The following is a 226,685-nucleotide window of genomic DNA, read 5'->3' as shown; positions in this document are numbered from 1 at the left end:
GAATTATCAACAGTTCGACTACTGGAGGCAGGAGTCCTGCAAGGTGCAGTCTTTTCGCCACACCTCTACTCCGTATACACGGAAGACGTGCCCAAGTCAGAGAACAACTTTAACAAGTTGGCGCTCTACACGGACGACACGGCCCTGCTGGCGAGATCTACGAGTCAAGCACACGTTACGAGATACCTTCAACAACAGGTAGACAGATTGGAGGTAATGTAGACATAATGCTTCTATCTGAAACAAAGCTACGACAGGAGCATAAACTGAAACTGCGGGGTTTTACCACTATCCGGAAGGACCGTCCTGTAGCTGTGAGAGGCGGTGGGGTGGCTATACTGATAAGGAGGGGTATCGCACACACGCAGATACCGCAGCAACGCAGTAACATTGAACATGCTGGAATCAAGCTTGCTGACGGTACCTGCGTGTTTGCGGTATACAACAAACCAAGTGTACACTTCACTCCGCATGATTTGGACAATTTGCTTAATGTTGGGAATGAAGTGCTGGTTGTGGGAGACCTCAACGCCAGGAGGCGTGAGTGGAACTGCCACAATCAGCAGAATATGAATGGTAACACGCTGTTGGAATATTCCCTGAACAACAATATCAATATCGAATTCCCGGAGGAGCCTACCCACTACCCCTGGAATGGTTCGTCACCCACAACTATCGACCTGGTATTGAATAAAAACGTCCGCGATTTGGGGATGTTGGTTACCGTGGACGAGCTTAGCTCCGACCATTGTCCGGTGCTCTTTGATCTCAAAAGGGAGATACCCAACAATAAAAAAATAAAATATGACTACAAGAGCACGGACTGGGCGGAGTTTACGTCGACCATGAATAACCTCACAACTATAAGAGACAACATTTCCAAATCACGGATCAACGAGGTTTGTGAAGAATTCATAAAGAATATTCAAAAATCTCGTGACGTCTCTACCAGGAAGATAGAGGTGAAAGGGGAGCGAGATATTCTTCCGCATGATGTGGTTGAGCTCATAAAGCAAAAACATCGAGCCAGAAAAGATTGGCAGCGTACAGGAGACCCCCGCAGCAAGGATCAAATGCTGATACTTGCTGCGGAAGTTAATGCGCGAATTTATGAGTTCACCAATATGAAATGGAAGAACAAACTCGAAAGCCTGAATGTGCACGACCACTTTGTGTGGAGGATGGCCAAAAAACTGAGCAATCGGTCTGAGGCTACTCCTACCATAGAGAGCGGGCAAGCGCACGCGGTGACGGACCATCAAAAGGCTCAGTTGTTCGGGGAATATTTTTCCAGCGTGCACTGAGTAGAACCGGATGTCTGTGAAGAACACACCAATAAGACCAGACTGGCTAATGAAGTCAGAAATAGGCCGGCTCCAATTATACCGGAGCAAACATTAATAAAGTGGATCACAGACGTGGGAGAAATCATTTTGACCATCAAGCGCCTGGGGAAAAACAAAGCCCCAGGGATTGATGCAGGTCTGCTCTGCAACCTACCGCGAAAGGGTATCGTACAACTGGTGCATATTGTGAACGCAATAATCAAGCACCAGTATTACCCAGTTTGTCTGAAACATGCGGTGGTAGTGCCCGTTCCGAAACCAGGAAAAATCAAAACACGTATTGATAGCTACCGACCGATCCCGCTTCTCAGTTCGGTCGCGAAGGTTATTGATAAAATCATCCTGAGCAGACTTCTTCTCAAATCCAGCGTTCCGCGATCTACCCAATGCGTTAAATATAGAGCTCAGATTCCGAGAAAGGGACAAACATCCCAGGCTGACTAAACAGAATAACAGACCGCCCCCGTTAGTCGCCGTTAGGCGACTTAGGTAAGTATAACACTAACCAGATACACTCTCTTCCAGGTAGGTTCAGCGAAGAACACTTCGACCGCGATCGCGACTCTAAACATTTTTCTTGGATGCACTGAGAAACGCTCGATGCATGACACAAAGCCGCCGGTTAGTTTTTGGGGGCCCCCATGCTTAAATTCAGTTAGGAATAGTCAGATAAAACAACGATTCGATAAGAAAGTAAAAGCACCTAAAGGCTGACTTTCGACCAAAAAGAGGTCAGATGTTAATCTTGCTGAAGTGCCCATCAGCAAGTTGAGTACCGCTCGGAGAGCGGGGGTGGATGGAGTGGGGTAGTAGGTTCTCCTCGCTAAATAACTGGGGGGAAGCTTCTGCTTCAGGGCACTCACCCGGGAGGGGACATGGGAGCTAAGCGTTCACAACGATCAAAATCTCAGAATAATAATGACACATAGAGTTGCCATGCCTATACCAATACAATACATGTATTTGAAACGGATATCGGACTATCCTTTTCTGTACAACTGTTTGGAGATGAGGGTGGCGGGTAATGAGAGGTTATGGAGAGTTTATTTACATTTGAAGAAGTTGAACCATAAAACAGTGGCGGTTGGTTCAGTTGATAATCGGAGGAATACTATATATTTGTAAAATAAATCATTTCAGGTGAAAATGTATTCTGTTCAAATAGTTCCTACAGGAAATCTTATATATCATTAATGATTATGAAAATAGGGTCAGTTTTTCTACCACCTACTAGATTTGTATTTATGTAAGGCTTTTTTTTTTGATAAAGCGCGTGGTTTACCAATTCATAACAATGATAAATGTTAATTTGAAAAGTAATGAACTTTGCTTCATAAAATCAGATGAAGAAACTTGTGATTTATTCTCAGATTTGATAAACAAGCGGTACGGTTTGTGAGGTCCGATATAAAGAATTTTCGATTAGAAATCATGAGTATTTATAATTACGATTGAGGTTTGATATTGTTATGTGATTTCATTCAAAATTGGTATCTAGGGGTCTTTGTGGACCGACATTATGAAAGGGGATACCAATTTTGAATGAGTATTGCTCTGAGAGCTTGCCATTATAATTTTGTACTCTTCATCTGTACTATATGAACTAGTTTCTGAAGTACTATTACGAGGCATCAACAAATATTCAATCGCCGTAAAAGACATTTTGATTACATTCAAACTTAATTCATTTAAATACTTCACTGAAATTATATACAAAAAATCAAATTATATTTTTTTTAGTAAAAACAATGTTAGCTTGCAATTATTAAAACTTATGTTAAGCCTTTCCTAACCTCCTTAAAACTACTACTTTATTTTTTTCTATCTCGTCATTTGTAATGTTCACATGCACGCCCAAAACGCTCCGTAATCCATTCCACTTGAGTTTACGACAGTTACGCTCGCAAACAAGTGGAACGGGAAAAACTGCGGTCGTGAGTGTGATCGTTGTGAACGCTTAGTGGAACGCACACATTACACTGTAAATTTTGAAGATGTCATGTCTGATTGCACACTTTGATTATATTCTAAATTTATGCTACTCTTAAATTTACTTCATTTTGTTTAATTAATTATTCCATTGATTACTTATGAGATTGAATAATGGAATAAGTTACGAAATTAGGAATGAATTACGAATAACAGATAACATTTATGTCATATTTCAAAAATTGCGCCGAAATATTATCAACGCCCACTTCGACCCACCTCTTCCAGTGCGTTCCACTAAGCACTCACAACGACCACGCTCACGACCACGGTTTTTGCCGTTCCACTTAGTTCTGAGCGTCACAATCATTGACTCAAGTGGAATGGATTTTGGAGCGTTTTGAGCGTTCATTTAAATAATACACATGCACGTTTAAAAAAACAAAACAAAAAGTTGATGAGGTTATGTTACAATTTGTAAGTGGTATCAATAAGTTCTATTAATTGTTGGTTAACATGATTTATTGAACAAAAATTATGTATTTACTTTAATTTTAGAGAAGTATTTAACTAATTTATGTTCGTATATAATAAAAATGCCTTTTACGGCGGCAGTTGGAAATTTGTTGGTGCGTCGAAATAATGCTCCACAAAGTACTAGTTCGTCCAGCTCAGATGAAGAATGGAATACAATTTTACAAAAATATAATCGTGAAAAACGAAAATTCAGACCACGTATTATTGATTACGATAATTGCTAATTGTATAAATATTGAAGCTTTTTTTAATAAGGCATGACACACTCGACGTACAGCTCTTACAGCAGTAGCTCGTCCTACGTTAAATCTGTCACAGACCGATCTATGATAAAAATAAAAAAAGGGTTTAATTTTATACTTGTGAATTATGGTATATAATACTAAAATGGTTAATTTAAAAAAAAATTAACCTATAAGAATCTGTTGTGGCCATTTTCCAAAAAGCTATCATCAATTGATGACGTAAAGGAATTGTAGGAATTGTCGGAAATTCAGTCCGACGGGAACACGTCGGACTGAATTTTCTTGTATCAGCTCATGTGAATAATTTAATGTACATCTTGAAAGTCTAAAGAGATCAATAAAGAATTCCATGAGTAAAATTTTCAAAATCTATAGTGTATTAAGTGATAAAAAATAATTTACCTGAAATGACTTTTAAACTCTTCATCTAAATAACGAGTAATTAAATTATCGTAATCAATAATACGTGGTCTGAATTTTCGTTTTTCACGATTATATTTTTGTAAAATTGTATTCCATTCTACATCTGAGCTGGACGAACTAGTACTTTGTGGAGCATTATTTCGACGCACCAACAAATTTCCAACTGCCGCCGTAAAAGGCATTTTTATTATATACGAACATAAATTAGTTAAATACTCCTCTAAAATTAAAGTGAATACATAATTTTTGTTCAATAAATCATGTTAACCAACAATTAATAGAACTTATTGATACCACTTACAAATTGTAACATAACCTCATCAACTTTTTGTTTTGTTTTTTTAAACGTGCATGTGTATTATTTAAATGAACGCTCAAAACGCTCCAAAATCCATTCCACTTGAGTCAATGATTGTGACGCTCAGAACCAAGTGGAACGGCAAAAACCGTGGTCGTGAGCGTGGTCGTTGTGAGTGCTTAGTGGAACGCACTGGAAGAGGTGGGTCGAAGTGGGCGTTGATAATATTTCGGCGCAATTTTTAAAATATGACATAAATGTTATCTGTTATTCGTAATTCATTCCTAATTTCGTAACTTATTCCATTATTCAATCTCATAAGTAATCAATGGAATAATTAATTAAACAAAATGAAGTAAATTTAAGAGTAGCATAAATTTAGAATATAATCAAAGTGTGCAATCAGACATGACATCTTCAAAATTTACAGTGTAATGTGTGCGTTCCACTAAGCGTTCACAACGATCACACTCACGACCGCAGTTTTTCCCGTTCCACTTGTTTGCGAGCGTAACTGTCGTAAACTCAATTGGAATGGATTACGGAGCGTTTTGGGCGTGCATGTGAACATTACAAATGACGAGATAGAAAAAAATAAAGTAGTAGTTTTAAGGAGGTTAGGAAAGGCTTAACATAAGTTTTAATAATTGCAAGCTAACATTGTTTTTACTAAAAAAAATATAATTTGATTTTTTGTATATAATTTCAGTGAAGTATTTAAATGAATTAAGTTTGAATGTAATCAAAATGTCTATTACGGCGATTGAATATTTGTTGATGCCTCGTAATAGTACTTCAGAAACTAGTTCATCTAGTACAGATGAAGAGTGGAATCAACTTTACAAAATTATAATGGTGAAAATCGAAAACTTAGGCCACGTGTTATTGATTATGAAAATGTAATTCATCGTTATTCAGATGAAGAATTCAAAAATCATTTCAGGTACATGATTTTTTACAACATATAACACCGTAGATTTTGAAATTGCCATGTCTAATTGGATACCTAGATTATACTCTAAATTTATGCTACTCCTAAATGTCTTGTTGACATCTTAAGCTTTAAATGTCATATTTCGAAAACAAATTCAAAAATTGAGCCAAAATATTGTAGGTGCCACAACTTGACTGATAGTTTGACTTTAACGTTTTGACTCTAGGACAGTGTTCAGAGTAAAGATATTTTGTGTAAAAGTGTTTTATGTAAAAGTGATGTCACGGCCAGTCCATATTATCATATCTATGCGTTTGACTGGCGTTTTGATTCATGGAAATTTGATAGTTCGTACTGGGACCTCTGGCGTAAAATGAATTTATTGAAAACACTTTCCCAACCCTAGAAGAAAATTACGGTCTCTCGACGCGCGTTTCGCTAACCAATAAGCGTCCTCAGGATATCATTATGATCTTCCTATCAGATCAGAATAATCCCCTGAGGACACTAAGTTGGTTAGCGAAACGCACGTCGTGCTGCGTTCGAATATTTAATAGTTTAATTGAACAGAGTTGTTATTTATATAGAGTTTATAGAAATGTAACTATTCACATAGTCATATATTATTTGGTAAATATAACCTAGCGAAGTTACTGTGAGATAACGTTGATAGTCGATGAATTATTGTGAAGAAGCTTTTGCAAGCAGGGGTTTCTATTACCGTTTCATCTAGCTCAACCAATTCTTCAACTTTCAGACACTTTATTTAAAAATTTATACTCCTGATACAGTGGCGCCTCCCTGGTTTAATGGCTTTGGACGTACACTTTCTGATACGCAGATATGGTTCTCCTTACGTCTATCCTCATCTGTGGTACTACTACTACCACAGATACTGATTTTTGACTTCTGACTTTTTGTAAAAAAAGATTTGTAGAATGGAGGCATACGATGTAATTGTGAATCAACCCGTTGTAATTGATAATGTAGGTACATATGCATTTATAGGCGTCAGGATTTTTCATAGATTGGTAAAATTATTAAAGAAAGTAAAATATGAGCTAATATTTTTTTTAGGGAACTGGTGTGATTAAAGCAGGCTTCGCGGGCGGTCAAATCCCAAAATGCAGATTCCCAAATTAGTGAGTATGAAAATGTATTTGGATAAGTTCTAGGAAACAATTATTTTAGTGTTGGTCGACCAAAACACACCCGGGTGATGGCAGGTGCCTTAGAAGGGGATTTATTTATAGGACCAAAAGCAGAAGAACATAGGGGTTTGTTATCTATTAAGTATCCAATGGAGCACGGCATTGTTACAGATTGGAATGACATGGAAAAAATTTGGAATTACATTTATAGTAAAGACCAGTTATCTACGTTTTCTGAAGAACATCCAGTACTATTAACAGAAGCTCCTTTGAATCCCAGACCAAACAGAGAAAAAGCAGCGGAAATAATGTTTGAAACCTTCAATGTCCCTGCCTTATTTATCTCTATGCAAGCTGTACTCAGCTTGTAAGTATGAAAATAAGTAAAATTTCTTGATCAGTTTTTCGACAGTGTAACTTTAATTAAAAGATTGTTTGGTTTAGATATTCCACTGGTCGTACAACTGGTGTTGTTCTCGACTCCGGCGATGGTGTTACTCATTCTGTACCCATTTACGAGGGCTTTGCATTACCACACAGTATTATGAGATCTGATATTGCAGGAAGGGATGTTACTAGATATTTAAGGTAAGAGTGTTTTCTGTGAACATGGTGTTAAACGTTTCTATAATACATTTGATTTACCACTCAGCTTTCATTGGAATTCTGTCAAGAAACACGAATACCAATTTATTTGAATTCATACATTACATACTTGATACTTTGAAATATGAACTTTGCTTTTTAATGTTTCTATCTGCATGTTATACTATATTTTTGGTATATTTCAATAATCCCCTATGATGAACAAACAAAAGGGAAGACAGAGAATCTTACAAAACATCAGATTCAACAATGTCGATCTCTGTTTGAGGTGGGTCTACATGTTTTTGAAATATCAGTAGATGATTTCACGTCCCAAAATATGACAATAAATAAAGACTTCATTAGTTTACTTGGCAAGTCTTACGGCAAAAATTTCCTTTTTCTCACCAAAAGAATAAACTTTGCAGGGTGTTTCAACAGGATATTGCGATTTACAAACTGGAATAAATGAAAGAATGTGCAACCAAATGACTTTTGGTGTTGAAATTCGTGGATGGCCGCGAAAAGTAATACTGAAACATTTCACGAAATAGGATAGAACAGAAGTTCATTTATTAACAAGATGCATAGAAACATCAATGTTTTCATTGATTCACATTCGTTTTGCCAAAAACTCTAGGGGATTGTAAAGATTAACCCAACTTTATACAAATGTGCTAGAATCAAATTCTGCAATAGTGGTTGCAAAATTTGATTTTTGCATTGCACTGCGCTGGATGCAGAATAAGACAGCTCCTGGAGAAGCATAAATTTTATCTAGTGGTTGGATTCAGCAAATACCTCTATCAATTCTGCGCTTAAGTAGCTTTAACTGCTGGCAGCTTGAGAATGCAAAAAAAATCTACCAAAATAGACAGAAGCAATTTGATTCTTGTTTTGACATTTCCAATTAGTCATATATGTAATGTCAAATTATCTTATTGTATGTAGGTGTATCCCAAACAATTTTTATTTAAATTCCACCATAATTTCACTGTTCTCAATAATAAGTTATGCCCGTGTTGGGAACCACACGTTAAAAGGTAAGACCTCGTTAATCCTTAGCTCGCACAAGTTTCGACTTCTGAGGGTGGTCGTTCGTAGGGGTGCGACAGCTGGTTAACGAAAAAACAGATTTTGAACAGACAGAATTATTGTTTTTCATTTGATAATTTTCCTAAATCAATAGTGCTTTTTGTAAGTATCGTATTGTGTTACAAACGTTACTGCATGATTTGTGATTTACATATTCATAGATATAAAGTTACATTGGTTAGTATAAAATATGTTCTTCACATGTGATAAGTTTTAACTTTGACAAGCTTACACATTTAAAATTATATGATTGAATTCCATATCATTCGTGATATTTATATATTTGAATCACGTTTCAAATAGAAAATCAACAGGTTTAGTGATAGCAAGTTTTTTTAATGGATCATTTCCACAACGTTTCGACAGTCTTCTGGTGATGTCTGGAGTTTGGATCTTAGTTTCAGTAAATTTATCTCATTGCAATTATTGTTATCGACCTTTTTTGGGTATTTTCACCTTCTACAATCTGAAAAAAATTATAATAGAGAATTTTACACAGTTGAAGAAAAGACAAACTTTTTAGTACCCTCCGAAAAGTTACTGCGTAAATTCAAAATAATTTCCAATAATTTTGCATGACAAAAAATTGCGTAGAAGTTATACAGTTACTTGACGATTCATAGGCTTAAATCTGCCTCCGTCTTCAGAATTGGAAAAAACTAATCATACTCGTAGTTTTTTTTGCTCTCCACTTTATTTTTTAACTCCTCGGCAGATGACAAATGAATTTTGAAATATGACTGTTGTTGATTTACTTCTAAACATTCGATGTAGAACGAGGTGGTATTAGTCACTTGCAATTTCGCCACTATCCTTATCTTTCTTCAAGACTGGTAGCCAACTACAATCAGGGTGAACTAAAGAGGTCCTCTTTAACACAGCATTATAAAATTCTCCAGTACAATTTATATTTTTTTCAGATTGTGTAAGGTGAAAATATTCAAAGAAAGGTTGATAAAACCTTTGAGTTGGCCCACAAAAAAATTTCTTTCATTCGATACAATTGTTATATTCTAAATAAAATCATATTGAACTGATGTGTTATGATTATTCTAATAAATAAAAATATTTTTAGGTTACTTCTTCGAAAAGAAGGCATTATTTTCCGAACCACAGCAGAATTTGAATCTGTGAGGAATTTGAAAGAAAAGGCATGCTACCTTTCAAACAATCCAATTAAAGAAGAATCAGTAGAATCTGAACAAATAAATTATACTCTTCCAGATGGTACGGCTATAAAAGTTGGACCAGCAAGATTTAGAGCTCCAGAGATTCTTTTCAAACCGGATATAATAGGAGAAGAATTTGAAGGGCTACATGAAGTTCTAATGTTTTCTATTCAGAAATCAGATTTAGATCTTAGAAAAGTTCTGTTCAAGAATATTGTCCTATCTGGCGGATCAACATTATTCAAGGGCTTTGGAGACAGACTATTGTCAGAAATTAAAAGAATGTCTCCAAAAGAAACTGCAATAAAGGTAATAATAGGTTTATCATCATGAGTGACGAATTTTCTTAATTTTAAGAATTATCCCTTGTTTCTTAGAAACCTCACCAAATGTGAATGCCAACTAATTTTCGTAAATTCTAACACTTATCCTGTGCTTATTAGAACCCTCACCAAATGCAAATGCCAACACACTTGACTATGATCTTTAGATCACGTATACTAGTTGAATCACTTTAATCTATTATCGAAAATATTTTACAAGAGAAGCAAAATGGTTAAAAATGCGTCAGAGAAAAGTTGTTATAGATTAAGGTGAAAGTCTTCTGTTGACCCTGACTTAAATTGTCTTAGCTTGTTTGACCATTTCAGAGTTCACGATCTCAAAGGACCCAACAACAAAACCATAACCTATAGTTTAATATTTACTGACATCAACGATGTACATTGACTTGAATATTGGAATTGAATAATATTTGATATCATCCTATATAGGTTTCATGCCATTCTTGAACTATACCTTGATTACTTTGGTAAATTGTGTCATTGTTTATGAGAAAAGAACTGTCAGATTAACTTTCGTATAGAATCGATGTAACTACTGTTCCATGAAAGGTATTTGTAAACGTTCTATAAAGAATTTTCTATCGTCTGGAGTGTCCAATTATAAATTTGGTCCAAACGATTCAGATGGAAAATTGACAAGGTTACGGTTAGTTGAATACTAAAAACTCAAGGTACCAGAAGTTGAAGGAATTGATTCGCACTCAGAAGGTAAAGGTACCACACTTCGAAAGCACCTGAAAGCAAGGCTCATTCATTCATATATTTTGAGGAAAAATGCGTCATCTCCACAAGGTATCAAGGGCGCACATTTGAATTGGGAGAGACTCAAATTCAGTCAAAGCCACAAGATAAATACCAGAACACGTTTCATATATAGAATAGAAAGGAATTCATAAATAAAACTAGCAATCTCAAAATCTTCTCTACCATTTCATATATTGACTTGTACTCGAATCTACTCGAGAGGAAAATAATAAACTAAATTGTTTGACATCATCGTCTACAAATGAAGTTCAAAGGTTATTTTGTTAGAGGTAGAGATAATTTTCACCGAAGTGTTCAAATTGTGATGAAAATATTTTTTCAGTGACTTGTGGAATTTTGAATAAAATAACTTGTGAACTTCCTCAAATTCTAATCGATACTTGTGGATTCAAAATTCTATTCAACATTGAGCTTACTGATAATGAATATAATGTTTCCTTGTTTCCAATGTTAATTGGAGCTGATTTGTATTTGGATTTATTGGGGTTGGGATTGATTGAATTGGGAATCAATCTGCCAGTTCTACAGAATAGTAAATTAGAATTGGTTCATCTCATTATCTCAGTTCATTTTCCAATTTTAATGTCACATTGTTCACCTACAATGACGATAATGATCTCTTTCGAAAATTTTGACAGCTGGAAGAAATTTCCTCAAATAGAATTTCATGTTGTGAAGATAAAATATGTGAAAATATTTTTGTCTCTACGACAAAGTGTAACAGTCTAAAAGCGACACAGGAAATTTAAACTTGGAAGACTTTTTTGAAATGGCTAAATATAGATTTCTATCGTTAGAAAAAAGGTAGGCTGGAAAAAATATTGCATTCTATATATGAGGCTTTTATAGAAAAATATGTTGATTTGAAAATGCTAAATATGTTTAGTTGGAAACAAAAACCAAAGTTGGTAATGGTATATATTTTTTATGGCATCACTGTGTACTTATTGAAGATAACGTAAATATAAAGCTAAGAGTTGTATTTGATGCTTCAAAGAAGACCACTACAAGAGTTTTATTTAAGGATGTTATGTATAAAAAACTAACTGTTCAATCAGATTTATTCGATGTTGTTTGTAGGTTCAAACTCCCAGGTATGTTTTCACAACAGATTTGATGAAAATATTCTGACAGATACTTATATATCCGAAGTATAGTCATTTATAAAATCTTTTTTTGGCTGAATCATTCAGAAGATCAGTGATGTATAGAGATTTGTAGAGTCCCTGCCTTGTCAACCAATAATACAAAGTTCAACAGGAAAAACACCCTAGGGTAATGTATCCGCCAGGATACATGAAACCATGGACAACCGTTTCGATTGATTTAGTGTGTCCTCTGCCTTGCTCCAGTAAAGGGAATTGCTACTTGTGTGTTGTTTTCCAGGACCGTTTTACGAAATGCGTTCAAATCGGTCCGTTAAAAAAAAGCGACTTCACGAGTTCACAACACCAGTTTACACTGCCTTACACATCTCAAGCGAACCCAATAGAACAGGCCAATGAAACTATAAATATTCTTATTTCCAAACACAGTTCGTTTTAAACACCGCCTAACACGGTTCCATTGCATTGATACTCACTTTTTTGATGTTTGGAGGAGAGTTGGAACCTCCAAAGGCATTGTACCATCTCATGAACGACCTAAATAATAATATCGAATCGGTACAGGAACTTCATGAGTTAGTAGAAATTGGAGTAATGGAAAAATAGTATAACTTGACCTCCGTACTTCAGACCAGAAACCGTTCCAACTCGAAAACTAGCTCGTCTTGTCTATCTTCCAGAAATTGACCTTCATCAAATCCCTGGTAACACAAGCTCTGCTAGCTACTCTACCTCGTCAGTGTCGTTCCTAAAACCGTTGACGCCCATACCACCCACCCCTGAGTTGTCAACAGCTGAATAGGGAGACATCTTCGATGTTTTTCACCCCTGCAGACAGCCTCGTTAATATCCAAATGGTTTACCCGTCGGGATTAGCCCGCCGGGATTAGCGTATTGCGCCAATAGCTGATTTGAAGATTCCACACCTTCGGCTTGGTCCTGCGTCTTCTGAACTAGTTTGGTCCAATCTGAATCAAAACTTGTGGGACACAACACGTAATACCATTTGTGTCGTAAAGGAGCATCCAACTCCATTCTTGAATACTTGTGATACACTGTTTGGAACCTTTGGTAATGAATATTACTGGAGTTTTTTTCCAACACCAAACTGTTATTTTAACACCTCAACACGTGTTTCGATCACCAAGTGATCATCTTCAAGAGGAAGATAATAATTGTGTGACCATTCCTGAATAGTGTTAAGTATATATACGCTATTTCCGTTCAAGGTGGCTAGAGGCATTGAACCAGTAGTTTAGATAGTGACCACCGATGGGGCTCGCTACACACCCCTAATGTTACTTCAGTTAGAAGCTTGACAAACCAGGGATAAGGATATACTGTATATCACTCGACAGTGACAATAGTCTTGTGTCTTCCTGAGTGTAGACCTATTGGTGATACTATCGAGAGATTGAGTCACTCCGTTGCGTTCCGTCTTCAGCGTGTTGAGGTGGAGGAAGGCGTCTTCAAGTGGCTCCGCCACCGATTTCGATCTAAATGAACCGACAATCCACATGAAGGACCCTTTGTTGTCGGTCCGACCGACATTTCATTTTATATCACCTGACGTTCCTTTGTACTTGTTCCCGGACACATTTTTTCCAACCGAGTTACCTGAATGAAGAAAAGCAAAGTGAAGGAAAACCATGTTACAATATTTTATTGACCAAGAGGAGCAAATTTTATAGGTAACCATTCCAACCGAAACGGAGAAATGATACATTCACTCACCAAAGTATATCATGACACAATTAGAACTACAAGACTTCGTATCCAATGACTTTACTCTTGACTTAGAGAACAGCCGAAGACAGGTTACCAAGACCATCAACACTTGATTACACGTCAACTAATGGATCAACACCATCGTCCCCAGTAGAGCTAAAAAGTATCCCATCAAATTAGCATTAAGGAGTAGGGATCGAGTAGTACGTCTAATTCCTCCCACGTTCTCCGTACCACCAAAATACACATCCATCGTCCGTCTAGCAAAGAGTCAATACCCAACGTACATGCATGTGGACCAAAGCCTCTGCAGGCGCTGTGGCTTTCCCGGCTACTATCGGTCCTACTGTCACAAATCCCACCGCCTGTTCTGCTCCCAGTGCGGAAGATGCCGAGTGCGCTCCCTAGACTGCCAACAAACCTCCACTAGGCAGCTCGTCCCGGAGCAGGCAGCTTGTCCTCCGCGAGCAAAAGCTGGATCAAGCTTGTGGGATGCATATGGTGATATCTTGGCATTCCATTCGCTTTTGCAGGTGCATCAATGACAATTTTAATTTTCTTTGGTGTGTTTGGTTTTGTTGTTACAAAGTGTAGCATATACCATGTATTCGGTTTCTCGATTGTTGCTTTGTCCTTCGTGAGTTTCTTCATATAAACTTTTTCTGAATATTGAATAATTTTCTCACAGTAATTTTTGGAAAGGTTTTCATCTTTTCTACATTTCTTTTCAGTATAAGTGTGTTGAAAACAAATGTCTTTCTTTGTGGAAGATTGACTGTGTCTTCTTTGTACAGAAGTTTGATTAACTGATTTTCATCACGTTTGACAGTTGCGTTTATGGTTTCAGATGCTCTTTTTTCATCTTGACTAAATTTCTTAGTTGTGGGAATAAATCCAAACAAAGCAGTAGATAAAGATAAAGAGTTGAAAAAAAATCTGTTCTAACGTTAATCAGCTGTCGACCCATACGAACGACAACTCTCAGAAGTTGAGAAACTTGTGCGAGCTAAGGACTAACGAGGTCTTACCTTTTAACGTGTGATTCCTAACACGGTTGCAGAATCATCCCAGCTTCAACCAGAAACATTCTCTCGAGAAAAATATCTGGAAGAGGCAGGAATCGAACCCACGGTCTTCCGTTCGTGAGTAGGGCACACTACCTCCGCGGCCAATTCCACAATTACAAGAGTGGTTAACTAGTTCATGAATCATGTTGTCATTCGCATATATGCGAATTTTTCTCTTTAATAAAATCGTAAGTTTGTTTGGGAAAGATAAGATCGTCGTCTCGATAGATGATTCTCATCAAATCGGTCAAGGCCATGTCAACCATCATTCTGGAAACTGCTTTCAGACTTATCATTCATTTCACACATTTTTTCTTTCTGCTTCATTTTTTCATAATTTTCCCGAAAAAAGGGGCCATTTTTTTAGGTCTTCGTCAAGACTATCTACAATTGGTCTCTAGAGAAATTTCTCATTCATTTGAATGAACAATTTTAATCATGTTTAAAATGTAATCAAACATCATCTTGATGTCAGTTGTCAGTTTCCTCTTCTAATTTGGGTGCAGTAAGCCGTTTCGTCTGCTACTGCGGCAAACATCATCAATGGTATGTGCGTTGACTGCAAAAATGGAACAATGATTTTTAGAATTTTTGTCTGCGTTTGTGTGCGCTAATCTATAATATTCTGTGAAGGTTCTCACAGTTAACTTGCCTGTTTCTGTACATTTAAAATTCCTGGATATCCCATTTCCTTATTGATCGATACATAACTGTATTCAATGAAAATATTAGATAAGTATTACAAAGGTTATTGTATTAATTTTTCGATTTAAATTTTCAGATATCCGCACCACAAGAACGGTTATATTCAACTTGGATAGGAGGATCGATTTTAGCATCACTTGACACCTTTAAAAAAATGTGGGTTTCGAAAAGGGAATTTGATGAAGAGGGTCAAAGAGCTATACATCGAAAGACATTTTAACTAATTTTTTGAAATTTTCAATTCGATTTAGCAAACAATTTGAGCTTATAAATGTAATAATGAAATATGAGAAAGCTCTGACATCTTAATTTATTTTTTATTACATAATTTTTTTTTAATAGAATAAGTTTTTATATAAATTTTACTCATCTAGCGCACGATAACAATTTTAGCAGCTTTAAAAGTTTATATTTAATCAACATTCTTTTTAAATATATATTGTAAATAATTTTGTATTATTCAAACCGTTGATAATAAATACGGTTAGTGATCAAATTAGTATATAAAACTCTGTTTTGAGAATCTTGCACACTTTTTATATCTAGTTTTTATAGTAACGCCCCTTGAATAAGGAAAGCGTGGATGAATGCAAAGTACAACAACCTTGCAAACATATTGAAATAATGTTTTTTCCATTATAGATTGGTCTTAAAGTGTATAGATATTAATTTCTATGGTCATGTGAGACTTTTTGCATGAAATTAATTTATGCTTTTCATAGTGGGAAATAACTTGCGACGAATCTTCCAAATTGAAGACGTTACACAGGTGCCTGATGGTTTTATTTCAACTCTCTGCGCAGCATTAGCTGGGTTAGTTATTGTTTTTTTCGTTGGGTATCTGCTACACGTATTTACAAAGTCGCAGGTCTGCATGAGAGGAAAGGGGGGCAACATTGAGCATGTCATAATGCACCTTCTCGGAATATTAATCATTATATATATATATATTCCGTTATATTATATTTACATTAGTTGACGGGTGATTATTAAACGAATGTAACTTACAACAAAATTTATTAAATGGTCAAAAATACTGAGTGCGCATATAAGCAAAACTAAAAAAAAATATGGCTCTTTGGCACCCCGAAAAAAAATCATAATACAAAAAAAATTGGAATCAGTACAAAGTATGGCTTCCACGCTGGTTTATTACGGCCCTACATCTATCGTGCATCGACAAAATGATATTGTCAATGTCTTGTTGAGGTACATTTGCCCATTCAGAGATTAAAAGCTCTCTCAATTGAAACGTTGTGTGAATGTTCCCCATATGCGGAGTAATTCTTCGTTGAAGCATGTCCCACACATGCTCGATGGGATTCAGGTCCGGTGATTGTGCTGGCCATGGCAATACATCAACTCCTTCGTTGGTGAGCCAGTCAGTCACTAAACGCGCGACATGTGGACGAGTATTATCGTGCATTAGGTGGAAGTTTTCACCAGCAAACGGACGGACGATAGGTAGAATAATGGTGTCGAGGTACTGTCGAGCTGTGAGGGAGCATTACTGTACCACCTCTGTATGTGTGGACTTCCTGGACGTGTCTCAAACGTTCATTATTTCCAAGTCGTCTCCACAGTCTTACTCGGTGAGAATCTGGATGAAATCCAAATCTGGATTCGTCTGTAAACAAAACTGTGGCCCAATCATTTGCATCCCAGTTTTGATGTTCTTGACACCACTCTAATCTTCTACCGCGATTGCCTCTCGACAAAGGTGGACATCTAAGTGGCCTTCTGTTGTGGAGATCTGCTTCATGCAGTCGATTTCTGACAGTATCACGACCAATGGTTACCTGGTGCGTCTGCTGCAGCATGGTAACCAACTCAGGTGCTGTGATTCTCGGTTGTCTTCTTGCAGTTAAGACCAAAAATCGGTCTTGAACTGCAGTTGTAGCGCGTCCTCGCCCTGGATGTTGTTCGGCTGGACTGCCAGTTTCACGGAAACGCCGCCACAATCGACTGATAACACTTTGGGAGACCCCCAAACGAAGAGTTACATCATTTTGTCGCATGCCACCTTGAAGAAGCCCTACAGCTCTATTCATCTCAGCCAATGGTAAGTGATGACGTTCCATGTTGAAGCAGAATATTTCCAGTTTAATTGCTGAGCAAGAACTGCATAGAATGTACAAACTCGACACTTTCAGATTATTCATTTTAGCCGAAAACCTACAGTTTGTAAAAAACTTGATAAAAGATTAGTTACCGTTTTTGCAGGCTTTGTTCAACCCATAGAAATCTACAGGGTGGTCGAATGTACCAATTTAATCGAAATTAAACGACCTCATGCATTTATTTTTATAATATTTAGTATGTTAAAAATATCCCTAGACTTTTCCGATGTGTATATATTTATATAATAAATAGATAAGTACTTTTTGATCAATCCCATATTGATTTCAATTTAAGAGCCACCGGTAGACAGCTGTGTCAGCCTATTGGGCATCGTCAGTGACAAAATGAGAAAAAACCAAGAAAGTACTTGATGAAAATAGCTGCGTAAACGCAGCTATCAAAATTAATGGCGTCTGCACAAGATGACCAGCTTTTACTCCGCAAGAAAACGTGAATTCTATATGTAAACACTGCTCGAAAAAAGTCAAAAATAAAGTTACCTGTATAAAGTGTTGTGAAAGTTTCCACCCAGCTTGTCTGAAACAAGCTAGTGAACTCAAAAGGGCTGAATGTAAACACGAACCCGATCAACAAACCACTGATACAGAAATGACAGAAGAAACGTACCTCAAAGAAGAAAACAAATTATTGCGACAAATTCTGATGGACAAAGATATCATAATCTCGGACAAGTGCCTAGTGATTCAGCTACTTGAAGAGAAAATCGTATTCCTTGAAGAAAAATTGTTACCAACGAACGGGAACAATCGAGCTGCAAACAATAAACAATCATCAACATGTGCTGTAAAAACAGGAATAGTAGATAAGGCAGACAAAACAATGAGTGAACAACACAAAAAAAATAACCATGACAACTATAGTAAAAACAATGAAAGTTCATTATCTATGAATGTGGGGAATACCAACCTACAGGGTGATACAAACATGCACGTAAACCAAGTGGCAGCGGAAATTATGAGAATTCAAACCAAACAAAAAGTAAGTGAGATAATAAATCTCACTAGTAACTTAGACAACAATAACAGACCCTCAAGTTCTGCTACCAACAAAGCAAATACACCGAATGATGCTGACGGATTTATCCCAGTAATGAGAAAGAGAAAGATGAAAAATAGCAACATAGGAAGTGGTAAAGGTGATAACGAATTCCATGGAATCGGAAAATCAGATAAAAAAATTTGGCTATTTTTATCAAGAGTACCGGATGCAGTAACAGAAGGCAATATCAAAAATTATATCAAAAAACGCACCGACTCGCAAGACATCCACGTGAAAAAACTCGCAACATACTTCACTGGCATCAACAACCAAGCTTTTATGATAGGTGTCGAGCAGTGCTTGCAGCAAAAAGTCTACGAATCCGACTTCTGGCCTGAAAACATACACTTCGACCGCTTCAACTTCAAACTAGGGCAGCGATTTCTGGACAATCCACGAAGCCACCAACCCCGAGAGAACCAGTGCAAACAAACCACCGAAAATTTTCGGAATCCAGCCTCACCCAGGATTACCATGACAAGATAAGAAACACACTTAAATTTAAGCTAGTTCATCTGAATTACTGTAGGACGAAAATTACACATGGAGGCACAGCAATATTTGCTAAATCCGAAATCAGCAAGAATTGTGCCAATATCCAATGTCTAGTGGACTCATCCTCGGAACTTCATTTTGAGTGTTCGGCTATTAGCATCCAAAAAAGTACATGTATCATCACCCTATACCGTAGTTCATCAATAGACTCAGACCCACAAGCCTTCCTTGACAAATTGAGCAGTACCTTGAATTACGTAACAGCTAAGTATACATACATCATTCTCTGTGGTGACTTCAATATAAATTTCATGGGGAATTGTCAATATAAAAAACAACTCTTTGATATATTTGAAATGTACAATCTGAAACTACCATATGATGGACCAACACGTGTTGCACAATATGGTAATAAAACATGCTCTAGCGGACTAGATTATATCGTAAGTAATATTGAAAATATCTTTTGTAAACTAACCTGCCTGGGCGCCTCTGATCATCTAGCACAACTCATGTCTTGGTCTTCGGAAAAAACACCAGACCGAAGGGAACAAAACATTGTACAAAGGAAAATTAACAAACAAACTCTTGCCCAATTCAAAAACCTTTATGAAAATACAATGACAGAAAATCCCCATGAAGTAGATGTTGACAGCATATTCAATAACTTCATGGTGAACTTCCAGTGGTGTTTTGACAAAGCATTCCCTAAACAAATAATATTACAAAAACAATTAAAACCAGGAAAAATACCCTTTTCTGCAGAACTACATTCCGAACTAAGACAGCTGAGAGATCTGAACTGGCTTAAGAAAAGAGTTAATGACCCTACTATATCAGAACATTATAAAAATGTAAAAAAATCTGTGGATATAAAAATTTGCAAAGAAAAAAAACAATATCACTCTGACTTAATTAACAAATCAAATAATAAAGCCAAATCTCTCTGGAAATTAGTTAATGAAAAAATGGGCAGGATCAATCAGAAAAAAGAAATCACCCTTACTGTGAATGGGACGAACTTGACAAAGAATACCGATATAGCAAACCACTTTGGGGATTTTTTCGCAAATTCTGTCAAGTAACACCATACAAAGCCTCAATTTACCAAGAAATATGTGTACAACTAACGACATACGAAGCGCAAAATCTATGTTTTTTGCGCCAGTCAACGAACATGAAATAAAACAAATAATACTAACAATGAAAAAGAAATACTCTGTAGGAATTGATGAAATACCAGCTATTGTACTAGAAGAATGTGTTGATAAAATCTCCATTCAATTATCTGAGATCACTAACTTATCTGTCACCCAAGGTGTGTTTCCAAATAAATTAAAAACTACGAAGACCATCCCTGTGTTCAAAAAGGATGATCCCCAACCTGTCGAAAACTATAGGATGATATGTATACTTAGCTGCTTTTCCAAAATCATTGAAACAGCCGTGTATAATCAGATAATCAACTACCTCAATCAAAATAATATAATAACCCCATCCCAACACGGCTTCCGCCGCAATTACTCGATAGAAACCGCTTCAATAGAACTGACACAATACATCCACGAAAATATCGACCAGAACAAATATGTGGCAGGAATCTTCTTCGATCTGACTCGCGCCTTCGATACAATCAACCCTGAATATCTAAAAATTAAATTAGAAGCGATGGGCATCAGAGGACCAATCCAGTCATGGATCCAATCTTATATGACGGGCAGGAAACTCAAGGTTCAGATTGAGGATGAGGTTTCTAGTGAATTCGATACCTTCATTGGTACCCCTCAAGGAGGGGTGTTAGGCCCACTTTTATTCCTACTATATGTGAACGACTTACCCTCATATATAAATCATGGACGCGTATTCATTTACGCAGACGACACAACAATTATAGTTGCAGCTGATGGCCTATCTGAGCTGGAAATTTCAACACAAGCAGTCATGAGTAACTTCGCACAATGGTGCAAAAGAAACCATCTTATTATAAACGAGAAAAAAACTGTAATGATCGAATTCACTGCACCGCTGAAGAATGAAAACAATTTAAAACTATTAACTAGCACTAACACTATAATTTACTCATCCAAATGCACCAAATTTCTTGGAATAGAACTTGACCATAAATTGAACTTCAACAAACAAATTGACTGCCTATGTAAAAAATTGAATAAACTTTACTTCGCGATGAATAGTCTAAAATCGAATTTTTTCCGATGTCAGCTGATTAACTTATACTATGCCTTAGTCTACTCAGCGATCAGCTGCAACATAATCGTGTGGGGCAGGGCGACCGAGATAACGAGAGTATTCATTCTGCAAAAGCGATTTATTCGCCTGATATTCAACTTGGACTATAGGGAATCATGTAGAGAGACTTTTAGGACAAATAGCTTGATGACTTGTACAAGCATTTACCTCTACAAGCTATTAAATTATACCCACCAGCACAAAAATAAGTTTCAAAAAAATAGTGATGTCCACCAATACAACACTCGAAACAAAAACAATGTCCACTTAAGCAAATTCAACCGTCTGCACCTGAAAAAATCTCCACTCTATGCAGGAGGATATTTCTATAACCTGCTACCAGATGAAATAAAAGCAAATGAAAATATAGTCAAATTCAAATCCACCTTGAAATCATTTTTGATTGACAACTGTTTTTATTCCCTAACAGAGTTTACTGAACAATTACTAAAATGAAATAACATATTCTCATCCCCTACATAGCACCAGGCATTTTATTCCCAACTCTACATGTACGAACTTTTAAAAAATATGTATTTGTATTATTGTATTGTTAGTATTTTTAGGTGTATTTTTCGTTTTTATTAAGATGTATTGTAATTTTATCCTGATTCGCAACCGAACACGGTTATTAGACTTATCTCATGTCATGTAAATGATTCGAAGAAATCAATAAATCTATCTATCTATCTATATATATATATATATAAATATATATATATATATATATATATATATATATATATATATATATATATATATATATATATATATATATATATATATATATATATATATGTAAACGGTCATTTGTCAGCCCGTAGAATATACGATGTGAACTCTGGTCAGCCCTCGGAAACGTCGGTCGTCCCGGTTTCGGGCTCACCAACGTTTCCCACTGTATATAGTGTTTTTTGGACATGTTATCATGTGAAATGACGTTTAGCAAATTTTCGGTTGGGCCGACCATTACACCATATACACATAGCTGATACACCACCTACTTTCACGAAACTTCGCCAGGAGGCGTGGCTGTGTAATTGTATACACCTGATGTGAACAGTGTCTTTGTGAGCCCAGGTTTATACGAACACTTTCAATGGATAGCATGTTGGTCAGCCCACAATCGGGCAACGCTGCACTTGCATTTCATGATTCTAACTAGATTGTCGTGGTGCAGAAATTCGATAATAGAAATGGAAAATTTTTTGAGAGATGTAGAATTTTATGAAAAAGTTCCTGTTTTGTATGTTTTTTGTACAAGCGTTCGTGTGCGTGCATCACCCTATATCTATACAAGCAATTTAGATCAGGAATTGTTTCGCATATAAAAGTTTTATCAGAGCTTCGTAACATATTCACTTGTAGAAAAATGCTTGATCTGAACTCATACTTTCCCACATTCGACTACTTACCCGAAATCAGCTTTTTCGGATAACGGTGTCGAGTACGGAAATGTACTGTTTCCGTTCTAGTTAGGATAATAATATAATTACTAACAGTGCGTTATTCCATTTAGCTCGTCGAAGCAATTTTAACCTCTGCACTATCTTAGATACAAAAATTTGAATATGTTATAAGTTGAAAATATCAATATAGTGTTCGGAATCACACGTTAAAATGTAAGACCTCGTTAATCTATAGCTAGTACAAGTTTATACTTCTGAGGGTTGTCGTTCGTAGGGGTGCGACAGACATATTTTAAACCGTTTCCTGTTTGTATTTTCAAATGTAGATTTTCAAATTCTAATTATTTGGCATGGACGCCTCAACAGAAATCGCGTTGTGTAAATCAATTTTAGACATTAAGCAAGAAACTTCGGATTTGACTTTGAAATTGTAGATTTGAAAACCTGACTGCACAAAAATAATCGAAGTGTGACTGAGTAGAAATGAGTAGATGAAAAATGACATTTTTTTCACAAACGAAAAATCTAAAATGTGAAGAATGATCTGGTGATGAATTTATTGAGAAATGAATAGTGAATATCCAGAATGTCTACAGTTTCAATAAATTCTATATAAAAATCCGCAGCAGCACTACGGATTTCCGATATATAATTTAGTTCAAAAATTAGGTAAAAATCGCACTAAGTATGTTTTCTATGACGAAACGAAATTCTGAGTGACTAGCATAAGGTAAGATATAATTTGTGAAACAGATATTAGTAATAAGTTTCAATTCTCTTTTTCTTAGCAATAGTTTTTTCGAAAACTCCCTTTCAGTTTTTGGAGGTATGATGTTGTTCAGGTTGAACATAATGAAGTGGAGATTAAACCAATGTTTTTTTATTATGTTGACTGTTCATGACGATGAATACGTCATATCATCATCGATTATAACCTGCAGCAGACATTTCAATCAAAATAAAAAAGACTTGGAATATTTCAGCACAGAAAAAATTTGATCAGGTTGAATAAACATTTATTTGAATGGAGTATTATTCTTCAATTTGAGAACTGCTGACAAAAATTGTTCGGTAAACTAATAAACACGTAGTATGAAAAAATAACATAATTTCTAATGAAATGAAACTACAACATGGGTAAAAAAATATCAAATGAAAATTATTAATATTATTTCTTCTTTCTATAACAACAGTAAACGTATTCTTTGATTGCAGCCCAGTTTCTATTTTTTAATAATGATGAATATTTCTTTTCCTTATATTTTAGATACAAACAAGAACTAATTCAATTGTAGCACTTCTTTTTTTTTTCGGAGCGAAAAACTTTTTGACTATATTTCGTTTTGCTCCTTAGACCAAGTTTGTTTTTGAGAAGGTTTTATTGTTTTCAAAACTGTGCGTGTCTGATGATCTGAAATGAGATCAGTGTGTTGAAAAACTCCATCAAGATATCAAACGGGTTGAAAATGGATCCAAAAATGAATGATAAAAATAAAAAATGGAAGGACGATACTGAAAAGTGATTTGACTCATTTCCAACCTATAGTCAGAGATACGGATGATTCCAAAACAGCTCAAAATATAAATAATTGATTGCATATAGGGAATTTTTTTCAAAAGGAGCCACGTTCAATATTTCCATAAATAAGACAGTAATGTAAATTTCCCGAAACACCTAATTTTTGTGAAATAATATAAGGTATCGCTAAGATGCGTACACACTCCTCTTCAAAATATCAAACAAAATAACCCCATACATGCCATCTATTGGATAAGTGATTTTATCAGGAATTCAACGGTGATTTTTCAGGGTTGATTTCTAATTTACTGTGAAGAAGGACCTTGAAGTATAAGTGAACGACTTTTTAGATTAATTGATACAATCTCTCACAAAAACGTATACAACAATTATTTCTATTGTCAAGTTCCTAACAGAAAACAACTTTTGTCGCGTTGAATTATATCTGTCGGATTTTTGGCAAAGTTTCTCACACAAAACACTTCAAAATACTTTCTAAAACTCATAGCCAAAAATGTTCCACTAAACAGTTTTATAAAAACGCGACACGTGTTTCGCCATACAATGGCTTCTTCGGGCGTATCTTTATCTACTATATTTTACAAATTTAATGCTTGGTATACTTAATTTTAAAATTTAAAGTACCTACATTTCAAGTACTTGAGTTTGTAATGGATTAAATGACCTGGGCTTATGTCCCAGTCCCCACATTTGAAAAATATTCAGTAACGGTTATTCAATTCTAATTGATCATTTAGTTAGTTACCCGAATTCTTGAATCTATTGATTGCTTGACATTTTAGAAGATTGAATTTCAAATTCGTCTCTTCTAAATATAACATGTCATATTCATGACTGAACTCATGTACTTCTGCTAAAAGGTGGTTTGCAAATGTGAAATTGGTCTTTCTATTCACAAAATTACATCTAAGCTTTTAATTCTTTGGAAAATAATCTCCATGTTTGGCCATTATACAGTTTTGGGCAAGAGCCACAACTCAGCTGATATACTCCTGATCTATCCGATACCGAAGTTTTGTCTTTATTGTTTTTAATAAATGCCCTTACACTATTATTCGGACTATTACTATTTCTGTGAGCTAAGTTTACGCAGTCTTTCTTCAAAAAAATATTATTGGTTGGTTCAGCCAAAAATGACAATGTCTCATAACTGACGTTATCGCATCTTGAATTTGGGTAGATATGGTTCATGGCTTGCTTTTGTAGTTTTTGTTTGATTTGTTTGATCAAACTCAGCTCTCTCTGGAAATTATTCAATAGTCTATGAAGAATATTATTGAATGCAGCAACTTTATGCTGGTAAGAGTGCGTAGAGGAATTATGTATGATAATGTCCGTGTAAGATGGTTTGTGGAAAATTGCAAGTTCATGTTCATTGATATTTTTTGTAATGGTTGAGTCAAGGTAATTTAATGAATTATTTACCTTCCTCTCAGTGGTAAATTTTATTGACGGGTGGATGGAATTGACATATTCAACGAACTTGCTTTTCTGTAATGATTTCATTATTCACTAGTGATAAATGGATATCGTAATGCTTGAAGAAATACATGTATAATGAATATTTAATACAACAGTCCTGAACAAACTGTAACGTCTATTTGATAAAAAAAAATTGATGAGCTTCCGTGAAGTATCATATTTATTCTAATACTTGCTACTTTCTACACACATTCACATCAAATCGATATACCAAATTTGGAACATCCTTTCGAACGAATGAAAACACAGGAAAATAATATTTCATTTGAGTTAGGAATTGGAAAACAGTGAATTACTTAAAATTAAGTACATTCTATGATATTTATTTGTAATCGTCATATACCTATATATTCTCTAATTATTCTCTAAGTATACCAAAATATTGGCAAGCCAATTAACAAAATAGCATTAGGACCATTGCAAAGATCGTAACGGTTCTCAAAGAGTTTCGCGCCAAAATAGTTAACGCGTGTCAAACAATTGCAGATTTCGTAGGAATACTGAAACTTTAATGAAATGAATAAAAACACTTTTGTCTAATTACCTATATTTGATTTTATTTATATGACCGTTTTCGGGTTTGACCCCATTACCAAGTATTACCTTACCTATACATTTCGTCGCCGCTGATATATACCATTATTTTTTGAAGAGAAATTTTGATGATCATAATATCCTCCATTTCATAAATTCATTATCGGATGAAAAGTGCAATTTTCTATATTTCACTGAATTTGACTTCGATACTAAATTTTCCCATTTTCATGATGTTTTTCTTCAAGCTTTTGATATATCCTTTCCTAAACAGTTTCAAAAAATTAAACAAAATCAAAATTCAAGTAGACACAAACCATGGATTACTAAGGATATCGTTGAAGAAGGTATATTACTCAGAGATATTTATAATTTGAACAAGAGTCAAACCAATGTACATTTATTGGGTCAATATAAGCAACTCTTAAAAAATCATAGACAAAAAATTGTGCTCTCAAAAAGTCAATACTTTAATAATCAATTCCTCAAGGCTCAACATAAATCTGAAGCTGCCTGGTCTATCATCAGGAAAAATACTATTATAAATGATTCATCTAAGACATTGGCGATGGTGTACTTGTTGACGATGGTCCCGGTATATCTCAAGCATTTAGTAGTTATTTTGTCGATTCAGTGGAGTCATTAGTAAAAAATACTGCACCTGGTGGCATTGAAAATCGTTGTGTAAAAACTGAGAGTCTTTTCCTCTATCCGATAGATGAAACTGAACTCGTGGAAATAATTAAATTCGCATGTTCGAAAAATTCCAGTGGGGTTGTTGAATTGCCAGGCAATGTTTTAATGAAGGCTGCTTTGAAAATAATGGAACCTCTGATTTATCTAATCAATTTATCTTTCTCTGAAGGTATTTTTCCTTCCCGACTTAAGCAAGCAATGGTCGTCCCAGTCTATAAAAAAAGCGATAAGCATGTAATGTCGAACTACAGAGGTATTGCTTTACTATCTCCATTTTCGAAAATATTTGAAGAATCAAATCAAAACTTGTGTCCTTTTTAAATAAATACAATATCGTATCTGACAACCAATATGGGTTTCAAGTGGGCTTGTCAACCCAGGATGCCATCCTTTCTCTACATAATCATGTATTATCAAACTTCGACAACGATGAAAAATCACTTAGTGTTCTTTTCGACTTGACACAAGCGTTTGATATCAGTCATCATGGTCTTTTTCTTGATGAACTGTTTGGCATGGGCGTTCGTGGTCCAAGTCTAAAATGGATTGAAACCTATTCAACTGGTCGTACACAGGTTGTTGAAGTTAGGCTTCAGACTGGGTCATTTTTCTCTGAATTTCGAAACGTTGTTACAGGTGTGCCCCAAGGTAGTGTTTTGGGGCCTACACTATTTATTTTATTTGTTAGTGACCTTTCAAAAATTATTCATCCACAGTGCTCTATACAATTTGCTGATGACACATCTTTTACTGTCAGTGGTTCGGAATGTGAAACATTGTCAGTAAGAGCAAATGATGCTGTATTCAACATGCAAAATTATTGTTCTAAGAATGGCTTGATTCTAAATAATCTTAAAACCAACACTATTTTCTTTACAATTCAGGAAACTGATTGTAGTGTATTGGTTAGGTCTGAGATTAAAAATATTGAACAGGTAAACTATAAAAAAATTTTAGGAGTTTTTATTGATTCCCAACTCAATTGGAATCATCATGTTGATTTCATACTGAAGAAATTGGCGACACATTGTTTCGTTATATGGAATCTGCGTAATTTTGTGTCTATTGAAATTCTTAAAAGTTACTATTATGCATATATTTACTCTGCCCTCAATTACTGTATTATTTGTTTTGGCAACTGCAATAGAATCAGTGTCTTATTAATTTTCCAGAAAAAAAATATTAGAACAATTTGTTTAAAAAAAAAAACTCGATTCCTGTAAACCACTATTTGCAAAGTTGAATATATTAACTGTTACTTGCATGTATATTTTTAATCGCGTAATCTACGTTAAATCAAATTGCTCCAAGTTTTAGAACAGAGATGATACATGTCTTCTTTCGGGCTTCACCCTGAGAAAAAACTATAACATTTTAATTCCTAGTCATAAGTTAGCCAAGGTGACTAATGGACCTCATATCATGTCAAAAAAACTGTACAACAAGCTCCCAATATCCATTAAAAAATAACTAGTGTGAAGCTCTCTAAACAAAAAGTTCGGAAAGTATTATGTGAAAAGGTATTTTATTCGCTTGATGAATTTTTTCAGTCTGATTTGGAATGTTAAATTTTAATTTTTGTACCCCTTTTATGGTCTGAATGTTATGTAATATATCATATAATTATGTTGTTTTATGATTGTGACCTCATTGTAATTGTACTGAGATATGTGACTTTTTCCATGCCGTCCCTAGGTCTACGGAAATGAAGATTTTTGATTTGATTTGAAGTATTGAAAAAATACTTAATAATGCGGGGTCAAACCCGAAACTGGTCGTATACATAAAATCAACTAGTGGTACTTAGACAAAAGTGTTTTTATTAATTTCATTAAAGTGATCATGAATTACCACAAAATAAACAAGTAATCAATCATACATAATACAGAAACTATATGAAACATAAATAGTCAATAGTAACGGCATCTTTTTCTTTTCCTAATATATTTTTTCCGGTAAACTAACACATAGTTCACCTCTGAAAAACTGGATTTGCCAGGATTTTAAAAACACTTGATACCCTCACGATGAAATCCAATGATACACTGAAATGGATCGCGTTCCTGGTCAGCCCTTCGATGTGGCAGCATTGTAGGGCTGACCAAGATGCTCTTCATATAGCGATTTGTATAACTATGGGCTGACCAACAGCATGGGGCTGACAAAGGTTTAAAGGATATGTAAAATTTTTATTTTCAGAAAAAATCTACCCCTCTGATGGGCCTATTAATAAAATCATACCACTGAAGAGTATTCCGAAAAGTATATACCTAAATATATTCGGGAAGTGCTGGGTGGACCAACGCCCCGTTCATATACCGGGCTCACCAATATGCAATGAACAAATATATATATATGTATATATATGTATATATATATATATATATATATATATATATATATATATATATATATATATATATATATATATAGGGTGTTTCAGAATTCGACGGACAAACTTATACCACGTCATTCCTCTTGCAAAATGATGAAAAATGAGGTAGGACATGTGTGTCCGGAAATGAGCCGTTTCAGAAATACAGGGCGTTGAAGTTGCAAAATAAAAAGACCCTTTTCGTCGTAGCTCCCGGACTAAAAGGAATAAATTAATGAAACTCAGCAAATCGATTACGAGCTAGAATGTGCTTCCTCCAGTGGTATGTTTGCTTCAGTATCAGTAGCCAGTGGCGTTCCAGCGGGGTAATAGCTTATATTTCCCCTTATTTTTTACGCCACTGACTTTATATCCACAACCGTCTTTTTTTTGAATTCCTTGATCAATTTTACGTAAAAACCAAATAAACATTCACTATGAAAAAACCAGTAGTTTTCGAGAAAAATTGAGTTGAACTGATACGTGCATTCTTATATGGGAATAATCGATTAAAATAATCGAAATTCCAAAACCAAAATTATTTGAACTCTTTTATGATTTTACCATTAATTTAGCGCTTGCAAGTGATGGTAATTATTGTGGGTTTTTTATCATCGTACCAATTTTTGTTATGTTTAGCATATTGTAATGACAAATCATAACTCTTGAGGCTTATTTTCGTGCTTGTCAATAGATTTCATTGTTGAAATGTTTTCATTGTTCTCAGATCTTCGAGTGACTTTGTGATCTGAAAAAAAGTGACCCCAAATAAAATTTGCGATCATTCGGAATCTCGACTGAGTTAGGCTCCAATAATCCTAAAATAACACCATTATTCTGGATTTTGGGAAAATTATTTTTTGTTCACAATTATCCTGTCTTTCCCATTCGTGAAATCACACTTCTCTTTGTAGAATCGTAAATATCTTGAAGAATATTCATTAATAAGAAAATGAAAAACATTCTCAAAGTATACAGTGTTTTCAAATTTTCACAGATGAAGCCGAAAAATAAAATTTTACCAGTAGACTCTAATTATACGCCTGAAGAAAAGAAATGTATTTGGAAGAAGTCAATTCATTTGAATAACCATCTGATAAGATCTTCGCTAACTCTAGTCAGTAAATGAAGTTTTTTAAATAAATGAAGAAATGGAAGTTGTCTATTTACAGCTAATTACATAACTCTTAGTTGGATGTCGGTACTCATAATTCATCTTTGAGTAGAAATATCATGTTCAAAATATACCTTCTCTACACATATTTTAGATAATGCGATAAGAAACAATACTGTTGAAATTCTAGAACAGTGAGTCATAAACACGAATTTCTTTTTGAAATTTACATTGAAAATTCAAATGTGCTTTTGAATATTAATGAGAACATCTGATGAATAATCAATAGGGTAATTGTTCGAAATTTTTTCCGTCAACACTTATACACGATCTGCAACGGCGCAACATAGAAAATCGCACTTTTTCAAATGATTCTAAATTTTCGGCAATCGTTATCGATGCAGCTTGAATGTGGGCGACTAATTCTTCTTGGCTTTTTGGTTCTGTTTCATAAACCAGTGACTTCATATGACCCCAAAGAAAATAGTCAACAGGATTCAAATCTGATGATCTGGCAGGCCATTTGTGGGGTCCACCTCGACCAATCCAATTGTCACCGAATTTCCGATTTAGGTACTCTCTAGCAGCTAATGAAAAATGAACAGAAGCACCGTCGTGCTGAAACCACATTCCATTCCGGATATTCAGAGGAACATCTTCTAACAATTCAGGCAATACTTCTCCCAAGAAAGTGCTATAATTTTCCCCATTCAAATTATCTGGTAAAAGATAAGGACCAACTAAACGGTTTTCTACTATTCCTGCCCAAACATTCAATGAAAATTTTGTTTGATGGCCATGAGGATGAATAGAAAAAGGATTTTCCTTAGCCCAAATATGGTTTACCTTCCCTTGTGAATTTTGCCTCATCAGTGTATAACACTTGCTTGATAAATTCCGGATTATTTCTCCACATACTTAAAAACCATCGAGAAAATTCAATTCGATCTGGATAGTCCTCTGGTTTCAGTGCCTGAACTTTTCTCAGTCGATATGGGTATAACTGCTGTTCATGCAAAGTCCTCCGAACAGATGATGAAGACACATGCAGCACTCTAGCTGTAGATCTACTACTTTCAGACGGATGTTCAGCAGCATAGTTCAATATCTCCTCTTCTGTGATATAATTTCTTACAATTCTCTGTATACCTGCATTCCTTCTGGTAATTAAAAAACTTCCTGTTTCCCTGAGTCTTCTGTCCACGTCTTCTGTCGAACGTTTTCCAATTAGGAATTCTATTTCTTCCAGGAAAATTTTCACGATACATTCTTTGTGCCAACCTTCCATTTCGTCCCGATTTTCCATAAATAAGGTGCATGTCCGCTAACTCTTCGAATGTAAAATTCATTTTTATTATACGAAATACACAAACACTTTCTGACAGCTACGTTAACTTTGAAGTGTCATACGAATCTCATTTCATTTCCACAGCCCCCTAACAAATTTATTGTTGTCAATGAATAAAGTAATCCTCATTGCTTAGGTGGATCAAAGATTGTTATAAGTCACGTGAATGTATTCTGAAACTATTCAACCAGTGGCTGAAGAACTCGAGAATATCGGTACAGTTATCTAACAAAACTATAATAGATATGCCTAGGAAACATTGTAGATGGCTAAGGTTGAAACAAGTAATGGTATTTTGGTTAATCGATAAAACTTGGATTTTTACCCAGTGAGAGAAGATAATTCGATAAAACATTCTGAGTTCAGTTTTGCCAACTATTCGTAATTGTCTTTGAAAATCGTTTGGATGGAACATTTTATTAAAAAATAAATCTCGAGGTAAAGCCATTTAGTAGGTCTGCGGCCTCACAACATATCTGCAAAAAAAGTTGGTAAAATGGTAGAAAATCCGCAATATGTTGCCGAAGTGAATAATTTTTCAAGCACACAATGAATGGTAGAATGATGAAAGAGTTCAAATAATTTCGGTTTTGGAATTTCGATTATTTTACTCGATTATTAATATTCCCATATGAGAATGCATCTATCAGTTCAACTCAATTTTTCTCGAAAACTACTGGTTTTTTCATAGTGAATGTTTATTTGGTTTTTACGTAAAATTGATCAAGGAATTCAAAAAAAAAGACGGTTGTGGATATAAAGTCAGTGGCGTAAAAAATAAGGGGAAATATAAGCTATTACCCCGCTGGAACGCCACTGGCTACTGATACTGAAGCAAACATACCACTGGAGGAAGCACATTCTAGCTCGTATTGATTTGCAGAGTTTCATTAATTTATTCCTTTTAGTCCGGGAGCTACGACGAAAAGGGTCTTTTTATTTTGCAACTTCAACGCCCTGTATTTCTCAAACGGCTCATTTCCGGACACACATGTCCTACCTCATTTTTCATCATTTTGCAAGAGGAATGACGTGGTATAAGTTTGTCCGAAACACACTGTATATATATATATATATATATATATATGATTTAGTTTCGTATCTGATATGGCGGTGGATGGACGTGCCGATAACGACCGTCCCCAAAGAAAATACATGAACGCCATTGTTGGAGATGAAATTCAGTTTGTTTTGTGACTGTCCGCCGTTTCTGAACGTGCAAGCATTATATTGAATGCAAGGAGCAATGTTAACGATAGTTGTGAAAACATTTCTAAGTGTTTGAAGAGAAATAGCACTCTCGTTCAAGTCGGTTGGAGGCCGGTTGTACCGGATGTCCGCAAGGGAGTGCTAAACAAGATTTACATAAAACCAACTCCTATTCACGCCAGTTAGAGGTCGGGGACCGGATGCTCACGTGGGAATAGGATTGCACCCATTATATGAGAAATATGTGGAAAAAATCAAAGGTCTCTCGAGCAGAAGGCTACTTAATGAAAAGTTTAAATTATTTTTATCATTGTTTTTATAATTAAAAAGTTCGACCAAACAGGGTGGCAGCATTGCTTCGAGCAAGACCGCTACGCCCCCACGACAAAGCTCCTGTAATGCTCCTGTCAAATTTGATAGGAAGAGTCTGGACAACTGCGCCCGCAGTCTGCGCCCTAGTGGGAAGCAACCTCCAATAATGAGAGAGAGAGAGAAAGATAATATGACTATTTGTATGGACTGAATCGAAGAGTAAAATATATTTATTTGAAATATTATTTTGTACGTGGACATCTGGAGAACATTCACATTGAAATCAAATATATTCAGTATCGTTACAAAAAAACCTATCTATGAGTGTACCGCTAAAAACATTGTGTATTAATATACTGTTGGCAACATTGGGGTGATGAGAAACAAATTGGATGGTACGGTAGTAGGCGTAGTGCACAGAGGTATATGGTTTGTGGCGTAGTGTTAAAATGTTATTCCTCTAGAAGCGTGTCAAGATTATATCTTCTGCAAGCTGGTTTATCATTTTTTAGTTATTGCATATAATTCAGCTTTGAAAATATTGGCTTATTATGAAATACCTCGTTCCCGTAACCATAGTTGCATCGCTGCTTTTTTTTCATGAACCTGAACATTGTGTTAGGAGGCATTATCTATAACTGAAACGTATTTTATTGGCATTAGTGATAAATTTATTCCTAAATTTCTTTTTCTAAAGAATTTTTCCAATATTTAATTTTATTAGAGAAAGAAAGTGATACAAATTATGAAACAACAACAAAAATTAATTAGAGATCCGGGGCGACTTTATTGATTCCAGTGGCGCATTTGCTTTCTGCAGGAAACCCCGGAAAAACCTGCAGCACTACATCATCTGAAGATCTTGATCTACCAATGTCCTCTCTTTCATAGAATAAAAAGTAGGGTGTCTCTAGAAGCTCCAATGAATTCAAAATATTGCCAGAATTTTTAGTGACATGGCTATCGTCAAACTTAAACCAATCCGTTTCGTCTTTGACCAATGCGTAATTTGTGATATTGATGACTTATTTATTTTGTGGAAATTCATCTTCAATTAAATGATATAGATATAGAAATAAAATACTTTGTATAATTTCCACTTACTTAATGTATTGATATACATTACGACCAAGGTTTCGGTTTTTACACCATTCTCAAGTATTCTAACACTACTGACCTAAGAGAAATATCGGAGTATATATATCCGAGAGTACGTAATAAGATATATACCTACATTCATTAATACCAACTACATAAACTTCAAACTGTGATTAATTGCGTTGTTATCTTTATAAATTCAAAAGTGGAGACCTACACAAATCTGTTTGTTCGTTAAGGGCTCTATATTTTGAGTTTTTAATTGATTCATTGATTTCCATGGCTTCCAAAAAATTTATTTTCCTTCCTTTACTACATGTATGTAAGATTTTGAGGTCTTCCTTACTTATAGGTGTTCGTACATAGAAGATTTTTTTGTCTCCGTGAACACGTCGGTTTAGACATTTTTTCCATAGACAATTGTATCAAATAGCTGGGGAATATCATACATAATTTGTGGTTTGTCACATGGAAGTTCTATATTTTTTTGTTTCCTTATGGTGTGTGTTCCATTCTTTCACCAAAAGGTCTAGTTCACCCTGAATAATAGAACCGATATTAGCTGATCACTATCATCATAATTCATATTGTGTTTGAGATCTTTGAAAAAACTTATCCAAGAACTTATACCCTGTCGTCGCATTTGTGACCAGAAACATTCAGGTTTGTTGGAGATTCTCTTTCCTTCAATATGACTCTTGAACCCTACTAAATAATCATTGTAATAATACCTTAAATAACTCTTCAAAGATCCAACTATGATATTTTCTGTTCCTTCATTTGTTCTCAGCAATGGCACAACTCACAATTGTCTAATTGTTTCTAAGTAATGTGACGCTATTATCCTGGGATTGTTATTACTTGAAGCTACTCGTAGCCACAATATTTTTCTGAAAAATCCATCGATAGCTCCGTGGATTGCAAAACCAAATAGCTTCAATTTATCATAACCATCTATGTGCTTGCCATATGAAACTGAGTCTTGGAACTATTTATTTACATCGCTTTAGCCTCCTACGTGACCTTGCCTCAACACCTTCCGGATCAGCTATCCTTAGTATTTCCAAAACAGTATTCATTTGCACTTGGATACCATATACCAGTTTTAACCTCATCCATAACGATTTTTATCCTAGGCGGTTTTCGACAGATTTCCTATCATAATAAGATGGAAGACAGAGATAGACAGATTACTCGACTGTTAAAGGAAAAAGTGATTGAAATTTGTCAATATATAACCGTGGACTTGTTCGAGTCAATGCAAAACCAAATGAAGTCAAAATGTATGCTTTTCGTTAATGTGGTATGCATGTACGAAAAAAATATTGAATTGTATAGCAATTCGTACAATTGTATAGCCAGGAGTAGCCCTGCAATCATCAGATATTATTCTCCTTGATAACTTATAAAAACGACCTACTTCTCAAATCTATAGCATAGTAAAAAAAATCAACCAGGTCCACTCCAACTACTTTCATTCATAAATTCCCAAAGTTCTCAGTGACCTCGAAACGAATTGCGGAGCCAATTTCGTTCTTTTACCTTTTACCCTAGGCGTGCGCTCATATATAAACGAAATTCAAAGTTATTATAGAATATTTTGCGGTAAATTCCTTTAAACCAACAAAAAAACTAAAAACAATAATAACAACAGCGAATAAACCTCAGAGTAACAAAAGACAATAGCCTTTTCATCCATACTTCCCTGCCTGGAAATATTTAATTTGGATAACTATGATATGATTTACAATGAAGGTGATGTTAATAAAAACGATGGCGTAGTTGTTTATATTAAAAATGGCTACGACTTCAACTATTCAATAATAAGTATTGGAGGATGCAAGTCTATTGAAATGGAAGTTAAATCTAAATCAGAACAAAATATTTTGATTTCAGCTATTTACAGATCGCCTGCAAATAATGTGACTGACTTCCTCATAGAACTTAGGGACTATCTGTTAAAAACTGCATCTAAAAATTGCGGCTACCATATTTTCACGGGCGATATAAATATAAATATTTTAGAAGAAGATCAAGTGGCAGCGGAATATTTGAATACACTTTATGAGTTTGATTTCATGTCGTACATTAATAACGTGACAAGACCAAAAAGCGGAACATGCTTAGATCATTTCTTTATCAAATCAAAATCAGAAAACACTAATATTAATTCATACGTGATGAAAACAAACATAACAGATCATTACACTATCATGGCAAAAATACAAATGAATAAAGATTTTCAGCAAAACCACTCTAAACTAATGACAAAATGTATCAACTATCCAGGTTTGAGAAGAGACTTACATGACTTCGATTGGAACCAGTTGGTGTCGATTGATAACATAGACGATGCAACAGTATTCTTTCTCGATGTGTTGAAGGACAAAATTGAGGATAATACAAAACATAAAAAAATCAAACACAAATTCATTAAAAGAAAAGTTTGGATAACCGACGGCATAATACGGTCCATTATCGAAAGGGATAGACTATTTAGAAAGTACCGAAATAACATGTCTGACACAGTTTCCAAAGAAGAATATTTGAATTACAGGAATACACTGAATAGTTTGATTAAAAGCAGGAAAAAGAGTTATTACAGACAAAAAATTGAAAATAATAAAAATATTAGTCAAGCATTATGGAACACAATAAAAACATTGAATAAAAATCAAAATAATAAAGGAATAGATCAAATCATTGATGAAAACGGACATCTCACTGTTGATAAGGAAGAAATTTCTGACATTTTCAACAATTATTACATCAATGTCGGTGAAAATCTGGCTAGGCAGGTAATATTTCCAGAAAATCCTCCTCTGAGTAGATATTCTTCCCGTCATTCTATGTTTTTTCATCCAACAGATGAAAATGAAGTAATAAATCTCATCGATTCCCTCAAATCCAACAAAGCACCAGGAATTGATGGAATCAAATCAGAAACACTGAAGGAAATCAAAAATGAAATCGCAAGTCCGCTGACACAACTTATAAATAAAGTATTAATAGAGGGTCATTTTCCATCAATTTTCAAAGACAGCATTGTCCAGCCTCTCTTTAAAAAAGGCTGTAAAAAGAACCCAGGTAACTATCGCCCAATTTCTCTTATTAGTAATTTAGCAAAAATACTAGAAAAAGTCATAAAAATAAGAATGATGAAGTATATAGAAAAATATGATTTTATTTCAAATAGACAATTTGGGTTCCGAGATGGTAAATCTACGGAAGATGCAATCCACTTAGTAACAACCAAAATCTATGAAGAGTTGGATAAAGGCCATCCATCCCTATGTGTTTTTTTAGATCTTGCAAAAGCTTTCGACACGGTCAATCATACGCAGTTGTTAGAAGTATTGCAAGATCTAGGATTTAGAGGAAAATCTTTTGAATTACTGAAAACTTACCTTCTAAATAGAAAACAATGTGTTAGAATAAACGAAACATTGAGTAAAAAATTAAAAATAAGATGTGGAGTACCACAAGGAACCGTACTCGGTCCAATACTTTTTATAATTTACATAAACTCTATACTCACCTTCAATAGCTTAGGTACGGTTTCCAGTTTCGCAGACGACACTGTCGTTATGTATGAGGATGATACTTGGGACGGGTTGAAAGAAAAAGCAGAAAAAGATATGGCAAATTTAATTAAATGTTTTGGACAAGAAGTACTTTCAATAAACTATGAAAAAACCTGTTTCGTTCCATTTTCTTGTTACGTCAGTGGCCTCCCGGACTACGATAAGTTACAAATTGATATAAGCTCGGATGAAACTATTACGATTAAAAGAGCCAATAATGCGAAATATCTGGGCATAATAGTGGATTGTCATCTTAGATGGGATAAACACCTGGTGCAAGTCTGTAAAACTCTACGTTCTCTCCTATACAGGTTCAAATTCTTTCAGCAAATACTGGATTTCAAATATCTCAAAATTCTTTATCAATCATTAGTGGAAACACGACTTACTTACGGTATTCTAGCTTGGGGGGCAGCAACGAATGCACACTTGCAGAATCTTGAAGTAATACAAAAAAGATTTTTGAAAATTATATCATCCAAACCAATGAGGTATTCCTCCGACCTACTATTTGCAGAAACGGAAGTCTTTGATTTGCGTCAGCTTTATTACTATAAAATTGTGATAAGACAATTCAAAAACAGATTTAATCTCCCACTCATCAGCCATAACTACCAAACTCGTCTGAAAGCGAATAATTCTCTGAAAACGAAACCAGTCAGAAAAAAAATAGGACAGAGAAATCATTCTTTTTTATCTAGTAAATTTTATAACTTTTTGCCGACGGAAAACAAAGAAGTCTCAAACATATACTCCTTCAAAAAAAAGACTAAACATTATATTCTTTCTTTAGAACGTAAGGCTATCCATTCATTGTTTGAATATTAGAATATTCCATATATTTTATTTTGTTGATTATTGATGTTCGTTACCTATGTTATGATATTTATGTTTCAATAATTGTGTGTAAGGCTCATTAGCCTAATTTTATTAAATTGACTACAATTTTATTATGTCACAAACATTTTAGTGAATTATACATGATTTTATACATATAACTCTCATATAGAAATGCAACTGAGCCCTATTTTGAAGTGTACTAATTATTGTCAATATTTGGAATAAGTAAATCACCCACGCACAGGCACTGCCTTAGTGGATACTTGTTTATTCGAAATATCTCTGAATGAAAGTGCACTATTATTATATTATTGTATTTTATTTTAAGAAACTTATTATTATTTTGAGAATTTATTGAGAATAAACTTATTATTATTATTATTATTATTATATTATTATTATTGAAGGCAGCATAACTTGGTTTGTTTACGGGAATTAAGTTGGACCATAAAACAGTGGCGGTTGGTTTCGTTGATAATCGAAGGGATATTATATATTTAAAAAATAAATCATTTTAGGTGAAAATGAATCAAATAATGAAATAATATAAACCTAGTTTCAAAAAAAATATTTATAAGATTAAATAAGATGAAAAAAATGATCATTACCAACATAAAAAATATCCCCATTCATAATGTCGGTCCACGAAGACCCCTCGATACCAATTTTGAATGATATCACATAATAATATCAAACCTCAATCATAATTACAAATATTCATGATTTCTAATCGAAAATTCTTTATATCGGACCTCGCAAACCGTACCGCTTGTTCATAAAATCTGAGAAAAAATCACAAATTTCTCCATCTGATTATATGGAGCAAAGTTTATTACTTTTGAAATTAACAATTATCATTTTTATGAATTAGTTCATTTGAAATAATTTAATTTCAACCCAGTAAACCACGCGCTTTATTTTAAAGCCATACATAAATAAAAAACCAGTAGGTGGTAGAAAACTTGCCTCATTTCCATAATCATAATGAATTAAACACAATATCAATTTCCGACCGTTTATTATAACTAATCCGATGTCCGTGGTATCGTCAAATCCTTCGATACTACAGCTCTGAACGGGTTGGATGAGAATCTCATCCTAAGAGCGGTTGAAAGTCCCCGGCAATTCGGGCGGATCACGTGGTAAGATAGCTACTGGTTGTATTATTCTACTGTGTCCATAGTTTAAACTCCAATCGTAGTTAAAACCGAACCTATAAAACGGTCCCTAGTCTTGACTTTGCACCCTCCAGCGCCCTCTCAAGGCTTCGCCCCAGGTGGCTTTTATCTGGTTAGTGGCGATTAAGAAGAAGAAGTGGTTATTTTCGGAACATATCTTTAACGATAAATGACAAATGCAAATGACTCAAATGACATAAAAATAATGAGTTTGAGGTTAGGTTAAATGTTAACTTTTATAAAATTACAAATAGTGAAAATACATTATGACTAACAAAAAAAAGCTAAATGGTAGTTCAACAGAATCAAGTTCAGGTTCTTCATCGGGATCGTCAAGTTCCAGTTCTTCCTCGGGTGCCTCGGGTACGTCTTCTTCTAGTGACAGTGATACTTCAACGTCTCGGGACTCGACCAAACAACATTCAGGATCAGAAATTGCAAAAAAGGACGGTCCCATACTAAAGAAATCCCGTAAAAGTATTGAAAATAAAACATCAGCCAATAAGCCTCCAGAGAAAATATCAGTTAAAACGAAGTCACAAACATCTAAGCCTGCAAAACTACAGATTAAGGAATCTGCATACACAACTGATGAAGAAGATGTGAAAAAGAATATAAAACGAAAGAGCAATGTTAAACCTAAAAGTAATGCTACCATTACACCTAGGTCTAATCCAAATGCTCCGAAAAATGTTTCTAACACAAAACCAGTGGGAAAATCTGTAAATACTAAAGGGTTGCAGAAAGGCAAAGATGCCCCCAAACCAAGAGTTCAGAAAGCATCATCTGCCAAAACTATTGACCCTAAAAAGAAAAGCATTTTTTCCCCTGATAATAGCTCCGAATCTGATTCCCCAAAGGGCGTAAAATGTCAGAGTAAAGGAAACAAAAAAAAAACTGAAACCAGAGCCAAGAGCAAAAGCAGCTGCTAGAGCTGTGGAAAAATCTAAATCTGAAAAAAAGATAGAAAAAACTCCATCCAAATCGAAACCAGCACCTGAAACATCAGCTAGTTCTGGGACAACATCAGTAAGCTCAAGTAGTGGTTCAGAATCTGAGAGTAGTGTTGAATCTGCAGAAAACAGCAGAAGAATAGCTAAAAAGCCAGTAAAGAAACCATCAGTTGTGCAAAAAGAAGCCCTTGCCAATAGTGATTCTGAGATTGAAACTTCAGATAAGTCTAAACAAGTAACACGAAAACTAACGAGATCTGCGAATACAAGGAAATCTAAACATGTGTTAGGCAAAAATGTATACTCAGACACCGATTCAGATACTGAGAGCACAAAACGTTCTTTGTCTCAGTCACCTGTGAAAAAAGCACCAATAGTCACCAAAGGTAAAACAAAAAATATAAAAAGAGAAGATACTAAAAATAAAAATAGTGAATCTATTATTTTAGAGCAACGATGCTGTCCTCTTGAAGGTTGTGACAGCATTGGTCACTTGAGTGGAAAATCTGAAAAACACTTCACCCTTGAGGCTTGTCCCACTTATCACAATAAAACTTTGGAAATGTGCAGGCATGAGTTAGAAGAACGGCAGAAAAGGGAGGAAGTTCGTAAGAAGGCTTTAGAGTTTCATAGGAAGACTCCTAGACCTCAGGTTACTCCTGAACAAAAACAATTCTTGCAAAAGATTAGAGATATAAGGCTCAAGTGTAAAATCGAACCTACTGAAAATAAACCTTTGGTGGATAAGACTCGTGAACCAGATTTGAAAAACTTTGTTTTGGATTATGATCTAAAATTGTTTCAGGATGCGCAAGCGTTGGCAAGTGAAAAAATTGAGGAGGATCTTAAGAACCTTCCCAGTACAAAGGGAACCAAATACATAGAGATGGGCAAATTTGAGATGGAAGTGTGGTATCAGAGTCCATATCCTGAAGATTATGCTCGCCTTCCAAAACTCTATATCTGTGAATACTGCTTGCGTTATATGAAATCGCAGACTATACTTGAAAGACATGTGGTCAAATGTGTCTGGCGCCATCCACCTGGTGAAGAAGTGTACCGTAAAGATAAAATTAGTGTGTGGGAAGTAGATGGCAAAAGATATAAGCAGTATTGCCAGAACTTGTGTTTACTAGCCAAATTCTTTTTAGATCATAAGACTCTATATTATGATGTGGAACCATTTCTGTTTTATGTGATGACTTTGGTTGACAATGAAGGTTGTCATACTGTAGGTTACTTTAGCAAAGAGAAAAATTCTTTACTGAATTATAATGTATCCTGTATACTTACTCTACCACCTTATCAGCGACAAGGTTATGGAAGATTACTCATAGACTTCAGTTACCTTTTGACTCGTGAAGAAGGTAAGATTGGCTCTCCTGAAAAACCACTCAGTGATCTTGGTCTCATTTCTTACCGGTCCTATTGGAAAGACGTTCTATTGGGTTACCTGTGCTCTAGAGCAGGTGCTCAGCTGTCCGTTAAAGATATCAGTCAAGAAATGGCAATACATTCATATGATATTGTCTCAACGTTACAAGCACTAGGTATGATGAAATATTGGAAAGGAAAGCACATTATACTGAAGAAACAGGATGTGCTTGACGAATACGTAGAAAGAGCAAAGAAACGTGTCTCTCATTTGAAAGAAGTAGATCCCAGTTGTCTGAGGTGGGTACCTCCACAGCCCGCTTCGCCAGTCTGAAAAATAGTCTTTATCAATTAGTTACTACCCTGTAATTATATTGTGAAATCAAAGAAGTGAAAAATGAATACAAATAACGAATGGCAAAATCACCTTAGCTAGAAATCATAAAATTGATCAGGCTTAAAAATATTGACATGTTCATTTTAGCTTTCAGATTAATTTTATTGAATGTAAATAGTAAGTATGTATACTATGTATATTGAATTAATATATTGTAACATTATTGATGATCTAATGATTCATTTAGGAAATTATATTTTCAATAAAACACTTTATGGTTTGATTCAGATATTTAGTGCATTTCTTGGAAAAATTGTTTTAAGAATTTTTCAGGACCAAGTTCTCTATTTCAATATAACAGAAATGGAGCTTTTATTTTGGATAGGAAGTAATAATTGAAAATTCATTATATCTCTACACAGATTGATTCAAATTAAGTTTCATCATTGGCAACTTTATTGGAAGAGTTTCAAAAAATAAATGAAACTTATTGAAAATAACAATTCTAGTCTTTCTGAATATATTAATTATACCTAATAATATAAGGTCCATAAAAATATAAAGTTCACAGCAACAGGTGATAAACTTTGAATGAAAAAGAATAAAATTGTTACTACAATTTTATTGGACGTAGTACATTGAAAATTTTGTAACAACATTGACAAAAGTCCTAGACACTTCATATACGAAAAAAATTAATATTTCATGTAACATTTGGAATCCAGACTTCTCTCAGCTCACCAATACAATAGGATTTCCTTTCAAAAAGCAACTACTTTTTAGACTCTACAACTATCAATGTCCCCCGGAGACAAATGTTACAAATTCAACTCATCAAAAGTAATTCTACGGCGTATTTTTCTCAATGTGTATTTATATATTTTACCTGACTCCAACAGAAATTACTTTTAATTTTCTTTCACGTGAAAATTTCATTTTAGTATTAATTGATTAAATGCTTATCCTATTGAAAAAGTGAAACTTTCATTACTTTTGTAAGTGCTTCTTGATAATCAAGTATTTTGTTAATCAACTTGTTCTCTGCAGAAGTTGACGTCATTGTAATAATGAATAGAGGTTCGAACTTCCATTGCCCGAAAAAATGTTAACAGATTTGAAATCCATGAGAAAAAAGTCAAAAAAAAATATTAAAAATATCAGCAGCGGGAATGATAGCCCTATACGAAAAACTTGGATGAAAAAAAGTATTATCTGAAATTGAGAAGACAAACAATACAATGGAATTATAAAAATATGAGAACGCTATAATCAAAAGCAGGGAAAATTAATGAACGACGCATTAAAAAAAAGCAAACCACATATGTGTTTCTAGCTCATTAGCTGTCATCAGTACGGTATAGCCAAGTGCAAGGTTAGGCAACACTTGGTTGCATGAACAACACAAATGCATGGAGTCATCAATGGATGCCAGCCGCACTTTGTGGTTTCGATGAGGTCGTCTCGGGTTAGAGATTTCACTGAAGTCACCACGGGGCAGCTTTAGTTACCTGCGTGACATCCGGTTCCAGTATTCGATATAGATGATATATAGATTATATATATTTTATTGTGGAATTGGCCGCGGTGGTAGTGCGCCCGACTCTCGATCGGAAGATCGTGGGTTCGATTCCCGCCTCGACCAGATACTTTTCTCAAGAGAATTTATCTAGTTGAAGCGGGAATGATTCTGCAACTGTGTTAGGAATCACACGTTAAAAGGTAAGACCTCGATAGTCCTTAGCTCGCATAAGTTTCTCAACTTCTGAAAGTTGTCGTTCGTATGGGGGCGACAGCTGATTAACGGAAAAACAGATTTTAGACAGATTTTTCTAAACAGATTTATTTGTTACTTTCAAATCTATGTAATTCATGTATCATTAGCTGAAACTAGAATTGAAGAGAAAGAGCTATGCTTTACAAGAGATATCAGTTCGAGAATATCGTTTGCAGAGAGCACAGATGAAGAAAGCATGTTCAGAGGAGTACAAGAATGGGTCAATAAGTGTGAAGTCACCAGAAAAAATGAAAATTCAAAACACAAGTATGTCACAGGAAAATGACGTTTCAAAACTATGTCATGTTGTCGCCGATGCCATTAGAAGTGTTTCGAGGGGAAATTGTTGGAATAATCATGCAATTGCTAAGGAACTACCTTTTTTTGATAGCAAACCAGAAGACTGGTCAATTTAACAGGAAAACTCTTATGTATTCCCAGAGGATGAAGTGATGATAATGTTGCAGAGGTGCCTGAAAGGAGAAGCTCTTGAAGCGGTGAGGAGTTTGTTATCGCATCCTAAAAATATTATTCATGTTATTGAAACATTAGAAATGCGTCTTGGTCGTCCAGAATATGTCATTGGTTCTTTGATAAACACAGCTCAGAATTTGCAATTTGTTAGAGTTCGAATCGGAAAAATATTGATCCTATGAAAATAATTGATAGAAACCAAAACTGTAGAAAATTCAATTTCATACAACTTCAATCATAATGATTTTTCTCGTGAAATTGAAAATAAACGTGATAATATAATAATAAGATTTTACCCCCTCCTTGTTCTGAGTTTGAATAAAAAACTATGAATCCTACGAAAAAATTAATAGGGACCAAAAATGTAGGAAATTCAATTTTATACAACTTTGATCATTACAGTTTTTCTTGTGAAATTGAAAATAAACGTGATAATTCAATTATAAGATTTCATCCCCCTTCTTTTCTCTGGTTTAAATCGAAAAATTTCGATGCTACGAAAAAATTGATGGAACTAAAATTGTAAGGAATTCAATTTTGTACAACTTTGTTCATTACAATTTTTTCGTAAAATCGAAAATAAACGTGATAACACAATGATAAGATTTTCTTTTGTTCGGGTTTAAATCGAAAAATATCGATTTTACAAAAAAATTGATGAGAGCCAAAATTGTAGGAAATTCAATTTTGTACAACTTTTTTCATTACAATTTTTTTTCATAAAATCGATAATACAATGATGAGATTTTACCCCATCTTTTTCTAGGGTTTAAATCGAAAAATATCGATCCTACGAAAAAATTTATATGAACCAAAATTGTAGGGAATTCAATTTATACAGCTTTGCTCATAACAATTTTTTTTCGTGAAATTGAAAATAAACGTGATGATACAACGAAAAGATTTTAAATATCGATAATACGAAAAAAATTGATAGATACCAAAATTTCCAACTCTCATTTTGCGACGATTTTTCTTCGGTTTCATAAGCTACTACTAGTGCAACTACTACTGTTTGTATGAATTATATAGCCCTGAAAAAGTCTGTTGTTTTACTGCCCAGAAGGCCCACGGTTAATGTGTTACAGGTTTGACACTATTGTATACTAAGTATGTAAGTTGAGACTCTTGTGAACTTTGTTAGCGACCTCTCACACACCCCACACCAATTCTGACCCATCTGCATTATAGAGACCGTGCTCTCTTATATACTGAGTGAGTTCCCCCCTCCCCCATGCCCCCTCTCGGGTTGAATGCCCCGAGTTGAAATCTTCTCCACACGGTCAATGTTTGCAGAACATCCCATCTCGTACATCCACCCCCGCTCTTCCAAAGCGGTCCTCAACTTACTGATGGGCACTTCAGCAAGATTGACATCTGACCTTCTTTGGTCGTAAGTCAGCCTCTAAGTGCTTTCACTTTCTAATCTATTGTATTGTTTCATCATGACTTTCCTAACTGAATTTTTGTATGGGGTCCCCAAAAACTAACCAGAGACGAGTGTATTTAATCGCGAGCAAGTGTTCGTTCTCAGTGAATCTAAAAATGAGATCAACTTGAAGTCTGGTTAAGAAATTTTTATACTTACCGGAGCGGCCTGACAGCGACTCTCGGGGGTGGTCTTTGGTTCTCCTTCTTTGGACTCCTGTGTTTGTCCCTCTCTCGGATGAGTGAGGTTCAGGATCGCAACTCGACTTTTATATGATTCGGTTGTGGTCGTGGTAGCTTCCCAAACTATTCCCACTCCTAGCTCTATACGTGCCTGCGTCGTGACTCACTTCAGCAAAGGCATATGATATTGCTCAAGATCGAACTGAAAACGCTCTCCAACAGCCTATTCGTCCATGCAACTGAAGGTCGTTCAATGCCGAATCCTTCGAAATAGCCGCGTGAATCAATGAAGATCATTCAATGTCAAACCCAAAATACTACCTTGAAGAGTCACCTTGCCTGCGTCGTGTGACGTAGGTCAAGGTCGTTCAAGGTTAAACTCAAAACGTCCCCTCAATATCACCTTGGATATGTTGTGTCGTATAGTTTCAAAACTTCAAGCCGCATAACTGGCTCGAGTTCATTCGAGGTGAAAGTCACCTTGTCGAAAATATGTGAAGTGAATGAAGGTCATTCAAGGTTAAACCCAAAACACCACGACAAAGTCACCTAGGCTACTTCGTGTGACGTATATAGAGGTCATCAACGCAGTCAAAAGCCTTCGTCCATTCAGCTGAGGGTCGTTCAAAGTCAAATCCTTAAATCTTCGAAATAATATTCAATACGCGCAATATCAAACCTGTAATAAATGTATTTACTTCTTCGTATGGCAGATTTTTCGTGACAACGTATTAAATATGGATTCACACTATAATTTTCAGAACAAGAACTCCTGAAAATGTTGATCATTTATGGCTACAGCTTTATGATTTTGACTGTAGTTTTCCCGAGGCGAAATTTTTTTTGAAGCTCCGCAGTCTTTTATGTTCACATCAATACCAATCATTGCTTTTATCGATTTTTTCCTAGAGCGTATACGAAAAATATTCAACTTTTGAATTTTTTTTATATAAAAAGAGTTACAAACTGCTTTATCCAAAAAATGAAATATCACTTTTTTATACCAGTATATCGTTTTTCTGGGGCATGAGTAATATGAAACAATTTGATCGATCGATCAAAAACAAGTAGCTGAGCATTTTTTTCAGAAATTTCGGGCATGAAGCTGAATTTTGACCAAAAATACTGATACTTGATACTTGACAATGGTGAACAGTTGCTGGTGATAAGAAGAGCGAAGAAGCAACTGTGATATATTTTTCTTCAATTTCACTTACAAGAGTGAATACCTTCCTTTTTATGTAATGTGATCAACAGCAGAAAACGTTTAAACGGTACCAGCCATCAATTCAAAAATATTGTTGATATGGTGTGCTGTACGTTCCTGTGCTTTTTAATCTAAAATATACTTCATTAGGGTCGATGATGCATTCTCCTGTTGCACTCCCGTATTTTTCTGTTCAGTTCGTATTGACAGGATCAATGTCCAGTTCAACTTCTTCATTGGCATCAGTTTCTTTCGACAGAGTTGTTTGTCCATCTGTCTCTTCGATATCCATATCATGAATATTATCATTGTCTTCCTCCTCATGCATAATAGTAGATATTCGTGGTCTATCACAATTTATGAAGTCATTAATAAATTGTTGCATTTGGTCGTGATACCGCCGTTTTAAAATGTTTGTAGCTGCTTGGCCACTTTTGGTCTTCAATTTAGCGAGGTATTTTCGATATTGAGCTCGTAGTCCTTCCCATCGATTCTTTACTCCTGATTAAAAAAAATCCACGAATGAAACTATGTACATTACGAAACACATTAAATGTTATGAAATCTTTTCATTTTCAGATTTTTGTCTACAGGGGATTCCTACCGAACAATTGCGTTTAGTTATCGCCTTGGTCATTTGACAGTACAGAGCATCGTTCTCGAAGTTTGTGGAGCAATTATCTAAGTTTTATTAACAGAGTATATTCCAACTCCATCTTAAAAAAAATGGTAACAAATAGCAGATGAACTATGAAGCATGTGGAATTTCCCAAACTGTTTAGGAGCCTTAGATGGCAAACACGTAACGATAGAAGCTCCATCAAACAGCGGATCTTTATATTTTAATTATAAGAAGACGTTCTTGCTGTAGATGTTGGGTCATATGGCAAAAAAAAAGTGATGGTGGAATTTTTGCAAATTCTGCACTGGGAAAAAGACTGGAAAAAGCGACGTTGAATGTTCCAATAGACTCCTCTCTACCAAGGACAAACATAATAGCAGCGTACGTAATATTGGGAGATGAAGCGTTTCCGCTAAAAAAATATTCAATGCGGCCTTACCCAAGATCAAAAAATGAATAAGGCTATCAAATAAATATCAAATTTTGTATAACTTTTGTGTTTCACTTACCAGGTAATCCAACTACTTCTTCAATCTCGTTCCACATTTTCCTTTTATAATTATTGTCGCTATAGTATTGTGACTGCAAATCATATAAGCCGCGTCTGCCTTTTACTAATTCGATCAGTATTTCATCTAGAAATAATAAATACAAATTTGTATTCAATTTATTACATTTCACTTTATATATAAAATATTTATTGAATGTGCAAAACAGTCAACTATTCTTTTTAAATGTTCGCGAATTTCACCATACTTTTTTCTCGGGGAAAACGCCTATAAAAAGTTGGCGGCAATAATTATAGTGTGATTATTTATTATTCATGATCAAATGTTATAAATAACGTAAATAAAGTACTCACCTTTTTCAGAATCCCACGATTTATTACTAGCCATGACTAGAAAAAAAAGGTAACATCTCCTTACAAGACCGAAGAAAGACTGGAGTTGAAACAATAAACGTATTCACACTGTAGTAACAAGCAATGACAGGTCCGATCTTGCTCCAGTCAACTATTCTTTTCGACCAACCGGTACCGGCGCGATGCCGGATCGGAACCAGAGCGATACGATAGTGAGAATACTCTGATTCTTTCTTGTTTGAGAATACTTTACCGGACCGGGAACGGACCGAAACCGGAGCGAGATCGGACCGAGAACGGCATCATAGTGTGGATCGAGCCTAAGACTCCCCTTTCTATTTAATATTTTTTCTCAGATGGCGCCCAGTCGCCATCTTGAAAGTTTCATCTGCATATTTCACTTCAAAATAGAGTATTCATGCATTAATTTCATTATCCCAAATTTCAATTTTTTGAGGTGACCCGTACTAAAACTAAAATTTAATTCCATGTGGGATCAATAAATTCTAAATTATAAGAGATTAATATATATTTTCTATAAAAATTCATCTTTCATCAAATTCTATGACTTGAAAAGTAAGGGTCATATAGCTGTATAGCTCATAGAAACTTTTTGAAATTAACACCAAAAAATCGAGTTCAAACCCAAAAATACGTGTTATTTCAATGGAATATTGAGTTATTGGATGAGCGATTATTTTTCTAACGAGAATATTTTTTTTCTACTTAGCATCAGATTTTCAGTTGGAAAAAGAAAAAAGTCGCCTCTAATCAAAACACCCTAAACAATTTTTACTGCTTCGACTCTCAAAAATGTCATGAAATATTTATCTTGCTGATTCTGTATAGTATTTTAATTCTATGATGATTTTCGTGTTTCTAGACAATATTTTTGACTTTCTTTTTCAAGAGATTGTGTTAGCATTGACACGCAAACATTTGCGTGATATTCAGACTTTTCGTGTTATTTATCGTGAAAGTTTTTTCTAATAAAGTGATACTCATTTCTTGCTTTTTACTCTATATTCAATTGCTTATAATACATGCTATCTTACATCTGATAACATAACAATGACAACGGAAAGAGGGGAAGTGTGGAAAGTCGTCTTCGTTTCGTTCAGGTTGGAGCCTGGCTCCCTTACCATTTCAGCTGATGTTTGTCAGAGGGACAAATGGGTCATGAGTGATGCTAGGATGTTAACGAAGGACATAGGGGCCTCATTCGTGTCGGGGCCTTCTATATCGGGAAGGGGTCGTCTACAGCATAATCCATAGCTTCCCTAACTAACGGATTATCATGAGTTTCTGCGGAATCTAAAACTCGACTGAATGGAATGGAAGGTAGCTGCAAATCTCTGCGGATGGCTTCATTCCGCACGAACCAAGGAGCATTCACAATGATCTTTATTAACCTATTTTGCAATCTCTCCAGAATGGAGATACTAGACGGAGCCGCTTGTCCCCAGACGCCTGAAGCATACATGATGACAGGTTTGAACATCGTGTTGTAGATGGTAATTTTATTCTTGATACTCATTTTTTATTTTCTGTTGATCAGCGGGTACAGACTGGCCATCCGGCCCTCGATCCTTGTTTTAACTGATATAATGTGTGGGTTCCAAGTGAGCCTACGGTCTATTAGAAGGCCGAGGTACTTTATCCGCGCTTGCCAGTTGATCTCCCTTCCAGAGATCCCCACTTTCCTACCCGGAGAAGATATCGTTCTTCCCATGGTTATCGCCTGAGTTATGTCTGGGTTCACTTCAGGTACCAGCGCATATAGACGATCCCGAGCTCTCGACCCATGGAAGATGAGAGGAGAGCCGTGTCATCGGCGTAAAGAAGGGGAAGTCTTTTACCTCCTACTGTTATTTATACTCAACCTATTATTCTTCTTTATTCTACATTACCACCGTATTGAAGTAAACATCTTCTATACGGTGACATTACCAACACTTTAATTATACCATGTGTGAACTACAAATCAGTCGACATTTACCAATCATACGCGTATACTAGATACGAAAAACATCACTGTACTGAAAATACTAACTACCATAAATACAGTATAATGTAGCCCATCTTCTTCTGAGTGAAATGTACAGTACATATTATTTCTTTAACATTATTCATTCAATATATTTCATAAGATCAAGTGTTCCATATCCCTCTCACTTGACTATAGAAAAAAGACAACTGTCTCAAAACATATTTTTATGTGGCAGTTATTTTTTTGAGGGCACTTATTCAATGAACCACTCGTTATTAAAATTCCTGAAAGCCAGTTCAAATTGTGATTAACTACAGAACCCTTTAATGGGGTTGGGACTTCTCGCGCGCTTTTTTTTATTGTTTGGGTGATCGCCTTTTGCAGCTGTTATGTGGCGTTCTCCAGATCGGTATTTGTTTCGATGTGTGGTATGTCTCCTCTATCGCATCGTGAATGGTGCGCTGGAATCTTTTCCAGTCTATGACTCTCTTTGTTGGATTATCTGGTTCCACTTCACCTCTTTCTATTGTGAATAGGATGGGATTGTGGTCTGATGATCCTTCGTCTAGTACTTCCATCTTCGTAGTTGTGATGTTTTGCACTATTGCGACGCTAAGAATGTCTGGGACTTGGTCTTCTCATGAATAGTATGTTGGGGATTCCGGTGCTATTACCGCGATGGCCTCAAACTCTTCTAGTATTCTGGCTAGCTGTCTGCCCCTTTGATTTCCATTCCTGCAGTTCCAGTCGCGCGACTTTGCGTTGAAGTTGCCTATGGTTATTGTTGAATAATGATTTGGAAATATTTCTGCTATGTCGGTTCTCTCTAGCCTTATACCTTGCGGAGGCAGGTATACCGACGAAATCCTCAGCTGTTCGTAGCGTTTCAGTTTCCCTCTGACCGCTACTGCTTCTCCTAGTTGTATATCTGGTTTTTTATCTTCGTGTTGCGCTAAGTCGGTTTTGACTAGTAGCGCCGCGTCCCCCTGGCCTGTCTGTTCTGTATAGATTGTATCCTGGGATGCGGTAGCTCTTTTCATTTCTTATCCGTGTCTCCTATAGTGCCATGACTTCTATGTCTAGTCGTGATAGCAGTTCCAGTAGCTCGTTCTTCTTGTCTATGAAACCGTTGATGTTCCACGATCCTATCTTTAGTAGTTCTGGAATCCGTGCTGGCATTAACGTCTTCCAGGTGCTTGTAATAAAGCAGCTAATACCGCTTGCGCAATCTTCTGCTGCTCTGTCGAAAGGTTTTCTAATACTTTTATTAGGTCGTTACTGCTGCCTGTTTGCGCTCTTGGTAAGGTCGTCTTTCTGGCTGACGCCTGCTGTCTAGGCCTCTGACTCTCCGCTTGTCGAGGCCTATTTCCTGTTGGTTGTGTTTATCTGGGCTTGGGAAACATCCTTCACCCCCTCTGTAACTGCACACGCCGGGTGCGCTCCCAGACAGTTTGTGCAATTGGCTGGCGTTTCTTTCTGTTTCTGACACTCCCTTGTGTCGTGATTTTACGCAACGCGCGGTTGCGTAGCAGCATCGCGTGACCGAAGTACTACAGATTGACGCACGTTCTCAATGCGAATATTTTATCTTAGTCTTTCGGTACTTTGACCAGGAACAGTCTTGTCTTTCTAGATGTCATTCTATGAGACTCCAGAACCTCAAACCCTTGTTTTCTTAGATAATCTGCTACGTGGACTTCCTCCACGTTCTCCGGTATCCCCCGGATGACTGCATGGAGCGTGACTTCTTTTTTAGCGTATATGTATGGAAGTCCAGGCGGAATTCCTCCATGAATTTTGTGCTCTAGTTCCTTTTGACACCTCATTCCACTTCTTCGCATCGTGCATCACGATTGGCGGTGGTTTAGACGGGTCTGTATTCGAAATTGTCGTGTCTTCTTTTGGTGGTGGGGTTGGTACCACTTCGTCTGGCTTTCCTGTTGGCCAAACTAGAGTGTTTGTTGGATTTGTGATTGGTACCACTTCATCGTCTGGCGTCCTTTCATTTACTATTGATACTGTTTCTATGGCTATCGTTTCTGCCTCGGTCTCCATATCCACGTGGCTTTCTTTCTCCTTCTCTCTGGTTCCTTGGTAATTTGGTCGACAGTCATCTTCATCTTTATCAGGTTGGAAACTTATCCCTTACCCTTTCAACTGTCTTTCGTCAGGGGGACGAATTTGGTAGATGCTCTCGAGATTATTTGAAATAAAGTTCTACGCGGTGTCCGGTGATGAGTGAGTTGTGCCCTCCATCGGTGGTACGGTGTATTAACAAATAACGTTTGATTTTCAAATCTCATTGGCGACCTGGCATAGTACAGTTTCCTATCGCGATAGAGTGGCACTTCGACCCAGTTTGAGAGCGGTAGCAGTAGAGGAAGGTATTCGGGGTCTAATAAACAACGGAACAATAATATAAACACAAAATAAATAAGCTGTTTCTACCTGACGTGACGTACCACTGGGAAAATTAGTAACTTCGTTACAATATCATTTACTTAAGGTACAATAAAATTTAGAACGACAAGGTTCGTAAACAATTCTTCTGTGAACAACTGTCAATTGCCTAACTTTTGAAAACTGAAAAAGAAATATTTTTGTTTTAATTATTATTTAAATAACCCATACCAATAATATTTCATTGTAATCGTGTTTGATTTTTGGTACATAATACTCATTTTGTTAAACATAAAATTATTTCCAATCCGTCAATCCGAAATGTTGATTTGTTACATTCCCTGACTGTTATCAATTTTGTATTTGTAAATAGCCCTATCAAGCGATAACCAAATATAAAATATAAATATTTTCAAGTTGGCGAATAATCATTAGTTTATCATATTGTCTTGAATAGTTGAGTTTCTTGCTTAAAATGAAAGTGGAATTATTATTGCTGTTATTAATAGTATTTTTGAATGGTAAGTAATGTTACAAAAAAATTAAATAAGAAAGAGACAAAAAATGTGGCCCGACCAAGAGTCATGTCTGCAGACATATTTATTTTACCCTGATGATCCTCATGTGAGCGATTCTAGAATAAAATGAAAGATTTATATTCGGATGCCTGAAGTTTAGTTGTTAAGTTCATCACGATCAATAAGTTTCCCCTTTTTTGCACGAATACCTACCACGAGAGACAGAATTGAAGATGTGATTTGGTTGATGTAACTCCGATAGCGTAGTTTGTGAACGCGCATGTCGAGAAAATAGGAGAATCGGGATTATATTCCGCTTAGGTCAAATATTTTAAATTCAGTTTTTTTGAATCCAAATTTGATTTTTCTGTGGAGTTTTTGCATCTGTGGCGACCTCAGAATGTAGCACTGCTATATGAAAATTAACGTTTTCATTATTGACTACAGTCAATGTTCATTAGAGATTGTTAATATGCCAGAAAAAATGGCAGACCTAGAAAAAATTCTACTATCTAAGAGTACAGTTTTGGTCTCATTCATCTAGCACCCCCGTTCGAAAATAAAGTACTATCTAACTCTCTCAAGCTGATCAGATCAAGTAATATTCTTACCTTCTCGCAGTCTTCAACACCGCTGCCTCATCAAATTCAATTCTAGCTACGGCCGCGTGTTACAATCCTGTAATATTTCCAGTTAGGTTTTTCGATGTTGAACAACCTACAAAAGTTCAAAAAATAGTCTGCAAGAAGACTCTCACTTGTCGAATATAAGCAAGAGTTGGATTAAGTCCATGGATGTTCTCAGTTGTACTAGTGACAGAAATCAAACAAATTTATTGTAGAATATAGGAAACACAAGATCTAAGATTGAGAGTACCCTCATCATTTTTTCCGAAACAAGGTAGTTTTCTAAATTAATCCTGAAAAGCGGTTACAGAAAGTTCATTTCGAAAATAAAGAGAAGACCTTCCATGCGGGCTGTGCAATGCTTAAACGACTTTTGAAAGATTGATGAAACTGGTCCTGAGAGATCTCACATCTGAAAATGTTTCCTTGAGATAACATTTGAAGATCATCCTAAGAATGAATGTATTCAGTCATATAACTTCTGGAAATCGGAGCAACGAGGAACTGGTCTAGACCAACATCTTAGTACGAAGGTTGAAATTTATTTGGTTTGAAAACAACACAAAATTGATTAGGATATGAACGTCAGTAATCATTTTGCGAAATGGAAAACACTCAACAACAGTACCCATTATGGTCTATCCACGAGAGTGACGCGACTTAATTCTCGACTATGATGTGGCCCAGAACGGAGTTGCCTTCGCAGAAGCAAGATGGTTCATCGGTAATTTATGATCTTCCCAACTTTTTCCGACTATTTGAACTGGGCGTGACACCCCAAAACCCTCTTCTAGATTTCGCCCCTAGGCCTTTAGTTTTCAATTGGATGACGATTAAATTTTCTATAGATATGCTATACTTAGGAGTGTGTTCAACGGAATTTTTGCCCAGGTGCTAAAAAGCTGGCAGGAATAATCGGACAAGAAAAGGGCGAAGCAATATACAACAAAGTGATAAGAGTAGGTGAATCAATTGGATAGAGAGTCATACTACTTGCCTTAAAAATATTTGATCAGTTGAATTGATTAGTAGTGTATTGGGATAATTTGAATTGAATGGTATTTTACTATTCCATTACACAACATATAATATTATATGATTTTTTTAATAGTTTCAGCGGACTCCCTTCATCATCCAATTGTTACGTTATCTGAAGGAGATGTTGAAGGATTCATAGAACACACAGTGAAAGGGCGTTCTTTTTATGCCTTCGAGGGTATACCATACGCTCGACCTCCAATTGGTGATCTTCGTTTTCAGGTAAAACTGCTAAATGCTAAACTAAATTTCTATATTGGATGAACTAAGTTATTTCTTTTTTATGCAATGGTAAGGCTGAACTGGTGCAAATAAAAATTTTTCACTTCAGGTAAGCCATTGATACTGATATTTACACCGAAGAAAAATAAAAGTGCATAGTGGTATATTGTTGACAGAAATGCATTTTATTGAAAAGTTTCTGAAAAATAAATACAGAATTTTGTTTATATTGATTAGGTTTTTCAATGAATACGATGAAACTTCACTTACTATTTTCTCATCCTAAGATATGCAAGTAATAGTCTTCACTTCTAATCTCAATAGTCGCTAAATGAGAAATCGCTTCGATCTCTCTGCAGTGCTCAAAGGTGTTGGATTCCATGATCCATAGTCATTTGGCGGTCGGTGTTTGATTTTACCATACTATACAATTGTTTGTTTAACCGCCAGACAGAATAATTTCCTCTTCTGGTGATCTATGTTGAAGTATGACGCTTTGCAACAAATAGCCGCTGAAGACACTGGGTTATCTCGAATGCATGATGTTTGAGTTTTCTGTCGATCTCGAGGGATGGTCTTTTCAGGTTTGTTTGGTGAGAAGAGAGTTTGAAAGTTCATGACATGGTTATTATCACTATTGAGTCTATGTCAGTTGAGAAATAAAATACTGTCTAGTATAAGATCATGAATGCAATGCGTTTGTGCTGTAGTGTTGAATAAGCGAGATTTTGAATGAATCAGTTCAATTATTATCATTATTCATATTATTATTATTATAATTTTATATATAAGGTTGACTATTCTCAATTCAGTCTGCCTAGAAAATATTAATCATAAAACTGCATATAAAAATGTGCTATATATTTTTTGTTTTTTTCTCTTTTTATTTTGATAACTTTTTGATTAAGCACGCAATACTCTTCAGATTGATCAGTTGATTTTGATACTAGATTTTTATATTTCATCTTCAGATTTCAAATCTACATATTTTTATAGTTTATAATTTTAAATTTCATCAAAAATAGATTTTCATTTATTTTTGGAAAGCCAAGATGATAAAAATTGCCAACTTAAGCAATATTCATGAACTTTTGACACATAAGTTACCACCTGAAAATTTAAAATATAGGAATTTTTTTAAATTCATTTTGTTCCATAAACTCATGAGAAAAACGATTTTTTTATGTTTTTATGTCTTTAGATCCCATATCAGGTCCACTTCCATATGCTATTTATATTAATACATTTTTCCGTATGAAAAATATAAGAAAAATAAACTATTACGATGATGACACTGTCATAAGATACAAAAAAGAAACCTTGAATTATTACACATGAATCTTCCATCGAAAAATTTTGATAAAACATTCACTCTCCCAAGTTTAAGACCTATCCAAATTATAAATGATGGTTCTATTTTCACATCTCATTTTTCATTATATTTTGTCATTATTATGTTTTGTTACCATCATTATTTACTTCTAGTGTTTCCTCAAGGTAAATTCAATAAAATTTCTTTCTTTGCTTATGTCCTATATCGAAGTATCACTGTTTTCGCCTTGTATCTTATAAAAATATATCGTTCACTCATTCTCATACAAAAATGTCATCCCAAAATGCTCGGGAGTGTCACACTACTCATTCCCAGAAACTACTATGAGCGCAGTTCGTTTTCATAATTAATGAATTGCTCTCTCACTCGCTCAATTCCACCAGTTCCTAAACGAAGCAATCATTAAATTGAAATTAAAGGGAATATACAAATATCGATATTTAACATAATTTTGGTCTTTCGGACTGGATAGTATCATGATATGAGTTTGAAGATTGTTTTTCAGGGAATCTGAAGTTTTTCTGATACTTTCAAATAACAAAAAAATTATTATTTTCGTACTCGTCTTCGATTTCGAAAATGATTTGATTTGCTTTAATTTCAATAATTTCATTAGTTTCATATACATTCAAAATCAAAATTTGTTTAAATGAATTTGTTTCATAATTCACATAATGACCAGTTAAATTAGTTAGATCAAACAATCAGTTTAACATTCCAAGCTGTTGTTTTTTTGTGTCAAGGTTTTTGTTTCGCTTCATTACTGTTTGGAAATGGAAAGGAAGATTAATAATTTTCATCTCGCGGCATACGATGGCAAACCAAAACAAAATTAAATATCATAAGGCAATGGTCAGAGATCTATATTGACCATATGAGTGAACTGTCCGTCTATTCTGTCTGTTTTTGCAAAACCTTCTTCGATCTTTCGTGATATTTTCAAAGCTGAATATTTGCATATTGATAAAATTCATGTAGAATTTGAATTTCATAATGCAACTACGGAAAAACAGATTTTTAACAGAACTTTTTGGTGCACAATAATAAATCATTGAATAGAACTGACCGATACTTGATGATAATCCATATTAAAAAAAACTAATCAATACAGTTTATTGTACGATTTTCATTATAAAAGGTTTTACAAAAGCCGAGACACGTGTTTCGCTATGCAATAGCTTTCTCAAGCATAAACAATAGCTTGATGAAGTTATTGATGTATAGCGAAACACGTGTAGCGGTTTTTGTAAAACCATTTATAGTGAAAATCGTTCAATAAACTGTATTAATTAGTTTTTTCAATAATAAATCTTTGAAAAATGCTAAAAATGTTATTGTTTCATTTTTCTTCTTTCTGGATCACTACTATTTTTTTTTAGTTATAGTTTGTTTATAGTTATTAACGTTACAAGGTTGCGCAGCCGAGGATTATAACAACCGAATCCCAACATAGTGTTGCCATGGAACAGCTTAACAATATTACAAAAATATTATAAACAACGTCAGTTTTTTGTGTTCGCTAATTCACTTTAACAACGGTCATGGATGAAATTGAAGAAATTAGGAACAAAATCAAATTTCTTTAGAAATATTGGGATATTCATGTGCAGCGAGTGTTGATTTACTGCCCAAAATAACTCAAGAGCGATATCAAAAATAATATGAAAATTTTGAAACGGCCGCCGACCGTAAAAAAATCTTAACGGTCGGAGGCTGTTAACATCAACTTTTCAATTGTTAAATCAAAATGACAGTATGGGATTACGAAAAAGAAATATTAGATGGCCATTACGAAATCGCTTATGATTTAGCAACTGCTCATATTGGTTAGGTTTATTACACGATTACTCAGAACCAGTAGGTTTAAAAATCTTAGGTTTCCAACCGAACATTCATGTTCGTTGCTTTTTAATATTTAACTGAGACGTCTTGACTCCATCCAACACTGTTTTCCGATTCAAATCATATACAGGGTGTTCCTTAAACACATGCTAATATTTAAGGAGGTAATTCCTAGACCCATTTTAAGGAAAAAACGTCCTATAGACGTATGTCCTAAACGCCTTAACTTTTGAGATACAGGGTGGCAAAGTTTTCAAAAATAATCAGTTTTTTAATAATAACTGAGATAATTTTGTAGACATCTTTGGCATATTTGGTACATATGTTCCATGCTTTGAGGCGCATTTTCTGATGTACAATTTTCTTAATTTTCTCTGCCAGTGGCGTACGTACGAGTTTTGAAATGTATATTTTTGGCGAAAAAAATACTACGCCACTGCTTTATCTTGAATTAAAAATTATTTTTAAAATCTCCATACATTTTTGAGCACATTTGATTTGCTGGGTTTTCTTTGTCCGACGCATGGTGTTCGCTCAAAAAATTAAAAATCGCTTTACTTAAGAATAAATTCCTTAAAAATCTGATGCGGTATCGTGCATCGACTGAAAGCAAACTAAAAGATCAGATTTGTTGCAAAATAATTGAGGATCTAAAAGGTATTTGTTTGTTATCAGATGCACTGTTCTCAATTAAAATTACGTCATAACGCAGCACCGCTTAATAATTTTTGAAAACATAAATTTAGTTATCCTGGAATAATGACGTGTAGCAGAATTTATTTACTGCACCTCTTGGAAATATGGAGTTTGTCGATATGTGATTTCTTTTAAAGATTAAAAGCAGAAAAAACAGCGTACCCACCATAGCAATAAAAAACGAATTCTCTGTATGCACAAACGTCAGTAGCTAATATTGATATTGGTTTAAAGTAAGGTGTTGGTGTTAAAAACTGTCACAGTGCGTTTTGATTGATTTTAAAGTGTTATTGAAGTTATTTTGGTAGTCCGCTGTTTTTCTGAATATCAGTAAATATGGTAAATTATACGAATGCGGAAATGGCGCAAATGCATTACGTATATGGCCTTGCCGATGGTAATGCAACAGAAGCCAGGCGCATTTATCAGGAAAGATATCCTAATCGTGCCTTACCAGATAGCCGAACCTTTTCAAATATTCATCGTCGACTTGGGGAAACTGGTAGTTTCAAGAAAGGGACTCCGGAAGGTAGACCTCGTGTAGTAAGAACTCCTGAAATTGAGGAAGCGGTGCTGCAAGAAACTGAGAAACATCCTGAGACGAGTACGAGGAAGATCGCTAGAACTCTGGATATTTGTCATCAAATTGTTTGGCGTATTTTGGTTGATTTTTTGTTATACCCATACCATATTTCAAGAGTGCAGGCATTACTCCCCAGAGATTTTCCACAGCGTGTGAACTTCAATCAGTGGTATCTACAAAGTATTGCACTAAATCCGCAGTTTGAGACACAAATTTTGTTCACAGACGAAGCAAATTTTTCTCGAAATGTCATTCAAAATTTCCATAACAATCATGTGTGGGCTGAAGAAAATCCCCATGCAATAACCGAAACCCATTTCCAACACCAATTTTCGGTTAATGTATGGGCAGGAATTATAGGTGATCATCTAATAGGCTCATTTTTTCTACCAGGACGCCTTGATGGTCGTTCTTATTTACACTTTCTCGAAGAAGACTTACCTGGGTTATTGGAAGATGTGCCACTTGCGTTAAGGAATCGAATATGGTACATGCACGATGGCGCCCCTGCTCATTTCAGTGTAATTGTCCGAAACCATTTAAATACAGTTTATCCTAATCGTTGGATAGGTCGCGGAGGACCTCAGCAATGGCCAGCAAGATCCCCCGATCTCAACAGTTTAGATTTTTGTATGGGGTCACCTTAAAACTCTTGTGTATAAATCTCCCGTTAATACTTTAGAAGATTTAAGAGAGCGAATAGTTGCCTCGTGTGAAACTATACGAAATACGCCGGGAATATTTGAACAGGTGCGTAATTCCATGCGTAGACGGGCGGAAGCATGCATACTAGTGTGGCCATTTCCAACAATTTTTATAATCAGTTTTGGTATTATTACTAATTAACAAATTTGTGCTATTCGTTTAGACTTACTGTCACATAATGATAATAAAACTCGTTTTTGTGAAAAATTTATTTTTTTGCAGATTATGTTTTCAAATATTATTAGGGAATTGGTAATGCGTTATGAAGCAATTTTCAGATTCTCATTCATTCATTCATTTTAGAATTGATCTAATTTCTTAATTTGCTTTCTGTCGATTTTTATTTTTTTGAGTGAAAATCATGCGTCGGACAAAGAAATACCAGGAGATCAAATTTTCTCAAAAATAAATGAGGATTTTAAAAATGATTTTATTTTGAAAAGAAAGCATTGGCGTAGTACTTTTTCCCCAAAAATATTCAATGCGAAACTCGTAGGGTTTGTTTGAAAAAATACAAATTTGTGTACATCAGAAAATGCGCCTGAGGCATGGAACATATGTACCAAATGTGCCAAAGATGTCTACAAAATTATTTCAGTTATTATTAAAAAACTGATTATTTTTGAAAACTTTGCCACCCTGTATCTCAAAAGTTAAGGCGTTTAGGACATACGTCCATAGGAAGTTTTTTTCTTAAAATGGGTCTAAGAATTACCTCCTCAAATATTAGCATGTGTTTAAAGAACACCCTGTATTGATCAGATGAAATTCTCACTTTTGAGTCTTTGGTCAAGTTTGTTTCAAAACGATGTGGTAGTCTCGAAAGATCAGCGGATCATACTCGTCTAATCAAAATGAAAGTAAAAAGAGTCATATTCAATTTCCAATTCTCATTGTAAAATATTCCTCTTGACGTACTTGGCTTCACATTCAAAAAGAAACATTTGCGCATCGTGTAACGATGAATATCCCTTTTACAAATGTCCTCAGTTTTTTCCATGTTGATTTATGAACGTTTGTCAAATGTCAAATGCCAAAAAATTGTGAAATAAAAATTTAGGTTTTAGGATTAGTTAGATTAGTTTTCAAGTTATAATATGCTTATTTAAAATAGCAAGGGTTGAGTGGTAGAGCACCCTCGGGTGAACTCCCCCTTGGGATTTTTGTGTAACAAGACGAATATCATGCATTTTATTTTTCATTGGAAATAAAGACATTATTATTATTATTATTATTATTATTATTATTATTATTATAAATACAGATGTCCAGTTACATTTTCTGCCATAAATGTTAGACCTATGATATGGTCACCCAAAATACCAGCCCATACGTTGATCTTCTCTAGAGTTTGAGTTTGACCTTCTCGCACATTCTGTTTATTTACTGTTCCGTTTAGAAAAAACGTATTTTCATCACTAAAACAAATAGAGTTAATGTAACCGGGATTTTGGTTTATGCGATCAGACATGACCTCACAAAACTGTACTCTTTTATCCGGGTCGTCTTCTATTAATTGATGCAGAATTTTTAATTTATATGGGTGGAATTTAGGCTTTTCAAGATATTTTTTCACGGTGGTCGTAGATACGCCACAATCCGTGGCTACCGTTTTCGTTGTTTGTTGCGGATTATTAACAACAGCTGCCAGAATGTCGATTTGCTGTTCTTCTAAAATATATTTTCTTCCAGATCATTTTTCCCTCGTTACGCAGCCAGTCCTTTGAAATTTACTGACCAATTACCTTAAGTAGGTACGAGAATTATTTGGGAAGCGCTCATTAACCATTCTTTCTGCTTCATGAAATTACGCCTAGCTTCAGCGTAAGTTAACTGCTTCGGTTTTTTCTTCTAAAATTATAAATTAGAAAGAAATGCTGAAACCTATGAAAACTGTCGAAAGTATCGATATGATTAACGTCATTATTAGACTGACATTGAAATTAAATGCCAGCAAAATAACTAAGACATAAAAAACTGGAAAAAAAACGACAATTTGAAAATCAATACAGCCACGTGACCACTCTTTACATAAAAAAAAGTGGTGTCTTCTTGGCATTAGGCCACGTGACCACAATCATTTTTATGCTAAAACGTAGTAAAAGTAGTACCTTTTTACCTGAATTTTACCCGACCTCTATAGCTTGTTCGATTCATAAGTTAAGAGAGGGGGAGGACTTTTTATAACCTCATTGTATAATAGAGACAGTTTCATAACAACATTGAACACATAAATTCCTAGGTATATATTACACTCACCTTCAACCAATATTTAATTACATTGATTTCCAGATGCTTCTGAAAAAGCATAAATATGATTGGTGGAATCATTTATATTTATGTCATATTAACAAATGATGAAGGTGATCATATTGTAACATAGTAGGTATACTTGTTTGTTTGAATGTGGTTGACAATGTTTCGTGGTGTATTTCATCAGTTCGGACTTCTATTGTCTAATATAATATAAATTGATTTAAAATCGCTGAAAGAATATGTAAAAAAATTAAAAAGATTAACCGAAAAATAACAATGTTATTAAACAAAAATCTGAAATTACAAAGAAATAACATACACACCACAACCAAAAAAAATAAAAAAATTGAAATATTAATACAAGCTGATAATTAAAAAATTAAAAAATGTTATTAACAAAAAATTAAAAATTAAAATTAAAAGATCGTTATCACTCGAAGATGATTGTGGATACTAACAATCGAAACGTCGTGACGTAACTTGGTTCAGAATCTTTTAATTTTTCATATTTTGTTAATAATATTTTTTAATTTTCACTTTGTATTAATATTTCCATTTCTTTCATTTTTTTGGTTGTTGTTTATATGTTAATTCTTTGTAATTTCAGTTTTTTTTAATACAATTTTTATTTTTCGGTTAATCTTTTTAATTTTTTCACAGATTGTTTCAGGGATTTCAAATCAATTTATCAGTCCGAACTGATGAAATACAGGTATACTTGTCTCGCACATATATTCACAGTTTTAGCTGTTTAGCATATTTTGGTTCATTGCATGGGCTGAAAAGTCTCAGGCCTATGAATGAAAACGCGGTTTTTTTGTTCTGAATTGGTTTTATTCATTAACGTAATCTCCATCAAGAGCCAGTTTCAATAATGACGTCTTCATTCGAGCGAAATTTCTTATCACTGAGCGAGGAGGTCTGCGAACAGCCAGTAGTTGCTGGGAACCAAATCTGGAGAATACGGTGGATGTGGGAGCAATTTGAAGTGCCATTGTTTTGATCGACTTGTGACGCGATGCGTTGTCTTGATGGAAACATTTTTTTCTTTGCCATATGTGGTCGTTTCTTTGCAATTTCGGCTTTCAAACGCTTCAAGATTGCTATATAATATTTATTGTTGATGGTATTTTCCCTCTCAAGATAGTCGATGAATATTACACCACGCACATCCCAAAATACCGAAGCCATAACCTTTCCAGTCGATTGTTGTACTTTCGGGCCCTTTGGACGGGGTTCACCAATCAGATGACGATTGTATTGATTCCGGAGTAAAGCGATGGATCCATGTTTCATCAATTGTCACATATCGACGCAAAAATTCCGGTTTGTTATGTTTTAACATGCCAAACACTGCTCTTAATCATCAAAACGTTCTTGTTTTTGGTCAATAGTGAGCTCGCGCGGCACCCACTTTGAACAGAGCTTTCTCATAGTAAAATGCTCATGCAATATAAAGCCAACACGTACTTTTGATATCCTTACAATGTCAGCTAACCCATTCAACTTCACTTTTTGATCGTTAAAAACGAGTTTGTAGTTTTTTTTTGTCTTCTGGTGTTACTATCTCATTTGGACCTTCACTGCGTTCTGCTTCTTCGATGTTTCTACGACCACGTTCAGAGTCAGCAAACCAATGTTTAATTGTTGTTTCTGATGGAGCGTAGTCCTTGTAATACTTTTCAAGCCATTGCTTCGCTTGAACAGTATTTTTCCCATCAAGAAGCAATGTAAAATCAAAACACGAAATTGTTTTCGATCCTTTGTTTTGAAAATAACAGAAGTAGTATCACTCTTAGCACAATAACTCACAAACTTGAGTAGAATATCATAAAAATTCAACAGCTTTCTTTTGAAGGTTAGTACTAAGTGAAAAAACGGTGAATGCAAAAAGACTAGTGCCATCTATGTGTTAGGCCTGAAACTTTTCAGTTATGTGGTGCATTTGTTGTCAATTGAGGTTGAAAGATTTTCGGGATTGACGCACTGAGCCATTGGAATCTCTAAGATTTCTCAAAGCCTTTTAAATATGACATTTAGAATCACAAATTCAAGACAATAAATTAACAATATTCAGAGGATTTGAAATAACTGGAGAAGAATAGCGACTTCGTTAGATGTATTTTTCGAAAGGTCAGCGAGTTTCAGGTTGAAAACATGATTTCATGCTTTGATACCTATGTAATAACCACGGAATACCTTGAAGTTTTACAACAAAAATGTAATAATACCTTGTAATTTTACACTCTGATATTACAATGTATTTTCACATATGCCCACCCTATATATAATAGAAATCAACAGAGGAATTCGGGATTTCGCATGGTTAAGATACAGTTCCCGTATTGTATTAATACTCATATTCTGAAAAAATAATCCATTTCGAGTAATGTACAATTATATAAAGGCTATTATGAAGGCTACAGTAAGAATACAGATTTGATGGTAAAACGATGCTATCATTACTGAAAATTTCCTCTATATATATTGTTTATAATAACCTTATTTTTCATGTAATTTTAAATTACATTTTTTTTTACTGTGAAATTTTACTAAATGAATTGTGTGACTTTTACACTTTCTATACTGGAAAAAAATACGTGATTAGTATCGTTATATGATTACACAATAGATTGTGGTAATAAATTGCCAACAATAAATAGTTTAATTATTTTCATCAGTGAATAAGGCTAGTGTCTTATTCCGAAACATTGGATGTCCGCCATTGAGGATGAAGGTGTCCCGTGTAGACAAATCCTGTTCTTTAGGCGTTTTTAAAATATATACTTGATGATTTGAGAAATTCAAAAAACTGATCAAGTGTTGATAGTTCTGAAGAACGCTGTACTCCTCCTCCGATTTGAAATAATATAAATAATTCATGAATCAAATAAATTTTTTTTGGAAACATCCAACTTTGCAAATAAGATATATCATTTGAAACAATTTCTAGCATTTCACTATATAAACCTGAATTCTGTCTGATAATCGTGAGAGTTTTAAATATAGATTCGAAATAATTATGAATTGAAACATATTTATTGTCAACACTTTTACATAGGCTAAATTTTGGAGCTCCACTCAGTGAGGAATTGGAATCAAAGAATTAAAAGTGATTTTGAATTCCAGCCAATGATCGTATTCACCTTTAAATATTGGTAATTTAATTTTAGGTAAAATTGCATTCTATAATGTATCGCCCTGCACATTAAGATTTGAAATTCGACCTGTTGTCTTTTTGACATTATCACATTTTCAAAGAATGAAAAGATAAAAAATTTATGAAAACCACTTGTTACCAAAACTAAATTGAAAAATATTATTTTTGTTTTTCAGGAATCAGTCCCTCCAGAACCTTGGAAGGGTGTGTGGCAAGCGATAACAAAATTCAAGTGTATGCAATATGATCATTTTACTCCCCCTGGATCTGACATGGTCTCCGGTAATTCTATTACTCATTTATTTCATTTACAATCTGAAGTGTTAACAACTGAGTTATAGAGTTATATGCAGCTTGTGTAATAAGGAAACACTTCAATTCCATAGAGTGATTTCTTGTCATAATTTATGCAATTTTATTCACATATATGTTCTAACTTGCTTCTTTTTCAAGAAAAATGGTATCGAAGTTTTGATAAAAAATAGTTTTTTGTCAATTACTCAGACATCTTTTCGATAATTTCAATTAATCTAGGACAAATACTGCTTCCACTCATTAGACTTGTTAATACGCCATCCAAGTCAACGTCATCAGGAATCGATGAGATAACTGAGATAAATAGGCCAACACTTCTACTTCTTTTTCTTCACTGATGATGAAGTTATTGCCATTTTATTCTGGTTCATTTCGCAATTTTCTTTCCAGTTTTGAAAAATAATGCCGCGGTGGGATGGCGACGATTAGGGAACCTCCAGTTTAACTGCATCAGTTACATTCTTTTTTGTTTCTCCGTAAATTAGCAACATGTTAATTTTGTCGTTTCTAGTATAATTTGCCATATCTAATTATAAACTACACAACAAATACATTTTTAAATGTAACAGCATATTCATTAGCCCATTTGTTTAGGTAGTCCTAGTTGTTTGTCACGGATAATTAGAATAACAGGACTTATTATAGTGCATAAATATACCCAATACGTATATTTGTTATTAGTTATGATCATTTCTTGCAATTATTCAGAAAAATAGAGAAAATAAAGTGAAAGTGTGTGGCATCAAATTAGTCATAACAAAATGATCTTTCACAAATACCGACGAACTACCGCTTTTCCGTTTGAAAAAATCAAGTTAACTGGAAAAATGCATATTTGCGACTGTGAAATAATTCTTAAAACGACTGTAAAGTCATAAGCCTCAAAGTTGTAGTTTTCCCATGTTACTTTATCGAGAATGAAGCGATTTAAACTAGCCATGGCATTCTAGATCAAAAAATAAAAATTGAAATAAAAATTATTTCATTTGTGGAATATTGACAAGTGAAGTATTGTTGGATTTAGAATGTCATTCTTGATCAAAATAAGTCAAAATATATAGGATGTCCCATTTAAAAATCGAAAGTCATTTCCGGTCAAACTGGAAGTACGGCAAAGCAAGTAAATATGCTAAAAAATGTAAATCACTCCCAAATTTCGTTTTTCTATCTGCAATAATAAAAAAATTATAGAAGTGAGCCACCTTAAAGAATCACCTGGTATATAGGAATGAAGAAATTAGTTTCATTAATATTTTGAGGGTACTAACTGGCTAGCGAAAGGCGTGTCGTGACAAAATGCTCTAGTTCTGGTGTCTGGGAAAAGTGTATTCATTAAAATATTTTTTGAGTAGAACATAATATCCCGATTCCCAAACATTTTTTGTGGAGTGGAAAATAAAAGAAAGTAATGAAATGAAAACAAGAGATGAACATCAACTATTTGAATAATTTCATACAAAATGAAAGGTAGAAATAACCTGTGGCATAGAAAACAAAAAAAACATTACCCTATACATCAAAGTTAGCTGCGCTTTGTTTTTGGGTTGATTTCAACTAGTCACTTAGCAGTGAATGGTGCTGTGAGTCATAGGACCAATATTATTCGGTGGTTGATATGAGAACTTGACTTTACAACTTACCGCTTGGAGAATCTCGATATTTGTGATATTTGAGGATTGTCTTCTGTCAATCCCCCTAGATGACGTCTTCGTAATGTGAGATATCACAATGAGGGCCAGCATCCGCGAGGGCGTTGGAGGGCGAAAGGTCAAGACGACAGTTCAACATTCAATTGCCTGAGAGGCGGATGTATGATTTTGGCTTGTTTACGAAATTTTAGGTTACTTTTTCGAGATTTGGCACATAAATTAGGAGTTAATAATATGCCCTCTAATTTATCGGGACGTCTTTGATCCGTGAGTAGGTCCGATCATAAATTTTCAAATGATAAACATATCCTTTCCAAATGGCGAGTTGGCAAAGAAATCTGGCTGAGAAGAGAAACATTTACTGAATGAAATATGAAAAATATGATGAAATGAAAAAAGAAATAATACTTGAAAAATCAGACAAAAAATGGAATTTTAAAAATACCATTTACCTTCATTTTTATATTTATTTATTGTTTACTGTTTTCAACTATGTAGCTCATCAGATTATTTCGGTCCTGCTATATTTCATTTTCATAACATTTCATTCACACATTCTTTATTTCTAGTTCCCATAGATTCAAAAAATGGTAGCACATTCACAACTATTTCTGTTGGCATGAATTTTCATGGTTGCCCTCATTGCAGTTCTTTATACTCAATGTACCTTCCCCAGGTTGAATCCGTTGGAATGTATGAATCACTAGATGAACTTGTAAAAGTTTATTCTCTACATTTAAAGTTCTTTTGTATCAATTAGATTTCTTTTTGATATAATTAAAGTTCATATAATTAAAGAAGATTATTCCGTTTGTTTTTCAATTTCTAAAGAGATTCAAAACGAAAATAGAAATAGGAAGTACCTACATTTATTAATTTTCACTCTTTTGGTTAGACGATTTGTTAATTGTCAAATTGACTCGGCTGTCACTTGATGAAAATCCAAAGTAATTTCACAAAGTGGATAACATATGTTATTCAAATTGAAAGGGTTATATTTTTAGAAGTGATTAATTTTTGGGAAAGAAAGTTTTTGGCTTTCTACTACTCCATCTGATACAAAAAAAGGGATGAGAGAATCTTCCAAAGAAAGGAAGGAAGTAATCAATTTGAAAATAAGTAACTCTATACATGGATGTGTAGATCATGCAAAAAGTAACTTTTAGACACAAACTGAAAGAAAGTCCTCCTGAAACAGCTACTTTCAATTAAACATTGAATTACACGAAAGAAAAAAATTCTTTCGAAACAAATACTTCTATATGAACACTGAATTATACAGAAGATACTTTTCTCTACTCAGTTTGTATATCAGACATTTGTTGAGGACTAAGTATCAGATATCATTCACATGAGTTCTACTTTGGATGAATGGTAATAAATTGTACTCACAAGGAACACTGTCACCCTCACTGGTATACACCGAAAAAAATATGTTATTCACTTCGAAATAGCTACTGTGACAGCAAAACATGTCATGATATTTTTGAAAATAAAGTGTGTGAAGATCAAATCTTTAGGTGTAGTTCGGGAAATTTTGTTAATTAATTCAATTCTATAAATAGTACTTGTGATGCACTGGTTGGAACCATTGGTATAGTTATGAATATTACTGGAGTTTAGTCCCAACACCAAACCGTTATTTCAACACCTCGAAACGTGTTTCGATCACCAAGTGATCATCTTTAAGAGGAAGATTAATATTCCTTACTTGCCCATTGAAACACGTGTCGAGGTGTTAAAAATAACGGTTTGGTGTTGGGATTAAACTCCAGTAAAAAAATTTATACATGATGTTTATTCAAGTTGATTGTCCAGTTTAAAATGAGCGACCAGTTGAAAATTTGAAAGAATTTAGGCAGAATTGAGGTAGTTTTTTTATACTAGTCCCAAGAAATTTCAAAAGGAGATAAGTGTCCGAACATTTTTTTCAAAGGGTTTTTTTAAAGCTTGAAATTTAATGAATATCAAGTTCATGATATTTGAAATATAATTTATAGCCGCGCCTACCTGAAGTGAAGGCAACATGCCAACTCATTACTCAAGTAGGTACCTATATATATATAGATAAGAGGGTTGATAAATTATCAGATATCATGGCATATTTATGAAAATTCACTTACCAAATACATTAATCTATATTTTTGAAAAGAGAAAATCACACACTACTTAAATATTGACTTGGTACCATATTTTTTTGCGATCAAATCATGTAGCGCCCTTGAATATCTCCTGATGGACCGCCCCGGGTTCAGTAAATAGCATGGACTTAAAATATGAAGTTGATGGGTAGGTTTTATTTAATACTTTTTCAAATGATTATTCTCGAACTTGCTGTGAAACAGAAAAATTTGAGGTAAAATCCAGTGATGACATATTTTGTGTTGAAGTTGATTTGTCGGACACCTGTTCAATGATTATGTTCAGAAGACTCCCTATTAACGAAAAGAAGAATAAACATGAAAACCACTATGAGTGGTACTAACTTCGTGAGCGAAACTCGCGTCGAGAGACAGTATTTTGTTGTGGTGAGGGAGAACTGTTTTCAATAGATGATCATTATTTATACTTATAAATGTATGTGTTTATATGTATTTTTTGCTCTTTCGTTTGAGTATTCTTTCGGTGTTTGTTGAAATTAAATTTTAATAACATATCTCATGAAGAAAACCGTATGGTTATGACACTATTATTTTATTATTTCTAGGAGATGAAGATTGTTTATACCTCAATGTGTACACCCCCAGTCTCAAGCATTCGGAAGCTTTGGATGTTCTTGTTTATATTCATGGAGGAGCATTCATGTTCAATTATGGTGCATTATATGGCCCTCAGATAATCTTGGATAGAGATGTGGTATATGTGAGCATTAATTATCGTTTAGGACCGTTAGGTGAGATTTTAATACTATCAAATGTTAATGAATTATTACAAAATTCATTCAGGTTTCTTGAGTACAGAAGATAGCGTAGTTTCTGGAAATAATGGGATGAAAGACCAGATTCTAGCCCTGAAATGGGTAAAATCCCATATCAAGAATTTTGGGGGAAATCCTAACTCCGTTACTATATCAGGAATGTCAGCCGGTGGAGCTAGTGTGCAACTACATTATCTATCTCCAAAATCAAAAGGTTGGTAAAAATGTCCCCATCAGCATTCAGTGAAAAAATGGAATATTGACTAAAGAGTATGATTACTAGTCACTTTACGAAATCGAAACTTTATCAGTTATTCAAATTTTTTCATGTTTGTATGATAAACAGTTATTTTACAAAAATGAAACAGTATCTGGTTCTGTATTCAACTAACACTATGCATCAACATAACAAAAATGAAATGGACTAAAAATGCCTGAATTTCATTTTCAAATTATAGGATTGAACTCTGCATCATAAAGGAAAAGGATATATTATCTGAAAAGAAAATGGTTGTCGCTTCATCGCCAAGATCAACTTGTTTTTCAAAAAATTAAAATATTCTCAAAATAATTCCTCATCAAGCAAAGCTGAATCACAACATTTCGGTATGAAATTCAAAAATGTTCAGTCCACTATACTTCTACTAACATCAAAAGTGGGACTCACTGCATATACAACTATTCACAATCGAATCTATGCATGTGGCTCTTAAAATTACATGTTTCGCTTTATCTTATTCAATAATATAGCTGCAAGAAATCTGGCTCATTCATTATGGAAAAACACGTGCAAATTTGGGCAGGTCCATTCTGGTGATTTTCGGACCTTAGGCCCAATTTACACTGAATTGACGCCTCGTCTCTGTCAGACGTCTATTCTGTGTGAATTGGGCCTTAAACCTTCAAAGTTCACTTCAGATCACCCCCACTTCTCCAGTTTTGCCGTCATCCAGTCCACCAATCAGAAGCTATCGCACGTACAGCGGGAAATCCAAATCAGCAGATGAACACAGCGACTCCGAGCCCAAAATCCCATGTATTTTCTCATGGCGCTTAATTTTTTCGATCTTCAAGATATCCGATCGGAACCTTGAGAAATACCCAACTCGAGGTGTGTTTCAGAGAGAGAGACTTTAGTGAGTGGGAGAGAGAAACATGTGACGTACTCGATGCAGAGAAGGATGGAATGAGTATCGGAGAGTTTCAAAGAGCATTGACCCCTTGGGACTCCGCCTCACCCCTCGGGACTCCGCCTCACCCCTTGGGCCTTCACCCCTGAGCCCCCTTGTCACGTACCACGTGGTCCTAGTGGTCATCGGCAGCTGAGGGAAATCACATTTAAAACATCGATCGGTATAAGAATTGAACCCAGGCCAGAACGTTGTCCTTAGCCTCGACACCAACGTGAGATCTTGCAAGTAATTGAGAATTATTGATATTTATGGCGGTTGTTTTGTGGGCTGTTATCGACGTGATGAACGAAAAATTAGATTGAAGAAAAAAATGACGGTGGAAATTCAGTGGAGTCTTCAGGGCGTTTCAAAATACATCAAGAAAAAAAATGGCGTCAATGTGTGGCAAAATACATTATTTAAAATAAAAACATGACAGTTTAACGTTTCAACGTGCAATCCCTCAATGTGTACACGGTGTCTCAAAATACATCAAGAAAAAAACATGGCGGCAATATAACGGGCATTAAGTGGAGTATACAGAGTGCGTCAAAATATATCATTAAAGAAAAATGATGATAGTTTAACGATGCTGTAATGTTTCAACTTGCGATCCCTCAATGTGTGTACAGGGTGTCTCAAAAATACATCATTTGAAATAACATGTAGGTTCAACGGGAGTGTAGCGTTTCAACGTGCGATCCCAATGAGAAATGTTAATATATTCAAAGTGTTGGGAAGTTACATATTGTGGATTTAACCTTCGATAATGGTGCAAAAGGGGAATCAAAGTATTTGGTAATTACATTTCAAAATACATTATTTTGCGTGGGTTTATTCTTAATCGTTTCTTCGTTATCGATCATTATTAGCGAATATACAACTCAGTGCCCTTCTGACATGTTCTCCCATCTTTGTTTTTCACAAATCATTCTGCCACGCCATCACCAACGATCACGCCGACGATCACCATCATTATTATTATTATCTCATTATTATTATTCGACCCTCATTATCGAGTTCAATCATCTAGTCGATATTGGTTCCCCCTTCTGAGTGGCTGACCGACACCACTTTGTAGCATGAGTTAGGCTGAGTGTTACTTAAGGTTCCGTTCAGGGGTCCGAAAATTTGTAAAATGAACCTTCATGCGACAATGCATGGATTTTAGTCATCTCCGGATGATATTCACTTGGTCAGCGGAACGCGTTGAATGACAGATGACTGTCATATTGAAACACGAAAAAACGACAATGACGACTAAACGATAACGATAAACGCACATAAAACAACATAATTTGAAATGTAATTACCGAATACTTGACTTACCCCATTGCACTATTTTTGATCGTTAACTCCGCAAGTCCCCGACACTTTTGAATATATTTACGTTTCTCATTGGTATAGCATGTTGAAACGCCATACTCCCGTTAAACCGACATGTGTTTTAATGATGTATTTTGAGACACCCTTTACACACATTGAGGGATCGCACGTTGAAACATTACAGCCTCGTTAAAATGTCATGTTTTTTTTTTGAATGATGTATTTTGACGCACCCTGTATACCCCACGCCATGTGTTTTTCATTGATGTGTTTTGAGACACTCTGTACACATTGATGAATCGCACTTTGAAACGTTAAACTCTCATGTTTATATCTTAAATGATATATTTTGCCACACATTGACGCCATGTTTTTTCTTGATATCATCTTGATGAAAAAAAATATTTTACGCTTGAGAAAGCTATTTGTATTGCGAAACACGTGCCGCGGTTTTTGTAAAACCCTTTATAGTGAAAATCATAAAATAAACTGTATTAATATTTTTTTTCTGTTGTTATTTGTCGTTATTCATGATTCGGCGTTAAAAATGAAAATAAAATACTGTAGTTTGTTATGAAAAGTTATTCCCAGTTTTCCATTTTGCTTATTTTTCAACTTATCTGCAACTGGGTATGGGACCAGATTATTGAAAAGGCGTATAATAGTGTTGAAGTATTATACACAATTGAAATTTAGTGAGAGGGAAATGTTTCATAAGGAAAATAAAAATGACGTCAATAACAAATACGGCAGGTCCCCCACCTTTTAAGAAACTCGAGGGAAGTTCCGATCACATGGATGGGAAGTACGCAATGGCAATTCATTTGATAAATTGCGACTTGATGGACTAAGTTAATGGTAGCAAAAGCGCTGACAAAATGAACAAACTTGCCGTAGCGGAACTATTTTCGAATCCAAAGGTTTCTCAAGAGTTGCGACACTGATAGAATAATTAGTTTCAATTCGCTACGCTGACTTCACAAATATGGATGATAAATCTTTGTCGAAAAATGAAAATAGGTCAACAATTGAGAGCCGTCGACAATGAAATAAAAGACGGTGTTCCAGCAGCTTTGATTTTCTTCAGTTTACAAACCCTTGATAATGGCTCTTAAAAATAATGGTATGACTCTGACAACTGACCTGGTCAAAGAGAGACTCTCAATAGAAGCGGTACGAAAATGCTGAAAATGAATCTGCGACGAGTGTTAAGGGTCAACAGCAATCAAATCAAAATTCAAAGGAAAGTGTGTCATAATTCATAATTAGGACATCACACAAGAATTGTTACCAAAAAAACAGAAAAAAAGACCAAAAATACTGAAACTGGACTAGTTGTTCATACTACAGTACTGAAAAAAAAAATAATGATATTTTTGTCCTGATGATTGGTTTGTGGACTAGGGTGTCTCGGTGCATCTCACTGAACGTTCAGATTGGCTAATGATGGTGATTATGTAACCACTACATCGGATGAACAGCTTCAAATAACAGAAATTGGTGAAATTTATGTGTTACTAGATAATGATGGTCAAACTTTAAAACCTCCAATAAGAGAAGTTAGGTGTGCACCTGGATTGAAGTCTATTTTGATTTATTGTAAACAACTGTAAAGAAAAGATATAACAACCACAAGATGCAAAATTAGAACGAAGAAAAGTAAAAAATGAATAGCAATTGCTATGTCAAAAGATGGTGACCTCTACAGATTGAATACTGCAAAAAAACTGTACTCTGTACAATCAAAGACGATTCGTATGAAATATGGCATCGTCGACTTGGGCATCTTAGCTATGAAGATGAAGGTATGAAACGACTCAAAAATATGGCTGATGGAAAAGCATTCACTGCTGCGACTTCAAATAGATTTTACAAGCAATGTTGCCAAGATCAATAGTATCCTAATACTTCCTAATATTCAGTAACAAGGGCGACAAATAAATTGGAAGTGTCCTTAAGTGAAGACGTTAAATCATCATATTCATATACGTTTACTTTTTGAAAAATAAACCGGAAGTTTTCGAGAAGTTGAGAGACTTCAAATTAAAAGTTGAAAATGAATCTTCGTATAAAATCAAATGTCATCATACAGGTAACGCGAAATGATAAATGAGTCACTTTATGAAATAATTTTTAATGAAAAATGGAATATTGCATCAAATGACTATCGAATATACAACTTAGCAAAACGAAGTAGATGAAAGAATTAACAGAAGAGAAAGCTCTAAGATATTTGGACAGAAGCATTGAACACCGCGTGCTATTTAAAAACAGAGGTCGTAGGTACTATTGCTTTGAGACAAAAATATAGAAGAAGCTTGGACTGATATAAATGCTGATTTGAAACATTCAGGACTTTTTGGGTATGTATCACATATGCACATTTCAAAGGAAAAACGTAGAAAGTGAACTTTCAAATCAAAAGAATTGATTTCCTTAGGATACTGCAATAATTTGAAAGACTACATAAAAATGATATGAGAATTCAATGTTTTTAAGTTGGGTCAATGATATTATGAATATAAGAACGATCGTTAACTAATATCCATTACTGATTTGAAACATTCAGGACTTGCGTGTGTATAACGTATGCACATTTCAAATGAAAAACATAAAAAGTGGAATTTCAAATCGAAAGAATTTATTTTCTAAGGATACTGCAATAATTTGAAAGGCTACATAAAACATGATATAAGACATTCAATGTTTTTAAGTTGTGTCAATGATATTGTGAATAGAGGAACGACAATTAACTAATATCCATTACCTGTGCTTTTTCTCGAATATAAACTTTATAGTTACAACGGGAGACGATTACTTAGTTTTGGTGATAAGTAAGTGGATATCTTTTGTCCTATGTATTTTTTTAGGTAAGAATACTGATTCTACACTGAACAATCGCTTTGTCTGTGATCAATCCTTTCGAAATATTTTTGTTCTGATAAGTGAAAACTAATATTGTCAAGTCGTACATTTGTCTTATGTCTAGCACTTTCAGCCCATCGAATAAAACATCGGGACAGACTCGTGTGGGACGAAATTATATAGTAATGATTTTATTTTATTTCTCATTTTTGCCACGTGAACACTCCACCTCAAAAACGAATATAAATAAATTTCAAAATTATTTTGAGCTGAGGAATATATTCACATTCTCATTAGTTATATTAATATTGTTATAGGTTGGTGAATAATTTTTGTATAATGTGAAAGGAATAACTATAGTTTTTTCAACATTAACTGTTGCTAAATTAGAGTTGAATCAGTTGGTTATGTAAAGGATGTAATTCGAATCCTTCTCTGCAATTTCTTTCACTGCATTCCAGGAATTTCAAGTATATAAAATAACGGTACCATCAGCGAAGAAAATAAGTAGCGCTGGTAAATTATCAAGAAGTCACCATATTGTCTCTCAGAAGTAATATTGAACTTTTTGAGGTATATAGGTATAGTACTAGCCGGTTCTTCATAACTTTTTGAAAAAGTTCAGAAAAGAAACTTGTCAATGATATTGGTCTGCAGCTGTGCATATATGTTTTATTCCCCCCACTTCTTCGAAAGTTTTCAGTTGAACACCTTGTTTCACGCATATTTTGAAAATATAACAGAGTATTCTTTGAAAGACATTTTTTTTGTGAAGGATTCAATACTTCTGTTTTTTGGTGTATAATCATCCACGATTTGAAAAATGAACAAAGTTAAGTCAATAGAGAATCTGCTGAAGTGTAATAAAGGGCAAACTGAAAAGTTTATTCCGAAAAGTTACTGCGTAATATAAACCAATGAAGTGTCCAATCAGTCAGTAATTTGTCGTATTCATGAATTTTGCCAACATGTTGAAAACATCAATTGAAAAAAAAATTAATAGTCATACAATTTTTTTCCGTTTTCAAAACGTGAATTACTTCAAAACTTTCGCCTCAAATTGTGAATAGCTTCAATTATTTTGGCACTCGTCAAAATAATGAAATGTACTTGGTTGCCATTACTAAGAAGAGAGGTTGAAAATGGAAATATGAACCTTATCTGAATTCCCAAAAAACATCCAGTATATGCATTCATGTAGGTTATCGCATATCACATCTGAACATTTATTTCTTTTGACGTATGTCAAAATTATTGAAGTTATTCACGATTTGAGGAGAGAGTTTTGAAGTGATTTTAGGTTTTAAAAACGTAAAAAAATTGTTTTCCGAAACGTAGACAACTAAAGAAAGCTAAGTATGAATATTAATTTTTTTTGTAGAGAAAATTTATGAATACAAGTTACTAACTAATAGGAATCTTCGGTGGTTAATATTACGCAGTAACTTTTCGAGGTGAACTTCTCAGTTTACCCTTTATTACATAATATATTTAGCTTAGTTTATTTTTCAGGTTATGGAAGGTTGTACACCCAGGTTGTACATCAGGATCAGGTGACTTTTTATTTTTGATAGTTGATATTGTTACGTTTTTTCCTGTGGGTTTATCATTAATTGACTACACTGTATAATCATCAAACTTTAACTTTATTTCATTTCCAATACAACGAAACACTTTAACTCAAACTTCAACTATTCAAATGTCGATCGCTTTATTAGATCGCTCCGCGTACCGCACTGTCACGTCCACTTGACTGTGTCAGTGGATCGCGTTTATATTTGGCAATTGAAAGCGCTAGAAAATTCATCGGAATTCCATGAAAGCCGGTAGCATTATTCCCGTCACATGTAGAACGGCAGCGATTATCGAATATTCGCGAAAAGTCGGTCGGACTGGGCGCGCTCTTAGCCACGTCACAATTGGTTTATGGCTACCACCGGCGTTTTGTTTAGGGCATGATTTACAACAATATTATGTTTTTTACTTATTCAGTGGTTGTTGGTTTCAAGTACATCGAGTTTATGTATTACCTATTATTATTTCCTTCTTCCTCTTGGAAGTTGTTCTTAATTTTTCCGCTAATTTTATAACAATTTTGGAGAATAATTCATTCAGACTTTTGCAGATTTCCGGTTCATCTCCCAATTTGATTCTATTTTCTAATACCAACCCGAGGTTTTGATTGTCATAATCATTTATATAATAATTTATTATGTTCCATATACTTTTCAATGAATTTACATTTTTTAGGATTGTTGTTTCGAAATAGTTACATTTTGCTCAAGTTTTGACTTCTGAAGTTGTCGTTCGTAGGGGTGCGACAGCTGGTTAACGGAAAAACAGATTTTAAGACAGTTTTTTTGCCTTTCAAAGTAATTTGTTCACTTAGTTTCTATATTGGAGTTTTCAAATCTTCATTTCTTGGATTTTTCACGTGTTTATGGGCAATTTATATCGATATTTTATTGAATTGATTGAGCCCACTGTTATCAAACCTACTTTTCTTCATAATTGTTTCCACTTTGATAATTTTGGTCGCTTCATCAATTAATGTCGTGAACTTATTGAGAAATACATGAACGGAAAGTTCAGCATCTTCACACTTCAATAAATTATTCATTTTTTAATAAAGTTCCAAGTTTATTTTCATTGAGTTTGTGGAGTGTAGTTTCAGTTTTTCCCTTGCTCGTATCGATTGTTTAAAAAGCTACTAGTATGGAATAATGATCAGTGATCAGTGATGGTGTCCACGTAGTTTTTACTTTTTTCCCAAACAAAATGTGAATCAAGCAGATTGATGATTGCGCAGTCTATTAAACGATGATACAAAACCTTTTTTTATACAACGCATTCAAGTAGTCGTCAGATTCATTACTATTATTCAAAATATCAATGTTTCAATCCCCATTAAGAAAAGTAAATTCAAAATAACTAAAGGTATGTTCATGGAGGGTGCTAGATAATAATGCTTCTATAAAACCAGATTCGTTTGTACTAGGGGATCTATGAACTGCAAATATACAATTTTTTGTTGACATATACAGTTTAATGCATTTTGTTGAATCGAAGGCTATTTTTGGAAGTTATACTGTAGTAGATCTTCTCAAAATGACTTTATATCCTTTTATCTTCAGTGGAAGCTACGGATATAGTTTTAACTTCTTCAAAATTTGTATGAACTGATTTCAGCTGTTGTTTTTTTTTGTTGTTGAGATTGGTTTAGGCAGCTCCTAAATAACGGAATCAATAGATGCAATCAGATTTGGAAGACAATAAATAATTCCACTATATTTGCCCTAATTGCTGTGATTTAGGTGAATTTGTGCTGTTTTTGACTTTAGAAAGTTCTTCTCTGATACACTTGGTTTTTGATGAACAATAAATTTTTTTTTCATTCATGACAGTTGAAATATCAAACACGTAAAAAAAATCAAAAATTTTTTTTCGGCACTTTTAGTCTGGAAAAAATGTGAAAGAATTTATGTTGATTATTGCCTTCAGACCAATGAAATGATGATAAAATTGAAGGCTCGGCCACCGAACAGCGGTGGCCGAGGTAACAGGTAATAGCCATGAAATTTACATCTAAGTGCGATTATTCTTGAATCATAGTGGCTCCCGTGGCTTAGTTAGTCAATCACTTTTCTAATCCAACTGAACCAATGAAATTAAATATTCAAAAATGATCGTTTTTCACACATAGTCAGTGGGCACACTTGAAGACTGGCTATAAATCAAATCATCTAAAAGAACAATTCGTTCTTGTCCGTGAAAAGTTTTCTTTCCTTGAAGACTGGCTTTTTCTGAAGACTGGCATACATGAAGACTGGCTATAAATCAAATAATCTAAAAGAACAATTCGTTTTTGTTCGTGAAAAGTTTTCTTTCCTTATACGAGGAATTGGGCAAATTTCGGATATGCAGTTGGTTACCTCGTACACAGGCAGATGGGGCGATGACAAACCTATTGTTTGATGTATGCTTCAGCTTAGTTCGAGGAATTTGATTTTCAATTATCGAAAATCATCGACTTTATGTTGATATATACACTACCTTACACTAACGAGAGTCCAAAACAGCCCGAAGCCGGTCTGCAAGTGTATTCCAATAATTGAAAATATATTGCGGCAGTTGTATCGCCAACAGCATATGCAGGAACAACTTCAGTGAAGAAGCCTGCACTGACACCTGTCGGATATAATCCAACGCCCTTCGTGGTATTAGTCAGGGGAGTAGTTGTTTTCTTATAGGTGTCAGTCCAATAACCTACAGTGTAGGGAGTTGAGACTGGCCTGAACGAATTGTTCTTTAAGATGATTTGAAAAATGATTGTTTCCATAAAAGTTTCCATAAAGCTTGTACAGAAATGTACAGAATTGTACAGAAATGTACAAGCATTTATACATACACATGTATATTAAGCAAAAAATCCTGAAATTAAATTACAATGAACTGAAATACAAGCAAAAAATTTAAAATTCGAACAATTAAACTGTGATACGAAGGAAGGTCTCGTGAAGGAAATAGGCATCATCAAAAATGATCTTCAACGAAATGGTTACTCCAAAGTGATGGTGAACAGACTTTGGCAGCAGCCTGCGCGATTGTGCAGGCTGCTGCAGAACATATTTGGAATCATCAACATAACATTAAGTGGTCCCAAGCTGAGATCATCCACAGGGAGGAACACAGGTTTAGGAGGAAATTCAAAGAAGCCGCATATATGTTGTCCAACAACGTATTCAGCCAAGCTAGCGTAGACATACGCAATATAAGGAAACCCATAATCAACCGCTAAGCCGGTGAAGCGGAGAGAGGGAAGGAGGGATAGATGAAAGCACTCGAATGACCTATAAATATTCATTTATCGGAGGAATAAGTCCAGTCATCATCCGAAGACGATTGTGGATACTAACAATTGAAACATCGTGAAGTAACTTGGCTTGAAATCTTAACTTCCATTTCCTTTTTTTGTTCAATAGTTCAAACTTTCTATTTTTTGTTTGTATTTTATCTCACAATAATTTTATTTCAGGATTTCTTGTTTAAAACAATCTGTTTTTCCGTTAATCAGCTGTCGCCCCCATACGAACGACAACTCTCAGAAATTGAGAAACTTGTGCGAGCTAAGGACTAACGAGGTATTACCTTTTTGTGCCTAATATAATTGTTATTTTCAGCTCTATTAATTTCAATTTTCAATTGTATTGGCCCTTTCAGGGATTTCAAATCATTTTAAATAATATTAGACAGAGAAAGTCTGAATTAATGAATTGCTTGAATACCAGCAATTTATATATGATATCCAGAAAACTCAAGATTATAATCGAAACTTATTGGAATAATTAGACATTTTTAATTCGAATCAAAATACTATTGTAAATAGTGTCAATTTCATTAAAATCGAAAAGAAAACGCGACGTACCTACACCTAATGCATCTATTGGCGTCGAGTCAATTATTGACAAATACGAGTTTATCCATTTACGTACTCGGTTTATATTCGAGCATTGTAATCTCACCAATCGAACTTTCTAATATTCTTGTTGGAATTTCTCATTGTTCGGGTAATAAAATTGATTTAATTTTAGAAATATTTGTTTTTGTATCGATGCATTCACCTGAGAATATTTCAGGAAATAATCATTACGAATACCATCCTTTTCGAACTTTGTTATTTTTGAGCAGTACCGATCGAGCAAACAGTAATAGATAGAACCACCTACTCTCTCCTAGTTTTATCATGCTGTTTGCTCTTATGCTATTGCTGAATTACAGAGTTTTTGTTGAAAAATAGAAGTGCATCGATAATATTTTGAGGTCTAGTGATATAACTACCGATAAAAAATATTTCTGAGAAAATAAAAATATTTCAGCTCGTTTTTCATGTTTCAAAGACGAGAGACTCGATTTTGAGGTTATGCTTATACCTACTTTATAGTATTCACCCGTAAAATTCATTTTACGTTTTGCTTTGATAGAAAGTGTTGGCTTTTTTGAGATTATATCGAATAGGAAGCGGGCTAGGAGGTCAACACAAATTTATTAAATTGTATTTTTATTAGACAATTCAAGTGATATAACTCAGTCGTTTGAGGTAAATTGTAAATTCACTAGTAGAGCAACTTGCGAGGACTGTGACGTATTTCCTAGGGGACGTCGTTATGTTAGTGAGTGGGAAAGAGACGTGGGTGTAATCGATGCGTAGAAGGATAAGATGAATATCGGAGAGATTCAGTTGAAAGATAAAAAAGTGGTTGAATATTAAAATAAAGGTATAAAAATAATGAATGAAAAATCGGAATAAAGAAAAAACATGGCTGCTAACGTGAAAGAAAAAACATGCCGTCAATAAGTGTACAAGTTGTGACATCATTTAAGAAATAACATGACAGTGTGTCTCAAAATACATCATTAAAAAAACATGACTATTATTTGACGAATTACACATGACGAATTACAAATTCGGGCTCTAGTACTCCAGAGCCCGAATTTGTAATTTTTCAGAATTGATTCTCAAAAATGGAAAAATGTTGGATAGATAATTGAACAAACTATCAAACAGGATATTTCAAGCCCCTTTTTTTAAATAAATAAAGTGAGACAAATTTCGGATTTTTTTTTGTACTTCATTTTCATTGAAATGATTTTCAAGAGTGTTTATGTAAGTTACCCACTTTGGAACGAAATACATGGTTCAAAAGTAACACTAAAATCAAAAGATAAGTTTCATTCCACACAGTATATCCATTGTTTGGATATTTGATAGGCTCAAAATAGCGCCTTTGGTCAGTTAGCATCATCAGGAGATGCCTAAGGTTAAAAATCTCTGGAGGGGGTAAATATAACAGAAAAAATTTGCAGGGTGACTTAAAATACATTGTTTAGGAAAAATACATGACAGTATATACGATGCCTCGAAATACAACGTTCAAGAAAAACATTAGGGACGTCTTCCCACATAGCAATAGATATTCCAGGTATATTTCATGAATATACATTTAAGGATATGTAAGGATATATATATATATATATATATATATATATATATATATATATATATATATATATATATATATATATATATATATCTTCTGGAGAATATTCCCTGGAAGTGCTCCTGGCGAACCTTCGATATATTTTAAGAATATTCCTTGGGAATATTCTTGGAATATCTTATAATATTCTTAGAATATGTAAGGTATATTCTCTTAAGAATATTCCAGGAATAGGACCCGAGGAATATTCATAAAATATTCAGGATATTCTTAGTTTATTGTAGGAATATACAATAGGGAAACACCATAGAATATTCTTTATATACATTTTATGAATATTCTAGGAATATTTGGAATATTCCAAGAATGTGACGAGTAAACGCTATTAGGCATGATTATATATTGCATTTTGATGCAAGATTCACACAAGTAATAAAACACATAATATTCATAAACAAATATATTTTAAAAACAATATACACTGAAATATTTGAGGTTTCAACCAATATTAAAAATAAAAAATCTAATTCAAAATAATTATTCACTGAATAAAATATTCCTGAATACTGTCATATTACAAATATTAGAAATGTATTCAAATTAGGATGTTCCTACTCTCAAACAAATGTATACTAAAAAATATACTAAAATAACAACTCTGTGAATTCATCAGCACTAATTAAAAAATAATAAATATATCATTTCATTGAAAAAGAAAAAATGAATTACATCAAGAAATAGGTTAGGTTAGGTTTCTCACTTAAAAAAATAAACCCACAAATGAAGTATTTAAAATGAGTGGTATGATGGGTTCTTTAATGAATTTCACTTACTTAGAGTTATCCAAACTTTGCTCACTAGAATAGTTTTCCTTATATTTGTCCAACAATGCATCAGCCAGTGTTTCAATAGTAATACCTGGAACAAAATGTACATTAACGTTCATTATCACTATTTGAAAGTGGCACAATAAAACTGGAATAAAAATCAAATAGATATTTTTTGCATGAGTTACTCATGAACATTTACAACATTTTATGACTTGGAGAGCAACTTGCATTATCTTTTTGAAAAGTACTCATTACGTTTTCAGTTCCTTGGCGCACCTGCCTCTACCAGGTACCACTCTATTTCCTTTTGGGTAAATTGATACTATCTTGAAAACGAGTGATAAAAATTATGAAAACAAATGATACAAAAGAATGTGTCAGTCACTTACTTTTCTCTATTGAAGATACACAACTGAAATCACTCTAGTTCAAACATGTACTTAGTCAAACCAACAAATCCCACACACCAACTCTCCTCGAACCTAAAATGAGGTATAGTAGGTTAATCACCATGACTTTACTATCGATACTATTGCATTTTACTTACTTTTCTTGAAGACTGAATATATGCAACTCTCCTGTTTGAAGATCCAAAATCAAACTATTCGCTGTACTGCAAATTGGACAACCCCAAATTATAATTGGTACATTGAACGTGACAGAATTATACTTTGATAATAACACCAACACACCATGCATTACACACGCGAACCTGCCACGTCAACCGCCATGTTGAATCAAATGTCGAATTTAACGCAAAGGTACCAAGCATTAAGGGACAGCCGCTTTCACTGAGCATATTCGACTGTCGCGCGCTACACTTCAATTGACCAATGAGAAACGTTTACTCCAATTCTTCACTTCCCCATTTCTCTGTTTCCAGGATTTTTCGCTTTGTAATTTAATAATTTCAAGTACAAAAAGACAAAGATGCAATTGGTTCATTTATTGGCCCATTCAAATTTTTTGTCGTTTCCAACAGTTGCTGTTGGAGCAATTCATCCAGAATCTTCGCGTTGAGTTCAAAAACTGGTTAACACTATCAGGTTTATATACATTAGGTTATGCATTCGATTAAGATCTTCAAATATTTTTGTTTTTAATAATATTGAATTATTTGAATACGTTATTATAAGATAATTCAAATTCCATTGTATAGAATATTCCAAAATATACCGTGGGGATATATTCTAAGAATATACCATATGGTATATTCGATCGACAATATTCTTAGAATATTCAAGGGAGAATAATCCATTTATAGACATTCAATGCACATTCTTTCGGGAATAATCCTGCCATATTCATTCAAGCATATTCTATGAATATTCTAAAGGCATGTATATATTCCAAGAATATTCTATGAATATTTGGAATATATACGTTCGTTTTATGATATACAGGAAATATTCCATGAATATCTGGTGCTGTGTGGGTTTGGACTGGAGAAACTAACGAATTTAGAGAAGTCAACAGCATTTCAGTAATGAATGATTCAATATGAAGTGTATTTTTTTGATAATATAATTCACATCAAAATTTTCGCAAGAATATAATGCGTTGAAACTGCCATTTTGAATGCTTCAAAAAACCCATATAATTTGCCTTGTAACGTGCCAAATTATCACGATAATCGCTCCAAATAATACATCAAAAATATAGGGCGATGAGACGTACATTTTGTACGTCTTTAAAAACGCGTGACAGAAAAGCATAAAACCATTAGTGATAGTCGGTTGATCACAGGAAAATTGTGATGTCATTCGACGTCAGCGAGTGATAGAGGGAAACAAACATTTTAATTTTTTTTTTACCCTAATGAATTTTTCGACAATATACAGTGCCTTCATTTCAAAACTTCCCACCCCTAGTACTTCGTTTAGCAGGGAGAATTTGCCGTAGGCAAAAAACACGTCAATTTAGATATCGACGGGGAAATTTAAAACCAGTGCCAGTGATGTTTTAGTTTTAACCCCCTTATCCTAGCTACCCCCACTTAATAATTTTAAATGGCACCCCCTATCTTGTAACACATCATTTTAAAGATCTTAAAAATTCTCACTCAACCCCGTTTAGAAAACTGAAATTGGTTGATCCGTTCTCGTAAAATAGAACAAAAAGAAAATTAATTATAATAAAAAATAAAATAATAGCTATTGCAGTTAAATAAATGTACCTTACTTTATTAGGTGTTCAAAATGTTCACCATTGGTATCTAAGCAAAAGTACAATCTATTCTCGAATTCCTGTCGGATTTTTGTAAATGTTTCGTTATTAATTTGTCTGCATGTGTCAGTAATCCTGTGTCTTAGATCCTGAATGTCCTGCGGGGGAGTTTTGTATACCATTGTCTTCAAATAACCCCAGAGAAAGAAATCCAATGGCGTTAAATACGGAGATCTCGCCGGCCATTCCAGAGCGCCTCTTCTTACAATCATTTTGTCAGGATACCGTTGATCGAGCCACTGTCGGACATGCAATGCGTAGCGTAAAGTGGTGGTGCGCCGTCCTGTTGTCTTCTTCATCAACTTGGCGTTCTAAGAACCGTGTTTTGAGTGGATCGATTACATTTTCCAATAAGTTTAAATACAATTGACCAGTTGAATTTTCTTCAATAAAAATAGGCCAATTATTTTGTTTCCCAGAATTCCAGCCTAGACGTTTATTTTTGTGGATATTGCGTATGATCCTCTCAAGACAAGTGTGAATTTTCATTATCCCAGTATCTACAGTTATGCTTATTTACAAAGCCATCAAGAAAAAAAGTTGATTCATCACTGAAGCAAATATTTTTTATTAAATTCGGGTCATTTTGAATTCTCGCAGTCATTATTTCACATAATTCAATTCTCCTATCATAGTCATCCTCACTGAGTTGCTGAAGAATACTCATTTTGTAAGGAAAGAACTTGTTTAGTTTTAAAACTTTGTGGATAGAACCAACTGAAATATTTACTAACTTAGCGACTTTCGAAATTGAAGTAGTAGGCTCAACGGCGAATTGGCCTAAAATCTCAATCTGTGCGGCTTCCGTAAGAAATATCTGCTGCTTCACTGCTTTGTTGCACACAGAACTGGTCTCTTCAAATTTTTGAACAAGGTCTAGAACATATCGGTGACTCACATTTTGGCCTGCATGCCTTTCATTAAAAACCCGGGCTGTCCTACAAGCACACCTATCTTCAGCAACATTATTAAAAATAATTTCAGTTCTTTCTTGTAAAGTGTACACCATTACGATTTGTATTACTGTCAGTGCAACTGACACCACTTGACAAACAGTTTAAAATCAGGAATAACTAATTCTGATAAATGTTTTCACTATTTAATTGCAACTAACGCCAAGAAGCAACTGTGTGCCCTTATCTCACTTTCAGCTAAAGCAAAAAACTCTGTGTAAAAAAAAGACATAAACATACCGTTATTGAGTCAGTGGTAGCGGTTCCATAAATTTTTGCATTTTGTTATAATTCATTTTCTTTTTGCCCTATTTTACGAGAACTGATCAACCAATTTCAGTTTTCTAAGCGGGGTTGAGTGAGGATATTTAAGATCTTTAAAATGATGTGTTACAACATAGGGGGTCCCATTTAAAATTATTAAGTGGGGGTAGCTAGGGGTAAGGGGGTTAAACCTAAAATACCACTGGCACTGGTTTCAAACTTCCTCCTCGTTATCTAAATTGATGTGTTTTTTCCTACGGCAAATTCTCCCTGCTAAAAGAAGTACTAGAGGTGGGAAGTTTTGAAATGAAGGCACTGTATAATAAAATCTTCCTCTTGTTCATGTGAATGATTTGAATTGAAACGTGGGCTCCTTTTTTCGAGAAGTTTCTGATTGCATAATGATATAATTTTTTGTGTTATCACATAAGCACTTATTAATCACTTCATGTACAATTTTATTGTGAAATAAATAGTAATTTATTGATAGATGGATGTAATTTTCTTCAGGAGTTCTTTGAGATGGTGCAAGAGTCCTTTTATAGTAGGACTATTTTCTAAAGAAATATATGTGTCCATCAATATATCGAAAAGCACTTGTGATATCTCCTGGAATTTTCAGAAATATATCAGAAATCCCTCATCTGGTTGTAATTACACCTGGTGTTTCGAAAAATTTCACGTAAGATTTATTATACACTACCTTATTTTTCCTGAGACTTTTTTACAAGCATGGAAATCGTCACATACACAAGTAAACATTGGAGTTGAAAAATATCAAGTGATAAAATATGAAATATACATGTGAAAAAGTTATCATAAGAGAGTGTGGCCTAAGTGCGTGAGCTTACACTCACTCTCCCTACTCTACAACTACAGATACAGGGACATAGCAAATGCGGCAGTACCTGACCAATTATATGTCGCTTTTTAAAGAGTAATCTATGAAGAAATTATGTTTGTATTGTCTACTTCTTACAAAAAAGCTGTGAACATTGTGTATAAAGACATTCTGTAGTATATTTAGAATCAGCATTGCACCCGTGCGTAGCCGAGGCGGGTCGCTAGTTTCCTATTATATTATGACATATTTTTTGTTCAGCCCAACAGCGACACGTCTGACCCATTTTCTATGAGGAGTAGCCACCCCCCCTTTGTATACCATGCATGGGCCATTTTATTGGATTTTTATCGACAGAAAATCGCTTTCTGAAAATTAATTTCAACTGCATTTAAGATAAATCATTACTGATTCATCATATTTTTCATTTCCAGACCTTTTCTCAAAGGGTATATCACAAAGTGGAGTAGCTCTAAACCCCTGGGTTTTAGTAGAAAATCCTCTCCAAAGATCAAAAAAGTTATCGTCTATTGTTGGATGTCCAGTAGAAAACAACAGCGAAATGGTAAGCTGTTTGAAAACAAAACCTGGAAGACAAATTACGCAGGCAGTGAAATATTTTCAAGTGAGTACCTATTATGATTATCAGTATTCTTTCCTTTTTATATGAATAATGAAATGTGAAAAAAGAGTTAATTGAATGTAGTTGTTAAGTCCTCGAATCCAGACCTAAAATAATAAATGATCACATCACGGCTAAAACTTCGTGAACGTATGTATCTCGGTCAGCTGGTCAGTTTTTCTCTACGAAAAATCTACGTTGTAGGAAGTTTTCTCGCGAAAGCGCTTCAACTTTTTAATTTCATTCGATTTTTTCACATTAAAAAGGAAAATATTTCGTTGGAAAAATTTAAATATAAAAAAATAATTACCTCACAGCTGATTTTTCAGGATATCTTGTTGAAAATATTTTGAATGAGAAGCAATCTTTTCTCACAAAAATATTTGGTTAATTTGGTTATCCGACTAATCAAAGTTAGGGTTTTATGAAACTCTATTAGTTACCCCATGTCGGACAAAATAACTGGTGTATTCTTGATCATTTATATAATTGTCTGTCAACATTACTTGGTCTATGCAATAGTTGGACAGAGGACGGAAATTTTCAGAATGTGAGTACCCTCACACTCTTCTAATTTCAAATAGGGAAGTATTATTATTATTATTATATTTGTAACTTCATCGCGAAAAAATTCATCCCCGTGTACATTACACCCAAGATGGATAAAAAACCATGTTGTTTAAACTGATTCGCTTTTGTTTTGTCAAAATCTCTCGACGCGAGGAATAAGATTGACCCAACTTTGTACACATGTTGATAGTTGGAACAAGAATCGTTTCCCGATCTCTTTATTTTATGAAGAATCAAGAGTACCTTCTGTAGATCGAGTGTTTCCGTCAAAATATTTTACATAGGGAGGAGGGATTTAAGTGATTACACCATGGTAAGTATTTCTATCCATCTTGATTGCACCAAATACTACTTACATAGATCGTCCGTTTATTTCATTGGAGTCATTTTATCAACGGAGGTAGGTTATAGAGATATCGAATACTGTCATGTTTTTTAAAAATAGCATCTTATGAAACTCGTTGCTCGTTGTTTGCATTTCTTCTCAAAGATATCAGTAGCAGATTACAGCCGTTTCTGGGCCTCCCCCCACCACTATGACGTATTAATTGTTTTTTTTTGTTTAGTAACATCAAGGCGATGTGACCGTGAAGTGCCTGGTGCATGGATCGTTCAGATTTTTTTTTTCATATGAGATTTTGTGTGTGTGTGACATAATGACGTAATTACATTTGGTTGGTGTGTGTGTGAGAATGCACGGTACAGGGTTTCATCATGTGCTTGTCTATGTACAAACATACGTCTTCATACTTTAAAGATCCACCAAGTAATAAATATTCCATCGGTGTGAGCCCACCAAGTTATTAGTGGTGTGACGTCACAGCAGCAACCGTTCAACGGTAGGAGAGCGAGATGTTCACTCCACGGCGTGTGGCTGATTAATGCGTATTCATCGGTGTGTCCTCACCTATCTCTCGATGAGACGATGGCTATGACGTAACGCATCGCTCTAGCCTTGCTGTCGATGGTGACGCGCAGGCGGCGAGGACTGTGTTAACGTCTGCCCTCTACGAGAGCGCAACAACCACTTTTTGTTCGTTTCGACATCTGTTAAGGCATCCAGCTGGGAGGTGGGTAGCAACTAGCATTGTGAACCTTTCACGGTTTCATGGTGGGGGTGACTTGCACTGTTTAACATAAAAGAAATGCCTGGCACACTATGCAAATAGTGTTATTCAGTTCGTAATAGAAGGAAGACGGTGAGTGTATTTTTCTGTTGGAAATTGTTTATATTTTGATACATATTTTCATCATGTCCGTTTCAAAAGTAGACTTAAATAAAATCAATAATTTGAATGTACAGGCCTTATCATCATTGACAATTGATGAAGTGTACATAATTAAAAATATGTCAACTTATTCTACAAGGTTTGGTAAATCAACGTTATTAACTTTGGAAGATGGAAGCAATGATAAAGTATTTAAAACATGGCTACCAAAACGTATTTCGTTGCAATTCAGTGATGACGATATAACTTGTATCAACTCATCGAGTGGTAAATATACGATGACATTTAGGTCAGAGCCCACAAAGTTTTGCTGGCATGAAAACGCGATCTCTAGTCAAATTCAATATGATTGAATAATAATAGTAATTATTTATAGTGAATTTATTTTTGTTTCAATAATATTCATACATTAGATGATTTAGATGATAATTATATGGAAATATAAACATTACTAACTTAGTTGAATACACTCACTTTATAAGTACAAGTAAAATGGGAATGTGAGTATTATATCATGAAAACAAGTTGGAGGTTGCTTATTGTTTTTTTATTCGATTTCAGTTCCACCTTTCAAAGATGTGGATGCAGTATGCAAGTCAAAATTGGATCGATGTTGTAGATCTCAAATCATCAGTTCAACATTTGTCGCCTGAATTGAAGGTGTTGGGTGATGGAGCCGAACATGCAAGCATTTATGATATGAGTGTATGCTATGATGAAAAACAAATCGAATTATGTCTTCGTGATGCTGAGAACTATCGGAGTGGTGCAGAAGTTTGTAACAAATTTTTGGATAATGAATTGGAATTGTGTCAACTTTGTGAGGTTATGCTTGAACTGAACCTGAGAAGATTCCTGTATAGTCTCCAACCATACTTACCAGAATGGATTATTCATCACTTTGAATTGAATGATGAAAATCGAGAGGAAATTAAAGATCGCGAAAATGATGACTATGAGGAAGAAGTTATTTTAGATAGTCTGTATGTTCCTGTAAATCATAAATAATGTCGAATAAAAAACTTTGTAAAGAAAATATTTATCATGAAATGGACCCATAAAATCCAAATGAAGTCTACTCCACGGTTGTTCTGGCCAAGGCTATGGGAGTAAAATCGATTTGTCTGGACATATTTCATTTTTAAGACAATTGGGGCATTCTCTACAAATTTCCTCTATTTGTTTTTCCAAACCAGGCCACCAAAAATAAGAACGCGATAAATTTTTCACTTCAACTACCCCCATGTGTGTCGAATGTGACTCTGTCAAAATTGCTTCTCTCAAAACTTGAGGAATAATGATACGGTTATTCCAAATTGAACAATCGGATTCAATTGATAATTCATATTTAATTTTATAGAAATATTTTAAATTTCTCTCTTTGTGAAACTTTTTCTAATTCGGCCAACCTTTATCAACAAAATTCAACACTTCATTCAAAATTCTATCATTAGCTGTCTCCTTTCTAATTAATTAAAAATTTACTGAAAAGTGTTCAGCATTCGCTAAATATTCAACAAAATTAAAATCAACATTTTCCCCTGACATTGTCCTCAATTGATTGCGGAAGTTCAGACAAAGAATCTGGGTTATGTTCTGATTTCACAACTTCTATATCATATTGATAACTCGACAAAATAATTGCCCATCTTCGCAATCTATTTGCAGCATATTCAGGGATTCTTTTATCAGGATGGAATATATATGATGAAGGTTTATTATCGGTTACCAATGTACATTTTTTTCCTAACTAGTGATAATGAAATCTGTTTAAACCGAAAATAACTGCTAGAGCTTCTTTCTATAAAATACAAAATTTTTCTAAAAGCATAAGCTATAACCCTTTCTATGCCATTAGGCAATGTATGCGAGATATCAACGCTCCAATTCCGTAATCACAAGCATCAATAACTTACTTTATAGGTAGTTCTGGGTTAAAATGAACTGAAACAGGAGGAGAAATTAATTTTTCTTTCACTTCCTCAAACGCTTTTTGACAACAATTTGTCCATTTCCATACCGTATTTTTCGTCAGTAAATTGTAAAGAGGTTGTAACAAAATGGAAAGATTTTTTATAAATTTGCCAAAGTAGTTCACTAAACATAAAAAAGATTGTAATGAAGTTACATCGAATAAAATTGGTGCATTAATAATAGCGGAAATTTTAGAATCAGAAGCATGCAAACCTTCTTTACTAATATCATATCCAAGATACGATATTTTGGATTCAAAAAAACTACATTTGTTGAAAGATAATTCAAGTCCCGCCTTTTGTAAACGTGAAAGCACTGTTTCTAACGAAAAATATGTTCTACTCTGGTTTTTCCCGTGATAAGAATGTCGTCCAAAAAACAAACCACTCTATCCAAATCTACTAATAGAGAATCTAAAATTTTTTGGAATTTGGATGGCATACTTGAAATACCAAATGGAGCATGATTATATCAATACAAGCCTCTGTGTGTCAAAATTGTAACATACTTTTTCGAAGTCTCATCTAAACAAATCTGCTGATAAGCATTGGACATGTCTAATTTAGTAAAGTGGACACCACCAGCCAGTTTACTGAACAAATTTTCAATTTTTGGTAATGGATATCAATTTCAATGATCAATTTCTATGAAAGGATTTATCGTAACTTTGAAGTCCCCGCAAATGCGTACTGAATCGTTCCTTTTTAGTACGGGCACAATAGGTGTACTCCATTCAGAGAAATCAACTAGCTTTATAACTTGTAAATTTTCAAGTCGATCTAACTTTTTTTCCACTTTCTCTTTCATTGAAAATGGTAAAGGCCGTGTTTTAAAAAAATTCGGACTCGCTTCCATACCTGATTTCAGTCTAATTGATATTGTCCCTTTGTTAAATTCACCTATGCCTGGAGCAAACAAGTTCTTATATTTATCACCCAAATAACTCAAATTTAAAGTTAATTTTGATGGATTCTCCATATCAAAAATTGTCAGATAGAACGAATTGAAAAAATCACGTCCTAGTAAAAGAGGTAAGCCTTTTCAATAACATAAAAATTAAAGTTGCCCAGTTTTCCCTTATATTCAATTTCACAATTAATAAATCCCAAAGGTTTAATCTTATCGCCATCATATAAACTAAAAATTTTGTTTGTTGTCTGCAAGATCTTATCATCAAAATTTAATTTATAAAATGATTCCGACATTACAGAAAAACTAGCTCCCGTATCCAAAGTAAAAGTGTACATTTTTTTATCCACAGATACATTTATTGAAACCGAATTGGTTTCGTTATTCAAGGTAAATAATGAATATTCCTCAGAATCTAGAAAAATGTTTTTATGAAATTCCTTTTTTTACTACCTGAATTTTTATGTGGGCACATCGGTGCCAAATGACCCTTTTCATTGCAAAAATGGCAAAAACGGTCACGATATGAACATATATCTACCGTGTGGTTTTTTCTTCCGCAAACTGAACATTGGGTTTCGTTTTTTCCTCCACCATTGTTTTTTCTGGAACAGCTGCTTCGTGACCTCGATGCCGCAGAAGTTGACGGGTGTGGCTGGTTACCTACTCTGGATTTAGGTGAATTTGCGCCGGCGAAATGAATCCTTGGTTCTTGCTTAACTTCGGCTGAAAGAAAGGTGCGGTTGGCCGATTTAGAGGATGCAATCTCAGTCACTTTGGAAAACTTGACTCCTGCATTCTCTTCATAAAGTCGGCAATATGGAAACATCAACTACTTGACACTTGAATTTAACTCGTCTAAAAACTAAAACTATTCATTCTTACAGGATGATTTACACTAATATCCTGCACATGTCAAATCTGCTTTCCATTATTTGCTTCCTATTTGCTTTAATAATATAATTGGGAATATCAAGGAATAACAGAAAATATCCATCATAATTCCACATTTGAACTGAAAATTACGGTACATGAAGCAAATACAAAATGTTCATGTTTGTTCCAATGTTCATTTTCGAAATGTTTGTATTTGTTCAAGTTGTTCATATTACTACGATTTCCAACTTTTGTTTTCGGATGATGACTGTCATCACCCGAAGATTTTTCGATATCTAAAAATAGTATTGCATATCTGGTGATTGGGAAGCGTGCATCATGCATCATGAACATGTTTCTTATCAGATCTTTTTCTGTTAGCTGATGAATAATCATCTTCATTTCTGCTGACGGATTGCAATTGCGATAGCGGAAAAAAAATTTGCATTCGAAGATAAAAGCTATTACACTGGTCAACTTGTTATTGAAGGATGAAATTTCGATAAATTAGATCATATATGAACGAAAAAAAATTATATGCCATAGAAATTATTATTTGATTTTAATCGATACTTCATAATAATACGATGAAAATATAGATGTACAGCATATTCATTGATTTTGTGACTAATGTGAAGAAAGCAGAAATGAAAAAATAATATTGCTTCAAAATTTTTTTACCTAGAACAGATGAAACTGAAACCCTTTTAATGATGAATTATAATTCATCAATGAAATTTGTATACCTGCTACGTCATTTCAATTATAAAGAAGTGTATATGCTCAATAATCAGATGAATTGAATGAGCATGTAATAAACTGATTAGAAATTAGTCGATAGAAAGATTTATTACCCCATTTTGAACTGTATATTTGTTATTTGTCGTATTCAAACCATTGAATGAAATTTTATTCATCAAAAAAAACTATACAGCGTTGCCAAAAGTGAGGAATCAAATACCTGCAAAACCGTCGGGGGGTAATAAAAAATCGACAGATGTCTCTACATAATACTAACTTCTATAAAAAAATCTATATTTTTTCTGTATCTAACTAGTGAACCATGTGAAATAATGAAAGAAATGGGAATTGATCTTCCTCTTTGGATCAAAAAATTTGTTATGAAGCAAGTTCATGTTGTTTTCATGAATCCTATCTATTAATAGTGTTCTTGTAACTACTATAGTTATTTTCAATAGAGGCAGCTAGTTATCATAAATTGTCAGGAGGTGAATAAAAGAAATATATAAACTTGATTGATTACAGAAAACTGGGCCTCAAACACCGTAGCGGGGTTTATTTTCCAACCTTCGAAACCTTCCAGTATCTGCAGCGGTTCATTAGTCGATAAAAAAACATTTGCAATATTAAATTTGTACTGAAATAAACAATGACAAAGGTTCATTCAGAATATTCATTTCTGAAAGTAAAAAATTGGAAATTATGACGGAATGTTTAACTAGATGATAGATGACATTCATTAACCTATTCCTTAAAAATATTTATAGATAGTTGTGCTTCAGTACTTCAGAGTGGAATTCAATTATTCATTCCTGCCAAGAAAAATGTAATAAGATCAATTAATTCTTCCGATCCAATCGAAATGATTATTTTTCAGAAGATATTTTTCGAACACAATGTTATCCAATCTCCTGACAGCAAAAATTTTTATTGAATTGTACTACTTTCTGCAAATTTATTTTAGTCGAGACTGAATTATGAATAGATGCCATGAAGTTTTTTATACGTACAGGTAAAAAAAGCTTGAAAATGTGATAGCATGGATAGAAAAATATCATTTAGGAGAAAAAAGTACAATACAGTCATGAAAACAGATATGTGAGTTGATATGGAATGATAGGTCATATTTGAAATATTAATTTCTGGAAAAGCATTTTTATGCAGTTACTATTTCCCACTGTATTTTTCAGTAGAAAATTTGGGCATGGAAGTATTGACCATTGACTATTTTATTGACTATTCGAAAAAGCTCTCTTTCATCTAAAGAACTTGAGACTGTTCGTTCTGGAACCCAAGACATCCTCACATTGCATATAGAGAGATACGAGCAAAGTATTTTTGTCATTTTCAATTGTTTCGAATATTCTATAAACTGATCATGATTCGAAGCAAAAAGTTATCAATGGTCGCTGTATTATATAAATTTCTGGATCCTAAACTCATTTTTCAAAATAAATCATATAATTTCATGGCATTTTCCTTTACTGTTTACGAAAAACCTCCCACCCAATTTTCATATTATCATTATAAACTCCCACTTACACAATATATCAGTATGCGGACGGCCGACTAACTAGATAACGACCATATAAATACCTAACACCTATCTAACCATATTAGTATTAGTGAAAGTTTAGTGATAGTGAAATACTATATCAATCAATCAATCAATCAAACATTTATTGAATCAGTGTTCATTTACAATCACATTAGGCAAACATCATCATAAAATACTGGCTGATACAACAGGTCAAACTATTATAGAAAAACAAATACAAAGCATAACTTAAATAAAAATAAAATCACTAAGCTACAATCAAATTATGATTATGACTCAAGGAGAAACTCATCCACAGAGTAGTATGCTTTTTGCAATAGAAAAACCTTAAGCTTCCTTTTAAAGACATTGATGTTTGAGGACTTAATGTCATTACTAAGCTTATTATATACTTTAATCCCACAGCACATGGGGTGATTCTTCGATACTGTCAATCTACTATAAGGCTGATAAAGTTGAAGGTTATTTCTGGTGAAATGTTCATGGATTTGCTCATTTCTAGGAATAATTTAAATATTTTTTCTTATATATATCAGAGTTTGGTAGATATACAAACTAGGCATTGTTAATACACTATAACGAATGAATAATGGCCTGCAGTTTGCACTTGAAGATGCCCCAGCCAGAACTCTGATTACCTTTTTCTGAATAACAAACACTTCATCAGCTTTAGCTGATAAGCCCCACTGTTCAAGACCATAGGAAATCACTGACTGAATTAAACTGTGGTATAAAAGCATGAGAACATTAAAAGAGACTGTTTCAACCTACGAAGTAAATATATATGTTTACTGAGCTTCAGTTTGACACTATCAACATGGAAACTCCAGGTAAGTTTATTATCAATATCAACACCCAAGAATTTAGTACAATTAACTTGATGTACAGTTTCATTATTTAATCTTACTAAATAGCTTTTATCAATAGTTATATTTTTAGTAACAAAGTTGAGCATTTGAGATTTGGCAGAATTTAGCAGCAGACCATTTGTAGAACACCACTCCTCAATTTGATCAGTTACTTCATTAGCTTTGACAATTACTTCGGACATAGTTTCCGCAGATACCAAGATATTAGTGTCATCCGCAAAAATTATAATAATGGAAGCTTTCGAACAAAATTTCGGAAGATCGTTAATAAAATCCAAAAATAAAAGAGGTCCTAAAACAGAACCTTGAGGTACCCCTCTTACTATACATTTACTTACAGAGTTAATTCCATTCACACAGACCAGCTGACTACGGCCAGTCAGGTAAGATCTAACCCAATTCAATGCAGGACCACGTATACCATAAAACTGAAATTTGTGTAGCAGTATGTCATGGCTCAAATCAAAAAATAACCCCAGAGTTTGCTGTTTGTTTTCCAAGATTTCCAACACATGTTTAATGAGTTGATCAATTGCGCCAACAGTGGATTTATTTCTTCTATAAGCATTTTGACTAGAAGAAAATAATCTAAATGATTCAAAGTAATCATATAATCTTTGATAGAAACAGTATTCAATAATCTTAGAAAACTGACTAAGTAGCGAAATAGGCCTGTAAGATGAACAGTCAGATCTCGAGCCCTTATTTTTATATATTGGCAAAACCTTTGACATTTTCAGTATATCAGGAAACCTCCCCTCTATGAAAGTGGAGTTAACTATATGAGTCAAAGGCTCAGAAATTACATTGGCAACGTTTTTTATAACAAGACCAGGAATTTCATCAATACCGGACGAGTTTTTCTTACAAACTTTTTTGATAACTTGTTCAATTTCCATCTTAGTTGCTGGATATAAAAAAATACTTTGATGTGAAGATGACATATAATTAATATTTTTAGTGTCAGGTTTGGATATGCTACTGCTAACAGTTGAAAAATACTCACTAAAAAGGTTGCATATAGCAAAATCATCAGAAAGAAGGACCCCATCTTCAGCACTTTCTAGACAAGGTATTGCATTGCCAGAATAACCAGTCTGGGATTCCTTGATGATTTTCCAGGATTCTTTCACTTTATTATCAGCAGAAGATATTCTATCATCATTGCTAGTTTTCTTAGCATGTTTCAATTTATCCTGATATATTATTTTGAGTTCTTGATATTCCCTCTGATATAAACCATTTTTATATACTTTGTTCAGCTCAGATAACTCGGTTAACCTTCTACTGATTTTTCTCACGCAGTAGTTATCCACCTGGAGTCACCAGATTTTTTTATCTTGACTACCTTTTTTGGAAATGAAGTATCAAAATAATAGGAAAATTTATTATAAAAACAATCAAACTTAGAATTTGCTTCAACTGAGTCATACACTGAAGACCAATCAGTCTCCAGCAGTAAACTAGAAAACTTCTCAATATTGTAGTCATTAAAACATCTCTTGTGAGTTTCTTGGTTATGGTCAACCTGATCATAGCTGAAAGTTGCCAGCTGGAAAGTGTGATCAGATATATAGGAATGATTAATGGAGTAACTAATAGGATTAGAAGTAGACAAAATATTATCAATACAAGTTGCTGAATCACCCCATATACGAGTAGGTTCACTTATAATAGCACTAATGTTATGTTGCTCAAGTATATTTATAAAGTCAGTTCTCTCATTAGTAAACCTTAACATATCTATGTTAAAGTCACCACAAGCTATTAATTCTAAGTTTTTATACTTACTATACAACATCACAAGTAATCGATCAAATGAATCAAAAAAAGTTAAAGTATTACCAAGAGGTGATCTATATACCGATAAAATTATTATAGTTTTATTCTTACCGTTTAACGCTAATGCACATACCTCAATATCTTGCTCTATACTAATTTCTATAGGAATGTTATTAACTTGCAAGGATTTTTTAGCAAAAATGCATACCCCTCCCCTGATACGTTTCTCCCTACAGAAAAAAGAGATTAAATTATAGTCAGTTATTTGAAAAGATGAACACTCTTGTGATTTAAGCCAGCTCTCACTAATACATAGAATATCTGGAGAATGTTTGTCTAAAATCATCTCCAAATCAAGTGACTTATTGTTACAACCCTGTACATTGCAGTGCATCACACACAATTCAGCACAGATTTCAATATATTGAGAACATAATATTCTGTTCATCTGATAAACAAATCAGAAGGAAGAGAAGAAACATTTCATTGAATTGTTCAATTCGCAGCAGGGAAAGAAACATGTCTGTGTATTACAAATTCAGATCGGCTGTAAAATATTACAGGGTCACATTCGATGGACAACATATTTCAGTTAAGGATTTAAGGAACGCCATTATGCTTCAAAAAAGGATTGGGAAAAACAATGACGTTGACTTGGAAATAATGGATGCCCAAACAAAATCGGTTTACACTGATGTGAACTACTTAATACCGAGAAATTCATCACTTCTCATTGCAAGAATTCCAGTAACTCCTCGAAAAACGAAACAGTGGGAGAGTCATGGAGAAGGATGTGCGGCACTTCCAAAAGTAGCTGAAGAAGGTCCCATTGAAAAATCGGCGAACTTGTCGAGTTTAAATATTTCTGAAGAAGATAAAATCAGATTGATGATGTTGCAGTCTACTCAGAACTATGATCCAAGCAAGTATAAAAAATTTCGAGGTTTTAATCAAGTGGGACGTCTACCTCCTAATTATAGATGCCACAAGTGTCATCAAGAAGGACATTGGATCAAGGACTGTACTTTTGCCGATGGAAAAGGTGTCAAGAAGAGCACTGGTATACCTAGAAGTTTTATGGTAAACGTTGAAGGTCCTCAGGTACCCGGAGCGAGGATGATTCATGACGGAGAGTATGCAGTTCCTCTGGTGGATTATGAGGCATATAATCAAAAAGTTGTTCCTGCTTCTGTGAATGGACCAAAACTTGACTCGCCTGACAACTTGGTCGAGAACAACAAGTTGTATTTTGAAAATCTGGAGAATAATGTAGGGAACCACAGTGAGAACATCTATTTGCATCCAGTTGAAGGGCTCATGTCATCACCACCTGAAGTTGCAGATGTGATTGTCACTACTGAGCGTGATGAGTCTAAAGAGTTTCCATTTTCTTTTTCATCAACAAAGTTGGATCCAATAGAAAGTTCATGTAGTGGAATGTCGGCAAGAACACTGCTCAATGAATCAACAGCAAAATGTGATAGTGCCATTCCACTTCGTTGTGATTTTTCTGACAGGATGTCGGAGACGGCTTCGCTAGATGGACCAAAGGCAGAATATGGTAACATTCCATCTATTCTTGGGCAGGTCATCGCTTGTGCTTCCCAACCACTACCAATGGCAACTATTCAGAACCCACCTCCTAATTATGGATTTCCGTTTTCGTGGTATACTCCTGGCATTGCTCCAGAGCATTCCGGTATGGCATTGCGATGTGACATTTCCAGTCATCCCCCCATCGAGTCATACTGAGAGGTACCATAGAGAAGATGAGTACGTGACTTCCAGAAAAGAAAGACATGCTCGATCACCTTCTTTCAGGAGAATTCCCTTTCCTCCACCTGGGGAACATCGCATACATTCCGGCAGCATGGGTACAAACATTTCTTCCTGGAAAAGGAAGAGGCATTGTCGATCACCTTCTCCAAGGATGTCTCCACCACATAAAGGGCGTCGCAGGCGTGATGTCGTTTTACCTCAAAATTCACAACGTTCCTCTAAGAGAGAATATGAATGTTTTTACGATCAACGCCATGGCATGAGTCGAGCCTTATCCTACAGGAAAAGAGTGACGCATTTTCGTATAGCGTCTCCACATCAAGATCGTAGTGGCGGTTCTCAGAATTCGTTACGTTTCTCCAAGAAAGGAAATGAATGTTTGGACGAACAACGGCATCGCAGTAGTCGAACCGTATTTCATAGAAAAGAAAGGAGGAATGTTCGATCACCTTCTCCAAGAGTGTCTCCGCCACATAAAGAACGTCGCAGGCGTGATGACGATTTTCCTCAGGATTCGAGTTCAAAAAGATCTTCATACCGAAAACATCGTAGCAGGAATAAAAGTTCATCTTCCAGGGGTTAATGACTTGTGATGAATGAAGTTGGCTTGACGCATTGAAATATTTTATGTAACTTCGATGTGAATAAAAAATTTAGAAATAATAATTTTGTTTGATTACCAGAGAGGCTAGCTGATTGTCATATATTCATTTTCGAAATATTTTTTCAAGATGTTCAGTTTGCTGCGATTCCCCAGTATACGGAAAATCTAAATCTACATGGAAGTAATGGAATAGAAAGTTATGACTCATCAATCAAATTTTTGTGAATTTATCGTAATAATAATTAGTGAAATGTGAATGTATTGGAATTTTTTAATCAGATGATGCTTTTCACTGACCGGATAGGTGAGAAAATTTATAAAATGTTTCGCTATATAATTTTAGGATGGAATTTAGTTATCTATTCTCGCCGAGAAAAATATAAGATTCAATGATTCTTCCGATTGAATCGAAATGTATGTTTTTCATACACACTGATATGCATTCTCCTGTCTGCAAAAATTAATGTCGGATTTTTCTTCATTCAACATGATTTTTGTAAGTCGAGAATGAATGCTATGAAATCATCTATGCGCATACAAAGTGTTCAAAGAAGTGTTACCATGGATAAGAGGATGTCTTTCAGAGAAACAGTACTGAAAAATACAGTTTCTCAATGCTCATCAACCAATTTTGTATAGCCATATTATAGTCATTCTGGATATGAATCAACTGACGTATTAATTGCTTTTTTTTGTTTAGTAAAGTCGAGGCGACGTGACCTTGAAGTGTCTGGTGCATGGATCGTTGAATTTTTTTTCATATGAGATTTGGTGTGTGTGACATAATGACGTAATTACATTTGGTTGATGTGTGTGTGTGTGTGTGTGTGAGAATGCACGGTACAGGGTTTCATAATGTGCTTGTCTATGTACATTAGGATTCGAGTTCAAGAAGAACTTCATACCGAAAACATCGTAGCAGGAATGAAAGTTCATCTTCCAGGGGTTAATGACTTGTGATGAATGAAGTTGGCTTGACACATCAAAATGTTTTATGTAACTTCGATGTAAATAAAAAATTCAGAAATAATAATTTTGTTTGATTACCAGAGAGACTAGCTGATTGTCACAATATTCAATTTCGAAATATTTTTTCAAGATGTTCAGTTTGCTACGATTCCCCAGTATATATATCGAACTGAGAGTTGATGATTAAAAACCTTCAAAATCTAATTAATTTACTGGGAAATAAAAAGCTGATACGAGAAAGTTATATTTTTTCTAAATCTACATGGAAGTAATGAATTAGAAAGTTATGAGTCATCAATCAAATTTGTATATTACTGGAGTTTTTTCCCAACACCAAATCGTTATTTCTACACCTCGACACGTGTTTCGATCACCAAGTGATCTTCAAGATCAGTTTTATCTTCCTCTTTGAAGATGATCACTTGGCCATCAAAACACGTGTCGAGGTGTAAAAATAACGATTTGGTATTGGGAGAAAACTCCAGTAATATTCATTACTACACCAAAGGTTCCAAACAGTACATCATAGGTCAATCAAATTTGTGTGAATTTATCGTAATAATAATTAGTGAAATGTGAATTTCACTACAAATTTTATTTTGCAAATGTTTTTTTATCGACTAGTGAACCGCTGCAGATACTGGAAGGTTTCGAAGGTTGGAAAATAAACCCCGGTAGGGTGTTCGAGGCCCAGTTTTCTGTAATCAATCATATTTATATATTTCTTTTATTCACCTCCTGGCTATTTATGATAACTAGCTGCTTCTATTGAAAATAAGTATAGTAGTTACAGGAACACTATTAATATATAGGATTCATGAAAACAACATAAACTTGCTTCATAACAAATTTTTTGATCCAAAGAGAAAGATCAATTCTTATTTCTTTCATTATTTCACATGGTTCACTAGTTAGATACAGAAAAAATATTAGATTTTTTTATAGAAGTTAGTATTATGTAGAGAAATTATTTCTGTCGATTTTTTATTACTCCCCGATGGTTTTTCAGGTATTTGATTTCTCACTTTTGGCAACGCTGTATAGTTTTTTTTAATGAATAAAATTTCATTCAATGGTTTGAATACGACAAATAACAAATATACAGTTCAAAATGGGGTAATAAATCTCTCTATCGACTAATTTCTAATCAGTTTATTACATGCTCATTCAATTCATCTGATTATTGAGCATATACACTTCTTTATAATTGAAATGACTTAGCAGGTATACAAATTTCATTGATGAATTACAATTCATCATCAAAAGGGTTTCAGTTTCATCTGTTCTAGGTAGAAAAATTTTGAAGCAATATTATTATTTCATTTCTGCTTTCTTCAGATTATTCACAAAATCAATGAATATGCTGTACATCTATATTTTCATCGTGTTATTATGAAGTATCGATCAAAATCAAATCATAATTTCTATGGCATATAATTTTTTTTCGTTCATATATGATCTAATTTATCGAAATTTCATCCTTCAATATCAAGTTGACCAGTGTAATAGCTTTTATCTTCGAATGCAATTTTTTTTTCCACCATTGCAATTGCAATCCGTCAGCAGAAATGAAGATGATTATTCATCAGCTAACAGAAAAAGATCTGATAAGAAACATGTTCATGATGCATGATGCACGCTTCCCAATCACCAGATATGCAATACTAACTATTTTTAGATATTTAAAAATCTTCAGGTGATGACAGTCGTCACCCGAAAACAAAAGTTGGAAATCGTAGTAATATGAACAACTTGAACAAATACAAACATTTCGGAAATGAACATTGGAACAAACATGAACATTTTGTATCTGCTTCATGTACCGTAATTTTTAGTTCAAATGTGGAATTATGATGGATATTTTCTGTTATTCCTTGATATTCCCAATTATATTATTAGAGCAACATACAATACAAATATATTTTCAAAAAATTTAAGGAACCACATCAAATATTATTATTACTGTTGAGACAATTGAAAACAACCAGTTAGCCTGTATGGTAATCGAACAAAATTATTAGTTCTATATTTTTTATTTACAACGAAGTTACACAAAATTGTTTGATGAGTCAAGCCATTCACGATCATATCTTCATTTATCACAAGTCATCATTCCCTCTAAGATATACTCCTATCCCTGCTACGATGTCTTCGGTATGGAGTTTTTCTTGAACTTGAATCCTGAGGAAAATCGTCATCACGTCTGCGACGCTCTTTATGTGAAGGAGACAATCTTGGAGAAGGTGATCGAACATTCCTCTTTCTTTTTATGTAAAATTCGATGAACCAGTGCTCGGTCATTCTCTCATAAGTTTACATGAGCACACATATAAGCCCTATGGATCACCGCTATTCAGGAATTCGGATGAAATTAGAATTGCAATCAATAATCAAGATGTTATACTAGATATTGCCGAGAGCTTCATTTACATAGAAGGTAAATTCACCCCCAAAGACGTAGCGAAAACATGCTATCTCTCGAATAAAATTATAGTTTCGGGCCACGGGAACCACTTTTTGAAAAGACTTTATTTAGATTTACAGACTTTATTGTACAGAAGTTACTCTAACAATCGTACTAACAGAACTGACTCTTCCTTCAAGATAGGTAGCTTTTATAAGTTTATTATAACTCAGTCAGCATTTGATAAATGAGCATAAAGGAGGGTTTTATATACATAACTTGCAATTGCATTTATCTTTGATGAAATTCGTTACAAAATGGGTGGTGAACAAGTGGCTGTTGTTAAAAAACCCGGGATAACATCTACAATGAAAATCATGATATCATTTGGACAATCACATGCTAACACATTATTGACATCTGGCTGGGGACTTTCACAATTGAAACAAGATATCTTGGATATAAACAGTTATGTATTCAGTGGAAAACTACCACTGAAATATTTGATGGGTTTTGCTGAAGATTATAACAAAAGTATCTTGAATGCTAAACAGGAATTAATTTTGATTATCGCTCGATCATTCAAAAACTCATATATAGGTGAGGTTGATGCTGATTTGGAAATGAATAAAATCAAATGGAAAATATGACATATTGTACCAGATGATAAACACAAGCTCAAACTTTTGAGTAGAATAAACAAAAGCGGTCTGAATGCCAAAATCAAGTTGACTTATCGTATGTGAACTATGAACTACCATCATTACGTGGGACTTCTTCAGACATATGGGCCATCAAAACAACTATCGCTCAGGAAACTCCTCGTTTTGTAATCATCGCATTCCAAAGTACTACCACATCTGAAGATAGAACACAGGATATTGCAAAATTCACAACTGCCGTTATCAATAGTATTCGAGTATATTTGAATTCTGAAGTTTATCCATATGAGCGTTGGAATTTGAATTTCGATAAAAAACTTGATGCTTCTGCTTATTATGCTTTTGAGAGTTTCCAGCGAAGTTATTATGATAAAAATATGAGTGAACCTCTGATGGACATTGGACAATTTAGAGAGAATCCACTATTCATCATCGATTGTTACCACCAACCGAATGCAACAAAATCATCAACTATTGATATAAAGATTGAGTTTGGGACGAGAAAGACCAAGTTTCCAGACAACACTAAAGTATATACATTAATTTTGCATGATACAGTTTTAACATACACTGTATTGGATGGTTCAGTTCACAGCAAATATTGACACTCTTCGAATCATTGATATCATTTCATTTTTCCACTCTATCATGTACTGTTTTATGATCTTTTTCTTATTTGTAACTGACTTATATCGTGTATTGTAATTTTTTTCCTAATTCATATATATATCATATTTATTGTTTTGTAATCATTTTTAATTGTATATAATGGGATTTAAATAAATAACACACGAAAATAATACAAAGTTTTTTATTTGACATTATTTATGATTTACAGGAACATACAGACTATCTAAAATAACTTCTTCCTCATAGTCATCATTTTCGCGACCATCTTTAATTTCCTCTCGATTTTCATCATTCAATTCAAAGTGATGAATAATCCATTCTGGTAAGTATGGTTGGAGACTATTCAGGAATCTTCTCAGGTTCAGTTCAATCATAACCTCACAAAGTTAACACAATTTCAATTCATTATCCAAAAATTTGTTACAAACTTCTGCACCACTCCGATAGTTCTCAGCAAGTTATGTATATAAAACCCTCCTTTATGCTTATTCATCAAATGCTGACTAAGTTATAATAAACTTATAAAAGCCACCTATCTTGAAGGAAGAGTTAGTTCTGTTAGTACGATTGTCAGAGTAACTTCTGTACAATAAAGTCTGTAAATCTAAATAAAGTCTTTTTAAAAAGTGGTTCCCGTGGCCCGAAACTATAATTGGCGCCGTCGGTAGGATAATGGAAGAAAATCGATCCTGAATTTTCTTCAGTACCAACTGTTTGTCCACTACAAGAAACCAGCTTCGTCCACCAACCACCCACAAAAAGGACCGGATCGTCAGACTCAGCTACTACAGTCCTCCAGGAAAGAATACTGACACACCATCGAGGTAAGTCGAGATTTCCTACCTGATTCCAAAATTTCCTTAAAATCTTTATCGTAAATATTTGTGGAAGTTTCGGAAAAGTGATTATTATAATCAAAAACGAAAACAGACATCATTTTCTCTTATAGCAATTGAAATTGGTGACAGGACTATAGAAGTCACGTAGATTAAGAAAGACAATTTAAATACTGATTTAAATTGAAGCAATTAAGTGAAAAACGCCGAATCAAAATTTCATACATTCAAATCATTTTTCTCTTTCCTCACTCATAGCAAACAATAAATGCATAGTGTTCACTGAATAGTAAAACAAAGAAGCTAAAGAATAACTTGCTGCTACTTATATCATATGATTAATAGACAGAAAATAATCTATTTATATCATACGCTGATATAAAGAGAGTATTAATTTCACACACACACAACGACGCTTCAGAAATATTCTTGTGATAAACTTCGCAATATTATTACCGTGATTCTTTTCTGAATAAATGAAGAAAGCAAACTTTTATCTTGAATAGACTCGCTGAGCAATCTTTTCCGATAAGATCGCGACAATAACACATGACCGAACCTGAAATTGAAGATTTAGTACAGTCGCTTGTCTCTCTATCCGTTTCAAATATGTCCACCGAAATTAATTATACTTTATTTAAAATTTATTCTGATACCATACCTTTGTATGATGGATCTCCAGACACCCTCGAAATTTTTATAAATGCAATTGACAAATTTTATAATAAATATTATAGCGCTGACGATACACTAAATCAGTGTATCTTGAGTATTATTATTGGTAAACTCAGAGATAGAGCACAATTATTGATTGGTACAAGAACGGAATTAAACACATGGATTTTAATAAGAAATGAATTAAGAAATACATTTGGTGATAGACAAAATTTAGATAACCTTGAACCTTTTTACACTTGTCCCTAATAGAAACGAACACCCCCTTGATTTTGCGAAAAGAATACAAGTACTGAGAAGTATTAATCTTTAAAATTAATTCTATTGCCGCTGTAGACCCACAGACTAAAGCGATATATATTCGTCAATATCAATCACAGTCTTTGAAAGTATTTATGAGAAATTTAACTATTAGATTACAAGATAAAGTAATTGTTCAAAAACCAGATAGTCTTGAAGAAGCAATGAATTTAGTTTTGGAAGATGAAAATTTTAGACAAACACAAAACATGGTTTTTCAGAATCGCTCAAGCACTAACGTTCAAAAACAACACCCACCAAAACAAATGAAACCAAATTATAGTAATTTCCCTGTACAAAATTATTCACACTTACAAAATTTTCAACAAACTAACTTTAGAAATCCTACACCTTCTACTAGTCAAATGTCAAATAGACCTTTTAATAATTATCAACAATTTAACCAAAAACCACAATTTCCAAGCCAACCCATAACGATCCAACCTAAACAAGTTCAACATAAATTTTTAACGAATAAACAAGTGTTTGGACCACCCCAAAATGTGTTTAAACCAACAGATAAACCTGATACTAGAATCATTCAACCAATGTCGACTACTTCTAGAAATCCTACGGTTAGTAGATCAAATATGCCTTACCACCCAGCAAATATCCGATCATTTAGGCAACCCCCAAGACAAACCTTTATAAGTGAAGAACTTTACAACCATAATAATGAGAATGAATACGACATGACACTAGGTTACCCCATTAACCAATACCCTGTCGAAGACCAATACCCAATTGAAGACCAATACCCTCCAGATCAATATCAATTAACTGATGAATTAAATGAATATTACTTTACGCCCCAAGAAACGACTGAAATAACTGACTCAAACACTGAATACGAAGACGAAAATTTTTACAAACCGCCTCCGACAAACAAGACGGTATAATAGAACTTTATTCAGGCTCTATAAATGGATTACCTTATATACAAATCCAAAATCCCCCTATTAAACTACTAATTGATACCGGATGTCATACTTCCATGTTAAGACCATCTATTGTAGAAAAATATTATCCAGACAGAATATTCAGAGAACCCTCTCAGTTAAAAACTTCATTAGGTGAAAAAGAAATTCAATATAAAGCTATTATCCCAGCTTTTGAAGAATTTCAAAGCAACTATGAAACGGAATATATTTTATTCCAATTTCATGAATTTTTTGATGGAATTCTAGGTTTAAAAGAACTTAAAAATCTTGACTTAAATATCGATTTTAGCAATCAAATCTTAAGAAATGAAATTGTACAAATCCCTTTCTACTATAGACAGCCTCACGAAACTTCTTTTACTTTCGAAATACCACCATATGAAACTTTAATAAAGAAATACCCTGTCGATATCAGTGAAGGAGAAATAATAATTCCAGAGGGATTTATTGATAAATTATACGTACCTGAAACAATAACTTATGCCAAAAATTATCGCGCAACTTTCGAAATTTTTAATAAAACTAATAAAACTATCTCTATAACAATGAATAAACCGTTCCCATCCAACCAAATAAATAAAGAACAATTTGAATTTTATAATATTGAACAAGCCTTACCTGAAAATTATAATAATAATTCCATAACTGATATAACAAGTAAAATTAGGACCGACCATATGAACACGGAAGAAAAAAACGCAATTTCAACAGTTTGCAAAGAATTCTTAGACATATTTCATGATGAGAATACTAAACTTTCTTTCATAAACAAAATAAAACATGAAATTAAAACGACAGACGAAATACCAGTACACACTAAATCCTATCGGTTTCCTCATTGCCATAAAGAAGAAGTTAATAAACAAATAGAAAAATGTTGAATGACGGAATAATACGACCATCATCATCAGCTTGGAGTAGCCCTATTTGGATTGTACCGAAGAAAGCGGACGCCTCAGGAAAGAAATCGTAAATCTAATAGAAACATTGAAAACGATATAGTAAAAATCTTTTTAGAATATTTGAAACCTAATACTGTCTATGGTATAATATTTCAAGAGGAACTAAAGAATGTAATAATTCCGATAATCCAAAAACATTTTAGAAACTCAGCCTTCAAACTTGTTCAAAGTAATATGCTTTTGAAAGATATTTTGAAGAAAAATAAACAACGAGAAAAAATTAAATACCATCATGAAACAAAAACTACACATAGAGGCATTAATGAAACAAAACTGTCTCTATCAAAAGTATACTATTGGCCTAATATGATTCAAGACATAACAAACTACGTAAATACATGCGTAACATGTCAAAAATCAAAATACGAAAGGCACCCTAATGTCATAAAATTTAACCCAACACCAATTGGAGAATACCCGTTTGAACATATTTATGTTGATGTTCTATCACTTGATAGACTAAAATTCCTAACAATTATTGACAGCTTTTCGCGCTTTGCACAAGCATACCCCATACAACTAAATGCGACAGACATCTTAGATCATTACGGTATTCCAAATAAAATAACCTGCGATTCCGGCACAGAATTTAAAAATAACTTGATTGAAGATTTTTGCAAACTCCATAAAATTATGTTGCATTACATCACCCCAAAAAACCCTAACAGTAATAGTCCGGTAGAACGTTTTCATTCTACTCTAATTGAGGAAATACGAACTTTAAAATTAGAATTTCCTAATCGACCAATAACAAAACAAATGTTGTATGCGATTCTAGGATATAATAATTCTGTCCATTCCGCAACTAAATTCACACCCTTTCAAATTATTAAAGGTAATGTAGAACACCAGAGCCCTTATGATGTAACGTTAGAAAAGATAACCTCAAACTATATAGAAAAACATTCAAGAAATATGAAAGTATTAAAAGAAATAGTAGAACAAAACAATGAAAAAGCCAAAAACCTATCTAAAGTAAATTCCAACAGAAATGACCCCCCCAGAAATTGAAATTGATAAAAATATTTTCTTAAAGAAACTCCTCGAAATAAATTATCACCCTTATATAAGGAAATTCAACCAAAAAAAGATAGTAACTTCAAAATTGAAACTTCTAAATCAAAATACCATAAAAGTAAGTTAAAGCCACAAAGAAAAATCATTAAGAAACAAATTGTTTCAGATGACAACGTTATACCTTCTACTTCTTGGAATCCTTGCGACGACAGGACAAGACATAATAATGACGAGGATAAATAACCCTATCCTTCCCTTTTCCCTTGGAAAAGCAAGAACCACTACACAAAAACATACGTTTATAAAATACATTGACTTAAAACAATTTGATTCTCCCCTAAACATCTTAAATAATAATACAAAAACAATCGCAGAATTTATCTTAATCAAAGACCCTTTATACCCACAACTACACCACATGTATAATCATCTGAATTATTTGCTAGACAAAATTAAAGTGAAATTAATCAATAATAAACCTCAAGAAAATAATCGATCGAAAAGGGCACTTATTAATATAGTAGGCAGAACAAGTAAATGGCTCTTTGGTACTTTAGATGATGAAGATGCAGAAAAATATAATAAAGCAATTTTCACTTTGGAAAAGAATCAGAACATGCTTCACCATGATTTAGAAAATTACCTAACTATCACAAGAAAATTTATGAACGAAACTATGAATAGCTTACAGCAAATTGTTAAAAACCAACAATTAATTGACGAACAAATAAAAAGTATTGTCTTAAATCTGAATAAGTTCACGCTATTCTTAAGACTTCAAAATTCTCTTGATACAATGATAATAGATTGTCAAATTATATTATCAATACTTAATAACATTGGAGATTCAATTTTATTTGCAGAATTAAACATCATTCATAGCACGATATTACCATTATCTGATATCGAAGAATTATTAAAAATAATGTTAAACCTTTACAAAGGCAGTTTACCAAACTTTAAAAACATTCAGTCGTATAACAAATTACTGAAAATTGAAATTAATTATAAAAATGGAATTATTATATTTGCAATTCATTTTCCGATACTTCTTGAAAATGTTTATGATTACTTCCATTTGTTCCCAATTCCAATACTCAACCAAGCTATCGTTCCTTTAAAACCCTATATAATTCCTAACTCGACTTACCATCATTATGAAGATGAACCCTGTACGAGAATCGAAAATACCTGCATATACCATGTTGACAACCAAATTTCAAAAGAAGATTGTTTACCGAAATTACTAATTGGTAAAACCGATCATCAATGCCAGACGATTCAAATTCAATTAGACCAGGACATAATAGAACCTGTCAACGATGCCTACATTATTATTATCCCCATTGATAAGATCATGATTGAGAAAAATTGTAAGGAGCATGGATACGAAAATATCGGACAACCACAGTTGATCCATATCCCACATAAATGTAACCTCACTGTCAGAGGCGAAGTTTATTCCAACGACGCCACTTCCGTTCAAGGAAACCCTCTACAGTTACCCGAAATAGATACTATCCAGCTACATCCTAAGAATAACCCTATGAAAGTTCCTGAAAGAGTAAACCTCGACGAACTAACCCGACTTCAGGACCTTGCTGAAAAAACCCAATTACATCGACTAGAAGCCTTAGAAGAAGACAGCACTTCTTATACTTTAATGTATATTTGTATATTTATATTTATTATACTTCTTACATATTTTATTTTACATTCCAAATATAAGAACAAATTTAAATGTTTCAAAAGGAAAAATAAACAAGAAAATATTCATTTAGAAAATGTTGATGAAAATAATATCAATGTATTATTTTCATCTTAGGGATGGAGGAGTTATGTATATAAAACCCTCCTTTATGCTTATTCATCAAATGCTGACTAAGTTATAATAAACTTATAAAAGCCACCTATCTTGAAGGAAGAGTCAGTTCTGTTAGTACGATTGTCAGAGTAACTTCTGTACAATAAAGTCTGTAAATCTAAATAAAGTCTTTTTAAAAAGTGGTTCCCGTGGCCCGAAACTATAATTAGCATCACGAATACATAATTCTATTTGTTTTTCATCATAGCATACACTCATATCATAAATGCTTGCATATTCGGCTCCATCACCCAACACCTTCAATTCAGACGACAAATGTTGAACTGATGATTTGAGATCTACAACATCGATCCAATCTTGACTTGCATACCGCATCCACATCTTTGAATGGTGGAACTGAAATCGTATAAAAAAACAATAAGCAACCTCCAACTTGTTTCTATGATATAATACTCACTTTCCCATTTTACTTGTACTTATAAAGTGAGTGTATTCAACTGAGTTAGTAATGTTTATATTTCCATATAATTATCATCTAAATCATCTAATATATGAATATTATTGACACAAAAATAAATTCACTATAAATAATTACTATTATTATTCAATCATATTAAATTTGACTAGAGATCGCGTTTTCATGCCAGCAAAACTTTGTGGGCTCTGACCTAAATATGTCATCGTATATTTACCACCCGAAGAGTTGATACAAGTTATATCGTCATCACTGAATTGCAACGAAATACGTTTTGGTAGTCATGTTTGAAATACTTTATCATTGCTTTCATCTTCCAAAGTTAATAAAATTGATTTACCAAACCTTGTAGGATAAGTTGACATATGTTTAATTCTGTACACTTCATCAATTGGCATTGATGATAAGGCCTTTTGCTCTAGTATTTCAACCTCCTGTACAATCAAATTATTGATTTTATTCAAGTCTACTTTTCAAAAGGACATGAAAATATGTATGAAAATATAAACAATAACAAACAGAAAAATACACTCACCGTCTTCTATTACGAACTGAATAACACTCTACTAATTGCTGCAGATATATTGGTCTACTGATTTGATAGTGTGCCAGGCATTTCTTTTATGTCAAACAGTGCGAGTCACCCCCACCATGAAACCGTGAAAGGTTCGCATTGCTAGTTGCTACCCACTAGAGATGCCTGACGTCACAGCCAAGCCCACCTCCCAGCTGGATGTGTTAACAGATATCGATACGAATAAACAGTGGTTGTTGCGTTCTCTTAGAGGGCAGACGTTAACACACTCCTTATCACAACGCTAGAGCGATGCGTTACGTCATAGCCATCGTCTCATCGAGAGGTGAGGACACACCGATGAATACGCATTACTCAGCCACACGCCGTGGAGTGAACATCTCGTTCTCCTAGCGTTGAACGGTTGCTGCTGTGACGTCACACCACTATTACCTTGGTGGGCACACAGATTGAACATTCATTACTTGGTGGATCTTTGAAGTATGCAGACGTATGTTTGTACATAGGTGTGAATTGTGGGGTCTTCGAAGTTATTATAACCAGGCGGTAGAGGCTTATTAAGTGAATACCCAGCTACTTCCAGTTCTTCTTTACACACCGAAGCCAGTGACTTTTCATCGAAACAGATGTAATGAATCTGAAGCCGGCCCTGATCGACGCATGACGCATCACGGAATACCGCGAAAGAGCGGGAAGGATGCAGATGAGTCCCGAAATCCGCAGAGGGATCCGGAACGTTCGTTGACAATATAAAAACGTCGCTCTTGTACCAAGAAAGCGATTCGAGCGGTTAACAAACGGTGAAGATAAATTAAGCGTTAGTTACTGAGTGGTGTAAATAAATTAGTTGTGATAGTGAAGTATTGTTAAAATAAATTTGTTTAAGACAGTTAATTCTTTAATTCGTTACAATTGGTGATCAGAAGTGGATTTTTAAAATAAATTTGTGAGCGCTTGGTGGACAATTTTTGTATTACGGTGGAATTGACTATAAAACTTTCGCACTTTCGCGCAGATAGACTGGTGATTCATTGTGTTTCGCGAAGCGGACAGTACCGGGCGACGGAAACATAAACTGATAGACCCTTCTCGCGAAAAATAGACTTGTGAAAATAAATAAGTGTTTCGAACTCCATTAAATAAGTGGACATATTCAGTTTTGAGTAAAATAGACAGTAAGAGATAAAATGTGTTCAAGGAAAGTGCGCCTAGTGGACTTGAAAGTTGCCGAACTGAAGCAAGAATTGGAGGAGAGAGAACTGGATTCTTTCGGAAAAAAATCAGTACTCCAGAAGAGACTATGAGACAACTTGATTGAATCAGAAGATCCCGAAACATATTTATTCGAAGTTTCTGGGGGTGATTGGAGTTCAATAATGAACAAACTCGAGGAGAACACCAAATCGTTGAAAGATGAACTCCAACAAAATTCGGTAAGTCTGGAGGAGAAGCTTCTGGAAAATTCGAAGTGCTTGAAGGAAGAACTTCTAGAAAATGCAGAAGGCTTGAAGAAAGAGCTTTGTAGTGTGGCAAGCCTACTCGAAGAAAGGATAGGAACCATCGAGACAGAGATAGACAAAATCAGAGAGGAAATCAAAGGGGAGATCAAAGATGAAATCGGAGCAGAAATGAAGAAAATGGGAAAACAGTTAGGCAATGAAATTAAGGGCGAATTCGAGGCAGAAATCAGCAATATGAAAAAAACAATTAGCAAGTTGCAAAACCAAATTGTTAATTCTGCCCAACCCACAGAAACGGTTACTGAAAACTCAATTCCGGAACTGAAAGATGTCAAACTCAGTTCTGAACCAGGAAAGCTCTCCATGAAGCCGCCCTAGTTCGACGGAAAAACTCCTTGGGCAAATTACCGCCGACAATTTGAAGCTGCGGCCAGAGCGAATGGATGAAATGCAGGAGAAAAGGCGGTAGCATTAACATTGGCGTTGCGTGGAGAAGCAACGAATATACTGCAAACCCTCACGGCCCAGGAACAGGAAGACTATGACCAACTTGTAAAGCATCTTGAACTGCGGTATGGACAGGCCCACCTAGAGCACGTTTACCATTCACAGCTCAAGAACCGCTGCCAGAAATCAGGAGAATCCCTACAGGAGTTTGAAGCCGACATAGCTCGATTGGTCCGTCTGGCGTATCCTGCTACACCCGAAAATGTAATGGAGCGGTTAGCAGTTCAAGCATTCTTGGATGGACTTCGCGACCAAGAAACGAGACAGGCTTTGACGCTAGCTCATCCCAAACATCTCGTGGATGCACTGGCAAGCGCTCTGGAGTTTGAGGCTGCAAAACAATCCTGCAAGAGCCAGAGCAAAGTTCGAGCTATCGAGGAGGATGGACAAGTGCCTGCAGATATTGAGGCCACCATCAGAAAAGTAATGAAAGAAGTTTTGCCTGAGAGGAAAAATATAAGATGCTGGAACTGTGGGAAAATTGGACATGTGCGTAGCAAATGTCCAGCTTTCAAAGAATCGACACCAAATCAGGAAAACTAGAGGGGGTCGATGAGAAGGGGCAATCGTCGACCTGTACCCAGCAAGCCCCCGTAAAAAACGCATATGTTGCCAACGACAAGACAAAGGTGTTTTCGTAGACGGCCTCATCAACAACGAGCCTTGCACCATGCTGCTAGATACAGGTGCGACGAGAACCATTCTCGGGCCAACCTTTGCCAAAACACCGGCAAGAATTGAACCGTCAAGCTGGAAGTTACGCACTGCAACAGGGGAGCCAGCCACTGTACTAGGAGAACTACCAATTGAATTAGTGTTGGGCAGCACAAAATTGAAACATCGTGCATTGGTGGCGGACATCGAGGACGATGCGATCATTGGAATGGACATAATGAATTCCAGAGGGTTCGAGCTGAATTTTCAAGACGGCGTCTTACGTGTCGGCGGAGAAGAGCTGGTGCTTCATGGAAGAAGCGAAGAGATAATTAGAGTCCTGTTGGCCGAAGACGTGTGCGTACCTGAGAGGGCTGAAACCATACTAGAAGCTCGCTTGGACGGTGGTACGAGCAGCGGGAATGTGGTAATGTTCGAGCCCAAGATACATGATGAGAAAATTGGACGAGGAATTGCACTGGGTAAGACCCTGTTGCGTGTTGATAAAGTTGTGCCGGTCAGGGTCATGAATGTCAACTACTTTCCCGTGACCTTGAAGAAAGGAACCATGCTGGGGCGCTGTTCGTCCATTTCCTCTGTCATACGGAGTGTACGCAGTTCAGTTAGCCAAGCCAACAACTTGCCTAAAGAGTTGGAGAAGTTAATTGACATTTCCTCCAAAGACATACCATCAACTCACCGATCTAAATTGAGGGAGTTAGTCAAGAGGTACCAGGAAATCTTCGATATTGGAGAAGGAAAAGGCGGCAGAACGAATGTGGTTCAGCATAGAATCGACACTGGGAATGCCCGACCAATCCGGCAATCGGCTAGAAGACTCCCTCTTGCCAAGAGAGAAGAGGCAGACAAGATAGTCAGCGATATGGGAAAAGAAGGAGTCATCGAACCTTCTGACAGCCCCTGGTCTTCCCCAGTCGTGTTAGTGAAGAAGAAGGACGGCTCGACAAGGTTCTGCGTGGATTATCGCCAACTAAATCACGTGACAAAGAAAGACAGCTACCCTCTTCCAAGAATCGACGACACCCTAGACACGCTAGCCGGCTCCACAATTTTCTCGACCTTGGATTTGAAGAGTGGATATTGGCAAGTTGAATTGGCCCCAGAAGATCGAGAAAAGACAGCTTTCACCATCGGCTCAGGATTGTGGCAGTTCACGGTTACGCCATTCCGGCTTTGTAATGCTCCAGCGACCTTCGAGAGATTGATGGAAACGGTTCTCAAAGGTCTCTCATGGAAGACGTGTCTAGTGTATCTCGACGATATAATCGTGGTCGGAAAATCGTTCAACGATCATTTGAAAAATCTGGAGGAGGTGTTCATGCGTCTGAGGAGTTCTGGATTAAAACTGAGTCCCAAGAAATGCCATCTGTTCCAGAAAGAAGTCCGTTACCTTGGCCACGTTGTCTCTGGGGAAGGAGTGGCGGTAGACGAACAAAAGATCAAAGCAGTTAAGGACTGGCCCATTCCAAAAGACATACATCAGCTTCGGAGCTTCCTTGGTTTATGCACCTACTACCGCCGATATGTGCTGGGGTTTGCCAACATCGCCAAACCATTGACTCGCCTCACAGAAGGGCAGATCCAGTTCCAGTGGTCTGAGGAATGCCAAGACTCATTCAAGAAGCTGAAAAGAGCTTTGATCAACGCTCCCGTTTTGAGCTACCCCTTACCTGATGGAAAGTTCATTTTGGATACGGACGCCAGCAACGTGGGACTTGGAGCAGTTCTTTCTCAAATCCAGGATGGACAGGAGAAAGTTATTGGCTACTTCAGCAAAACGCTCAGTAAACCAGAGCGTAATTACTGTGTCACCAGGCGAGAGCTGTTGGCCGTAGTCAAAGGAGTAGAGCATTTCTACAAATACGTGTATGGAAGACGATTTCTGTTGAGAACGGACCATGCAGCTCTCAAATGGCTTCTGCAGTTCAAAAATCCCGAGGGCCAAGTAGCGCGCTGGATTGAGAGATTACAAGAATTTGACTTCGAAATAGAACATCGAGCTGGGACTAGCCATAAAAACGCAGATGCCCTATCACGGAGACCTTGCCCCGATGACTGCTCACATTGTCGACGAGCAGAAGAGAAGGAAGCAGCTATTTGTAGAACTACAGCTGTAGACGACAACTGGGAGGATGATAAGATCAAGGAAGACCAAGAGAAAGACCCAGATCTTGGTTTAGTCATCGGATGGAAGAAAAGTAATCGAAGACCATCGTGGCAGGAGGAAGCAGGTTATTCGCCAGTGATCAAGTCCTACTGGGCACAATGGAACTCCCTTACTTTGGAAAACGGGGTTCTGAAGCGGGTGTTGGAGTCTGAAGACGGTGCAGAAGAAAGGCACCAGACAGTGGTACCCAGGAGCAGACGACGGGAGGTGCTCAAAGAAATCCATGATGGAGTCACTGGAGGACATCTGGGAGTAACGAAGACCCTCCAGAAAGTAAGACAAAGGTTTTACTGGGTTAATTGTCAAGCCGACGTCAAGGACTGGTGCAGAAAGCTGCCAGTAACGGACCTAGGATACGACCGAAAGCTCCAATGCGCCAGTATAACGTGGGTAGTCCTTCCGAGAGAATCGCCATCGATATCGCCGGCCCGTTCCCAGAGTCCCACCATGGGAACAAATACATCCTGGTAGCCATGGATTACTTCAGCAAGTGGGCAGAAGCCTATGCCCTGCCCAACCAGGAAGCCTTTACCGTCGCTGGCGTCCTGGTAAAGGAATGGATATGTCGATTCGGTGTCCCATTGGAGCTGCATTCGGACCAGGGCAGAAATTTTGAGTCCAACCTGTTCCAAGAAATATGTAAACTGTTGGACATTCGAAAGACCAGAACCACAGCCTTACATCCACAGTCCGACGGAATGGTGGAACGAATGAATAGGACTATAAACCGCCACTTGTCCAAGGTAGTCTCTGACCATCAAAGAGACTGGGACCAATACCTCCACCTGTTCCTGCTGGCTTATCGTTCGGCAGTGCACGAGTCAACCGGCCAAACCCCTGCCAGTATTATAATGGGACGAGAGCTGCGGCTTCCTTGCGACCTAAAATTTGGGATGCCTCCAGAACAAGACACTGCGGGGGAAGACTATGTCAGCAAGCTTCGGCAGAGAATGGACGACATTCATGAACGAGTCCTTCTGAACATCCGGAGTGCCAGCGATAGGATGAAGGAGGCCTATGACATCAAGGCGAATGCTGGAGGATTCGAAATCGGCGACCTAGTTTGGCTGTACAATCCTAAGCGCCGCCGTGGTTTATCACCGAAGTTGCGGAACTCGTGGGAAGGTCCGTACAAAATCATGAAAAAGATTAATGACCTCGTCTACCGAATCCATAAGCCACCTCGAGGAAAGCCTAGGGTCGTCCATTTTAATAGACTGGCTCCTTATGCTGGAAATCACGACCAAGTTCGCGCCCTCAGACCACCAGAGGATGAAATGACGTTCCAGCAATTCATGTCTTTATACTCGAACGGACAGAAGGTCGTACATGGGGTAACTCGAGAAGAGCCACGAGACCTTTTCAAGGTTCCAGTTGATTACGCCCTAGCGCACTGCGTGGCAGAGGATCTCCAAATGTCCAAGGGCATCGCTGAGGTATTCAACAAGAAATTCGGTCAGCTTCAAATGTTACGAGAACAGAATCCAGAAGTCGGAGGAGTGCTACAGTTGAAGAAGGGTCAGAGAAACATCTTTTACTTGGTGACCAAAAAGCATTCTCGAGACAAACCATCCTATGAAGATGTCTGGAGGGGTCTTACTAGACTGAAGGAGACGATGCTCGACCAAAATCTCGTGGAGTTGGCGATCCCGAAATTAGCCTCTGGGCTCGACAGGCTGGACTGGAGAATTGTGAGAAGCATGTTGGAAACGATCTTCAGATTCAGCGGCATCCAGATTCTGGTGTGTGGTAACCATCTTCCACGACCGAGCATAAAGACTGTGGAGTGTTACTTCCATCAAACTTCACAGTGCAAATATGGAGAGTTCTGCAGGTATCGACAGACGCCAAGGATGACATTTCGGGACGAAACGTCTTTAAGAAGGGGGCCGACGCATGACGCATCACGGAATACCGCGAAAGAGCGGGAAGGATGCAGATGAGTCCCGAAATCCGCAGAGGGATCCGGAACGTTCGTTGACAATATAAAAACGTCGCTCTTCGTCCCGAAGAGTAGTCTGTACCAAGAAAGCGATTCGAGCGGTTAACAAACGGTGAAGATAAATTAAGCGTTAGTTACTGAGTGGTGTAAATAAATCAGTTGTGATAGTGAAGTATTGTTAAAATAAATTTGTTTAAGACAGTTAATTCTTTAATTCGTTACACAGACATCTGTGGCCATGACCACATCTCAACGGTAACTGCAGGTCAACCCACTGATGTCATTTTGTGGCCACATATACAATTCACACACCTCAAAATTTCAAGGTCATTATTTCCAAGGACATTATTTCAGGTATCATTATGTGGCCATATACACTTGGTTTATATAGTGTTTATATGAAATTATAGAAAATATCCTGAAAGCTGGCAATATAGATTTTTTCATTTCGATTATTTTCGAAACAACTGAAAGTATTAAAAACTGTAACGGAAATGATTTTATATGTCAGTGGATCATTTCTACATATGATAATATATCATTTCAAATTGAAAAAAAAAAGTTTTGATTCAGAAACTTTTATAATCGATGCTTGTTTTATTTGGTGAACGTTTCGTCGTTCTACCAACATCCCAAAAGTGCGTTTTGGACTCTTCGAACTCTTCAATCTTCACCTTTCTCTTGTTTATTCTACATAAAGTTTTCCATTAAATTAAACTGCTGAATCTTGAATAAAATTTGCTCTCGATAATGCAGTAGTCACCATTGATTTCATGCAGTATATTTCAATATACTAAATTTCGATATATGATTCACTGAAAAATCTTAGTAGATTGAAAAGATACTGGAAATGAATGAAGAAATAAAAATAATAACGTCTTTATTATTCTCGGATATATTTCTTCTCACAATTGTTTAGTCAATGTTGGATAAATTGAAAATAAAATGCGAAGTTCAACTCGGTCGCAAAAAAAGTCAGTTTATTGTTCTTTTATAAAAGTTATTGTTTCTATTTCGATTATTTTCGGAACAACTGGTACTTTTGGTTTCTCTACATACACTGAAGTCGGCAACTGCACCGTTCGCTCCATATCAATCTACTGATGCCACTTAGTGGCCACATACACACTTCACACACCTCAAAATTTCAAGTTTATTATCTCCAAGGTATCAGGTATGATTATGTGACCATACACCGTCATATCCAACTGCAATGAATCTTCATTACTTTCATTTGTGCTACAATTCCCAAAGTAAATTCCATAATTTTTTTTCTTTCAATTCGTCAATCTTGCCAAAAGTTAAGCCGAATATCTTGTCCTTATAGAAACCCCACAATGAAGAGTTCGGAACGGTCAGGTCAAATGGATGTGGTGGCCATTCAATAGGACCATTGTTTTTGATTCATCGTCCTGCAAATAGTTCTGGAATGTGGCGGAGCTCCATTATTTTGGAGCTCAGAATGTTCAAAGGCAAATCTTCCAACAACTGGAGTCTGCGACAAGAATTTCAAATATAATATCCACTTCAAAGATGTATCAAAAATGTAGGGACCTATAATCTTGATTTCTAGCACACCAAGCTAGCCAAACTTTGACTCCAAATCTCTCTTGGAAATTTGTAGCTCTGTGTAGAATGTTATTACAGATGTAAATATCCTGACAATGATTTCTGAGCGATTCACGATATGAACACATATCTACCGTGTGGTTTTTTCTTTCGCAAACTGAACATTGGGTTTGGTTTTTCCTCCACCATTGTTTTTTCTGGAACAGCTGCTTCGTGACCTCGATGCCGCAGAAGTTGACGGGTGTGGCTGATTACCTACTCTGGATTTAGGTGAATTTGCGCCGGCGAAATGAATTCTTGGTTCTTGCTTAACTTCGGCTGAAAGAAAGGTGCGGTTGGCCGATTTAGTGATCTCAATCACTTTGGAAAACTTGACTCCTGCATTCTCTTCATAAAGTCGGTCATTTACTGCGCCCTGGTCATAACGATAATGAATTCATTGACTTATGCTTTTTCAATCTCGGAAGAACCATCAAACGGCCACCAAACTGCGTAACCTTGCTGCCCAGTCTTTCGGGCTTCCATTCGCCATTTTTCTTTTTTTCGATCCGATCAAAGAAATGCATTGGATGGTCGGTCTGTTCAGCCCCAGGCTGAACAATCGATTTTCCCTTGCTATAGCTCAACCCATGTTAGGGATCACACTTCAAAAGGTTAGTTCTCAGCTTGTACAAGTTTCGACTTTTCAGAATTGTCATTCGTGATGCGGTGTAACCGGTTCGAAAGATCACTTGCCACCCAGTGGCAAGAACTGCCCGAATGAGTATGATACTCTCCAGGTGGAGGAAATTGATTTCTGCTGGAAGATGGTGACCAAATAAGCCTTTTCTCTTCTGTGGAAGACACGCAGTCATTCTTTCTATGGTACTTTCTGCTCTTAGTACGTGTTGATGGTCTGTACCTAAACACTAGTTTTACTGAAACGTAAATGAAAGTCATCATTCAGTTGATTCATATTCAGAATGACTATATGGCTATACAAAATTGGTTGATGGTTCGATATAGATAGGTACTGGGAAATCGTAGCAAACTGAACATCTTGAAAAAATATTTAGAAATTGAACATATGACAACCAGCTAGCCTCCCTGAGTCATGAGTCATAACTTTCTAGTTTACTTTATATTTCCCAGTAAATAAACTAGATTTTGAAGGTTTTTAATCATCAACTCCCAGTTCGATATGGATCTGGGAAATCGTAGCAAACTGAGCAACTTGAAAAAATATTTCGAAAATGAATATATGACAAACAGCTAGCCTCTCTGGTAATCAAACAAAATTATTATTTACATCGAAGTTACATAAAACATTTCATTCATCACAAGTCATTAACCTCTGGAAGATGAACTTTTATTCCTGCTACGATGTTTTCGGTATGAAGTTCTTCTTGAACTCGAATCCTGAGGAAAATCGTCATCACGCCTGCGACGTTCTTTATGTGGCGGAGACACTCTTGGAGAAGGTGATCGAACATTCCTCTTTGTGTTTCTGTGAAATACGGGTCGACTATTGCCGTGCCGTTGTTCGTCCAAATATTAATTTCCTTTCTTGGAGAAACGTAACGAATTCTGAGAACCGCCACTACGATCTTGATGTGGAGACGCTATACGAAAATGCGTCTCTCTTTTCCTGTAGGATAAGGCTCGACTCATGCCATGGCGTTGATCGTAAAAACATTCATTTTCTCTCTTAGAGGAACGTTGTGAATTTTGAGGTAAAACGACATCACGCCTGCGACGCCCTTTATGTGGTGGAGACATCCTTGGAGAAGGTGATCGACAATGCCTCTTTCTTTTCCAGGAAGAAATGTTTGTACCCATGCTGCCGGAATGTATGCGATGTTCCCCAGGTGGAGGAAAGGGAATCCTCCTGAAAGAAGGTGATCGAGCATGTCTTTCTTTTCTGGAAGTCACGTACTCATCTTCTCTATGGTACCTCTCAGTATGACTCGATGTTCTGTCACCAACCGTGTGCCGATAACTTCTGGGGGGATGACTGGAAATGTCACATCGCAATGCCATACCGGAATGCTCTGGAGCAATGCCAGGGGTATACCACGAAAGCGGAAATCCATAATTGGGAGGTGGGTTCTGAATAGTTGCCATTGGTAGTGGTTGGGAAGCACAAGCGACGACCTGCCCAAGAATAGATGGAATGTTACCATATTCTGCCTTTGGTCCATCTAGCGAAGCCGTCTCCGACATCCTGTCAGAAAAATTACAACGAAGTGGAATGGCACTATCACATTTTGCTGTTGATTCATTGAGCATTGTTCTTGCCGACATTCCACTACATGAACTTTCTATTGGATCCAACTTTGTTGATGAAAAAGAAAATGGAAACTCTTTAGACTCATCACGCTCAGTGATGACAATCACATCTGCAACTTCAGGTGGTGATGACATGAGCCCTTGAACTGGATGCAAATAGATGTTCTCACTGTGGTTCCCTACATTATTCTCCAGTTTTTCAAAATACAACTTGTTGTTGTCGACCAAGTTGTCAGGCGAGTCAAGTTTTGGTCCATTCACAGAAGCAGGAACAACTTTTTGATTATATGCCTCATAATTCACCAGAGGAACTGCATACTCTCCGTCATGAATCATCCTCGCCCCGGGTACCTGAGGACCTTCAACGTTTACCATAAAACTTCTAGGTATACCAGTGCTCTTCTTGACACCTTTTCCATCGGCAAAAGTACAGTCCTTGATCCAATGTCCTTCTTGATGACACTTGTGGCATCTATAATTAGGAGGTAGACGTCCTACTTGATTAAAACCTCGAATTTTTTTATACTTGCTTGGATCATAGTCCTGAGTAGAGCAATTTCATCAATCTGATTTTCTCTTCTTCAGATATACTTAAACTCGACAGGTTCGCCGATTTTTCAATGGGACCTTCTCCGGCTACTTTTGGAAGTGCCGCACATTCTTCTCCATGACTCTCCCACTGTTTCATTTTTTGAGGAGTTACTGGAACTCTTGCAATGAGAAGTGATGAATTTCTCGGTATTAAGTAGTTCACATCAGTGTAAACCGATTTTGTTTGGGCATCCATTATTTCCAAGTCAACGTCATTGTTTTTCCCAATCCTTTTTTGAAGCATAATGGCGTTCCTTAAATCCTTAACTGAAATATGTTGTCCATCGAATGTGACCCTGTCATATTTTATAGCCGACCTGAATTTGTAATACACAGACATGTTTCTTTCCCTGTTGCGAATTGAACAATTCAATGAAATGTATCTTCTCTTCCTTCTGATTTGTTTATCAGATGAACAGAATATTATGTTCTCAATATATAGTATTTCACTATCACTAAACTTTCACTAATACTAATATGGTTAGATAGGTGTTAGGTATTTATATGGTCGTCATCTAGTTAGTCGGCCGTCCGCATACTGATATATTGTGTAAGTGGGAGTTTATAATGATAATATGAAAATTGGGTGGGAGGTTTTTCGTAAACAGTAAAGGAAAATGCCATGAAATTATATGATTTATTTTGAAAAATGAGTTTAGGATCCAGAAATTTATATAATACAGCGACCATTGATAATTTTTTGCTTCGAATCATGATCAGTTTATAGAATATTCGAAACAATTGAAAATGACAAAAATATTCTGCTCGTATCTCTCTATATGCAATGTGAGGATGTCTTGGGTTCCAGAACGAACAGTCTCAAGCTCTTTATAGATGAGAGAGCGCTTTTTCGAATAGTAAATAAAATAGTCAAAGGTCAATACTTCCATGCCCAAATTTTCTACTGAAAAATACAATGGGAAATAGTAACTGCATAAAAATGCCTTTCCAGAAATTAATATTTCAAATATGACCTATCATTCCATATCAACTCACATATCTGTTTTCATGACTGTATTGTACTTTCTTCTTCTATTTATGATAACTAGCTGCTTCTATTGAAAATAACTATAGTAGTTACAGGAACACTATTAATATATAGGATTCATGAAAACAACATAAACTTGCTTCATAACAAATTTTTTGATCCAAAGAGGAAGATCAATTTCCATTTCTTTCATTATTTCACATGGTTCACTAGTTAGATACAGAAAAAATATAGATTTTTTTATAAAAGTTAGTATTATGTAGAGAAATTATTCCTGTCTATTTTTTATTACCTCCCGACGGTTTTTCAGGTATTTGATTTCTCACTTTTGGCAACGCTGTATAGTTTTTTTTAATTAATAAAATTTTATTGACTATTAACTAATTTCTAATCAGTTAATTACATGCTCATTCAATTCATCTGATTATTGAGCATATACACTTCTTTATAACTGAAATGACGTAGCAGGTATACAAATTCCATTGATGAATTACAATTCATCATGAAAGGGGTTTCAGTTTCATCTGTTCTAGGTAGAAAAATTTTGAAGCAATATTATTATTTCATTTCTGCTTTCTTCACATTATTCACAAAATCTTCTTCGGGTGATGACAGTCATCACCCGAAAACTAAAGTTGGAAATCGTATTAATATGAACAACTTGAACAAATACAAACATTTCGGAAATGAACATTGGAACAAACATGAACATTTTGTATTTGCTTCATGTACCGTAATTTTCAGTTCAAATGTGGAAATATGATGGATATTTTCTGTTATTCCTTGATATTCCCAATTATATTATTAGAGCATTATACAATACAAATATATCCGATAGTTCTCAGCATCACGAAGACATAATTCTATTTGTTTTCCATCATAGCATACGCTCATATCATAAATGCTTGCATATTCGGCTCCATCACCCAACACCTTCAATTCAGACGACAAATGTTGAACTGATGATTTGAGATCTACAACATCGATCCAATCTTGACTTGCATACGCATCCACATCTTTGAATGATGGAACTGAAATCGTATAAAAAAAACAATAAGCAACCTCCAACTTATTTCCATGATATAATACTCACTTTCCCATTTTACTTGTACTTATAAAGTGAGTGTATTCAACTGAGTTAGTAATGTTTATATTTCCATATAATTATCATCTAAATCATCTAATATATGAATATTATTGAAACAAAAATAAATTCACTATAAATAATTACTATAATTATTCAATCATATTAAATTTGACTAGAGATCGCGTTTTCATGCCAGCAAAACTTTGTGGGCTCTGACCTAAATATGTCATCGTATATTTACCACCCGAAGAGTTGATACAAGTTATATCGTCATCACTGAATTGCAACGAAATACGTTTTGGTAGTCATGTTTGAAATACTTTATCATTGCTTTCATCTTCCAAAGTTAATAAAATTGATTTACCAAACCTTGTAGGATAAGTTGACATATAATAATAATAATAATAATAATAATAATGTTTATTGTGCAAAAACAGGTTTTATACACAAAGGGAAAAGGGTTAGCCGGAGGCTATCTTCCACCCGTCCCATAATTAGGAAAAAAAATAAGCATACAGTAAGAAAGACTACCTATAACAATAACAATTACAATAGACAATAGATATAAAGATAACATAAAAGATTACAATCGTTTTTGAACATCTAAGAAATTAATTTTCAAAGTACTTTTGAATTGATATATAGACAAATGCATATACGGTAATAAATTATTTAGATACTTTGGTGCAAAGTAAGAAAAACATCCCTCAAATTTGGTGGTAACATGATATGGAATGGTAAATGTATCTTTTCTTAAATTGATAGAATGATTATCAGATCGCTTACTAAGTAATCTGAACAAGTAATTAGGAGTTTTGCTTTCCAATAGTTTATATAAGAATACAGATATGAGATAACGAATTCTAAACTCAATATTCAGCTGATCTAATTTCAATAAATATGGAGTTACATGATTACGGTAGTTTATGCAGCACACAAATCTCATACAAGCATTTTGTATACGTTGAAGTTTGTGTTTATTATAGTCTGGTAAGAAGTTGTAATACACTGAGCTGCAATATTCAATATGGGGATAAATCAATGATTGAACTAATTTCAGCTTTGTTTCTTGGGAAAGCTGGAACTTAAACTTGTATAAGGATTTCAGTTTAAAAAAACAAGTTTTGTAAATGTGTTTAACGTGCTCGTTGAACGAGAGATTGTTATCAATATATACCCCTAAATTTTTTGCTGAACTCACCCAGTCAATCGGTTCATTGTCAAGAAAAAGATGAAAATTTGTTTCAACTTCATTTCTTTGTAGATCAGATCCCAAACATAGGGCTACTGTTTTATTTGGATTAATTCGAAGGCCATGATTTTTGGAAAATAGAAATGTATTTTCTAAATCCAAGTTCATCCTGGTGATAGCATGGTAAATATTATTAGATTGACTTGACAGATATAATTGAAAATCATCAGCATATAAATGTACGTCGCACTGGGATAACGTGGCAGGAAAGTCAAAAATGAAAAGAGAGAACAATAATGGACCTAGAATGCTACCTTGTGGTACACCAGAAGAAGTTTCCTGAAGAGATGAGCATAATTGACCATTATCCAGTATAACCCGTTGAGCCCTTCCTGTGAGATAGCTTCTCACCCAATCTAAAGAACTGCATTCAAACCCAATGTATTTTAGTTTACTCAGCAATAGTTTGAAGTTTACCAGATCGAATGCTTTGCTTTGATCAAGCATAACTAAAAATGAAACCATCGATTTGTTTAATTATGTACACTTCATCAATTGGCAATGAAGATAAGGCCTTTTGCTCTAGTATTTCAACCTCCTGTACAATCAAATTATTGATTTTATTCAAGTCTACTTTTCAAAAGGACATGATGAAAATATGTATGAAAATATAAACAATAACAAACAGAAAAATACACTCACCGTCTTCTATTACGAACTGAATAACACTCTACTAATTGCTGCAGATATATTGGTCTACTGATTTCATAGTGTGCCAGGCATTTCTTTTATGTCAAACAGTGTGAGTCACCCCCACCATGAAACCGTGAAAGGTTCGCATTGCTAGTTGCTACCCACTAGAGATGCCTGACGTCACAGCCAAGCCCACCTCCCAGCTGGATGTGTTAACAGATATCGATACGAACAAACAGTGGTTGTTGCGCTCTCTTAGAGGGCAGACGTTAACACACTCCTTATCACCTGCGCGTCATCATCGACAGCGAGGCTAGAGCGATGCGTTACGTCATAGCCATCGTCTCATCGAGAGGTGAGGACACACCGATGAATACGCATTACTCAGCCACACGCCGTGGAGTGAACATCTCGCTCTCCTAGCGTTGAACGGTTGCTGCTGTGACGTCACACCACTATTACCTTGGTGGGCACACATATTGAACATTCATTACTTGGTGGATCTTTGAAGTATGCAGACGTATGTTTGTACATAGACAAGCACATGATGAAACCCTGTACCGTGCATTCTCTCTCTCTCTCTCTCTCACACACACACACACACACACATCAACCAAATGTAATTATGTCATTTGTCACACACACATACACACACCAAATCTCATATGAAAAAAAATATCAACGATCCATGCACCAGACACTTCAAGGTCACATCGCTTTGACTTTACTAAACAACAAAAAAAGCAATTAATACGTCATAGTGGTGGGGGGAGGCTCAGAAACGGCTGTAATCTGCTACTGATATCAAAGCTTCACTTATTGAAATGAGTTTTCGTATTTTGAAAATGGAATTCTCCCCATAAATCTTTACCTGCATGCGACGTTTCGTTCATAAGATACTCCTAACCATCTACGTCGTTCACGATATCTCATTAAATGTTCAAATTGCTGTCCATCGTTCCTCAAACACATATTCGCTCTCGCCATATTATTTGTATTTCAATTTGTTGAGTTTATAGCCATGCAATCCCTTATTTTTTCTTTCAATTCGTCAATATTGCCAAAAGTTAAGTCAAATATCTTGTCCTTAATGAAGCCCCACAATGAAGAGTTCGGAATGGTCAGGTCAAATGGATGTGGTGGCCATCCAATAGGACCATTGTTTTTGATCCATCGTTCTGCAAATAGTTCTGGGATGTGGCGGAGCTCCATTATTTTGGAACTCAGAATTTTCAAGGCAAATCTTCCAAAAACACAACTAGAGTGCAACAAGAATTTCAAATATAATTTCCACTTCAAAGATGTATCAAAAAAGTAGGGACCTATAATCGTGATTTCCAGCACACCAAGCTAGCCAAACTTTGACTCCAAATCTCTCTTGGAAATTTGTAGCTCTGTGTAGGAAGGAATTTTCTTGTCGCCAGTGATAATAAATATTTTTCTTGAACCATCTCATCACACCATAAAATGAATGTTATTACAGATTTAAATATTCTGACAATGATTTCTGAGTGGCCATCTATACTCGTAAAATATTTTTCTCCTATCATAGTCCGTTAAACGCAAACGGTGGGTTTCCTAAGGTCTAAATTTATTTCTTTTCAGAATTTTTCGAACTGACGTAGTGGATACTGTGATGTGCAATATTTCTCAATGATACTACTTTGTTCTCAATTTTTCAGTATTCCACAAATCAACACTTTATTATTACTGAGGATTTCTTCGAAACTTACGCAAAACGTCTATTTCAGTATCGCTACTTCTTTTAGTCACTGTTCAATTCTTATTTGAGGGTTTTTCAAATGAAGCATGATTCCGTAAACTCCTCTCTATGCGTTGAAAATATCTCCCCATACAAAGCTAGAGATCCAGTAGCATTTCTCAATCATCTCGCGTATACGAAAAGTGTATCAACTTTCTCGTCAATAGAAAAATCCATGATTTTCCCCTCACAAATTACCACGAATCGAATGATTAAATACTTACTTGACAGTAAATTTGACAATCATGCATATTCTGTGAATTAATTTCAGTACTCTCATAAATTTTTTCTTCATTTTCTCTCTTTTTTATATCATTTGAAATGAATGAAATGAAAAACGAAAATCGACAATATATTTACATAATGTTTCATTCAAATTGAGTTGACACGTTTTCAGTATAACAGGGTCATCTTGAATTTTTTTCTATTGGATCTTTAGTACAGCGACATAGAATATTCATTCAACTCTCATTTCCAGCCTTGGCTCTACAATCCATTTTCACCATTCGGTGTAGTAGTCGACAAAAATTGGGCAAACGATCCATTTTTAGAAGACCACCCTTATATTTTATTGAAGAATGGATATGTTCAAGATTTGCCCTGGATTACCTCATACGTGTCTTCCGAAGGTCTCTATCCAGGTTCAGGTAAATATAATTATATTATATGTATGTATCGAAATGTATCAAATTTTCGGTTGATCACGAAGAGTTTACTATTTCATCGGTTAAATAAAACTAGATGGAAATAATTTTGAAAATTTTCATTCGTTTTCAATTTTTAAGATCACTTTTCTGAAATTGAAATAAAAAAACACTACATACCTACTTGCAACATAGATTTGGATAACAGAAAGTCGATATGTCTGTTTTTATATACAATTAATTGTCATCAACATTTACAATCGACCATCGTATTGTCGAATATCTTCCTGGCATTTTGCTAACACACTTGGCTAGTTTCTTCAGGAGTGCTTTTACCTCAAATGTTGATAGCGGACTGTTGTATCCTCGATCGGAGTGCTCTTATCTACGTAGTACCATCGGAAGTGTAGGCGTCATGAGATTCCTTTGATTTGATGCGTTTCTCTAATACCAACTATTAAGTTCAATTGAAAACCAACTTTAAAGGAGAATATCCACACTTAGTAATATTTTCATCCCAACAGATGGCTGAGCTAACTCATTGTACACATCAAAAAGGGACCCTACGATCCCTGAATCTTAACTCGACACACAACACCCGAATTTACCAACTTCTCGTCTCCAGCTGTCGCTCCCGGAAGATATATTTTTAGCCGCACTGAACTAGTGAATGAGGTGACTCCACCTAGAGACTCTCGTTTGTTGAGTGATGCCACCCTAGAGCTTCCGACGTAAAAGACTTTCACAGGCCACATCCCAGACTCATACTGCAAATGGCTGTAGAGTTTCTTCGCTTGTTTTTGTCACGTGGCGGACTGCAGGGATGTGAATAACAACAAAGTAAAATATCTTCATTAAAACAAATATCACTCTGGAATTCAGGAACTGATGGGGTTCTGAAAAGGGCCGAGACGTTGGAGTTATTCTTGAATAAGAACGTTTTTTGGTTTTACGAATTTTTTTGTATAGCATTTGTTTTTCCTATATAAAGCTGGCTGTAGATATCCCGGAAAGCTTTTGAATGATATGCCAATCGAAATCAGTCTCCTTTGTTTATAAATTCAGCAACTTTCAAACTAATTGTATCTTATTGTGGCAAACAGTAATTGTTGAAAACGAGTTAATATTAAATACATTTATAAAATAGTATACGTTATCTGTTCCACTGCTGAATAGCTGATAATAATTGTCATTGGAATCGACGAGGGGGGTTGAGGGGGCCTCGCGGGCGTGACCCGTGAATGCGTGGAGCAGAAATACTCAAATCGTAAATCTGACGCTACGAATATTCTTAGGAATGCTTTCTCATAATAACATCGACTATCCATTAAAAATAATCGAGAATTAAGGTTTTTTTTTACAATTATTCGATTGCCATATTATAACAGGAGATTAATTCTATAGAGGAGTTGAGTTACTAGCGCCGAGGGATGTCACAGTCGGCTAGTGCGGAAGGCGATAGAAATTCACAAACACGCGAATAATTTCAATAGGAAAGACGACATACACACACACAATATGGAAGAAACTCAATCCCCGTAAGAAAGAAAATATCACCACAGATCCCCTCTCTACCACCATCATAACCTACTGCATTACCACCGCAACTTTCCTCACCATCTCGTTAAGAGCATGAAAAATATCCTATAAATGAAACAACAGTTCGCTTTCAACATTTGAGATGAAAACAGTAAGTCGGTACCATAATAGATACTGATATAATTTTCGTTTCATTATCGGGAACAGAATTAATTCAATGGTTGTTACATCAGACGAATACTGTCCATATTATGGAACGCCGTTTTAGTTTTTATTGTCAGAAATATTCATTCTTCAATTTATTCAACTAACAATTTATTTGTTTGAATTCAATTGATTCATGCATTTGTTCGACACATTAAAAACGATTGTTCGCAAAATTTGTTCTATTTTAAAAGACACTTGATTTAAAATGTTACATGAATAAAATTGTTATTTGAATAAAAAAGACTAATGAAATAACTTGAAGCTTTTATTGATTCCGAAGAAAAATATTGTTTCAGAGTATTGGAAAATGGAACGCCAATTTACTATATATTATGCTGAAAAATAACCTATATACATATAGTTCAACTCAGCAATGAACAAACATTTTTATTCAACAATCAATGGAATGTATTATTCGAGTAAATTCAACAAACGTTTCAATTCCGCATATAATTTTGACCTTTGAATAAAATGTTAGTTATTTATATGACTGTTGAATTATAATGAAACTTTAAATTCACTTTCTAAAAGTAAGTTTTGGAATAAAATTTCAATGAATATATTTGAATGACTGTCAAAGATTTCCCATGAAACATTGTTGGTAATAAAAATAGACTTTCGTTTGTCTGAAAATATAGAAAATTAACTTTCCATACTAAATATTTTTCTATGAATAATAAAGATTGTTATATTTCAATTTTATTGAAAGTGTTGAATATTTCCAACATTCACATTAATGCATTCAATTTAAAATTTGGTTACAACTTTTGTGCAAAACATTCTCAAGCAAGTATCATTTTATTTCATCAATCTTTTGAAAAAGCTAACTTCTGAGAAAGAATTAAATTTTTTGATGATTTATAAAAAGTTTGTTGTATTTGAAAGATACATTTAAAAGATTGTTGATAATTTTAATTCGGCGCTGGTATCGAACGGATTTATCAAGAACCTTAAGTATTACATATGGCAACATGCTAGTTCGTTTATAGTACGACAAAATGCCGTTTAACCGTGGCGCCGAATGAAAATTATCAACAATCAATTTAATTCATATATCACTGAAATTCAACAAACAAAATAATTCAGATCATTTCAAAGAATATTAATAAAGAGAAAAACGGCGTGGTACGCTGTTTTACTTTCTATTGGTATTTTGTAAAAATGAATTGTTTTGACTGTTGCATTCAGGTGATACATGAATTAAATTGATTGTTGATCATTTTTATTCGTCGCTGCGGTCGAACAGATTATTACCGTACTATGACCAACGCCATACATATATGTGCAGTTAAGTAGTTCCATAAAAATACGTCCGACGTCAGCGCCGAATAAAAATTATCAACAATCAATTTAATTCATGTATCACTGAAATTCAACAAACAAAATAATTTAGATCATTCCAAAGGAATATTAAAAAAAAAGTAAAACGGCGTGGCACGCCGTTTTACTTTCTATTGGTATTTTGAAAAAATGAATTGTTTTGATTGTTGCTTTTAGGTGATATATGAATTAAATTGATTGTTGATATTTTTTATTAGGCACTGCGGTCGGACGGAATATTGTGTTACTATCACTAGACTATCATGTTGACAGATTTAAAAATTCATCTTCTGCAAGAATCCGTTCGACGCAAGCGCCGAATTAAAATTATCAACAATTGTTTTAATTCATGTAACTATTTATCAACAAACAATTTTATTCATGTTTCACAGAAATTGTAGTAAATTATTCGATAGTTACAAAAAAAGTATATATGACAAACATTTACTTCCAAAAATTTCAAACAATGAATCTATATTATAACTGTTCGCAACTTTTCATCAAACAAATTAATTCATGTAACATTTTAAATCAAGTGTCATTTAAAATAGAACAAAATTTGCAAACAATCGTTTTTAATGTGTCGAACAAATGCATGAATCAATTAATGTCAAACAAATAAATTGTTAGTTGAATAAATTGAGGAATGAATATTTGTGACAATAAAAAGTAAAACGGCGTTCCATACCTTGTCCTGTCCTACTGTTTTTTCATTTTAGCATTCATTTCACATTTCACCTCACAGATATATAGTGCTCTCGTTTTAGACATCAATATCATAAAATAAGCTTTCAAACTCGATTTTGAAGTGCTGGGTATTACACAAACAATATTTTCATTTGACAAAATGTGTTCATTTAGTTACCATTTTATGTGTTTCGGGACAGGGTTGTAGTACTTTCGTGATGGTTTTTCATTAAAAAACACCCTCGCTTTTATTTTTTAGACTATTTCAAAAACCATAAGAAGTCATTTCAGAAAAAATATAAAATTTCACTATTATGAAAACGAAACGGAACTTGATATGCACCTTTTTTTTCAACATCAGAATATATACATCGTTACAAATTGGATGTCAATTCTTAAATATACCATGAAAACGAGCTTCAAAATTGTCATTTTGTAAAATTGGAAAAGTAGTGGACTTCTCTTGAAGAAGGTGGACGTCAACTTGAAGTTGATCCTATTTATTCATGCATGGGTTTGTTAATGTTTGAAAAAATTTAACTGAAATCAAAAGAGGTGTGAATCGTTACTGTCTTCAGAAGACTTACTATTGTCAAATGTGGTTGATTACTTCGTTAACAGGCACTTAGGGTGATGACAAAATTGTTGCCTGTCGTTCATTTCAGCCTAATTCAAGGAATGATACTCTGAAGGAGTTTGATTTTCAATTATCGGAGATCATCAAATTTATGTTGATGATATACTACCTTGCACTGACGAGTGGCCAAACAGCCCCAAACCGGTCTGCAAGTGTGTTCCAATAATTGAAAATCGATTGAAGCAGTTGTATCGCCAACAGCATGTGCAGGAATAACTTCAGTGATGAATCCTGCACTAATACCTGTCGAATATAATCCAACACCTTTCGTGGTATTAGCCAGGACAGTAGTTGTTTTCTGATAGGTGTCAGTCGATTAACGTAAAGTGTAGGTAATTTGGGACTGACCTGAACGAATTGTTCTTTTAGATATTTGATTTAAAGCCAGTCTTCAAGTATGCCCACTCAATATGTGAAATAAATATAATTCACGTTAACTTAACATCAACACAAATATTATATCAATAAATAAATGAACAATGAGCCACAATGCGAGAAGAATATCTAACACCAAATACTTTCAAAATGTCAGGAGAAAGTGTCTTGCAGAAATTGAAATATTTTTTTGACTATATACAGTGTGACCCAATTTTAAATAATTGTTAAGAAAATTTCTATTGTTTAAATATTCCCCTTGGGCCCATAAACAATATTCCAGGCGTCTTGCTTCGTCGCCTTCTTGAAGTGTGTGTAAAAATTTTGGCTTGAAAGGTTTAATATTCTTCGCCTTGAGACATCTCCGAATAGTTTCTCGTGGAATATTCAAATCTAAAGTGGCATTCCTTATACTGGCATTAGGATTATTTCCGAAATAATCTAAAATGATTTAATCATTTCTGTCATTCCTGTTTCGTCTTTGTACAGGATTACTTTTTAACATCATTTTTGATACTGCACCAGTTTCATTGAATATTTTATTTATTTTATTTACCGTATCGCAGCTAATACGAGGACGATCTGGATGTCTCTCATTAAATACTCTACAAAACTCTTTAGCACTTCTAACGTCATCTCCCGAAAGACGTACGATTTCAATTTTCTCTCTTACGCTCAATCTTGCAGCCATGACACAAAATAATTCTAAGAACTGTAAGGTGAATATTGTTGACAATAGTACACTTAAATCTTTCACAAGTGTCAAATTGTAATATCATTTCCATGGCAACTAAGATTTAAATTGAAATATTAGGTCTTAGTTTTAGTTAATTTGCGTGAAAACTTGAATGCAATTCCGTTATTTTCATTAAAAATATTTACGCTATTTGTTTTTTTTCATCTGGCGGCACTTTATTGTTGAAATCATAAAAAATATCCTCATGGCTATATCTGTTTGATATAGGGTGTTTTTAGTGATTTTTTTCAATAAAAAAAATCGCTAATAAAAAATCCCGATTTTCGACTAAGAAAAAATATCGTAGTATGCCCTGAAACTTTAATAAACATTTCAAATTTTGTCCCAAGGTAGACCTTTTAGTACTTGACATTTCAAAAAAAAAATATTAAAATCGGTTTACAACTTCAAATTTTAGGGGGGTGTTTCCATTAAAAATGGGTCACACTGTATATTTCCCTGATAGATGACGGAAAGTTACTATACCAGTTTATTGCAATGGATATGGGGTTCATCTGAAGTGAGCCATTTTATGTGGAGGAATATCCCAATACCTACATGATATTGAAGCTGATGAGAGAGTAGGTCATAAAAAAGTAAACCTTCAAATTTCCAAAATGATCTAGAGTGGTTTGCAATTGTTTAGCTAAATAATATTAAGCAAATTGTGTTGCAGACTCTATGAATATGACATAACTTCGCTAGCTGATTGAATACCAATCATGCACGAATCACTGCTGAATTGTCTCCTAATGAGAGGTTTTCTTGAAATAGATTTCGATTTAAGTTTGTTGCATTGACACCAAGCACTAATATTGTATTAATTTTTCTGCTAACTCTGCTTCGTGTGGCACCAGGACAGAACCTTGGGTTCATGATTCCACCTAGCTCAATAAATTATTTGAAAAAACTAGGTCCGCTAATTACACGAAATTCAGAAGAAAAAGTGTCGGATGCTTTTGATAAATCTAAAATGTATTACAACCAATTTGTTCGAATCAGCCTGATTCGATTTACTTGGTTGGTTATTACATTAATAAAAATAATGTTCTGATACACGTAGTTAAAAATTCGATTACTAATAACATTCTCAGGCAATTAAGGAGCAAAGCAAATAAATTTGCCTGTACATATTTGCCTTTATTTTGTTGCCTATTTTGTGTAGGAAAAATATAAGAGCACCTTTCAATAACACCTTCAAATTAATCAAGAATATTAATGGACTCGATAATAAGGTCAATAATTCTTTTTTGCAATAACTATTGAAATGTCATCTCTACTTATGAGTTTCAATTTGCCGTCGGTCCTAGAGTGTTCAGATTTTCCACTTCCGTGAAAGGGGATTTGTCTTTCTCAAAAATTAACCTCTTTCAAAAATAGCCCATTTTAATTTTGAAAATATGTTTGATATTTTTTGTGCATCTTTAATTTCTTCATTTAATTCATTCCTAAGAGTAATAGTATGTTTCCAGGTCTTCTTTTTCTATTTCCCAACTCATTGTTTAGTATTTCCCAAATTTATTGGTTTTGTTACTGTAATTCCTTATATATTCGAGTGGTAATAGTGACTTTTTTTAAATTTCGAATTTGGGGCACTTCATTTTTTCTTTATAAATCTGCATAGCCTAAGGGTCTACACTGCAGCTAGTAAAAATTAACCACAATGTTTCTCTAAAAGCTTTGCACTCTATTATGAATTCATTTGAAATCAATGGTTTTGAGCTTCCTGGGAGAGTATGGATTATAAAAAATTTCTTGTATCATGAAATCTCCTGAAGTTGATTAGTTTTTCAAGTGGTGACTGACTCGATAGAACTGTGTTTTGATTTCTGATACATTCAACTGGAAGAGCCGTGGGTAAAGATTTTTGTGATGGCTTGGAACTGTTAACAAACTTCTGTTATTTTAACTAATGAGGGATGTGTTGGGTTGGTTTGCCGAGTGTAAAATTATTCGTGGTGTTTGCAGCTGAATCATTATCATTATTCTTTATTTTTTAAGGATAAATCACAAGCCATACATGAAAATCCTTAAGGCAATCCTAGAGGGTCCTGTGCGAAAGGAATGATTTACATTGGATTTGAATATACATACATATTCTTTGTAGTTCCACAGATTCAGAATTTTATCATGTTCGATTAAATTGGTGAACTTTTTTAATTTAAACAAATGCTTGTTTCAATGTATCATTGTGGTCGGCCGTTTTCAGTAGAATTGAAATTTGAATGCGAAATCGACGAATATTATTAACATTTGGGAGTACCTACCAATTCACATAAAAATCGAGTAGGTTATATTTACTAAACTGAATTTGTTTTTAGAAAAATGTACCAATCCGATATAAAAACTAATATTGTAAGCTAGATTACCAATTAAAATGCCCAATAAATAAGTGTATAATATATGCAGATAAAAATATTTCAAAATGTTATACAAACAAATATTTACAGGATAACGAAATCTTATAAATGACAATTCTGGAATACCATAAATAGTTTTCCAATTTCTATCAACTTTTCTCCTTGAAGTAAAATACATTTTTTGGGAAAGAAAGGTTTTTGGCTTTTTACTTCCCCATCTTTATATGAAAAAATATGGGAATATTCCAGAAAAAAAAATAAAGCAATTAATTTAAAAATTTATTATTTACAAAGATGTGTAGATCAAGCAAAAAAGTAACTTTCAGACACAAAGTGGAAGAAAAAGCCCTCTCGAAACAACTTCTTTCATATAATCATTGAATTACATGAAAGAAAAATACTTTTGAAACAACTACTTTTATATGAACATTGAATTATACCCAATTATACCTAATCGGTTTGTACAATGTAAATATTCGTTATGAAATTGAATCAGATATCATCAGAGGATTGCTACACAATATTGAACACTCCTATGAAAGAGAAAAAAATTTCACTTACATGTAACACTGTCATCCTCAATGGCAGACATCAATGTTTGGTAATAAGACATTTGCCTTATTAACTCTTCAGCACCAATCTGGTTACCATTACACGATAAAGCACTCATATTAAACTTTATAAATGTTTTAGATTTCTATTCTGAAGAACACATGGAATATTTGAATCAAAACTGGAATGAAATTATTCCATACATATTACACTATGATGATGTTGTACCCAGCAATTTGAAAGACAGTATCAGTGAAAAGATCAAATCTGAATATTTGCAGAGTGGTAATGTTACAAAGGATTCCTTTCACATGTTGGTTCAGGTGAGTGCACTGTTAATGAAGCTTATAAGTTTCATTCTCCAATTCAGTATTTTCTTTAATTTATATGTACTTAGAGGAAGAAGATATCGAAAAAAAAATTCAGACGGAGAATATATACAGGCTGATTCACGGTGAACCAGACCCCGGATCACTCTGAAAATTCAGTGAAGAGCATATTCGGATATTCTCTACCCAGCTAAAATATTTTCGAAAATGCGGTATTGCCACTTCCATTAGAAAGTAGTAGCAACTTTGGAACAAATTGAATACCTTGTATATAGTCTAATCAACAAGTTCAAAAACATGAAAAATAGAGATAAAGGTCCTAAAAATATGAGCGATAGTTCATTCGATTCGGAATCACCTCTAGAAAAATGTTATTGAAGGATTTTGGTGCAGGTAAAAAATTGCAATTGTTATCAACAAAATAAAATTTAAAAAAATGGTATTTAGTTTTTCGTCAATAACTCAAAAAATATTAATATTTAAGCAATTTTGGAAAGAGCTCGTTAAAGAGGAGGAAATTTCCGATAAAAAAGTCCCGACTCCCGAAACTCTATTTCCATTATTTATAATTTTAATTTGACGTTGAAAATAGGGTTCGGCGCGGCTGGTACGTCATGCGCGCGTTGCCGCTAAAGAGGGTTTATCAAAAGAAATAATTTTTTTATAACATATAATGTCATTTTGAAAATTTGAAAAAATCTAGTATCTTCTTAACACTTGAATGAATCGAGTCCCGTAGAAAAAAAAAGTTTCATCAGCATTTTTGAAAAAGTTATTCAATTGTTAACTAACACATTTTTTCCCAATCTCCGTTGGCATAAATAATGGGATAAAAGGTATAAATAATTGGCCTATAAATTTTAAACTTAGTGGAGCCCTTTTGATATATATATATATATATATATATATATATATATATATATATATATATATATATATATATATATATATATATATATATATATATATATATAGATAAAGGTTATTGGACATAGCACTCATAGGAAGGTGGGCAAACCGCAGACACGTGTTTCTGGCTATTTAGCCTTCGTCAGTACGGTACAGCCAATTGTAAAGGATAGACAACACTTGGTTGCAAGAAAGGGGCCAAACAAAGCAAGCGGATTCATCATCAGGGGCCAACTGCGATTTCGTGTCATCGTTGGAAGACCTTGTGATTACAAGGACTAACTCCCAACTTCGTCACGGGAGCAGCTATAGCAACCTGCGTGACATCCGGGTCCAAGATAAATAAAAAAAAGATAGAGGGATATTGAGTGAGATGGTATTATCAATGGATAAAGGTTATTGGACATAGCACTCATAGGAAGGTGGGCAAACCGCAGACACGTGTTTCTGGCTATTTAGCCTTCGTCAGTACGGTACAGCCAAGTGTAAAGGATAGACAACACTTGGTTGCAAGAAAGGGGCCAAACAAAGCAAGCGGATTCATCATCAGGGGCCAACTGCGATTTCGTGTCATCGTTGGAAGACCTTGTGATTACAAGGACTAACTCCCAACTTCGTCACGGGAGCAGCAGGTTGCTATAGCTGCTCCCGTGACGAAGTTGGGGGTTAGTCCTTGTAATCACAAGGTCTTCCAACGATGACACGAAATCGCAGTTGGCCCCTGATGATGAATCCGCTTGCTTTGTTTGGCCCCTTTCTTGCAACCAAGTGTTGTCTATCCTTTACACTTGGCTGTACCGTACTGACGAAGGCTAAATAGCCAGAAACACGTGTCTGCGGTTTGCCCACCTTCCTATGAGTGCTATGTCCAATAACCTTTATCCATTGATAATACCATCTCACTCAATATCCCTCTATCTTTTTTTATATATATATATATATATATATATATATATATATATATATATAAGGATCGTATGAAGTATATATATATATATATATATATATATATATATATATATATATATATATATATATATATATATATATATATATATATATATATCGTATGAAGTATGAAGTATCGTATGATCGTATGAAGTATATATATATATAGTCTATTTCAAAAGAGTGTAGAGTAATAAAATCTCATTAAGTATTCAAAAGCGCTACAGGGTGATCCGTCAATAAATTCTGTCACTTCCCTAGTCCGCATTGCAAAATTATGTCGTTTCATAAAGAGCAGGTAGGTATCACCCTGTTTTAAGGGATTTGTCCATTGTTATCGACGGATAAATACTGAGCCAGAGGCGCGCTAGTGGGATAATTGCCAAAAGAATATGCATTCATAAAAATTATATTAAAGGAAATAAAAATTTAATACAGCAGAACAGTGTTATTGAAAAAATATAAAATGTAACAATAAAATATATACGAACCGAAATCGGGAAATACTCACAAACACACACGAACGAACTTTACGTATTGAAACACTTGTGGGGACTTTAAATCAATTTATTCACAAAAACGACAAGAACTTTACTGGATACGTTATTACAATTTGACACTTGAACAATACTAAAACTGTGAACTTCCCTTAACGTTTAACAACACTCTATTTATACCCTAATTGAATGTTCTAGAGATTACTAGGTACAATTTTCGAGAACCTTCCGAGAAAATAATTATTCAGACTACCCTTAATTCTAAACCCTAACCTAAGCAAAAGTGTCACTGTCACTGATACACTGGTCTCTGTCCAGATTGCTTATCCCGCTACAGTATATTTACAATTCAATTAAATTATTCTACATCAGTATAGTCTTCATCCGAAGAACTGTCATCATCCCCTGGTGTTATAATTATAGGGTCAACCACCTGATCGACCAAGTTGTCCAGTTCCCACATTTTATCTTCCTCTTTTAAAACATGCTGGATTGCTTTTTGCCAGTTTTCTGATGTGATTTCCATAATGGCTTGATCAAACAATACCTTGACATCTTTCATTTTAAATGTGGTATTGTGCCTTGCAACATATCCTTTAACTTGTGCCCATATAAGTTCTATAGGATTTAATTCGCAATGATATGGCGGTAGGCGCAGCACAGTTACTTTATACTTTTCTGCTACATCTTCTACGGCATATTTCATGAAGCGAGATTTATGTTGTTTTACTATGGCTAGTAGTTCCTTCTTTACTGAATTCGTCTCAAACTGAATACCTTTATTTGACAGCCAGTTAATAATTTCTTGCTTTCTCCAAGCTGAAGTTGGTACCTTCTCTAAGCGCCTTGAATGGTAGCTTGCATTATCCATAACCACGACCGAATCAGCTGAAAGAAATTTTAACATTTCCCCGAAGTAGTCTTCGAAGACATCCGAATTCATGTCCTCATGATAATCTCCCGTCCGGCACGACTCAAAGCTTAACAAACCTTCTTTTAAAAATCCGTCTTCGCTTCCAATGTGAGCAATTATAAGCCTCTTCCCTTTTCCCGAAGGCACTTTAATACCCGTCGAAAGGCCTTCTATGAAAGCTTGGCGAGAACTTGTTATATTTTTATCTTGCCACATTTTTTTGACTATATAACCTTCGTTTATCCACGTCTCATCAAGATAAAAAATTTTCTTTTGCTCTCTGCGGTACTGCTTTATAGTTGTCAAATATTTTCGTCTCCAGCAAACAATTTCATCACTTTCCAGTAATAGTGCCTTTCGATTGTGCTTTTCCCAGGCAAAATTCATACTTTTTAAAGTTTTCCATAAAAGTTTTCTGGATATCAAAGGAATATCGTTATCTTGGCTTATCTCGATAAATATTTTTTCAAGAGTGGGTATTTCCTTTTTAAAATAAAACGAATGAACTTTTCTTCGAATGTCACATTTGGTGTCTTCATCTAAGATTTTTATTGGTCTTCCTGATTTTCTCTTGCATGGACTTACCTGGCCTGATATTTTTCTTTCTCGCAATAATTTAAAAATCGTGGACTGTCCAATTCCAGTCATTCGGGCACATCGCTCAACACTTTCTTGCACAGACAAACTAGGGTGATCGTGTTTTATGCAATCATATACATTTAAAATTATAACTTTTTCGCAAACAGATAGCGGAGAATTTTTTACACTTCTTTTCTTTGGAGTAAATGTCCCCATTTTATAACTTTTTCACTATTTCTATATCACAATATCACTGTACGTTTAATTGGTGTAGTAACAATTACTATTATAACTCGAATGTTTAAGACACCATTACAATATATTTAAACCCTTTTTCTTAATTACCTGGGTTTAATAGGTATTGCATGATTGGTGGGCAGGGTCAAAAAGGGATTATTATAATGACATGGCACCTCGGAACTAAGTGTTAACCCTTTTTTGAGAAATCATGCTCAAGTATATGAACCCAAATTGCATATTAAATAAGTTTACAAGAACCACTAAAATTAATCTTAATCTTTTTTTAAGAAATTTTACTTACCTAAATACATGTAGGTACTTAGTTTTAGACCAAATTACTTCCCAAAAATGGCCTTTTATTATTATCTATGTCTGTAATTTTTAATTTACTTTAATTATTAAGTTTAATAATCCTAAGATTTGCCTACGCCCATGGACGACAACGAAATTCAGGCAAATTTTATGACACTTCATGATTTATTACTCTACACTCTTTTGAAATAGACTATAGCTATGTCTGTTTTCACATTAAACAATGGCAGTTATTAACATAGGATATGAATTTTTTACGTAATTTGTTTATTAAATTATTTTAAACAAATAGAGTTAAATAATTAGTTAAAAAAAATAATTTGCTTTTAAAAATCATAATTTACACTTTTAAATAGTTTGGAAAAAAAGTATTTATTATTTGCGATATAAGTCGTTGATATACAATAAAAAGAGGGTTGGAGACACCAGCGTTGATGGTGTCTCCAGTATTTGAGAGATATCCATCGACGAACGCTTGCAAGAAACGTTCTTTCAGGAAGCTGGAGAGAGCCATACACGAGAATGATCCCAGCCATAGCATTGAAGTTTGGCCAGCAAACCCCTATGCCACACACGCCCCCCGTGTGTGGCATGGGGGCATGTACTACAGATTTCGATTTGCATATTTACTTAACCGATTTATGCCCAGAGGTTCGTTAATTTATGTCGCACTTGTCGCTACAAGTTGAGAGGAAATATTTAAGTTTTTGTTCAGTCATCATTCCAACTTTCGTTTGAATTGTTCAATTTTGTTCTGCAGTGAGCCAGTAAGAAGTGATATATAGGTGAAATGGGTTCATTGCAATTTTGAAAACATGAGTCACAAATTATATTGGTGAGTAAGCAGTAATCTTTTTAGTCATTCATTTTAAGTGATGATTAGGAACTTAGATACCCAATTCACTGAAATCAAGTGAAATGAATGAAGATTTACGTTGATAACCTGAAAATTGAAATATTATTTACATGGGTCGTTATCGACCCCTTGGGCAAATTTTAGTATGTTTTATATGTTAATTCAGAAAAAACCGCTCACTACAGCTGAACTGTTGGAAGAAATAGAGAAGCTAGATGATGATGCCGAGCTGCCCAGCGATATTATCATTACATCTCCTGAAGATAACGGATTTGATACAGATGCTGATTCCGGTGATGAGGATTGTAATGATCCTGACAAATTAAATAGTCATCAGTTAGACGCGGAAGCAGAAACAAATATAACCAATGTCCACGAAACAGAAGACATAGAATTTGATGAACAAGAGGTAAAGGGTGTTGATTTGGCAGCAATAACACAAAGAAAAAGAAAAAATTCAATCAGAATAGGCTTTGGACCCCCAATACAGATCTTGAGAAAGGAACTACAAATATATCTGATAACATATCATGTCTGCCTCCAATTTATCTGTCCGAAAACAGTGAGCCTGTAGAATATTTTAAGTTATTTCTGAATACAAACGTTATGGAGCAAATCGTAAAACATAGTGTTTTATATGCTTCTCAGAAAAATCACTAGTTAGAACTTGGCACTGACGAAATGTATGCATTTCTTGCAATATTATTCCTGAATGGTTGTATGCCAGATCCTCGGAGGAGAATGTTCTGTGAAACACGTGAAGATGCACATAATATTCTTGCAGCGACTTCCATGAGGATAACAATAATCTGGTCCAAGGCGATGAAGTAGCAAAGCTCCAACCTCTCATGAATAAACTGAATTGAATATGTTTACAATATTACCCCATCCAAATAGCCGTTTCGATTGACGAGTCAATGATCCCTCATTTTGGAAGAAATGGATAAAGGGAAAGCCTATTTATTTTGGGTTTTAGCATCTCCTTGTGACTATTGTATCAATTTTGATATATACCAGGGAATAAGAAAAGACACTAAAGTTTCAGAAATAGGATTAGGTGAATCCGTGGTTTTGCAGTTTTCCGATATATTGAAAAATTATTATGAAAACTTATCATTTTCTTTATTCTTTGATAACTTTTTCACAAATGCCACTTTGATATCCAAATTAGGAAGAATTGGATTTGATGGTATAGGTACAGTAAGAGAAAGAGAAAGAGGAGCTTATAATTTTGTTTCGGACAGGAAGACTAATATAATTTCCGTACAGTGGAACGGCAATAGTGTAGTTACTCTCATGTCCAATGAATTTGGTGTTACACCACTTCAAACAGCAAAAAGATATTCTGTACAACAAAAAGCTCAAACTGATGTACTTCAATCATAACTGATATCTCAATATAATAAATTCCGAGGTAAAAAGTGGTAGGTATATACCTATTCTCTATTGGATGTTTGACGTTTCTATGAACAATGCTTGGGTGATTTCAATAAAATTGAGATGCAAGCATGATAATTCGACCTTCAGAAGACAGGTTGTTTTATCCTTACTGAAAAAGTATGGTCAACCCCCACGATTTCCAGGACCGTCAAGATCATCATTGATACCACAAAGCCTTCGCTCATCCGGTAAGCATCTCATAAAATGCGCACAAAAAATAAGGAGATGTGCGTTATGTCAAAGCAAAACAAATAAATCTTGTGATCGATGCAATATTCCCTTGCATGATAAATGTTTTCGGAATATCATAAATAATAACCCCTCTGTTAGTTTCACAAAATAAATAAGAGAAATTACTGAATTTTTCATATTTCATTACATTTATTAGTCCAAGGGGTCGTTAATGACCCACATCAAAATTTGAAAATCATAAGTCTATATTTTTTTTCACCAATTTTTTCATGTTATTTAATGCCCAAATGAATATACACAGAAATATTGAAAGGTTTTCAACAAAAAATTATTCTGGGCATGTACGGGTTAATAAAGAAGATTACATTTCATTTGGGGACCCCCAGAGCTCATCAGATCTATAGCTCAAAGTCAAACCATAAAGGTTTCATTAAAAATAATAAAAGGATCACACTTTACATTGGTTTCTCTTCATGGTTGATATAATTTTAATACTAATTGACATTCGTTTCAATATTTCAATCGACACCATTTACTATAATTTTATTATGGTTCGTTGACCTGTTCTTTTTGAAACTTCACTAAGATATACCGTATGACACAGACTTATGGTACCTACACCCACTTTTTCTCCTTTATTTCTCTGGTGATATTTCTGAAACTTGGAACATTGAATATGCTCACTAGATGGCACTTTTTGACATATTTGTCAAAGAAATTCAACTTCCAGTTTTTACGGAAATGACAACAACTTTTGATTTTCAAATCCTATATATTACCACAAGAACGATTAGGGAAGATCATAAGGAATCCAACAATACCAGGTTTGATGGTGTTATCTCTAATGACTACGGAGATATCGCTATTTATTTTATACATAGGCTCAATGAGTAGGACAGAGAAACTTTTTCTTGAGGGTCCATCCTACTCTCTCTCCCACTCATTGAATTTATGGATAAAATAAATGGTGATATCTCCATAGTCATTAGAGATAACACCATCAAACCTGGTATTGTTGGATTCCTCATGATCTTCCCTAACCGTTCTTGTGATAATATATAGGATATCCCGTTCGAAAATCAAAAGTTGTTGTCGTTTCCGTAAAAGCCGGAAGTTGAATTTGTTCGACAAATATGTCAAAAAGTGCCGTTTAGTGAGCATATTCAATGTTTCAAGTTTCAGAAATATCGCTAGAGAAATAATGGAGAAAAAGTGGGTGTACCATAAGTCTGTGTCACACGGTATATAACAACAAATATTGAAATGTGTTTTGTACTGATAGCACAAAATCTTGCCATTTTAAAAAAAGCTCATTCATTCCCAATCACTTAATACGTATACCAATACATTATTTTTTGTTCCAGATGCTGAGTGATCGACTATTTATTGCTGATATAGAAAAATCCGGTCGCTTACATTCCGCTGCAGTGAAATCATCGGTTTATAGTTACTATTTTGATTACCGTGGGTCCCATAGTAAATCAGAATTTAGAACACATAACGATGTAAATTTAGGTAAATGAGGGTTAAAATGTAAATAACAATACTAGAAAATTACACTTGATATGAATTGATAAACCAAAAAAGAAATATCAGAGGAACAAAGACGATTGAACAGCACTTATCCACTCAGTTGTTGGATCATTGTAACGCTATGAAGAAACACATAGTGAATATATAATGGAAGAAAACAAATGTGAATTAGCTTGTCAGTGATCATCTTAGCAACTTTTATTGCTTTACTATTGTGTAGGTACCAACGGAATGTAGGGGGATTTTTGTGACAAAACCTGCATAATTCCCCAGACTGCAGTTTATCAAATCAAATCAAAATATACTTTATTGTCCGAAGATTTGCATCTTATTGACAAAGTCCAAGAAATACAATGTTGATATAAAAAAGTACAAAAAAAGTATAAATGTAAATATAAAAAAGTTCCAAAAATGTATAAATGTAAATATAAAAAAAGTTCTAAAAATGTATAGATGAAATACCACCATGTATAAAGTGATGGTACAATAGTAGTAAAAATATTAGTAATATATTATTAAAAGGATTCGCTAAAATACTCTTCCAAACTATAATAGGGTCTATCCACAAAGAGGTTCCTCACCGCCTTTTTGAAATGAACGTTGCTTAAATTTGCAGATCTCATTTCTAATGGTAAATGATTGAACAATTTACCACCATTGTAGTATATGGAATCCTTGATTAAATTCGAAGTTGGGATGGGAAGTCTAAAGGTATAATTGCTATTGCGAATAGCATAAGGAGTAGAAGCAAAGTTGAACTTCGATTTATGTTTATAAATAAGGCAAACTGTCTCTAAGATAAAAAGTGCGATGACTATTAACATTTTATTGGCAGTGAACAAATTCCTGCACGGTTCTCTGGGTTTAACTTTACAGAGACATCTTAGTGCCCTCTTCTGTAATATTAATACAGAAGAGAGGAGGGATGAGTTGCATGCTCCCCAAAAAGGTATTCCATAACGTAGTCGAGATTCAACAAGTGCATGGTAAACGGTCTTTGCGACATAGAAACCCAACTCATTTGAAACCACTCTAACTGCATAACATCCTGAGGAGATCTTACTCTTCAGTTGTTTAAGGTGCTCATCAAATTTCAGCCTATTATCAATGAATACACTGAGAAACTTTGTGTTTTATTTATTTTGTAATACGTCAGCGTCTATTGAAATGTCATCAAGCGAACATTTGAATGATATTATATTCGTTTTGGATGCATCTAGAGAGAGTAAATTTGCATCGCACCAGCTCTTCACCTTCTTCAAGTCGGATGATATTATTTTAATTAGCTCCATTGAGTTTTTTTCTTTCCACAATATTGTAGTATCATCCGCGAATAGAGTGAAACTACGAGATATGTTAATCATAGATATGTCATTCATATATAACAGAAACAGAATAGGGCCTAACACAGAACCCTGTGGTACAATAGATTCAATGGCCCTCCGCTGTCCTCACCATTTGACTCCGACCTGAAAGGTACGATTCGAACCAAGTGTTCGTCACACCTCTACATCCATATTTATGAAGTTTTTTAATAAAATATTATGATTAACGCAATCAAACGCCTTTGAAATATCGCAAAAAATTACGGCGGCTACTTCACCAGCATTCAATTCAGAGTAAATTTCATATAAAAAAGAGAAGATAGCATCATTTGTATCTTTTTCCTCTTGAAACCCAAACTGGTTTTTGCTTATAATACAGTGCAGTTTTAAGAATTCATCTAAACGTACTTTGACTAATTTCTCAATAATTTTTGCTAAAGTCGGTGTTAAGGAAATAGGACGCAGATTGGAGGGATTATCTAAATCACCACCTTTATGTAGTGGAATGACAACGGAAGTCTTCAGGGAAGAAGGGAATGAGCCAGTTCTGAATGAGGTATTAATAAGGGCGACCAAAGTTTCTAGAGCATTGAGTGGTAAATTCAAGAGAATCTTAACGGAAATATCATCATATCCGGCCGTGTTTTTATTTTTAATGTCATGAAGTGTTTTGAACAATTCATTAAGGTCAGTGTCATATAAAATAAGACTATCATGAATTTTTATATTTTCTAAGTTGATCAATGGATCATATGGAGCATGAATTGTGTTACTCAACTGTTCAGCAATAGAACAGTAGAACTCATTTATTATATTAGGATTAAGTGAGAGTTCAGAGTTTTTCTTTTTTGTTTTACCTCTTATATCACTTATAATTGACCAAGTTTCTTTAATTTTATTCTTCGATTCCCCCATTCTGTTGCCGTAATATATTCTCTTAGCTAGACTGATAGTGGATTGATATACTTTTTCGTAATTATTGAAATAGTTCCAGAAAAATGTTTCATTCGTGAATTTTCTGATATAATGCAGTGAGCGCAGGTTTCTAGAGGATGTTTTCAGTCCTTTTGTCACCCATGGCTTTTTACATTTATTTTTAATTATTTGTTCTGGAAACGACTTATTGAACGCATCAGACAATGCACTGTGGAATGATAAAAAGGGGTCACATTCAGAGAGTATGCTTACCCAGTCTATTTCAAGGCAGTTTTGATAGAACCTATCATAGTTTGAACGACTGAACAATCTACCATACTTGTGTATGGTTTGTTTTGTTGTTGATTTTAACAGAATAGAACATATCACTGCTTCATGATCAGATAATCCGAATGGAATAACTGTACTTGAAACATTTTGCTTGTCAATATTGCTACAGACAGTCGATGCAAGATGCAGAAAATCGAGAGATGCGAGTATCCGTATCAACGTGCATACTCAAGTCAAATGATGTCGGAAGAATGCGGTAAACTGTAGCTGCTCATCACTTTAAAGATATGTTTGAGAGATCTTGAACTACTGTATTTAAGGTATCCTTCATCAAAAGAGCGAGATCCTTGAAGAATGAGTTTTTAGACACAATTTTTCTAAGGGAATGTAGTCTATAACAATTTGAATCCAATACGCACACACGCGCGCGCGCATTCACGCGCATACCCGCACGCACGCATGCACTCGCACACGATGTCAATAATTTCTGGTTGTGATTACTTGTTATATTTAACACTCCCATTCAACGCCACTGACTCAGATTCGATATTTAGATATTTCAAACATGCAGTATTAAACTTAGCAAAAACAGTGGCATACAGTGATTTTTACCATAAATATCAATCAAGTAACCCTCTGCGACGGCAATGGAATTAAAATTCCAAATTTAATTTTATCAAAAGAAGCAATTAATATTATCTTTTTGTATTCTTATATTTTTTTTAATTTTTTAAAGCATTTGATAGCTTTTTGTAAAACTTGACACTTATCCAATTTTATCCAATATTTGATTTCAATTTCATTACTTTTAGATTGCCTGAATATCTTGTAGAAAGGTTTTGTTAGTCACTATTAATTCTGAAAGTCAGATTTGATTGTTTGTTTTTTTTGAGGAATTAATGGAGCTACATAATTTGAAAATCTAATAGTTTTATGATTCATACTCGTTGATTGTAGGCTCCTTGAAGTTTAACTCTAATATACACTTTATAATTTTATTTTTGATATTTTTACTTTCTTTTAAGAAGAAATATGTTGCCTTTATCGACCTTTTTTGGGTAATTGTTACCTTCCACAATCTGAAAAAAATTATCAGAACACATTTTAAAATCAGACGGTGAACATCGGATGGAATGGAATAGGACAAGAAAGATTACCATTGAGCCTCATTCTAAGAGACGTAAGCTAAAAGAATCAGCGTATATTCTCATGTCTGGAGAGAATTGTATCTCGAATAGCTCCTAAGAAATAGACCGTACTTGGCTACCCATCTTGAAGAAAACTTTGGATAGTGGCGAAATGGCAACAAACTGATATCGGAGAGTACCTTGTATTACATCGAATGTTTCAGTTGTCAATCAACAACACTGACATAATTTCATATTTCAAAACTTCTTTGACATCTGTTTAAGAAATAAAGAAATAAGCTATCAAAAAAGGAATAACTGCGAATATATTCGAATTTTTTATCCATTTCTGAAGACGGAGGCAGATTTTGGCTTCCGAAACGTATTATTTCTTAATAATTTTTTTGATAGGCAAAATTGTTAAATACGACAAGTTACTGATAAATAGAAGATTTTTCTTTGTGAAAAATACTTTGATTTTTACGCAGTAACTTATCGGGGTAAACTAGAAAGTTTGCCCTTCTACACTTGTATAAAGTTCTCCATTATAATTTTTATATTTTTTCAGATTGTGGAAGGTAACAATTACCCAAAAAAGGTCTATAAAAAAACTGATTTTTTCCTCCACAAAAAATGACTTTCGTTGAATAAATATGTTGCCATTCTCCATACTGATATTAAATGTTTGGATTAAGCAATGGAAAATAAATCAATTTAAGATATTTTAACTAAAGTTATAAAATTTCTCATTTTGAAAAAATATCCTATTATGATATCTATTTTTGCTTTAATGTCATTGAAGCCATAATGATATTCGATCAAGGTTTTTAAAATAATAATTTTGATTTCTTGTACACTTTTTCCAGTGTAAATTGAAGTGGTGTCATCAGCCAACATTTGAATGAATTGAAATAGGTATACAAGAAACAAAACAGGTGCTAGTTTTGATCCTTGCAGTACCACACATAATTTTTTTTGAACTGAATATGTTGCCCATATAGATATATTGCTTTGTTTTCAACGAATAATTTTGAAACCAATTATAAACTATTAAAAATATATAAAAATTACAATTCTGAAATACAAATCACGAAATTATAAAACAACAATAAAAATTAATTGGCGCTCCGGGGCGACTTCATTGATTCCAGTGGCGCATTTGCTTTTTCAGCTGCAGGAAAACCTGGAAAAACCTGCAGCACCACATTATCTGAAGATCTTGATCTGCCAATGTCCTCTCTCTCATAAAACAAATTGTAGGGTATCTTCAGAGGCTCCAATAAATTCAATACATCGCCAGAACACTTCGTGACACGACTATCGTCAAACTTAAACCAGTCCGTTTCGTCTTCAACCAAGGCGTAATGACCAAATTCAACAGCAGAACCACAGTGAATGACTGCATGAATATTATAATAATAATTATTATAAACCAAACATCGGATACCTATATTTTACATTATTTTAAGAAAAAATCAAAATGCTAATGAAAGAAATCCATATTTACTGTTTGAATCTAAATCTAGCTGGAATTGGGTTATGGTATCTAATATTGCAGACTCCATATCACTATTTTTTTTGAAATTCATCCAAAATATTCAAACAATCTGAAATGTGCTGATTTTTCAATGATTCGGTCCATAATAATGGTGTTACTTTATTAATTTTAGCTTTATTAGTAACAGTAACCAAAACTGTTGAAAAAAAATTATCAGTTCACTTATCTGTGGCGCTAACTTTTTTAACAATTTTAGTGATAATTCTGCCGAATCCTGGAGCTTTTCTTGAATCGGTAGGTTCGGTAGGCTTAAGATACACGGATGATAATTTTGAACTGCAGGACCATTTTGGGTAGGAATACTACAGGATACATTTGTACCAAAAGTAACAAAATAATTGTTGAAACATTCACAAATATCTTGTAGATCTTCAATCTTATTTTCATCTATGGTTATATATTCAATTTCATAATTTCCATTATTCGTCTTATTATACAGAATTTCGTTTATTGGAGCAGGATTACTGAATTTTACTTCATAATATTTATTTATGGCAATTTAAACACTTTTTTAACATGTGATGGAACTGGCCGATATTCGGTGAAAATTCATAATTTATTTGAGTAACACTTCATTGATAGATTTTCACTGGACTTCCCGAACCGTTTTCATACTTGCTTGAGGAAGTTACTGTATAGCGAAAAACATGTTGCACTTTTGTGCAACAATGAAAATCTCACAATATAGTGTAACTATATGTCTCGATATTTTCTGCAATTTACCATTGGACAGTAATGTGGTTCTTTGCTTTTTATGAATAAAAAGCAGTATCAAATTGAAATCTGTGATTTTAGGAACATCCCATGGGGATGATACTAGCTATATCCTCAAAACCAATTTGGACACATTATCAAATGAAGATGATCGAATGATGAGCAATATTATGGTTGATATGTTTACGTCTTTCATGAAAACTGGGTGAGTAAACTTATAGACTTAATCTTCCTAAATATTCCAATAACTATATAATCATTACCTACTGAGGTTTAGTGAACAACTCAGATTGGTCTCTGAGATAAGTTGGTATATAGTAAATTCAATGTCTCACCGACATTTAGAATTGTTTCCAATAATCATTGGAAACAATTCATTCAAACATGTGACGCATTTCAGAAAAGGGCGCTTCCATGGCAGCCGGGAGAGGCTCACTTGAGTCTCTCAGGTTACTTGTAGTTATTCAGGCCGAAATGTTTAGGTTTGGAATCCTACCTGTGGCCCATCTTCTGGAATATGCTCCATTGTGTTAGGAATCACACGTTAAAAGGTAAGACCTCGTTAATCCTTAGCTCGCACAAGTTTCGACTTCTGAGGGTTGTCGTTCGTAGGGGTGCGACAGCTGGTTAAACGGAAAAACAGATTGTAGCTTTGATGGCACGCTGAAGAGATTCAAGTCGATTATTCGGCTGATCAAGGTGCATCCTTCCCATAAGAAGGTATTTGTAAGTCAGCTATGCTTGACGATACATTAGATTCAACCACGAAGAGCTTTGTCGCCTCCAATTTGGGCGAATCGTCATTATTTGACTATAAGCAATTCCAGACCTGTGCAGAAAAAATTTTTCTTCCTAATGCTGCCAGAGAATTTGATTCAAAGTAGATTCGTGAGTTATTAGGCTCCTGAGGAGGCAACTAAATCGCTTCCTGACTGTATCACTTGGTCTCCTACATTTGTTAACAGGATCAAGAGCTGAAGAACTGAGAAGATATATGAAATCCAATTTTCGGATATTAATGAATGCTATCGAAAAATCGACGCTAGTTTTTTGTTCCTGGTTATATACCAGAAAAACCGAAAAATTTCGAATTTTAATTTTTTGCTGTATCTTTATTCTTGCAGAGATAGTCGTTCAGATAAAATTGATCAAAAGAAAGCAATTATTCTTAAAAACTTCACCAATTACCTGAAATGTGTTGATATCACAAACCTCTTATATTTCCATTTAGGTTTTCCCATGGCATACAATTTTCATGAGTTTATTACATATTCCAGAAACCAATAATGAAAGTTCAGATGATAAATTCTCAGTTTTGAAGATACTGAAGAAATTAATCTGTGTATCTGATATTGCTGGTATCTTTTATTTTGGAGAAATTCAATGGTTGAAAGCATTTGAGATCAAACAGCAGTCAGTGCTGTTTTGACCTGCCATTACTGTTTCATTATCACTGATGCTGGGAAAATTCCTTATTAGACTCAATTAATTTCACAGTCTGAGTATAGTCAAGTATGGGCAACTCACCTTGAGAAGTCACCAACTATGGGACCTACAGAAATCTCAAAGATAAACAAGAGTCCCCACGAAAGATTATTGCAGAGTTAAGCTGGTGAGAAAGAACTTTCCCGAGAATGATCTCCTAGTGACAGTCCTGCTAGCCATTGGGTCAGAATAGGAGAACAAGAGGAGTGGAGTGAGTAACAGTCGCCTTTCACCACCGGGGAACTGCGAGTGATAGTGGACTGGCTTATTGACGAAAAAGCGACTGAAGAGGAGGTGAATTCAACAAGTTGTTCTGAGGGCTATTGAACGAAGGGAAGAGAGTGTACTGAAACTATTCAATGCCTGTATGCGGTGTGGAAGCACAAGGTTGTTTTGGACACCAAGGAAGGTTGGAAGTCAACTGACCAGCATAGACAGCGTTCTCCATGTCAGAGTACAAGTCTGGCATGAAAGGAAGTTGGAATTCTCATACAACCAATATGATTTTAGGGCGGTAATGGACACTATAATGGCAGTAGAGAAAATGGTGAACGGAATAAAAAAATAAGAGTGGTAGAGAGAGAGAGAGAGAGAGAGAAGACACAGCTGGGTCGTGGCGTTTGACCTGACTAACGCCATTATCATCGCTTGGCACCAGGAATGGAGAAAAGCATGAAGTGAATGAGAGACATAAAATGCGGACCAGTCTCCGACGATGATTCATGGGTCCCATAGGGCTGATATTATATTTGATAGTAATGGAGGCACGGTTTGATCTAATCGAGAATATGAGTCAGGCAAGGTATTAGGTCACATGGAGTCCAGACCTAAACGGACTACCAGCTGCTCATCATCAAAGGGAACTCTGTCGACAATGTTGTGGTGAGTGCAAAGCATTGAAAAGAGTGATATGGCTAGGATATAACGACATGAATACCGAATGGGTGTACATAACAGTCAGAAGGGATGAGCGGCCACCGGTCATAATAATTGATGAGAGGATAACTGTGACAAAAATGAATGTTAAGTACCTAGAACTTGTGATGAACAATGGATTGTTATTCACTGGTAACGAACTCACAAGAAAACTAAGGAGATGGACCGATCAGAATGTTTGACTTATTGGAGTGAATGCATGAGCGAGCGGCCAAATCTGCAGTACTGCAAGTGTGGGGGAGTAGGGATACTCATACAAATCAATGCGGCGCAAAGACTTTTTCTGCTTACTTCTTGTGGAGCATACAGAATCATGCTGACGGCCACACTTAGTGTGATCTTAAGAATGGCCGGCCTTTATGTTGAGGCGCAGAACAGGTATAAAGACTGGGTGACGAATATAGTGATAATGATTGAAGGCGAGAGTGAATTCGTGGTATAAGGCTGGAGGACGAAGAGGAGGATCGAAAAGCTAAAGTATGTGGTCACCAGATCGAGTATAAAGGATGGGAGAATGGAGATAGGTAGGGCATATGAACAGGGCGAGAGGGTGAATAGACACTGGGGAATCACAGGATCCCCGGACGGAGTGCTGTAAATGAGGCACAATCAGTATCGATAGAAAGGGTGACTGGCATATGAAGTATGGATGAGGAGATGGAAGTGATCAGTGATTAACGCAAGTTTCTGAACCGAATAAAAGCACGTAACAGGGTAGAGAGTATTCAACATATGAATGAAGATAGGCATGAACGCGGAATAAAAGGCCTTTTTCTGCCAGTAATTCATCCCTTTAGGTGGGCAGCGCTAGGAACACATAACCTAAAGAGGGGAGTGAAGCAGAGAAGTGGCTTCCTTGGCAGTGATTTTACTATATTGCGGGAAGATGCATTGCTTCAAATACTTAAGGCAAGGTAAACCATGGGCTAAGATGGTCACAGTACCCCGTCGAAGAGACTTTTTTTTATATTCGACAGGATTCTCCATTAAAAACAGTTAAGACCAAAAAACACATTTGTGGTTCAGCACGGCACCACAGATGAGACTTTTGGCAGGTTGAAAACAGACAGCACTAGTGTTGGATCGTGAATGCTTTGTTTTAGGGCTCTTTTTTCAACCATTGTTGAGCTTTGGCTTCAAAAATTGAAATATTAGGAAAAATATGAGTCAGTGTTTAAAAAATTAGCCGATGCTGATTTCGTCCTATATCTTTCCTAATTTGAAACATAAAAAATTTCTGAGAAATTTTTCCGGAAAATATATCAGACTAACGAATATCAGCAAAAAGATACACAAGTTTATTCCTCCAGTTTCCTTGAAACTAAAAATTGAACTTTTATTATTGGTGTCTGAAACATGCAACTTATCTTGGGAACGTTGAGCTTTGAATTAGGATAGCTTTGAATTAGAATGGCAAAATTAATTTATGGTTTAAGGTTATTAGGTACCAGCTCATTGACTGATGACTGAATTACTCCGAATTGAACATCGTGTGAGCTGAAATAGAAACTATCAAGAATATCGAATAACGATAAACAAATTGATGCATAAAATACAGGTCCATGATGAAAATTTCAAAGTTGATGGTGCCCCAAATCTGAGAACTCCCGGCATAAAAATTCTGTGATCATATTCTCATGGTCCAATGAAAGTTGATACGGCAAAGTGTAGGCATATTTCCAATATTTTTGTAAATGAAGCATATACAGCAAAAACTATAATTCCGAAATTTTAGGTTTTCCTGTATATTTCATGAACTATGAAGACTGGAGTCGACCTTTCAATATCATTCGAGATCCTCGTGCACAGACTCGACTTTGAATAGCACTGTATATAATTTTTTATTCACAAAACTATGGTTTAGGATAGAATTTTTTCGTGTTTTTTCAATAATTTTTTGAATAATTGAATCAATGAGTAAAACATTCACATAAATATTTTGACCTGGGAGAAGGTAAAATGATCTTCAGAACATTGGCAATTCAATTTTCAATTCAATAAACCTGTGCTTCATTTGAATTTTCAGCAAACCAAATATATCTTCTGAATGGATCCCTCTATCTAAGAAAACATCTGACCCTTGGAGGCAATTACATGTGACCAGTCCTTATAAAATATATGCAGAGGAACAAACGGAATTGGGTAACCAAAAATTTTGGAACAAATTACCATTTCAAGAAAATGAAAAGTTGTTCAATCAAAAAGATGAGTTATAGATAGAATCTGATGAAAATAAGCAATTACTCTTTATAATCACATAGGTAGATATTAAAATAAAAGACATTCTAAAAATTAACAAGTTATATTTAGTTATAAATTATAATTTTTAATAAACTGATTGAATAATATTGTCATGTTATTGATTAACTTATACTGTAACACCTACCTCACCAAGAATATCTGATAATCTTTCTAAATGAACTGATACCGAATCTGATTCATTTCCGGATTTACTTCTGTTTAGTAGCTGAAAGGCATTCATATACTCCAATTCTGAAAATTCAGGTCCCTTATCAACGAGTCCATTCAGAATTTCCTAGAATCAATAATGATATCCATAAAAATAGTATCGAGATAAAATAATTACATGGTTTTTTCTTATTGGTTCGGTAAAGGATTCAACAGATTTCCCATAATTAAACCTTTTGAAGAGAAATAAACGTTGTTGTCTTCAAAAGGTTTAATTATGGGAAATCCAATGAGTCCCTTGACTGCAAAAATTTTCATGGATAACCTAGAGAAGTCAATTCTTACGCATTCTTTGTTTAAGTATTTCTTGTATTGGCATAGATATGTGGATGACGTTTTGGTATATTTCACAGGTACTAAGAGTCATTAAATTCACTATTGAAGTAGAAGAAGACAATTCAAACTCAATCAATTTTTTGGACTTGACAACAAACAACAAACATGATTTTTCAATTTATCACAAACCAGCCCATACGGATATTACTATTTATTACGATTCTACCCATCCGTACCAATACAAAATAGCATCTTATAATATAGCATTATTCATAGATTAATCAATGTTCCTCTTTCAATAGATAATTTTAATAAATAACTCAATATCATTAAGCAAATTGCAGTAAACAACGGATTTAAAGCTGAATCAACAGACAAAATACTTTTCAAAAAAGTTTACGCAAAAGCAATTCGGGAGGTTTTTCCTACTGATAGTCAGATAATCAAAATTATAAAACTTCAACATATTTTGGACAAACAACATTGAAAGTAGCTTCATTTTTGAATCTGTTTTAAAAATCTGTTTTAAAATCTGTTTTTCCGAATAAACAAGATATTGAAATTACATATAGAACAGGTAAAATGTTGGGAAGGTTAGTTGAAAATATTAAGGACAAAACATCTAAATTCGACAAATCAGGAGTATATAAATTAAATTGTAGAACTTGTCCTAAGGTGTATAATAGTCAAACTGGCAAAACATTTAGGAATCTCATCCAGGAACATTATATGAGCGATGTAAATGAGAAAACGTATTCAACATATTCAAATCATCTTTTAGAAGAAAATGATATCTGGCGATTTCGAAATTTCACACATAAAAAATAAAGGTGAAATGCTAAATTATCTGGAAACAATGGAAATAAATAAACTTAAAAATTCCAATATTTTACTAAATGACCAATTGAATTGAACTTGTTTTTTTAGAAACCGATATTGTATAATTGATGTAATATCCTCTAGATTCTAGATAATCATAATTTAAGGATGTACCTTAGGTGTAAAAGTTGAGTAGATGCTCTAGGTAATTATAATCAAATAAATACCTGATTAAGTATCTCTCACTTATGATTATGCTCAAAAGTACCTCCACGGAGTTTGATACCTATGTAAATACAATAGCACTTAATGGGTTTAAGATTTGTAATGTGATTGGAGAGAATTATGCAACAGGATCAACATCAAACGTGCTAACAAACAAAAACATAGACTGTCACATAACAATCTCTAACCATACAACTAATCATAAAATCCTATATATACAACTTAAAACTAACGCTAAATCTCCACAAACTAATAGAAAGGTATAACACAAACGTTCTGTACTAAATCAAAATAACTTCAAACAAAAATTCCAACAGCTGATAAACAGCCACGATATAAATAGCTTTGAAAAACTATCAACAGCCAAATAGGTTTGTAAAAAAGAATCAACAACTCAATATGAAATAAAATATAAAGAAGGTATGGATTGGATTACAAGGGAATTTCTTGAATTAATAAAAAAACGTGATAAATTATATTCAGAAAAAATAAATAAAATAAAATAAAACATCCTTTTAATCAGGATATAGTCATATATCAACAAATCAACAAATACCGCCATATCTGATCTCAATACTACCGTCTATAGCTGCCTTAATAATAAACAAAATCCCATTGCTCTTTATTTTGACCTAAGTAGAGCGTTTGATACAGTTGATCACCAACTACTCTTGGAAAAATTACACCGAATTGGCATACGAGGAGTTACAAGTGATTTGGATTGCTTCATATCTCCATGACAGACAACAATTAGTGGTGATAAACGGTAAAAAATCTAAAGAAAATATTGTGAACATTGGTGTCCCTCAGGGGTCTATATTGGGGCCAGTTCTCTTCACAATTTTTATAAATGATATGGTTTATTCATGCTCTGAGCCAAAAAAAACATTATGTATGCTGATGATACTAATATTCTGATTTCTGAGAATAAATTACAGGATACTGTAATCAAGGCAAATATTTGTGCTAATGATTTTCATGAGTGGTGTGTGTTCAACGGATTGCTAGTGAATTTGTCCAAGACATTTTTTATGGTGTTTACAACAAAAAATATAAATTATGATTTCAGTCCTCTAATAAGAGTTAATCATCAAACAATATAACAGGTGAATTACATCAAATTTCTAGGTATCAAAGTAGATCAAAAAATGACATGGGATCCTCATATTAATGATCTAACAAATAAATTAAGCACAAGTTGCTTCATCATCAGGCAATTGAAAGGTACAATATCTCTGGAAACCCTTAAACTGGCTTATTTTGGAATAGTGCAATCGACAATAAGTTATGGAATAATGTTTTGGGGTAACTCTGTACATATGAATAGAGTTTTTGTTATGCAAAAAAGAATTATCAGATGTATGGCAGGAGTGCACTCCAATACATCATGTAGAAAATGGTTCAATCAACTAGGAATTATTATTATTATTAATTCTCACAGTCCCCTCACTTTATGTGCTGCAGATCATATTATACGTTAAAAAAGATGAAAATTATTTGAGAAAAAAAAAAGATATACATAATTACTGTACAAGAAACAGTGAAAGATTATACCAGCCATACTCACGATTAGGAGTTGGTCAAGACTCCCATGTATATCAAGGTATTAAATGTTATAACAAACTCATGGCTATTCGTCCTGAGTTAAGTTTAATGAGTAGGAATAAACTAAAATGTTGGTTGAATGAATTTTTAAAAAATTAGGTGTTCTACTCTCTTCAAGAATTTTTAAATTGTTGATGTTCATTGTATATTTTAATATTTTACTTATCAAAAATGTATATGTATAATCTTGTAAATTTTAATTACTTTCAAGTTCTCTTTGTGACTAGTCCAATAAGTTTCATGTATTTACACTTTTTTTATGTTGTGCATGTGAACTTTAGTGATGAATAAACTTCTATTCTATTCTATTCTACAGTCAGGGACTTCCGAATACAGAAAAATATTGTAGAGAAAAAACGCAAAAAACTGAAATAGGAATACTTTGAAAAGGAATGGAGCAATACAGACAATAACCAGAAAAAGCAATGGAAACTCATCAATAATCTTATTAAAGGCAATAACCAAAGTAATCAAATAACTAATCTGGAAATTGAGGGACACATTCTTGATAATCCCAAAAATATAGCTGAAAAAATGAACAAATATTTCGTTGATATTGGTAAATCAATAATGAATAGTGTAAACCTACGAACAGTGTTATCTACTGAGTTTGAGGAAATCATAAGTGATTGTTCAATGTACCTATACAATACAAAGTCCCGAGAAGTTCAGGAAGAATTATATAAGTTGAATGAAAATGCAGCAGCTGGTAATGAAAGAATCTTTCAAACAAGGTATATTCTCAAAGTCAGTAAGGTAACACTTATACACAAGTCAGGACCAAATAACATTATTGATAACTATAGACCTATTTCAGTAGTTCAGACTCTGTCAAAAGTAACAGAAGTTATTTTAAAGAAACGTATTATCAATTACATGAAAAAATGTGTTGCCTTTGACAATTACCAATATGGATTCCAAGAAAATAGTAGCACCATGAGTGCAATTATATACTTTATTAACCACATTACTTCTTCACTGGATGATAAATACTACACTATTGCTGTATTTGTTGATCTACGAAAAGCATTTGATGTTGCTGATTTCTCTATATTACTTGAAAAAATTGAAGAAATGAGAATAAGAGGAAATGCTCTCTCGTTAATGAAAACATACCTTCTAGATCGCAAACAATTCACAATGGTTGATGGCATTTCAAGCCAAACAAACTACCAAAGCAGGTGTGCCCCAAGGCTCAGTCCTTGGACCCCTACTCTATACATTAAATGTTCTGTCATTGAAAAATGCTAACATTATAGGTAGATATTTTAAATTCGCAGATGATACTGTACTTGTATATAAGGGTAAAGACTTGAAACAACTCGAAACACTAGTAAATACCGACCTTGAAAGGTATCACAGATAGCTTGCAAAAAATAAACTTCAGATCAATGTAAAGAAGACTACTTTAATAATCTTCTCTCAGAAAAACATGAAACAACAGGACATCACAGTGGAGATAGGAGGCAAAGAAATAACGAGAGTCCATAATACCAAATATCTGGGACTAATAGTTGATGAAAACCTATGCTGGAATAACCATATCACCCATGTAGAAAAAAAGTAATTCCAATGGTTAGTGCCCTATATCGTTGTAGAACCTACTTACGCCCATCTTCACTCCATCAAATATACAGGGCATATTTCTATTCCTATATGGGGTAAATGTGGACAGACATTATTCAAAAAAGTAAAAATACTTCAAAACAAAGTCGTGAAAATGTTATTCAGGCTTGACTACAGAACCTCACCTGATACTTTAATAATAATAATAACAGCTTTATTTCAGAGTAGATTACAAACTTTTATTGCAAAAGGTCGGTAACATAGAATGAAATGGCGTAAAACAAGAAGGTACAGATTTTTTGTTATAAATATTTTTAAATGAATGTTCCAGTGAGATATGGGTTCAAATCATAGTGCTCTAAGTCTATGAGAAGTTTTTTTAGTTCTCTTTTGAAAACTCCAATTTTCCTAGTTAGTTTTAATCTGTTAGGAAGATGGTTGAAAAGCTTGATTGACATATAGTGGGCACTTTTTTCAGTTACTGTTAGTCTATGAAGGATATATATATATATATATATATATATATATATATATATATATATATATATATATATATATATATATATATATATATTCATTTGTTCTAGTGGGATACTTATGAGCAGGTATATTTTCAGTGAAGAGGTGTGAATAATTTTCATGAGTGTAACCAAGATACAGTGTATAAAGTGTAACCAAGATGCTGCCTATTCAGGATGTTCTAGAAATCGAACAAGGTAAATTTGCATACAAGGTTATACACGAACAAGTCAAATGTAATACAAACTTCACTTTCGTTAATCAGCTCCACAAATACAATACTCGTACCCATTATAATGTCTTTTTAGAATCTGTACGTACTAATATTGGCTTAAATAATCCCATTACACTATGCATGGAAACTTATAATTCTCTTCCCAAGGAAATAACAGATAGCCCTAATTTCAGTATCTTTAAGAATAAAATAAAGAGTCTTTATACTAACATACTCAACGAAGGAACGGCTTAAATCTATTTAATTCTCTGTATTAATTACTATTAAGGTTTTTATTTTATTCACATTTGTATTATGTATTCTCAAGTGAATCTTGATAATATTATTTTGTTTTACTGCATAAAGTATTATTATATTGTTTTTAGCTAGTTTTCCGAGACCAGCATGTTGGTGCTGCTTTGGATAACTTTTTTTTGGATTATGCTGCTATCTCAATTATTATTTAAAATGTTTATTGTAACCATGATTGCATTATCTGAATATAGTTCTTGAAAAATATATATATATATATATATATATATATATATATATATATATATATATATATATATATATATACAAAATAGAGTATATAATAGAATTAATTTTCAGTATGTCATTCACCATGAAATAGCTAGTGTGATAGTGAAACATGTCGTGATATACTTTTGAAAATGAAGTTTGTGAAGATCAAATTGTAAGGTGTAGTTTATGAAAATAATTACATTCTTTAAAAAAATAATTCATTCATATAGCAGATTTGTACCATCTTTTCAGATCACTCCAAAAACAGGGTGGATATTAAAAAAAAGGAGAAATTCTGAATGTTGTGAAAAGTAGCACATCATGGCCAATAACAGAAAGGCAGTGAGTGAAGAAATTATTAAAGACCAGGAGTTGAATAGAGTTATGGAAGACAGATAGAAAAAAAAATCCGGTTGTATTATAGACAAAAAGACAAAATAACGTGTAGAGACGATATCCTACCAAGGGGTCACCTAGTAATCATTTCAAATACTTTAAGATCGACAATTTTGCAAGTGTTTCACGCAGGTATCGGAAAATCAAAATATTAAGCATGAAGTTACCTATGGTGGCATAATCTAGACAAGGATCTAAATCACCGAAAGCAGTATATACACCATGGAAGGTATAGAAGATACTTTGGAGCCGAGTTCACGCCGACTATTCGGAGCATATCAAAAGTAATAGGTATTTGACTTTACTCGATGCTTTTAGTGAATTCCGAAAATTTACCTAGTTATCCATGGTTTGGATCACTCGTGACATTAGTCACCGATAACGGCAGATACCTAACTTCAAAGAAACTGGAATATCTTCTTTCAAAAAATTAAGTGAAACATATCACATCGTCTATATTATATCCCCAATCGAATGGACTGGCTGAAAAAAGCAGTAGTCACAAAATAAACTAGAAGACTGACTTACATATGCAAACTTCAAGGATCAGAAATGAATAGGAAAAGGCATACTAACCAGATCATAAGTAGAGGACCACTGGAACAAAATGAGCCAGCGGGTCTGGGGAGTATGGCCACCGCTTTTGAAATTGCCCACAGTTCAATATCAAGTGGGAACATTCGTAGTAACCAACCGGATATTAATAATTTGAGAACACTCATTGGTTGTTTCACTAGATGAAGTGAAGGAAGATATGATATTTGGTAGATATACCAATATAGACTGGGATAAGATACTGATATTGTAAATCGATCCAGCAGTTCACCACACCATAGCGAACCAGAAACAGCAGAGTTTTCTGAAACAATACTATTGAGGACCAGAAGTGAAAGAAAAAATTCAACTGACAAGATTCAGATATTACGTGGATTCACATTGGGAGTTACACGAATTAAAGTTATTGTACAGGTACGAAGGATGTATAGTTTGTAAGATAGCTAGGAATACCATAGATTTAGATAAAGTAGAAATGTAATCTATCAATTGAAATAGTTCGGGACAGCCCAAAATGAGAAAGACATGCACAGAAAACAAAGAATAATTTTCATTTCAAGGTGGGCGTGTGTTAAATAGAAGTTGGCAATACTTAATTTTCATTGTGCACAAAAGGGCAGGTGGGGTTAGATTAGGTCCAAAGTGAGTGGGTCTATTCGACCTTCCACCGCAACCCGCAAGGGTTTATTGTGGCTCACACCTATTCACACTCGACCAAATAAACCCAACTTCTTAACGAAGCCGATTAGTTTGTATGGTGAGTGGTCTTTCAAGTCAGATGGTAAGAGTGTGATTCTGCTGAACTCTAAAAACCTGATTCGGTCCCCAGCGGTGCAGGCACAAAGTATGTGCTCTTCTGTTTTATCATTTTCTAAACAGAGGCGACACACACTGTCTTCCGACAGTCCGAGTCTCTGCATATGATGATTCAAATGACAGTGACCTGTAAGAAGGCCTGTTAGACATCGTAGTTCATCCCTACTGTAGTCGAACAACTGTTTGGTATCAAGCTTCGAAGGGTGAATAAACACCTTGGAGTGAGACAACCCTGGAAGATTCAGCCAGTAGTCCATAAATCATCTTGTCAAAGCCTAAAGCGATGCCAATGACAGATTCTGGTCCGATGAAGCTGCTTGCAGCACCCTACTTTGCAAGGGAGTCAACAGCCTCATTGCCTTCCAGGCCAGTATGGCCAGGAATCCAGACCAGAGACAATCTGTTAAGTCTTTCTATCGAGGAGAGTCATTTCTGGCAATTTGCTACCAATTTAGACGTTGCTCGGTAGGAGCAAGAGCTTTCAACGGCGCTTTACTGCCTGAGAATATTTTTATTAACTTGTGTATGAGGTTGGATTCTCCCAATCTCTCCGCACACAATTCAATAGCGTAAATTTCTGCTTGAAATACAGTCGCACAGGTTCCTAGGCAGGTTGATATCTCTGTCCTCGGACTACGACTGAAAACACCTGCTCCTGAACCAGAAGGTGTTTTTGATCCATCTGTGAACCAACTGCTCTTGATTTTTCCTTCTCCCGGAGGATCCAGAGCACTTTCTGTTTGTCTGTCTGTCTGTTTTTCCGTTAACCAGCTGTCGCATCCCTACGAACGACAACCCTCAGAAGTCGAAACTTGTACTAGCTAAGGATTAACGAGGTCTTACCTTTTAACGTGTGATTCCTAATACGGGAACAGTACTTTATAAGGCAGTTCGTAGTTGACAGTTGGAGGCATAAAGTCAGAGGTCATTTCCAGAATGCTGTGACTTCCAATGTCAACGAAAAGTGTGTTGCACTCTGCATTAAATTGATTTGTGCAATTGGCAATGTGCACAAGTCTATATGCAGTCTATCTAGCCTCTCTTTCCAGAAAAATGTGGTGAGGAGGTAGATCTAGAAGGATCTCCATGGCCGCTGACGGAGTGGTACTGATGGCACCACTGATGGCCAGACAAGCCTGTCTCTGTAAGCCATAGAGCTTCGCCTGGGTCGTTTTCTGCAAAGCCTTCGGCCACCAGGCAATTGCACCATAAGTGATCATTGGTCTTTCAATCATCACATAAATCCAATGGATTTGTTCGGGACCTAGACCCCAAGTTTTACCACAAATCCCCATGTCCATAGGACAGTCTGGCTTTGTGTACAACTTTTTCCAAGTGAGCGTTCCAGGTGAGTTGTTTATCATGGACAATGCCAAGATATTTCACCTCTGTTCCAAATGGAATGACCTCACCATTGAAGGAAAGTGGCGTTAGATCGTTCAATTTTCTCCTCCTGGTGAACGGGATTATCACAGTTTTGCTGGAGTTGACAGACATCTGCTCCCTCAGGCACCAACTATGAACAACGTTCAACGTGCTTTGGAGGATATTACAAGCTACCCTTCCTGATGTGGACCTTGCCAAGATGACAAGGTCATCTGCATAAGCTTGCAGATCTACGTTTCTTCTGTCGAGGGCATCAAGCAGACTATCCATCAAGAGCGACTACAGAAGGGGACATAGTACCCACTTTGAGGGCAGCCCCTGGTGACCCTGAACCTAATGGTTCCGCCTTGAAAAGTCGTAGTTGCAGTTGTGTTTACCAGCATGGCATAGATCCAGCCAGTTATGGTCGATTCTATACCTTTCATAGGCAGAGATGATCCTATAGATTTAGATAGTGCATTGTCAAATGCTCCTTCAATATCGAGAAATACAACAACCACAATCTCCTTGTTGTCAAGGGAATAGGAGATTTTCTCTACATAGTTGTTTAATGCTAAATCTGTCGATTTGCCGGTTTGATAAGCATAATGGTGGTTATTCAGGGGTTATTCCTGATGTGTCCATCCAGTATCCTCTCAAGTCCTTTCAACAGGAAAGATGTAAGGCTGATTGGTCGTACCGATTTAAGGTGTGAGTCTTTCGACCCACTTTAGGTGGGGTAGTGGAGCTCCTACAATTGTTAAGTAGTAAGTAAAATAAATATCGAAACTATATGAATTTATACCACTGGAAGAGAGAAATCTACTGTTGAAAAAAATCTGTTTTTCCGTTAACCAGCTGTTGCACCCCTACGAACGACAACCCTCAGAATTCGAAACTTGAGCGAGCTAAGGTCTTACCTTTCAACGTGTGATTCCTAACACTCATACATTATGTAAAAAATGTAGGAAACTTTCAATGAAAGGAAGAAATAAAATAAATACTATTGAAATTTTAATAGATATGTAGATCATACACAGAAGTTTCTTTCAGATACGAACTGGAGAGAAAAACATTTTAAGTTGATGTTACTCTGATTCGGGATTGATAGATATAATTATATTAGTGTTGTCACTCTGATGAATGAGGTAGCTTGAAAATTCTAATTTTTTAGACAAAATCGGTTGAAAGTTCTGATTATTATTCAAAATATCTTTTATATATTGAGAAAAGTATTTTATATGTGTCGAAGCTATTTTCTGTTTTTTTTTTAATATATGTTTCCTAATTGAAAAAATTACTTACCTATATATACTTTGTCAAAAACTACACTGAACTTTTTTCATCCAATTGAATGATAAAATAGGACAATAGCACTAAAAAACTTACCTCTGGTGTTAAAAAAAATAATTCAAAGTAATGTCTCGCATGGTCCAGTGCTACCTCTCTAGTCATGGTGATATTAGTTAATGTTTGTTGAAGAGCAAATATGTTTCTACACATTCGTTGAATTCCTCCTTCATTTATGGCACTCATATATTGGGCAGAACTTATTAGAATTTTGGCTATCAAATGTCCTAATCCTTCAAATATATACTAAAAAAATCAGATATTTTATTTACTGGCAGTTTTGGTTAAAGTATCAGACAACAAAACATTCAAAGGTAAATGAATTTCTGCTGTTGGCCAGATTTCACTTTCAATGGTCACAATTTATTTTTCAATGCATGAAAAAACAAATATTATTTGAAAGTCAAATTTGTGGAGAAAATCATGGTTTTTCATTAACCATTTTGAGTATTTTTACCTTCCATAATCGGAAAAATTGTCATTTCAACATTTGTATGAATTTCTTTACTTCAATTTTTATAATTCCATATTGTGGAAAGTGAAAATACTCAAAACTGTTCATGGAAAAATATTTCTTTTACAAACGACCAAATAGGATAAAAGACATCAGTTTCGTTGCTGATAATGTGGAATATTCAAGAGTCAATAATAGTTGAAATTTATAGGAACTCTTCTTGATGACAGTCTGAACTGGAGTGCATTAGGCATCTATTATGCTCAAGCTAATTCGGTTTCTGGGATTGGTCATCCATGAACAATGGCGCATATGAAAAAAAATCTTGCTTCAGAGGGGCATATTGTCTGAATCATATAAATTATCTACTTGGATGATGCAGAAAAATGTTTTTTAAATTGTATATTATTTTTTCCCTGTAACGTGTCAACAATATATTGATTAAAGGCCACCTCCTCAGGTATTATGATGAGAAGGGGTAGCGTGTGACAACACATTTGAAAATGCTTTCAATTCTTTATTCAGTAATTTAGCACTTTTTGATTTTCGAACGTTGGTAACAAAAAAAAAATAAATTTTTAATTTGTACAATAATTAAAGATGTCACAGAACGAAATAAAGTTTAATGCTATTAACAATATTTATGATAAATGTAATCAAAATCATATGCAAAAAAATGGGTACCGTTGAAAAAATTTTTTTTCGACGTTTTGCAACATTTCTGAGGTATTTTAAATCATTAAAATAAGTTGGAGTAGCCCAACAAAAACTAATCCATATGTTTTTATTAATGTCTGTGGGGTTAATATTATCAGGAAAACGTCATAAATCAGGTATTTAAAACATTCTGTAGAATATCCAACTAGCCCTAGTTCTAATTTACGATTGGGATCATCCTCATTCAAATACTGAACGAAAATCATTCTTTGTGAGAACCAGTTTACATCAACTTTCTTTGGCTATTTTCACCTTCCACAATCTGAAAAATATGAAAATTGTAATGGGAAACTCTATACATGTGTAGAAAGGGTAAACTTTTCAGTTCCCCCTATAAGTTACTGCTTAAGTATTCTTCACAAAGAAAAATGTTCTGTTTAAAAAAAATCTGTTTAAAATCTGTTTTTCCGTTAACCAGCTGTCGCACCCCTACGAACAACAACCCTCAGAAGTCGAAACTTGTGCGAGCTAGGGATTAACGAGGTCTTACCTTTTAACGTGTGATTCCTAACATTCTATTTATCAGATTGTATTTAATAATTTTTCCTATGAATAAAAGAGCTAAGAAATAATACAATACTTAACATTTTGGGAGGCTAAAATCTGCCTCCATTTTCAGAATTGGACAAAATTTAAGTACATAAGCAGTTTTTTTCTCCACTGAATCTTTCTATTTGTCAACTTTCTCGACAGACATCGAAGAAATTTGGAAATGTGGAATATATCAATGTTATTGATTGACTTCTGAAACATTCGATGTAGTACAAGGTATTCTCTGGTATAAGTCTATTGTTATTTTGCCACTATCTTCAAGTACGATCCATTTCTAAGGAGTTGTTCAAAATACACTCCTCCCCAGATATTAGAATATACACTATTTTTTCACGTTTCCGCTGGGGTTCATGGGCAAACATTTTCCTCTTGTTCCATTCAACTTGATGTTCACTGTCTGATTTTAAAATGTGTTCTGACAATTTTGATGATCTCGATGTTCAATAGACTAGTCAATTGTTGATGGATGTAGCCGTTACTACGTGGTAGGAGATCATAATGAAAATAGAAATGAAAATTTCTATGTTTTTTACCACTTTTAATTGTAACTAACGTTACTGCAGTTTCGTCCTATATGGACATTTTCAAACTAATACAATAAACTCAGACGAAACTGCAGTAACGTTAGTTACAATTAAAAGTGGTAAAAAACATAGAAATTTTCATTTCTCTTTTCACTATTCAATTGTGACAGGTACTTGACTCGGGGGCAGTTTGTTGTATATATGAAATAAAATTACTTTTTTCTTGAGTATCCAAGTCCAAAAATCAAACAGTGCTATATTGCTGAATATGCCCTAAAAGTTTTTTATTATAAAACAACGATAAAAATAAAAACAACAATAATATATAATTGAAACCCTTTTTAAATGTGGGATCACACATTACCTCGTTTTATTTAAAATTTTTACAGGAATAGCTATTACCCCAGGGAGTTGAAGGGATTGTTGAATAATTTTACTGAGAAAGTGTATATTCATACATAAAAATTGACATCACTGTATATATGAAATATGTATTCATGTATTCAAAAACAAATGAAGACTTTAAAACAAAGAAAACTACATCACCATATAATTTTATGTACCATAAGCAAGACCAAGGATGACTTCATGGAACCCAGAATACTTTTTTTAAAATAATCAATGTCAACTATTGTGTCAATTTCTAAGCTTCCCTTGATTCTAAAGCGATAAAAAATTTAATTTTACTATCATTACCGCATTTCAGTAGTGCCATTTAATGCTCGTTTGTAAAAACATTAAGGCAACCCTTGTAATACAATTGAATATCTTGATGAATATTGCTTGAAAGCTATGAAAAAATATTTTTTTCACAACCAAACTATGAATCCAGATAGTCGTCTGTGAGAAAATATGATAATCATTTTTGATCATTTTCAGTTTTGATCATTTTCACTTATAAGTCTGATATCTATTCAGATATTGATTAAGAAAAAAATTCAAAGTACCTTGCATTTTCTTGGATGTAAACTTGATGTTATAGCTTCATCAACACTAGCTAGTACTCTGTTCAACTCCAGCACTTTGGGATCTGGTTCATGAGTTTCTTTTTTACTTTGAGTTTGGGTTAACAAGTAGTGAAAACACTGAACTCGAACCTCTAAATGAAGAAGTAGAAGGCACGTGTTTGCTAATTCATCAAATTCTTGGGCAACACTTGTTAACTGTTGCAAGGTAGCAGCAGACACTGGCGGGGAAGATTCATTATGGCTAATATCTTGTTTCGGTGGAGAGAGGCCTGATGGTTCAGTTCTAAAGTCACTAGCAAATTCAAACATTCTGATAGAGAACCATTCCTAAAACCATATCAAAGTCATTGTAAACATCAATTCCACAGAAAATAAGAAATAAATGTATCAGTAAAAAACCAACACATACATAAATCAGACAAAAAACACCAATTCATACATTTGATCAATATTTAAAAAAATATTCACGGAAAACCCATTACAGTTAAATTATACTATAAAATATGTGTGAACTCACGTAACATTGAAATATACAAGAATGGCACAGTTTACAAAAAATAGAACCAGCATAATACTTCAACATCTCAATAAACAATCAAATAGATTGGCACTATTCACTGAAAATGTTCAATAAACATGAGATAATTTAAATTGCCACAAATAATCTCTTGAAAAAAAGGATATAAAATGTTGATACATACATGCCTTGTTCAGATGGTATATGAATTCAAGGATCTCAATTTTACCAATATGTCAACAAATATAACTGAATTGATTTTGACAGAATAAGGTAACGACAAATGACGTCTGAATCAATTTAGAAAATTTTAATGGGCTTGTTTTATGATTTTTGGTTTATACTTCACTCGATAGAAATTTGAAATTGAAAAACAGCTTTTTGGCTTTTTTCTTCTCCATCATTATACAAGAAATAAAAACTCTTTATAAATATACGCAATGCATTCACAGATGATTATTTCACATACAAACTGAAAGAAAAAACCTGACTCTCACACAAACATAATCAAATGAAAGAAAAAATCCTTTTGAAACAACTACATTCACTTGAACATTGAATTATAGAAAATTCACTTTCTCCATCAAGTTTGCACTAGAAACATTCGCTATGGAATTGAAAAAATATCATTCAGAGGTACGCTACATAATGTGATATATGAAAAAGCATTGATATAAAATGTCACTTACATGGTGTACTTCGAAGCTTCCTCAGCACCATTTTGGATAACATTACAAGAAAATGCATTTATTTCTCTCATAACATTACGACTTTGTATCACCAGAAGTGATAAATCTGCTCTTGTCATGATGACAGTATGTATAAACATTCATACGGTTAGATTAATCCCAGACAATGGAATATTTTTAAGAGAGATCGGTTTTTTGAAATAATGTTTTTTTGCATTCTATTTCTCCACCATTAAACAGAAAATGTGGAAAACTTCCAAAGAAAGGAAGAAAAATTAACAATACAAACGCTATAAAAATATGTATCTATGACTATTGCATACACTGATAATGAATGTTTGATAAGGAAAACAATAAAGGACTCAATTTTCACTAGAACTCATATATACAAATGCTGTGAACTGTAAAGTAATAACAGTTATGAATTGAATGTGACATAATTTTACAAATCAATTAAATTACAACAGGAGTCAAATTTTACTTTGGGCCTATTAATAGCTACTGTTGTGAACAAAATCTAATCAGATGGTTGTAACACTATTACTTCGAAACTTACCATGCTCTCTTGTAACTGAGCTAATTCCCTGAGTGAGTTCATATCAGAAAGAATTTCTCCAGCTGAAACACCTCCTTCTCCAAGATTACTTGCTAAAATCTCAGCTTCTCTTCTATTCCTCATCCGAACATCCTCTGGACTTTCTTCTTCAGATGGTTGACCTCTTTTCAACGTTCTTTTACTCCTTTCACTGCGAGCATGAAACTCCTGTTGGGCTTTCAGATTCAACCAGTTAGGCAAAGATCTGTGAAATATTGATACATAGATAGATATATTTACTATTTTTAAATGATCATTTAATATACAGGGTGAGTTATCTTCTAGTAATAACTGCATCGCACCATCCCATTTTTATGAGCCCCAACTCATTTTCAGTGTAACCTTGCGGTGATGATTCAAAAATGTATCAAAGGTTGGTTGCCTTTGTTTTAGGGTGGCAACAATACCAGGAGTACAAGTTATGTACAAGATTATGATCAAATATAGATAAACAAAAACGATATGAAGGTACATATTAGAGAAAACTTGCAGTACATTATAATTGTATCTTTTTTGTATGATCTTTGTCCCTCGACTTTATTTACTATTTGTTTTTTGTTCTTCTTCTTTAAAAACTTTTGAAAACGAGAAAGTTCAAATTTGTATTGATGTATTGTATTGTATCAATGCCTTCATTTAAAATTTCAATCATGATTGGTGTTAGCGATATAATGTTACCTCAATCACTGGTGTGCAGATTATTTGATGAAGTGCACCCCAGATCATGGACTCATTTTACAATATACAACTATAATCTGAAAAAAGTGAAAATATGAAGAATTGGGACATATTACTGATGCACCAAAGCAAGGTAGACGACAGTTCCAGAAAATATTCAACAAGACGTAATTTTGACGGCATCGGCAGCTGGATATCCGCAGTGCAGATCAATCTGATGATTTGAATATTGAAAAGTCTTCAGTATTGACCAGATGGTGAAGACGATTGTTAACGGAAAACTGAATTTTGCCAATATATGTTGTAAAAAATTATAGATATACATTCTATTTTCAGTCAAGACAACGTTTGATATGAACGGGAATTTTAATCGGCAGAACTCCCGTTAATTGACTGATAAAAATCCACATTGGACCCAAGAATGCTATATGCATAACATAGGTTACAGATACATGTTTTATAATATAGCATTATACATAATAATAGAATTTTAAATTGAAATATATATTTCAATTTAAAATTAAAATATATTTTAGGAAAGAAATGTTTCCATCGTTGAACAAAAAATTAAGAGAATCTTTCAAAGAAAGAAAGCAATTCATTTCAAAATTAACTTCAAAATATGTATATAGATCATGCAAAAAAGTAACTTTCAGACACAAACTGTAAATATATATCTGTAAATATATATACATATATACACATCGGAAAAGTCTAGGGATATTTTTAAAAATGGCAATATTTTTTTTTAGATCGCTTTAGGGAAAAAAAAAAGTTGACGGGTGATTATTAAACGAATGTAACTTACAACAAAATTTATCAAATGGTCAAAAATACTGAGTGCGCATATAAGCAAAACTAAAAAAAATATGGCTCTTCTTTGGCACCCCGAAAAAAAATCATAATACAAAAAAAATTGGAATCAGTACAAAGTATGGCCTTCACGCTGGTTTATTACGGCCCTACATCTATCGTGCATCGACAAAATGAGATTGTCAATGTCTTGTTGAGGTACATTTGCCCATTCAGCGATTAAAAGCTCTCTCAATTGAAACGTTGTGTGAATGTTCCCCATATGCGGAGTAATTCTTCGTTGAAGCATGTCCCACACATGCTCGATGGGATTCAGGTCCGGTGATTGTGCTGGCCATGGCAATACATCAACTCCTTCGTTGGTGAGCCAGTCAGTCACTAGACGCGCGACATGTGGACGAGCATTATCATGCATTAGGTGGAAGTTTTCACCAACAGCACCAGCAAACGGACGGACGATAGGTAGAAGAATGGTGTCGAGGTACTGTCGAGCTGTGAGGGAGCGATTTGGAAAAACGAGATCGGTTCTGCCGCCGATCATGATTTCGCCCCATAGCATTACTGTACCACCTCTGTATGTGTGGACTTCCTGGACGTGTCTCAAACGTTCATTATTTCCAGGTCGTTTCCACAGTCTTACTCGACGAGAATCTGGATGAAATCCAAATCTGGATTCGTCTGTAAACAAAACTGTGGTCCAATCATTTGCATCCCAGTTTTGATGTTCTTGACACCACTCTAATCTTCTACCGCGATTGCCTCTCGACAAAGGTGGACATCTAAGTGGCCTTCTGTTGTGGAGATCTGCTTCATGCAGTCGATTTCTGACAGTATCACGACCAATGGTTACCTGGTGCGTCTGCTGCAACGCGTTAACCAACTCAGGTGTTGTGATTGTCGGTTGTCTTCTTGCGGTTAAGACCAAAAATCGGTCTTGAACTGCAGTTGTAGCGCGTCCTCGTCCTGGATGTTGTTCGGCTGGACTGCCAGTTTCACGGAAACGCCGTCACAATCGACTGATAACACTTTGGGAGACCCCCAAACGAAGAGCTACATCATTTTGTCGCATGCCACCTTGAAGAAGCCCTACAGCTCTATTCATCTCAGCCAATGGTAAGTGATGGCATTCCATGTTAAAGCACAATATTTCCAGTTTAATTGCTGAGCAAGAACTGCGTAGAATGTACAAACTCGACACTTTCAGATTATTCATTTTAGCCGAAAACCTACAGTTTGTAAAAAACTTGATAAAAGATTAGTTACCGTTTTTGCAGGCTTTGTTCAACCCATAGAAATCTACAGGGTGGTCGAGTATACCAATTTAATCGAAATTAAACGACCTCATGCATTTATTTTTATGATATTTAGTATGTTATAAAAATATCCCTAGACTTTTCCGATGTGTATATATATATATATATATATATATATATATATATATATATATATATATATATATATACATATATATTTACAGACAACACACACATATACATAAAAATATTTGCAGTACTACTTCACAGGAATTCCTGGAATATAACGTTCTTTATTTTGTCTTGTTTCAATGTTGTGAATATTCTCATTCTAGATAAAACCGTTTCAATTTTTCAATACATAAATACATATTTCTTAAACAAATAAACCTACTATTCCTGCATGAGTTTGAACTAGGTTCCCTAGTAATGATCCCCAAGATCTTTTTTGTAGAGAGAAAACCTTTTGTGCTAGTTTGGGTGCACCTCAGAAAGGATACCAAAACGTATTCTGGAAGCCACAAGCATGATATAACATGAGTAATTACTCACCATAAAACAAAGATAGTATACATTGTGATGCCTAAAAATTCTGATTTATCAATGCAACTTAATTTTTTGTTGACAACACTTAAGGCTGATTTATAGTTTAAGTAACGCAACCGTACCGCTAACGCCCACCGTACCGTAAAAACATAAAGGTTCAGATTAACATGCTGTCATTTATAAATGCTACTCCGCAAACGCAACAACGTATCCGTAACGTAAGAGATGGTCATGTTTCATCTCTTGCGGAAGTATTCCTTACGGACAACCAATCAAAGCACGAAATTTCTGTTTTCAACAATTGACAGTCATGTATCAGATGTTAGTTTTCGATTTTGTGGTTAGTTTGTTTATTATTTAAAATATTTTACGGTTTTTGCTGTCGAGGATATTGTATTATTATAAACATGGGTAAATTTTAAAAATGTATGAAATATATCTTCTTTTCTAAATTAATATTTCTAAAAGTAGATTATGATTTGTTATTAACATTGGTTCAATCCTTTCCACACCTCTATGATAAATCCAATAGAAATTTTAAAAATAATTTGGTTAGAGACAATACCTTACTGAAGGGTAATCTCTAGTTTTTCCTTTGGGGTAATTCTGTCAGAAATTGTTCGTTTCCGGATTTTTGGAACAATTTGTGCGAACAAACGTTCAAAAAGTGGAACACTCATTCTTGTATATTTAAAAAATTGTTCTGGATCATTTTTCATTTGCAAAAATGTTGTTGTGTAGAATCCGCGAATTCTTCTGTCTACATTTAAAGGTTTTGTTTTAAATTTCCTAGATTTCCTTTTTTCTTTTTGATCAGCGCACTTGCCAATAATAATAAACAGGTGTATAATAAAAGATAATTATTGACAAACATTTTGAAACTTACAAAACAAATCTCTCTGTATTTGACACACAACAGGATTTGACAGAGTGAATGCGCATGCGGATGCTACTGTTTTGCGTTGCGGTGCGTCATCTATGAAACGAATATTTGTTTTTTTGCGTTAACGATTACGTTACGGTACGTCTTACGTTGCGTTACTTAAACTATAAATCCAGCTTTACAGATAGATTGGAAATGTTTTTCTGAACTTCATAACCTATGTATTTTCAGCAATAAATAAAAGTGAGTTGGCACTACACCATGAAGTTATGTTACCCAATAATTGTTCACTATTCTCAGTAATAACACCATCTGCTGTGTTTGACATTTGTATCATCCATGTAAATAAAAAATGTGCATATGTGGCTAAAGTGTCGATTTCATTTATATTAAAAAGAAACAGGATAGGGCCAAATACTCAGCCTTGGGGAACTCCCACATTTATATCAAGGCTGTTTGAGTCTGCCACTCTAGACTGTTTATCATTAGTCTTAATACTGACATATTGTTGACGATTACCAACAAAAGACATTATCCAATCCAAAGCAACACCATCATGCTGAACACAGTCAAATACCCTGCTGAAATTACAGAAGATTTTAACAAGGCACATCCATGCTTCTAGAAAATTAATACTTTTCTGTAAAATGATAAGGTGACACTGTTGGTCGACTTCTTTGGGCATAAACCATACTGATTCTCGGACATCAGATCATTACTTTAAATAAAATTCAAGTCTATCAGATTTCTTTTTATGGGTTAGTTTAAAATCTACAGTCAATACTAACAAACCTGCAAATCTGTGTGACTGTTCTATTACAAAATATATTTTGAATATTTACTGTGAATTTTCTTTGGTAGTGTATCCATTATCTGCATAATGAGGTAATTTCATTTAATAATTTTCATTATGTGCATACCTCATGCATTATTTTGTAAAAATTACAGTAATGTATAAATTTATAATTAGCCATAATAATTTCTATTTAAATTTTTAAAACATCTCTTGTACTTTTGCCCACCCCATAACAATTTGATGCAAATTGTGATAGATTTTTGGAACCTACTCAGCAAGATATCTTTGAAAACTGAAAAACAAACAGGGTGTTCCATTACAAAAAAAACGGTGGTGACGGTCATTACTGGAAGGTGGGTCAACCGGTATTGAACTATTATTTAAAATAATGGTAAATCACAACAAAAATCGACGTCAATTATACTATTTATTGAGCTGATAATGAATTTATGCTAAAACAAGTATTTTTCCCAAACATCTGAATTGCAATAATTTTGAAGCGTGTTTCACTAATTTGGCGTCTTCAGGAGATGAACTTTTCTCCTTGGTACGCGCGTGGAGAAAAGTCTTGCAGTTCTTGGTGTTCGGAAAAGACGCCAGAGATTCATGTTTTATCTTTCATTAATGAATTTACGTAACATTTCATTATGGTAGATACTGTATATATGATAAAGTGAGATATTTAGTTCCGTTATGTTAAGGTTCTGTTTCTTATTATTTTTAGAAATATGTTCACGATTTATAAAAACTTTCATAACTGTCAGCAGGTATTTTTTTTTAAATCATCAGAAATGTACCATATACAAATGTCTCAATTTTTGTTGATCATGATGATAACACATTGAACATAAACTTATATTTTTAACTTATGCTTCATAGAAAGCTGGAAACCATTTTATTTAAATAATTTGTTTCTTCTGAAATAAAAGAGGAACATCACTTACTTCAAGAATCTGCTAATATCATCATCTTTGAGCCAAGCTGCACTACATATCCATTTATCTTCAGAGTGTGGTTGAACTATTCCTCTGTATGCAGCATTGCAGGTATCTTTATATTCTTTCAAAGCTTTACATGAGTATTCGGCTATTCTCTCGCTATAAAGTGGTAGAGAATTCAATACCACTTTCCACTCCCTTATGCACCTTTCGACAGTTACTGTACTCTGGAATTAATTAACAATGAAGGTGAATATTTTGTACACAGTACATCTGCTAACCTTTTTTGAATATTATCTGAAGTTATTTTCAGATATCTTATTATAACAACACTGTTGTTGAAACAAAATTTTTATATCAGTAATATATTTGATTGTTTAACGAATTTTCATGACATGACTTGTGGAGACGAGTTTTAGGCATACATTCTTTCTTTATGTCATATTTTAATAAATGCAGCAAAATGATTTGATCCAAAAAAAATAACAGTTTGTAATATTGATTCTTTAAACATCAGTTGTTTCCTATAATCAGGAGTAAATGGGTAAGATATTAATAATATACATGATAAATGTAGTGATAGAATGAGTGACTATCCTGTGATACAATGTTTTTTCAGAATTTGTGTACATATTTTTTTGCAAATGTCAACCACAAAAACTAATTATTCATCAGAAAAATGTGTTCTTCTATGGTAAAATCGTTATCATTAACCCGGAAAAATCTCAATTCATCATTTTTCATCATAACCCTTCAGAGACGCTACCACCAATAAACATCAACAACGAAATCAACGCAATCAACTTGAACAGCCATACAAAAATGATTAAAAAGAAATGCATCAATAGAAGGAAACACTTTCGGAGTCTGACATTTAAAAAACGAGGAATCAACACTAAAACTGCAGCTAAAATATATAAAATGATATGTCGTCCACTTCTTGAATATACACATGTAATCTATTCAAGTTGTAATCCTGCATTAAAAAATCTTCAAACAGCTGACACATCTACACTAAGGAGTATTATCAAAATGCGTCACCCTCAGAACATATTACACAATCCCTCAAACGCACTGCTTTATAGAACTACAAAAGTGAAACCTATAAAGGAGAGACTATCAGACCTAGGAAACTGCTTTGCCAAAAATGAAACTAACTTGGAGACTCTACAGGCATTATGTAGGGAAAGAGCTGAAGGACAACCATCCAAATTCAAATACCCGGAAAAACCTATTTGGGAAAACATCAAATCACTGTCATAATTAATTTTTTTTGTCAGAAATATAATGTATTGTTAAAATCACTGCAAATATTTAAAAAATTGTACACTGGCTGAAGAACTTCGGTCGATGGCCCTTTGGTATTCACCAATAAATGACATTTATGATTATTATTTATTCATTATCATTAAAATGAATAAATAAATAAATGACGATAATAATAAAGATAAAATTGAAGACCTCGGTTTATCAAATGACCTGTAGCATTTGGAGTATAAGCCTACAAGTGCTTTATTACCACTTTCGTCACTCCTACGGTATCAATGAGACTTTTGTGTGGCCTTATGCTCCTGGGATATTGAACACATCAATATCAGCTAATAAATTCGAAGATCATGGTTAGCCGTGATTTTCCACAGTATAACGTCATATAGAATTTTCTTATGTGGTGTATCTTCACATGTTAATAAAGTTCTCACAACGCAAATGAATCGGTGATAGTATTGAATTCAAAATTTGATGAAACTTGTCCACCATTTGAAAAATTGGGTGTAATGTCCGCGATTGATCAATTTATTTATATATGCTTACTATGATGGGGAAGTTAAAACATATTAGCAAACAAAGGAGCTACCATATTCATTAACTAATCTCCAAAGAACGCTGAATAAGCCACCTTGAAATTTGGGTTATTTAGTAAGCGTCTTTCTAAGAAATAGAAACGTGAGAGGCAAGTTATCAAGTATTACTGAAATAGGAATTGAGAATTTTGAATGGGATGAAACAATATATCAGCCTGAAATATTTCAAGTATGAGAATTCTAATTGCCAAATTTTTCTAAATATCATTTTAATTCAAGTATGTTTGAATTTTTTTTTCTGAATAATTTTTATGCAAAAGCTTTTCATTCTTATGGAAGCAAAGGCAGGTTTTCGTCACAATCTTGATTAATAAACCTGGATATATATGTCATAGAGTTAAAATGAGCAAAGTATCAAATTATAATAAATATGAGAAACAAAATTTCTCCAATTCTATTTCCAGTAAAAATTAAAATTTACTATAAGAGCGAGAAAGTGTTAGAATTATAAATTATTTTTCATAAAAAATAATGATATTCAAAAGTTTATAAAAATCTTACAAACAACTCGCAAGATCTGTAGAAGAAAAACAAGTTCACGCTGAAGCCAAAAAAATATATTTCTTTTTTATATACCACTTTCCCGCAGCCGCTTTCCCAACAACGGAGACTCGATACGATTTCGTTGTGTACAAACTACGTAACGTTTCTCTCATCTTGCGATGAGAAAAAACGATTCGTCGCTTTCGCACTTTAAGATGCCGCGTCTATGTCGTCGTCGTCGTCAACGTGAATTTATTTTTGTTACCAAGTATCATCGCCACGAAGGCGATAAAATACTTAGATAACGATTATTATAACTAGACGACTCGATAGACGACAAACAACAACACGCAATCATCCAACACGCTCCGACGTTTTTACAAAATATCAATTTTGAAAGGTATGTACCTCAAAATAGTAAACGAGACAAATTTTTAAATTATATTTATGAAAATCAATTTCACTAATCATTTATAACCGTAGGTCAAATGATCCGATAATCGAACAGGTCAAATATTCCAAGAATCGAAGGAAACAAAATGATCGAATGATTTGTGAATCAAATGGACCAAAAAGGTCGAATGACCAGGTTCGAAGGATCAAGCTACCCAGATTTAGTAGGTACAAGTGGCTAATATGGAAAAACAACAATTATCCCAGCTAATGCCGGTCAGGATGTGGAAGTTGAAGAGTAGAAAATAAGACTACTTTGAAGGTTCGTTTTTTGTTAGAAATGGTAGATTGATTCGGAACCAAGGACTGAAATGGTCGAATGATCTCACTCAAAAGACCTAAATGGTCAAATGATACTGCTCGGGCCTCCAAAATGTTAATAATTTGAATATGGTTGGTTTTTTGTCCTTATCGTCACACAAGCCGTAAATCCCTTTCAGTTATAGGGGTTGCAACCACCTAACAAGTAATATTATTCGGACTTTCAGATGACTGTTCAGATCAGTTTTCATAATGCATTAGAACGAGTCTATTTTTCTTGCAGTTTTTTCACGTTGTCCGACCGAAAATCGAGAGATAAGCGGTCAACCTATTCTTGAGGATGTCACAAAATATGTAATAGATGAGTACCAGGAATTAAATTCAAAATGATAATGAATAAAATATATTATTGAAAACCAGCAATAAACCATATGAACAACCTCATATGTTAACCACTTATTTAATAAATTCCGTAACTTTCACTACTGGACAACTAACATTCATACACCATTTGATATTTGTAATAAATTCTGTGTGATTTTGGTCAACATTAATTTAAAGGAAGAAACATAAGCCAGATTTTCTCAAGTCGCAAAGGTAGTATTTCGAATTAGTTTGTTTCATTTCCATCAGTCTGAGTCAGTCGTTGTTGTTCTTCTTCGTAATCAACACATAAACCACTAATGAGTCTGCCGCAGTAGTAGACGAAACGTTTGGTACTTCAGGTTCCTTCCATTCGACCATGGTCTACCAGCCCTTTCTCTTCTCTTTCCTTCTCGATTACATTTCGAAATATTTTACTTGAGAAATTCTTATCTTTTAATCAACTTCCTCTGAATTGATTATATTTAGAACCATCTCAAATAAGAAAATTTCATGTTCAAATCGATTTCAAAAATAAACTGAATTTTAAGCTTTTTCACCTGAGAAATTTTCATCTTTCAATCGATTTCCCCAAATCGACTAAATTTTGAACAGCCCACTTTAGAAATTCCTATATTTTAATAAATTTTTCTAAATCAATCAAATTTTGAACTTTCCTATTTAAGAAATTCTTATATTTTAATTGATTTAAAGAAATCGATCGAAAGCTATTGTTGTTTTCCACCCTGAAGACATACAAGGTGGAATTCTTTGAGATCCCTTCATATATTTCAGTTGTACTGTTGTTTCTAAAAATTACTCATTAATTTTTTTTTCTCAATTCGATATCATTGCAGGCTTGTTCCTCTTGATGTGTTGACATCACTGATATATCACCAAAATCGTTTCGCAAATAAATTTTAAAGGTCATTCAAATAAAATTTCACTAATTCAACTGACTTTGTGTTTCTGATTTTCTCATGCTGACCCTCCTTGTCTTAAATAAATTGTATATAGCACCCGGAATGTGTGGAAACGCTCCACTATCTTGAAATTTGATAATTTTAGTTTTGTACTTCAATTTTCCACTTTTTTTCAAAAAATTGATTTTTGCCAACTAACTTCTAAGATTATGTCACCGACTTTTTTAAATCAAAAGGATTTATTTTCATATCAAAAACTGTAATCCCATATTTTTCTGAGTTTAACCATACCACATACATCATATCATATGTAACACTTCAAGTTAATAACATAAAAGGTATAACTAAAACTCTGACATGGAATAAATCCAGTGGAAACGCTCCACTATCTTGAAATTTGATAATTTTAGTTTTGTACTTCAATTTTCCACTTTTTTTCAAAAAATTGATTTTTGCCAACTAACTTCTAAGATTATGTCACCGACTTTTTTAAATCAAAAGGATTTATTTTCATATCAAAAACTGTAATCCCATATTTTTCTGAGTTTAACCATACCACATACATCATATCATATGTAACACTTCAAGTTAATAACATAAAAGGTATAACTAAAACTCTGACATGGAATAAATCCAGTTTTCTTAATCTCCTGAAGACGCCAATTTGGTTAGAGAAACGAGCATCAAGAAGAGTATTGCATTTCTGGTGATTAGGAAAGGTGCTTGTTTTTATTATACTGAGAATAAAACAATGTGATGGAATTGGCCGATGCTTGAATCAATTTCATAACGTATTCAAGTAACACGTAACGTATTCACGTGTTTCACTATACAATAGCTTGCTCAGGCATGTTCATACTCCAATAATTTCTCTTCAGATTAAATTTTTTCAGAACGGTATTATTTAAGATTCATAAATCGATATGATAAACAACAAGTTAATTTATTAATGCAATCAATAGTAAGGAATTCAAAAGTTTCATAGTCTACTCTTGTTTGGCAATATACTTGTAATAACTACTCAGTAATTCTCAGGTTTTCAATGCAAAATGACCTAATGAAATGAATGTTGAGAAATATAAACGTTTTTTTTTATCTTCAGTATGATATAACTTGAAGTATTACATGTGGCATATTATTGTTGAACTCGAAAATTATGAGCTTTCAATTTTTGATATAAAAGTATATCCTTTAAAAAAAATCTATTGAATTTATACCACCTGTCCGAGCTTTACTTACCAAAATGATTAACTTGTAAGATAATGATGTGTTTCCACACTTCACCATTTCAGATTTCCACACCAACCAAATTTAAATTTCAAAAACTCTCAGAATAAAGATTCTAATCTTGGAAATGTATTGATCAAATTACAATTTAAACCAGGAATTACAATTTAAACCACGAACTTGAAGCATCCACAGAGGTGTGGATGTCATTCAACAATGTCATTCAAACTGAAAAATAAAAAATAAACTTTTTTGGCAAATCAAAATATTATCTGACAACTATGAATGTCATTACCACGACATTATTTATAAATGAAAAATATGTATGCTTTATGTAAAAAACCTGAAAGAAATTTTCACAAGTTTGAAGTGCATCAAATATTTCAACTAGTTTATTAAAACAAGATTATTTTTTGAATATTTTTGGTGTAGATCATTGAAAATCGACTAATATTTTCGCTTTAGGAAAGAAAAATAAATATTCACAACTAGTAAATTTAGTCATGTGGCGAGTAAGAATATGTCTTAATTCTTAGCTGAAATCTGCCTTAGGAAGAAAGCTAAAACATTTGGAGTTTATCATGAAAATTTTCCACTGCGGATGGCACATTTAAGGAATGTTTCTGCATTCACTTCACGAGTGGTAACTGTTACTTGAAATCAATGAATAGATAAATATAAGGAAAAACCGTTTCACATACTTTACTATTCCTGACAACTTACACTTTAACATATTAAAACCACCGAAAAAGGAATAAAAATGAAACAAAATTGAGCAACCCTCAGAAGAGTGAAATAATTTCGAAATATTCTGTTAATGAGTAATTGGCCTAAAGTTCTAAAGAGTGATTTTGAGTATCGCTTTTATATCTAAAAAAATCAAATGCGAAAAATGTCAATTTTATTGGATGAGCAACGAAAATATTCCAATATTTTGAATGAACTGACTTTGCTAATTTGCATTTTTTATTTTTGGTTGTGTTAAAATTTGTTTATGATATTTTTAATATTTCAATTGTCATTTAATACTTACCACTAGCAGGGGTTTGTAGTCAGCACTGAGATCTAATAATATTGTGGCTTTCCATGCATCTGCAGCTCTAGTACATGATTCAATTTGATCAACAATTTCATCTGATTTTCGCTTCAAAAAGACATTTGAAACGTGTTTCGTCAGAAATTGATATATATTGCTACTTCTGAAAACAATATGAGTTGAAAAAGTGTCATCAACAATATTTTAGAACATACCCATAGTTTTCTATATTCATTGCTTGTTCCAATTCTTCTATGAAACAGAAGAAGGGTATAAAAACTACTAGTAGATTATTTGGATGTGGAGGACAAATTAGAAACTTGTCTTTCTTTGTAGATTTTAGGGAATCACTCAAACTAAGGGCACTTGATGATCCTTCAAATTTAAATAGTGTATGTCGTTTCCTATGAACATATTAGTAGGTAGTTAAGAGAAAACACAAGTAAAAATATTCAGAGTAATACATACGATGTTTGTTTTCTCCTTGAAAAATAAACTGAAATATCATTGATACTGGTAATATTGCTGATTTGTGAATGACTTGAAATATTTTGAATGTCCAAGTAGTCCGTGAGAAATGACTGTAACTGAAAAATTCTAATATTAATTTACGAAGCCTATTAATATTCGGGCGGACCACAGGTGAGTAACAACTCAATTTTATAATTCGTACATCATACGGAAAACATTGTTTATTACTTATAGGAAAGCGTACTCACAAACATTCAGGTATTGATTGCTCAATTTATTTATTGTAATATTCGTTTACCCTAATGTAAAAGGCAGTTCTCCATAATAATTTTAAATTTAAAAAATATTGACCATTGAGTCAGTGTAATAAATGTATCCCAGAAAGTGTAAACATATCGCAGAAGATTCAGAAAAAGTAATGGAATAGAAAATTAAACCCAGAAGTGGTGATTATCAAATTTATATAGAACAAAAACATTTTTTTGGGGATCTTTTTTGTCGCTTTCTTTGTTGGTAGTAGTTCAAAATATAGCTGTACCACTTACGTCACCTACACATTCCACAGACAAAAACTAGTGTGTGCTGTTTAAATGTTGCAAGTTGAACTCAAAACGAATACGACGTCTTTCTTCAACAAACAAGTGTTTCATTCCAAAAACGCAGTAAATCACCAACATTCTTCTTCTGTATTAAGTTCACCATTACAATTTTTATATTTTTCCGATTGTAGAAGGTTAAATAAACCAAAAAAGGCGATACAAAACTTAAATGCTCCTGAGACTCGAAAAGGTGACAAGTCTCCCATCGAACATAGACATGAAAGTCATGAAACCGCTTATGATCAATATATTATAAAAAGATACTGAAATCTCTGGCATATAATTAAATCAACAAAAACACTTCTTCCTTACACCAGAACTATAACTTTTCATGCGTGTTATACCAATCGACTTGATTTGAACTGATGAAAGAAGAACGTCATGAAGACTCAGTTCTAGTTTTTGGGAGCAGTTATTGTTAGTTGTTTATTATGACTGAGTGTAACAATTAGTCTGATTTAAATTTTTATGTATTTCTGAATTTGGAAAAAGATTAAAACCGACACATGTAATTTAATTTTGCCTTTTAAGCTAGAATATTACCGAAAAACATTAATATTTTAATAAATTGATGGATGTAGCCGTTACTACGTGGTAGGAAATAATAATGAAGAAAAGAGAATTGAAACTTTCTAGGATTTTCAACACTTTTATTTGTAACTAACGTTACTGCAGTTTCGTCATATAAGGACATTTTCAGGTAAGACTGAAACATCTAATTGAAATATTTATTTATTTGAGAGATTTCAAATTCAAAGTGTTAGTTGCTGAAGAATTGTTTTCCCACACTCCAGGAAGTTGATTCATCAAACGGATTGATATTCTATAAACCCAATGCAAATTTCAATGTAGGGAATGTGAAAAATCCACTCTCTAGGTGTGTTCATTCGTGTTCATCTGAAAATCTGAAACCGAGCGAGTAGATGCAGATCTGATTCCACGTGATCACAGAGTCAATGGAGTGACATATATTTAACGAACGCTCGATTCTATTGGGAATAGACATTGACATTTGTGTGTTGACATGTTAATGGATGATCAGTGACTATATTTTCTACAATAGAACTGTTATTCATGATTTTTTTAATGTAAACATTTTTACAACTATTTTAGAATGACTAGGGAGTGGCCAAAAACGCGGGAGAAATGTGCGAGCACAGAATAGTGCAGTTATTTTCAACCGAAAAGGTGGAGAAGGTGGTTGAAAATGTTTCATGGTTAATTTAATTAGTTCGGACTTCTATTGTCTAATATGATATAATATGATTTTAAATCTCTGAAAAAACAAATAAAATTGAAAATCAAAGTGAATAGGTGAAAATAACAATTAACATAAGCAAAAAAACCCTGAAATGAAATTACAATAAAATAAAAATAAAGCAAATAATTGAAAATTGATCAATTGAAATGAAATAAAAATTGAAATATTTCAAGCCAAGTTACTTCAGGATTTTTTGCTTATTTGTTATTTTCACCTATTCATTTTAATTTTCAATTTAATTTGTTCTTTCAGGGATTTCAAATCATATTGTATCATATTAGACAATGGAAGTCCAAACTAATGAAATTCAACCGAAGGTGAGGGTACACCTACAGCTACACAAGTTCATCAACATGTAGAAGCTGACCCAGAAAGCAGTGGCTATAGAGTCATTGCTAAGAGACAGTAAATACTAACAGTCAAAAAACAATTAATGGCACATTTTGTCATTGCTAAGAGGCAGTAAATACTAACAGTCAAAAAACAATTAATGGCACATTTTGTCATAGCTATCACGAGGACAGAGGACCTCGTCATAGCCCCAAGGGAGTTTCTAGCAGATGTCAAAGAGGGGACCTACCGAAATTCCATCGTCAACGGCAGGAGCCAATAGAGGCTAGTCACACCCAAAGAGTGGGAACTAGACCCTCACAGAGACAAGATATGACGCGAGTAGTTGTATCAACTCAAGGGAATAAAAACATAGTGGCAATAAAGCAGTTGAGGGTAGACCATCATCGACAGTGTGGTGTCATTGGGTACGTGATGGCCCTCAGTAACGGTAGACGCCTGACAACACCCAAAAGAAAAGTTATCAGTTTCACGTTGAGACGGAGTGTAACACGGTAGCGCACCAAACCGCAAATCGTAAAGACAAGCCAGAAGCCGTCGAGAAACGCCAAAGGAAACCACGAGGGAGCGAATCTGCGACGATGGGAAGCGAATCTGCACTACCGTCTGAAGAGTACGTTCAGAGGGAGGTACTATGCAAAGGATGAAGAATCCACCAAAACAGGATAGGCAAACCACGTCAGAGGGACGGGAACCTGTATCGTCGGCGGACGTTAAACGTAGAAATGTTTCAGAACTAGCAGAAGCTAGAGAGCTTAAACCTGAGTCGTTAGTGGACGATAAACATATCGGGGGAAAAGGCCAGGAACTGTCAAGGGGAGCAAAATCTAGTTAGAGAAAACTAGGAGACCGAGGATTAGAATCGGATTAGGGATCGAAATGGCAACTAGTAGCGAACGGGAAGATCAAAGGCAGGAGTAGTTATACCTGAACCACCGGCGGGTGTTACACGTACCATCAGTCAAGACAAATTGGAGAGGCAACTAGTATACTCGAAATCCACGTTGTCGAAGACTCAAAAGTATCTCTAGCGAATAAGGAGGTAACCAAGCCACAAGGATGCGGCTCCGAATCCAGGGTGGAGCAAACACCAACAAAAGCATGAAAGATGCTAGTTTGAAAGAAACGGCTCCCAAGGCGCCACAAGGATGAGGCCTAGGGTTGCCAAACAAATTACAATGTTTGGGACACAACAGGAAGGAGAAGTGTGAAGGAGATTTTCAGTATTGCAATAATTAGAACAAAAATGTTTCTTTTATTATTTTTTCTCGCGCCTCGAGCTGTGGCAGGATGTGTTTTTTACATTCAACCCATTTTTTGCTCGCCTGCGCTTTTATCAGCTATTCGGCGTTTCGTTCCACTAGAATAAAATTGTTTATTTTTAGTCATTTATCCTCATCTTATTAGAAAATTAGTATATTACGCACCTAGGGAGAGAAGTACGGCATTCTCGCCCGCGAAATTTTGTCACCCGAGCCGAAGGCGGAGTAGTAATTCACATGTTATGCAAAGTCACGTGAAATTTCCAAAAATAGGATTATTCAAATTTGATGAATCCCCAAAAGCTTCAAATACGTTTGTTTAAACATTTCAGTCCCTAGATAAAAATGATACTGAGTTGAGCAACATTGAAAAGTTCAACTATTTGATTTCATCTCTAAGTAGCCCGTCGTTAACATTATCGACATGCAACCCTCTAGTGACACTATATTAAAACTATCCTATGGCCTATAATGATTTGAAAGTATGGTATATGAATGAGAGAATGATATTGACAGCTCATTATATTGAATCAGAACAACCTTTTACAATTTGCGATCAGAATTAGACTTTCTCAATTTATGAAAGTTGACTGATATATTTAAAAAAAAAATCACAGATCAATAGGATTTCTTCATTTTCAACATGCTTTCGAAAAAATCAAATACAGGTTTGGTTTCTCGTTTTGAATTGAACATGTATTCAATGAAATTCCTGAATAAGAAAGACTGATAGAATTTCTTTACCACTTTACTATTTTTTCTAAATATGCAAAGCATATTTAGAAAAGTACTGGTGGCTGGCCATCCACTCGTGGTGGCGAAACGTTACAATGCAGTTCAAAACTACGACGGCCTTAAAACCCAGTTGCGAGTTTGTAAATAATATCATCTCATACACAAATACCCTAAATTTTCATCTCACTCCCCTCTCGATATATCTAATTCAGTTAAATCCCAAAAATGATATATCAATTATTATAAACACCCCCTGAAAAATTGTTCCACTCCGTAGACATGTGCAAAGTGTCAACAAAGTCACCATACTTTTCTGAATTAAAACCGAGTTTCTACATTTCATTCTTGTCTCCCAACGTCATCTTCCCAAGACCCAAATATACAGGATACCCAAACACCGATAAAATACAAGCAAGTAGAACGAACTTCTCACGATAAATAACCATTCACGCTAAACAAAAGGTGCATTCCATAGATGTTAATAATTTAAAACTTATTTTCTTCTTTTTAGATCATATAATGAAAGCTTGTTTTCAAGCAGTTGTTCAGCAGTTGTTATAGAAATAAACTGAGATTTGTGGCTGGATATACTTTCTTTGCCATTCAACAATGTCAAAATAAAACTAATATCACTAAAATATGGATTATGGAAATTTTCGTTTTCAAATTGAACATATTTGTCAAAATCTGAAGAAAGTCAAAGAAATTAATACTGTACTAGCTCAATGGAATCTAGAAGTATACTTTCATCTTTATGACATTTGCAATGTAAATGCAATTCTACAAATTATTGATTTATGTTGATTTCTGATCAATGACAAGATAAACCTTACAACAATAGCCGAGGCTAAATTGAGGTATTGCATATTATGACCTACATTTTTATTCGCTTCTTAGAGATTTTTGAAATTGGTGACAATGCTATTTTATTGTAATATCAACATTAGACCTGATATCTGAATGTTTGGAACCAGCTGATAAAATATAGTAGTGTAAGTAAACATTGTCTGAATACAAAACAGTATTACAGGTATGTTAGGTAGTTGTCTAGAAAACTGGATGATAATTTCAGTTGAAATGTCTCATACACAAAACCTGATGATATTCAAAACCCAATAAAAATATATTGTTCATACAAAATAAAAAATGAAACACTTACCACCACTTGTACTTGAGACCAGTAGATGTTGATATCATATGAATCAATTTCGATATTATGCACTTTACTGGCCTTATCTACACACTTCAAAAACATATATTGATAGTCAGCTGTTGCTTTTAACTGATCGAATATAATTTGTATCAACTCCTTTAAAACTAGCCTTTCATCCAATCCATCAAAATCATTTTTGACATAATTAGTGGTACGTTCAATGATTTGTGAAATTTCAAAATGCATTTCTTGTATTATTTCCTAAAAAAAAGCAATCATATTATTTACTTCAAATGAAAAATCAATTTTGATGAATAAACCGTTTGGGGTCAATTTGGAAGGGAAAAAAACACAAAGCTCAGCCACGTTTAGCATATTTGCTGACATCGATATGGGAAAATTAAAAATAATGTTTTCATTGAAGAAATTCAAAGTTACAAGATGTGAGGGTGTGAGGCAGGTTCATGATTATAAATTACCTAATTAAAAATCAGATTTTTTTCAAACCTTGCTTTTCTGTAGTTCAAGACAACCCCTTTACATCTTGTTATATGGGGGAGAAAAGAAAATGCCAATTCAGACTTGAATATTCACCAAATTACAAGAGATCAGGCAAAATATAGATTTTGGAATATGTGGAAGAACGAACTTCAAACTTTGCGGTTGAAGTTAGAAATCGCCGAGAGTGTAGAATAAACAGATACCGAGAACATGATCTGCATAAACACTTGGTATAAAGATGAGTTGAAAACGAAAACCAAACATGAGACGTGAGCTAGAATTTACTGTGCCAGAAAAATTTACATCAATATAAAAATGACATTGAAACTGGTCTGGGAATGTCGTGCAGAACTGATAAACCTAGCAACTAAGACGCTATACTTGCCAGGACACTCTGGAATCACAAGCAATGAAAAAGCTGATGAGTGTGCCAAACACGGATCATCATGAAAATCCTTTCATATATATATGAAGAGCCCTGAACCAGCGTTGGGGGCGCCAAAATCTATGATACGGGTTCAGATCACCAAATGAGTCAATAAGAAACAAATAGGAAAATATATTCATGGACACACATGGAGAAATCTATATAGAGGGATGTTGAACTTATCAGCACAAAAAAACAAAGGTTGTTGTGTTCTAGAAAGGCACTAAGTTGTATCTTCGTTAATAATAGAAATGTAAGGGGATTTAATGTGCTACGTATAGTTCCAGGTTCAATATTCACGTCCAACAACCGCCATTAACAACTAAAATATTTTAAAGTATAATGAAGTTTGATAATGATGGAAGAGTTATACTGCCGCAAAACTGAAAAAAAACAAGAACGAAATGTCGGTAGAATCTAAAAATCATCCCTAAATTAAATTGAAGAGAAGATCAGAAAAATGTATTCATATTTCCCATAATGGGTTGCTTAGATAGGTACCTCATGGATACTTCAACAAAATTTGTGACAAAAATATATTTCTTTTAGTTAAAGAAAATTTAATTGAAAAAGTCCTCGGTCAAAACTGTGAAGAACTTTCTGAAAAAGTTGTAGACATTAATGAAAGGTTTGATTCAGTAATTATTACTAATATACAGGATGTCCAATAAATATGTGACAGGTCAAATTCTAGATATTTTCATTTGACTGAATTTCTTGCACAGAGTGCTTCTCAAAAATATAGAATTGTTTGGGTTTACAACGGGTGCAAGAGATAAGTGTAGAAAGTTGGATAAGTTGTTGTTTCGAATAAAAAATATCCGAAATTGATTGAGAGTAATTTGAAGAGATTATCAAGTGAGATACGACCTCAGTAAAATGAACAAATGAAGAGTGAAAGTTGTTGCTTCTGTGTAGGTGCCATCAAGACATCTAAAACTTGCTTTGAGGCTGCAAAATTATGCTCTATAAAAAGCTTAGGTTTCTCGAAACAACATCGTCGAGATTGCAGTGCACATTTATTGAAGGCTTATGACCTAATGAAATCTACCATACCTTGAAAAATTCATGGAACACTTCAAAGACCTCATTAAGTTTTTTTCAAGTCTGAAATACTCACATTCATAGCAAAAGGCAATTTTTCCAAAATACATAAGCTCTTCACCAGTACGGCAATAAAATTACTATGATTATCCTCTGGATTTGAAACTTCCAAGTTTTCTTCAACTGAAAAATCCAATGTACCATTTTTTCCACTGAAAGTAAAAGTGTCAATACATTCAGGTGAATTTTAATTTTTCTTGTATTCTATAGTGTAATTTTATAAATGCTTAAAGTATTGACATATTTCATATGTTATATAATTTGTGCAATGACACTTTGATACATATGAGGAGTATGTAATTTGGGCAAGTCAATCAGTATTAAAATATTTGCTCACCTTGAGACATTGAACAAACTTCTTGAGCCCGCTGAACTATTTCTTCCAGATCTCCTCAATTCTAGACTTCTTTGTAAAGGAGAATTAATTGTCCAGCCTTCTCGTCCAGAACCCTGTCTACGCAATGCTAAAATATGTTGGGATGGTTTGGTATACAATTGCTGTTTGAGTTCTGAGAGAAGTTGCAGGTGTAGTTGCTGTAATCAATAATGTAAAATTAAAAATTATTTTTGGAAATTGAAAATAAGGATGATATAAAAGTACTTTTGAATAGGTAGATAAATATGTAGATATAAATAGGTAGATATATGTGTGTGTATATGTATATATATATATATATATATATATATATATATATATATATATATATATATATATATATATGTATATATATATATATATATATATATATATATATGTATATATATATATATATATATATATATGTATATGTGTGTGTATATGTATATATGTGTATATATAGATATAATTTATTTTATTTTTTACACATTTTTTAATTTATAACTTTGTGACATTATCTATTTCGTATAGTTTTATTTCTTTTCAATATTGTACATTGACGTTTTCCTCTTTTTTATTTGTACTTCTGCTCTTGTGGTTATACAAATCAATCTGAGTAAATAAAGAGATTATTATTATTATTATTATTATACATTTATACTGACAAATATTTCTAAAAACAATTTTTCATTAAGGTGGTATAAAAAGAAGAAACTAAACTTTAAATTTTAAAATAAAAGCTTGGATAAAAGCTTTCTTCAAAATTTTTGTTTTGATAATTCATTAGTGTTATAGTTCAACATGTTCCCTAGTCTATTCATTTTATTTGACACTTCATTATTGCATGGTCGGTCCATACATTTATTCGAGCGCCACCAAACTATCCCCTTGAACCCCATCATTTGATATCCATAGTACACGGGTCCATAAAAAGCATTGTCTATCATCTTTGCAAATCCGCCATATTGAATTTAGCACTCAATACGGCAATTTTTTGGTTGTAGCTTGTATGTTATTTCTTTGTAATTTCAGTTTTTTGTTTAATAAAATTGTTATTTTCAGTTAATCTTTTTAATTTTTTTCAGGAATTTCAAATCAATTTATATTATATTAGACAATGGAAGTCCGAACTGATGAAATACACCACGAAACATTGTCAACCACCTTCAAACAATCAATGTTTATTCTGACAGCATAAATCGACTTTTTGTTATGTTGCCAAAATTGCACTGATTCAAATGGAGCTTATTTTGATTTATTGAATAAGTACTCACTGAGATATTATAATTTGAAGAAGACTGATAGAAAGGGACAAAATGTTTGAAACAATTTAGTAGTTCATTAGTTTTCTATTCATATGTATGTATTGATTGTGAAAGAGTGTTTCCAAGTGAAATATTTCTTTTTTAATTAGAGAGAACAAAATTCGGGCTGGTAGGACATGGTCGAATGGAACTTGTAGTACCAAGCGTTTTGTCTACACTACGGCAGACATTATCAGTGGTATGAGTGTTGATTGTAAGAACAATGGTTGCATCTCGAAGTTTCAGTAACAGTTAACTCAGTCAGTACGTTTGGTACTGCAAGTTCCATGGGACCACGGCCTACCAGCCCGAATTCTGGACTCTATAAACATGTTTGGATTTCATGCAACACACATATACCCATGTAATTTATTCCTTATGAAATAATTTGGAAATTCTGAATTTTGATTCCAAATATGTGACTGAAGTGAGTGCATGTACTTTACTGACCTCCTTTTTCTGTTCCAATTCTAAACTTAATTCTTTTAAGCTTTCTACTCCTTCTAGGGTTTCTTTTCCCAAGTGTACGGCATCCACCAAAAGCATAGTAGCATGTAAATATTGTTTACGCCCCATGTGATATGACAAACGGTTTGGAACTTGGTTCATTTTTTCACTGCAAAAAAATTCAAACACATCTCTGGAAATTCATTATTAATTTATAGAATTTTCTGAATATACCAGATTGTGAACAATAATTCCACACATTCCAAGCATTATTCTAAAAGAATATGGTGAGTGGCTACAGGGATATTCTAAAAGGTTGTGGTAAGTGGGTATCTTAGATATTGAAGTAAAATAAGTCACCTTTCTTCAAAAAAATCTATGCCAACTTGTTTCATGGTGACAATTTTTTTTTTTTTTTCATGAAAACGTCTGTGTCATCTTCTGAACTATTATTTCTGAAAGCATATTATTTTTCAATACAGTGGAGTACCCTTTCTTACGATGATAACATTTTAGGCGATGAAAAATGAAAATATCTTGGTAAAACTTAGTTTTCATTGAAACTTCAATAACACTTGATCGATCCTCATTTAGGATTGAATTCCCTTCAAAATGATGTGTCACAAGTATAGTTGTGCCATTGAAAATTCTGAATTAGGGGAGTGCTGGGGATGCTGACAACACAATGATGATGTATTTGGTGAAAGTGTTCCCCTTGAAATAAAAATCGACGGATCTGAGCAATTTTCAATTTTTTTCACGAGTTCGCAGATCAGGGTAGTGAAAATTTTTAGCGGGGACGCTACTGTATATATGCACTGTATATATAAATCAATTAATTTTACAATTTGCCTCATCTACTTGTCTTAAATTAATTTTATAATGTGTCCGTATGTATTAGTCAGGTAAATCCAATAATTGAAATATTGATAGCTATATAAAATTAATTTCAGATGTTGCCTTATCTACTAGTCTTAAATTAATTTTACAATGTGTCCTTATGTAATAGTCAGGTAAATCTAATAAATCTGTTTTTCCGTTAACCAGCTGTCGCACCCCTAAGAACGACAACCCTCAAAAGTAGAAACTTTTGCGAGCTAAGGATTAACGAGGTCTTACCTTTTAACGTGTGACACCTAACACGGGTTGGACGATAGCAAGTGAAAATCGATCATTCAGACTAGGGCTTGAACCACCGACCAACACGGCAGTCAATTCGAGTGGGTGAACAAAGCACCCAAGTCGAACCGCCTGGCTACCGACTGACCAAATAAAATATTATTTTAATAGTATACTATTAGGTATTAGTCCACAATCATTATTCATGATATTATTATGTTTACTTATTTCTACACTCTCATAGGCATCTAGATGCCTATTGTTGTTGTTGACTTGTTTAACTAATATTAATGAACTGAAGTCTATGGAATGTTTTTTTGCAAAATATGATGGTCAACTGCTGATTTTTCAGGTCTTCCATATTTTAAATGTGCTAAGTGTTTCTTATATCTCATTTTAATAGATCTTTTTGTCTGTCCATAATATTTTGCATCGCAGACTTTTACGAATTCTCGACTTTGTCTTTTCGACTTCCTAAAAGGCTCTGTAGTGTATGACTTCATACCTAGTTCCTTGAAATTCTTTCCAAAATTCTTCGTGTATTGAATACACAACAACCAACCCAATAATATAACAAAGTTATTTCAGAAAAACGATACAAAACCAAACGAAATAAACGTTTGCTGAACTACCTTTTTTGTCTCTCATCAAATTCTGAATGAATATATTTAATACCATTTGTTTCGATGAAATGAGCATCAACTCACACTTATTCTATAATATAGGAAAGGATAGAATAGTTGGTTTTGAGGAATTATTGAACGGGAAAACGGCTTCTATAGCAGAATATGCCTTGGTAGTCATGGCAACAGGCATACATTCGAACTGGAAACAGACTGTTGCATACTATTTTACAAATTCATCTACATCAATACTGGATATAAAAACTTTTGTGATTGAAGCTGTTGGGCAATTATCAAAAATTAGATTAAGAGTATCATTTCAGATTTAGTTTCTAACTTTTATAAACTTGCCCGAAAAGATATCGAAGTGACTGTAGAGCAACCATATCTCTTTGTTGATGAGAAAAAAATATTCAAATTTGTTGATACTCCTGATCTGCTGAAACGTAGCAGAAACCATTCTTTTGATGACTTTTTGTAATTTGATGAATATACAACGAACAAAAGTCATCTTGAACAACTTTATAACTTACTGATTCCCATTTGTTTCCAACTAACTTTCAAAGAATGAAGGTTAAATTAGCCAGTCAAGTTTTCTGTCATTTGGTAGCTACAGCGATGAATACTTATGCCAATCTCAATCAGATACCATCAGCAGCTATAGGGACGGCTACATTCATTGAAAAAATGGATAAAGTGTTTGATATTTTAAATTCAAATCGATTTGACGATGTCAATGATTTCAATAAACCTTTTTTCAGAACATCAAAACAAATAGATTTTCTGAAAGAAATGACGATATTTTTCAGCAAATTAACGGTAATATTAAAAAACACGACTGGACAAATGAGATTCATTGAGGCGTGGCAGATAACAATTTCGGCATTTCTGCAACTTTGGGAAAACCTACATAGTGAAGGACACTCCTATTGACGAGGAATATAAATCAGGACTGTGTGGAAAATTACTTTGGTCAACTGAGAAATACTTATGGAAATGCCAGAAACCCAACTCCAATTCAAGTTACCAGAGCTTTCAAAAACACATTTACTTTTCAGTGTTTGACACAGGCAGAAGGAACTAACTGTCTAGTAGATACTAGTGAGATTGTATATAATATTACAGATGCTGATATAAATATAATGAAGATTCTTGTGGAAGTTCCAAAAAATCCTTATAAACCTTTGAGAGTAGAAACAAATTATTATAGAACTCTAGCCACTCACGAAGGCAATAGCTTGGGATATGTTTGTGGATATCTTTTGAGAAAATGTTTAAGAAAACATTCATGTGAAGTATGTACAAATTTTGCCACGGCGCGGCGGCTAGTTCCACACTGAATAAAACAAATGTATATAGTTATTTCAAGGCATACAAATACAGAAGCCAAACAGTTTGGAAGTTTATATATGCCTCCAGATAAATTTTTACAAAGTATCATTCATCTAGAGACAGCATTGCTTAATCATTTTCACAATGTATATGTCACTGATTGCATAGGCAACCAGCTCAAATCAATTTTTTCAAAAATCAACATTTTTTACCCTCGTGATAATTTTCCTTTGGATTATTTATTTTCTTTTCACAAGGGTAAGAATTTATTATACTTTGAAATTTGCCAATATAAATTTGAAAACAAATGTTAAAAAAAATCAAAAACTCATCTTCTGAAAAACCTTTAGAATAGATTAAATAATTTTTGACCTGATGGAAAACTTACATTTCATCCACTAGTTGTAGCATATATTTGTATTCCAAACCTTCTACCCATAAATTTTTCAGCTCATCTTTTCTGCACCTCAGCTTTTTTTTACAATCTTGTAGATGTTCCTTAACTTTTTTTATTCTTTCTCTGTTTGAGATGACGATTTGAGAAATGGATCCAAATAAATTCATAACCTTACAACAAAAAAATATATTAGTGTAAATTTTCTCAAAATTATTTTTGTATCCCCAATTAATTCCAGACAGTTCAATGTGACGAAGATACTTTGAAATGTAATTCAACTTTTACTTAAAAAACTGCAATTACCGCCAAGCCATATCGAAAAACAGTGTTGATAGGGAGCAAAAGAATTTGGTAACCTCGTATCAAAATGAACAGTAATGGTAATGTAAAACGAGAAATGAAACTTTCTATTTTTTTTACCACTTGTATTTGTAAATAACGTCACTGCAGCTTCGCCGTATAAGGACATTTTCAAACGAATACAGTAATTGTTTTGTATTCGTCAGAAAATGTCCTTATAGGTAGGACGAAACTACAGTAAGGTTAGTTACGAATACAAGTGGTAAAAAAACAGAATTTTACTTCTCATTTTTCATGATGATCTCCTATCACGTAGTAACTACATCCATCAATTTAGTAATGGTAATAAATGCGGTTTCAAAGTTCCAAAGGGCGACATTTTTTCAGATATCTAATACTATTTACCAAAAATCTAATACTATTTACCAAAAATCTATTACCATATCTGGTTTTATTTTGAAGTACTATATGGTTACGATATTCAATTGTGATTAGTTTCAGTTGTCACTTCAATTATTCCATTGAAAAAGCTTCCGGGAACACAACACAAGAAAAAAAAAAGAAGAAATAAGAATAAGTCGTGACGTTGCAGAAATCTAGAAATACTACAGCTTATCAAATGTAGGAATAGCTTTTTGAATTTCCATTTCCATATAGCCCCGACCACTTGATGCGCCTTCGTTAGAAGACGGTGCGAGCGAGAGGGAGAGCAGAAATTCTCAAGTCTCTTCCTAGATTTGACAAGCTGTATATTACATTATGCTGAAATCTTTAATAAACTGCGAACACATGTGAAAAATCTTGAAAGAAATAGACTAAAAATAGTTTTTAAATTATTTGACCAAGGCCTTTTATAATTATGAGTATCTCAGCAGTAACTTCTTGTTTGTGGGCATTTAATTTTTTTCCATTATGTTCGTTTAACAGCACCATTAAAATATACTTATTGTTTTTATTTTTAAAGTACGAGAAACCATACCGACCAGTTGTTCTTGGAGAGGTGGTTCTCATTGGTGATGAGACGTTTGGACTGGCCATTAACAAGAAGAGTAACAAAGCAAGTTCCTGGTAAAGACAAAAAATTCGTCCTGTCTCAACTGAGGTATTAAAAGGTCTGTGGAATTGGGACGTTAGGAAATAAAGAACTAACAATTCCATAGACAATACCTCAGGGAATTACTAAAGAAAAATAATTTCAATAATAACGAAATTGATGAATTCGTCATTATTGAAATAGAATAGATTTTCGAATTGGTTATGGTTCATTCGAGCAACAACTTGGTGTTTAAGATTCATCAATAACTTGAAGAAAACTTGAATATCAGAAGTACTCAGAAATGACGAATTGGAAGAAGCAGATAAATTTTGCATAAAGAATTCTCAAAGAGTTTGTTTACCCAGAGATATTCAAAATTTTGGATTTGGAAAACCCAGAGATATTCAAAATTTGGGATTTGGAAAACCCATCGATAGACGAAGTAATTTGGCGGGTTTCTTTCCGACTTTGAAAAATGGTTTTTTTAATTCTTGGTGGAAGGGCTAATTTGGGAACTTATATGCAAAAATCCACGAGACATCCAGTGAACTTGAGTCCGAAATATCGCTACACCAGCTTGCTGATTCAACATTTTCATGAAGAGTTCAATCACACCTGCCTAGCAGTGAGGGCAATTCATTTTGAAGTAGCGCATACATTGAATAGTGATTCCACCATAACGTCCTCGAGCAATCTATTGCGTCAATGGAACTAATTTGAGAGGCGCATCCAGAAAAATAAAAGAAGCTTTGCAAAACATTGACATACCTTCAATAAAAAAACCAATGTCTTCGAAAGGCATCGACTTTACATTCCTACCTCCGGCTTCCCCACACATGGCAGGAATATGGAAAAGGTTAATTGGAAGTGTGAAAAGAGTTGTAAGAAAGACTCTTCATGGTCAATCATTAAGGGAGGAAACATTACATACACTTTTTTTGAAATCACACTCCATAGTAAATTGTAGGTCGCTGACCAAAGTTTCCTGCGATCCGTTATATTTAGAAGCCCTTACTCCCGTGCATTTTTTGTTGGGATATTCCAATACCACGCACGAGCCTACATTACTTCCAATAAACCCTAATGCTAATGGATTGAGGCGTGAATGGAGAAAATCTCGAATGTTGGTTGACACGTTTTGGGACAGATAGGTGAAAGAATATCTTCCACGTCTGACGAAAATGAATAAGTGGACCAATGACAGCGAACCTATCGCATAGTAGTTGTGATCGACGATTTAATTGAAAATTTGGAAAAGTCGTAGGTGTGTATCCAGGTACAGACGGTCGAGTTAGAGTGGTAGACGTCAAGACAGTATATTCAGAATATCGATGGCCAGTAACTAAGATCTGCAAACTGGAACTAAAAGACTGAGTTGATTCTTCTATCGGGGGGAGAAATGTTAATTATTTGATTAGTTTTGAGTTATTTATTCATTTTCTTGATCTAATTATCGTTGAATTGTTGTTGTTATGATGTTGTTGTTGAAAAAAGCGTACTTATGTAAATTTAACATTGTCAATGAAAAAATTGTCCTGACGAAAAATAGATATTTTTTGGCACGTAAGTTTGATGAAAGGTTGCTTTTATAAACAACAGGAGGGAACGGCTATGGGTAACCCCTTGTCCCCCTACCTGGCAAACCTGTTGATGAGCAAATTCGAAATGGAAACCAAAAAAAAGTCAAAGTATTTTCCTAGGATATGGCCGAGGTATGTGGATGATGTTTCTACGATATTCGATAACAAAATATCGAATATTGAGGACTTTTTTCCTTTTCAAATAACAGATTTCCATCGATACAATTCACGAATGATTTAGAAAATAAAAGACAACTTCCATTTCTTGACGTTTTGGCAATGAGGAGCTAATGTGGAAAGCTAGAATACGATATATTCAGGTAGGAAACACTTGGACTGTGGAGTGGGACGCGAATTGTTCAGCTAGTAGATTTGCTTTATCTATGGCTGTTGTTGCAATTGAACCATCCGCTTGTGTTGGTGGTGGAATTGTGGATATTGTAAAGTTCTAATTAACAGCTTTAAAACTATACTTCAAATCCCTGTATAATTTAATCCGTGGCATTCGCGAAGTAGGCACTGTGGAACTTTTTGATCAAGAATGACTCATCTATATTATGTCAGAAAATAAAAGAAATTCACGGATGATTTTAGAAATAATTTAAAAATTATTCCGAAACATCCCTTCTCCATATTTTTTGGACTATCGACGCAACTTTATTTAGATTCAGATTAATGAGCACAGACGTTGGCACATTTGTATATATATTAGCTACATAGTTTCAAAAAATCAGCTGAATATATTGGTGGAAGCTGAGCACAAAGGGATACATTTTTCCCAAATTGAAAATATATTTTTGATCGCCCCGTATCTTCCAAATATTTAAAGTTGGATGGTTGATTCAAATGCAAAATATGAGGTTCGTTCCAACCTTGAGTCACAAACAGATTTCCAACTGTTTGTAAATCGTTGTCAACGCGCATGTCTGGTAAATATTGGTTTCTGATAAATTTGAAATTTCTGATTGGAACAGCTGATAGTTCAACTGAAATTTGGCATGGAATTTCAACATAACCTTTAAAAATAATTTGGGAAAAAGTTTTTGGCTTTCTACTACTCCATCTTGATACAAAAAAAGGGGATGAGGGAATATTCCAAAGATAGGAAGAAAGTAATCAATTTGAAAATAAGTAACTCTATACAAGGATGTGTAGATCATGCAAAGAAGTAACTTTCAGACACAAACTGAAAGAATGTCCTCCTGAAACAGCTACTTTCATATAAACATTGAATTACACGAAAGAAAAAAAATTCTTTCGAAACAAATACTTCTATATGAACATTGAATTATACAGAAGATACTTTTCTCTACTCAGTTTGTATTTCAAACATTCCACAACGAATGTCACTCCTAAAAATATAACCCCTTCAATTCTTTAAAAATAAATCTAATCAAGTGTATTTCTGGAGAGTTAAAGAAGGTGGCAGTATTTTATATCTCTATTCTATTTACTAATCAACATGGAACTGGGAGGTCACCGCAATAATTAATTTGTGTAATTAAAGATGTTCATATTTTAGGTTCACTTAAAGAATTCCTAATTTTTCCTGCGCCAGCAAATACATAATTCATTTTATAACAATTTATGCAGGTTATGTTGTTTGTAATTTGTAAGTTGCATGAACATAAAACAGAAACCGTAATACGGAATACGCATGCGTCAGATTGATGGTTAGAAGATAATCTTCAAACCATTCTGATAGATTTCGAACAGGTTTGAATCTTGGATGGAACAGAAAACTGATAGTTTACTAATGGTTGGAAACTCATGTTGGAACACAATCACATTACTGCGCAGAATCCTGACTGTCAGAAACTGTTTCTGACGCTGATTGGAACGAACCTATGATCGCCCTCTCATGTACTGTAAGTAACATCAATTGCAAATGTATCTGCAGAAAAACAAATATTTTCTCAAAAAAAAATCGATAACAATTATCAAAAATATAGTTTAACCCTCTGTATACCAGCCAGTTTTGATGCCAGAAACTTTTGTCATTTACTTCTTTGATTGACGACTTGTTTATTTTGTGGAAATTCATGTTCACTGAGGATACACTACAAAAACACACTTTTGTCTATTTTCCACGATATTTCTTTATTGTTGACTTGTTTCGGCTATTACACCATTTTCAAAACTAACTGATTACATTTAAATCTGAGTAATTTATACCTAAGTTGCCTATCCTATCATAAATAATTTGGTACCTACATTTTGTATACCTGTAATATCCATGAACATAACAAAATAAAGCTTTTGATATAATGTGGGTTTTGGGAACTGGATTATAGATTCAGGAGAGGACTATTATTTAGATCAAGTTGTTCGTAGAGGACAATAGAATTGGGATTTTTCTTTGACTTGTTTATTTCCATAGATTCCAACAGATTCATCATTTTCCCTTTTTCGCATGTGTGAAGGATTTTTAAATTATCTTTATCTATTTTATGTTTCGAATTTTGAAGATGTTCGTACATTAATGATTTTTTATCCGAAATGACATGTTCATGGTACCTTGTATCAAAATTTATACCAGTTTGACCTGTATATATGGCGCGGCATTCACCACATTCTAGTCGATATATACCAGATCTCTTCCCTTTGTCTAATTTAGGTTTGGCATTAAATAATTTGTTTCCTAAATTTCCGATGGATGTGTAGGATGTTTGCAGATTGAATTTTGAGAGATAATTTTAATATTCTCGGAAATTCTACCGGCATAATTGATACTAACATATTTGTGTTCTGGTCTTGTGGAAATTGAATATAGTTCTTTCATTATTGATTTTGTTGATATTTCATTATAATGTTGTCAACAAGAGTGGTAGGTATTTTGTTATTAACTGCTATTATTTGTTTTATGATTGCGATTTCATTTCGGAGGTTGATCACAAAGGGGTATTGTGAAAGCCCTATGTATCATTGACCTGAATGCAGACAATTTCTGTGAAATCGGGTTGAAAGAGTCAATAGGTATTGTGCAATCTGTGAATGTGTTTATTCGGAAAACGTTAAAGTCGAGTTTATCATTGTTTTTGGATATTGTCAGATCTAAAAAAATTATCTCATTGTTCTCTTCTGTCTCTAAGGTAAATTTGATCTTATCGTGTAGACTATTGAGGAATTTCGCAAGTAATGAGATATTTTCTAGTTGAACCATCGAAGCCTACTAATATGTCATCTACATATTTAACCCAGAATACAATATGTTTATGGGAAAGAGAGTTATTCAAAATTAGATTATTCTCTAAATTGTTTAGGAAAATATCAGCTAGTAACCGACTTATCGGTGATCCCATCGGTAGGCCTGAATTTTGTATATAAAATGTATTATTAAATTTAAAATAGTTTTGTTTTAAACACGTGTTGAACAGTTCACAGAGTTCACTGTTGACATATGGGTTAGTATTATGTCTATCTAATATGTTTTTTATCAGGGGAAGGCATTCATCTGTTGGAATATTTGGAAACATGTTCTTGATGTCAAACGATACTAATTTAATGTTATTGTTAATTTTTATGTTGTTGAGTTTGTTTGTCAAGTCTATAGAATTTAGTATGGTGTGTAAGGTTTGAAATTAGTGATCTCCCTGAATTTGCAATTTAAGAATTTTGACAGCTTATAATTAGGTATATTGGTATATAAAACTACCGGTCTGGCTGGGTTACCTTCTTTGTGTAGTTTAGTCCATACATCTCAGGTGGACGGGGGTTCATGCAGGTAGTCTTCTTCAGATGGAGTGTGAAGGGTTTTGTGGGGTCTTTTTTCAACTCTGTGGTGTCTAATTGTTGTTTAGATCTGTTTGTTTGTTTGTTTTTTAGATCTGACAATATCCAAAAACAATGATAAACTCGACTTTAACATTTTCCGAAAAAACACATTCACAGATTGCACAATACCTTTTGACTCTTTTAACCCGATTTCACAGAAATTGTCTGCATTCAGGTCAATGATACATAGGGCTTTCACAATACCCCTTTCTGATCAAAACCTCCGAAATGAAATCCCAATCATTAAACAAATAGCAATTAATTAATAACAAAATACCTACCACTCTAGTTAACAACATTATAATGAAATATCAACAAAAATCAATAATGAAAGAACTGTATTCAATTTCCACAAGACCAGAACACAAATATGTTAGTATCAATTATGCCGGTAGAATCTCTGAGAATATTAAAAATTATCTCTCAAAATTCAATGTACAAACATCCTACACATCCATCGGAAATTTATGAAACAGATTATTCAATGCCAAACCTAAATTAGACAAAGGGAAGAGATCTGGTATATATCGACTAGAATGTGGTGAATGCCCCACCATATATACAGGTCAAACTGGTAGAAATTTTGATACAAGGTACCATGAACATGTCATTTCGGATAAATAATCATTAATGTACAAACATCTTCAAAATGCGAAACATAAAATAGATAAAGATAATTTAAAGATCCTTCACACATGCGAAAAATGGAAAATGATGAATCTGTTGGAATCTATGGAAATGAACAAGTCAAAGAAAAATCCCAATTCTATTGTCCTCAACGAACAACTTGATCTAAATAATAGTCCTCTTCTGAATCTATAATCCAGTTCCCAAAACCCACATTATATCAAAAGCTTTATTTTGTTATGTTCATGGATATTACAGGTATACAAAATGTAGGTACCAAATTATTTAAGATAGGATAGGCAACTTAGGTATAAATTACTCAGATTTAAATGTAATCAGTTAGTTTTGAAAATGGTGTAAAAGCAAAAACTAGTCAACAATAAAGAAATATTGTGGAAAATAGACAAAAGTGTGTTTTTGTAGTGTATCCTCAGTTTTGTCATTTAAACTTTTTGATGCACATATTGTGGCCTATTCCATTATAAAAATTCAGATCAATACAATGAAAATGAAATTCCGGAATTATCCAAATATAAAATTTTGACCCCCTGTAGAATCCAAACGCCGGCATTCAGAGAGTTGGCGCAATGGTAACTTTTGTTCAGAATGGCATGGGCTATATCATATTGAAATTTCAGCGATTTTCACCGAAACCGTTTTTCCATAAGATCAGTGCGGAGTCCTTTGGGGTATTGTCAAATATTTCTTAATTATAATGAAGCGAGGAAGTTTCGACTTCTGAGGGTTGTCTGCTGACTACGCAGCTGAAGTTTATCAGAAGAAAAAAAAGTTGTTTCAATATCATAAACTGGCAAGACAGAGGGATCAAACACTCACTATAAAACCAAATTTTCTCATAATCTACGGAATGCCGCAAAGTATTTAGAAAATTCTATTAAAAGAACTTTCTAATTCTACATTTACAGGCAATTCAACTTCATTCTATCTTAGTAGCAGTGTTTCATCAATTGCTAGTAATATTTCAAACACGCGAAGAAGAGGAGGCAGTCAAACAACCAAAAAAATGTTTATATTATTCATTTAGAACTACTAATAGTTTTTTTTTAAATTCTTATAGAATACCTTTCCAATGTCGATTTTTGTTACTCATATAAACATATGTTCCTTGGTCTCCAAAAATCAATGTCAAAGCATTTGATAACGTTCAAAAATCTATAGCTTTTTGCTATATCAGAAACATGGTTATATCATGGAGTTGAGGACAACATTGTCGAAATGAATAAGCTCAAAAACAATTTCAGTTCTGGGCCAGATGGTGTTCCATCATTTTTACTTAAGAAATGTGTTTGTCCCTTAAGTACGCCATTATAACTTTTATTTAATTTATCTCTAGATTCTGGTGAGTTTCCTGTGTTTTGGAAAAAGTTTCATCAGACCCATTCACAAACCAGGAGATAGATGTAATGTAAAAAACTATAAAAGTTGTAGTATTCCATCAGTCATCTCCAAAATATTTGATTGTTTCGTAACAAAACAACTTTCTTGGTACTGCTCTAGCAGTCTAACTAATCAACAACATGGCTTTTCAAAATGTAAGTACACAGTGACGAATTTGTTATTATATCACAAGGATATATTGCATGCGTGGTCAGGTCCATTCAATATATACAGATTTTTCAAAGGCATTTGATAGGGTCAACCATAATATATTACTAAATAAACTTGAATCTTTTGGATTGAGTGGTACTAGGCCATCGTGGGTTGAAAACTTTTTGAAAGGGAGAATTCAGCGCGTGAAAATTAACAATTATATTTCTCAAACAATAGATGTTTCATCTGGGGTTCCTCAAGGCAGTTATTGTGGACCACTGCCTTTCAATATTTTTGTCAATGATCTTATTGACCAAATAACCGACTCTAAAGGATTACTGTTTGCTGATGATTTCAAGTTATATCGCTAATTCAATCCGTAGATAATTGTCTAAGACTTCAAGATGATTTGAATTATTTGTATGAATGGTGTGAGAATAATTGTCTGGAACTCAATGTTTGGGAAGGAGTTAATGCAGTATTCGTAGGTAATAGGTGATTGAGAGATATTGAAACAAATAATGAACTGACACTTACTGTGGATTGTGGATTGAATTAGCGAAATAACTTGAAATCATCAGCAAACAGTAACCTTTCAGAGGAGTGATACTGAGCTGGTTCAGCTCATATTTGTCAGGTCGTAGTCAGATGGTGGAAACAACCCATCGCTCAGAATTTGGGAAAATACGTAATGGTATGCCTCAAGGTTCAATACTAGAGCCAACATTGTTTCTCATCTACCTCAACGATTTGACAAGTATAAATATCTCAGGAAAATTCACAATATTTGCTTTTAACTAAAATCATATCCATCGATATGATGAAAGTAAAGAGTTGGTGTAATTCAAATTGCCTGTCTTTAAATATTTCAAGAACTAACATAGTACCTTTCAGATGTGAATTTGACAATATACCCATTGGGAAAGACATTATTGAGAACAAAAGTAGCTTAAAATTTTTAGGAGTACATATTGATAAAAAACTAAAATTTGAAAACCATATTTATGCCTTGTATAATAAAGTGTCGTCTGGTTATGTCAGAGTAGTCCCAAATGAACTTGGTTTAACAGCAGCTAAAACTGTTTATTTTTCTCTGATGGAATCTCACCTGAGATGTGGAATTCCATTTTGGAGCGTATGTAGTGGTTATCTACTACAAAATATTTTAATTTTGCAAAAACGAGCCATAAGATATATGTGCAAATCAAAAAGTACAGACTCTTGTAGATTATTCTTTACCACTCATGGAATTCTAACAGTGGTTTCTCTCTTTATAGTGGAAACAGTGTGTTTAATTAAGAAATATTCGAACAAATTTCAAGGCAATTCAACATTAAGTTGCCAATACCAACGGAATCAGTCATAAAGGATTCCATTATCTATAATGGTTGTAAAATGTTCAATCTCTTGCCAAAGAATGTTACAGAAATAAAGTCTTTACAATGCTTCAGGAAGGCTTTAAAATTTTTTTTAAGTGATAGACCATACTATAATATCCAAGAATTTTATAATAATAATTTTAAAAAAAATCTTATTTGTTTATTATTTACCAGCATCTGAACGACTCATATGTTTTTATATACACAAAAAAAAATATAAACTGATTTTATGTATTAAGTGAAAATTGATCAATTTAAATGCACTATGTTTTTACATGAAAAAACTGTATTATACATTAAGTGAAACTTTGTCCACAGGATTACTCTTATGACAATAAAGTATATTCTCTCTCTCTCTCTCTCTCTCTCTCTCTCTCTCTCTCTCTCCCTCACTCAAAAATGTATATGAAGTCAAAGATCTTGGTGTTAACATTCGATACCAAACTATCTTTTTCTTTACATATTACTAAAATCACACTTATGACAATAAAGTATATTCTCTCTCTCTCTCTTTAAGTCTTTCAAACTTCTAGGTTATGTATCCAGGTTAAGTAAGGACTTTTCGGCTAATACTTTGAAAATTCTATTTTGTTCCTTAGTGAGGTTGAATTTGGAATACGCCTCTATTCTATTGTATGGAGTCCTTCGTATTCTGTGCACAATTTGTCACTAGAAAAAATTCAGAATAAATTTGTGAAAACTGTCGCTTATAAATCCACCCCCTGGAACGGCCTGGAAAACAATGACGTGAAGTTTTTTTCTGTCGAATGGGTCATCAGGAATAACATATCTCAGTCTTGTAAGCATATAAAGTTGATTTTTGATGAAATGATTTTTAAAAGTTTCCACTCCGTTAGACGGCCTGGAAAACCATGAGGAAGTTGTTTGTCCAATCTGTCATCAGGAATAACATATCTCAATCTTGTTGGTGTACACATTTAATTTTCAATGATACGATTTTTAAAGTTTCCACCCCATTTCCACACCCTCAGATGGCCTGGAAAACTTTTGACGTGATTTTTTTTGTAGAATCAGTCATCAGGTTTAACACATCTCACTTTGGCAGACGGCTCAAAAAGCTAGCACAGTTCTTTTTTTTTTCACTAAGTCAATTCATTGAGCGAATCATATTGAAAAATGGTAGGTGTCGAAGGTCGTTGAATGAAAAAATGATAATTCAATATTATTTCTCAATGTACTTTTGGATGTGGATAACTTCACACCCATTGACATTCATATGGTTATCTGACTTGAATCCAGCCATAGGAATCTTGTTTGAATTGAAGGGAATATTTTTTAGAAGAGATTGGTTTTTGGTAGAGAAAGGTTTTGGTTTCTCGTGTCTCCATCTTTTTACAAAAAATGTGGGATTCTTATGAAGAAAGAAAGCATATTATTTCAAAATAAACTCTTTACAAAGATGTGTGGATCATGCATAAAGGTTACTTTCAGACACAAACTGAAAGAAAAAGCCGTCTTGAAACAACTACTTGCATATAAGCTTTGAATTACAGGAAAGAAAAAATACTTTCAAAACTTTGTTGTGGAATTGAATCATATCATTCGCAGGATTGCTATACAATATAATATAGGAAAGATATAAAATTTCTCTTACATGGAACACTGTCATCCTCAATGGTAGACATTGATGTTTCAGAATAAGACACTCGTCTTATTGCCTCTTTAGCACTAATCTGGATAACATTACAAGATGAAGCACACAATCATTCATAACACTGCAACGGATATGTCATGTATAAGTTAAATCTGCTCAGATCACGACAGTATGAAATGACATTTGTTGGCTTATTTAATTCAATACCAGTTATAGGTATCTTGTTCAATTGAAAACTTTGGCTTCCTGTTTCTCCATCTTTATACATAAAATGTGGAAACTTGCTTTCTTCTGTCCTTCGGAAGGATATACTCCTTTCAAATTGAATAATTTTAATATCTACATATAGTTACTGAATATCAAATTTGATTTCATACCTTGGAAAGGTCCTTCCCATGTTTGGAAACAAGCTGATCAACTCTTTGATCACATATCTTATAATCATTCTCTAATTTTGCTTTCTCTCTGTCTCTTTGCTCATTAGTTTCGCTAGCTGATAGAGTTCGAATTACTGACATTAATAGACCACTCTATAAAATTATTATATTAGGGATAATTTATATTTCACCTCTATAAATAAAAATAATAATTACAGTTTCTTTAGCAGCCTTCACCCCTCTTGGTGGCTTAGAAGGAGGCGACTGATCCATTTTGTGGACAGAATACAAATTTTAGGATCACCGAGTTGAAAACATACTCCCACTAGTCATTGTTATTCAAAATCACTAAAAATTTGTGGTTACAGATTAGATTTTTCGAAAATGATACCGCTATATACAGACCTAATGCGCTAAATCCTAAAACGTAAGTATGTAGTATTTATAATTAGATAATTTCATTATCTTTGAAAATTGATAGAATTGGTGCATAAAAACAAAATTGTAAAACATAACCTAATATTCAAATTTTCAGTGTTGTCTATGTCAATGTCGACCGTCGATGCAGATTTGATACCAAATGATCACAGAGTCAACGGAGCGAAATATATTGAACGAGCGCTCGATTCTATCTGACTAAAAATGTGTCATGAACTCTTTTCTGAAGATGTGCTGATAAACAAGTGTCAAAAATTTTACCAAGAGGCAACAATTTTCCTCTGACTCAACTATGTTTTTCTAAATATGACAACTGAAAAATCTGCTCCTAACGATAATCTCAGAGCTAACTGATCACATTTTTTTCTCTGTTCTCGTAAATAACGAACACAGAGCAAATGTAACTTAGACAATAAATTTGCATTATCGAACGCTTGTCCAGCGAAGCAAGCCAATCGATCACCCAAATTTGTATTGAATGGACACACCTATACAAGCTGTATTTAAGCAAGAAGATTTATTCAGGGTTGTCTATACAAACCCTGTACGTGACAAAGGAGGATACATTACTAAAAGCTCTATTATGGCGTTGAAGTCAAGGTCATTTGGAGTTACTGTCGACAAACGGTACTCTCATAGTTGAAGCTATTCAACCACAATCCGACCACCACCCAACAGTGGTCATTAGCGATTTCAATGCGAAATCTCGCGAATGGAACCGTAGCGTAGGAACGAAAACCAGAAAGACCAGGAGCTTGCCATGCTCCTAGTGGACATTGAGGACACCGTGGTCATTTTCCCGAAGGCTTCAATACACTACCCCTGAGTGGATCAGGTTCCCTACATACTTGACCACGCCATAGTGCAGAACATCGCCACCTCAGAAATAAACATGCTTGCCGAAGGGTCATCGGACTACAACCCTATCTTATTCACAAGACCGACAATGGAAAACCTACATTCCTATAATGGAAAACTCGTTTGGAAGAACTCAACATCGAAATCTAGTATGTAAGAAAAATGTAAAGAGTTATTGAGGAAGAGCTGCCAAAAACCATGCCCAGTAATTACAAAGTATCGTCAACACCGATCAAGAGAAAGCGAAAACATTTGCTTCCTGTTTATTTTGTATAATTCAGTCAGTCTTTGTTTTCAGATAAGCAGTTATATGACCTTTTTCGTTTGTTTATTTATTGAAAAAGAATAATAATCATGTTGTGTTTTAAACACGGAGCTCCATTCATGAGAACAATACTCAGATCAGACCTTCTTTGGAGTATTGTTATCATGTATGGAGCTCCGCCCTAAGCATACCCTGAAGCTGCTGGATTCCCTCCAGAAAACAGCCATTCGCCTGATTGGAGAAGTGAACATCACTTGCAACCTTCATAGTCTGGAACATTGAAGAAAGGTTGAGGAAATATCTCTCTTCTATAGATTCTTTCGCGAGAAGTGTTCAAGTGACTTGGCACATTTGATTCCACCAAGAGCCGTACATATCAGAAATACGTGACGGACTGTGGCTGCTCATCATTTTGAGGTTCAATTCAGTATACCTCGAACTTCACTGTTTAGGAACTCTTTCATTTGGAGAACTGCGTTTGTGTAATAAACTTCCTGAGCACGTTTTTCCAAATGGATTTAATTCCCAGCGATTCAAATACAACTACTTCCGCACTGGCACCGCTCTTAGAACGTCTTAAGGATTTTCCTGTAGTGCTTGTGTTTTGTCCTTAAAAAACGAGTGATAATGTTCAGGTTTCGTTTCGAATTTCAATCGAATAATAAATTAAATAATGGCAGAAAGACATCATTTGTCGTGTGATAAAATATTAGGGGCTGTGGGGATGCTTCAATCAGAAATGCGTCAGGTGGATGTTGCGAACGAGTTAAGTACCACCCAAAATGTTATATCCCGATCAAACGCACGGTATCGTGAAACAGAAAACGTTACCGATAGTTTTACTGGCCAGCATTGCGAAACCAACCCAGCGCAAGACCGTTTTAAGGTCTCGATGGCCGCTCAGAGTTCAACCTCTATATAGAGGTATAGTGTGGATTGAGGAGTATATCACCAGGAAATGAAGTTATGTCGATTTGGACTCTCTCCGGATTCAAGAAGGGTTAGAGTCTGGAGAAGACCAGGCAATGAAGCGAGACTGGCAAATGTTCAGGAAGTACATTCTTACAGAGGAGGAAAGATTGTGGTATGGGTCGGGATAAGACCTTGTTTATTAAGAAGCTTTTCAAACGCCCACATTTATGTTCGCCAATCACTCCGACCTGTTGTCCTTATCCATACGCTGGAGCAGTTGGTGACAATTTTATCCTGATGCACGACCACACGTTGCGAGATCGTTTAACCAGTCCCTGCAAGGTAGTGAAATAGACGTATTACCAGGGCCTGCATAATTACCACATCTCAAATTAATATGGTTTGCATGGGATATGCACCAGAAGAGGGTGATAAGAGGCCGTGGCAACTTTCAGAATCGCCTAGAGCTGTTTGAGGCACTTCAAACCGCCTGGCAGGCAATACCTCAAAGGAACCTGTCAAGCCATTTTGAATAGCAGCGAAGGACATACTCTTCACTAGCTTGAAGTTTCGTTAAAAATACTTGAAGAACTGTCCAAATGCGCTTGCCTGGAAGCAATGACCAACAAAACAGAGGTGTTTTCGGGCGTTTAACCGTATTCAAGCTTGCTCAAAGATGATAAGTAGTTACGTCATCAATAATAAAATTCGTCAGAATGGAATGATTCAATTTGTGTCAAATTCAATAATAAAAACAAACTTTTTAATTTTCTCTAACTCAATTATAATCGGATCTGTGCAAGTTTTCAACACTTTATAAATTATAACCACCGACATAACCTATAAGGTTAAGGTTATGTCGATGATCAAAATCTTAGACAAAGATCAAAATAAAGCAGCAACCAGCAACAATCAAAATAAAGTAGAAACCGACAACCACAGACCATGGGTCTGTGCCGACAACTGACATAACGTAATGTCAAATTCTGTTTCAAAACCAACCTCACGCTAGTTTTGAGGCGTTTTCTGGCGCTTATGTATTCAAAACATTCGTGACGCAAATACATTCATTTTGGCGTTGAAACGATGACGTCCCATCAACTATTATTTGAAACGTATTCATGATGATTCAAAACTAGCGTGAGGTTGGTTTTGAAACGAAATTTGACGTTATGTTGCATCAGTTTCTGTTTTATTTTAATCATTATAGTTTATAGTGTTGAAAACTTTTTATGAAATACATTGTAAGGATGTACAAAATAAAGCTGGGAAATTATTGTATGCACAAATCCGATTCTAATTGAGGTTAGAGAAAATTGAAAAGTTTGTTTTGATTATTGAATTTGACAACTGACAAATTGAATCATTCCATTCTGGAGAATCTTATAATTAACGACATCACTACGAATCGTTTTTGAATACACGCGCCGAATACGATTAAATGCCAGATTTGAATCATGATGAATACGTTTCAAATCATAGTTGATGTGACGTCATCGTATCGACGCCGACGCCAGAATGAATGTATTTGAATCACAGACGAATACGATTTGAATAAATACATGAGCGCCAGAAAACACCTAAGAGAAAGAGAGAGAGAGTGTTGAAGAAGATAAGTTTTGTTTATTGCTTTGGGATATTTATGTGTTTTGAGTTATTAATTGTGGTGGTATCCATAGGATAATTAAACCGGGAAGGACAATAAATCGTAACAATATATGTAAACAGCTAACAGAACTTTTTGTTTTACCATCTGGTTTAGTTTCAATATGTCCGATAGATGTCGTATCTCGACGATAAACTTGAAGTTTCATTTATCACATCACAAAATCACATTGAAAATTAACCTAAAAAAATGGCATTTATCTTTAAAGATTTATTACCGAAAGTTTTCAGGTTCAATTACCAATCTCAATATATTAGAAACAAATTGATGCCATGTGTGTCGACAATTGACTCTCACAATAAATTTTATTCGAATGTGCCAACACCTTATGAAATTATTAATGATTTGAATGAAAAAAAATCAAATGAGTACATTATTAACACTGTGAAAAATCTCACGAATGATAACAAAGAAGGAAGAATTTATGCTGTGGTGCATGTAGCTGGCAAACAATTCAAAATAACAAGTGGAGATGTAATTGTTGTTGAAGGATATTGGCCTCCTGAAATTGGTGATAAAATAACTTTGGATAAAGTTTTATTAGCGGGATCTCAAGATTTTACCCTAATTGGTAGACCTATTGTGCAGAAAGGTCTAATTCAAGTTAATGCCACAGTTATAGAAAAAACCTTATCACATACTAAAACGCATTTCAAGAAAAAAAGGAGGAAACAATATATGAGAATCAACTTTTACAGAATACCTCAAACATATTTGAGAATCAATGACATAAAAATTGAAGCTGAAATAAATAATCCAAAGGAAGTGAGAGGACTTGATTCTGTAATATTATAAGAAAAATTTGTAAATTAATATTCTGAATTGCAATCCAAGGTAATTTAAAAAAATGTAATATCACCCAATATAGTAATATCTTATTTTGGTTTTCTCTTATGATGACCTAGTGCTATCTAAATAGATACTGAAAATTTTATATATGTAAGTGAATAAATAATTCAGAAATCAAATGTATTGTTAATTCATTATAGCAATTAGAAGGTGTGCATCTTAACATCTTGATATTTCTCTCAGGTGTTTGGAATTAATATCATAAATTAAAAAAAATCCATATTACTTTCAAGCATCAGCATTTTGAATTTGATTATAAAAATATTTTGCAGAATAGATTTATCTGGTTATTATACCTCTTGGTGATCATATAAAAGTTAGAAGTCTTTATTAGTATTTTTATCAGACAAAAATATTTGTAGAGTAGATCTGAAAAATATTGTAGACTAGCTTATACCTGCAATGTCATTCACTTGGAATTCATTTTTGGGTTCTCCCAGATTTTCTTGTAGCAAAAACTTTTTGATTTATGAGAAAATTATTCCACAAACATTACAGTTGACCAAAGTTTCAGACAAATGGACAACATTATTTTTATAGTTTTTTTTTCAACATTGTATGGCGTGATTATTTGTATATTCATCAATTAATTGAAATAAATCAAACACCAAATGTTGTGTAAAGCATAAATACATCAGTAAAAATTGTACCCAAGTTGGTTAATTAAGCCAATTTTGAGATTAGCGCTCACAAACACACAGATAATCAAAATTCTACACTCAAATTATAAAACAAAAAAATTATACAAACTGTAAGTATTTAACAAAAGTCAAACTATCACAGAATTTGATAAAACTTGGCAGAAATGTACATTTTATATTGACTAAGAAAGAAAGTTTTAGTCTTCTCCTGATAACACAAAACACATGTTGACAGCATTTTTGTTCTGGTGAGGGAAGAGTGTTTTCAATAGATTCCTTTCACGCCGAAAGTTCTGAATCCCACTTGTCAAACTAAGAAATATATATATATATATATATATATATATATATATATATATATATATATATATATATATATATATATATATATATATATATATATATATATATATATATATAAAGTTAAAATTTTTTGTCAACGTTTTTGTGTTATAGCTATTTAAATTTGCAAAAAACCTCATAATCACTCTCCATTTACCCAAATTTTAATTGCTTGAGTGCCAAATGGAGCTGAGGCCTTCGGAGAGAGATGTAATTTTTTTCTTCCTTTATGTCTTTCATTGTTGTTAAGGGAAAAATTACAACTTATAAATTAATTTTGAGTTTCTGAAAAATCACATTTTCAAATATATTTAAAAATCCAGAAGTATACCTACTATATGGACAGGCAATGTGTAAATTTTCAAAATATGGAAGTGATGAATTCTTAGTCAAAACTAATGTTAACTTTTTATTTTTTTCGAAGTCTGTAAACAAAGGTAAAACAAGAAAAATCAAATTTACGTCAACTAAACAAGTTTGCAGCGTCCCTAAGAAGATACATTCTTTCTGCTGCTGGACTACATGAAAAATAACCATCAGTAAATTATAAAAACACTACAGTTTGCTAAAGTGTGTTTTGTCTGCAAATAGTTATACTAATATTACGAAAGATGTACTTTTGCTTCTGAATATTTCACTCTCAGTTTTGTTTCACTTTCATATGCATGACAAGTGCTCTTGATTGTTACTTACTGATTGAAGTCTTCTGAAAAAAAATTTCTAAATCGATATAGCTCTCATCATAAAGAAGAGAAATTGTTCTACTTATTTACAGTGTGTAAGTTAGTCACAGAAATTAAAAATGAATGTAAATCTTGAAGTAAATTTTTTTTTATTTGCATTTTGGGTTTTGAATACATAAGTTTGAAAAAATAAAAAGCAACAATACATTTCAAATAGTTTTAACTGAGAATCTACCTCTTGTTTATTTCATAGGAAATAACCCCTGAATCTTAAAGTAGTTTTTTTCAATAAATGTTTATGTGATTATTTATTCAGGCACTGAATATTAAATAAAGCTTCCCACTGTAAATTAGTGAAAACCGTACCCAAATCGGTTGAGCAATTCAATTTAGTTGTGAATGGTAAGTACTGTTTTTATTCAATATCATTCTGACGTAACATCAATAACGAACAACTTCAAATCAATCAATCAATCAATTTATTTCATGAAAGGCAATGGTTACATTGGAAATTTACAAAGAATAAAGAAATTACAAGAAATAAACAAAAACCCTACAAAAGATAATCTTGTCCGTAGGGATTAATGTTGATTTTATTCACTTATCTTGAGGTTATTATGTGCGGTTTCTCGACTAAGTGAGATTAACATGATTTCTTTGCTTTCACAGAAAGCTATTAGTGGAAAACTCTACAATGTTCAAAGTGTGGTTAGTTTATATAATAAAGTATAAAAGTTATAAAACACCCTTCACATAATGATTATTAGCAATAATTTTACATATATAATGTATGGTTAATAAGTAGCCTATATTTCAGAATTCATATAAAAAATAATTTTTTTTTTCATTTTTTTTTAAATATATTTAGAGACAAAATTGTACATATATACATTGAGATTGGTAATACAGTCAATTTGTTATTCCCAGAATTGAATAACTAGATGATACATGTGTACACATAGATATTTCCTGTTATGATTGGTGGGAATTTTTCATAGCAATAAGATCATGTATTTTCATTCGATCTACGCCCGTGATGTATTTTTTTAAGCTTTTTTTGAATATAAAAAAAGGAGATTGTCTGAGTTCTGAACTTAAGGTGTTGAAAAGTCTTGGTCCAAGGTAAGAGTGACATCTTTGCCCAATAGCTTTATAGGATATAGGTATAGTTGAATTTTTGTTTACGTTTGCTCTTGTATGATAGGAATGCGATACTAAAACTAGGCTATCTTTATTTTTGTATTGATGTATTAAAATTTTATGAAAGAATAGCTATCTGATATCAAAAACTTTTGTTTCGTTATATAGGAGATTTGTGGAGTAATATCGATGTTTTTTGAATAGCATTTTGATCAACATATTTTGTAAAGTTTGTAATTTATTTAAATGTGTGCTAGCTACACCTCCCCAGCCTATTATGCCATACGAGAGCCTAGATTCAACGAGTGCATAATAAGTTGTGATCAATTCAGGCATCAAGCATCTTTGATAATACTCTGAATTTATATATTAATTTTCTGAGGGAATTTGTTACGTTGTCGACATGTATATTCCAAGTGTCTGTCAACATTGACACCAAGGTATTTGATTTGGTCGGTTGCGCTAATTTCAAAAGTAGTTCCATGATTGTTGTAAGATAACTTTTCATAATTAGGCAAGTTGGAAGCATAACAGTTCAGCGGTAGGAACATAGATTTTTCAAAATTGATGGTGAGTAGTTTGTGATTAAACCAATTTATCAGGTGGCTGAAATCTTCTTCAACGATATGTTTCAAGTTGTCCCAAGAGTCTGCGCTATAAAAGATAGCCTTATCGTCAGCATAGCTGATGATATTTCCACATGTTTGCAAGGTGAGTAAGCTGTTTATATAAATCACGAAGAGGAATGGCCCTAGAAATGTTCCTTGTGGAACTCCGCAAAGTACAGTTCTTCCTTCACTTATACATCCGTTTATAGTCACGAATTGTTTTCTTGAGTCCAAATAAGATTGAAGAAATGTTAAAGCATTTCCTCGGATGCCAATACTGTCTAAGGCTTCCAACAACTGGGAATGATCGACAGTGTCGAACTCCTTAGCAAGGTCGAGAAACAAACAAAGTGACACCCCTCCTTTATCAAGTGCATCATACATTTGTCTGGTTAGGAAGGAAATAGCATCCTGAGTCGATTTATCATTTCGGAAGCCAAATTGTTTGGCAGAAAGAGTATCACTTTGCGCTAATAAGTAACATCAGTCAAGTCTGGTTTTCAATATTTTTTCTAATATCTTAGCAAAATTTGATATCAGTGATATTGGTCTATAATTTGATGGAACATTTCTGTCTCCCTTTTTATGAATGGGCTTTATACTAGCAATTTTGAATTGTGACTGACTACTCCTATTATTATTTTGTTTATCAGGTGACATAAGAGTGGAACTATTTCTCTTGCGATCTTTTGCAATGTCTCAGCTTTTATTAAATCTATTCCGGGAGATTTATGAGGTTTCAGGGAATGGATTATATTGCGAATCTCTGTGGCGTCTGTTGGTTTCAAGAATATAGAGCCCCTTGTGGGAGAACTGCGAGGGCCTGGAGAAAGAGGTTTGATTATTTTGCCAGCGAGTTTTGGATCAATATTTGTGAAAAAATCATTGAATATATTAGCAATATCTGATTGATTTTCAATGAGTTTGGATATATGTAGTACAATAACTATTTAATATTACTGGAGTTTTTTCCCAACACCAAATCGTTATTTTTGACACCTTGACACGTGTTTCGATCACCAAGTGATCATTTTCAAAGAGAAAGATTAAAAATTAAAACAGTTTTAATCTTCCTCTTTGAAGATGATCACTTGGTGATTGAAACACGTATCGAGGTGTTAAAAATAACGATTTGGTGTTGGGAAAAAAACTCCAAACATATTCATTACTACACCAAAGGTTCCAAACAGTGCAAACAACTATAAAGAAAGTCTAACAGGTCTAACTGCCCTGTCTGACCTGATTACATAGGGTGAATTCATATGAGTAGTAATTTAGGTTCACCCTTATAATGATAAGTAGACATATCTAAACCACATGTAGAAAGGCTGTGTACTCTCAATGCAGATAAGTCGACCTCTCATTGTCGTTCACATCATTCTAAGAGCTAATTATATTATCCGATGGGTATTCATTGGGACTCGAAACAACGGTGTATACCCGGTTAACGGAAAAACTGATTGGATGTTTTAATTAATGTTCGTTTCTTCATATTCATTTGATAACTTCTCCCAGTTATTTCTGTTTCTTCTAACCATATTCCCTTCTGTTAGTACCTCATATAATCTAGGAAAACTAGTGGTTAATTAATTTTGCTAGTTTCCCAAATATTATATATCACATACACTTTCATTTGCATGGGCTTTCAAAGGTTTCATGTTTCCAACTTATATATGAAGTAATGCAGACTAATATTTTGTTTTTCAATGAGCTTTTGTTGAACATTTCCACAAAGTGAAGGTTAAAGTAATTTAGCAGACATTGGAATTTTGGTTTTACACAAAAGTCATTTGTAACTGAGAAAGAATGTGATTTATGTGCTAGAGAGATGCATTTCTGTTAACTGCTAAAGCTGTAAAATATCTTGAGTTTGATTCATTTTAAGCTTATGAAACTGCTTTCTCAAGCATCTCATTTGTATCAGGTTGGAAATTATTTCCTTACCCTTTCAACTGAGGTTCGTCAAGAGGACGAATGGTTTATAACTGAAGGTGTTTGGGTGGCGACATAAAAGTCATATGACCTCTATGTCGCTCTGGCCTTGTGTAACCCTTCCTGACTGGGATACTTGATGAACAAGCTGTTCGTTTTAACAGACGTCGTGGGGCCTTCACTCAACCGAGCGACGGGGCCTTGTGAATCGAGTGGGGTCGTCTATAGTGTAATCTGCAGCTTCCCTAACTAATAGGTTATCATGAGTTTCCGCTGACTCGAAAACTCTCTGATTCCTCGACTGTATAGTTAACAGCTTCAAATCTTTGCGGATGGCTTCATTCCGTACGAACCATGGAGCATTCAGCAGCATCCAAAATGGAAAGGTTTGACGGGGCTATTTATCCCCAAGCACCTGAAGCATACATGATGACAGGCTTGAACATCGTGTGTTGTATAATAAAATCTTATTTTTAAGATTGAGCCTTGAGTGTCTGTTGACGAGACGCGTTTGCCATTCGATCTCCCTGCCTGAGATGGCGACTCTTGTGTCTGGAGAAACGTTACCTCTCCCCAAATCTATCGCCTGAGTTTTTTCTGTATTCACCCGGATCTTCCAGTCAAGGTACCAGCGTTCGAGGTCGTCCAATACGCGTTGCATGTTGACGACCGCCAACGTCCGACCCATGGAAGAGGCGAAGGGAGCCGTGTCATCGGTGTAAAGGGAAACCTTCACGGGGTCGAACCTCGGAAGGACGCTCACGTAAAGGCTGAACCTATAGTAGTGGAGACAGCTCAGCTCCCTGGGGCAATCCAGGCTCCGAGGCAGATTGAAATCGAGCATTTTGTGTAGCAGGCCTTCGTGCCAGACTCGGTCGAAGGCCTTCGAAATATCCAGGAGGACGAGATGGACTGTCTTCCTGTTGTTCAGCTATGAGATGGGATTTTTTCTACCTGCAGCTCGGTAGAGTGCATTCTAAAACTAAACTAAAATGACAGGGCCAAGAATTTGGCGAGTTCGTGATTTTGATTTTTTCATGTCAAAATGTCCCTCATGAATTAAAGTGAGCATTTCATTACATAAATAAATTTATTTTCTAAGTAAAGAAGTCAATAACTGACTGAGCAAATGTAGACATGTTCCTTTATCATTAGGCCATTCATTGAAATGATAATCAATGATCAACTCAAGTCACGGTCTGATTTTGTATAATTCAAAAATTGATGTTTTTGTTCAGAAGACATAGGCGAACAATTTGTTAAAGAATATACGATAGATTCCAAATCACAATCAGATTTGAGTTCAGATTCATTGAAGAAAAGTCTTCATTGAAAGTGTGTCCGAAATGTAGAGACATTTTCCTGCTTTATAACAAACTTCAATATCATATTTAAAGAGACAAAGCAACATTCTTGGAATAAGAGGCGAAACAGTAAATTTTTAGGGGAAGATGGGTGGCTTCGTTCACTCTACTTTTTACTGCCTAAAATGTTTTGTAATAGGTCTATGAGATTTGATTTGGATTTACTGGGTTGCCAAGATATTCAAATAAAATTGAATTAATCTGAGAAAATAGAATTTGGAAAATGTTTGAAGTTGGACACAACATTGAGGCACTTCTATGCACAGCAGGGGTTAGAATCGGCAAAGGAACAAAAGTAATAACTAATCTAATTTCTTTATTTCAATTCAAAATAACGAAAATAACTAATTGAAACTTTGACGATCATCACACGTATATTGTTAACTACATGTGAATATCATCAACAAATAGAACGAAAATATACTCTAATCTACATTGTAAACAAACTAAAAACAATTCTGAAGACTTAACTAAACCTATTCTTATTCTTTTAATTGACACAAAATTGAAATCAATCAAATTTGGACCGTGAAAAGTAATGAAATCCCAATGGAAATCAAAAGTAGATAAAAACGTCCAGAACTTAAAAAAATAGCAACATCAAAACTTCATCTGAAAAATAAATCGTTGTCCCATCCCGAATATAAGGAAAAACAAAAGTCATCGAACCTGGCTTTTTCCTTAAAAATGTAGCTTTATATTCTGCATTGTAACGAATCTGAAACCGCCCCTGACTACCACAGATGTTGATAACATGACAGATGAGCACACTCAAAAGTCACGCATAAGAGGTAAATCATACTCTGCTCAAATAATACAATTATAATTGATATTTTTTATAACGAATAGTATACTATACAGACAGTTTCTTTTATCATGTGGTAACATCACTATATTCTAAAAAGGTAACTGTTATCGAAGAAAATTTACGGGGACTCTCGCCCTTCTCGAGTTATACGGGGAGAACAAAAAATGCTGTTTTACGTCTTCGTCTTCGAATGGAATTGTTATTTCGGAGAATATAAAAAAATGGAAAAGAAAAATGTTATTGTATTCGAAGTGACGATGTAATAATAAATATTCGATAAAACGTTTCGTTTGTATCAACATTCTCACTTAGACCACGTATTTTCGATGATGATATCTTTTTCGAAAAAAAAAAAGATATTTCTTTTACCAAATAAATTTTTGTTAAATATTCAACAGACTGTTTTTGTCTTTCTCTCTATAGCTGTAAGTCGATTTAGTGTGACGAATTTTCTATTT

At 34.2% G+C, this 226,685-nt stretch overlaps 7 protein-coding genes and 1 long non-coding RNA gene across 9 annotated transcripts; 7 read left to right on the top strand and 1 right to left on the bottom strand.

Annotated features, from left to right (window-relative positions):
* Window positions 1-6,539: 6,539 nt before the first annotated feature.
* Arp1 (Actin-related protein 1) lies at window positions 6,540-15,876 on the top strand. Its single transcript, XM_023160620.2, has 6 exons — window positions 6,540-6,698; window positions 6,790-6,854; window positions 6,904-7,230; window positions 7,308-7,451; window positions 9,619-10,021; window positions 15,504-15,876. The coding sequence occupies exons 1-6, from the start codon at window positions 6,651-6,653 to the stop codon at window positions 15,645-15,647; spliced, it is 1,131 nt and encodes a 376-aa protein (XP_023016388.1). The 5' UTR covers window positions 6,540-6,650; the 3' UTR covers window positions 15,648-15,876.
* Window positions 15,877-36,204: 20,328 nt separating this feature from the next.
* Window positions 36,205-38,492, top strand: LOC141484769 (uncharacterized). The gene is made up of 3 exons (XM_074180118.1): window positions 36,205-37,552; window positions 37,772-38,332; window positions 38,377-38,492. The coding sequence occupies exons 1-3, from the start codon at window positions 36,205-36,207 to the stop codon at window positions 38,490-38,492; spliced, it is 2,025 nt and encodes a 674-aa protein (XP_074036219.1).
* Window positions 38,493-40,240: 1,748 nt separating this feature from the next.
* Window positions 40,241-43,014, top strand: LOC111505755 (lysine acetyltransferase chameau). The gene is given in 2 exon segments (XM_023160619.2): window positions 40,241-40,933; window positions 40,935-43,014. Coding segments are annotated over 2 exon segments (2,394 nt in total). The 5' UTR covers window positions 40,241-40,333; the 3' UTR covers window positions 42,729-43,014.
* A 1,793-nt stretch (window positions 43,015-44,807) lies between these two features.
* On the top strand, window positions 44,808-48,910 carry LOC141487045 (uncharacterized). Its single transcript, XR_012468177.1, has 2 exons — window positions 44,808-45,002; window positions 48,377-48,910. It is a non-coding gene; the product is annotated as an uncharacterized lncRNA (long non-coding RNA).
* A 5,125-nt stretch (window positions 48,911-54,035) lies between these two features.
* Window positions 54,036-160,155, top strand: LOC111505753 (venom carboxylesterase-6). Of its 2 annotated transcripts, XM_023160617.2 has the most exons (11): window positions 54,036-54,192; window positions 55,927-56,075; window positions 66,827-66,932; window positions 71,322-71,507; window positions 71,560-71,745; window positions 89,441-89,631; window positions 132,130-132,298; window positions 140,850-141,031; window positions 149,288-149,438; window positions 155,468-155,591; window positions 159,834-160,155. In XM_023160617.2, exons 1-11 carry the CDS (start codon window positions 54,147-54,149, stop codon window positions 160,021-160,023), a joined length of 1,680 nt encoding a protein of 559 aa, XP_023016385.2. In that variant the 5' UTR covers window positions 54,036-54,146; the 3' UTR covers window positions 160,024-160,155. The 2 variants fall into 2 exon arrangements, with proteins under 2 accessions (XP_023016385.2, XP_074041964.1); XM_074185863.1 differs by lacking the exons at window positions 54,036-54,192; window positions 55,927-56,075; window positions 66,827-66,932 and adding an exon at window positions 70,745-70,868.
* Window positions 99,746-114,554, top strand: LOC141487080 (E3 ubiquitin-protein ligase RBBP6-like). Its single transcript, XM_074185881.1, has 2 exons — window positions 99,746-103,928; window positions 104,145-114,554. The coding sequence occupies exon 1, from the start codon at window positions 100,656-100,658 to the stop codon at window positions 101,886-101,888; it is 1,233 nt and encodes a 410-aa protein (XP_074041982.1). The 5' UTR covers window positions 99,746-100,655; the 3' UTR covers window positions 101,889-103,928; window positions 104,145-114,554.
* On the bottom strand, window positions 160,091-214,300 carry Sec8 (exocyst complex component secretory 8). The gene is made up of 16 exons (XM_074185851.1): window positions 214,127-214,300; window positions 213,938-214,069; window positions 213,722-213,874; window positions 201,474-201,652; window positions 198,015-198,180; window positions 196,240-196,436; window positions 195,919-196,054; window positions 193,877-194,131; window positions 188,507-188,625; window positions 188,254-188,442; window positions 188,036-188,201; window positions 181,437-181,657; window positions 175,485-175,728; window positions 173,702-174,049; window positions 170,547-170,753; window positions 160,091-160,343 (listed from the first exon to the last, which is right to left on the bottom strand). Exons 2-16 carry the CDS (start codon window positions 213,992-213,994, stop codon window positions 160,176-160,178), a joined length of 2,805 nt encoding a protein of 934 aa, XP_074041952.1. The 5' UTR covers window positions 213,995-214,069; window positions 214,127-214,300; the 3' UTR covers window positions 160,091-160,175.
* A 3,697-nt stretch (window positions 214,301-217,997) lies between these two features.
* mRpL21 (mitochondrial ribosomal protein L21) lies at window positions 217,998-218,828 on the top strand. The gene has a single exon (XM_023160616.2). It carries the CDS (start codon window positions 218,050-218,052, stop codon window positions 218,653-218,655), a length of 606 nt encoding a protein of 201 aa, XP_023016384.2. The 5' UTR covers window positions 217,998-218,049; the 3' UTR covers window positions 218,656-218,828.
* The last annotated feature ends 7,857 nt before the right edge of the window (window positions 218,829-226,685 follow it).

Source organism: Leptinotarsa decemlineata, unplaced genomic scaffold (assembly GCF_025532065.1).
Source record: "Leptinotarsa decemlineata unplaced genomic scaffold, Ldec_3_MD MMD2_P_RNA_scaffold_2, whole genome shotgun sequence".
NCBI classification, from domain to species: Eukaryota; Metazoa; Arthropoda; class Insecta; order Coleoptera; family Chrysomelidae; genus Leptinotarsa; species Leptinotarsa decemlineata.
This window is presented reverse-complemented; position numbering and strand designations above follow the sequence as displayed.

Coding starts and splice junctions, on each gene's coding strand:
- Sec8 (XM_074185851.1), bottom strand. CDS start 213,994: ATGGATCAGTCGCCTCCTTCTAAGCCACCAAGAGGGGTGAAGGCTGCT. Junction 196,437..198,014: donor AATTGGAACAGAAAAAGGAG/GTCAGTAAAGTA, acceptor TATTGATTACAG/CAACTACACCTGCAACTTCT. Junction 196,055..196,239: donor AGTTTGTTCAATGTCTCAAG/GTGAGCAAATAT, acceptor TTTTACTTTCAG/TGGAAAAAATGGTACATTGG.
- mRpL21 (XM_023160616.2), top strand. CDS start 218,050: ATGGCATTTATCTTTAAAGATTTATTACCGAAAGTTTTCAGGTTCAAT.
- LOC111505753 (XM_023160617.2), top strand. CDS start 54,147: ATGAAAGTGGAATTATTATTGCTGTTATTAATAGTATTTTTGAATG. Junction 54,193..55,926: donor ATTAATAGTATTTTTGAATG/GTAAGTAATGTT, acceptor TTTTTTTAATAG/TTTCAGCGGACTCCCTTCAT. Junction 89,632..132,129: donor AGGCAGTGAAATATTTTCAA/GTGAGTACCTAT, acceptor TCTCATTTCCAG/CCTTGGCTCTACAATCCATT.
- LOC141487080 (XM_074185881.1), top strand. CDS start 100,656: ATGTCTGTGTATTACAAATTCAGATCGGCTGTAAAATATTACAGGGTC.
- Arp1 (XM_023160620.2), top strand. CDS start 6,651: ATGGAGGCATACGATGTAATTGTGAATCAACCCGTTGTAATTGATAAT. Junction 6,855..6,903: donor AAATGCAGATTCCCAAATTA/GTGAGTATGAAA, acceptor CAATTATTTTAG/TGTTGGTCGACCAAAACACA. Junction 7,231..7,307: donor ATGCAAGCTGTACTCAGCTT/GTAAGTATGAAA, acceptor TGTTTGGTTTAG/ATATTCCACTGGTCGTACAA.
- LOC141484769 (XM_074180118.1), top strand. CDS start 36,205: ATGATTTACAATGAAGGTGATGTTAATAAAAACGATGGCGTAGTTGTT. Junction 37,553..37,771: donor AGGCTGTAAAAAGAACCCAG/GTAACTATCGCC, acceptor GTGTTTTTTTAG/ATCTTGCAAAAGCTTTCGAC. Junction 38,333..38,376: donor TAAACACCTGGTGCAAGTCT/GTAAAACTCTAC, acceptor AAATTCTTTCAG/CAAATACTGGATTTCAAATA.